The sequence below is a fragment of the Gorilla gorilla genome, chromosome 4 (genome assembly GCF_029281585.2).
Source record: "Gorilla gorilla gorilla isolate KB3781 chromosome 4, NHGRI_mGorGor1-v2.1_pri, whole genome shotgun sequence".
In the NCBI taxonomy this organism is placed as follows: Eukaryota; Metazoa; Chordata; class Mammalia; order Primates; family Hominidae; genus Gorilla; species Gorilla gorilla.
Genome location: NC_073228.2, coordinates 81,117,212 through 81,398,916, shown reverse-complemented (window position 1 = coordinate 81,398,916; position 281,705 = coordinate 81,117,212). Strand labels below are relative to the sequence as shown.

General features: G+C 51.0%; 5 protein-coding genes, 1 long non-coding RNA gene, 3 other non-coding genes and 2 pseudogenes across 22 annotated transcripts; 6 read left to right on the top strand and 5 right to left on the bottom strand.

Annotated features, from left to right (window-relative positions):
• The first annotated feature begins 5,887 nt into the window (after positions 1-5,887).
• On the top strand, positions 5,888-81,995 carry PRPSAP2 (phosphoribosyl pyrophosphate synthetase associated protein 2). 9 transcript variants are annotated; one of them, XM_055385983.2, is made up of 13 exons: positions 7,724-7,894; positions 13,967-14,070; positions 16,344-16,439; positions 16,673-16,823; positions 18,147-18,199; positions 23,442-23,508; positions 28,500-28,672; positions 33,400-33,515; positions 39,616-39,671; positions 61,871-62,019; positions 74,636-74,706; positions 79,538-79,684; positions 81,267-81,995. In XM_055385983.2, exons 4-13 carry the CDS (start codon positions 16,705-16,707, stop codon positions 81,423-81,425), a joined length of 1,110 nt encoding a protein of 369 aa, XP_055241958.1. In that variant the 5' UTR covers positions 7,724-7,894; positions 13,967-14,070; positions 16,344-16,439; positions 16,673-16,704; the 3' UTR covers positions 81,426-81,995. The 9 variants fall into 9 exon arrangements, with proteins under 9 accessions (XP_030867129.1, XP_063562680.1, XP_030867128.1 ...); XM_055385978.2 differs by lacking the exon at positions 13,967-14,070 and adding an exon at positions 13,844-13,906 and having other exon boundaries at positions 7,735-7,894; XM_055385976.2 differs by having other exon boundaries at positions 7,738-7,894; positions 13,967-14,074.
• LOC129533364 (ran-specific GTPase-activating protein-like) lies at positions 56,697-59,994 on the top strand (annotated as a pseudogene).
• Positions 81,996-93,163: 11,168 nt separating the features above from the next.
• On the top strand, positions 93,164-93,238 carry LOC115934843 (small nucleolar RNA MBII-202). The gene has a single exon (XR_004070584.1). It is a non-coding gene; the product is annotated as a small nucleolar RNA MBII-202 (small nucleolar RNA).
• Positions 93,239-101,348: 8,110 nt separating this feature from the next.
• SLC5A10 (solute carrier family 5 member 10) lies at positions 101,349-171,441 on the top strand. Of its 4 annotated transcripts, none has more exons than XM_004042141.4 (15): positions 101,349-101,505; positions 107,921-107,992; positions 108,374-108,478; positions 108,844-108,903; positions 109,752-109,856; positions 118,254-118,359; positions 118,544-118,624; positions 120,210-120,415; positions 125,725-125,860; positions 162,274-162,429; positions 165,315-165,465; positions 169,689-169,857; positions 169,993-170,208; positions 170,435-170,492; positions 170,605-171,441. In XM_004042141.4, exons 1-15 carry the CDS (start codon positions 101,395-101,397, stop codon positions 170,709-170,711), a joined length of 1,839 nt encoding a protein of 612 aa, XP_004042189.3. In that variant the 5' UTR covers positions 101,349-101,394; the 3' UTR covers positions 170,712-171,441. The 4 variants fall into 4 exon arrangements, with proteins under 4 accessions (XP_004042189.3, XP_055241946.2, XP_004042188.3 ...); XM_055385971.2 differs by having other exon boundaries at positions 101,350-101,505; positions 162,322-162,429; XM_004042140.4 differs by lacking the exon at positions 162,274-162,429 and having other exon boundaries at positions 101,350-101,505.
• Positions 117,991-153,779, bottom strand: FAM83G (family with sequence similarity 83 member G). Its single transcript, XM_019028017.4, has 6 exons — positions 153,667-153,779; positions 152,478-153,127; positions 137,113-137,280; positions 128,420-128,544; positions 126,455-127,721; positions 117,991-120,945 (listed from the first exon to the last, which is right to left on the bottom strand). Exons 2-6 carry the CDS (start codon positions 152,997-152,999, stop codon positions 120,556-120,558), a joined length of 2,472 nt encoding a protein of 823 aa, XP_018883562.2. The 5' UTR covers positions 153,000-153,127; positions 153,667-153,779; the 3' UTR covers positions 117,991-120,555.
• LOC101142742 (GRB2 related adaptor protein) lies at positions 171,215-212,659 on the bottom strand. 2 transcript variants are annotated; one of them, XM_004042143.5, is made up of 7 exons: positions 212,046-212,659; positions 201,201-201,323; positions 196,793-197,002; positions 191,756-191,853; positions 185,872-185,994; positions 174,489-174,657; positions 171,215-172,424 (listed from the first exon to the last, which is right to left on the bottom strand). In XM_004042143.5, the coding sequence occupies exons 3-7, from the start codon at positions 196,868-196,870 to the stop codon at positions 172,239-172,241; spliced, it is 654 nt and encodes a 217-aa protein (XP_004042191.1). In that variant the 5' UTR covers positions 196,871-197,002; positions 201,201-201,323; positions 212,046-212,659; the 3' UTR covers positions 171,215-172,238. The 2 variants fall into 2 exon arrangements, with proteins under 2 accessions (XP_004042191.1, XP_063562678.1); XM_063706608.1 differs by lacking the exons at positions 196,793-197,002; positions 201,201-201,323; positions 212,046-212,659 and adding an exon at positions 192,273-192,714 and having other exon boundaries at positions 172,136-172,424.
• Positions 212,217-212,433, top strand: LOC129534004 (small nucleolar RNA U3). Its single transcript, XR_008680416.1, has one exon. It is a non-coding gene; the product is annotated as a small nucleolar RNA U3 (small nucleolar RNA).
• A 1,248-nt stretch (positions 212,660-213,907) lies between the features above and the next one.
• LOC129533355 (GRB2-related adapter protein-like) lies at positions 213,908-258,965 on the top strand. Its single transcript, XM_055385964.2, has 6 exons — positions 213,908-214,521; positions 225,245-225,367; positions 229,566-229,775; positions 234,715-234,812; positions 240,575-240,697; positions 258,818-258,965. Exons 3-6 carry the CDS (start codon positions 229,698-229,700, stop codon positions 258,873-258,875), a joined length of 357 nt encoding a protein of 118 aa, XP_055241939.1. The 5' UTR covers positions 213,908-214,521; positions 225,245-225,367; positions 229,566-229,697; the 3' UTR covers positions 258,876-258,965.
• On the bottom strand, positions 214,134-214,350 carry LOC129534005 (small nucleolar RNA U3). The gene has a single exon (XR_008680417.1). It is a non-coding gene; the product is annotated as a small nucleolar RNA U3 (small nucleolar RNA).
• Positions 258,966-264,620: 5,655 nt separating the features above from the next.
• On the bottom strand, positions 264,621-276,276 carry LOC129533360 (uncharacterized). 2 transcript variants are annotated; one of them, XR_008679525.1, is made up of 5 exons: positions 276,011-276,276; positions 275,348-275,476; positions 274,429-274,540; positions 272,332-272,464; positions 264,621-264,784 (listed from the first exon to the last, which is right to left on the bottom strand). It is a non-coding gene; the product is annotated as an uncharacterized lncRNA (long non-coding RNA). The 2 variants fall into 2 exon arrangements; XR_010133854.1 differs by having other exon boundaries at positions 274,429-275,476.
• On the bottom strand, positions 266,967-270,263 carry LOC129533352 (kynureninase-like; annotated as a pseudogene).
• Positions 276,277-281,705: the final 5,429 nt, after the last annotated feature.

Below are 281,705 nucleotides of genomic sequence, written 5' to 3'. Positions count from 1 at the left end.
GATGCCTGTGTGTACGTATGACATCAGAGTCCTTCACTGGACATTGCAAAGGACGCTGGTGGGGTAGGGCCTCTTTCTTACTGAGTTCACAGAATGAAGTGCCATAGGGGCCTCCAAGTGCTGGTGGCCCTGTTGGCATTACTGGGTAGAGCTTGCCTGAGAATAAAATCACCAAAGAAAGACAAAACCCTGGAGATAGTGGAGCACTGGATCTAGCCATACGAAGCTGTCCCCTGGGCTTTTTAGCTGTGGAAGTCAGCCTCACCCTTCCTCAGTTAGCCCCTTTCCCTTTACATTTAGCTGGTTCAAGCTGAGTTTTATTGCAAAAGTCCTGACTAATACAAATACTTATGATAGAATGTGAATGGGGAAAGCCTTCCATTTACTAAGATTTCAAGCAAATGCAAGATTTGAATGCTCCAGAAGGAGGTACACCAGCCTTACCCCCTGGAGGCCCCAGGAAGCAAAGCCACCAAGGCAGGCCTCAGCACCACCAGGCCCCAGTCCTTAGGCCTCCCTAGGAGGTGCTTCCAGTGAAGGGGGAAGGAAAAACTGCTTGCAGGATGGTGGCATAGGGGCTCTCCAGCTGGGGCAGGGCAGTGTAGGTAGGGGAGGAGATCAGTGGGCCCGAAGTTTGGCTTAGGGTGCTCCTCCCTCCAGCTTAAGGGAGGGATTTAGAGAGGCCGAGCCAGAGATACAAGGTTTGGAGAGTGTTTGTTATGATTCGGGCTAGAGGCCTTGGCGATGCCTGTCTTTGGCAGGGAGAGACCCCATAAAGTTGAGTTGGGGGGGTAATTTACCGGGGGATCATCAGCCCCTGATTCTGCACTTTCCAATTATGGAAATGAAAAAAAAGTCCTGGTGGGTGGGGTGCCGCTGTGAGCCAGCACAGTGTCACCAGTAGTGCCCAGGAGAAAGCTGTTGAGAGTAGGGTGTGGGCAAAGGGCTCAAAGCCCAGATCTTGGCTAGGTGCTGCCACCAGGAGGAGGAGGCTGCCATGGGGGCCTGTGTGTGGGCTGTGCCAACCTTGCTGTGGCTTTGGTTTATTGACATTACCATAAATATGTTATTCTACTCCATCCACCTCAACAGTGACATGAAGTCGGTGGCATTAGCCCATTTACAGATGAGGAAACTGACAGAGAGAAATGACTTCTAAGGTTGTACAGCTAAAATGGTAATGCTAATGCTAATATATATATATATATATTTTTAGACGGAGTCTTGCTCTGTTGCCCAGGCTAGAGTGGCAGGATCTCGGCTTAGCTCACTGCAGCCTCTACCTCCCTGGTTCCAGTGATTCTCCTGCCTCGGCCTCCTGGGTAGCTGAGATTATAGGCATGCACCACCACGCCCGCCTAATTTTTGTATTTTTAGTAGAAACAGGGTTTCACCATGTTGGCCAGGGTGGCCTTGAACTCCTGACCTCAGGTGATCTGCCTGCCTCAGCCTCCCAAAGTGCTAGGATTATAGGCGTAAGCCACTGTGCCGGGTCTACAAAACTCCTTCTGTTTTTTTTTTTTTTTCTTTTTCAGACCAAGTTTCACTCTTGTTGCCCAGGCTGGAGTGCAATGGCGTGATCTCGGCTCACCACAACCTCCGCCTCCTGGGTTCAAGCAATTCTCCTGCCTCAGCCTCCTGAGTAGCTGGGATTACAGGCATGTGCCACCACGACCGGCTAATTTTGTATTTTTAGTAGAGACGAGGTTTCTCCATGTTGGTCAGGCTGGTCTCAAACTCCTGACCTGAGGTGATCCACCCTCCTCGGCCTCCCAAACTGCTGGGATTACAGGCATGAGCCACTGTGCCCGGCCCAAAACTCCTTCTTATATATCCAGAGAGCATATATAGTATAAATATTTAACCTACCTAGTATAGCTTATTGGATACTAAAGCAGGACTTTGTTAAACTCTTAGCATGCAGTGGATCATCTACTATGGTCACTGTATGAGGTGGGTGCTTTGCCATTCCCAGCTGTAGCCCCAACCCTCAGCACTAGGCCTGGCATGAGTTAAGTACTTTATTGATATTTGTTGAGTAAATGAATGGAGGTGAAAGTCAGCTAGCAAGGCAGCCCAGGGTAGCTACAGGCAGCCTGATTTGGACAAGTAATTTTATTTTATTTTTATTTTATTTATTTATTTTGAACCTCTGAAAGAGTTTCACTTTTGTCGCCCAGGCTGGAGTGCAATGGTGTGATCTTGGCTCACTGCAACCTCTGCCTCTTGGGTTCAAACGATTCTCCTGCCTCAGCCTCCTCAGTAGCTGGGATTACAGGTGCCTGCCACCACGCCTGGCTAATTTTTTTGTATTTTTAGTAGAGATGGGGTTTCCCCATGTCAGCCAGGCTGGTCTTGAACTCCTGACCCCAGGTGATCTGCCTGCCTCGGCCTCCCAAAGTGCTGGGATTACAGGTGTGAGCCACCACACCTGGCCCGTGGACAAGTAATTTTAAAAGCCCAGAAAACATTGACTATTCACTTGGACAAGCTAAAAATAATGGATGGTGCCTGGCGTTGGTGAAGATGAAGAGACATGGATGCTCTTCCACCTTCCTGGTGAGACTGTAAATTGGTACAAAATTTCAGGGAACAAAATTTTAAAAGGGCATATCCTTTGACCAAACAAGCTTACCTCTAGAAATTTAACGTGAGGAAATACTTGGGCAAAGGTAGAAAGACAGGTTATGTATTAATAGTAAAAAGTGCCCAGAATGAGGGATTAGTTAAGAGAAAATAATGGTTCATCCATATCATAATAGCTCATAATCGCTGCGGTTAATAGAAAGTGGTAGTCAACTGTGTGCCAGATAACTCAAGTGGTCATCAAGATTCCCCTATGACATAGATGCTGTTATTATTCCTATTTTGTAGATGAGGAAACAGGTATAGAGAGGTTAAGAAACTTGTTGAGGTCACACATCTGGTGAGGAGAGAAGGAATTTGGATCTAGGCGCTGGTTCCCAAGACTACAGTCTTTCATTCACAGCTCATATCATGATGATGTCGCCCTGAATTCATCAACATGGAATCATGCCTGCAATAAATTGTTACAGGGAAAAGGCATACTGGAAAATTCCAAGAGTGGCTACCTCTCCACATGGGATAATGGCAAATATCTTTTTAATTTTTTCTTCTTTCTCATTTGAGTTTTTCTTACAATGTGTAAATATTATTATGCTTACAAAAGACAATGAAGTTCTTAGTCCCAGCTGCTGGGGACCTGAGGCAGGAGAACCGCTTGAACCCAGGAGGCAGAGGTTGCAGTGATCCAAGATCGCGCCACGGCACTCAAGCCTGGATGACAGAGTGAGACTCAGCCTCGGGAAAAAAAAAAAAAAAGACAATGAAGTTCTTTTCATTTTGGGGGAAAATAGAAAAAGGAGAAAAGAGGACGGGCACAGTGGCTCATGCCTGTATTCCCAGCACTCTGGGAGGCCGAGATGGGTGGATCACTTGAGGTCAGGAGTTCGAGACCAGCCTGGCCAAAATGGCAAAACTCCGTCTCTAGTAAAATTACAAAAATTAGCTGGGTGTGGTGGCGTGCACCTGTAGTCCCAGCTACTTGGGAGGCTGAGGCAGGAGAATAGCTTGAACCCGGGAGGTGGAGGTTGCAGTGAGTCGAGATTGTGCCACTGTACTCCAGTCTGGACAACAGAGCAAGACTCCATCTCAAAAAAAGAAAAAAGAAAAGAAAAAGGAGAAAAGCTGGAGGATGCAGGAAAGGACTCTATAGGAACTTCCAAGGCCTCCTTGGCTGGTGACCTGGCTTTGGCCTCCGCTGCCTCCTACAGCCAGGCCAGCTGCCATCCTCTTCCACTGGGGAAAAAGGGGTGCCTTGTTTTTCTTCCCTGATAGCCAGACAGGCGAGGGCAGAGAGGCAGCTGCAAAAGCTTCCTCGGTGCCTCATACTCATGGACTCCATCTAAAAGTAACTCCTCACCCCCAACCATCATATGGCTGCTAATATTAGTGCTCATTTTTCCACTGAGGAAACAGAAACTTAGAGAGGTGGATCTGTCCAAGGTCATTTCCACAATGAGGACAGGAGGCAGGAAGCAGGCTCCATCCTAGTGATGGACACCTAAGTCCCTGTTTTTTCATTTGCACAACCATTTGAAGGAGAATCCTGTGTTTTTTGTTACACCATACTGCTCAAAAATTTCTATCAAACTATAGCAAAGATTCCTTTCCTTCCTTTAAAAAATGTTGAAGGGAAATGTCTTAGACTTGAGCATCTTGATTTATAGTCGATATGCAGCAGTTTAGCCCTTGAATATGGCCAATGACGTGTTGCAGCAAGCTGAGCACTTCTATTACATGCAAAGACTCTGACTGCAAACATCCAAGTGGGCAAGGGATTATCAAGTTTAGCAATGGACTAACCAAAAACTGCATTCGTGTGGAACTGACCACAAGCTTTACATTATGCTTTTGCTCCTTTCTTGCTCATTACCCATTGTATAACAAAATATGCCCAAACTTGGGCTTTAATAAAAAATTTCTTAGCTCTCAATTTTTTGTGGTTTGATTGGTCTTAGCTAGGTGGCTCTTGCTTAGGGTCTTTCATAAAGTTGCAGTCAGGTGGTGGCTGGGGCTGCAGTCATCTGGTGGGTCATCTTCGCTGAACACCTACCGTGGCACACCCCTATGGCCTAAACCCCAAGGATAAAGAGAATGAGAGTTTTGACATCAGCCTACAAGGGATTTCAATAGTCCTTGGAGAATGGATGGCGGATGGAAGAGTGGTATTGCTATAACAGAACAAACGAAACTACAAACTAAGTGCCTGCAGTGCGGGAAACTATTGAGGAGCAAGCCACCCCACTGCAGAACCCTGGACGCGGTGATACACTGGAGCTAGCTCATTCTGGTTAATGAGAGTGGATTTTTAAAAAAATTCAAGGCCGGGTGTGGTGGCTCATGACTGTAATCCCAGCGCTTTGGAGGTCGAGGTGGGAGGATCACTTGAGCCCAGTTCGAGGTGGCAGTGAGCTATGATTGCACCACTGCACTCCAGCCTGGGCAACAGAGCAAGACTCTGTCTCTTAGAAAAGCTTTTTTTTTCCAGTAATATTATCCTTGTATGGTGCAAACACTATATAATGCTGTGCTACTGCCCATTTTCTTTCCAGCAAGGACAAGGCACTCACTTTTCCAGACATTTCTTGAGTACCATACTTGTGCCAGGCCCTGGGAAACAGTGATCAGCAGGAAGGACGAAGAGCCCACCCTCATGGGGCTTACAGTGTACAGGGGCTGAGGTGGTGATATTTGTCAAATAACCACCCAAACACTTAATTAGAAATCGTGATAAGCCCAATGAAAGAAAAGTACATGAAACAGTTTTATTTGGGAAGGAGGTGGTTTAGGGAAGACTCGAAAGTGACAATGGAGCTATCAAGTTCAAGAAGGAGTTAGTAGGGGAGGCGGCTGCAGGAAGAAGTGCACGCCTGGAGGCAGGAACAGCATGTGTCCCGGTAGTTCAAGGTGGCGGGCCCAGGCGGGTGAGAAAGGGCAATGGAGAAGGAAGCAGAGGAGACCGTGCAGACACTGCAAGTGCCAGAAACCCGATCCACACTGGCTTCAGAGGGTGGAGGGGAGGTTCTTCTTGGCTTCCATAATAGAAATGTCCAGGGACCTGCCGACTTCAGATTCAGCGCAAACTCATCTGGGCCCGGTCTGTATCCCTCCCCCTCTTTTCTCTCAGCACTTTCCTCAGGCGGTTCCCCTCCTGGCATCCCAGCGACTGCAGCATCAGCAGGAGAGAGTAAGCCTCTCCAGTCCCGGCGCAGGGATGGAGACGGTGTTTCGTGGGCTCCGATTGGCTCAGTAGCCTATCTTTGGAGCGAATCAGCGAGCGGAGAGGGATGAACTTCTCTGACTGGCCAGATCCAGTCACATGCCAACATGTGACGCGTGGAATCTACGCCAGCCACAGCAGAGGGGTGGGGGTTGTGACCGGAGTTAGATGCCAGCGCAGAAGGGACGTGAGCCCAGCCGAGGTACCGCTGAAGAGGAATCAATTTTGGTATGCAGATAATCACTGGGCTCATGGGTCTTGCTCTTTACAAAGAGGTGTGTCCCTGTAAAGTTGTCAGGCAAAGGAAATGTTTCAAACGACTCCATTTCACGAAGTCTCACCTAATTTATAATTCGTTAGTTGAGATGCTTGTATTCTTCGTTTCTAAAATAAGACGTTGAACCATAAAGACTCTAGCTAGCTCTGCAACCTCTGATGAATATTTCATGCCTCATTATTGTGAAAAATCCAAAGCAGAATTGGAGAGAAGATGTGGTATAGGGATTAGGTAAGTGAAGACCTGTGCAAAGCCTCCTGGGTCGAAATTCTGTCCACTGCTTTGTCATTGGAAAAGTTATTTAACGTCGTCGTCTCAGTTCCCACAACTATTAAAATGGAGAGGATAACAACACCTACCTTATGCTCTTGTGAGGATTAAATAAGTTACCGTTAATATATGTAAAGCACTTAAAAGAGGACCATGTGTTTGCTATTATTATGTTATCCATACAATAAAGAGTAAACATTACCTAAGTTATAAAGAACTTAGGCAATGGATACCAAAAGTACCAATTCCTTTATAATAAAAGAGAAAAAGGCGACAAGGCAAATAACGATAATAACTGATAATGGCTGGGCGCGATGGCTCACGCCTGTAACCCCAGCACTTTGGGAGGCCGAGGCGGGCGGATCACTTGAGGTCAGGAGTTTGAGAACAGCCTGGCCAACATGGTGAAACCCTGTCTCTACTAAAAATACAAAAAATTAGTCGGGCGTGGTGTCGCACACCTGTAATCCCAGCTACTCGGGAGGCTGAGACAGGAGAATCGCTTGAACCCGGGAGACGAAGCTTGCAGTGAGCTGAGATCGCGCCAGTGCACTGCACTCTAGCCTGGACAACAGAGCGAAACTCCGTCTCAAAACAAAAAACTAACAAACAAAAAACTGATCATTTATTATACACCCAGAACTGTGCTTTTAGCACAGTTTTGTTTTGTTTTGTTTTGTTTTGTTTTTGAGATGGAGTCTTGCTCTGTCACCCAGGCTGGAGAGCAGTGGCGCGATCTCGGCTCACTGCAACCTCTGCCTCCCGGGTTCAAGCGATTCTCCTGCCTCAGCCTCCTGAGTAGCTGGGATTACAGGCGCGCACCACCACGCCTGGCTAATTTTTTTTTTTTTTTTTTTTGTATTTTTAGTAGAGACGGGGGTTTCACTATGTTGGTCAGGCTGGTCTCGAACTCCTGACCTCGTGATCCTCCCGCCTCAGCCTCGCAAAGTGCTGGAATTACAGGCGTGAACCACCGCGTCTGGCCGTATTGTCTCATTTAATCCTCACAACAGTCTTATGGAATGGGTGCTGCTATCTTTGTTTTTCAGATGAGGAAACAAGCTCAGAGGGTTGAAATGACTTGTCCAAGGTTACAGGCCAGTGGAGGCTTGAACCCAGGTATTTGTAATTCCAAATGTCATACTCTGTCCACATTCATTCCTTGTAACCTGCCTGGGCTGTCACAGTTGGTGTGGGGCTAGCAGCTCTCCAGGGACCAAAACAGGCACATCCCCGCCCACCGCCCCGCCCATCGTGCCAGCCCGACTCCACCCCTGTGGCTACACCCACTGCCCCGCGCCTTCCCCACTGGTGGGCCACGCCCACAGCCCCCAGCCAGGTGCCTCCGCTGTCCGGGCTCTAGTCCCGCCCCCGCCCCGCCCCCGCCCCCGCCCCTCCCCGCCCACCGGCCTCGCAGTCACCGCGGACGCCAATCTTGTGCATGGAGTCGCCATTTTGCTCCTAGAGAGGCCGCCAGGAGACCCGGCGCTTTCTTCCTTCTGCAGCTGAGGCTGCGGCGGGGCCGGGGCTGGGGTCGGGGCCAGGTAGGCGGGCGGGAGCCAGTGGCGAGCGGCGGCGAGGGCTGGCTGGCTCCGGCATTGCGGGGCGCAGGTGCAAGGGGCGGGGAGCCCGCGGCGCCCGCAGGCGGACGGGTCGGGGTCCCTGGGTGGTGGCTGCTTGGGGGCTCACTGGGGCGACCTCGCGCCCGCGGCCCTTCCATTTTTCCCTCCCTTCTTCCTCTCCCGCCAGGGGTCGGCGGGGGCGGGGGACGGGCGTCCGGTGCCTGGGCTCTCTCCGCTCCCTGAGGCGCCGCTGGGGAGTCGAACCCTGATTATGGGACCTGTGGTGAGCAGCCCTGAAAGCAAGCCCAGACCCAGCCATTCTCCGTCCCTAAGCTGACACGGAGCCCCTGATTTTAATTTACCTGGCTTTGCTAGTTACGAATATATCTCTCACCTCCTAAAGGATGATTTTATCCAACTCAGAACTCACCCCAGCAGAGATTGAGGGGGAACCGTGATGAAATTTTTAAGTATTCTGCTTGATGATAATAATTTTTCTCTTATGTTAATGTTGGCTCCGTTTGGGTGTTTAGCTTTTGAAAGGAGTATGAAAATGCGGAATGGGGCTTTGGGGCTTGAGGAGGTGTGATCTCTAGTGTTTAAAAAATTTAATTGCACAAATAGAAATAATTCACCCACATTATTGAACCCCACTAAAGCATATCCTTTTTGTCCATATTCCTTTCCTGCTGCCCTCGTGTGTACCATTATTACTCAGTTGTGATTTGAGCTCGTTCCACTTAAAGTCATTCATAGATACTTTTGCGTCGTGTTGAATATTTATTGAATTTCTGTTCTGTGTTTTACTTAATTACTTTATTATGGAACCTTTACACAGGTCTGGTGTACTTGTTCTTTGAAAAGTCTTATGTTGACCACCATCACTGAGCATATAGCTTTTTCCTTATTTCCTTGGGATAATTACCCGAAGTGGAAATACCGAATCAAACTTCTGTTTTCTTTCTTTGGCACTATTATATAAATTGTTTTCCAAACAAGGCATGTTTACAATAGACATTTTTCAAAATCTGGGTATTTGTCCGATTTTGCTCTCTGTATGCAGAATTCAGCGGGGTGCCAAGTCGTTTTCTGTGTGGGTTAAGAGACAGGCTGTGCAGCCCACTGTTGCATAGGACTAACTACTACAAATCATGCTGAGACCGAGCTATTTTTGCTGCTTAGAGGCTTTGCAGCCTTGAGTAAGTTTCTTCATCTGGAAACCTAGCTTCCCTGTCTAAAATGGGTCTCATTCTAGTGCTTGCTTCACTGGGTTGTCATAAGCATTGTGAACACTCAGATGTTAGGCATGAGTTAACATTCTGTTGGAGAGATAAGCAGAGCCTGGGATCATAGAGAAGTGGAAGAGTAATTCGGTTTAGAATTTGCCCTTCAAATTCTCATCAATATTGATATTAAAAACAGATTTCCTTGGAGTGAGGCACATCACTAATAAACATACATAACAAGTTTTTTTATTTTTATTTTTTTTGCAGAGTCTTGCTCTGTCTCCCAGGCTGGAGTGTAGTGGCGCGATCTCAGCTCACTGCAACCTCTTGCCTCCCGGGTTCAAGCGATTCTCCTGCCTCAGCCTCCTGAGTAGCTAGGATTACAGGCATGCGCCACCACGCCCGGCTAATTTTTTGTATTTTTAGTAGAGACAGGGTGTCACCATGTTTGTCAGGTTGGTCTCAAACTCCTGACCTTGTGATCTGCCTGCCTTGGCCTCCCAAAGTGCTGGGATTACAAGCGTGAGCCACCATGCCCGGCCAATAAACATAAATTTTTATACTTTTTAATTTTTTGACACAGAGTCTTGCTCTGTTGCCCAGGCTGGAGTGCAGTGGCGCAATCTCAGCTCACTGCAACCTCTGCCTCCCAAGTTCAAGCGATTCTCCTGCCTCAGCTGCGCGAGTAGCTGGGGTTACAGGTGCATGCCACCACACCTGGCTCATTTTTGTATTTTTTTGTAGGGGTTTCGCCGTGTTGACCAGGCTGGTCTCGAGCTCCTGACCTCAGGTGATCCGTCCACCTTGGCCTCCCAAAGTGCTGGGATTACAGGCGTGAGGCACTGCGCCTGGCCGGTTTTTATACTTTATGATGCCTGTTAGTTCATCTTTCAATTTCATTTGTTAATCATTGTGACTCATTGAGGTCAGGCATTATTCAGCAATCATTTGCTTAGCCTCTACTGTGTGGCAGCTGCACAGGGTATACAGCAGAGAATATCATGGTAAAAAATAATCTCTGCTGCCTGGACCTTAAATTCTGATGGGGAAATCTTTTTACCAAGGTTATATCTCTTGTCTGGAAGGTAAAGGCTGAGGCCCAGCAAGGACAAGTGATGTCCACGTGGCCTAGTAGCTGGAAGGCAAACCCAACTCTTCACATTCCTACTTCAGCCATCTTTAAGTAGAAGGTATTTACACAGTAGATGCTTTAGAGGGAAGACAACACACTTCAATGTGAGTCTTCCCCATCTGAAATGTGGGTGAGTGGTTTTGAAATGACTGCTAGTCTGTCCAAAGGAAATGATCTCTCAGTGTGGTTTCTTCATTCATGAGACTTAACATTCTCAAATCTTATTCAAAAGAGGAGTATGATTTGCTCTTTAAAAGGTGCTAAGATTCTCTGAAAACGGTGTGTTTTCATACATGTTATAAATAATTCTCACACATTCTAGAGTAAATTTAGAATAAACATAAAGCAGTTATAGCTCATGGGGAAAATAAGGGAGTGTTCTCATTTCACACTAAAACCTTGTGCTAACAAGCCTCCTGCCAGCCCCATCTCGATGATTATTATGTTTTTGAGGATAGTCTTTATAACTCTTTTCTTGAAGCTTGGTAAAGAACACAGCCTTAATTACCAACAGAAGAAAGGAGAACTAAAACTACAAGCAGGCCTTATGGCCGGGCGCAGTGGCTCATGCCTGTAATCCCAGCACTTTAGGAGGCTGAGGCGGGTGGATTACCTGAGCTTGGGAGTTTGAGACCAGCCTGACCAACATGGAGAAACCCTGTCTCTACTAAAAATACAAAATTAGATGGGTGTGGTGGCGCATGCCTGTAATCCCAGCTACTCAGGAGGCTGAGGCAGGAGAATCGCTTGAACCGGGGAGGCGGAGGTTATAGTGAGCCGCAATCGCGCCATTGCTCTCCAGCCTGGGCAACAAGAGTGAAACTCCATCTTAAAAAAAAAAAAAAGAAAAAGAAAAGAAAAAAAAGAAAAATAAACAGCCCTTATGTTTGATTAACTTGTGAAGTGAATAGTCACAAAACATGACTATGTTGATAGTCATTTCCAAGTGGATGCTCCCCAGTCCACTCCACCATGTCATTTTGAGGGTGGTCTTAGGTTAGGATTCTATATAGAAGCCTATATCTGAAGTCTAGAACGTCAGAGACCACATGCAGGGTGTTGCAGGCCATTTTAAACCATGAGAGATAAGGAAAGACTTCAGGAAATATTCTAAAAAATATACAAAGGCAGGAGACCTATCTTGAAATAGTTTGGAGGCCGTCCTGTGGAAAAGGAATTTGATGTTTCCCATAAATCTCTAAGGAGAGGACAAGAACCAGTGGGCAGAAGCTGCAGGAAGAGGAATCTCAGCATGTTCTTTTGTTTGTTTGTTTGTTTTGAGACGGAGTCTTGCTCTGTCACCCAGGCTGGTGTGCAGTGGTGCAGTCTCTACTCACTGCAACCTCCGCCTCCCAGGTTCAAGCAATTCACCTGCCTCAGCCTCATGAGTAGCTGGGACTACAGGCGTGTGCCACCAGGCCTAGCTAATTTTTGCATTTTTAGTAGAAATGAGGTTTCACCATGTTGGCCAGACTGGTCTTGAACTTCTGACCTCAGGTAATCCGCCTGCCTCGCTCTCCCAATTTGCTGGGATTATAGGCGTGAGCCACTGCGCCTGGCCACAGCATGTTCTAAGGAAGAATTTGGAATGATGGGCCGTCAGCAGATGTGGGCATCAGACCCTGGGGCTGTTCAAGCTTCTGTTGAGTGGTTCCTTGGCAGGATTCCTACAGATGGGCTTTGAACAAAAGATTTAGGAGGGATGGGCTGAACTACCTCTAAGATCTCTTCCTACCTCTAAAATACTTTCATTCTAAGTGTTCCAACTCCTATCAGGAATCCTGCTGTACTTTAAGGAGCTTCTTATTTGAAGGTTAGGGGGTGTAAAAAAAAATGCCCCCCCACCCCCATGGCTGTTACTGTACTTGTATGGTAGATAATCAAGATGTTAGAAGTCAGTTCATAGGTAGCATGTCCGATATGCAGGGCACTGTGTTAAGTGCCTTGCAGAAATTTTACAGTCACCTGTGGGGTCAGTTTTCACAGTTGTATGGATGGCAGAACTGAGGCTAAGAGATTTTGAGTATTAGATAACTTATGCAAGTCCTCACTGTGAGTTTAGGGGAAGTATTTCAAGATGCAAACATGAGTTTGACTCCAAATCCTGTATTTACAACTACAGGAAAATTAGTTTGTTTTTATTTCTTTTCCTGGACCTGTAACACCCTTTTATTTATTTATTTATTTTTCTGAGACAGAGTCTTGCTCTGTCTGCCAGGCTGGAGTGCAGTGGCATGATCTCAGCTCACTGCCCACTTTGCCTCCCAGGTTCACGCCATTTTCCTGCCTCAGCCTCCTGAGTAGCTGGGACTGTAGGCGCCCACCACCACGCCCACCTAATTTTTTGTATTTTTAGTAGAGACGGGGCTTCACTGTGTTAGCCAGGATGGTCTCGATATCCTGACCTCGTGATCCACCTGCCTCGGCCTCCCAAAGTGCTGGGATTACAGGCATGAGCCACCGTGCCCGGCAATTATTTATTTATTTATTTATTTTTTTGTGACGAGGTCGCATTCCCATCGTCCAGGCAGGAGTGCAGTGAAGTGGTGCAATCATGGCTCATTGCAGCCCTGACCATCTGGGCTCAAGTGATCCTCCCACCTCATTTTTTGATTTTTTTGTAGAGACTAGGTCTCACTGTGTAGCCGAGGCTGGTCTCAAACTCTTGGGCTCAAGCAGTCAGCCCACCTTGGCCTCACAAGGTGCTGGGATTAGCGGTGTGAGTTGTTGTGCCTGGCCATACCTTTGGTTCTTAAACACACATGTTTATTGGTTGAGAGATGGCTTTAGAAGTACTTAAGATCCCTTCCAGAATGTTGATGATTAAACGTATTCTTTCTTTCTTTCTTCCCTTTCTTTCTTCTTCTCTTTTCTTTTCTTTATTTGAAACGGAGTCTCGCTCTGTCGCCCAGGCTGGAGTGCAGTGGCGTGATCTTGGCTCACTGCAAGCTCTGCCTCCTGGGTTCATGCCATTCTCCTGCCTCAGCCTCCCGATTAGCTGGGACTACAGGCACCCGCCACCACGCCCGGCTAATTTTTTGTATTTTTTAGTAGAGACGGGGTTTCACCGTGTTACCCACGATGGTCTCGATCTCCTGACCTCGTGATCTGCCCGCCTCAGCCTCCCAAAGTGCTGGGATTACAGGCATGAGCCACCGTGCCCAGCCAATTTCTTTCATTTATACCAGCCATTCTGCTAGTAGCCTTTGCAGATGCTACATTGTCCTGTAAAAGGCCTTAGCAAACTTTTTCTGTAAAGGACTAGATAATAAATATTTCAGGCTTTGTGGGGCATACTTGCTGCTTTTGTTGTTATCTAGAGACAATTTGTAAACAAATGAGTGTGGCTGTGCTACTGCCTGTATTACAGAAATAGGCTTTCAAGGGACCTGATTTGGCCTGTGTAGGCTGTAATTTGCTGATCTCTGCCCCAAAGCCACTTCCATGATATAGATGCCACTGTCCACCTTGGTCACTTTAGGGCTTTGGTTAGTTGTGTATACATTTCTGTTTATAAGTCATAGGCAAATTTAAGGTAAATTGCATTGTAGTCTGCCATATTTCCCATTGCAGATTCCTGGGTTGTGCCAGCTGGAATGCCTCTGCAGGAAGTGCTAGTGGGACTGTGCAAAATAGGTCTCTATTATAATATCTTCTTTTTTGTTGTTGTTGTTGTTGTTTGTTTGTTTTGGATAGTGGGTCTCAGTCTGTCCCCCAGGCTGGAGTGCAGTGGTGTGAACATAGCTGTCTGCAGCTTTGTCCTCCAGGGCTCAAGTCATACTCCCACTTCAGCCTCCCAAGTAGGTGAGATAATAGGCATGCATTACCATGCTTGGCTAATCTTAAAATTTTTTGTAGAGGTGGTAATGTCTCACCACATTACCCAGGCTGGTCGCAAACTCTTGGGCTCAAGCGATCCTCTGGCCTTGGCCTCCCAAAGTGCTGGGGATACAGGCGTGAGCCACTATGCCTGGCCAAGTCTGTATCTTCTAACCCAGATTGCCAAAATAGACTGGTTAGTGAAAAAGCAAATTATAGATACAATTGCACAATTACGTCTTTTTGTGTTTGAAACATTTTATATACACACACACACACACACACACACGTAGATATGTATTTTTTTAATTAATTAATTTTTTTTTTTTTTTTGAGACAGAGTCTCACTCTGTCACCCAGGCTGGAATGCAGTGGCATGATGTCAGCTCACTGCAATCTCTGCCTCCCAGGTTCAAGCAATTCTCCTGCTTCAGCCTCCCAAGTAGCTGGGACTATAGGCATGCACCACCACACCCGGCTAATTTTTTGTATTTTTAGTGGAGACAGCGTTTTGCCATGTTGGCCAGGCTGGTCTGGAACCCCTGACCTCAGGTAATCCACCCACCTCGGCCTCCCAAAGTGCTGGGATTACAGGCGTAAGCCACTGCGTGGCCTTTTTTTTTTTTTTTATTTAAATTTTTTAGATGGAGTTTTGCTCTCATTGCCCAGGTTGGAGTGCGGTGGATCTCAGCTCACTGCAACTTCTGCCTCCTGGGTTTAAGCGATTCTCCTGCCTCAGCCTCATGAGTAGCTGGGATTACAGGCATGTACCACCATGCCTGGCTTATTTTTATTTTTATTTTTTTGTATTTTTAGTAGAGATGGGGTTTCACCATGTTGGTCAGGCTGGTCTCGAACTCCTGGCCTCAAGTGATCTGCCCACCTCGGCCTCCCAAAGTGCTAGGATTACAGGCGTGAGCCACTGTGCCTGGCCGTATATAATTTTTATGGAGGTCACATGTATAAATGCATAGAAAAGGTCTTATGTTGTCCCTACCAAACTGATAAGAACTCTCACTTCTGGGGAGGACCTGGGATTGAGGCTGGTGACTTTATCCTTAACTATCATGTTTCAGGTTTTTTTTTTTTTTTTTTCTGAGACGGAGTCTCGCTCTGTTGCCCAGGCTGGAGTACAGTGGTGCAATCTTGGCTCACTGCAACCTCTGCCTCCTGAGTTCAAGCGATTCTCAAGCCTCAGCCTCTAGAGTAGCTGGGACTATAGGCAGCCGCTACCACGCCCAGCTCATTTTTGTATTTTTAGTAGAGACAGATTTCACCCTTTTGGCCAGGCTGGTCTTGAACTCCTGACCTTGTGATCCGCCTGACTTGGCCTCCCAAAGTGCTGGGATTACAGGTCTGAGCCACCGTGCCCAGCCATGTTTCAGATTTTTATAGGGAGGATGTGTTTGTGTTTTACTTGTATAATTAAAATTTGAGAATAATGAAAAAGATTAGCTTAGTTTCAGCTCATTGAGGATCTACACCAGCCTTCCCAGAGGTCTCAGGTGAACATACAACTGTGGAAATGCAGTGGGCTTGCTGAGAAAGGGCCCCCCTGCCCACAGCCTGCTGGATTGTTGCTGTTCCTCCCATCTAGCATCTCCATTACGTGATGAGGACACTCAGCACTGATGACGACTTTTTTTTTTTGAGATGGAGTCTTGCTGTGTCGCCAGGCTGGAAGTGCAGTGGCACGATCTCAGCTCACTGTAACCTCTGCCTCCCAGGTTCACGTCATTCTCCTACCTCAGCCTCCCGAGTAGGTGGGACTACAGGCATGCGCCACCATGCCCAGCTATTTTTTGTATTTTTAGTAGAGACAGGGTTTCACCATGTTGGCCAGGATGGTCTCGATCTCTTGATCTCGTGATCCGCCTGCCTTGGCTTCCCAAAGTGCTAGAATTACAGGCGTGAGCCACCACATCTGACCAGCACCGATGATTTATAAGCCAGGGACCTTTTTATTTTTGGCCCACTGCCAAAATTTGGGTGTGACCAAAACTGTCATTTGGGTGGTCGCTTAAGTGTCCTTCAAGGTGATTATCTAGTCAGCCCGTGTTCCACTTGAGGAAAATGAAGATGAGAGGTCAGTTTTAGACATGACACAGGGCAGCTGAAAGGCCGGGAAAGGTTTTATGGTAAACAAGGATTACAGGAAAAGCTGGGTGTAGATGGGTCATTTATTCTTTGTTTAAGGATTAATCAGTCCTTGTTCTCGCTAATGGCTCTGCCATTTTTCTGTGTGTTAATCCAGGAGGAATTTTGTTGTCAGAGAATAAAAGGAGGTTGTCCATAATTGACTTTAAGCAGCAATCAGTAAAACATTGAGCTCTTCAGCTCCGCCTTTCTTGTAAGTTTATCATTTCTTCTTAGTGGTTGTGAACATCATGTGATAATGTATTTCCATAAATTTAGGACCCTGAAATCCAAGTGAACTTTCTGTTTGTCCGTATATATCTAATATTTAAAAAATACTATTAGGATGGAAACTAATTTCCTTCAGCTGAAGTCATTTCCTTTAAAAAAAATTCAGGTATATTTCATATCATATGGCAGTTTTTAATAAGTATTATATCCTTCTAGGCTCTGAAAATTGGAAAACCAAGAAGGTTTTGATGTTTTGTGTGACGCCACCTGAATTAGAAACCAAGATGAACATAACCAAAGGTGGTCTGGTGTTGTTTTCAGCAAACTCGAATTCATCATGTATGGAGCTCTCAAAGAAAATTGCAGAGTGAGTTATAATTGCACCATTAAAATCTATATTCATTATGTGATGCTTTAAATTTGATAATCAGATTAGCAGTTATTGTTAAACTTGAAAGCAGATATTTTATAATTATAAAATAATTATATCTTTTTTTCATCATGTATCTTTTTTTTCATCATGCAAGATGTTCATGTAGTATGTTTCATCTGTATATATTAAGGGCTATTCTTTTTGTAAACTATCCCATCTCCCTACATTTCAGCAGACATTTATTGAGTGCCTTATAAGTGCCAGGGATTGTGTTAGGTGCTATGTATATATAAAATTATTTGAGTATAAAGCACACTGGGGCCGGGCGCGGTGGCTCACGCCTGTAATCCCAGCACTTTGGGAGGCCAAGGTGGGTGTATCACAAGGTCAGGAGATCGAGACCATCCTAGTTAACAAGGTGAAACCCCGCGTCTACTAAAAATACAAAAAATTAGTTGGGTGTGGTGGTGGGCGCCTGTAGTCCCAGCTACTTGGGAGGCTGAGGCAGGAGAATCGCTTGAACGCAGGAGGGTTGCATTGAGCTGAGATTGCACCACTGCACTCCAGCCTGGGCAACAGAGCGAGACTCTGTCTCAAAAAAAGAACATTAACATGTATATTATATGAAATAACTTATAGCTTATAGTTTAGTATAATTTTAGATATTTATTAAACAAATATTGTACCCCTACTACTGTGTACTAGACCTTGATCTAGATGTTGGGGATTATCAGTGAGTCAAGATCCATCCTTTTTATGAAATTTACATTTTAGTGTGGGAGCCAAACAGAAGTCAAGTCAACAAAACAAACAAGGTAATTTCAGATGATGTCAATGCTATGAAGAAAACTGTGTGAAAGTAATGATGGGGCAGGTTGTTCTGCTTTAGCATGTGTGCTGAAGTGCTTTTAAACTGAGGGTATGGCGTGTGAGTTGAGAAACCTGAATGAGCCACCAAGTGAAGGTCTGGAGGCAGAGCCCCCCAAGCAGAGGGGACAGCAGATTCCAAGCCTCTGCAGCATGCAGGAGGAGTTCTTGGTGTGTCTCAGGAACGTGGGCTGGAGTACAGAGTGTCCAAGGAAGATGGCTGGTGAGGCAGGCAGAGCGGGACTGCATAGTCCTTCCTGGGGAGACATGGGGTTGGGGTGAGGGGCTAGGTAGTGGATTGATGTAACAATTTAATGTTGACTTTAAATTTTATAAGAAGAATAACTTTATTTTATTTTACTCTTATCGATTTACGAGTCTCCTTAAATAGTAAAGATACTGGGTTTCTTCTATTACTTTTTCAGCTTTTTCCCCCTTTCTCTTCTCTAGGCGGCTAGGGGTGGAGATGGGCAAAGTGCAGGTTTACCAGGAACCTAACAGAGGTGAGCTATCTTGGGCATGTGGAACATTGAACTTTTTGTGAAATGTGGCATATTGGCTCCGTCCTTCATCCTTTACTATTGAAACGATTTGATTCAGTTGTACATTTCCATTAGCAAGAAGTCAGGCAGGCAAGGTAGAACAGAGTGGTTTTTTAGCTCTCACTAATACCAGCTAGATATGTAACCCTGGTGCAAGTCATTTCTGGGGCTTGAACTCCAGTTCTGAGACTTCATTCAGTAAAAGCTGCAGACATATTTGAACCAGCTGGTCAACTGAATGAACATGAGCTCAACTGTTGCTTAAATTTATGTCACCTTAGGCAGGATGAGTAAATCCTGTCACCTTAGACAGGATGAGTAAATCCTGTGTGACCGCCATTTTAGTTAATCTTTATTTGCACCTAAGCTGCCTTGGGTTAGACTTCATAAAATATTGTTAAGAAATACTTTTTGCTAATTGATATATGTCATTACATAATTCTCCCAAGTTGTAAAAAAAAGTGTTATTTAACCTTTGTAGGTCCAGGTGTGGTGGCTCATGCATCTAATCCCAGCACTTTGGGAGGCTGAGGCAGGCAGATTCCTTGAGCTCAGGAGTTGAGACCAGCCTGGGCAACACGGCAAAACCCTGTCTCTACTAAAAATACAAAAATTAGCCAGGAGTGGTGGTTTGCACTTGTAGTCCCAGCTACTAGGGAGGCTGAGGTGGAAGGATTGCTTGAGCCCAGGAGGTGGAGGCTGCAGTGAGGTGTGATCATACCACTGCACTCCAGCCTGGGTGACAGAGTGAGACCCTGTCTCAAAAATAAATAAATAAATAAATAAATAGAAAGTGATCTTTGTAATTTCTTTAGCAATGGTGGATATTTGAAATTATTTTAGGCCAGGCGTGGTGGCTCACGCCTGTAATCCCAGCACTTTGGGAGGCCGAGGTGGGCGGATCACCTGAGGTCAGGAGTTTGTACATCAGCCTGGCCAACATGGTGAAATCCTGTCTCTACTAAAAATACAAAAATTAGCTGGGCTTGGTGGCAGGCGCCTATAATCCCAGCTCCTGGGAAGGCTGAGGCAGGAGAATCGCTTGAACCCGGGCGGTGGAGGTTGCAGTGAGCCAAGATTGTGCCATTGCACTCCAGCCTGGGGGGAACAAGAGCGAGACTTTGTCTCAGGGGGAAAAAAAAAAAAGAAATTATTTTAGCAGAAGTGATGGACAGCTTGCATGGGCTTGAGAGTTACACACCTTATCCTTGACAAGTTATTTAACCTTTCTAAACTATAAATAAACTGTAAATTAGGGCTGTTTTGAGGATTAAGTGGGATAACTTGTGTGCCTACCAGTTTTTGGCACACAGTAGGTGCTCAATATATACTTATTCCTGTTCCTTTTCCACTAGATTTAAAAAAAAAAATTTTTTTTTTTTTTGGTAGAACGAGGGTCTCATTATGTTGCCCAGGCTTATCTCAAACTCTGGGCAAAAGCAGTTCTCCCATTTCAGCCTCCCAAAGTGCTAGGATTACAGGTGTGAGCCACCAGGCCTGGCCCCCCTACAGGATTTTATCAAATATTTACATATTATAAAGCCTACAGGAGGCTTTGATAAAAAGGCACAAGTTTTGCTGTTCCCATGTTTATCTCCGTTACTGCCTCTTTTCTGTCTCCCAGGATCCCTATGTGGCGTCAGTAGGGAAAAAGTATAATTAAACTCTGCAAGGAGAGTTTGGAGAAGATTCTTCCCCTAGAGGGGATTGAATGATGTTCTTTGTGTGGAGTCTAGGAGGGAAGGTGAAAGGGAGAAGCAGTGGCATAAGACTCCAGGAGACTGGTCCACTCTCCAGGTTTCTGAATAAAGGGAGAGAAAATACTTGGTGTTTATTGGGAAGGAAGGAAGTAATATTTGTGAATTTCTTACTGTTACCAGATACTGAAAAACTGAGTTCAGGAGTTCAGGGATTGATGTTAGGTACAAGGTCCAATTTGAATCCGGATCTCCCTGACTCTAAAGCTCATTTTCTTTTCTTTTCTTTTCTTTTTTTTTTTTTTTTGAGACAGGGTCTTTCTGTGTCACTCAGGCTGAGGTGTAGTGGCATGATCAGGGCTCACTGCAGCCTCTGCCTCCTGGGCTCATGTGCTTCTCCCACCTTAGCCTCCCCAGTAGCTGGTACTACAGGTGGGCACCATGCTGCCAGGCTATTTTTTTTTTTTTTTTAAATATGGAGTCTTGCTCTGTCACCCAGGCTGGAGTGCAGTGGGGCAATCTTGGCTCACTGCCACCTCCGCCTCCCAGGTTCGAGTGATTCTCGTGCCTCAGCCTCCCAAAGTGCTGGGATTACAGGTGTGAGCCACACACACACACCCAGCCATAATTTTTTTTTTTTTTTTGATACGGGGCTTTGCCATGTTGCTCAGGCTGGTAAAGCTCATTTTCTTAACATCATACCACATTCTTTTGTAAACTTGTATTCCGTTTTTTCCAACATTTTTTTTCTCTTATCCTCACAATCTGTTCCCATTTTGCTACTTTTTTTTTTTTTTTTTTTTTTGTGAGACAGAGTCTTGCTCCATTGCCCAGGCTGGAGTACAGTGGCGCAGTCTTGGCTCACTGCAACATCTGCCTCTCAGGTTCAAGCGATACTCCTGCCTCAGCCTCCCAAATAGGTGGGCTTACAGGTGTGTGCCAGCACGCCCGGCTAATTTTTTGTGTTGTTGGTGGAGACGGGTTTTCACCATGTTGGCCAGGTTGGTCTCGAACTTCTGACCTCAAATGATCGTCCACCTCAGCCTCCCAAACTATTTTCCTACATTTTTAATGAAAATGTTCAAACATATAAAAAAGTTGAAAGAATAGTACAGTGAACTACCGCCTAGCTTGAACAGTTAACATTTTGCCATATGAATATGTATGTGGCGAACCATTTGAAATTAAGTGCAGGCCGGGTGCGGTGGCTCACTCCTGTAATCCCAGCACGTTGGGATGCTGAGGTGGGTGGATCTCTTGAGCCCGGGAGGTCAAGACTGCAGTGAGCCATATTTGCACCACTGTACCACAGCCTAGGCAACAGGGCGAGATGTGTCCCAAAAAAAGAAAAAAAATGTAAGTTGCAGACAGTTAATCCTTGAATACTTGACCATGCATCCTCTAGGAATAATTACTTTCACCTAAATAAATATGATACCATTATCACATTTAAAGAAATTAACTACAGGCAGGGCATGGTGGCTCACACCTGTAATCCCAGCACTTTGTGGGGGTCAAGGTGGGTGGATCACTTGAGACCCTTGAAGTTCGAGACCAACCTGGGCAACATGGCAAAACCCCATCTTTACCAAAGATAAAGAAATTAGCCAGGGTTGGTGGCACACAGCTGTAATCCTAGCTACTTGGGAGGCTGAGGCAGGAAGATCACTTGAGTCCGGGAGGTGGAGGTTGCAGTGAGCTGGGATCACGCCGCTGCACTCCAGCCCGGGCAACAGAGCAAGACCTTGTCTCAAAAAAAAAAAAAAAAAGGAAAAGAAAATTAACTTAACAATTAAGGACAATTCTTTTTTTTTCTGTGGCCTCAAGTGATCTGCCCGCCTTGGCCTCCCAAAGTGCTGGGATTACAGGTGTGAGACACCGCACCCAGCCCAACAACGATTCTTTAATCATCTAATATATGGCCTATATTCACATTTCCCTAATTGTCCTAAAGGGTCTTTTATTTTTTATTTTTTTGAGATGGAATCTGGCTTTGTCACCCAGGCTGGAGTGCAGTGGTGCGATCTTGGCTTACTGCAACCTCTGCCTCCCAGGTTCAAGCAGTTCTCCTGCCTCAGCCTCCTGAGTAGCTGGGATTATAGGTGTGTGCCACCAAGCCCAGCTAATGTTTGTATTTTTAGTAGAGACGAGGTTTCACCATGTTGGCCAGGCTAGCCTTAAACACCTAACCTCAGATTATCCGCCTGCCTGGGACTCCCAAAGTGGTGGGATTACATGTGTGAGCCACCGTGCCCAGCCTAAAGGGTCTTTTATAGTTGTTTTTTCCAACACCTCCACCCCAAACCAGGATTCTTAGTTCAAGGGATTTTTTTAAAAAATATCTCTTTAGTCTCTTCTATTTTAGAGCAATCCCCTCACCTCTTCCTTTTTCTTCCTGTGACAGTGAAGAGGTTGTCTTGTAGAATGTCCCATTATGGATTTGTCTAATTGTTTCTTTATGACTGATCACACATATTTTGAGAGTAGGGATATTAGGTCTTATTTATCTTTGTTTCTCACAACATACAATGTTTTGTACCTAATACATTCTGAATTGATAATTGATGCTGATTGAATGAGTATATAATTTTCTTTTTTTTTTTTGAGACGGAGTTTCACTCTTGTTGCCCAGGCTGGAGTGCAATGGCACAGTCTCGGCTCACCGCAACCTCCGCCTCCTGGTTTCAAGCGATTCTCCTGCCTCAGCCTCCCGAGTAGCTAGGATTATAGGCATGCGCCACCACGCCTGGCTAATTTTGTATTTTTAATAGAGACGGGGTTTCTCTATGTTGGTCAGGCTGGTCTCGAACTCCTAACCTCAGGTGATTTGCCCGCCTTGGCCTCCCAAAGTGCTGGGATTACAGGCATGAGCCACTGTGCCTGGCCTATGATTGTCTATAAAGATACTGTGCTCAGGCTGGGCACGGTAGCTCACGCCTGTAATCCCAGTACTTTGGGAGGCTGAGGCAGGCAGATCGCAAGGTCAGGAGATGGAGACCATCCTGGCTAACATGGTGAAACCCCGTCTGTACTAAAAAAATACAAAACAGTTAGCTGGATGTGGTGGCGGGCGCCTATAGTTCCAGCCACTCGGGAGGCTGAGGCAGGAGAATGACGTGAACCCGGGAGGCAGAGCTTGCAGTGAGCCAAGATCGCACCACTGCATTCCAGTGTGGGCGACAGAGCAAGACTCCGTCTCAAAAAAAAAAAAAAAGTTACCATGCTCAGAGTGGTACAGCACTCAACTGTTTGTATATATAAGGGGTGAGAATTATACATTTACTTATTTCAAGTCAGAAATGTAATTCCCTCTTAAAGCTGTGTTTTAAAAAGTGATTAATGGCAGTATGTGTATTATCCCTTGTAACATCTAAAGCCTACTGAGTCTTATAACAGTTTGAGTTGCCATATTCTATTACATTAGGGAATAATACAGATTTTTTTGTGTATTTTGAAAAATTTGAACTATATGCCTTTCCTTCTCTTCTTTTTCCTTTTCCTGCCAGAAACGAGAGTACAAATTCAAGAGTCTGTGAGGGGAAAAGATGTTTTCATCATCCAAACCGTTTCGAAGTGAGTATCCAGCAGAAGTGTTGCTTTCTGGGTTTCAGTTTAGGCATGAGTGTTTAAAATAATGATAGATGGCTAGCCAGGAAGAGTTATAATAGTCTTAAAATTAGTATATCTTACCAATTTAGAATTTAGAAAACTAAGTTTTCTGACATAACTGCTGACTTTTACATGTTCTTTCAGTGTTTTTCCTTCTTTCTTTCTTTTTTTTTTTGAGACAAAGTCCCACTCCTTCACCCAGGCTGGAGTGCAGTGGTGCAATCTCAGCTCACTGTAACCACCTCCTCCCAGGTTCAAGTGATTCTCTTGCCTCAGCCTCCCGAGTAGCTGGTACTACAGTTGGCGCCACCATGCCTGGCTAATTTTTGTATTTTAGTAGAGACGGGGTTTCACCATGTTGGCCAGACTAGTCTTGAACTCCTGACCTCAGGCAATCTGCCCGCCTCGGCCTCCCAAAGTGGTGGGATTACAGGTATGAGCCACTGTGTCCAGCCACTCAGTGTTCTTAACGGGTGGAAATAACCAAGTATTGGAGTAGAGGCTCTTTTTTTTTGAGACAGAATTTCACTCTTGTTGCCCAGGCTGGAGTGCAATGACGCGATCTCGGCTTACCGCAACCTCAGCTTACCGCAACCTCTGCTTCCCAGGTTCAAGCAATTCTGCCTCAGCCTCCTGAGCAGCTGGGATCATAGGCATGTGTCACCACGCCCGGTTAATTTTGTGTTTCTAGTAGAGACGGGGTTTCTCCATGTGGTCAGGCTGGTCTCGAACTCCCGACTTCAGGTGATCCACCTGCCTCAGCCTCCCAAAGTGCTGGGATTACAGGCGTGAGCCACTGTGCCCGGCCTGGAGTAGAGGCTGTTAATGATAATAGTATACATTAAGTTTCCTAACAATTAACAGCCAGAATTTTGTAAAACTTGCAGGGAAGCATTTCTAGTTCCCTCCTCTCCCCAAAAGAAACAGAGGCTAGGGGTGGAGACATTTCTTAGTTGGGGTTCTTTAAGCTTTTATTGCATATAAAAGTGATCATTATTTACTGTTTTATTACATAAATTAAATTAGCTGAGAGGATAAAAAACTGTACTGAAGGAATGTGTATTCCTGTCTGGTGTGACCTTTGACACACCTGTGTTCTGGAAATTGTTTGGTCACATATGTTTAAGCTAGGTATAGAAGATTCAATGCAGCAAGGCTGTCTCTGGCACTCTGGAAGGGAGGGTGATCACCTGGAGCCCTACTTTTTTTTTTCTTTTTCTTTTTTTTCTAAGAGGTAGAGTCTTGCTCTGTTGTCCAGACTGGAGTGCAGTGGTGAGATCATAACTCACTACAACTTCAAACTCCTGGGCTCAAACTATCCTCCTCCCAAGTAGCTGGGACTACAGGCATGCACCAGCATGCTCACCTCATTTTTTCATTTTTTGTAGAGATGGAGGTCTCACTGTATTGCCCAGCTGGTCTCAAACTTTTGGCCTCAAGTGATCCTCCTGCCTCGACCTCCTATATTGCTGAGATTCCAGCAATATAGAAGGTGAGCCTATCACACCTGGCCTTAAAGCCCCACTTTCCATTGTGTGTTTGTCCACAAATGTCCCTAAATGCTTCTGTGTATGAAGTTCTTTGCTCAGAACAAATTTTAATGTCTAGAAATCAGTTTGTCTAGTGCATTATTTTTTAGCTTAGAGAGTCTGAAAGTTGCTGCATGCTTAATTTGTGTATATACATATATAATACCAACGAAAGGGAAGAAGAAGGCCATTTCGGGAGACTTTAGTCTTGGAACACACATTTTTTTCACCTAAATTTTGAACATTTTCTCTCCTGGTCTTTGGTTTATTGGGATGAAGTCACAAAACCCCCATCTCTCCTGGGAAGAGGAGTGGCAGGGGAGACCTGTCCTTGCATCCTATAGCCCTGGCAAACGGGTGTGCTCTGAAGGAGGAAGGGTGTGGAGGGCCTTTGCCATGGTGCCCTGGCTTCACCTTCTGCTGTGACACCCAGGATTCTCAGCAGAGCTGGAGGTGGGGGCACGGAGCGCCAACTGCCCCTGCTGCTGCTGTCCTCTTTCCCCTTTCCCAGGTCTGCCACAGAACCAGGGTGGAAGTGGAGGACTCACCTGTGCCCACATCTTAACCCTTTACCTCCAGCATCGGGGTAGGGAAGGGGCGGGCACAGAACAACTTACACGGCTTCTGGCTCCTTGGTTTCTGTGTCTGTGGTACTTTTATGTCCTTACAGACAAGTGTGATTCCATTGGATAAATGCACAGAGGTTGTGTGGATTACCCAAGGGGATGGGTAGGCATTGAGGGCACCCCTGGACTTAGAATTTAGGACTTCAGAAGGGTGACTGCTGATCCTTCTCATTTTCAAGTCCTTCTGGTTCTTTATTTTTGTACATTTCAGTACTTATCCTGTGCCCCTGTCTTTTGTCAGTTTCATATTCCTCTAATCAGAATCACTCAGCACCCCTTTCATTTTCTCTCCGTGTCTCATTTTGCATTGTTCCATACCTGATGTAAGCTTGTGTTAACTCGGGTTCTCAGTCTTGTCCATGTTGCAGAGTCTGGACGTCATGGTCTTCTTTGTGAAATACCATGAAATAACATTTAGTGTTGAGGGCCAGATGTGGTGGCTCATGCCTGTAATCCTAGCACTTTGGGAGGTCGAGGTAGGCATATCAGTTGAGGCCAGGAGTTTGAGACCAGCCAGGCCAACACGGTGAAACCCTGTCTCTACTAAAAATACAAAAAATTAGCTGGGCGTGGTCATGAGCGCCTGTAGTCCCAGCTACTCAGGTGGCTGAGGCACGAGAATTGCTTGAACGCAGGAGGCAGAGGTTGTAGTGAGCTGAGATCACGCCACTGGATTCCAGCCTGGGTAAAAAAGGCTGGGCGAAGTGGCTTACACCTATAATCCCAGAGCTTTGGGAGGCCGAGGCGGGCAGATCAGGAGTTCAAGACCAGCCTGGCCAACATGGTGAAACCCTGTCTCTACTGAAAATACAAAAATTAGCTGGGCGTGGTGATATGCGCTTCTAATTCCAGCTACTTGGGAGGCTGAGGCATGAGAATCGCTTGAACCCAGGAGACAGAGGGTGCAGTGAGCCAAGATGGTGCCACTGTACTCCAGGCTGGGTGACAGAGTGAGACTCCGTCTCAAAAAAAAAAAAAAGCCTGTAATCCCACCACTTTGGGAGGCCCCAGGCGTGCAGATCACCTGAGGTCGGGAGTTCAAGACCAGCCTGACCAACATGGAGAAACGCTCTCTCTGCTAAAAATGCAAAATTAGCCGGGCATGGTGGCGCATGCCTGTGATCCCAGCTACTCAGGAGGCTGAGACAGGAGAATTGCTTGAGCCTGGGAGGCGGAGGTTGCGGTGAGCCGAGATCATGCCATTGCACTCCAGCCTGGGCAACAAGAGCAGAACTCCGTCTCAAAAACAAACAAAAAAATGATTTAGTGTTGTCAGATACATCTTATACTTCATTTTACTACAGATTAGTGGTAGCACTAAAAATATAAGAGAAATTTAAAATTAAGAAAATTCCATCCATTAACTGAAGTTTTCCTGTATTTCAAACAAGACTGTCCTTATCTGAGTTCAGTAATGGAAAGCCTTGTTCCTCCACTCTTATCCTTCCCATAGAATACTTTTCTGAAAATCTTTTTTTTTCCTAAGTTAATTAACAGGGTGAAAGTCTCTTTTAACTCATCAGATGTCAGACTTGTTGTATAGTGACAGAGAACCTACTCACCTGAATGTTCTGTTTCCATTCACTCCTTCTTTCATTAACAAATACTTATTTTGAATGTCTACAATATGTGAATTACAGTTAGTTACACGTATGCGAGATGCCTCCATGATTAAAACAGAGAAAGTCCTTGTCCTTGTGGAGTTTATATTCCAGTGGAGGAAGACATAAAGTGAGTATAATAAAGACATAGATTATCTAGAAGGTGATGAATGGTTTGGAAAAAAATAAGACAGCATGGTGAGATGATAGTGGTGAGAGGGCAGAGAGAGGCGGACAGGGTAGGCCTCATTGTGGAGGTGATATTTGAACAGAGACTAGAGAAGGTGAAGGAGAGTCAGGTGACTAGGTGGGGAGAAAAGCATTGCAGGCAGTGGGAACGCCTAGAGCAAGCCCCTTAGCGGTGTGAGCTGCTGTGGGAGGACTGAACAGGGTCAGGTGTGGCCAGGCAGGAGGGGAGGGGCGGATCCTCAAGTTTGGACTGGAGTTGTAAATTTGAGAGTTGCCACCATCTATGAAGCTGTGAAATTAGATGAGAAGCCCAAAGGACGAGAGGGAACAGAAAGAGAGGACACATGAGCAAGTCCTGGGACGTGAGGCTGGGGAGAAGAGGAACCAGCAAAAGAAACCAAGGGTGGAAGGAGGACACCAGAGAGGGGCATTCTGGAAGCCAAGTGACCGTGGACATGGCCGCATGGAGGCCACTGATGACCTTTATGAAAACAAAGCTTCACTGGACTATTTGGGAGGGACTGAGAGTAGATAAATTGGAGATAGTGTAAGAAGTACAGCAAAGGGGAGCAGAGGGGAGAGTGGTTATGAGTCGTGTTAATGGAAGTAACAGAATGTTTGTGGCCGATGGGTTGTCAGTGGTGGAGGCAGGAGAGGAGAGAGAATTCCTTACATAGGTGTGCCATTTGGAGGGATTAATTTTAGGGCCACTGGCATGGAAATTTCCTCTGACTGATGACTGAGGGCAGGCCAACTCCTGGGGCACAGATGCACATAGTGGGAGCTTGTGGACACACTCCTCTGAGAGTACTTAAGTAGGGTGGTCAGTTGAGAGCAGATGATGGGGGATCTTATGGAGGCCTGAGAAAAGAGGAATTTATTGGTTGGTTTTTTTCTGCCTTGCACCTTAGGTTGTATAAAGGCATGAGTAACACACTGCTGACACTTTTTGGAACAGGGAATACTGTGTTGTAGATCCCTTGATGAGATTTGCTGTGTCTTTGTTACAGGGACGTGAACACTACCATCATGGAGCTCCTGATCATGGTGTATGCATGTAAGACCTCTTGTGCCAAGAGCATCATCGGCGTGATACCCTACTTTCCTTACAGCAAGCAGTGCAAGATGAGAAAAAGAGGCTCCATTGTCTCTAAATTGCTGGCTTCCATGATGTGCAAAGCTGGTAAGAATGGCAGATGTTTCACAATTAATTGGGGGCCTGGGAGTTTTATTTATTTATTCTCTCTTTTTTAAGACAGGGTCTTGCCCTGTCACCTAGGCTGGAGTGTAGTGGCGTGATCATAGCTCACTGCAACTTGAACTCCTACAGTCAAGAAGTCCACCAGAGCCTCCCAAGTAGCTAGGACTATAGGCACATACCACCCTGCCTGCTAATTTTTAAATTTTTTGTAGATACTGGGTCTTACTATGTTGTTCAGGCTGGTTTTGAACTGCTGGCCTCAAGGGATGTTTCTGCTCCGGCCTCCCAGGGTGCTGAGATTATAGTCATGAACCACCATACCCTGCTGGAGTTTTATTTTTACCTTAGAAATATCAAAGTAATGGCTGGGCACAGCGGCTCACGCCTGCAATCCCAATGCTTTGGGAAGCTATGTGGGATGATCTTTGAACTCCTGGGCTCAAGTGATCCTCCTGAGTAGTTGGAACTATGGGCATATACCACCGTGCCTGCCTAGATAGGCATATATTGGAAAAGATACATATTATTCTGTGTCAGGCATTTTCAGGTAACAACCTAAGTATTTTTCCTGTGTTTCTAAATAACTTCATAGTTGTTATTGGGTATGTGTGTCAATATATTTGTGTTTGTGTGTGTGCGCGCTTGTATAAGTGTATATGATTTTATTTATTTATTTATTTATTTTGAGATGGAGTTTCGCTCCTGTTGCCCAGGCTGGAGTGCAATGGCATGATCTTGGCTCACCGCAACCTCCACCTCCCCGGTTCAAGCGATTCTCCTTCCTCAGCCTCCCAAGTAGCTGGGATTACAGGCATGCGCCACCACGCCCGGCTAATTTTGTATTTTTAGTAGAGACAGGGTTTCTCCATGTTGGTCAGGCTGGTCTCAAACTCCCGACCTCAGAGATCTGCCCGCCTCAGATTCCCGAAGTGCTGGGATTACAGGCGTAAGCCACTGCACCCGGCCTATGATTTTTTTATTTTAATTTTTATTCTGTTGTATTTATTTTTTTTTTGAGATGGAGTCTTGCTCCGTTGCCCAGGCTGGAGTGCAGTGGTGGCACCTCGGCTCACTGCAACCACTGTCTCCTGGGTTCAAGCGATTTTTGTACCTTAGCTTCTCTAGTAGCTGGGACTACAGGTGCGTGCCACCACACTCGGCTAATTTTTGTATTTTTAGTAGAGATGGGGTTTTGCCATGTTGGCCAGGCTGGTCTCGAACTCCTGACCTCAAATGATCCACCTGCCTTGGGCTCCTAAAATTCTGGGATTACAGACACAAGCCACCATAGCCAGCCTGAATGTATATGATTTTAGAAGGTATGTATCACGGAGCATTTGCACAGAGTGAATAGAATAAAAGTCCCCATATCACTGCATTTTAAGACAGGTACTTATTGTAGAATAAACCTTCTTTTTTTTTATTTGTTTTTTGAGACGGAGTCTTGCTCTGTTGCCCAGTCTGGAGTGCAATGACATGATCTTGGCTCACTGCAACCTCCACCACCCGGGTTCAAGCAATTCTCCTGCCTCAGCCCCCAGAGTAGCTGGGATTGCAGGCACACACCAACATGCCCAACTAATTATTATTATTTTTATTTTTTATTTTTGAGTCAGTCTCACTCTGTCATCCAGGCTGGAGTGCAGTAGCGCGATCTCGGCTCACCGCAACCTCCACTTCCTGGGTTCAAGCGATTCACCTGCCTCAGCCTCCTGAGTAGCTGGGATTACTGGTGCCCACCACCACGCCTGGCTAATTTTTGTATTTTTAGTAGAGATGAGGTTTCACCATGTTGGCCATGCTTGTCTCGAACTCTTGACCTCAGGTGATCCACCTTCCTCAGCCTCCCAAAGTGTGGGATTACAGGCAGGCGTGAGCCACCACGCCCAGCCCAGAATAAACTTTCTAAGATAGTTTTTCAGTAAAGGCAAATGTAAAACAAACATTTAAAAACTAGGCAGGGTGCGGTGGCTCACGCCTGTAATCCCAGCACTTTGGGAGAACAAGGTGGGCGATAACCTGAGGTTGGGAGTTCGAGAGCAGCCTGACCAACATGGAAAAACCCCGTCTCTACTAACAATACAAGATTAGCTGGGTGTGGTGACACATGCCTATAATCCCAGCTACTCGGGAGTCTGAGGCAGGAGAATTGCTTGAACCCGGGAGGTGGAGGTTGCGGTGAACCAAGATCATGCCGTTGCACTCCAGCCTGGGCAACAAGAGCAAAACTCCGTCTCAAAAAAATAAAAATAAAATTAAAAACTCAACCCGAAGCAACCTCAGGAGCCTACCCCATTGTAAACACTATGACAGGCAGCTGGTGAGGGGAGCAGGCTTGCCTGCTGAATCTTCAGGAAAGGGCCCATCTTCTCTACCAGCCTTGCTTGATGGGCCTCCAGACTTATTTTCTTGTTCTTTTGGGCAAGTAATGCTTTAAACAATTTTTCATACTGAATTTTCCTTACACTTTTCTGGTGATCGTTACAAAGGTGGTGAAGGTTTTCTGTTTTCTCCAATTTCCAGGCTGGTGCAGTTTGTCTTGATATCTTTTTTTTTTCCCCACGGGTCTCAGTCCTCTTGCCCGGGCTGGGGTGCAGTGGTGTGATCACTGCTCACTACCAGGAGGTAGCCTTGACCTCCTGGGTTCAAGTGATCCTCCGACCTTAGCTTCCAGAGTAACTAGGGACTACAGGCATGCATCACCATACCTGACTAGTTTTTTGTATTTTTAGTAGAAATGGAGTCTCACCATGTGGCCCAGGCCATTTTCAAACACCTGGGCTCAAGTGATACTCCTGCCTCGGCCTCCCAAAGTGCTGGGTTTACAGGCATGAGCCACCACACCTGGCTGACTTGTTATCTTAAGATTGGGCTTTGCCATGCCTGTTAAACTTCAAGAAGATTTGATCTGCTCTAATATAATTTTTAAAGACTCTTCTGTATTACTATTATCTTTGCTATGTTATGACTATTTTTTATTTATTTTTTCGAGATGGAGTCTCGCTCTGTCGCCCAGGCTGGAGTGCAGTGGCATGATCTCAGCTCACTGCAACCTCCACCTCCTGGATTCAAGTGATTCTCCTGCCTCAGCCTCCGTAGAAGCTGAGATTACAGGCACATGCCACCACACTTGGCTAATTTTTGTATTTTTAGTAGAGACGGGGTTTCACCGTGTTGGCCAGGCTGGTCTTGAACTCCTGACCTCAGGTGATCCGCCTGCCTCAGCCTCCCAAAGTGCTGGGATTACAGCTGTGAGCCAATGCACCTGACCAAGACTTTAAATTGATGTGAAAATCAGGCATCTCACAGTACTAAAAAAAAAATTTTTTTTTGAAAAATACAAGTGCTGAGTTTTTTTGATGGTAGAGCAATTTTGTCTTTTTTTTTTTGAGACCAAGTCTCCCCCTTTCACCCAGGTCGGAGTGAAGTGGTGCGATCTCGGCTCACTGCAACCTCCGCCCCCCCAGGTTCAAGCGAATTCTCCTGCCTCAGCCTCCCGAGTAGCTGGGATTATGGGCACGTGCCACCATGCCTGGCTAATTTTTGTGTTTTTAGTAGAGATGAGGTTTCGCCATGTTGGCCAGGCTGGTCTCCAACTCCTGACCTCAGGTGATCCACCCGCCTCGGCCTCCCAAAGTGCTGGGATTACAGGCGTGAGCCACCGTGTCCGGCCTTATTTTTTATTTTTTTGAGGCAAGATCTCACTCTGTCACCCAGACTGGAGTGCAGTGGCTCAATCTCAGCTCACTTGCAGCCTTGACCTTCTGCACTGAAGCGATTCTCCCACCTTAGCCTCCTGAGTATCTGGGACTACAGATGTGCGCCACCATGCCTGGCTAATTTTTGTTTTGTAGAGACGGGGTTTTGCCATGTTCCCCAGGCTGATCTCAAACTCCTGAGCTCAAGCAGTTTGTCAGCCTTGGCCTTCAAGGTGCTAGGATTACAGGTGTGAGCCACTGTGCCTGGCCATGAGAGCAATTTTTTTTTTTTTTTTTTTTTTTGAGACGGAGTCTTGCTCTGTCACCCAGGCTGGAGTGCAGTGGCATGATCTTGGCTCACTGCAACCTCTGCCTCCCGGATTCAAGCGATTCTTCTGCCTCAGCCTCACAAGTAGCTGGGACTACAGGCGCACGCCACCACGCCCAGCTAATTTTTGTATTTTTAGTAAAGATGGGGTTTCATCATATTGGTCAGGCTGGCGTTGAACTCCTGACCTTGTGATCCACCCGCCTCGCCCTCCCAAAGTGCTGGAATTACAGGCGTGAGCCACAGTGCCCGGCTGGACAGCAATTTTTTAATAGTAACTTATTGTATATAGTATTTTATGTAGTACCTATTTCGTACAGTGCAACTTGTTTTTAAACTGTTTATAGGCTGGGTGCAGTGGCTCATGCCTGTATTCCCAGCACTTTGGGAGGCTGAGGCAGGAGGATTACTTGAGGTCAGGAGTTCGAGACCAACCTGGCCAATATGATGAAACCCCTTCTCTACTAAAAATACAGAATTATCTGGGCGTGGTGGCATGCACCTGTATTCCCAGCTACTTTCAAGGCTGAGGTGAGAGGATTGCTTCAGCCTAGGAGTTCAAGGCTGCAGTTAGCTATGGTCATGCCACTGCACTCCAGCCTGGGTGACAGAATGGGATCCCATCTTAAAAAAAAAAACAAAAACAAAACTATTTATTGCTTGTGTCTGCTTTATTTTCAAAGGTCTAACTCATCTTATTACTATGGATTTACACCAGAAGGAAATTCAGGGCTTCTTCAATATTCCTGTTGACAATTTAAGAGCATCTCCCTTCTTATTACAGTATATTCAAGAAGAGGTGAGCTAGCTCAAACTTTTTTATTTTAACATTCTGATTAAGGTTGAAAGATGTATTTCCATTTCCTTAGGATACCCCTAAAGGATTAAAACTTGATGTATTCTACTTAAAGTACCATTATACTTTATAGCTATAATCCAACGCATTTTAGAATTCTGAATCTGCAGTTTGTTTCTTTAGTTAAGCTCTTAAAATTGCTTTTTCTTTTGGACCTCAAGTACCTAGAATTGGACTAGATATGATTGTAATGAGTAATTTACTCTCATTGCTAGTCTATGCTTGATCCTGGTTCTGTTTTATGTATCCATCTATCCATCCTGTCTCTCTGTCCATCCAGTTATAATAGTCAGCATCCATGATCCCCCCTCCCAGCAAGAAAACTAGAGTCATCATCATAACTTAGAGCTGCTCATGGGCTCCTTCTCTGTCCTATCCCCCTGCCTCCTTCCACCCTAGGGAACCACTGTTCTGAAGTGGTGTTGAATCTGTCAGATGCTTTTTCTGTATCAGTGGAGATGATCATTTTTTTTCCTTCATTCTGTTAATGTGGTTTATTACCACCCTTGAATCCTGGGATAAATCAGATGTTTAATTTTAATATAGCTACATTTGTATTTCTTTGATATGAGTTAGCATTTTTGTGACTTACTATTTAAGAAAGCTTTTAAAATGTTAATTTATACTGTACTTAGCTATTTTGCTTTTAGCTGTTTTTCTTTCTTTCTTTTTTTTTTTTTGGGGGGGTGGGTGTGATGGAGTCACTCCCAGGCTGGAGTGTAATGGCGCAATCTCAGCCCACTGAAACCTGCACCTCCCGGGTTCAAGCAATTCTCGAGTAGCTGGGATTACAGGCATGCGCCAACACACCTGGCTAATTTTTTGTATCTTTAGTAGAGATGGGGTTTCACCATGTTGGCCAGGCTGATCTCGAACGCTGACCTCGTGATCTGCCTGCCTCAGCCTCCCAAAGTGCTGGGATTACAGGCATGAGCCACCGCACCTGGCCTTAGCTGTTTTTCTTATATAAATTATTTCTCTCTTTAATAACTTTTCTAGATAACTTCTTTTTACAGTACTGTATTTAAAAGATGGCAGTTTATAGGTTTCTGAGGAACTTCTTTCTGGTAAGAGTACAGGGTTTCCCCATTCTCCAGCAATTGTTATAAGTCCTTATAGAGAAAATGAATTTAAGTATTTTTGAAAGAGAAAAATGTAAAATATTCTGCTTTTTTTTTTCTTTAAAGTTACACACAAGAAACATAAAAACTCTACGCCAGGCGCAGCGGCTCACGCCTATAATCCCAGCACTTTGGGAGTCTGAGGCGGGTGGATCACTTGAGGTCAGGAGTTCAGACCAGCCTAGCCAACATGGTGAAACCCCATCTCTACTAAAAATACATAATTAGCTGGATGTGGTGGCGCGTGCCTGTAATCCCAGTTACTTGGGAGGCTGAGGCAGGAGAATTGCTTGAACCTGGGAGGTGGAGGTTACAGTGAGCCAGGATGGTGCCACGGCACTCCTACCTGGGTGACAAAGCGAGACTGTCTCAAAAAAACAAAAAAGAAAACAAAAATACTCTAACAAATTAAAAAAATAATAGAGACTTTAATTTTACCTGAAAAATTTTATGTTTTTTTTTGAGACAGGGTCTTTCTCTGTCACCCAGGTTGGAGTGCTGTAGTGCCATGATAGCTCACTGCAACCTTGAACTCCTGGGCTCAAGAGATTTCTCCCACCTCAGCCTTCTGAGTAGCTGAGACTAGAGGTGTGCCACCACACCTAGCTAATTTTTAAAAAATATTTCCAGAGTCAGAATCTTGCTGTGTTACCCAGGCTGGTCTCAAACTCCTGGCCTCAAGCGATCCTCCTGCCTCAGCCTCCCAAAGCAGTGTGATTACAGGTGTGAGCCACTGTGCCTGGCCTAGTTTTACCTGAATATTATTCTCAGTTGAGAGAGAAGGTGAGATAAAATTGGCAAATGTCTTGATAGGGAAGGATGAAGAGGTTTAGGCAGAGAGAGAGTGAGAGGGTGAGCATTGAACGTGGTTCAGTTAGCAACCAGCCGCATGGAGAAACCTGTCATTTTGGAAGAAATAGAGCAGTCGCTATAGACTTATGTGGGTTGCTGTTGACATCTTGTTGTTTTAGGGGATGTTTCCATTCAAGACACAGGCATGTTGTGTGCCAATGTCTCAAGGCACAAATGGCAATTGCACCTCTTAAGGGATGCCCGGTGGGTGAGCCTAAAGAACGAAGGCTGGGGCACCCTTGTGCTCGTTGCAAGGTCAGGCTGGAAGCCTAACGCTAGTCATTGCCTGTAGTGCAGGCTTCTACCTGAGGATGACACTGCCTTCTACTTGAAAAAATCCCCATTGTAGTTTCATTGTTGAGAAGAAGTCAGGGCTGAGTGTGGTGGCCCACACCTATAATCCCAGCACTTTGAGAGGCTGAGGAGGTTGGATCAGTTGAGTCCAGGAGTTTAAGACCGTCGTCGGCAATATGGCAAAACCCTGTCTCTACAAAAAATACAAAAATTAACAAGGTGTGGTGGTGCATGCCTGTGGTCCCACCTACTCAAGAGGATGAGAAGTGGGAGGATTGCTTGAGCCTGGGAGGTTGAAGTTGCCCAGGTGGTCGAGGCTACATCAAGCCGTGATCTGGGCGACAGAGTGAGATTCCATCTCACAAAAAAAAAAAAAAAAAAAAAATTTAATGTGTGGGAACTCAGTGTTAAAAAGGAATTTTTGTGTATTGCTTTTTTCTTTTTTTTGGAGACACAGTCTCTCTCTGTCGCTCAGGCTGGAGTGCGATTTTGGCTTACTGCAGCCTCCGCCTCCTGGGTTCAAGCAAGCATATCTGGCTAATTTTTGTTTTTTGTTTTTTTTTTGAGATGGAGTTTCGCTCTTGTTGCCCAGGCTGGAGTGCAATGGCATGATCTTGGCTCACAGCAACCTCCACCTCCCAGGTTCAAGTGATTGTCCTGCCTCAGCCTCCCGAGTAGCTGGGGTTACAGGCATGTGCCACCACACCCGGCTAATTTTGTACTTTTAGTAGAGACAGGGTTTCTCCTTGTTGGTCAGGCTGGTCTTGAACTCCTGACCTCAGGTGATCTGCCCACCTTGGCCTCCCAAAGTGCTGGGATTACAGGTGTGAGCCACCGCACTTGGCCTAATTTTTGTGTTTTTAGTAGAGATAGGGTTTCACCATGTTGGCCAGGCTGGTCTTGAACTTCTGAACTCCAGTGATCTGCCTGCCTCAGCTTCCCAAAGTCCTGGTATTACAGGCATGAGCTACTACACCTGGCCTGTATTGCCTTTTTATAGTATACGTATCTTGTCTCTTTTGTTTTTGTGTGTTAGAGCCTCTTAAAGCAGGGGATAGATATTCATGTTTCACTGAATCTAAGGTGCTGTCAGTCCAGGCTTACATTATTTTACATCACCAAGAAAGAAGAAAACACTGCTAATTATACTGTGGCACTGTGCCTTCTTGTCACTTAGTGATCCTATTCTTCAGGTTTTGATGCTGACCCTTTCTCCATCTCTTGTGTTTGTCACTGGAATTTAAGCACCTTCTGCCAGAGTCAGAAGGAACATTCTGGTACTAGGATGCTCGTTGCCTTGAAATTTTTGCCATCTATTCTTTTTTTTTTTTTTTTTTTTTTTTTTTTTTTTTTTTTGAGACGGAGTCTCACTCTGTCGCCCAGGCTGGAGTGCAAGTGGCGCAATCTCAGCTTACTGCAAGCTCCGCCTCCCGGGTTCACGCCATTCTCCTGGGCCTCAGCCTCCCCAGTAGCTGGGACTACAGGCACCTACCACCACGCCTGGCTAATTTTTTTGTAGTTTTAGTAGAGATGGGGTTTCACCATGTTAACCAGGATGGTCTCAATCTCCTGACCTAATGATCTGCCCGCCTCAGCCTCCCAAAGTGCTGGGATTACAGGTGTGAGCCACCGCGCCCAGCCAACTTTTGCCATCTCTTCTGAGGGCGTCTGACAGTGTCTGTTGCCTTCCGCTGCATTGCTGGGGATGTGTCAGGCAGTCCTTTTCACAGTTTGACCTACTGGTAGGGATCTTCCTTTCTTAAGTTTCATAAAGCATTTGATTGTTGCCTTGCAAGAAAATGTGGAATTGTATCATTTTTCCAGTGATGAATATTTGATTCATGAATATCAAATTATACCCTGATGGTCTCTTCCTGTGTCTTTCTGCATACATGATAATTTTTCTTTTCTTCTTTTTTTTTTTTTTTTTTTTTTTGAGACGGAGTTTTGCTCTTGTTGTCCAGGCTGGAGTGCAGTGGCACAATCTCAGCTCATCACAACCTCCGCCTCCCAGGTTCAAGCGATTCTCCTGCCTCAGCCTCCCGAGTAGCTGGGATTACAGGCATGGGCCACCATACCTGGCTAATTTTGTATTTTTAGTAGAAAGGGGGTTTTCCATGTTGGTCAGGCTGGTCTTGAACTCCCAAACTCAGATTATCCACCCGCCTCAACCTCCCAGAGTGCTGGGATTACAAGCGTGAAGCCACCGTGCCCGGCTTGATAATTTTTCATTTTAATGAAAAATTTTAATGAAAAGAATCATAGTAATTCTTTCTGGAGACATTTTAAATGGGTTCAAACAATTCTCCTGGGTTCAAACAATTCTCCGGCCTCAGACTCCTGAGTAGCTGGATTACAGGTGTGCACCACCACGCCTGGCTAATTTTTTTTTGCATTTTTAGTAGCGAGGGGGTTTCACCATGCTGGCCAGGCTGGTCTTGGCTCAGATGTTCTGCCCACCTTGGCCTCCCAAAGTGCTGGGATTATGGGCATGAGCCACCGTGCCTGGCCATCTTTGGGAATTTTTTTTTAATCTGTTAAGTATTTCATCCCTTCTATTTCTTTTATTATTTTCCTTTGGGAACTATTAGGTCCTGAAAATTTTGGATCTAGTCTCTATAACTTTTAAAAACTTATTTTACTTTTTGCATACTTATATATAGCATTCTGGGGAAATTCCTTGGCTTGATCTTCCCTGGTTTGTTCTTAAAGTTGTGTTTATTCTGCTGTTAAGCCAGCCAGCTACTGGGTTTCTTTAGACCATAATAACTTCTTCCCCCTAGTTTTATTTTTGGTTCTTTTTCATAATAACTTGTTCTTTCTTGTTGTATATAATTTCCCATTTTAACCTCCGTAGAGACAATAGACTTGTTTTTGTTAGAGTCCTTTCTTTTAGGTCCTTTAATTGTTATTAACTGTTCTCTTGGTTCTATCTTTTCTTGGCTGGGTTTGGTAATGTTTGATGATGTTTGATGAGACAAGGAAGTACATGAAAAAGTTTAGAAAGACTGTCAGCAAAAATAATGAAAGTGCCCAAATGGAAATATATTTTACTGCCTTACTTCCTGAGAGTGTTGGACAAATTAGGCTTTCCTGTAGATACAGCTGAGCCATGTGATTATGCTGGAGGCAACTGTACTAAATTATTCAATTAATCATTTTTTGTTCATTTGCTAAGTAGTTATTATTTAGTGCTTGTATGGTAGGCATTGTTTTATACATATTGCTAGGTGTTATTAACTGCTCATATTAAAATTCATTGGTGTAATTGTGAGAAAAAAGCAATGAGAATATAGTTAATATATTTTTTAAAAATAGTGCTGGGCCGATTATCCTTTAACAAATTGGTTGCTTCAACATGTTATGACTGCGATATGTTAAATAGCCATTTGTTTGGACTGCAGTAATTTGGAATTTGACAATCAGCTTGTATTCAGATTGAATTGGATATCCTTGTACTTTGAAATTACATGTAATTAGGATTCTTGTTGACGAGATATATAGAAACATCTTTACACTGCATCATTAGTATTTGCTGGCAGAGATAAGAGCTAATCACCAATTATCCCTACTTTTTTCCTAAAAGAAGTCTGTGTGGCTCACAAGTTAGTAGTATTTTTTCATAGGCAGGTTCCTTTCTTCATTTTCCAAAGGAGAATTTTACTTTGAACTTTTTCTTTTTTTGGAAAACTTTCAACTAGCCAAGCATTTTTGGGTCTGTTGGAATTTTCCTTTTTGTTGACATGCAGTAATACCTGACTTCTTGTCTGTCACAGATCCCAGATTACAGGAATGCAGTAATTGTGGCCAAGTCTCCAGCCTCGGCGAAGAGGTAGGTGGGAATCTCACAACCTCTTTCTGGATCTACTTCTAAGGATGGTATCCGTGATGAGTTCCAGGCATTCTAATTTGAACTTCAGTGGTTCCCAGCGATATCTCTTATTTTTCTTCCATGGACTGGTATTTTAAGATTGTTCTGTCAACTCCATTTATTAAGTAAACATTTTAATTTCCTCTCTTTTTTTTTCCAATCCCACTCTATGATTGCCAGACATACTTCCTTTTTTAAGTTATCTTCCACTTACACTTTCTTTTATTTTTATTATTATTATTTATTTTATTTTATTTCTTTATTTTTTGAGATGGAGTTTCGCTCTTGTTGCCCAAGCTGGAGTGCAGTGGCGCGATCTCGGCTCACCACAACCTCCACCTCCTGGGTTCAAGCGATTCTCCTGCCTCAGCCTCCCAAGTAGCTGGGATTACAGGCGTGCACCACCATGCCTGGCTAATTTTTGTATTTTTAGTAGAGATGAGGTTTCACCATGTTGGTCAGGCTGGTCTCAAACTCCTGACTTCAGGTGATCCACCTGCCTTGGCCTCCCAAGGTGCTGGGATTACAGGCGTGAGCCACCACACTGGGCCTTATTTTTATTTTTAATAGTAGAAACAGAGTTTTGCCATGTTGTCCAGGCTGGTCTTGAACTACTGAGGCTCAAACGATCCACCAACCCGCCTTACCCTCCCAAAGTGCTGGGATTACAGGCATGAGCCACTGCGCCTGACCTCAATCATATTTCTTGACCAAAGCAATCCAGTTCTGGGGAATATGATCTAGTGTTTTCCCCAGACCCAGATTAACAATCACATGTCAATCTTCGAGTCTGGCGTTTACAGTACTGGCGAATATTTACAGTACTAGCAGACAATTTCGTAGTTGTTTACTGCCCCTTATTTGAGGAACTCAGAAATTGATTAACAGAATTTTATCCAGCTGAGAGGCCAGTTATTTGTATATGTTAAAGGTGACATTTTACAAAATTGACACAACCTGAGGTGTACCAAAGGGGGAGCCTTGAGAGTCAGTAGAGTGAGTTACATGTAACCTGGAGTAACTGATGTGTCACTAGTGCATACTTAAAATTATATGTCGGTTGAGAGGATTTCTTATACCACCAGTGTTTTGTGGAGAAGCCACTCCACTGGAGAGGGAAAGAACAAAATCACTTGTAGGAATAAAGCCTTTTTCCTAAAAAAGCCCTTTTAAAGTTATTTTCCTGTTGAATACCTTTGATCACTGGATTGTTGTTGAGTCCTGTGGAATGAAAGAAAGTGTAGGGTGCCTCCACCCTGGGCTCGTGGGCTGGCAGTATTGAAGGATGGAGGAGAACTTGCACACAGTAAGCCATTGATTTCAAAAGTATTTCACATAAGTCATTGACGTTATGAATTAAGAATAGCACTTTAATATGTAGACTTAGTATATTAAATAAAATAAATTGGCATTTGAGATAAAACCATTATATGGCTGTGTTCTTGTGGCTGACTTTCCCAACCCAGCCGGGCCTGTGTTCACCCATGTGTCCTTCAAGAAGTTGTATCACCTGGTCTCCTCTTGTCCATTTGATTAAATTGTAAGAAACAGACTGAATTTTAGAATGTAAACATTTCAAATAGCTTTTCCAAACATTTCTTCAAAGGCTGAATTAATTTTACTTAACAATTTTTCTCTGATATACATGCTTTAAAAAAATTTAGGTGAAAAATCACATAATATACAATCATTTTAAAGTATAGAATTCACTGGCATTTAGTGCATTCACAATGTTGTGTAACCACCACCTGTCTCTATTTTCAGAACATTTTCGTCATCCCAGAAGAACATCTAGTACCCATTCAGCAATCATTCCTTATCCCTTCACCTTCTGTCCCTCGGCAGCCACACAGTATGTGGCCCTTTGTGTCTGGTTTCTTTCACTTAGCAGTTTTCAAGGTTCATCTATGGTGTAGCATGTAGTATCTCAGTGTTTTGTTGTCGCTGTTATTGTTCGAGACAAAATCTTACTCTGTTGCCGAGGCTGGAGTGCAGTGGCACGATCTCAGCTCACTGCAACCTCCGCCTCCTGGGTTCAAGCAATTCTCCTGCCTCAGCCTCCCAGGTAGCTGGAATTACAGGTGCGTGCCACCACACCTGGGTAATTTTTGTATTTCTGGTAGAGATGAGGTTTCACCATGTTGGTCAGGCTGGTCTTGAACTCCTGACCTTGTGATCTGCCTGCCTTGGCCTCCCAAAGTGCTGGGAGTACAGGCGTGAGCCACCGCACTTGGCCAGTACCTCAGTCCTTTTGATGGCTGAGTAATATTGCATTGTATGTGTATACTAGTTTGTTTATCCATTCATCTGTTGATGGACACTTTTTTTTTTTTTACCGTTTGGCTATTATGAATAGTACTCCTATGGTCAGTCATGGATTAGTTTTTGTGTTGGCATAAGTTTTCATTTTTCCTTTCTTGTGGATATATATTAGGATTGGAATTGTTGGGTCATATGGCAGTTTCGTTTATGTTTTGAGGAACTATCAGTCTCTTTTCCACTGCAGCTGCCCATTTTACATTCCCACCAGCAGAGTATGAGGGTTCCAACTTCTCCACATCTTCACCAACACTTAATTCTCTGAGTTTTTTCGTTATAATCATCCTAGTGGGTGTGAAATTGTACCTTATCGTGGTTTTCATTTGCATTTCCCTAATGATTGATGATGTTGAGTATCTTTTTTTTTTTTTTTTAATGAGACAGGGTCTCAGTATGTTGCTCAGGCTGGGATCAAACTCTTGGGCTCAATCAATCCTTCTGCCTCAGCCTGTTGAGTGTGTGTGTGTGTGTGTGTGTGTGTGTGTGTGTGTGTATATATATATATATATTTTTTTTTTTTTTTTTTTTGAGACAGAGTCTCGCTCTGTCACCCAGGCTGGAGTGCAGTGGCGCGATCTCGGCTCACTGCAACCTCCGCCTCCCAGGTTTAAGCGATTCTCCTGCCTCAGCCTCCTGAGTAGCTGGGATTACAGGCATGCGCCACCATGCCTAGCTGTTGAGTATATTTTTATGTGCTTTTTGGCCATTTGTATATATTTGGAGAAATGCCTGTTCACACCCTTAGCCCATTTAATAATTGGGTTGTCTTTTTGTTGAGTTGTAAGCACTCTTTATATATTCTACATACTAAACCTTGTTAGATACATGATTTGCAGATATTTTCTCTCTTTCTGCAGATTGTCTTTTCACTGTCTTGATGGTGTTCTTTCACACAAAAAGGTTTCAATGCTGGTAAAGTTCAATTTATCTTTTTTTTTTTTTTTTTGAGACGGAGTCTCAGTCTGTTGCCCAGGCTGGAGTGCAGTGTCTCAGCTCACTGCAACCTCTGCCTCCCGGGTACAAGTGAGTCTCCTGCCTCAGCCTCCTGAGTAGCTGGGATTACAGGTGCCCGCCACCACACCCGGCTAATTTTTTGTATTTTTTAGTAGAGATGGAGTTTCACCATGTTGGCCAGGCTGGTCTCGAACTCTTGACCTCGTGATCTGCCTGCCTTGGCCTCCCAAATCAATTTATCTTTTTTGTTTGTTATTGCCTCTGCTTCTGATGTCATGTCTAAGAATCCATTGGCCAGGTGCAGTGGCTCACTTCTGTATCTCAGCACTTCGGGAGGCTGAGGCAAAAGGATCACTTGAGCCCAGGAATTTGAGACCAGCCAGGGCAATATAGTGAGACCTCGTTTTTAAGAAAAAAAAAACATTAACTCGATGTGGTGGCATTTGTCTGTGGTTCTAGCTACTTGGGTGGCTGAGGTGGGAGGATTGCTTGAGCCCAAGAGGTCAAGGCTACAGTGACCTGTGATTGCACCACTGCCTTCCAGTCTGATTGACAGAGCCAGATCCTGTCTCAAAAAAAAAAAAAAAAAAAAAAACAGTCCATTGCCAAATCCGAGGTCATGAAATTTATCCCTGTATTGTCTCCTAATGGTTTTAGTTTTTGCTCTTATATTTAGGTATTTGATTTTTTTTTTTTTTTTGAGACAGAGTCTTGCTCTGTTGCCCAGGCTGGAGTACAGTGGCATGATCTTGGCCCATTGCAACCTCCACCTCCTGGGTTCAAGCGATTCTCCTGCCTCAGCCTCTTCAGTAGCTGGGATTACAGTCATGCACCACCACACCTGGCCAATTTTTGTATTTTTAGTAGAGACAGGGTTTCACCATGTTCGTCAGGCTGGTCTCGAACTCCTGACCTCAAGTGATCTGCCTGCATTGGCCTCCCAAAATGCTGAGATTACAGGCGTGAGCCACCGTGCTTGGCTGGTCTTTGATCATTTTGAGTTAATATGTGTATATGGAGTAAGATGGGCATCCAACTTCATCCTGAGCATGGGAGATGCAGTTATTCCAACACCATTTGTTGAAAGACTGACTTTTCTCCATTATATTGCCTTTGCTCTTTTATCAAAGATCAGTTGACAATATTTATGTAGGTCTATTTCTGAGCTCCCTGTTTTGTTCCATTTATATATTTGTCTGTTCTTTCACCAATCCCACAATGTCTTGATACTATAGCTTTTTTTTTTTTTTTTTTAAAGACTGAGTCTTTGTTACCTAGGCTGGAGTACAATTGCTTGTGCCTCAGCCTTCCGAGTAGCTGGGCTTACAGGTGTGCACCACTATGCCTGGCTAATTTTTGTGTTTTTAGTAGATACGGGGTTTCGCCATGTTGGCCAGACTGGTCTCCAACTCCTGACCTCAAGTGATCTTGACCTCAAATGATCATCCCAAAGTATTGGGATTACAGGCATGAGCCACCGCACCCAGCCACCATAGCTTTTTAATTTTTTTGAGATGGAGTTTCACTCTTGTTGCCCGGGCTGCACAATCTTGGCTCACTGCAACCTCTGCCTCCCAGGTTCAAGCAATTCTATTGCCTCAGCCTCCCAAGTAGCTGGGATTACAGGTGTGCACCACTTCACCTGGCTAATTAGTAGAGATGGGGTTTCACTATGTTGGTCAGGCTGGTGACCAACCTGATCTCCTGACCTCAGGTGATCCACCCACCTTGGACTCCCAAAGTGCTGGGATTACAGACGTGAGCCACCATGCTCGGCCCTCTATAGCTTTTTTTTTCTTTTGAGACGGAGTTTCGCTCTTGTTGCCCAGGCTGGGGTACAATGGCACGATCTCAGCTCACCCTGCAACCTCCACCTCTCAGTGATTCTCCTGCCTCAGCCTTCTGACTAGCTGGGATTACAGGCATGCGCCACCACGCCTATCTAATTTTGTATTTTTAGTAGAGATGGGGTTTCTCCATGTTGGTCAGGCTGGTCTCGAACTCCCGACCTCAGGTGATCTGCCTGCCTCGGCATCCCAAAGTGTTGGGATTATAGGATTATAGGCATGATCCACCGTGCCTGGCCCTCTATAGCTTTTCAATAGTTTTTTTTTTTTTTTTTTTTTTTTTTTTGAGACAGAGTCTTGCTCTGTTGCCCAGGCTGGAGTGCAGTGGTGCAATCTTGGCTCACTGCACCCTCCGCCTCCTGGGTTTAAGCAATTCTCTGCCTCACCTCCTGAGTAGCTGGGATTATAGGCACCTGCCACCATGCCCAGCTAATTTTTAATTTTTGTATTTTTAGTAGAGATGGGGTTTCATCATCTTGGCCAGGCCAGTCTTGAACTCCTGACCTCGTGATCCACCCGCCTCAGTCTCCCAAAGTGCTGGGATTACAGGCGTGAGTCACCACGCCCAGCCTTAATAGTCTTCAAGTTGGGTATTGTCACACCTCCAACTTTGTTCTTCAATATTGTGTTGGCTATTTTGGGTCTTTTGCCTCTCCATATAAACTTCAGAATCAGTTTTTTGAAATACACAAAATAACTTGTTGGGATTTAGATTGGGATTTGCATTAAATCTGTAGATCAAATTGGGGAGAACTGGCATCTTGACAATATTGAGTCTTCCTATCCACGAACATGGGATATCATTTTTTAAAAATTCATCTTTGATTTCTGTCATCAGAGTTTTGTAGTTTTCCCCATATAGATGTGTACTTTTTTTTTTTTTTTTAAAGAGAGAAAGTCTTGCTCTGTTTACCCAGACTGGAGTGCACTGGTGCCATCACAGCTCACTACAGCCTTGAATTTTTGGGCTCATGGCAATCCTTTCATTTCAGCCTCCTAAGTAGCTAGGACTATAGGTGTGCACCACCATGCCTGGCTAATTAAAAAAAAAAATATATATATATTTTTTGTTAGAGACAGGGGTCTGACTGTGTTGCCTAGGCTGGTCTCTAACTCCTAGGCTCAGCCTCCCAGTGTTGGGATTGCAGGCATGAGCCATCACTTCCAGCCCATATTTTGTTATATTTATGCCTAAATAAATATTTCATTTCTTTGGGTATCCCTTAATTTTTTAGACATTGTTTTCTTTAGTTCTGTGAACATATTTATGATAGCTAATTTATTGTCTCTAGTTATTCTGACATTGGGCTTTTTCAGAGATCGTTTCTGTTGACTGCTTTTTTACTGTGTATGGGCCATGTTTTTCTTTTTTTAATGTTTAAAAAAACTTATTACTTTATTATTTTAATTTAATTTAATTTTTATTTTTATTTTATGACAGAGTCTTGCTCTGTTGCCCAGGCTGGAGTGCAGTGGCATGATCTCAGCTGACTGTGACCTCTGCCTCCCGGGTTCCAGCGATTCTCCTGCCTTAGCCTCCTGAGTAGCTGGGATTACAGGTGTGTGCCACCAAGCCCAGCTAATTTTTGTATTTTTAGTAGAGACGGAGTTTCACCATGTTGGCTGGGCTGGTCTCAAAACTCCTGACCTCAGGTGATCTACCCATCTTGGCCTCCCAAAATGCTGGGATTACAGGTGTGAGCCACCGTGCCTGGCCAAAACTTCTTACTTTAAAAAAGAATACAGAAACAAGATCTTGCTGTGTTTCTGGGCCGGTCTCAAACTCCTGGCCTCAAGCAATCTTCCTGCCTTGGGCCTCCTGAAGTTCTAGAATTAAAAGTGTGAGCCACCATGCCCGGCCCATATTTTCCTTTTTGTTTGCATACCTTGTACATTTTAGTTAAAAACAACATTTTAAATTATGTAATGTGAAAAATTTGAGCATCAGATTCTACCTCCACCAATTCCCAGTGTTTGTTGTTGCTGTTGTTTCTGTGATATGTTTGTTTAGTGGCCACCCTGTGCCAATTCTGTAAAGTCTGTATTCTTTGTAGCATTCAGCCACTGAAGTCTCTGGTTGGTTAGCTTACTGGCCAGCTAATGATTGGACAGAGATTTCCTGAAATGCCTTGAAGCAATAAATCTCCCACTCTCTTCAAGGTCTGTGTGTGTGTGTTTGTGCATGTCTTCAATTCTCCCAGCAGCTTACAACTCTGCCTTAGCCTTTACTTCTTGGTTGCACAGAGCCTTAAGGTCAGCCAAGGTTCAAGGTTAGGGGCTTTTCAGGTCCTTCCTGGGTAAGCGCATGTTCTTTACATGCAGGAATAAGCTTTTCAAGGCCCATGTGGCCATCTCATTCCCCAGATTTTCCTTTTTTTTTTTTTTTTGTCTAGCCCCTTGTTTTACTCAACTGGTATTGTCACTTCAGGCAGCTGCAGTGTTAAACAGTTGCTGTTGATTGCTCATCTACTCTGGGGATGGGACTATTCACACAGAGTGACTCTAAGTTTGATCATATTCTCCAGCCCTGAGTCTCAGCAAGCTGCCAGATAGGCATAATAGTGACGGTTACCTGAGAATGGGCTTCTTGAGAAGCTCCAAACCTGTTCTTTTCCCACCAGTGGTTGCTAGTCTTCTGTTTCTCATGGCCACCATGATTATGAGGTTTCCAATTTTTGTCTTTTGCAGAACTGGAGAGAGAGGCATGGGAATAATGGAATAATGGGAATGGGGCAAGTTAAAACACACAAAGTTTCTTTTTTTTTTGAGACAGGGTCTCACTCTGATGCCCAGGCTGGAGTGCAGTGGCATGATTATGGTTTACTGCAGCCTGGACTTCCTGGGCTCAGGTGATCCACCTCAGCCTCCCAAGTAGCTGAGACCACAGGCATGCAGCACCATGCCTGGCTAATTCTCATGTTTTTTTTGTAGAGATGGGGTCTCACTATATTGCCCAGGCTGGTCTCCAATTCGTGGCCTCAAGTGATCTGCCCATCTCAGCCTCCCAAAGTGTTGGGATAATAGTTGTGAACCAGCATGCCCAGCCCAAAGTTTGCTCTTTAACAAGATTCAGCTGTTTTTCTTAAACACTCCTCAGATTGTTGCAAGCTGTTGGTTAACTTCCACAGTTATGTAAAAGTTAATTTTTGCAAAATTTTTTAGAGTTTTTCTTTCTTTCATGGAGGAGCAGATTTTTTAGGGTCTTTATTCTGCCATTCTAGAGTGGTGCTTCTCTATAGTGTTGTTGTTGTTGTTGTTGTTGTTGTTGTTGTTTAGACGGATTTTTATACTTGTCACTTAGGCTGGAGTGCAATGGTGCCATCTTGGCTCACTGCAGCCTCCACCTCCCGGGTTCAAGCGATTCTCCTGTCTCAGCCTCCTGAGTAGCTGGGATTACAGGCTCCTGTCATCACACCCAGCTAATTTTTGTATTCTTAGTAGAGATGGAGTTTTCACTATGTTGGCCAGGCTGGTCTGGAACTCCTGACCTCAGGTAATCTGCCTGACTTGGCCTCCCAAAATGCTGGGATTACAGGCGTGAGCCACCACGCCCGGCCCTCTATAGTGTTTTGAACATCACCTTATATAGCTGTTTTAATAGTTGTTCTAAGTATTTTATGACATATACAAAACATATTACAATATACTGATGTCATTTTATCAGCTTGAGTGAAATATAGAAGCCATACCTCTCTCTCTATGTCTCTTTACTCCCCCTGTTTTTAATATATTTGTCTTAAATATTTCCTATACATACGTTTATAGCAGTATCAGGCTGTTAGAATTTTTGCTTTTTTTTTTTTTGAGGCAGTGTCTCGCTCTGTCACCAGGTTGGAGTGCAGTGGTGCAATCTCAGCTCATGGTAACCTCCACCTCCCGGGTTCAAGTGATTCTCCTGTCTCAGCCTTCCAAGTAGCTGGGACTACAGGCGAGTGCCACCACGCCCAGCTAATTTTTGTATTTTTAGTAGAGGTGGGGTTTCACTGTGTTGGCCAGGGTGGTCTCCATCTCTTGACCTCGCAATCTGCCCACCGCGGCCTCCCAAAGTGCTGGGATTACAGGCGTGAGCCACCACACCCAGCCAGAATTTTTGCTTTTAAACATCAAACATAATTTAGAAAAGTCAAGAAATGAAGAAAAGCTTATTATATTTACAGGTATTTTTGTTTCCTTCTTCCTTGCTGATATTCCAAAGTTTAGTTTATTGTTTCCTTTCTGTTTAGAGTACCTCCTTTTGCCCCTTTTAAATAATAGTTCTGTTAGTAACACATGTTGCTGGTTTTCCTTCATTTGAGAATGTCTAGAGTTCCTTTTCGTTCTTGAAGGACATTGTTGCTGGGTATAGGATTCTGGAGTAACGGTTCTTTTCTCTCAGCACCTGAAAAGTTTTTGTGTCACTTTCTTTTGGTCACTGTGGTTTCTGATGAGAAGCTGGTTGTCATGAATTATTTTTCAAGATTATTTCTTTGTCTTTAGTTTTCAAAAGTTTAATTATGATATATCTTGAGATTGCTTTGGGTTTATCCTGTTTGGTGTTTGCTGGACTTCTTGAAGCTGTGGGTTTATGTCTCTGACCAATTTGGGAAGTTTTCAGCCATTGTCTTTTTGAGTACTTTTTTAGTCCTACCGTCTTTCTCCTCTTTTTCTGGGACTCTTATGACATCAATGTCAGGTTTTTGTTTGTTTGTTTGTTTGTTTGAGATGGAGTTTCATTCTTGTTGCCCGGGCTGGAGTGCAATGGCGTGATCTTGGCTCACCGCAACCTCTGCCTCTTGGGTTCAAGCGATTCTCCTGCCTCAGCCTCCCAAGTAGCTGGGATTACAGGCATGCACCACCACGCCCAGCTACTTTTGTATATTTAGTAGAGATGGGGTTTCTCCATGTTGGTCAGGCTGGTCTCAAACTTCCGACCTCAGGTGATCCACCCACCTTGGCCTCCCAAAGTGCTGGGATTACAGGTGTGAGCCACCGTGCCCAGCTGATCTTTTGTTACAGGTCCATGGGATTCTGTTTATTTTTATTTTCTAGTCTTTTATATTTTTATTTTTTAGTGGGTCTCACTATGTTACTCAGGCTGGTCTTGAACCCCTGGGCTCAAGTGATTCTCCCATCTTAGCCTCCAGAGTAGCTGAGACTACAGGCACATGCCACCATGCCCTGCCACAGTCATTTTTCTCTCTGTTGTCCAAATTGGCTAATTTCTGTTGTCTGTCTTCCAGTTCACTGATTCTTTCCTTGACCTCCATTATTATTTTCACTGTAACTTCCATTCTGCTGTTGAGTATATCCAACTGAGTTTTTTTTTTTTTTTTTTTTTTTTTTTGAGACAGGGTCTCACCTCTGTTGCCCAGGCTGGAGTGTAGTGGTATGATCACAGCTCACTGCAACCTCTGCCTCCCAGGCTCAAGCAATCCTCCCACATCCGCCTCCCAAGAAGCTGGGACTACAGGTGCATGCCACCATGTCTTGCGAATTTATTTTTGGTATTTTTGGTAGAGACGGGGGTTTTACCATGTTGCCCAGGCTGGTCTTGAACTCCTGAGCTCAAGTGATCTGCCCACCTCAGCTTCTCTAAAGTGCTGGGATTACAGGTGTGAGCCACCACCCCCAGCCCAACTGAGCTTTTTAATTTGGTTATTGTATTTTTTAAGTTCTAAAATAAGTTTTCGGTTCTCTTTTTTTGAGACTGAGTCTCGCTCTGTTGCCCAGGCTGGAGTACAATGGTGTTATCACAGCTCACTGCAACCTCCGCTCCCTGGGTTCAAGTGATCCTTATGCCTCAGCCTCCTGAGGAGCTGGGATTACAGGCATCTGCCACCATGCCAGGCTAATTTTTTTTTTTTTTTTTTTTTTTTGAGATAGAGTCTTGCTCTGTCACCCAGGCTGGAGTGCAGTGGCGTAATCTCGACTCACTGTAACCTCTGCCTCCCAGGTTCAAGCAATTCTCCTGCCTCAGCCTCCTCAGTAGCTGGGATTACAGGCCTGTGCCAACAAGCCCAGCTAATTTTTGTATTTTTAGTAGAGACGGGGTTTCACCATGTTGGTCAGGCTGGTCTTGAACTTCTGACCTCGTGATCTTCCCGCCTCAGCCTCCCAAAATGCTGGGATTACAGGTGTGAGTCACCGCGCCTGGCTGCTGATTTTGTATTTTTAGTAGAGACGGGGTTTTGCCATGTTGGCCAGGCTGGTTTCAAACTCCTGGCCTCAAGTGATCTGCCTGCCTCGGCCTCCCAAAGTACTGGAATTACAGTCATGAGACACTACGCCTGGCCTTGGGTCTTTTTTTATACCTTCTATTTTTTTGTCAATACTTTCTTTGTTTAGACTTCTTGTTTTTTATTTCACACATGCTCATAATTGCTGCTTGTAGCACTTTTCTGATGGCTGCTCTAAAATCTTTGTTATACAGTTTCAGCATGTCTGTCATCTTGGTGTTGGCATCTGTTAATTGTCTTTTTTCATTCATATTGAGATTTCACTGGCCTTTAGTGTGGCGAGTGGCTTCTGATTGGAATCTGGACTTTTGGATATTGTGTGTGAGACTCTGGGTCTCATTTAGGCCTTCTGATTTTGCTGGCTTCTCAGGACTCTGGCAGGGAAAGTGGTGGTGTTGGGGCTCGTTTCTGCTAGGTAAGGGTAGAAGTCGAGATTCACCACCAGGCCTGTGTGGACCACCTAAGGTGGTCCTTGTTACTCATGGGTGGAAATGCTCCCTCCATGTCCTCCACTGACGCCAAGGAAAAGTAGCATCATTCTTATTGGGTGGTGGTGAAATTCCTGACTCCACCAGGCTGCCTCTGATACCACTGCAGTGGAGAGGGGAGGGGCACCTCTTTACTGCTGAGTTGGGGGTAGAAGTCCAGATTTCACTCTCCACTGACTCTGGCAGTTGCTCCTTACTGCTGAGTGAGGGTGAAAGTCCCAGCTCCCTGTTTGGCCTTCTGTGAAACCACCCCATTGGGTTTGGGGTGCCTCATTATAGCCTGACAAGCCAGGAAGTACAGGCTCACCCCTCAACCTTTACTCATGCGGCGGAAATGTGGCGGAAACGTGGGCTGTGGCTTTACTGCCTGTGTGGCTAGAGTAAGGCAGTTATTGTCTAAATATTTTCTCACTCACTAGGTTGCCCTTTTCTTAGTCCTTTGACTAGGGAGAGCCGACCTTTGTTGGAGCTTTTCTTGTCTTTGCCCACTGGCATTTTTGGGTCGCTTCTTCTCCAGCTACAAATCTGGGATAATAAGGCAAAAGGAATGCCCAAGGAAGCCACCACCGTGACGTTGCTCAGGTCCTGAGGTCCCTTGCTAGTCTGCCTTCTCTCTACCTTTCAGTGTCTTCTCATTTTTTTTTGAGACGGAATCTCGCTCTGTCACCCAGGCTGGAGTGCAGTGGCACGATCTTGGCTCACTGCAAACTCTGCCTCCCGGGTTCATGCCATTCTCCTGCCTCAGCCTCCCGAGTAGCTGGGACTACAGGCGTCTGCCAGCATGCCTGGCTAATTTTTTGTATTTTTAGTAGAGACAGTTTCACCGTGTTAGCCGGGATGGTCTCTATCTCCTGACCTCGTGATCCGCCCGCCTCAGCCTCCCAGAGTGCTAGGATTACAGGCGTGAGCCACTGCGCCTGGCCAGAGTCTTCTCATTTTTGTTTGTATGTAACATCCAGGGGTTTTAGTTGTGGGTGGCAGAAGGAGTATTAATAATCCTTCCTAGTGGAAGCAGAAGTGACAATATGTTTTGATACTTTTTTTTCCTTGAGGCAGGTTCTTGCTCTGTCATCCAGGCTGGAGTGCAGTGGTACAACCGCGGCTCACTGTAGCCTCCATCTCCTGGGCTCAAGAGATCCTCCTGCCTTAGCCTCCTGAGTGGCTGGGACTGCAGGCATGTGCCACCATGCCCAGCTGGATTTTTCCTTATTTTTGTAGCAACGGGATCTCCCTATGTTGCCAGGTCTGGTCTCTAACTCTAGGGTACAAGTAATCCTCCTGCCTTGGCCTCCTAAAGTTCTGGGATTACAGGCATGAGCCACTGCATCTGGCCTTGATACATTTTTTTTTCTTTCCCACTAAATACCAGAAGAACATGATGAATTTTCTGTTGACTTTCCCATCTGGGTGGACTTTTAATAACCTCTAGAGTCCTCAGTTTACTTCTGTCACCCACGTGTTCACAGAGGGATGGATGTGGTAGCCTTTTGCTCAGTTTCTTTGGCTTTTGTCAGTGATGTTTGTCATTCATCTGTTCAAATGTTTATTGAGAACCTATTGTGCTGGGGCTGATGAGGCCTAGGAAGATGCTCTGTAGGAATGCATGTGTAGCGTCAGATGTTTTTTTATCTATGTTATGTTATTTGATCTTTGCAACTTTGGAAGTCAGCAGTTATAATCTCTCATAGATGAGGAAACAGACCCACAGAGATGAAGGAACCAAGGTAGTTCCACCAAATGTTGTTTCCTTGAAGGTAGTGGTGCAACTATTTACTTCCAAGAATGTTTTCTATACCAGTGATTAGGGGACTTGAGTGTTGGCCAAATATGATTGAAATTGGGCCAGGTGCAGTGTTACACCTGTAATCCCAGCACTTTGGGAGGCCGAGGGGGGTGGATCACTTGAGGTCAGGAGTTTGAGACCAGCCTGACCAACTTAGTGAAGCCCTGTCTCTACTAAAAATACAAAATTAGCGGGGCATGGTGGTGCACGCCTGTAATCCCAGCTACTTGGGAGGCTGAGGCAGGAGAATTGCTTGAACCTGGGAGGCAGAGGTTGCAGTTAGTCAGGATGGCGCCATTGTACTCCAGCCTGGGCGACAAGAGCAAAACTCCATCTCAAAAAAAAAAAAAAAAAAAGAAATTGACTTGCCCCCCTCCACTCAGTCTTTACCGAGTACATATTTGAGTGCTGCTGTGCCAGCCATCGTGGATGTGGTGGTGACCAGTGCAGGCAGGGCTGTGTTCTTGTGGCACTTGCAGACTGCCCTCATGTGTTCTTTGACTGGTAGGTCAGTTGGGTAGATTGGAACGAAAGACCCAGTCTCTTTTTCTCCCAGTTTCAGTAATTGAATCCACATAGATCATACTACATTAAATGAATGTTTTAGAGGCTGGGCGCATTGGCTCACGCCTGTAATCCCAGCACTTTGGGAGGCCGAGATGGGTGGATCTCCTGAGGTCAGGAGAATTGCTTGAACCCGGGAGGCAGAGGTTGCGGTGAGCCCAGATCGTGCCATTGCACTCCAGCCTAGGCAACAAGAGCAAAACTCCATCAAATCAATAAATGAATGAATGAACGTGTGTTTTAGTATGGAGATGAGTGCTACAAAAGGTTCAGTTTTATATGGAACAGGTAGTAAAATAACACAGTCAAGGCTTAGGAGTTTGGTCTGTGAGTTTAAGGTATTGTGAGTGGGCCAGGCTCGATGGCTCACGCCTGTAATCCCAGCACTTTGGGAGGCTGAGGCTGGAAGATCATTTGAGTCCAGGAGTTCGAGAACAGCCTGGGCAACATGTTGAAACCCCATCTCTACCAAAAATACAAAAATTAGCCGGGTGTGTGGCGTGTACCTCTAGTCCCAGCTACTCAGGAGGCTGAGGTGGGAGGATCACTTCAGCCCAGTAGGTGGAGGTTGCAGTGAGGTGAGATCACACCACTGCACTCCAGCCTGGGTGACAGCCAGACCCTGTCTCAAAAAAACAAAATAAAATAAAAAGGTATTGTGAGCAAGAGCTCTGTCGACATGGCATCAACACAATAAAGTCAGTTCTGGTTGTCTCATATCCCGTAGCTATATGGTGGTGATTTTCTTGTGTTCTAATGTCCTGATAAACACATTCACCCAGACTTCGAGCAGGAGATGGCACTTTCTGGCTCAGCCACATGCAAATTCTGATCCTATTATTTCTAGTTCCCTCCTCCAAGTTTTTCATTTGGCAGCCAACCTTAGAAAATAGCTGTAATCAATGTAGAAGTCAGACTGGGGCTGACTTTTATCAGTCAGGAAGGTATTAAATTAGCAGTCCAAGACTTGGGCTTCCACTTGTGCCTTAGCCAGTCTTTGTGAGAACCTTAGTCAAGGCTGTCTCTCCAAGCCTCAGTTTCCTGGGGATAACACCTGCTTGGCTTATCTTACAGAGTTAATAAGCATCAAAGAACTTACTGAAGGACTTTATAAATTAAATACCATTATGTAGAATGGTGGTGGTTAGTGCCTTTATTTTTTGAGACAGGGTCTCCCTCTGTCACCCAGTCTGGAGTGCAGTGGTGTGATCTCGGCTCACTACAACCTCCACCTCCTGGATTCAAGCGATTCTCTTGCCTTAGCCTCCTAAGTAGCTGGGATTACAGACGTGTGCCACCATGCCCAGCTAATTTTTGTATTTTTGGTAGACATGGGGTTTCACCATGCTGGTAAGGCTCTTCTCGAACTCCTGACCTCAAGTGATCTGCCTGCCTCGGCCTCCCAAACAAAGTGTTGGGATAACAGGCGTGAGCCACTGTTGGGATAACAGGCGTGAGCCACTGCGTTTAGTGGTTAGTGCCTTTAGAATCCTGAAGTTATTGATGAATAGGTCGAAGTGCAGAGCTATTGTTTTGGAGTTGTTTGACAATGAGCAGTTGTTTTGACTAAAAGGGATCATCAGAGAAAGTGTTGCTTTTGTAAGGAACAGAACTTGCTTGAATGAGTTGTTTGAAATTGTTTTCTCTGAATAACTGAGTGAATAGGAAACAAAAGGATAGCTGAGGCCCTGTGTCTTGTTCTTTCTCACCCATGATGTAAATTAACTCTCATTATCGTACAATCAGGATCAAGTTGCTTTAGAATTCCTCTCTGTCAGTGCATGAAACAAAATGACACAGAGAAACCATCCTGATTGATTTTGGAATTAGATGGGAATGCAAAGTATCTGATTAAGTTATATGGAGTATCCAGAAACTCCCATTGCTGTGCAGGTAATAATTTTATTTATTTATTATTTTACTTATTTTTTTTTTGAGACAGAGTCTTGCTGTTGTCGCCTGGGCTGGCATGCAGTGGCACAATCTCGGCTCACTGCAACCTTCGCCTCCCGGATTTTAGCAATTCTCCTGCCTTAGCCTCCCGATTAGCTGAGATTACAGGTGCCTGCCACCATGCCTGGGTAATTTTTTTGTATTTTTAGTAGAGACGGGGTTTCACCACGTTGGCCAGGCTGGTCTCGAACTCCTGACCTCAGGTGATCCACCTGCCTTGGCCTCCCAAAGTGCTGGAATTACAAGTGTGAGCCACCGCACCCGGCCATGATTTTATTTATCTTAAGAGCATTGTGTTTTGTAGAGGTTGGTATAATTGAAATATTATTCTAGGAATTGGCAAACCTCCACAGATCCCAGATGGAAAAGACTTCCTTAGAGGATAACTAACAGGTCAGTCATTTGGCACCAATTTTGTTTGCAAAGCCAATCTTGAATTTCAAGGAGGAACTATAATCTATGTGATGCCAACTCTTTTGAAGACTCTGCCCCATTGTTCTGTCTGAAATTTTTTTCTCTTGAGAATTTTTTTTTTTGAGATGGAGTTTCGCTCTTGTTGCCCAGGCTAGAGTGCAATGGCGCGATCTCGGCTCACCACAATCTCCGCCTCCCGGGTTCAAGTGATTCTCCCACCTCAGCCTCCCAAGTAGCTGGGGATTACAGGCATGTGCCACCACACCCGGCTAATTTGTTTGTGTTTTTAGTAAAGACAGGGTTTCTCCATGTTGGTCAGGCTGGCCCCAAACTCCCAGCCTCAGGTGATCTGCCCGCCTCGGCCTCCCAAAGTGCTGGGATTACAGGCGTGAGCCACTGCTCCTGGCCACTCTCTTGATAATTTTTTAAAAACTATTTTGATTTTTTTTGTAAGGATGAATTCAAAGTTATATGAATACTAAATCTTACATCTTGGGATATTTATCAAATGTTATTAAAATATTCCGTGTTTATGATGCTCCCTCTTTTACCTTAGGACAAATATTCTGTCTTACACACACATAGATAAATATATTTTACTGACTTCACTGTTTTTGACCTGAACAGTCTTGCTCCTGTGAAGGTTTATCATCTTTTCCTTGGAAATATAAATTACATTCCTCATAGATAGGACCAGACCAATAAATGTTTACTTACGTGTGTCTGAGATTGTTTGTTTGTTTGTTTGAGACAGGGTCTTTCTCTGTTGCCCAGGCAGGAGTGCAGTGGTGCAATTATAGCTCAGTGCAGCCTTGACCTTCTGGGCTCAAGTGATTCTCCCACCTCAGCCTCCCAAGTAGCTGGGACTACAGGCGCGTGCTACCACGCCCGGCTAATTTTTGTATTTTTAGTAGAGACAGGGTTTCACCATGTTGGCCAGGATAGTCTCGATCTCTTGACCTTGCGATCCACCCGCCTCAGCCTCCCAAAGTGCTGGGATTACAGGCGTGAGTCACTGTGCCTGGGCAAGCTAATTTTTTTTTATTTTTGTAGAGACGAGGTCTCCCTATGTTGCCCAGGCTGGTCTCAAACCCCTGGGCTCAAGCCATTCTCCTGCCTTCGTCTCAAAGTGCTGGGATTACAGGTGTGAGCCATCACCCAGCTTTAAAAAGTATATTGAAAATAGGATGATTTAAGCATGAATTTTTTGTGTGTTTGTTTGTTTGTTTGTTCGTTTTTCAGTAGAGATGGAGTTTCACCATGTTGGCCAGGCTGGTCTTGAACTCCTTGTCCCAAGTGATCTGCCCGCCTCAGCCTCCCAAAGTGCTGGGATTACAGGCGTGAGCTGCCGTGCCCAGCCAAATTTAAATTTCTTGAAATAATTGCTAACACTGTAGCAAAGCTTTCCTTCGTTGTGTAGTGCATATAGGAAACCAGGTTGATGTGAAATTTCTAACAGCTCATAAGAGTCTACATACTAATAGTATTTAGTACTTTCTAGTGCCCTGCTCTTCATATGTCATGTAAATGCCTTGGCTGTATCTAGTATAGATAGTACTAGTGGGATTCAGTATAATCCTTAATTTTTTGTTTGTTTTTAGTAATTCTTGTGAGCAGTTAGTTAAGAACTTGTTTTGAATTTTTGGTGCTGGTAAGCCAAGACTACGAGAACTTGTTGGACTCTTAAACACTTGAACATTTACCATGCATTAGGTGCTGAGGATGGAAAAAAGAGTAAGACTCAGCATGGCCCCCAGGAATCAGGAGTGGCTGTATTAATATCAGACAAATCAAGGCAAATAATTTTGCCATGGTTGAAGAAGGTCTTTTCCTAATGATAAAGGGGTCAGTTCTTCAAGAGGACAAAACAGTTCTAAACATTTATAAACTAAATGACAGTGTTTCAAAGTATATGAAGCAAACACTGATAACTGCAAGGAGAAATAGATATATCCATAATGATAGTGATTCCATTATTCTTCTCTTAGTAATTGATAGAATAAGGAGACTGAAAATCATTAAGGATGCGGGAGACTTGAACAACCCCTTCAGCCTGCTGGATCTGACTGACAGTCATAGCACACCATCCAGAGAGAGCAGAATGTAGTTCTTTTTTAGTATAAACACAAAGATAGATCATATTCTTGTGAGCCATAAAATAAGCCCCAAATTGATAATTATGCAAGCCATACAAAATATATTCTCTGACCACACTGGAATTAAGAATAATTCTAATAACAGAAGTATCTTTGGAAATGTCCTGAATATTTAGTAACTAAATAACATACTTTTAGATAACCCATAGGTCAAAGAAGAAGTCAAAAGTGAAATTAAAAAGTGTTTAGAAGCAAAAGAAAATGAAGACACAGGCCAGGCGCGGTGGCTCATGCCTGTATTCCCAACGCTTTGGGAGGCCAAGGCTGGCAGATTACCTAAGGTCAGGAGTTCAAGACCAGCCTGGCCAACATGATGATGAAACCCCATCTCTACAAAAAATACAAAATTAGCCAAGCGTGGTGGCACACCCTGTAATCCCAGCTACTCGGGAGGCTGAGACAGGAGAATCACTTGATCCAGAGGTGGAGGCTGCAGTGAGCCGAGATCATGTGACCGCACTAGCCAAGATCACGCCACTGCACTCCAGCCTGGGCGACAGAGCAAGACTCCATCTCAACAAAAAAAAAAAGCCAGATGCGGCGGGAAGAAGCTCCTGCAAGAGGCCACGGAGCCAGCGACAGGAGGCCTTGAAGCCAGTGATGACCCACTCAGCCGAGCTGCCGCTTTCACAGCACGCCAAGGACACTCATGAGGACCATGATACTTCCACTGAGAATGCAGATGAGTCCAACCATGACCCTCAGTTTGAGCCAATAGTTTCTCTTCCTGAGCAAGAAATTAAAACGCTGGAGGAAGATGAAGAACTTTTAAAAATGCAGACGAAACTGTTCTGATTTGCCTCAGAGAAGGATCTCCCAGAATGGAAGGAGTGAGGCACCGGCAACGTCAAGCTCCTGAAACACAAGGAGAAAGGGACCATCTGCCTCCTCATGCGGAGGGACAAGACCCTGAAGATCTGTGCTAACCACTACTTCACGCTGATAATGGAGCTGAAGCCCAACATGGGTAGTGACCATGCCTGGGTCTGGAACACCCACGCCGACTTCGCCAACGAGTGCCCCAAGCCAGAGCTGCTGGCCATCCACTTCCTGAATGTTGAGAATGCACAGAAATTCAAAACAAAGTTTGAAGAATGCAAGAAAGAGATCAGAGAGAAAAGAAAGGATCGGGCAAAAACGATCATGCCAAAAAAGTGGCGGAAAAGCTAGAAGCTCTTTTGGTGGAGGAGGAGACCAAGGAGGATGCTGAGGAGAAGCAATAAATCATCTTATTTTATTTCCTTTTCCTCCCTTTCCTTTCCTTTTCAAATTTTACCCTGCCCCTCCTTTTCGGTTTGTTTTTATTCTGTTTTGTTTTTACAAGGGATGTTATATAAAGAACTGAATTCAACATTCAAAAAAAAAGATTAAAGCATAAATCAATGAAATAGAAAACAAAAACCAGAAAAAAGCTAAAAAGCTGATTCTTTGAGAAAATCAGTGCAATTGATAAACCTTTATCCAGACTGGTTAGGAGAAAACAAGACACAAATTACCTACCATACCAAGTGTTGGTGAAGATGTGGAGGAACTGGATCTCTCGTGTTCTGCTCATGGGACTGTAATATGGTATAACCACTTTAGAAAACAGTGTGGCCTTTTTTTTTTTTTTTTTTTTTTTTTTGAGATGGAGTCTCGCTCTGTCGCCCAGGCTGGAGTGCATTGGCACTATCTCCACTCACTGCGAGCTCCGCCTTCCAGGTTCACGCCATTCTCCTGCCTCAACCTCCTGAGTAGCTGGGATTACTGGTGCCTGCCACCCAGCCTGGCTAATTTTTTTGTATTTTTTTAGTAGAGACGGGGTTTCACCGTGTTAGCCAGGATGGTCTTGATCTCCTGACCTCATGATCCGCCCACCTTGGCCTCCCAAAGTGCTGGGATTACAGGCGTGAGCCACTGCGCCCGGCCTATGAGGCCTTTTTATGAAGAGTTAAACATACACCTACTATATGATCCAGCCATTCCACTCTTAGGAATTTATCAAGAGATAAGAAAGCATGTGGCTGGGCGCGTAATTCCAGCACTTTGGGGGGCCGCGGTGGGCAGATCATCTGAGGTCAGGAGTTGAAGACCAGCCTGGCCAACATGACAAAACCCCGTCTCTACAAAAAATACAAAAATTAGCCAGGTGTGGTGGCACATGCCTATAATCCCAGCTACTTGGGAGGTTGAGGCAGGAGAATAGCTTGAATCTGGGAGGTGGAGGTTCACGCCACTGCACTCCAGCCTGGGCAACAGAGTGAGACTCTGTCTCAAAAGAAAAAGAAAGAAAGAAGGAAAGAAAGCATGTGCCCATACAGAGATCTGTGTATGAATGTTCACAGCAGCTTTGTGACAGCCAAAAACTAGAAAAAACCAGAAAGCTCAGCAATACATAAATGGATACACTGTGATATATTCACCCAGCAGAATATTACTCAGCAATGAAAGGGAATGAACTATTGATATGTTATTCCATGGATGAATCTCCAAAACATGTGCTGCGTAAAATAAGACAAAATGGCCAGGCGCAAGTGGCTCACACCTGTAATCCCAGCACTTTGGGAGGTCGAGGTGGGTGGATCATTTCAGGTCAGGAGTTCAAGACCAGTCTGGCCAACATGGTAAAACCCCATCTGTACTAAAAATGCAAAAAAGTTAGCCAGATGTGGTGGTGCATGACTGTAGTTCCAGCTATTTGAGAGGCTGAGGCAGGAGAATCGCTTGAACCCAGGAGGCAGAGATTGCAGTGAACTGAGAAATCCCGCCACCACACTTCAGTCTGGGCGACAGAGCAAGACTCCATCTCAAAAAAAAGATCAGACAAAAAAAGGCAACTTTATGATTTCACTTACGTGAAATTCTAGATAGGTGAAACTATAGTGACAGAAAGCAGATCAGCTGTTGCCTGGGGCGAGAAGGAAAAATCACTAAGGGGCATAAGGAGATGCTTGTGGTGATGACGTTCCTTGTCTTGATTGTGCTAATGCTTATATGGGCACATACAGCCTTCAGAGCTCATGAAATTATATACTTTAGATATGCACAGTTTCTTGTATCTCAGTTTTACCTCCCTAAAACTATTAAGAAATTTGTGCTTAATACTTTGGTGAGCATTTTATGCCCTTTGCCCCATGTAGTTGGTTCTCACTAGTAGGTAGGTAGGCAGGCAGGTAGAATTAGCAGCTTTAGGTGAGACAGAGCTGAGCGGAGGTTCCTTCACTCAGTCAGGCTCTCCCGGCCAGTGGCTTGCAGACCAGGCCAGGCTGCTGCCCTTCTTTGGTGCTGCTGCAGAGGGAAGTGTTTGGCATGGGGGGTCTCTACAGTTAGTCCTGGTTTCTAAGAGTCTAAGGCTGTTTTATTCTCTCTTTTCTTTAGTCCTTTGGGAGACAACATTCTACTTATGTTCTCTTAATGTTTTGTCCCCTAGGCATTAGCAGAACCAAGGGCTGCATGAGTTTGAGCTTGTGTCTGGTGTTTTCCCTCAGGGCACAGTCTTTTGCTGAGCGCTTGCGCCTGGGAATTGCAGTGATTCATGGAGAGGCGCAGGATGCCGAGTCGGACTTGGTGGATGGACGGCATTCCCCACCCATGGTCAGAAGTGTGGCTGCCATCCACCCCAGCCTGGAGATCCCCAGTAAGTGTGCTGCTGCCTCTTTCCCACTTTCCTCTGATTTTAAGGCTGACTACACTGTTGTCTGTGTGGTTTTTTTCCTCATTCTTCGTTTTTTTTTAAGTTGGCAAAAACTCATTAACACCTTTCTTGGCCAGATAGTAGCAAATGCATTTCTGATTACCTTGTAAATTGTAAGGCCGTTTAGAAGCAGTCTGTCCTTCTTCGCAAGACCTGTGAAAATGTTTGGACTATTGAGACAGTTGCGATGCTTCAGGGAAGTCCATTCATTCATTCAGCAATATATACTAGAGTGTAGTTTAACATAAGCAAAAAGCTTTTTATATACAAAGTTATTGACTGTGATGTTGTTTTTTATGCAAAATATGAGAAAGGTTTAAATGGTTTACCAGAGGGTAGGGCTTGGTAAATTATATTGTGTCAGTACAGCTAATTATGCAGCCCTTTGAAATAATCAAGACTATCTGGAAACGAGAAAAATCTATGGAATATATATGAACAAGGCAGAATATAAGATTGTATACCTATTTGTCTTAGTTCGGGCTGCTATGATGAAATACCTTAGACTGGGTAATATAAACAACAAATTTATTGCTCACAGTTCTAGAGGCTGTGAAGGTCAAGATAAAGGCGCCAGCACTGACCCCGTGATGGGCCGGGCACGGTGGCTCACGCCTGTAATCCCAGCACTTTGGGAGGCCAAGGCGGGTGGATCACCTGAGGTCAGGAGTTCGAGACCAGCCTGATCCACATGGAGAAACCCCCTCTCTACTAAAAATACAAAATTAGCCAAGCGTGGTGGCGCATGCCTGTAATCCCAGCTCCTTGGGAGGCTGAGTCAGGAGAATCGCTTGAACCTGGGAGACAGAGGTTGTGGTGAGCCGAGATCGCGCCATTGCACTCCAGCCTGGGCAACAAGAGTGAAACTCCTTCTCAGAAAAAAAAAAGATAAAGGCGCCAGCAGATTTGGTGTCTGTTGAGGGCCTGTTCCTCGTAGATAGTACCTTCTTGCTGCATCCTCATATGGTGGAGAAAGGTGGAAGACTCCCTCAAGCCTCTCTGACAAGGGCACTGACCCCCTTCGTAGAGCAGAGTCCTAACAAACTAGTTACCTAAAAGCCCTACCTCTTAATACCACCACAGTGGGTTCCAGCATGAATTTGGAAGGACACAAAAATTCAGACCATAGCATTTTGCCCCGGCCTCTCGAAATTCATGTTCATCTTACGTGCAAAATACATTCATTCTATACTAATAGCCCCCAAAATGTTAACTCCAGGTAAGTGTTAACTTAATTTCAGCATCACCTCAAAAGTCTGAAGTCCAAAGTCCCATCTAAATATCATCTAAATCAAATATGGGTAAGACTCCAGCTCTGGGATTCACTCTGACGCATGTTTCTCTCCGGCTGTGAGCCTGTGAAATCAAACAGGTTGTATGCTTCCAAAATGCAATGGTGGGACAGACATTGGATAGACATTCCCATTCCAAAAAGGAGAAGTGAGGCCCAGTGTGGTGGTTCATGCTTGTAGTCCCAGCGTTTTGGGTAGCCAAGGTGGGAGGGTTGCTTGAGGCCAGGAGTTCGAGACCAAAAGGGAGAAGTAGGAAGAAAGAAAGGAGTGACAGGTCCTGACCAAGTCTAAAACCCAACCAGACAAACAACATTAAATCTTAAGGCTTAAGTTGACTCAAAGCCCCGCCTTCCACAAAAACTGGGGCAGGGGTTGGTCTTGCAAAGCTCTGGATGGCCCCACTCCCACAGCTTTGCTGGGAGCAGCCCATGCAGCAGCTCTCAGTCACTGGATTCTCATGCCTGCATCTCTCGGGCTGGAGTTGCACTCTAGTGGTTCTACCAGTCTTAGGTCTTGGGGTGGTCTTGCCCCACAACTCCACTGGGCATTGCCCTAGTGGGGTCTCTCTGGTGGCCCTGCCCCTGTGACAGTTCTCTGCTTGGGCCCTGGCACTGTTTGGGGCATCCTTTGAAGTCTGGGTAGAGGTAGGTGTGCCCCCACAGCTCATTCACTCTGTGCACTGTGGAAATGGCCCTGCACGGACACCACTATGGTTTGTTGCCTCTGCCTTCCAGAGGGGTGGCCCGAGCTATAGTTGGACCTGCTTGAGCTATAGCTGGAGTGGGTAAGGAGTATTCTGGAATGTGGGAAGTGGAGCCTTGAAATCGTTCTGCCCCCAAGACCCTGGCATTCTAGGCTTATGATGAGATGGGCAGTCACAAAGATCTCAGAAATGCCTTTGGGGTCATTGAGTCACTGTCTTGATGAATAGCGTCTGGTTCTTTTTTTTTTTTTTTTTTTTTTTTTTTTTGAGACAAGGTCTCACTGTGTCACCCAGGCTGGAGTGCAGTTGTGCGATCATGGCTCATTGAAGTCTCACCTCCTGGGCCCAAGCAGTCCTCCCACTTCAGCCTCATGAGTAGATGGAACTACAGGCACTTGCCACCGCACCTGGCTAATTTTTGTATTTTTTGTAGAGACTAAGTTTTACCATGTTGCCCAGGCTGGTCTTGAACTCCTGAGCTCAAGTGATCCACCCGCCTTAACCTCCCAAAGTGCTTACAGGTGTGAGCCACCACTCCTGGCCGTCTGGCTTCTTTCTATCCATACTAATCTCCTTATCAAATGTTTGCTTGGTGGCTGGGCGCGGTGGCTCACACCTATAATCCCAGCACTTTGGGAGGCCGAGGCAGGTGGATCACGAGGTCAGGAGATCAAGACCAGCCTGGCCAACATGATGAAACCCCGTCTCTACAAAAAATACAAAAATTAGCTGGGCATGGTGGTGCGTGCGTTAAATCCCAACTACTCGGGAGGCTAAGGCAGGAGAATCACTTGAACCAGGGAGTTGGAGGTTGCAGTGAGCCGAGATCCAAGACTGTGCCACCGTACTCCAGCATGGCAACAGAGTGAGACACCATCTCAAAAAAAAAAAAGAAAAAAGAAAAGTTTGCTTGGCTACACCCTTGGAGTTCTGTCCTGAACATGTTTTTGCTTTTTTTTTTTGAGACAGAGTCTTGATCTGTCTTCCGGGCTGGAGTACAGTGGTGCGATCAGATCTCACTGCAGCCTCCACCTCCCGGGCCCAAGCCATTCTCCTACCTCAGCCTCCCAAGTAGCTGGGACTATAGATGTGTGCACCAGGCCTGGCTAATTTTTTTTTTTTTTTTTTTGGTAGAGACGGGGTCTTGCTTTGTTGCCTAGGCTGGTCACAAACTCTTGGGCTCAAGCAATCCTCCCTCCTTGGCCTCCCAAACTCGGGCTTATAGGCCTGAGCCATTGCATCCAGCCTTGCTTTTACATTCTTTACAAGATGGCCAGGCTGATAATTTTCCAAATATTTAAGTTCTACCTCCCCTTTGATGATAAATCTCATCTTTAGTTCATCTTCTTGGATTTTAGTATAAGCAGTCAAGAGCAGCCATGCACCCTCTTTTGTCAAAGATTCTATTTCACTGCCCTTTTTTTTTTTTTTTTTGAGATGGAGTCTCACTCTGTCACTCAGGCTGGAATGCAGTGGTGCAATCTCGGCTCACTGCAACCTCCGGCTCCCGGGTTCAAGCAATTCTCGTGCCTCGGCCTCCTGAGTAGCTAGCACTACAGGTGCACACCACCACACCTGGCTCATTTTTGTATTTTTAATAGAGATGGCATTCCACCATGTTGGCCAGGTTGGTCTCAAAACTCCTGAACTCAAGTGGTCCGCCTGCCTCAGCCTCCCAAAGTGCTGGGGTTACAGACATGAACCACTGCACCCGACCATTTTTTTTTTTTTTTTGAGACAGTGTTTTACTCTCTTGCTCAGGCTGGAGTGCAGTGGTGTGATCACAGCTCACAGCAGCCTTGACCTCCTGGGCTCAGTCGATCCTCCCACCTCAGCCTCCCAAGTAGCTGGGACTGCAGGCATGTGCCACCATGTCTGGCTAATTTTTGTATTTTATGTAGAGATGGAGTTTTGCCATGTTGCCCAGGTTGGTTTTGAACTCTTGGGCTCAAAGCGATCCTTCCACCTCAGCCTCCCAAAGTGCTGAAATTACAGGTGTGAGCCACCATGACCAGCCACTGTCTGTTTTTCTACTAGCATTGTGATCATGACCACTTAGATCATTTCTAAGAAGATTGAGGCTTTCTTTACAGCTGTTTTCTTCTGAGCCTGTCTTAGTCTGTTTTGTGTTGCTATAACAGACTATATAAGACTGGGTATTCTATAAAGAAGACACATTTATTTAGCTCACAGTTCTTTGGGCTGGTAAGTTAAAGAGCATAGCATCACATCTGGCAGTTTCTGGTGAGGGCCACACACTAGGTTGAAACATGGTGGAGAAGAAAAGTGAGCAGGCGGGTGCAGAGAGATCACATGGCAAGAGAGGAAACGAGAGAGTCTGGGAAGCCAAACTCATTTTTATAACAACCTGTTCTCATGGGAACTAAGTGCCCTGAGAGCAAGAACTCACTCACCCCCATAGGAAGGCATTAATCCATTCATGAAGGATCTGCCTCTGTGACCCAAACATCTCCCACTAGGCCCCACCTCTCAATAGCGCACACTGGGGATCAATTTTTTTTTTTTTTTTTTTGAGACGGAGTCTTGCTCTGTCGCCCAGGCTGGAGTGCAGTGGTGCGATTTTGGCTCACTGCAACCTCCACCTCCCGGGTTCAAGCAGTTCTCCTGCCTCAGCCTCCCGAGTAGCTGGGACTACAGGTGCATGCCACCACACCCGGCTAATTTTTTGTATTTTAGTAGAGATGGGGTTTCACCTTGTTGCCCAGGCTGGTTGAACTCCTGAGCTCAGGCAATCTGCCTACCTCGGCCTCCCAAAGTGCTGGGATTACAGGCGTGAGCCACTGCGCCTGGCCCAGATTTTTAACATAAGTTTTAGTGGAGACAAACTACCTCCAAACCAAAGCAGAACTCTCACCAGAGCTCCCCTTTATGGTCTGTACATAGCAATACAGTCTTTTTCTAGCCTTTTCCTCTTCCAGCCTCTGCCCATTACCCAGTTCCAAAGCCACTCCTGCATTGGTGGGTATTTAATACAGCAGCAACTCACTTCTCAGTACCAATTTCTGTCTTAGTTTGTTAAGGCTACTATAACAAAATACCTTAGACTTGGTAATTTTTTTTTTTTTTTGAGACGGAATTTCACTCTTGTTGCCCAGGCTGGAGTGCAATGACACGATCTTGGCTCACCGCAACTTCCACCTCCACCTCCCGGGTTCAAGAGATTCTCCTGCCTCAGCCTCCTGAGTAGCTGGGATTACAGGCGCGCACCACCACGACTGGCTAATTTTTGTATTTTTAGTAGAGACAGAGTTTCTCCATGATGGTCAGGCTGGTCGCGAACCCCCGACTTCAGGTGATCTGTCCACCTCAGCCTCCCAAAGTACTGGAATTAGAGGCATGAACCACTGCACCCGGCCAGACTGGGTAATTTATAAACAACAGAAATTCATTGCTCACAGTTCTGGAGACTGGGAAGTCCTGGATCAAGGCACCAGCAGATTGGTGTCTGGTGAGGGCTCACTCTGCTCCTGAGGTGGCACCTTGTTACTGTGTCCTCAGATGGTGGAAGGAGCAAGGCAGCTCTCTGTAAGGGCACTAATCCTGTTCATGAAGGCAGAGGCCTTGAGACTTAATCATTTCCCAAAGGCCCCACTGTTAATACTATCACATTGGGTATTAAGTTCCAACATAGCATTTTGAGAGGACACCATCTTCAGACCACAGCACTCTCTTTGTCTATGCAAAGACCAGGAGGAATAGGAAGAATGAATGTAGTTGGGTTGGGGTGGTAGAGTTATGCATGAATTTGTTTTTGTGTTTAAGAAACTTCCCCATGCCTTAATAACATCTTAATTAAAAAAAAAAAATGCCACCTTCGAGTTGCTGGGGAAGAACCCTAACCCCCTGCCCTCATGATTCAGTGTTTGGTGGCATATGTACTAAACTGGCAAAAGACAGATGAGGAAGAGGAAAGACAGTTTAATCACATACATACAGATGTGTGTGATTAAACTCTTTTGTGAGTCACAAAAATGTGACTCGAAGTGGTTAGAATTTGGGGCTTATATAGCATCTTAATAGGGGAACAGGAGGGGCAGAAAAGGCCCCTGTGGGAAAACAGATGACTTCTTTTTTTTTTTTTTTTGAAACGCTCTTTTGCCCAGCCTGGAGTGCAGTGGTGCAATCATGGCACACTGCAACCTCGGCCTCCCAGGTTCAGGCGATTCTCCTGGGTAGCTGGGACTACTGGTACATGCCACCATGCCCAGGTAATTTTTGTATTATTATTATTATTATTATTATATATATATATTTTTTTAGTAGAGACAGGGTTTCGCCCTGTTGGCCAGGCTGGTCTCGAACTGACTGCCAGTGATTCGCCCGCCTCGGCCTCCCAATGTGCTGGGATTACAGGCGCCCGGCCAAGATGACTCCTTAATAGGGGAAGAGGAGGAGGGAGGGGACTGATGGGAAGTGGGCGCTGAGGAGAAAAGATGGGAGAGAGGCTAGTTTTTGACAGCGTCTGTTTAGGTGTGGTCTGGACTTCTTCTGGTCTTAAGCGATAAGAGTCAGTCTTCCCTGGTGTTCCCAGGGAGGAGATTTATCACAGTTGAGTTCTTTGGAGTTATTTTGCGAGGCTCTGCTTTTCAGCATATAAGGGACTTCAGGAACTCAAATGCTTTCAGCTCAAAATAATTTTTAGGTCACAGACGTATATTCTGGACTGTTAGGTTTTTGCCTTGCCCAGGAGTTTGCTCATTTATAAATAGAGGGGGAAAAAAAAAACAGAGAAGGAACTAGTGTGGTTGGGATAGCCATGCACACAGCTGGGATTCCAGCTATACTTTGTAGATCCCAGCTGAGGTGGAAAGGGAAGGCCATCTGGGCAGGGGTTAAATCTCCTAAGGGGTGGGGGACTGAGCTTGACTTTGCATCTGGCTCCATCACTTATCAGCTGTGTGTTCTTGGGCCTGTTGTTTTTCTGAAAAAGAGCGACAGCAAGAGGCCATCCTCAGAGTGGACCCATGATAGGCCAAGATGGTGGAAAGCCCAGGACGAGCCCTCAGGACCCAGCGCTGCCTGCCTTATGTGAGTGAGATAGGACTGCAGTGATGAGACGTTCAGTGGTGGGCCATGGTGTGGCCAGGAAGACACTAGCCTGACTACCAGGAGGCCCCTGGAGGGAAGAGATGGACTAAGATAGCAGTATCTGTGGGGAGCCAACGAAGGAGGACTTTGAATACCAGTAAATACACTCACGTCCTAGAAGGTGGCCCACAAAGGCTCTCGATCCGGGCCATTTAGTGTTCAGCAGGCCAGGCCTGCATCTGTGTTTGGGATAGGGCTGCAAGTGCAGAGGCCAGATCCGGGAGGCTGATGAAGTTGAGCAGGCACATGGGAGGAGAGCTTGATCTCTTGGGCTGTGCTGTCCAGTCAGGTGGCCACCGGCTACATGTGGCTCCTGCGCATTGGGAATGGGGTGGGAGCAGTGGGAGTGTGAAGGACATACACCCCTAATCTGAAAACTTTAATGTAAGTATCTCATTAGTGAAGTTTTATTGACTCTGTGTTAAAATGGTAATATTTTGATATGTAGAATCAAATCAAACATGTTATTAAAATTAATTTTACTTTTTTGTGCTTTTGTAATGTGGCTACTAGAAAATCTGAAATTGCATATGTGGCTTTCATTTCTGTTGTGCGTTATTGCTCTAGGGGTTGGTAACAATGGGAATGAAAGTGACAGAGCACATTGAGAAAAGTTAAAAAGACAATGGGAGGGAGGCCAGGTACTTTGGCGCACTCCTTTAATCCCAGCACTGTGGAAGGCTAAAGTGGAAGGTTTGCTTGAGCCCAGGAGTTTGAGACCAGCCTGGGCAACATAGCACAACCCTGTTTCTACAAAAAGTTTAAAAATTAGCCAGGCGGCTGGGCGCAGTGGCTCACACCTGTAATCCCAGCACTTTGGGAGGCCGAGGTGGGTGGATCATGAGGTCAGGAGTTCAAGATCAACCTGACCAACATGGCGAAACCCTGTCTCTACTAAAAATATAAAAATTAGCCAGGTGTGGTGGTTCGTGCCTGTAATCGCAGCTACTCAGGAGGCTGAGGCAGGAGAATCACTCGAACCCAGGAGGCAGAGGTTGCAGTGAGCTGAGATTGTGCCACTGCACTCCAGCCTGGGCAACACAGTGAGACTACCTCTCAAAAAAAAAAAAAAAAAAATTAGCCAGGCATGGTGGTGTGCCTGTAATCCCAGCTACTTGAGAGTCTGAGGTGAAAGGATCACTTGAACCCAGGAAGTCGAGGCTGCAGTGAGCCATGATGGTGCCACTGCACTCCAGCCTGTGTGACAGAGTCAGACCCTGTCTCTAAAAAAGATAGCAGGAGGGAATGAACATTTTTAGTGTATTAGTCTCCAGTACAGCCCTTTTAATTGAGTGATGATTTTCCACTTTATAGATAAACAGGATCAGAAAGAGAAAGCGACTTCCCTGCAGTCACATAGTGACAAGCTGGACATGTCTGACTAAAACCTGTGCTTTTTCCACTGTGCTCTTGGGTCTCTTGGACTTAGTAATGGGGATTTAAGGAGGAGGAAGGCAGGAGATAGAGCCAGGTTTCAGGATTTGGGGCTGGGAGGGTGTTAATAAAGCGTTTGGCTCAGGACCTCAAAGCCTTTTGCTTGTGTGTGCATTTCTCACAGCCTCACGTGCCCAGGCTGTTGGTGCTGGGGGGTAGGCCTGGGGCTGCCGCTCCCTTTCAGGATCCTTGCCTGGCCTCAGAGGGGCTTGTGTCTAGGAACCTCAGCAGAACCCTGCAAGGGCTGGCTGGGACCATTGGTGAGATGAGCCATGCCCGGGAGCATGGAAGAATATATGTTCCTCTTCAGTCCTGTAAGCGCATGGGCTGTGATGAGGAACGCGTTGGCAGTCTTTAGATGAATGCTGCTTCTTTGGAACTTGCTGGGCGTTAGCTTTTGGTGTGGCCTTTGGGAGTGGACTCTGGACTGCAGACACTGAACTACAGGTTTCCCATCTGGAAATGAGTTCATAGAACTCGGTGATCTCTATGTTCTTTCTAATATTTCTTTACTCATGGGATCTTTATGTTTCATTCATAATTTTAATTATAATGTTTCTATGTTTATGTTTTGACTCAAGTAGTGATCACTACAGGCCGTCTTTGGGAATGCAGCAGAATTTTAGTTTCACAGATCCTAAATATTCGATTGTTTTTACACATTTGATGATTGGACACCCTGCATAGAATACTTTTTTAAGGTACTAGCAAATAATATATGAAGGGAAAAGAAAGCATTCTTAGCATCTCGAATATAAAGATTTTGTTATTTAGTATTAGATTTTAAAAATTATTTTGTATCCTCTGATTTCTTATAGATGAAAATATGCCTACTAAAAAACAATGAAAATACTTTTTCAGAATATAAGCACTATATATAATATTTGAAAATATTATCCATAAAAGTTAGAAGAAAATAATAATTAGTGCTTGATGCCACTATTCAAAGACACACCACTTTAATTTGGTGAGCCTCTTTTTAGTTTTTCACCCTTATTTTCATAGAGCTGCGATGCATGTTTCATACATAATTGTGCATGTTGCTGCCTCCTCCTCCCAGCTGCCCGACGTGTCATCTCAGGTCACCAGAAACTTTCACAGGAAACAGCAATTTCTTTTTTTTTTCTTTGAGACTGGGTCTCACTTTGTCACCCAGGCTGGAGTGCAGTGACAATCACGGCTCACTGCAACCTTGACCTCCCAGGCTCAAGCGATTTGTCCACCTCAGCCTCTTGTAAACAGCATTTTTATGGCTAATAACCCATCGTATGAATGCGGCTTAGACTGCCCAACCACAGTCTAATTTGGGGTTTTTATGTTTTCTTCTGTTCTTTGCCCTTATAATGTGGCAGGAAATATATGTGGATAAAACACTTTTCCCATACTTTGGCTTATTTCATTTCAAGCTTCTAAAAGTGAGATTAATGAGTCAGAAGGTATGAATATAAGGCTTTTTGTCAAATTGATTTCCTAGTGGGTGATTCATTATACTTTTTCACCAGCATTGAGGTCAAGTGTCCTGGTAGTAGGACTGTTGAAAATGTAAAAAGTCACTTCAGTTCTGTAATTTATCTTGCTTTGCTTTGTTTTGTTACACTTTTTTGTCCTCTCCTGATGCTCACCTGGGGTCACACATTGCCTCTGGTTGTCATATGTCTTTCATCTCTTTCAATCTAGAGCAGTGGTTCTCAATTAGGGAGTGGATATTGTCTCCTGGAGGTCATTTGGAAATGTCTGGAGATAGTTTTGATTGTCACAATCAAGGGGGTGGCTACTGGCATCTAGTGAGTAGAGGCCAAACATGCTGCTAAACTTCTCATAGTACATAGGGTGGTCCCTTGCAGCATAAACGTGTCTGGCCCAAGATCTCAGCAGTTGAAAAGTCCCAATCTAGAACAGTACTTTCACTTTTTCTTTTGTGACATTGCCTTAAAAGAAAATTGAAGTCAAAGTCACATAACATAGAATTAACCATTTTAAAGTATAAAATTTACTGGCTTTCAGTATATTCACAGTTTTGTGCAGTTACCATTTCTTTCTAGTTTCAAAACTTCTCATTACCCCAGAAGAACACCCTGCACCCATTAAGTAGTTTCACCATGCCCCCGTCCCCCAGCCCCTGGCAACCACTTACCTCCTTTCTGTTTCTGTGGATGTTTGCCTAATCTGGACACTTCATATAAACGGAATCATATAATATGTGGGCTTTTGTATCTGGCTTCTTTCTTTGAGCCTGTTTTTGAGGTTCATCCGTGTGATAGCACTTGTCAGTACTTCATTGCTTTTGGTGGCTGGATAATATTTCATTGTCAGCATTTGAAAGGAATTTGGGTTGTTTCCACTTTTGGCTATGCTGCTCTGTATATTCATGTATGAGTTTTCTGTGTGGATAGATGATTCATTTCTCATGGTCTATACCTGGTATCGGAATTGCTGCGTCACTTGGTGTATGTTTAACTTTTCGAGGAACTGCCAGACTCTTTTTTCACAGCAGCTGCACCATTTTATATTCCTACCAGTAATGTACAAAGATTCCAGTTTCTCCACATCCTCATCAACACTTATTTTCTACTTTTTATTGTAGCCAGCCCAGTGGGCATAAAGTGGCATCTCATTGTGATTTTGATAAACATTTCCCTAATGGCTAATGACTTCATTTGTATATCTTCTTTGGAGAAATATCTGTTGAAATCCTTTGCCCATTTTTGAACTAGGTTTGTCTTTTTTTGTTGAATTATAAAAGTTCTTTATATATTTTGGCATATGGCGCATATATATATATATAATTTTTTTTTTTTTTTTTGCGACAGGGCCTCACTCTCTCACCCAGGTTGGAGTGCAGTGGTGCAGTCGTGGCTCACTGGAGCCTTGACCTCCCGGGCCCAAGTGATCCTCTCACCTCAGCCCCCTAAGTAGCTGTGACTACTGTCATGCACCACCACGCCCTGCTAATTTTTGTATTTTTTTATAGAGACAGGGTTTCGCCATGTTGCTCAGGCTGGTCTCAAACTCCTGAACTCAGGCAGGCAATCTGTCCACCTCAGCCTCCCAAAGTACTGGGATTACACGCATGAGCCACCATGCCCAGCCTACTTTATATATTTTGGATACTAGACTCTTACCAGATACATGATATGCAAATATTTTCTGCCATTCTGTAGGGGTTTTTTTTACTTTTTTATTTTTATCTATTTATTTATTTTTATTTATTTATTTTTTGAGACAGAGTCTTGCTCTGTCACCCAGGCTAGAGTGCAGTGGCATGATCTTGGTCACTGCAAGCTCCACCTCTCAGGTTCACGCCATTCTCCTGCCTCAGCCTCCCAAGTAGCTGGGACTACAGGCGCCCACCAGCACACTTGGCTAATTTTTTTTTTTTTTTTTTTTTTTGTATTTTTAGTAGAGACAGGGTTTCGCCATGTTAGCCAGGAAGGTCTCGATCTCCTGGCCTCGTGATCCGCCCGCCTCAGCCTCCCAAAGGGCTGGGATTACAGGCGTGAGCCACCACGCCTGGCGTGGAATTGCTTTCTCAATTCCCTCTTTTGATTGTTCAGTGCTGCTATGTAGCAGCTGATTTTGTGTGTTGATTTTGTACTTGGCAACTTGGCTGAATTCGTATATTAGCTTTGGTAGGTGGATTTGTGGATTCTTGGGTATTTTCAATATGTAGGAACATGTCATCTGCTAATAGAGATAGTTTTACTTTTCCTTTCTGATCTGGATGCCTTTCATTTCGTTTTCTTGTCTAATTACCATTGGTAGAGTATCCAGTATGATGGTGAATGGCAGTGGTGCAGTGGGCATTCTTGTCTTGTTGCTGATCTTAGGGGAAAGCTTTTGGCCTTCGGCCATAAAGTATCAAGTTAGCTGTGGGTTTTTGTAGTTGCCCTTAATCAGATTGAGGAAATTCCCTTGTATTCCTAGTTGGTTGAATGTTTTTATCTTGAGATATTAACTTCTTTAAAGTTTTGTTTTACTTTTTAATATAAAAATTTTGGTGTGTGTGTTTTATTCCAACCAGTGCTGATTCCTAAAGAAAAGCCCCCAATCACGGTTGTGGGTGATGTTGGAGGAAGAATTGCCATCATCGTGGTATGTAGACCTCTTTTATTATTAATTCTAGTATTTGCCATTGTTATTCTGTTGATTGATTGATTTTATGACAGAGACTCACTGTCGCCCAGGCTGGAGTGCAGTGGCACAATCTCGGCTCACTGCAACTTCTGCCTCCCAGGTTCAAACGATTCTCCTGCCTCAGCCTCCCAAGTAGCTGGAATTACAGGTGCCTGCTACCACACCTGGCTAATTTTTGTATTTTTAGTAGAGATGGGGTTTCACCATGTTGGCCAGGCTGGTCTCAAGCTCCTGAACTTAAGTGATCCACCTGCCTCGGCCTCCCAAAGTGTTGGGATTACAGGCGTGAGCCACTGCACCTGGCCAATTTATTTGTTAATTCTGGGCATATAAAGGCCTAAGGATAGTAGTATGGCCAGATAATTCTTATTAAATTGGTGCCTTGTGCTAAATGTTTGCTTTGGCCCAGAAATTGGAAAATGCTATTGTTTATTTTAAAATTGCTAACTACTGGCTGGGCGCGTTGGCTCATGCCTGTAATCCCAGCACTTTGGGACGCCAAGGCAGGCCAATTGCTTGGGCTCAGGAGTTCAAGACCAGCCTGGGCAACATGGTGAAACCCCGTCTCTACAAAAAATACAAAAATTAGCTGAACTTGGTGGCACATACCTGCAGTCCCAGCTACTTGAGAGGCTGAGGCGGGAGGATCACTTGAGCCTGGGGCTCAGAGGTTGCAGTGAGCCGAGATCATGCCACTGCACTCCAGCCTGGGTGACAGGGTGAGGCTGTGTCTCAAAAAAAAAAAAAAAAAAAAAGTCATCCTGTCATAACATGAGATATTGTTCTGTGATCAAAGTAAAGTACAAGCCGGGCACAGTGGCTCATGCCTATAATCCCAGCACTTTGGGAGGCCAAGGCAGGCAGATCACCTGAGGTCAGGAGTTCAAGACCAGCCTGGCCAACATGGTAAAACCGCATCTCTACTGAAAATACAAAAATTAGCTGGACATGTTGGCGCACACCTGTAATCCCAGCTACTTGGGAGGCTGATCTTGGAGAATCGCTTGAATCTGGGAGGCGGAGGTTGCAGTGAGCCAAGATTGTGCCACTGCACTCTAGCCTGGGCGAAAGAGTGAGATTCCATCTCAAAAAAAAAAAAAAGTAAACTACAAAGTTGATTATAACTGTTTGAAACATGCATCCTTTCACACATCATAAGACCAGTGCACAAAAAGAGTGCACTTCATGCCTGTATATTTTAAAGAATAGAATGAACACTGGGTACCCGCTAGCTCACTTGAGGCATAGATCATCACCAGGTACCTAGAGGCCTCCTCTGGGCTTACCCTGGTCTCTTTGCCTCAGAGGTTGTCACTGATGTGAAAGCTGCCCATCTTGATCCTGTAGTCAGCCATGAGGGCTTGTGGCCTTAAATGCTGCCTTTTTTTCTTGTCTTTGATGTTTATGTAAATGATGTCTTTGTGTACTTTGGGACTTTCTTGCTCAACACTGTTATTGAAATTTACCTGTGTAGTGGCAGGAAGTTGTACTTTATTCTTTTTCACTGCTACGTGTTGTGTCTTTGGTATAACTGCTACACAACTGATTGAGGCAATGGTACTGCTTTGAACATCCTTGTGCCTATTTTCTGGTGCAAAAGTGTGAGAGTTTCAAGGTGCCTGGGAGTGGGGTTGTTGGGTCTGAAGGTATGCACATTTTTAACTTTACAAGGTGCTGCCAAATTGTTTCCAAACTGGTCACACCCATTTCCCAAGTTCCATAGTGGGTGCCCCACATTATCCCCAGTGCTTGATAATTTTGTACGCACCCTTTTCAGGTTAGAAAATCTCTCTGGGGCCGGGCACGGTGGCTCACTTCTGTAATCCCAGCACTTTGGGAGGCTGAGACAGGTGTAGGTCAGGAGATCGAGACCATCCTAGCTAACACGGTGAAACCTCGTCTCTACTAAAAATACAAAAAATTAGCCGGGCGTAGTGGTGGGCTCCTGTAGTCCCAGCTACTCGGGAGGCTGAGGAAGGAGATGGCATGAACCTGGGAGGCGGAGCTTGTAGTGAGCCGAGATTGTGCCACTGCACTCCAGCCTGGGCGACTGAGCAAGACTCTGTCTCAAAAAAAAAATAAGAAAATCTCTCACGTCACCCTCCAGGGTAATAGCTGTCCATTACTTATTCCTTAGTTGGCAAAGTCTATAGTAACAAGGTGCTGTGGATTCAGTAGCACCTTTCCCCCCGTTCTAGTGCCACTGCATTTTTTATTAATTAATTTATTTATTTCTATTTTTTTTTTTTTTGAGACAAAGTCTCGCTCTGTCACCCAGGCTGGAGTGCAGTGGCGTGATCTCAGCTCACTGCAACCTCCACCTCCTGGGTTCCAGCAATTCTCCTGCCTCAGCCTCTCATGTAGCTGGCACTACAGGTGCACGCCACCACGTCCGGCTAATTTTTGTACTTTTTTTTGTAGAGACGGGGTTTCACCATATTCACCAGGCTGGTTTCGAACTCCTGACCTCGTGATCTGCCCGCCTTGGCCTCCCAAAGTGCTGGGATTACAGGCGCAAGCCACTGCACCCGGCCGCCAGTGCATTTTTTAAAAACACGTTTTTATTTTGAAGTAATTATAGATCCACAGGAAGTAGGGGGAAATACACAGGGACATCCTGTATATTCATTACCCAGCATCCTCCATCTTAACTATAGTACAATAACACAGCCTGAAAATTCTCAGTGCCGCAGCCACATAGGTCCTTCAGACAGCACCAGTTGTGCATGTAGTGAGTGAGTGAGTGTGTGTGTGTGTGTGTGTGTGTGTGTGTGTGTGTGTGTGTGTGAGAGAGAATGCAGTCTTACCATGGGTAGCTTTGTGGAACCACCACCACAGTCAGGACACAGAATTGCTCCTTCACTGCAAGGCACCCTCATGCTTCCTTTCATAGCTACACTGACATGCTTCCCACCCAATCTGCAACCCCTTGTGTCTTTGTCCACTTTGTGCTGCTGTAACACCTGAGACTAGGTTGTTTATAAAGAATAGAAGAAATTTATTCTCTAACAGCTCTAGAGGCTGTAAGTCCAAATCATGGCACCAGCATTTGGTCTGGTGAGGGCCTTCTTGCTGTGTCCTCACATGGCATAAGGCAGAAGGACAAAAAGGAATGAACTTTCGTTCAGAAGGCCAGGAAAGAGGTGAACCCACTCCCACAAGCCTTTTTATAGCAACATGAATTCATTCCTGATGGTGGATCCCTCACAACCTAAACACTTTCCCAAAGACCCCACCACCCAACACTGTTGCACTGGGGAATAAGTTTCCAACACATGAATTTTGGAGGGACAAAAACATTCAAGCCACGGCACTGGCAACCACTGATCTGTCCTCTGTCTTTCTAATTATTATTTCAAGAATGTCATATAAATGGAATCTATGGTATATAACCTTTTGAGTTTTGTTTAACCTACCATGATTCCCCTGAGATCCATCCAGGTTGTTTTGTATATTAATATGTTATTCCTTTTTATTGCTGGGCAGTATCCCATGGTATAGAGGTACCAGAGTTTATTTGTTGAAGGACATTTGGATGATTTCCAGGTTGGGGCTATTATACATAAAACTCGCTATGTACATTCATGTATAGGTTTTTGTGTGAACAGAGTTTTAATTTCTCTGGGATAATTGCACTTACAAATGCAGTTGTTGGTTTGCATGGTAGTTGCAAATATACTCTTATAAGAGACTGTCAAACTGTTTTCCAAAATGGCTGTACCATTTTACTAGTAGGACTTTTAAAGTAGCGTGTGTGTGTGTATGTATTTTTTTTTGAGGTATGGTCTGGGTCTGCTGCCCAGGTTGGAGTGCAGTGGCTTGATCACAGATCACTGCAACTTCTACCTCCTGGCTAAAGCAATCCTCCTGCCTCAGCCTCCCAAGTAGCTAGGACTACAGGTGCGTACCTCCATGCATGGCTAATTTTTGCTTTTCTGTTTTTGTAGAGACTGGGTTTCGTCATGTTGCTCAGGCTGGTCTTGAACCCCTGAGCTCAAGCAATCCTCCCACCTCAGCCTCCCAAAGTGCTGGGACTACAGGCATGAGCCACCACGCCTGGCCTTTATATGTAAATTTTTGATCATAGTAACATCAGTATGCAATTAAAGAGTAATAATATGTATGTAAAATAAATACACGAATATTTATTCAACTCTAGACAACGTTTGATGCCATAATGGGTTTAAAATAACTCTGGGAGCCTGGGAATCTAGTCTCTAGATTGGAAACCACTGAACTGGGTATTTTATTATGAAAAACAATAATCATTATTATTTTTTCCATTGTAATAACATGTAAAAAAACATATTTCCCATATGCTCAGTGGAGAAAATTTGGAAATAAGGAAAGTAGCAAGAAGAAGTGGGGGGAAAGAGGCACCCATAATTCTATTACCCAGAGTCAAAAACATCTTTTAACACTTTTTCTGTGCATTAAAAACAAAAAAAGAAAATTATACCTCCATCATTTCTGGTGTGACCTGCATTGTGACAGCACAATGTTGGCCAGTTATGGTGCAGAAAACACTGCTACCCCTGGGAGCCTGGAGTGTGGTGGGAGATAGCTCCGATAGTGGCAGGTGCTGTGCAGGAAGAGGCTCGTGTGAAAGTACTGGAGGGCTGCCATGGGGCACGGTGATGGGGACATGGGGCCATGCCGTCTGCACAAGGCCAAGTGGAAGAGCAGATTTTTCACAGTAAATGTAGGCAGACCCTTTTTTTTTCCTGGTTGTCTAACCTGTTATTGTAGAAGTGCTCATATACATTCTTTTCCATCTGTGCTTTGGCAGGATGACATCATTGATGATGTTGACAGCTTTCTTGCTGCAGCAGAGACCCTGAAGGAAAGAGGTGCATATAAGATCTTTGTGATGGCAACTCATGGCTTGTTGTCTTCTGACGCCCCCCGGCTGATTGAAGAGTCTGCCATTGATGAGGTAACAGGGTCTGGGTGTGTGTGGGTACAGCTGCCTGGGCTTTTGGCACATCTTGATCTTTAGTTACAGAGAATCAGGACAAGACTGAGATCTTTTGTGGCTGAGAAACGATTCAAGGGCTGGGTGCAGTGGTTCACGCCTGTAATCCCAGCACTTTGGGAGGCCGAGGCAGGTGGATTACCTGAGGTCAGGAGTTGGAGACCAGCCTGGCCAACAGGGTGAAACCCCGTCTCTACTAAAAATACAAAAATTAGCCGGGCGTGGTGGCACACGCCTGTAATCTCAGCTACTTGGGAGGCTGAGGCAAGAGAATCACTGGAACCCAGGGGGCAGTGGCTGCAGTGAGCCGAGACTGTGCCACTGCATTCCAGCCTGGGTGACAGAATGAGACTCTTGTCTCAAATAATAATAATAATAATAATAATAATAATAATAATGTGTACAACTCGTTGGTTTTTAGAATGTTCAGAGTTGTGCAGTCATTACCATAGTTGGTTTTAGAACATTTTCTTCTCCCTAGAAAGGAACCCCATACCCATTAGCTGTCACTTCACATTTTCTCTCACTGCCATTAGTCCCTGGGAACCACTAATCTGCTTTCTGTCTCTCTAGATTTGCCTGTTCTGGACATTTCATATAAATGAGATTATACAATGTGTGGTCTTTTGTGTCTGGCTGTCTTCACTCAACATAATATTTTCAAGGTTCATCCATGTTGGAGCATGAATCAATACTTCACTCCATTTTATGATCAAATAATGCTCTGTTACATGGATAGTCCACATTTTGTCTCTCTCTTCGTATTTCATGTTGATAGAAAAAATTTTTTTTCTACTTTTTAACTTATGAATGGTGCTGCAGTAAACATTTGTGTACAAGTTTTTGTGTGGACATGTGTTTTCTCTTCTCTTGGATATGTACCTAGGTTTAGAACTGCCAGGTCATACAGTAACTTCATGTTTAAACTTTCAAGGAGCTGCCAGACTGTTTTTCAAAGCAGCTGCGCCATTTTACATTCCCACAGCCGTGAGTGGGGGGCTCCAGTTTCTCTGCATCCCTCCAGTACTTGTTATTATCTTTTTTTGCCGTACCTGTCCTAGTGGGTGTGAGGTTATCAAATCTTAACCTAAGAAACACAGGCCGGGCGCGGTGGCTCACGCCTGTAATCCCAGCACTTTGGGAGGCCGAGGCCGGCGGATCATGAGGTCAGGAGGTCGAGACCATCCTGGCTAACGCGGTGAAACCCTGTCTCTACTGAAAATACAAAAAAATTACTTGAGCGTGGTGGCGGGCGCCTGTCGTCCCAGCTACTTGGGAGGCTGAAGCAGGAGAATGGCGTGAACCCGGGAGGCAGAGCTTGCAGTGAGCTGAGATGGCATCACTGCACTCCAGGCTGAGCGACAGAGCAAGACTCCGTCTAAAAATAAATAAATAAATAATTGAAACATTGACTTGAGACATAGATCCACTGTGTTTTCCTGTCGTGGCAAGCCTCAGATTTGAGAAGCTATCACATTTCCAGATCAAACCATGAAGCTACTTGGCTTTCTGATGCTCTGGGTTTTTTTCTCTTGCTTCACAGGTGGTGGTCACCAATACAATTCCACATGAAGTCCAGAAGCTCCAGTGCCCCAAGATTAAAACTGTGGATATCAGCATGATCCTTTCAGAGGCGATCCGTCGGATCCACAATGGGGAGTCCATGTCCTACCTTTTCAGAAACATAGGCTTAGATGACTGAGTTTTCCTTTAGGAAAACTCCCGAGGGCCAAACTGGAAACATAAGAGTGACTGCTCGGTGGGATAGATTTCACAGGAACTGTCATGCTTGTTCCTCCCTCTCCCCTGTAACCTCACTTCTTATTGATTCCTAAGAAGATAGACCAACTTTTTATGTCGGTTTGGGTGTTTGTGAGTTTGGGGAGCAATTTTTATAAAAGAAAAACTTTATTCTCCTCTTTTGAAAAGGTAAGACCTTGTTTTAGTTTTAACTGTTTAAAAAATAACACTTGGAATAAGATTTGTAAGCTCACAAAGCCTTTTTCCAAAGTTGCTTGAGCCAAGTGCTTAAAAAGTTAATAAAATAAAATGATCTGTATGATACCTGCAATTGAAAAGCCGAAAAGATTATACTGTCAAGTCCAGTAAATGACATTTTTAGAGATGCTTTTGTAGGCAAGCATATGGAATATGTGATTGTATTTATTTTCTGCAGCTAAAAAAGGAATAAAAACTCGTGTTTGTGTGTTTTTCTAAAACTTTGTGTTCTGGCAATCGTTTTATAACTGAAATAAAATGAAAGCTAAATCTACACACTGTGAATGTTGAAATGTTCATCAGCTTGTTTTCTCTTCTGCAGCTTTGTGGGGGATGCAGTAGCCTCTCAGAGATGTGATATCCTCTGTTCTGACAATTTGTCCAAGGCCCTGAAAGTTCCCGATGTGTAGTCATTTGATTGAGGAGGGGGAAGAGCTGGAATCTCAGCATGCAAGGCCACAGGCAGCAGAGAAGCCAGTGGTCACCATGTGCCATTGGTCTTGGTGTGGCTTTGCCTCTCTTCCATGGCTGGCTGTTCTCCATCATGCTCTAGGGAGATGAGATGCTGGGGGATGCATCCCAAAGGGCAAGTGACATGACCCTTGTTGCTGTCAAGGGTCTAATATCATCTGTCTTCAGAGTTTAGGACCCTGAGCTTCCCCACAGAGTCCTTTGGAGTGGCCTCCCCTGGAGCACTGGCACTGGGGTTTACACACCCCTGTCCTCCCACTCAGCCTGACTTATGGAGGAATATGTAGACTTGCTCATAAAAACTAATTTTTCTTCCTCCCCAAACACCTTAAACCTTTGCTTTCTGCTTGTCTGTGTTAGAATCTGGAATAAAATAGTAGTTTATTTAGCACAAAATTAGAATCAGTCACCAGCCACGCTGGCCTTCCCTGTGCTCCACAGAGAGCAGAGTGGCCCGAGGGCTTGCCCCAGTAGGCCAGGGCCTTGTTTGTGCAGAAGCACCGAGGGCTCTGCTTCTGGAAGCTGCCCAAGTGTTCCGTGGGCTCTTGCACACTCAGCAGTGCCACCCCTCACACCTAGTTTACTTGAGGAAACAGCTTTGAGGGAAAGGTGTTCATTCTCTCCCCAAGTTTTCAAATCCAGTTAATGATAGAGCTATTTACTTTGAAAAAGTGTCCTTGCTTTCTGTGAACCTGTCCCTAGAAATGGGGCCTCTCAATCTTCGGAATGAATTGGCTTAGGGCATGGGATGGTAGCTGGCGGCTTCTTTGCCGTGCAGCTCTGTCAGTTGCAGGCTGGAGACCTCCACCCAGTTTCCACATTTGGAAGAAGAGCTTTGGGAGCAAGGTGTCACCACCCACGAGAGTGGAGCCTGCCTGTGGTGCCAGGACCTCCCACTGTTGCTGTGAAATGAGCTGAAGAGGCTTCAGTAAATCTCACAGCTCCGGCCTCTGCTGGGTTTGGGTTTTTTCCTATCTTCTGCCCTTTGGATGCTGCCTAACCATTTGCTACTATAGATGATGGTTGAAGTTGCCATGTGGTTTGGCTTTATAACAAGTGACAGGCACTTCCTGAACAGCCATGGGGCATCCCCTGGGGTGGCTGTGCTGGCACAGTGGCCCTCCCATGGTTTGGGAATGGTGGTGCTGCACTAGCACGGAGGACAGGTTCTGCTCTGGGTTCCTTGGAGGTGCAGTGGGCTCTCAAGCTCCTTCAGTGGGAGGTTTCCTCCTGCCACTGTGTCCAGTGAGCTTTGACCTCTGTGGTTTTTCTTGGCATGTCATCCTTCATGAAGAAAAGTCATATTTACAGAAGTGAATGGAAACAGATGTTTTATGGGAGTGTTTTCCTCTGGGTAATGAACTTGGCTAAAGCTAGGATCCTTCACACCCACAGAGACTCGAAGGTCTGCCCTGAGTTGGATCTGGAAGAACATGAAGATGAGTGCTGGGAGGAGCCACGGGCGGGGCATGTGTCAGGGGATGGCTGACAGGGCTGAGGCCCAGGAAAGACAATTGGCAGATGATGGTGGAGGAGAGTGGAGTGCCATGTCCTGGCCCGCCGGGCTGGGGCAGGAGGATGGAAGCCTTCAAGGGGCAAGTCAGGTTCTGTGGTGTGGTGGGGAGTGCTGGGGGACTCTCAGGGCTTCAGGAGTGCCCAGTAAGGACACCCAAACCCCTCAGCCATCCTCTTCCCTGTCTAGAGGAGGCCCCAGATACAGTTTCTCCGTGTGTTGTAGGCTTTGCTTTGGCCAGAGAAGCCATTTACCCTCTAGACTACTGTCTTTGCTAGAGACAGAGACAGTCTCTGTGGCCAGAGATAATGGGGAAGTGAACCCAGAAATTCTATGACAGAAAACAGGCTGATCGTTTCCAGTTCTGACTGTGACGTCATCACTTGACAGACTCGTGGTTAAAGCAATGCTCTCGAGGCATCAAGAACACAGGATGCCACTAAAGGGCATGAGTGGATGGACACATACCAGTTCCACCACACTGTGTGCCAGGGACATTAATCTTTTGGCTCTCACTGTTTATTACCTCTAAGGCTGAGGAGGGAGGATTGCTTGAACCTGGGAGATGGAGGTTGCAGTGAGCCGAGATCGTGCCACTGCACTCCAACCTGGGCAACAGAGCAAGACCCCATCTCAAAAAAAGTTGTAGAATTCAACACCTACTTTTAACAGATCAACCAGACAAAAGATCAATAAGGAAAGAGATCACACCACTGTACTCCATGCTGGTGACAGAGTGAGACTCTGCCTCAAGAAAAAAAAGTCTGAAGCGCTAAATGTTATGTTGTATATATTGTGTACATTATAAAACCTTGTTGGAAGAAATTAAAGAAGACCTAAATAGGAAGACCTCCCACAATCACAGGTTGGAAGTCTTAATATCGTTAAGATGCAATAATCCAAAGCAATCTACAGATTCAGTGTGAATATCTATCAAAATCCCAATGGCATTTTTTAGCAGCTATAGAAAAGCCCATCCTAAAATTCATATGCAATCACCGAGGACCTCAAATAGCCAAATCAGTCTTGAAAAAGAACAAAGTTTGAGGACTTGCACTTCTTGATTTCAGAACTTAACTACAAAGCTATACCAATCAAAAACAGTGTAGTTCTGGCATAAGGAGAGGCATATAAGCCAAAGAAGGAGAATCAAGAGTTCAGAAATAAATACTATAGTCAATTGATTTTCAACAAAGGTGCCAAGATCTCAGCAGGAAAAAGAATGGTGATTTTGGGGGGTTCTTTTTCATTTTTTGTTTTGTTTTGAGACAGAGTCTCACTCTGTTGCCCAGGCTGGAGGGCAGTGGCGCGATCTTGACTCACTGGCACTATCTCGGCTCACTGCAACCTCTGCCTCCTGGGTTCAAGCAATTCTTGTACCTCAGCCTTCCAAGTAGCTGGGACTACAGGCATGCACCACCACGCCTGGCTAATTTTTGTATTTTTAGTAAAGACGGGGTTTTGCCATGTTGGCCAGGCTGGTCTCGAAATCCTGACCTCAAGTGATCCACCCTGCTCAGCCTCCCAAAGTGCTGGAATTACAGGTGTGAGCCACTGCATCCAGCCAAGAATGGTGTTTTTAACAAATGGTACTAGGACAACTAAAAATCCATACACAAAGAATGAAGGGCTAAAACTATAAAACTTTTAGAATAAAACACAGAGATAAATCTTCATGACCTTCGGGTTGGCAAAGGATTCTTAGATATGACACCAAAAGCACAAGCAACAAAATAAATAATAGATAACTGGATTTCATCAAATTAAAACTTTTGGGCATCAAAGGACACTATCAAGATAGTGTAAAGACAATCTAAAAGTAGAAGAAAATATTTTCAAATTATATATCTGATAAAGGTCTTATTCAGGATATATAAATGTACAATTCTACAACAAACAGATAAAAAACCAATTTATTTTTTGAGACAAGTTTTGGCTCTGTCACCCAGGCTGGAGTGCAGTGGCATGATCTAAGTTCACTGCAGTCTCGACCTCCTGGGTTCAAGCAATCCTCTCACCTCAGCATCCTGAGGAGCTGGGACTACAGGCATGTGCCACCATGCCCAGCTAATTTTTTGTATTTTTTGTAGTAATGGGGTTTCACCATGTTGCCCAGGCTGGTCTTGAACTCATGAGCTCAAGCAATCTGCCCACTTCAGCTTCCCAAAGTGCTGGGATTACAGGTGTAAGCTACTGCACCTGGCCAAAAAAAAAATACATATATATATATATATATATATGTATTTTTTTTTTTCTGAGACATTGTCTCGCTCTGTTGCCCAGGCTGGAGTGCATTGGCGTGATCTTGGCTCACTGCAACCTCTGCCTCCTGGGTTCAAGCAATTCTCCTGCCTCAGCCCCCTGAGTAGCTAGGATTACAGGCATGCACTACCACGCCCAGCCAATTTTTGTATTTTTAGTAGAGACGGGGTTTCACCATATTGGTCAGGCCGGTCTCGAACTCCTGACCTTGTGATCTGCCTGCCTCGGCCTCCCAAAGTGCTGGGATTACAGGAGTGAGCCACCGCGCCTGGCCCAAAAACATGTTTTAAATGGGATTTGAATACGCATTCCCACAAAGAAAGATATACAAAAAGATATACAGGCTGGGCATGGTGGCTCATGCCTGTAATCCCAGCATTTTGAGAGGCTATGGGTGAATCACTTGATGCCCAGAATTCGAGACCAGCCTGGCCAACGTGGAAAAGCCCGGTCTCTACTAAAAATACAAAAATTAGCCAAGCATGGTGGTGCACGCCTGTAATTCAAGCTACTCAATGGCTGAGACACAAGAATCACTTGAACCCAGGAGGCAGAGGTTGTAGTGAGCCGAGATTATGCCAAGACACGACAACAGAGTGAGACTCAGTCTCAAAAAAAAAAAAAAAAAAAAAGAACAAAAAGATATACAGGCATTCATACAAAAAATATATCTAAATGGAAAGATGCTCAACATCATTAGTCATTATAGATAGTACAAACAAAAACCACAATGAGTTACAACTTCATACCCATTTGAATGGTTATGCTACAAAACAAACAAAACCAGAAATAACAAGTGTTGGCACCACTTGCAGTGTTGCACACCTGTAGTCCCAACTACTCAGGAGGCTGAGGTGGGAGGATTACTTGAGCCCAGGAGTCTGAGACCAGCCTGGGCAACATAGTGAGACCCTGCCTTGTAAAACAAACAAACAAACAAAAACAAGTATTGGCAAGAATATGGAAAAATTGGAGCCCTCGTACATACACTGCTGGTGGAAAGGTAAAATGATGCAGCTGCTGTGGAAAACAGTCTGGCGGTTCCTCAAAAAGTTAAACATAAAATTACCAGATGACCCAGCAATTCTGCTCCTGGGTATATTCCAAAAAAAATTACAAACAGATACCCAAATAAGTACATGGACATACATGTTCAGATGCACTATTCACAATCACCAAATTGTGGAATCTCAAATGTCCATCAATGGATGAATAAACAAATCTTAGTATTTAATGCCTGTAATCCTAGTACTTTGAGAGGCCAATGCGGGCAGATCACTTGAGGTCAGGAGTTTGAAACCAGCCTAGACAACATGGTTGAAACCTCATCTCTACCAAAAAAAAAAAAAAATTAGCCAGGTGTGGTGGCACCAACCTGTAGTTCCAGCTACTTGGGAGGCTGAAATGGGAGAATCACTTGAACCTGGGAGGCGGAGGTTGCAGTGAGCCAAGATAGCACCACTGCACTCCAGCCTGAGCAACAGAGTGAGACCCTGTCTCAAAAAAACAAAACAAAACAAAACAAAACAGTATTTACATAGAATAAAAAGGAATAGATTACTGTATGAGTTACAACGTGCACAAGCTTCTAAAACATTATGCTAAGTGAAATTAACCTGACACAGAAGGTCACATATTGTGTGATTCCATTTATATAAAATATCCAGAATAGCCAAATGCATAAAAACAGAAAGCATATATGTAGTTATCAGGGGATGAGTAGATAGATATGTAGCTGATGTGTAGTTATCCAGGGCAGTGGTCCCCAATCTTTTTGGCACCAGAGGCTGGTTTTATGGAAGACGACTTTTCCACAGATTGGGGCAAGGGGTTGGGGATGGTTTGGGGATGAAACTGCTCCACCTCAGGTATCAGGCATTAGATTCTCATAAGGAGTGCGCAACCTGGATCCCTCGCATGCACAGTTCACAATAGGGTTCTTGCTCCTATGAGAATCTAATGCTGCCACTGATCTGACAGGAGGTGGAGCTCAGGCAGTAAAGATGGCTTGCCTGCCGCTCACCTCCTGCTGTGCGGCCCGTGGTCCTGGGGGTCGGGGACCCCTGATCCAGGGGATAGAGTGGGTTATAGGGAGAAACTTCTTTTCTTTTTTTTTTTTTTTGAGATAGAGTTTTGCTCTGTCGCCCAGGCTGGAGTGCAGTGGTACAGTCTAGGCTCACTGCAACCTCTGCCTCCTGGGTTCAAGCAATTCTCCTGCCTCAGCCTCCCAAGTAACTGGGATGACAGGAGCATGCTACCACAACTGGCTAATTTTTTATATTTTTAGTAGAGACAGGGTTTCACCATAGTGGCCAGGCTGGTCTCAAACTCCTGACCTCATGATCCGCCCACCTCAGCCTCCCAAAGTGCTGGGATTACAGGTGTGAGCCACCGCACCTGGCCAGGGAGAAACTTCTTAATAGGCACAGGATTTTCTCTTGGAGTGACAGAAGTGTTTTGGAACTAGATATAAGTGGTGAGTGCACAACATTGTGAATGCACTAAATGCCACTAAATTATTCACTTTTTATTTTATTATTTATTTTTTGAGACAGGGTCTCACTGTCACCCAGGTTGGAGTGCAGTGATACAATCACAGCTCACTGCAGCCTCCACCTCCCAGGCCCAAGCAATCCTCCCTCCTCAGCCTCCCGAGTAGCTGGGACCACAGGCATGTGCCACCACGCCCAGCTAAGTTTTGTATTTTTAGTAGAGACAGGGTTTTGTCATATTGTCCGGCCTGGTCTCGAATTCCTGGGCTGAAGTGATCCTCCTGCCTCAGCTTCCCAAAGTGCTGGGATTACAGGTGTGAGTCACTGTGTCTGGCCAGACATGGAATTTTTTTTTTTTTTTAGACGGGGTCTTGCTCTGTCACCCAGGCTGAAGTGCAGTGGCATGATCTCGGCTCACCGCAGCATCCGCCTCCCAGGTTCAAGTGATTCTCCTGCCTTAGCTTCCTGAGTAGCTGGGATTATAAGCGTGCGACACCATGCCGGGCTAATTTTTGTATTTTTAGTAGAGACAGGTTTCACCATGTTGGCCAAGCTGGTCTCGAATGCCTGACCCCAGGTGATCTTCTGCCTGACTCAGCAACCCAAAGTGTTGGGATTACAGGCCTGAGCCACCATGCCCGGCCAAGGAATTTAAAACAACTATGATTAAAATGCCAAGGGTTCTCATTAAGCAGACAGCATGCAAGAACAGACGGGCAATGAAAGCAGAAAGGTGGAAATCTTAAAAATAATAAAAAAAAATGCTACAGATAAAAACACTGTAACAGAAGTGAAGAATGCCTTTGATAGACCTATTAGTAGTCTGAACATGACTAAGCAGAGAATCTCTGAGCTTTAGAATATCTTCTTTTTTTCTTTTGAGATGGAGTCTCACTCTGTCACCCAGGCTGGAGTGCAGTGGCGCGATCTCGGCTCACTGCAATCTCCGCCTCCCAGGCTCAAGCAATTCTCGCACCTCAGCTTCCCAAGTAGCTGGGATTACAGATGCGTGCTATCACGCCCAGCTGATTTTTGTATTTTTAGTAGAGACAGGGTTTCTCCATGTTGGTCAGGCTGGTCTCGAACTCCCAACCTCAGGTGATCCTCCCGCCTCAGCCTCCCGAAGTGCTGGGATTACAGGTGTGAGCCACAGCGCCTGGCCTTGCGTTAGGATATCTTAATAGAAACCTCGAAAACTGAGAAGAAAAAGAACAAAGACAAAAAAAAAACAAAAAAAAACAAAAACACCAGAATATGTGGAGCAATTACAAAAGGTGTAACATACATGTAAATGGGAATAGCAGAAGGAAAAGAGAGACAGGAAGAGAAGAAATATTGGACTGCAAGTTTCCTCAAATCAGTGTCAGACTCCAAACCACAGATCCAAGAAGGTCAAAGAACACTGAGCAGGATAAATGACAAATGAAATGAAACAAAAACTCTGCACATAAGTGTGACATTTTCAAACTACAGGAAATCAAAGATAAAGGAAAAATCCTGAAAGAAGTCAGAGGAAAAGAAAGAAATCTGAAAGAAGTCAGAGGAAAAAATCATGTTACCTATAGAGAAGCAAAGATAAAAATTACATGTGTCTCCTCAGAAATCATGCAAGAAGGAAAAGAGTGGAGTGAAATATTTGAGTGTTGAGAGAAAAACACTACCAACCTAGAATTCTGTACTCTGTGAAAATATCCTTCAAATTTGAAGGAGAAATACTTTCTCAGACAAACAAAAATTGAGAGAATTTATTGCCAGTAGATCTGTCTTGTAATAAATAAATTCTTTTTTTTCTTTTTTTTTTCTCTTTTTTGAGGCAGGGTCACACTACTCTGTTGCCCAGGCTAGAGTGCAGTGGCGCGATCTTGGCTCACTGCAGCTTCCATCTCCTGGGCTCAAGGATCCTTCCACCTCAGCCTCCGGAATAGCTGAGACTACAGGCACTTACCACGACGCCTGGCTAATTTTTTTGTATTTTTTGTGGAGACAGGGTTTCTCCGTGTTGCCCAGGTTGGTCTCAAACTCCTGTGCTCAAGCAATCCACCCGTCTTGGCCTCCCAAAGTGCTGGGATTATAGGTGTAAACCACTGTTCCTGGCCATCAATTCTTTTAAGGAAAGAAGGAAAATAATATAGATCAGAAATTTGGATCTACATAAAGAAAGAAAGAACATGAAAGAAGGAATAAGTTCACATGACTTGAGCTTGTAGCTATGTCTTCTGCACAGATTGGGTAATGGAACACTAAATTTTTTTTTTGAGGGGGGGATGGAGTCTGGCTCTGTCCTCCAGGCTGGAGTGCAGTGGCGCAATCTCGGCTGACTGCAAGCTCCGTTTCCCGGGTTCACGCCATTCTCCTGCCTCAGCCTCCCGAGTAGCTGGGACAACAGGCACCTGCCACCACGCCCAGCTAATTTTTTTGTATTTTTAGTAGAGACAGGGTTTCACTGTGTTAGCCAGGATGGTCTCGATCTCCTGACCTTGTGATCCGCCCACCTTGGCCTATGGAACACGAAATTTTTATACTTCAAAATGACAGCCTAGGAGAATCGCGTGAACCTGGGAAGCAGAGGTTGCAGTGAGCTGAGACTGCACCATTGCACTCTAGCCTGGGGAACAAGAACGAAACTTCGTCCCCCCCAAAAAAATCAAAATCAAAAACAAAACAAAACAACAACAAAATAAAACACAATAGAGAGCCTAGAAATAGACCCACATAAATATAGTCAATTGATCTTGTACAAAAGAGAAAAGGTAGTACAATGGAGAAAAGTGTTTCTAACAAATGGTGCTGGAACAACTGGACATCCACATACAAAAAAAAAAGATGAACCATAGACCTTACACTTTTCACAAAAGTTAACTCAAAATGGACCTAAATGTAAAACACAAATTGTAAAACTTTTGGAAGACAACATAGGAGAAAATCTAGATGAATTTGGATTTGGTGATGCTTTTCAGATACAACATCAAAGCCACAACTGATAAAGGAAATAATTGATAAGCTGGACCTCATAAATTTAAACATTTCCGATCCGCAGCCGGGCACGGTGGCTGATGCCTGTAATCCCAGCACTTTGGGAGGCTGAGGTGGGTGGATCACCTGAGCTCAGGAGTTTGAGATCAGCCTGGGCAACAAGGAAAAACCCCGTCTCTATCAAAGACACGAAAAAAAAAATTAGCTGGGCATGGTGGTGCATGCCTGTGGTCCCAGCTACCTAGGGATGCTGATGTGGGAGGATGGCTTCAGCTAGGGAGGCAGATGTTACAGTGAGCCGAGATTGAGCCACTGCACTTCAACCCTGGTGACAGAGTGAGACCCCACCTCAAAAAAAAAAAAAAAAAAAAAATTCTGCTCTGCAAAAGACAGTGTCAAGAGAATGAAAAGACAAGACACAGACTGGGAGAAAATAGTTCCCAAAGACATATCTGATAAAGAAGTGTTGTTCAAAATATAGAAAGAACTGTCCACGTGCCGTGGCTCATGCCTGTAATCCCAGCACTTTGGGAGGCCGAGGCAGGCAGATCACGAGGTCAGGAGATCGAGACCATCCTGGCTAACACGGTGAAACCCCATCTCTACTGAAAATATAAAAAATTAGCTGGGCGTGGTGGCAGGCGCCTGTAGTCCCAGCTATTCGGGATGCTGAGGTAGAAGGATTGCTTGAGCCCAGGAGGTGCAGTTTGCAGTGAGCTGAGATCACATCACTGCACTCCAGCCTGGGCAACAGAGCAGGACCCTGTCAAAAAACCAAAACAACAATAATAACAAAGCAAAAGAAAAAAAATTAAATAAGAAAACAATTTTAAAATGTGTGAAAGATCTGATCAGACATATCATTGAATAAAATATAAAGATGGCAGATAAGCATGTGAGATGCTCAACATTATATGTCATCATGGAATTGCAAATTCAAACAACAGTGAGACACCACCGCAAGCCCATTAGAGTGGCCAAAATCCAGAACACTGACAACGCCAAATGCTGGGGAGGATGTGGAGCAACAGGAACTCTCATTCATTGCTGGTGGGAATGCAAAATGGTATAGCTACTTTGTTGTTGTTGTTGTTGTTGTTGTTTTGAGACAGAGTCGCCCTCTGTAGCCCAGGCTGGAGTGCAGTGGCACGATCTTGCTCGTTGCTACCTCTGCCTCCCAGGTCCTGGTTCAAGCAATTCTGCCTCAGCGTCCTGAGTAGCCGGGATTACAGGCATGCGCCACCATGCCCAGCTAATTTTTGTATTTTTAGTAGAGAAGAGGTTTCACCATCTTGGCCAGGCTGGTCTCCAACTCCCGACCTCAGGTGATCCACCTGCCTTGGCCTCCCAAAGTGCTGGGATTACAGGAGTGAGCCACCACACCGGCTTGTTGTTTTTTGTTTGTTTGTTTGTTTTTTGAGACGGAGTCTCGCTCTGTCGCCCAGGCTGGAATGCAGTGGCGCAATCTCAGCTCACTGCAACCTCCACCTTCCGGATTCAAATGATTCTTGTGCCTCAGTCTCCTGAGTAACTACGACTACAGGCTCGTGCCCCAGGCCCAGCTAATTTTTGTATTTTTAGTAGAGACAGGGTTTCTCCATGTTGATCAGGCTGGTCTTAAACTCCTGACCTCAGGTGATCCTCCCACTTCGGCCTCCCAAAGTGCTGGGATTACAGGCGTGAGCCACCGCGCCTGGCCGGTATAGCTACTTTGGAAGACAGTTTGGAAGTTTCTTACAAATCTAAGTGTGCTTTGATGCAAGTATATTTGAACCCCTTTCCATCTGATAACTGAGCAAAATAATAATTTTTTAAAAAGCATAAAAACTAAGCCTACAGTTACCATATGATTCAGCAGTTACTCTTGAGTATTTATTCAAAGGAGTTGAAAACTTACGTCCACACAAAAACCTGTGCATGGATGTTTACTCATTATGAATTCAGCTTTATTCATAATTACCAAAACTTTGGTAGATGTCCTTAAGTAGGTGAATGAATAAATAAATCATAGTATCTAGATAATGGAATATTATTCAGTGCTAAAAAGAAGTGAGCTACCAAGCCATGAACACATGGAGGAAACAGAAATACAGATGACTAAGTCAAAGAAGCCTTTTGAAAAGGCTACAAAGTGTTTGATTACAGCTATATGACATTTTGGAAAAGGCAAAACTGTGGGAACAAAATGATCAGTGGTTGCCAAGGGTTAGGGAGGAGAGAGGGAAGGATAGGGAGAATGCAGGCGACTTTTAGGGCAGTGAAACTACTCTGTATGACATTATAGTGGTGGATGCATGTCAGTATATGTTTATCCAAACACATAGAATACAACACCAAGTGTGAACCCTAATGTAATGTATGTGCTTTGGGAGATGTATCAATGCAGGCTCATCAGTTGTAACAAGCAGAACAACTTTTGGTTGGGGATTTTGATAATGGCGGTGGCTATGCATGTGTGGGTCAGGATATTTCTCTACCAAGGAAGGTAGACATACAGCCAACAATTACATGAAAAGATGTTCAACATTACTAGTCCTTAGGGAAATGCAAATCAAAACCACAATGAAATGCTACTTCACGCCTACTAGGACGGCTATCATAATAATGTCAAAATGCAGCCTGGGCGACACAGTGAAACTCCATCTCTACCAGAAATACAAAAATTAGCTGCGTGTGTGACATGCACGTGTGGTCCCAGCTACTTGGTGGGCTGAGGCAAGAGGATCCCTTGAGCCCAGGAGGCAGAAGTTGCAGTGAGTCCAGACCGTGCCACTGCACTCCAGCCTGGGCTGTAAAGTAAAACTCTGCCTGAAAAAAAAAATGTAAAAATGGACAATAACAAGTGTTCATGAGAATGTGGAGAAACTGGGGGTCTAGTGCGTTGCTGGTGGGAATGTAAAATGGTGCAGCTCTTCCGGAAGACAGTTTGGCCAATCCTCAAAGTTTAACATAGAATACCACCCAGTAATTCCACTCATAAATATATGCCCAAAGGAATTGAAAGTAGGGCTTCTTTCAAAGTACTATTAGAAGTAAAAAAAAAAAAATTGGCTGGGTGAGGTGGCTCACATCCGTAATTCCAGCACTGTGGGAGGCTGGGGTGGCGGAGCACTTGGGGCTAGGAGTTTGAGACCAGCCTGGCCAACCTGGCGAAACCCTGTCTCTACTCAAAATACAGAATTTAGCCTGTAATCCCAGCCACTTGGGAGTCTGAGGCATGAGAATCACCTGAGCCCGGGAGGTGGAGGTTGGTTGCTGTGAGCCTAGACTGCGCTCCTGCACTCCAGCCTAGGTGACAGAGTGAGATTCTGTCTCAAAAACAAAACAAAACAAAAACAAAAACAAATGTTTTTAATTTTAAAAAATTTAAAAAAGGAAGCAGGGTCTCAAAGAGATACTTTCACCTCAATGTTCTTAGCAACTTTATTCACGATAGACAAAAGGTAGAAAAAACTCAGATGTCCATCCAACCAATGAATGGATAAACGAACTATGGCATACACATACAGTTGACAATTATTCAGTGAGAAGACAGAGCGAAGCGCCGACATGCACTACAACATGGATGAACTGTGAAAACATCCTCAGCGAAAGCACTCAGACACAAAAGACCATGTATCGTGTGATGCCACTTATAAATACACCTGTTTTGGAAAAATTTCCCAACCGGGTTTTACCTTTGCTCTCACACTGCAACAAAAGCAGAAGACTTCTGTGACCAAATGTGGGGACATCTCCCCATCAATAGACAAGCAATCAATTCTGCAGTAGACACCAGCAAGGTGCCCTCCAATTCAATTCCAACACTATCTACCCAGGGTGAGGGCTCAGTTCCCAAGGCTGACTCTTCCTTTCCCACCAGTCCAGACCTCTGGAACTTCTGACCCACAAGCTTCAAGTTGGGTTCCCACGATCGACCCCCTCTTTGGATTCAATTAATTTCCTAGAGCGGCTCACAGAACTCAGGGAAACACTTACTTAGGAGGCTTACTGGTTTATTGTGAAGGGCATTTTAAAGGATACAAAGAAACAGCCAGATGAAGAGAGACACAGGGTGACATCTGGAAGGGTCCTGAGCACAGGAGCTTCTGTTCCTGCAGTTGGGGAGTGCCACCCTCCCAGGACAGGGATGAGTTCTTTTTCACCTTCCTGCCACCCTCCCAGGACAGGAATGAGTTCTTTTTCACCTTCCTGCCACCCTCCCAGGACAGAGATGAGTTCTTTTTCACCTTCCTGCCACCCTCCCAGGACAGGGATGAGTTCTTTTTCACCTTCCTGCCACCCTCCCAGGACAGGGATGAGTTCTTTTTCACCTTCCTGCCGGCCTCCACGTGTTCAGCCATCTGGCAGCTCCCTGGACCTAGTCCTCCTGGGTTTTATGAAAGCTTCTTGAGATCAGCATTCCTTCCCCCAGGGTGTGGGGCAGGACCCTCTCTGGAATGAGGATGATGTGACCCACAATTAGAAAGACAGGAGAAGATTAGAGGCCGCCTTGGGGCAGGTGAGAGGAGGCAGGAGAAGGTCAGAGAGATTCTGTTTCCTGAGGCCTGACATGCCAGATGTGATAACAACAGAATGCAGCAAGGGCTGTGGAGTTGAGTCAGAAACTCAGGGTGGAAACCTGTGTGTATACATAACACCACGACACCAGAGAAGGCAACTCCTACATACCTATGATGCCACAACACCAGAGAAGGCAAATCCACAAAGAGGGAAAGTAGATTGGTGGCTGCCAGAGGCTTGGGGAGGGGGAATGAAGATGATGCTTAATTTGTACAAGGTTTCATTGGAGAAGATGAAAAATGCTGGAATAGGCTGGGCGCAGTGGCTCATGCCTGTAATCCCAGCACTTTGGGAGGCTGAGGTTGGTGGATCACCTGAGGTCAGGAGTTCAAGACCAGCCTGACCAACACGGTGAAACCCCGTCTCTATTAAAAATACAAAAATTAGCCAGGCGTGGTGGTGCGCGCCTGTTATTCCAGCTACTCGGGAGGCTGAGGCAGGAGAATTGCTTGAACCCAGGAGGCAAATGTTGCAGTGAGTCGAGATTGCGCCACTGCACTCCAGTCTGGGTGACAAAGCAAAACTCTGTCTCAGAAAAAAAAAAAGAAAAGAAAAATGTTGGAATAGGTAATGGCGATGGGTGCATAGTGTTGTGAAGGTGCTGGAAGCCACAGGCTTGTGTACTTTAAGGGGTTAAAATGATGGATTTTATGTTAAATGCATTCTCCCTCAATAATAAAAAAGAATAGGTTTCTGGGATTGAAGGGCCTCAGGGGCCTCAGCATCTGAAGATTCCTCAGTTGCCTGGGCTCCTTGGACCGCTTGCAGCGATGTGGCAAGGGTAGACCCTGTGCCGGTCACCGGAGGAGCGGGCAGATACTACTGTGTCGTGTGGCAGCACAGCCACTAGCCCAGGAGGGCCAGGGATGCACAGAAGAAGGAGGAGCCAAGGAAGGCTTCAGAGAGGCAGTGATGTCTCAGTACCGTCTTGAAGGATGAGTAGCAGTTCACCAAGCAGACTGAGAGGTAGGGGGACTTGAGGACACCCAGGGAGGAACTGAGGGCAGCAGAAGATGGAGCTGGGTCGGGGGAGGGCCAGGTTCCAGGGCCCCTGGTGCCGAGCCCAAGGCCTTGCACTTGATCTCTGGAGCAGTAAAGGCTGTTGAAGGTAAGTTTGAAACAGGAGTGTCGTGTCCAGCGTTAGGCTTTTAGGGTGTTCTGACATACTGTGCGTGGTGAGTAGATTCAAAAGGATAAGACTGGAGGCCAGGGATCAGTCCCTCCCCACCTGTGCTGGACGCCTGGTCTGCATCGGTTCCATTACCTCCCAGCAGCCCTTCCCGGCTGCCTTCACTTCCCTTCCACTCTGCTGCTCTGCCGGCTGAGCTCAGGGTCCTCCCATCCAGGTGCCCACTCAACCACTCCCTTCGAGGGCCTGAGGCTTAACAGTCCAACCTCCATCACTCCCTGCACAAACCCAACCTCACCCAAAGCTCAGTGGGCTTGGCTGGGACCCCAGGGGAGGAGGGGGTCATTCCTTCCCACTGAATACCTGTCATGAGCCATGCTGGGTGGCGGAGTTTAATGTTAAAAGGGCAGATTCGAGAGCTGGACAATTTGGGTTCAAAGTCCTCCTCTGTCTCTTAGTTGCTGTGTGACTTTGAGCAAGTTCCTCTGTTTCTCTGTGCCTCGGATTTTCCATCCCTCAAGGAGTTGGGAGAGTTGAGGGTGGAAGATGCGTGGGCACATGGTGACTGCTCGGTAGGCGTCTGTAACCATGGTGAAGATGAAGCTGTGGGCTGGCCCCTGGGGTCCCAGCCGAGCCCACTGAGCTTTGGGGAGGGTGGGTTTGGGTGGGGAGTGATGGAGGGTGGACTCTCAAACCTGAAGCCCTCAAGGGGAGTGGTCAAGAGGGTACCTGGATGAGAGAACGCAGCGCTCGGCCAGCAGAGCAGCGGAGTGGAGGGAAGTGAAGGCCGCCTGGAAGGGCTGCTGGGAGGTGACCAACCAGTGCAGATGCAGGTACCCAGCACAGGTGGGCAGGTGAGCATTCAGGAAATGGTTGTCCAGGACCCACCACCCTTCACAAAGCACCTGGCAACACTCTCCTTGAGCCTCTGTATCAGTGGAAGGAAACTGCTTGACCTGGCTGGTGAGGGGAGCCCAGGCAGGGTCGGGGGCACCCCTAGGGGCCAGCTTGCTGGTCTAAACCAAGGCCAAGGCCGGAGGTCTTACAAAAAAGCCCAGCCCACACCAAAGCATAAAAAGTGATAACTTGGGCCGGACACAGTGGCTCACGCCTGTAATCCCAGCACTTTGGAAGGCTGCTTGAGCCCAGGAGTTTGACAACAGCCTGGGCAACATGGTGAGACCCCGTCGCTATAAAAAAAAAAAAACCACAAAACTTTGCTGGCTATGGTGGTGCATGCCTGTAGTCCCAGCTACTCAGGAGGCTGAGGTAGGAGGATCCCTTGAGCCCAGGAGGCTGAGACTGCAGTGAGCTGTGATTGATTGTACCACTGCACTCCAGCCTGGGCAATAGAGCCAGACATTGTCTCAAAAAAATAAAATAAAATAAAGTGATAATTCTCCTTTCTCCTCTCCTTAGCAGTTTGGTGCGTGTCCTTCAAAACACTGTGGCTGTTCAGCCCCTTACATTATACATAATGAGAGGATAAACATGGATATAGGTCTATATTCTCTAGCTTGCTTTTTTCACTTACAAGTGTATCATCCTTCCATGCCATTATATAAAGCCACCTCATCTTTTTAATGGTCATGGTGTTCCATGGTTTGGAGGTCTCATAATTCACTCACCACCTTCTCTGGGTGGTTATGTAGGAAATTTCTAAACTTTTTGGCTGCCCTGAGCACCCTTGCCCTTGTAGCTTAGGACTCTTGGGGAGTTTCTCCATCAGGACAGACAAGCAGACAATACTTAGCAGGAATAAATGATCAGTCTTGTGCTTATTGCAAAAGCAGGAGCAACAGATAAGCTGGAACTAGACTTGGCAGGCAGGCAGAGAGAGGCCCTGGAGGGATTCGCCGCAAGCTGCTGCAGATGACCGCGGGCTCCCTTCATGGGCTCCCTTCACTCATGTGCGGTCCGTTCCAGTGCTGCCCAGCTCATCACATGGTTGGTCATGCCTTGGTCACAATTCTGAAGCACTTAAGAAAGAAACTCATAAGCTCATAGATGCCCCACGCACAAGATACAAATGGCTCCAGTCATCCTGCTTAGGCTCTGCTGACCCCTCCACATCCCGTTCCTGGTTCTCATGAGTCTGAGGGACTTCTTCTGGGGATGGAAGAGGCTTCTAGGGGTGTGGTACGGATGACTTCTCAGCTAGGACGGTCTTCATGTTTCTTGGGGTGAGTGAATAGGTGATCCCGTTGGGTCAGGTGGGGTGGGAATGTGGGTGTGACTGGGCTCCGGGTGGCGTTTCTTCTCCCGCAGACATGGCTGGGCTTGTATGGTACTTCTCCCTCCATGTCCTCCGCTGCCACCCTCCTCCTGTCCCCGTCCTTCAGGGCAGAACCAGCAAATCAGTCTCAGCCCCTTAAGAGCACCTTTACTGGTGCTTTCTTTCCCTAGGATTTTTTTTCTCTTTTTTCATTTTTTTCCATTTAAACTCAGTGGCAAAAATCCCAAGGACTTTTGATCCAAAGGCGGCAGTTATCACTAAGTGGTTTATTTCCTTCTAAGACCTAGCCAATGGTCTCAGAGCCAATGCTGCTGGTACAACTACTCTATTAATGAGATAGGTTTGGTAAGTCTGGATCCTCCCAGCTGGGTCCTTCTGATCAGTGCAAAGCAGCCTTTTGTTTTATAACACATTGCAAGCAATGGCTTGGGAAGTAAACACCATCTGAGGCTGGCTGGCCAGAGGCAAGGGGAGATGGCAGGCAGTTGAGCCTGCCTGAGGGTTCTCTCAGCAGTGACTTCCTTTTTCCCTTCCTTCTTCTGCCTAGTCCTGTATGTGAGGACTATTAATTGTTTTTTGTTGTTGTTGTTTTTTGTTTTGTGAGATGGAGTCTCCCTCTGTTGCCCAGGCTGGACTGCAATGGCGCAATCTTGGCTCACTGCAATCTCTACCTCCTGAGTTCAAGCAATTCTCCTGCCTCAGCCTCCCAAGTAGCTGGGATTACAGGTGCATACCACCATGTCTGGCTAATTTTTGTATTTTTAGTAGAGACGGGGTTTTGCCATGTTGGCCAGGCTGGTCTCAAACTCCTGATCTCAGGTGATCCACCCGCCTTGGCCTCCCAAAGGCATGAGCCTCCCAAGGGCATGAGCCACTGCTCCTGGCTGAGGGGATTAATTTTTACCCGCACCTCAGGGTTATTGAGTAACAGGCTGGCTGGGTTTGCAGGCCAGCGTGTTCCTGGTGGCAGCCGCTCACTCATTAACACTTCTGGAAGTGCTGCATGTCTGGTTAAACTGCAAATGCTTTGCAAAGTCACGAGTCATGTCACTGAGCAGAGGCGTGAGACTGCCGGCCAGCCCTGCTGTGTACACTGATAGAATTAGTGAGCGAGCATCCCACTCTGATGGAATCCAGATGGAACTCATCACTGTCACTGCGGTGGAGACGGTGGGGCCACATCTGCACTGAATCCTACTCTGAGCCTTCAATGGCTGTGTAATGGCGGATGGCCATTTCCTTGACTAGGATGAGACATTGCCTACTCGGCGTGGCTGCTGTGAGCGTGAAATGGGATCATGTGCAGAACAGCCACGCATGGTCCTTGGTGTGTGACAGATATTGGGTCCCTCTGTGGTCCCAGGCAGACATTGCCCGGCGTGGGGGCCGAATGCATGGTCAAGTTGAGGGGCTTGGGACTGTTTCACGGGTCTAGAAAAAGAAAGCAGAAATGCTGGAAGCAGGACTTTATTGTCCGACATGGGGCTGCCTCTGAGCCTGGGCTGTGTTGGCTGGACGTGAGCCATAATGCAGGTGTCACCCTCCCAAGCCCTGCTCAGTCCACTCACAGCCCGATGGCCAAGGGAGGACATGGCTGCCCGCCACGGCAGTGTCTTCAGAGGTGAGGCGGTTGTCCCTATGCTCTATGCTTCTTATACAAATTAGATATAGGTGAAGCCACCCATTAAGCAACCCAGCCTTTCTGGGACTATTTGGGCTGCCTCCGGGTCCACTAAATGCGGTTAATTTTCCCCAAGCCCCCTCCGAGTTCAAGGAGGCTCCTTCCTCTCCTCCTCCCACTTGCTTCTCCCAGGCTCCCTGACTCCTGCGCTCTGGGATCTGCACCCCACCATGGGGTGAGGAAGCTGAACTGCATGGTGAGGCAGCTGCCCTGCATGCAGCCACATCATGGGCTGGAGATGCCACTGTCCGCTTGGTTTAATGATCAATGAGCTCCCTGCCAGGAAACCCTTTCTGACCTGGTTTGCCCCTCAGTCCCTCGGGCTCATACCTAGTGCCTGCGGCAGGACAGCCATGGCCTCCAACTCCACCAGCGACCTCCACACTCCCGGGACGCAGCTGAGCGTGGCTGACATCATCGTCATCACTGTGTATTTTGCTCTGAATGTGGCCGTGGGCATATGGGTAAGGGGACCTGTGGTGGTGTCGGCCAAGTGGGCTCTCAGGGTTGGTGCTTGGGGTGGGAATCGGGGTCCAGCATGTCCCTGTGGTGTGAGCATTGGTCCCAGCTGGTGGCCTAGTGATCCTTGTGGTCCTCGTCCCAGCCTGGGGTAGACTTGCTTGGAGACCTTGACCAAGCCCCTTTCTCTCTTTGGGTAATGGCGTCTCCATCTGCAAAGTGAGGAGGAGGAAATTCTCTCTAACAGGTAACTGGGCTTTTGTGCTGCTGCCCAGCTGGAGTCCTTGGGTGTGGCCCATCAGCCTCCTGGTCCCAGTCTCCATGGTGTCAGTGACTCCTGTCTGCTTGAACAACAGGCTCCCAGGGATTCCCTGGCTGCACCCCAGAGCTGCTGGATCAGAATCCGGAGGCAGGGAGGGCCCTGGGAACTGAGGGTCTTTATTTCGAACAAGCTCCCTGGGGATTCATGTCCTGTGGCCTAGCCCTAGATCATAAGCCGGTTCTTTCTCCCTTCATAACAGTGAGAAATGAGCAGAGATCTGACCCCACACACAGATTCCAGGGGCAGCGGGGTCCCTGGGGACAGGCTGTTTCATGTGCAGATGGAGAAACCGTGGCTCTGGCCCTGCAGCAAGGGAAGGGCTCCTCTGGTCTATCGTGGAGGCCTTCCTGAGGGAAGGTGGACACAGCCTGGTCCAGGTCACCTGCTCCATGCTTAGCACCTGGGGATGTTGGGCTCCACTTCTTAAGCCCCAGAGGTCCCCAGCCTGGCATCCCTGAGCCCTGACAGTCTCCTGGGGAGAATGAGTACCCCTTCTTCTTTTTTTTTTTTTAACTGAGACGGAGTCTAGCACTGTCACCTGGGCTGGAGTGCAGTGGCACTATCTCGGCTCACTGCAACCTCCACCTCCTGGGTTCAAACAATTCTCCTGCCTCAGCCTCCTGAGTAGCTGGGATTACAGGCGTCCACTACCACACCCAGGTAATTTTTTGTATTTTTAGTAGAGACAGAGTTTTACCATGTTGGCCAGGCTAGTCTCAAACTCCTGACCTCATGATTTGCCCGCCTTGGCCTCCCAAAGTGCTGGAATTACAGGCGTGAGCCACCGCGCCCGGCCGAGTACCCGTTCTTATCTTCCATAACCCCTGGCCTAAGCATGAAGGCCTGGCAAACAGGAGACTGGTCACGTCCCCTCAGCTTTCTGGGCCTCAGTGTTCTGATCTGTTACATGGAGACACCACCTACCTGGGGTGAGGTCTGCTATCAAGAGGCCCACACAGGACCAGACCTTGCTGCTGCCATTGGTTCTACAGTGGTAGCAGTGGTGGTGGTGGTGGTGGTTGTAGCAGTGGTGATTATAAGAGTAGCAGCCGCAGTCATTAAAATTAATTATCACAGGTTGGATTTCAAAAATCTGAAACCCAAAATCTGAAACATTTTCAACACCAACATGATGCTGAAAGCAAATGCTCATTGGAGCATCTCAGATGTTAGATTTTTGGATTGGGGATGTTCAACTGGCAGGTATTCTGTAAATATCTCCAAATCTGAAAGAGTCCGAAATCCAAAACTTTTCTGGTTTCAAATATTTCGGATAACGGCTCCTCAACCAGTATGTGATTAAATATTAACTCACAAGTAGCCCAGTGCTGGCCATCAGCAAAGCCGAGTTCAAGTCTTGGCTCTGCTCTGTGTACTTAAGTCACTTAATCTCTGTGGGCTTCAGTTTCCTCAAACACGCAATGCGGATTTCTGTGCAGCCCACATCTCAGGGCTGTTCCAAGGAGCAAGGGTCCAATGGAAGTGAAAATCTGTTGCAAACTGTAACGTGCTATATTCCTGTGACAGTTGGTGGCTAGAATTCAGAGGAGGAGGTGCCCACATGGGGCAGAACAGACAGTGGAGGGTTTCTGGATGAGGGGAGGTAAGGGCCAGGCAAGATCTGAAGAGGGAAAGAGGAGGGGAGACAAGGCTGTCCTGGCTAGCACAGGTGGGGTATTTAGTCGGAAGTGCACGTCTAAGAAAGATGTTCTGGGCACCTGAGGCCAGACCCTTTGTAGCCCAGTGACTTGGGCCACCAGCCCTTGTTGCCCATGACCCACCTCTCCTAGTGAGTCAGCTTGCTGTTTGCAGGCTGGTGCCCCTGGAAGTAGGGCTGTAAGAGTTCTGCCCTGTCCCTCCTAGCAGGCTAGGCTAGCCCAGCTGGGAGCGGCTGGCAAGAGAGCAGTGAGCACATCCAGAAAAGATCAGAACCAGACAGGGAGGATGCTGGAGATGCATCCCACAGGGAGAAGCAGACAGAGCAAGCCAGGCAGGTGCAGCCCTGCAAAGATGTTTAGATGGTGGGCCTGGGAGAGTCTGGCGGGGGCCAGGCGGGGGCCAGGCGGGGCCTTTAAGGAAGAGATGTTCCTGGAAGAGGGGACTTTGAGCTGAGCCTTTGCATTCATTAAAGTATCTGTTAACAAGTGACAGAAAACTGCTTTCAAATGAGCTCTAAGAATATAGGAAATGTAGGCCGTGCGCAGTGGCTCATGCCTGTAATCCCAGCACTTTGGGAGGCCTAGGCGGGTGGATCATGAGTTCAGGAGTTTGAGACCAGCCTGGCCAGCACGGTGAAACCCCGTCTCTACTTTTGTATTATTTTGTAATAATACAAAAATTAGCCAGGCGTGGTGCCAGGCACCTGTAATCCCAGCTACTCAGGAGGCTGAGGCAGGAGAATTGCTTGAAACCGGAAGGCGGAGGTTGCAATGAGCTGAGATCACGCCACTGCACTCCAGCATGGGCAAAAGACTGAAACACTGTATCAAAAAAAAAAAAAAAAAAAGAATTCAGGAAATGTAATTGTGTCCAGCAATAGAAAGGGCTTCAGGTGCAGTATGATCCAGGGATTCACAGCATTATTAAGGATACAGCTACACCTCACTTTGGTTCTCTCAGCCTCCATCCATGTGTAGCTCTGTCCTAAGCCCAGCTCCCCTCGTGTCCTGATGTGAAATGACCAGCCCTGCGATTGAGCCTGAGTTGAAATCCAGGCTGCACCACTTGCTAGATGGGTGTGTTTTCATCTCTGAGACCATCAGTTTCCTCATTGGTAACATGGCACCTACTTCATAGAGCTGTTGCAAGGACTAAGAACTCCACACAGATCAAGCAGTTGAAGCCAACTCTGGCATGGGGGCCTTCGGGGAACCTTAAATGGGTACATGTGGCCCCCAGCAACTGCCAGCAGCCCCCAGAGCCCCAGATATAAGAAGGCAACTGGCAATGCCCACTGTAGGCTTCAAAGATGAGAAGGGTTAGGAAAAAGCACGGGCTGTAAACATAGATGCTTTGGAGTTGTGCAGTGCACAGCGTACACATCTGGATATGGCCATCCTGGCCAAGACTGTGAGCCTTCAGACTATGCTGCATTTAGTACGGCAAGATCACGGCACACAAAGAGAAAGTGGTGGGAGTTGGAGCTGGAGAGAGGCAGGAGCCACATCAAAAGTTCTGCACTGGGTGTGGTGGTGTCCACGTGGTTCCTGCTACTCAGGAAGCTGAGAGGGGAGATCACATGAGCCCAGGAGTTCAAGACCCGCCTGGGCAACATAATGAGACCCTGTCTTAAAAATAAAAATAAATAGGCCGGGCGCGGTGGCTCATGCCTGTAATCCCAGCACTTTGGGAGGCCGAGGTGGGCAGATCACCTGAGGTCGGGAGTCCGAGACCAGCCTGACCAACATGGAGGAACCCCATCTCTACTAAAAATACAAAATTAGCCGGGCATGGTGGCGCATGCCTGCAATCCCAGCTACTAGGGAGGCTGAGGCAGGAGAATCGCTTGAACCCGGGAGGCGGAGGTTGCGGTGAGCCAAGATCGCGCCATTGCACTCCATCCTGGGCAACAAGAGCGAAACTCTGTCTCAAAAATAAATAAATAAATAAATAACAAATAGATAAATAAAGCTTTGAATGGTGAGTACATACAATGAAGCCTAATCATCCTGAGTATAGGGCAGGGCAATGAAAGTCAGGAAGAAAGAGACCTGAATATTGATGGGTATATTTTGTGATCCAGCCTTATGTATGTTCTGAAAAGAAATACAAAATCTGTATCTAAATACCTGTCCTGTGTCCCTCTTTTCAAATTCTTCTGTTTTTTCTTTTTTCTTTCTTTTTTTTTTTTTTTTTTCTTTTTTGAGACAGAGTCTTGCTCTACAGCCCAGGCTGGAGGGCAGTGGCGCCATCTTGGCTCACTGCAGCCTTCACTTCCTGGGCTCAAGTGATCCTCCCACCTCAGACTCTAGAGTAGCTGGGATTACAAGCATGCACCACCACGCCCAGCTAATTTTAAAACTTTTTATAGAGACAGAGTTCCACTATGTTGCCCAGGCTGGTCTTGAATCCCTGGCTTGAGTAACCCTCCTTCCTTGGCCTCCCAAAGTGTTGGGATTACAGGCATGAGCCACCACGCCTGGATGATTTAACTTAAATTTCTCCCATCCAAATAGCACTAAAGACAGGCTTGAAAAATCCATGTACTCACTGACCCTTATCTCAGCATGCTACGTGTACTAACCCACTAAAGCTCATAAAAACCCTGTGAGGGTAGGAAGCCAAGGCAGGCGGATCACATGAGGTCAGGAATTTGAGGCCAGCCTGGCCAACATAGTGAAACCCCCTCCTACTAAAAACACAAAAAATTAGCCAGGTGTGGTGGTGTGCACCTGTAATCCCAGCTACTCGGGAGGCTGAGGCAGGAGAACTGCTAGAACCTGGGAGGTGAAGGTTGCCGTGAGCTGAGATCTGTCACTGCATTCCAGCCAGGGTGACGGAGTGAGATTCTGTCTCAAAAAACAAAATAAAACAAAACAAAATTCATGAAGGAAGAACTTCTTAGGACCACATTACAGAGGAAGAAACCAAGGCACACGCGTTCAGTAACTTGCCCCAGGTAACACGGCCAGGAAGCAGGGAAGACAGGATTTTACTCTCAGACGTTCTGACTGCAGAATTTTTATTCCACCTACATGGAGGACAAAATTCTATACTCCCCCTAAACCAAAGGCATGTGGGAATACGTGGGTAAGGAGCTGACTGCTTCTGTTCTTTTTATAAAAGTTGAGATAAAATTTACATAATATACAATTCATCATTTTAACCATTTTATTTTATTTTATTTATTTATTTATTTATTTATTTATTTATTTATTTATTTATTTTGAGACGGAGTCTTGCTCTGTCACCAGGCTGGAGTGCAGTGGCACGATGTCGGCTCACTGCAACCTCCGCCTCCCGGGTTCAAGCCATTCTCCTGCCTCAGCCTCCCGAATAGCTGGGACTACAGGCGCCTGCCACCACGCCCAGCTAATTTTTGTATTTTTAGTAGAGACAGGGTTTCACCATGTTGGCCAGGATGGTTTCCATCTCTTGACCTCGTGATCCACCCACCTCGGCCTCCCAAAGTGCTGGGATTACAGGCGTGAGCCACCGCGCCAGCCCATTTTAACCATTTTAAAGTGTGCAATTCATGGCATTTAGTACATTTGCAATGTTGTGCAACCATTACCTGTAGCTAGCTCCAAAACATTTTCATCCTGTCCCCATCAAAGTCAAGCACCGTTCTTCCTGCCGCCCAGCCCCTGGCAACAACTCATCTGCTTTCTATCTCTATAAATTTGCCTGTTCTGGACTTTTCATATAAATGGAATCATACAATTCGTGGCCTTTTGTGTCTGTCTGTGTTCATGAAGCATCATGTTGTCAAGGTCCATCCAAGTTGGGCATGCATCAGAGCTTCATTCCCAAGATATTTGTTGTTTTTTTCCAGACAGGTTTCACTCTGTTGCCCAGGCTGCAGTGCGGTGGCACAATCACCGCTCACTGCAGCATCCACCTCCTGGGCTCAAGAGATTCTCCCAGCTCAGCGTCCTAAGTAGCGGGGGCCACAGGCATGTGCCACCAAACCCTGCATTTTTTGTAGACCTGGGGTCTCACTATGTTGCCAGTCTGGTCTCAAACTGCTAGGCTCAAGTGATCCGCTTACCTCCGCCTCCCAATGTGCTGGGATTACAGGCATGAGCTACTGCACCCAATAGAACTTCATTCCTTTTGAAGACTGAATAATATTCCTTTATATAGGATATACCACATTTTGTTTATTTACTCATCAGTCGACAGAAATGTGGGTTGTTTTCACTTTTGGCTATTATGAATAATGCTGCTATGAACATTCGTGTACGAGTTTCTGAGTGGATGTGTGTTTTCAATTCTTTTGGACATATACCGAGGAGTGGAACTTCTGGGTCATATGGTGATTCTATGCGTAACCTTTTGAGGAGCTGCCAAGCCGTTTCCGCAGCAGCAGCCCCATTCTACTTCCCACCAGCAGTGCGCGGGCTTCCAACTCCTGTCTCTTTTTTCTCTTCTTGCAGTCCTCTTGTCGGGCCAGCAGGAACACGGTGAATGGCTACTTCCTGGCAGGCCGGGACATGACGTGGTGGCCGGTGAGTGCACCCTGACTTCTCACACACCCCCACTTTGTCCGTGGGGCTGTGTCTGATCTCTAGGTCACCTGGCATCTGTATCTTTGAGCCAGTCCAATTCAGTGGAGCAGGCCGGAGGCTGGCAGGAGGTCCCCAAGTGAGGGGCATAGGGCTGAGCTGCTAGAAATTGTGTAAGGGGCAGGGGCTGTGGAGTCTGAAACTTACATCCGCTCCTTAGCTGTGCAGCTAGTCATGGGTAGAACACACACCCTGGGCTCCTCATCCGTGAGGTGGGGCTAGGACCCCGCTTAGGTTTGTGAGGATGAAGGAGAAGCTATTAAGCCCAGGATGGGGCCGGCGCAGGGAGCCTGCTGCTGATGCATTTCCCTTTCTCTCCTCCAGATTGGAGCCTCCCTCTTCGCCAGCAGTGAGGGCTCTGGCCTCTTCATTGGACTGGCGGGCTCAGGCGCGGCAGGTGGTCTGGCTGTGGCAGGCTTCGAGTGGAATGTGAGTCCTGGAGGACTGGCGGCCTGTGGGAGGGCCAGGGCACAGGGTGTGGTCACAGCACTGGAGGGGGACAGCTCCCAGTGGCTGGTGTCAGCCGATGTCCAGATGGGCTCTGTGCAGTGCTGTTCCTGGGCCAAATAGTGTCTTCAGAATACCAAGGTGCTGGATGGCATGACTGGCAGGGAGCTGTGGGCCTTGCACCAGACCTAGAGAGGGGAAGGAGCCACCCAGGATCTCATGGCAAGTCAGGAGGGGCTGGGGGAAGCCAGGCCTCCGGATGGTTCATCCCAGCCATGTCTGCTTTGTCTCTGGAGCAGAGCTGTGGGAGCTGCACCTGCAGTCCTCACCTGTCTCTGTCCCCATAGGCCACGTACGTGCTGCTGGCACTGGCGTGGGTGTTCGTGCCCATCTACATCTCCTCAGAGGTGAGTCTACTCATGGGGCCTCCAGCCGGGGGGCTGGGCCTTGGTCCAAGTTGGTGGTAGTAATGGGCAGGACCACCGTGGCCTCACATCAGGAGTTGGTAAACTCTTAGGGCTGGGTTTGCTATTAGCCCGACTAATATTTCTATCAACCTGCTAAGGTGGATCCCCTCAGACCTCAGCCTGGGCGCCGTGTTGGCTGGTTTCCACTGCCCTGAGTGCTGCATCTCCGGAATAATGTCCCATCCAGCTGGGCACATAGGCTGCACAACTGGGCCATGCACCTGGTTTGCACACCTGGCCCACACACCTGGGTAGCATACCTGGGCTGTACCCCTGGGCTGCGTACCTGAATGGCACACCTGGGCCACACAATTGGCTGCACCATCCTCGACTCTGCCCACTCCTTCAGCCCCGGCCATGCAGCCACTAAGTCCAGTCAACTCCACTTCCTGGATGTCTCTCAGCCTGTCCCCAGCTCTGCCCCTTACAGCCACCTCCCTCATCCAGCCTCATCATAGTGCACCTGGATTTGTCATAACAGCCTCTAAACTTGTCCCTCTGTCCCAGCCACGGCCCCTCCAATCCATTCCTCATCTCAGCCCTAAAGAGCCATTCTAGGGATCTCAGCCTGCCACTCCCCTGCCTGACACCCTCGGGGCACAGCCGGAGCAGCCCGGGATTCCAGGCCGGGTGCTGGGGCTGTAAGGGGTCAGTGCCTGGGCCTTGCAGTTGAGAGGCTCGCAGCTGCTTTGCGGCGGGGGGAGAGGCAGAGTGATTGAGACAGGCCCTGCCTGGAGCCCTGGGCATCATCTGGAGGATGCTTAGCCCCTACCCATGTGCCTTCCCAGATCGTCACCTTACCTGAGTACATTCAGAAGCGCTACGGGGGCCAGCGGATCCGCATGTACCTGTCTGTCCTGTCCCTGCTACTGTCTGTCTTCACCAAGATATCGGTGAGCTGCCTGCCCCCCGCTCCTTGCTGGCATAGCCTGGAAACATCCCCAATCTGTGGGCCCCTCAAGTGGACCTGACATCTTCTCATTCATCTCTGCCTTGTTTAACAGCTGGGCAAATTGAGGCCCAGAGAGGGGCAATGACTTGCCCAGGGTCAAGCAGCGAGTCTGGACAGGTAGTCCAGGGCCCCCGGGGTGTAGGCTCAGCAGCCAGCCCTAGTCAGGGACAGAACACAACCTGGTGACCTCTGCTTTGCCTCAGGTTCTAGACGCAGGGAGTTAGGACGGTTCTCGGTCTGAGGTCAGTTCTGGGGCCGGCACCGGGGTGAGCCACGACCTCCCACTAGGGGGCGCCAAAAGCCCACGTGGTCTTAGCCACATCTGGTCTGCACTGAGCTGACCTGCCTCTCACCCCAAGGCTGGTGGGCTCCATCACTGACACCTATCCTTGGGGGCCTGGCCCTGCCCCACTGGCATATTAAGAGCAGGAGCACACCTCGAATGTCAGGGTCAGGAGAAGCATAGAGCTCATCTTGTCCAAGCCCCTGACTTTACAGAGAGGGAAACTAAGGCCCAGAGAAGGGAAGGAGCTTGTCCTAACCCTCCCGGTGACCTCATGGCAACACTAGGCCTTCTGCTCTCACTCCAAGTCCCTGGGGGCAGCTAGCTTCATCCAGCCCCAGGCTTCTGAAGGGGCTTGAGTCCTGGGGCTGCCTGATTCTGGCTGAGAGAGCTGACACTAGCCCCTGAGACCTCCGAGCCTCCCTGTGCCTGGGGCTCCTCCCTTGTAAGGAGGGGCGGCAGACCTTGTCTCCTAGGGCTCCCGTGAGTTGGTGGTAGTAATGGGCAGGACCACCGTGTGAGGGCTGCTGTGTCTGCGGGAAGTGCTCTGTGAGGCCCAGCTTTCCCTCAGAGGCAAATGGCCTCCTGGGCCCTCTTCATTCAGTCCTGGGACTAGGAAAGCCCAGAAGAGGCGTCGATTTAGTGGAGGGAATGGAGGTTCAGAGGCCGGAGAGGTAGAGGCCTCGCTGGTCAGCCAGGAGCTGTGGGCAGGGCTACCTGGGAAGAGGGCCCTAAAGGGTCCATCCAGAGCCCCCACTGGGCCCCGGTGGGGGTCTCATGCAGCATCTGACCCGCTCTCTCCTCTCCTGGGGCATCCCCTCGGCAGCCTCAGCCTGGCCTGTATCTGCACTGGCGTTGCTAGGTGACTCTGAGGGGGTTCCCTGAGTGTCTCATCCTTCGTGTGGGCAGGTCTCAGGAGTGGCCAGCAGCAAACCCTGTACCGCAGTCTTCACCAGATGCCCTTGGCGTACTGTAGGAGGTTTGCTTTCTCTGGGAGCCCTTTAGAGTCCGGAGGGACTTGGCCTTGGCCTGCCCTTAAGGCTGAGTTTAGAGTTTTCCACTCATACTCTTCCTTCCTCTCCCACATTTCTTGATCTCCACCCCACCCCCATGCCAGCCACCCCCATGCCAGCCACCTCCCTGGAAACCAGGGATACAGAAATAAACAAGACCTGGCCCTGGTCTGCCAGGGGCTCACACTGTGGTGAGAAATAGATGGATGCATGGGACAGGCATGAAACTCAGAAGAGGACACAGCGGGGCTTGCTGGGGGTGGCATTTGAGTTGGGCTCTGATGGAGACAGGGATACTGAGGGGGATGGGAGCAAATGACAAAGAGAGAGGTGGGAAGAGGCAGGATGTGTCTGGGGGGTGGTCGGGGCTGGAGGCTTAGACTCTAGGAGTCACTAAGTCAGACACTTCTGGGGCCAGATAAAGAACAGCGTGGAGAGAAGCTGGGAGTGAGTAATAGGCAGTGGTGGGGACAAAGGCAAACCAGAGAACGTGCCCCAGGATTGACACACAACAGGCCCGTGTGCCACATTTGCCTCTCGGCTGCCAGTTTTCAGGGTCTGGCCTGCAGTGAGAGATGAGGCAAGGGAGGTCTGATTGTAAGAGGTTGAAGTGCCCAAGGTGCCCAGGTGGAGCCGGGGTGGTGTTTAGGAGCGGGGGGTGGTGTTTAGGAGCCGGGGTGGTGTTTAAGTGGGAGAGTGACATGGTCGTGTTTGTACTTTGTGCTCTCTGCAATCTTCCAGAGGGTGGACTGGAGGTGAGAGAGACAAGAGGAGGCCAGGCTTGTGAGGAGGCCCCAGGTAGGTCTGGTGAGGGAGGGAGACTGAGCCATGGGCACAGGGTTCTCCGCCCCCTGTTTCACCCTGCTGGCTTCTCTGCAGTAGAGCTTATACCTCACACTCGGAGAGTCCTGAAAGTGGATGGCTTGGGCAGAACTTCTAGAAAGGCAGAGGGGGCCGGCATGGTGGCTCACGCCTATAATCCTAGCACTTTGGGAGGCTGAGGCAGGCGGATTGCCTGAGCTCAGGAGTTCAAAACCAGCCTAGGCAACACAGTGAAACTCCATCTCTACTAAAATACAAAAAAATTAGCCAAATGTGGTGGCATGCGCCTGTAGCTACTCAGGAGGCTGAGGCAGGAGAATTACTTGAACTGGGGAGATGGAGGTTACAGTGAGCTGACTCTCCAAAAATAAAAAGAACAAAAGGCAGAGGGAAGAGTTCAGTGAAGTGGGAGGACCTTAGAAACAATCTTGTCCAGCTCTCCGAGTTTACAGATGACACACTGAGGTCCAGGTCACAGCGAGTCAGGCAGGGACTACTGTTAGAACCCAGGCCTGTGCCTCCCACCACAAGAGGCCCAACCTCGGCCCTGCTGCCCTGAAGCAGCCAGGACGTGGCCCTTGAAACTCCACTTTGTGATGGGGGTGATTCAGTTTACCCAACTATAAAACAGGGAGCACCCACTCACATCAAGGCTGGGCTTCAGAACCAACGCTGGGGCTGCCTGGATGAAGCAGAGGGCGAAGTTTGAGGAATGCTAATTGCTGGGCTTGGCTGCGAGAGGACTGGGGCTACCCTGGCTGTTTGAAGTGCACGCGCCCAGGCGGTCCCCAGAGGCCCTGACCTCACTGGGCTGTGCCCCAGGAATGCCTCACATGTCTCCACATCCAGCACCCGTCCTAGCCACTGCCCGTATGGACAGAGATCTCAGGGTGCCTGCTGCCATCCCTCAGGCAGGGGCACTGGCCCACAGGAGGGCCCGCGATGGCAGGGCATGGAGAATCACCACCCTGACCCTCAGACAAATGGACCCAAGCCCAGCTCCATCATTGTGGGGCTCTAGCCAGTCATTTAACCTCCGGAACTGGGCACGATGCCCCATGCCACTTGCAGTAAAGGTCCTCCACGGGGGTTGCTTTGCGCCCTCACTGACCTCACCCCTCCCTCACCCTGTTGCCCCCACCCACTCCAGCCACACTGGCCTCTGCACTTCCATGAACACACCAGGCATGGTCCTGCCTCAGGGCCTTTGCATTTGCTGTGGCCACTGCCTGGAACCTTCTGCCTGGATATCCACGTGGCTCCCTCATGTCCCTCAAGCCTTTCCATTCTCTCCATCTTCACCCCCATCCCCGCAGGCCAGCCCCCTTCCTCTCTCTACCCCCATGGACTCGGAACGCCTGCTGGCTGTGTGCTCCGTTGGTTCCCTTGCTCACTGGCGCATCCCCAGGGCTGCCCGCATGCCTCATGGGTCTAGGTGAGAGAATCTATGCCAGGGGTCAGCTCGTTTTTTCTGCGAAAGGCCTGAGAGTAAATATTTTCAGCTTCACAGGCCACCCAGTCTCTGTCCTCACTCCTCAACTCTGCCCCTGGGGCCCGAAAGTGCCTGCAGACAATACCATAAGGCATGACTGGGCCTGGCCTGCAGGTTCTGGGCTGCCACTCCCTGCCCTATGGAAATCACCTACTTACTGTGCACCTACTGTGTGCCAGGCCCTGAGTGAGCCCCCCACACCCATAGATGCTTTCTAGACAGCGGGGGTAAGGAAACAGACCAAGGAAATCATAAGAAATGGTAAAAGTGTGATAAAAGAAGCAAACACGGTGAAGGGGGGACAGAAATGGGGAGACAGGAGCAGGGAGTGGGCTCACTGGAGACAGGGCAGTCTGGGGTGGAAATGCCAGCCTTGCAGCCACAGGGCAAGAGCTTGGCAAGTCCAGGAGTGGGAAGCTCATGGGGCTGGGGGTGCCTAGGGATATGGAGGGGCAGCAATGACCAAGAGCGGAGAGGCAGTGGGGACCACGCAGAGCCTCTGGGCAGGGCCTCTGCCGGGTGGGGGTGCACCTTATTCCTGGAATGGTAGAAATGCAGAACCTGACCGGGTGCAGTGGCTCACACCTGTAATCCCAGCAATTTGGGAGGCCGAGGCAGGTGGATCACCTGAGGTCAGGAGTTCGAGACCAGCCTGGCCAACATGGTTAAACCCTGTTTCTACTAAAAATACAAAAAATTAGCCAGGCGTGGTGACACACACCTGTAATCCCAGCTACTCGGAAGGCTGAGGCAGGAAAATCGCTTGAACCCAGGAGGCAGAGGTTTTTTTAAAAAAAAAAAAAAAAAAAGAGGAAATGCAGAGCCCCAGATCTTCCTTGCACAAGCCAAATGCAGGAGGGACCGGTGAGGGGCTTGTAAGGGGATCGGGCCCAGGGTGGGGGCAGCAGAGGTTTTGGGGAGTGGGTGTGTGTTTTGGAGAGGGAATCCATAGCAGCGGCCAGTGGGTCAGAGGCGGGGAGTGTGGCAAAGGGGAGCCCCGGAGGACGGTGATGGCCTCCATGGAAATGGGCAAGGCTCAGGGGCAGAGGACACCAAAAAGATTTGGGAGAAATCACAGTCAACTCCTAGTGTCAGTGCAGAGCCCACCAAGCTTCTCTACTGTCCCACGAAGGATGGGAGATATAAGTTCCATGTGGGAAGGTGGCCGAGAGTGGGCAGGGCAAGGGCCCAGGCCGGGCAGCCAGAGTACCAGGGCCGGTTCCCAGCCTCCTTCAGCTTCAGACACGCCCTGGAGTGAATGGTTTCCATCGGCTGGGAGATGGAGTGAGGCTCCTTCATATACGTGGGGAGCTTGGGGGTCTAAGCTGTGCAGAGCCCACCAGATCAGTCCCATCCTGCACCACATGGCCCACGTGTCCTCTCTCAGCCTTGCTCCCTCCCTGTGTACTGGGCTCCCGCCCTTGCAAGCCCCCAGTGGTGGCTACATGGTGCCAGGAGAGGAGTGGCTTGCTGCCAACAGTGTGTGCTCTCTGGGAGGTCCCCTGCCATGACGTTCCTCCCCAGGACCTCACAGGCCCCAGGGTCAGCCAGCAGGAAGGGCACATCCTTGGGGCCCACCTCTTAGGACGGTGGGACTTTGACAAAGTCATTTCACTTCTCCATGCCCAGGTGCCCCCCACTGTGGAGTGGAGTGGATTACCACACCCACCTGGTAGGATGCTATGAGTAGCACTGGGGGATACCTGAAAGACGTCAGGGCGCCGTGTGGCACACACGCACATTTGTCACCTGTCAAAAGTGTCAAGTCAGCAGGGCGTCCTGGAGGACAACCAGGGCCATGAAGGACTGGCAGGGTTTCTGGGTACAAGATGAAGGGAGGAATCGTGGGGGTCCTGCATGGGGAGGAAGGAGCAGGGAAGTGGAAAGGACAGTTTGTGCAGGGTGAATGTGGGGTCACATCACAGGAGCAGGTGGGCACCTCTGGACAGCAGCCTGGATCAGGCTGCTGAGCTGGGGGTGGACCAGTTGCTCCGGCCCCATGGGTGGCAGCCTGGAGTGAGGTCCTGGTTCAGCCTGTGCCCTGGGAGTGGCCCTTCCTCGGGGATGCTGTTCCCTGGTGCAGTCTTGTTGATTTTGTTCCCAGAGTTTTGCCTCCATGGGCAAGTTCCTCTGCAATTTGGGCCTTGACCTCCCCATCTGTGCCTTCTAGGAGTTGGAATAGACTCTGGGCCGGGTGCGGTGGCTCACGCCTGTAATTCCAACACTTTGGGAGGCCGAGGTGGGTAGATCACCTGAGGTCAGGAGTTTGAGACCAGCCTGGCCAACATGGTGAAACCATGTACAAAATTAGCCGGGCATGATGGCACACACCTGTAATCCCAGCTACTCAGGAGGCTGAGGCAGGAGAATCACTTGAACCTGGGAGGTGGAAGTTGCAGTGAGCCGAGATCGCGCCACTGCACTCCAGCCTGGGTGACAGAGCAAGACTCCGTCTCAAAAAAAAAAAAAAAAACAACACTCTGCGGTTGCTCCTGGGTCACTGGGGAGGGAGGCACAGAGGAGGAGAGCTGGCTATCTCAGACAGTCCCAGGGAGCATCCCGTGCCAGGGTGAGGGGGTGGAAGGGCTGCAGGGTGCCGGCAGGGTGGAGGAGCTCGGTGGCTGGCTCTGTGTGCTCCACACCCACTTCCCCATGGCACAGATCAGGGGCACTGAGGTTCAGGGGATGAAGTGGCCTGATCAAAGCCATGTGGCTGGGACATGGCAGACCAGGGGCACAGAGCCAGGGCTGTGTGGCTCTTGGCATCTGTCAGGCTGACACTTGCCCCGGCCCACAGAGAAGAGTGCTCGGGCTGCAGGAGGGGTTGGATAGGGCTAAGTGATGTCTGAATTCCTCACCCGGGGGCTGCTCGGGAGTTGCAGGCAACCGCACACCTACTGGGCCTCTAGCAACAGCAGCAAACCTTCACTGGATGCCACATAGTGTCCAGTCTATAGGGGAGACAGCAGTGAAAGGCCCACCCCACACCCTTGCTCCTGCCATTCCTGCACCTGCGGGACTTCTCTTCAGTCTTTGGGGCCTGCCACCGTGGAAGGAAGGGCAGGAAGGAGGGAGGCAGGAGGGAGGGCGAATGAACAATGTACTCGAGGAGCAGAGGGGCTGGCAGGGCTGTGTTTTGAAAGATGAGAAGCAGAGGCTGGGATGTTCCAGGGCAGAGGGAATCTGGTGAGCCGGTGAGCAAAGACTCAGAGGCAGCTAAGTGCTGGGCATGGGATGAAGGGCCATGTGTCTGGCGTGACCAGAGCCAAAGACCGGGCACACATACCCAGGTCCTGTCCAGAGACAGCCGGGGTCCAGCAGGAGTCTGGAGCAGTGACTGTAGGACAGAAGCTTGCAGGCTGCTGTGGTGGGCCTCCTAGAAGCCTCCTGCTCCCTCTCGGCCTTCCCTCTCCTGGTAACTCCAATCTCTGATACCTACCAGGGGCTGACTTTGGGGAAGTCCTTTCCCTTCCTGGGGCCTCAGTTTATCCTCTAGTCTGATGGGGCAGGACTTGAAGAGTCCATCCTGCTCTGATATTCAGCACCTCTGCGCTTCTCTACTTCGGCTGGAGGCAGATCCCGCCCCCACCCCCCACCACACCTTCCCCTGAACTACCTGCCCTTCCTATACACACACACACACAGCCAAAGATAAGGACCAGAGCCGGGGTTCTCCTGAAAGCCCCTGGCTAGTTTCCAAACTGGCTGGTCTCTCTAAGACAGGTTGAGAGAGGCGCCTGGAGGGAGAGGTACAGGAAGCACAGGCTTTGGAGCCAGATCCCATCCTGCCTGGGCCCTGTGTCAGACCCCAGGAGGCAGGGATCCCTGCCTGGGGGAGCTCAAAGGGGCCTGGGGCCTGCACTTCCTGGGCCTCGTGCAGATGTGTCCCCACAGGAGGAAGCACGGGGCCCCAGCCTTCTCAGGAAGCTCCTGGCCCCTGAGGCTGTGTGTTGGGTCATCTCGCATCTCCTGAGTCAAAGCAGAATGGTAGGTTTAGGAACTCAGGGGTGGGGCAAGGTGAAGCCTGTTACTAGCCCATGTCCCAGAGAACAGGGTCCTGCCCTCCCTCTCACTGGGCCCCCACTGCCAGGTGGAGGGTGGGATTCTGGTCTATGAGGCCCATGCCAGGCAGAGGTTGGCCTCCAGGCTAGCGCTCCTGCCTTTAGGAGGAGCAGCCACAGGTTCTGGGAGGGCAGGAGCTGTGTCCAGTCAGTGTGGAGACCAGCTTCAGCCTGAGACCCAGCCTCTGAGCCACTCTTGGCTTCAGTTCCAAACCCACTGGGGGGTGGGGGCAGGAAGCAAGGCTGCCCCTCTGTTTCCTGGTCCGCCCAGCACACTCTTTTCCTGAGGCCTACTGGTCTTCACAGACTCCTCACAAACTCATCAAGGTGCCCCTGGGAACTGAGAGGACAGGGCTCTGCCTTTTATCCCCTTGGGAAGGGGCCAGATTCAATAACAACACTGCTTTCGGGAAAGGCATTGGCCACTTTGGACTTTATTAGCAACAGTAATGTCCCCTGACATCTGCACAAGCTTGTAGCTCCACGGCCAGGTCTTCCCCCAACCTCACAATGGCCCCGTGATGCAGGCAGGCAGGCGAGTGGGGGTCTCTCCTCCTTATCCACAGGCCACCGAGGCCCAGAGAGGGCCTTGCCCGAGGTCACCCAGGGAGTGGCTTGCTGGAGCCCTGGGAATAACAGCCCCACACAAGGCTCTCTCCCTCCACAGCTGGACCTGTACGCGGGGGCTCTGTTTGTGCACATCTGCCTGGGCTGGAACTTCTACCTCTCCACCATCCTCACGCTCGGCATCACAGCCCTGTACACCATCGCAGGTATGGTGCCTGCAGCAGGGAGGTCCACCCAGGGGACGTGTAAAGGGGTCAGAAGGCCACCTCCCCCTACAGGCCCGAGGGAGCAGCCCAGGAAGTGGCCCCAGCAGGAGCCCCAGAAGTTCCTCCCCATGTCCCTCCTCCCTGGGGCCAGGGCCCCCTCCATCAACCTTGCTTCCACTGGCAGGGGGCCTGGCTGCTGTAATCTACACGGACGCCCTGCAGACGCTCATCATGGTGGTGGGGGCTGTCATCCTGACAATCAAAGGTGAGGACAGAGTCTGTGGCCATGGCGGGGCTGTCCCCACAGCGAGCCCTTTGGAGTCTGGCACTGCCCGGCACTGTGCAGGATTCATGCTGTTGGGGTTCTGGGTAGCATCGCTGGGGGTGGGTGGGTTCAGGAGGTTGAGCCACTAGGCAGTCAGCCCCCCTGCTGGCCCCTCAGGGACTGCCCTGGCTGGTAGAGGCTGCCCACCCTGCTGCCCCGCTGTTACCAGCTCTGGCCCTGGCAAGGAGCTGACTCAGGAACTCAGGGCCAGCCACACCCGCATTGGCTCAGCGCTTGATGGTGAGGTGGGGCTGTAGGTGGGTGTGAAGGCACACAACCAGGAGGCCATAAAACTGCCTGGGCAGCTCCTCCAATTGTTTAAAAGCATGTACAAAATGCCAAGAGGTGATGCTACCTCCTGCAGGACAAAGGCCAGGGAGGAAAGAAGAGAGCTGGGAGAGATTGGCGATACTAGTCTGGAACAGATAGGAAACTCACAGGGCTGCCCGGAGACAGTGTGAGCTCACCGTCCCTGGAAGTATGTAAGCAGAGCCAGGAGGATCTCTCAGAGAGTGAACAAATCTCTAAAGACTCTTCCAGACTCAGACACTGGGACCCTGTGGCTGAGCAGTTTCTAACCCTTGAATGGCACTTGTTCATTTGCTCTGAGGCTCGCACAAACCCTCGGTCTGAATACAGAGCCTGACCTGAGCTCCATGGGAACAGTGATGCTGGGGAGACCAGCATCCAGGCAGCAGGCTGCCTCTTCCATGTCCCACTTGGAAAAGGCTAGGGAGTAGGGCCTGGGGTGGAAACGGGTTTTCCTACATCCAGGCTTCTCCTTCTCAGACCAGGGGCTCTAGTGTCCCTGGGACCCACCGCATGAGAGGGATCCCAGCAGCCAGGCCCAGTCTGGAAGGGAGGGGAGTGACACAGACACAGATGGGCCAGGGCTTGGCCATGCCGGGCCCTGACCCCGAGGTAGACAGGAACAGTGAGGTGTTTTGGACTGGAGAGGAAAAAACCCCGGCTTGAGCCCGCCAGATGGTCTATATGGTCTTGGTGGAGGCCCCATCCCTCTCTGGACCTGTCTCCCTCTTCTCTGTGCCTCAGGGGGTGGGGCCACGTCACCACCAGCCACTCTCAGCTCTGCTAAAATCACACCCTTCAGGTGATCAGGATGAACACTTTAGAAGCCTCAGGAAGGTCCTCAAATGTCAAGAAAAATTACTTTTGCTTCCTTGAATCGACAATCGGAAACCTGGCTGAGAACCACTTGCCCAAGGCCGATGAGTGTCCAGAGGCCAACAGTGACTCCTGCTGGGCCAGCGGGACACTGGGGTGCCCTTGTGCAAAATGCTTACTTAATAGTATTATTTTAAATACAAATAAAATAGTCATTCAAATACACCTTAAAAAAAAAACCCTCTACCCTCACACCTTTCCAAACACTGGGAAAGATGAGGTGGAAAAAACTCAAGTTTGATGCATCAGGAAGTTTCTTGTGAGATGAAGGCAGGGGGAGCCCAGGGAGTCAGGGCCCCGCAACCACCAAACTGTCCCTGTTCCACCCTGACCCCTCCAGCTTTTGACCAGATCGGTGGTTACGGGCAGCTGGAGGCAGCCTACGCCCAGGCCATTCCCTCCAGGACCATTGCCAACACCACCTGCCACCTGCCACGTACAGACGCCATGCACATGTTTCGAGACCCCCACACAGGGGACCTGCCGTGGACCGGGATGACCTTTGGCCTGACCATCATGGCCACCTGGTACTGGTGCACCGACCAGGTGAGTGCCAACGTCTCCCGCCCATCCCACCTTCCTGCCGTCCCAGTGGGCTCTGGTAGGCCCAGGCGGCCTGTCTGCCCTCCGCATCATGAGTCTGGGCTGGGGCCTCAGAAGGTGTGGCTCCAGGCTGGGACATGCTGCTAGGGGTCTTTGCGGTTCCGGGGGGCTTGAGCCCTCCGTTTAGAATCGGATGAGGCCCACTGGCTACCGCCCGTCCTGGCCTTTAGGTGCTTCGACTGAGACAGTTTGGAGTATGGGATTCCGAAGGGACTCGGATGCTCCTCGGTGGCCCTGCCATCGGTCAGGGGGCGGGCATTTTGGGCCAGTCTTGGGCTGCCGGGATCCGGAAGCAGGCGGGGTACCTGGCCTCCCTTGGCCTGCCAGTGGTGGGGGCCAGCCATGGCTGGGCCAGCGTTTCTGGTAGAGTTCTGGACGCCGTCAGCAGCAGAGCAGTACCTAGGGGGTCCTGGGAAGCCGTCTTTATCCCTAGTCCCTGAGGCAGGGACCCTGTGATGATGAAACTGCTGGCCCTGGGAGAGAGAGAGCAGAGAGTGAGGCTGAGCAAGAAGGGCCAACCCCGCCCCAGCACAGGACCCTGCTCAGGCACACAGGAGCCGGCAGGCCCGGGTTCGCCTCCTGGCTCTGCCATTCACCAGGGAGTGGGCCTAGACCAGTTGGTTTAGTCACTCGATGCCTCAGTTCCCCTATCTGTAATATGGGAATAATCCTGCCCTTTGTGGGTATAGCAAGGCAGCTTCCTCCCAGCTCACCCCCACTAGCCTCCTCTATTCCGACACAGGCCTGGGACGTGGTTGGAAATGGGCTGAATGGGGTTGTTGAAGGCAATGCAGGAGTTTCTGTTGAGTGCAGGGGGTGACTCTGGCCCTGCCCTCAAGACCCTGTCACCAGCCCTCCAGGTGACCTCAGATGAGCTGCTTCCTGTCTCTGGGCAGAAGCAGATGGTGCCCTTGCTTTGCTTGTCCCAAAGGCCGTGGGCAGCTCCAGGGAGCATGTGGGTGGGAAAAGGCCTGTGAAGCAGTGGGCACAGGCCCCACAATCGTCCATGCCTCTGGACCCAGCCCCAGGGGTCCACCATAGGACAAGGCAGCCACAGCCAGCCTCTGTGGAATGAACGATCACAGCGCTCACACAAGCCTTTCCCACATGGCCTACCCTGGGAGTAGGCCTGACCAGCTCCATTCATAGGCCAGAGCACTGAGGCCAGAGACAGAGCTGGATCTGAACCCAGAGTGGAGTGACTTTTCCGTGGTTCCCGACTCTGCTCTTCCTCTCCCAAGCAGCACGGGCTCCATCAGTATCTGCCCAGAGACCCTCCCTGGGTTCCAACAGTAAGAACGGACCTGGCCGGGGGCGGTGGCTCAAGCCTGTAATCCCAGCACTTTGGGAGGCTGAGATGGGCGGATCACGAGGTCAGGAGATCGAGACCATCCTGGCTAACACAGTGAAACCCCGCCTCTACTAAAAATACAAAAAAATAGCTGGGCACGGTGGCAGGCGCCTGTAGTCCCAGCTACTCGGGAGGCTGAGGCAGGAGAATGGCATGAGCCCAGGAGGTGGAGTTGACAGTGAGCAGTGAGCCGAGATTGTGCCACTGCACTCCAGCCTGGGGGACAGAGCGAGACTCCGCCTAAAAAAAAAAAAAAAAAAAAGAACAGACCCCAACTGGGAGCTATCAGAAGCTCTGGAAGGCTGGGCCTCAGTTTCCCCATCTGTAACACGTGGTCCTCAAGCAGGGCCCCTCATACTCCGGCATGCTGTGCTCACAAGCTGCCCACATCCGCCAGGCCTCATGGGAGGGCTTTCCAGGGAACACGTGGGCTCACAGCAGGCGTCTGCCCAGTTCTCCTGGGAGGGCTGAGGGCCAGCCCCAGTGGGCAAGGAGCTGGTGAAAGGTTGGCCGTGGAGGGCACAGTAGGCAAGTGGTACCCTGCCAGGCTGAGCCCCTTTACACCCGCCACCTCCCACCTCCTCCCAATGCAGCATGGGCTTGGCATGGCACGGTCTTCTCTGGGTGGAACATCAGTCAGGAGATTTTCCCATCAAGGCCAAACGAATCTGCACATGTCCTGGCCTTGGGGTCAGGGTTGGGCAGGCCCCACTGCACAGATAAGGAGCCCGAGGCCCAGAGAGGATCACACAGGGAGGTGGAGGAGGAATACTGCTGACCCCAGGTGGTTCAGGACACCAACCAGCATTGGAGCTGTAGCCTGGCCTCTGCCCTACCTCCCCATCCTCTTCCCCTCGGGCTGGGTCTGCCTGGTGGATGCGGGGCCTCGGTCCAGAAACCCAGGCACTAGTCCTACCTGAGGTTCCTGGTCTCTGTGTGGCTCTCACTGACACTGGGGACTTTTAGGGGCACCTAGAGGTCTGACTCCACTTTGCTCTGTGGCCAGGGTAGCCCTCAAAGATAGCCACAGTCTAGTCAGAAGGGAGGTAGCAGTTCTGTGTGCTGAGACCATAGGGGTGTTTTGCTTTTTTTTAAGATGGAGTCTTGCTCTGTTGCTCAGGCTGGAGTGCAGTGGCACCATCTCGGCTCACTGCAACCTCCGCCTCCCGGGTTCAAGTGATTCTCCTGTCTCAGCCACCCAGGTAGCTGGGACTACAGGCATGTGCCACCACACTCGGCTAAGTTTTGTATTTTTTTTTTTTTTTCCCAGAGACATAGTCTTGTTCTGTCACCCAGGCTGGAGTGCAGTGGTGTGATCTCAGCTCACTGCAACCTCGGCCTCCTGGGTTCGAGCAATTCTCCTGCCTCAGCCTCCTAAGTAGCTGGGATTACAAGCGTGTACCATCATGCCTGGCTAATTTTTGTATGGGGTTTCACCATGTTGGCAAGGCTGGTCTCGAACTCCTGACCTCGTGATCCGCCCACCTAGGCCTCCCAAAGTGCTGGGATTACAGGCATGAGCCACCATGCCCAGCCAATTTTTGTATTTTTAGTAGAAACGGGGTTTCACCATGTTGGCCAGGCTGGTCTTGAACTCCTGACCTCAAGTAATCCACCCATCTTGGCCTCCCAAAGTGCTGGGATACAGGCATGGACCGTTCACTATCTTCTGGCTCATCCATGACAAGTAGGTGGCATTTTTCTAACCAGAAACAAAACCAGTAACAAAGAGGCAAAGGGTCCAGTGGACAGAGCCCTGGTCTGGGCTCCCGTCTGGGCTATGCCCCTGCCCCTCCCTGGGCCTTGGTGTCCCTGTCTGTGAAACAGGGCAGTGCACAGACCAGAAGGCCTCCCAGGGTCCTGCCAGCTCTGTCACCTGCTGATGCTGCAGCTCCAGGCCGGGTGCCCTCCCTTAGTCAGTAGCAGCCACCTCAGTCATAACAGCAACCACAGCTTTCGTGGGCAGCGTGCTGACTCCAATGGCCACACCCCAAAACTCACTCATCATCTTCCCTGAGAAAGAGAACTCACATTCACCGGAGGCCCTTGAGGAGCCAGGGACAGGCTTGGCCGGCTACACTAGCAGCCTCACTTAAGTCGCTGCAACAACTCTCCTCATTTTGCAGATGAGGAGCCCAAGGTGAAATGGCCACTCAGGGAGTGAGTGCCGGCTTCCTCAGGGAAGAGGGCCTGGCTGGGACTAGACACCGGTGCTGGGAGGTGGGGGTGAGCACTGGCCTGCTGACATCTGAGTTGGGGGCCAAGCCTTGCTATCTGACAGTCAGGGGTGGGGAAAGCCCCTGCCCTATTCAGGGGGACTGGCAGGCCTCACAGCTCATGGAAACTCTGAGCCTCAGCTTCTCCACCTGGGGTGACAGCACCTGTCCCAGGGCCAGCTGCCATGAGCACAGATTGAAATATAGAGGCAAATATCCCACCAATGGCAAAAAGGCATTCAGGGTCTTAGGGAAATGCTTCTCTCCCAAGCACCTAGACAGAACCACCGTCTAACTCTCTCATTGTCCAGATGGGACAACTGAGGCCCAAACTGAGGCAAGGGCTTCTCCCAAGTCCTCTGTCAGCAAGCTGGCAGAGAAGCAGGAAGGACAGCAGCTTGCCCTGCGTTTGGAGGCTGCAGCCCGCAGGCACTCCTAGCCTCTGTAATTAATGTTTCCGTGACATCCACAGCTTAGGGGTAAATGCTGGGAGCTGTCCGTTAAACTAGCAAGCTTGGAAAGTAAGTTAAAATCACGGAGGCAGCCGGACGCGGTGGCTCACACCTGTAATCCCAGCACTTTGGGAGGCCAAGGCGGGCAGATCACCTGATGTCGGGAGTTCGAGACCAGCCTGACCAACATGGTAAAACCCCATCTCTACTAAAAATACAAAAAAAAATTAGCCGGGCGTGGTGGCTCATGCCTGTAATCCCAGCTACTTGGGAGGCTGAGGCAGGAGAATCCCTTGAACCCTGGGAGGCAGAGGTTGCGGTGAGCCGAGATTGCGCCATTGCACTCCAGCCTGGGCAACAAGAGTGAAACTCTGTCTCAAAGAAAAAAAAAATCACAGAGGCTTCCTGCTCCTGAGTTGCAGCTGGTGACTTAAACTGTGGAACCGCAAAGGAAAACTAGTTACGTTTCAGAGTCATAGGTCTTACAACTTCGTGAACGTACTAAAAACCATGGGAACAGTGTACACTTTGGGTGAATTATATGGTCTGTGAATATCTCAATAAAGCTGTTTAAAAAGTAACTCTTTTGAAGTAGAATCGTAATATCAGTGCTGGGAGGGATCTCAGACATTATGGGTCCAAATTACCGCTCCCTCCTCCCATTCTGCAAATCTGGAAAGGCCTGGTTAGGATTTGCTGAAGGCTCCCAGAAGGGCCAGTGTCCTCAGATAGCTTCTAGCCTCCCTCTGCTACTGAACTGCAAGCTTTCAAAACCCCAGGTCTAAAGCACCTGAACTCTGCCAGCCATGCAAACACAGTTGGCGCCAATGTCTGCTCCTGGCACTATAAATGTGCCAGCTGCTGTCATGAGGGTCCAGGAGATGAGGGTAGGGGTGTATGTCCCCATACCACCCCACCCAGGGTCTCCTCCAGCCCTGACAATTGCCAGGGGTGGTGGGCTGGGCAGGATCCACACCTCCCCTATTGACAGGTCAGGGGACTGAGTCCCTGGGAATGAGTGTACCTCAGCTCTCGCTGCTTGGCCTGCTGAAGTGAGCTCTCCTGGTGGGACCCTGACAGTATTGGGGCTTTGAGTGTGGCTGTTTTGGGCAGGTCAGAGGCTAATGGGACATCATCGTGCCTCATGCCCATTCCCTGAGGCCTACCAAGGACCAATCCTGACACAAGCGTCCCTCAGGCTTGGACTCACCCCGTCTCGCACTCCACCCCCAGGTCATCGTGCAGCGATCACTGTCAGCCCGGGACCTGAACCATGCCAAGGCGGGCTCCATCCTGGCCAGCTACCTCAAGATGCTCCCCATGGGCCTGATCATCATGCCGGGCATGATCAGCCGCGCATTGTTCCCAGGTAGGATGGGCTCCGGGCACTGAACCCAGGCTGCAGGGCACCCAGGGTTCTGGGACCTTGTCCTGCAAACGTCACCAGAAGAAGAGGCAAAGGATAGATGTGAACTGTTCCCCAACCTGGGGAGTGGGGAGAGTGGTCCTCAGGGCCACCATCAAAGGGATTAACATGGATGTGGCTTGGCACAAGGTCTGGACAGGTATCACTTACTGCTGTGTGACCTCAAGGCTGTAAATGAACATCCCTGTGCCCCGCCGTTTCCTCATCTGCAAACTAGGGACTGTGCCACCCATCCGGCAGGTGCCATCAAGATCCTCTAACCACAGGCTTTGGAGACCTCTAGGTGGGGAAACGTGCATTTCCTTAGGTTGCCTTTTCAGGATGCTGGGACCAAGAGTCCCCAGCATTAATGATGGCCTTCCATATGGTCCTGGCCGGTTCCCACCCCTGCCTGTTCATCAAGTTTCCCCATCTGTAACAAGGGAATTGAAGTCATCAGAGTCAGGGACACGGTAGCCCAGAAGACAGCAGCTCGAGCTCTTGGGTGGCTGGCAGGGAGGGACTCGTGACCCCTGGTGTGCAGGGACCCTGACCCACCTGTGCCTCCTTGTCTGTGGAGCGCTGGGCCTGCATCCTCTTCAACGCATCTGCTTCTTCTCTTCCCTGACTCTGGGCCCATGGGGAGCCACCCTGGGGCCCAACAAAGGTCCCTCGGGTTATATGGGGGGCACTCAGCTGCCGGCGCGGTGGTGGGGTTGGCCCGTTGGCCACTTGCTCTGAGTGGCGCCTCCGGAGAGGGACTGAGTGCTCTCTCACCTCGAAGTACTCCTCTGACACAGAGGAAGCCACTGAGGGCCGTCGGGGGCCAGGGCCACGGCCGGAGCTGCCTGAGTGGCTGTCCTGGTCACTGAGGGTTACGTAGTCGTCATCATCTTCTTCTTCCACCCCATCCAGCCCATTGGGGAGCCCCACCCCGAGGCTCTCGGGGTCATCCTGGGTCACAGATAGCTGCCGCTGGAGTGGGGCGTGGCCTGGGCCTGCCATCCTGGGTAGCCTATGGTCTGTCCCATTCTGGGGAGCCTCCTCTTTGGGGAGCTCCAGGACCCAGCCAATATCACTATTGTCCCGGGCTAGCACATCTGCCACAGGGACTGTCCGGGGCTTGGGCACGGGGGGCAATGGCTCAGGGTCCCCCTGGGGGAGGCCGTTCTCAGCTGGGACACCGTCCTGGGGGGCACTGGGCTCTGGGGGAGGGCAAGGCTCTGGACGGGGCCTGCTGTCCTGGCTCTGCTTCCACAGCTGGTGCTGGGCGCTGGCCTGGGAGGTGTCACGGATCTTGATGCGGTTCATCTGGCTGGGCTGGGGGTTCCAGATGTTGGGGTCGATGATATTGATGTAGCCCAGGATGTCGCTGCCAGGCTCCGGGTCTGGCTCCACCCACGTGGGCAGGTACTCAAACATGTTGGCCCTCTCCAGGTGAAGCAGTCCTGGGTGGATGGGTGGCAGCAGCTCGGGGAGTTCCCCTGGATGCTCGGCCAGCGCTGGGCCTTTCAGCCCCAGGGGCTTCTTGGCCTCCTTCTTCTCAGAGGAGATCTTGGCAATCTCGTCGACGCTCTTGGCCTTGACAAGTGCGTACTTGGGGTTGACGAGCTTCTTGGCCACAGTGCCCGCGGGCACCAGGGGGACCACAGAGGGCAGCACAATAGGCTCCGGCTCCGGTTCCTTCTCCATAGGGATGCCCTTGAGGCTCACACTGTGTGACATGAGGTACAGCTCCTGGAACTGCCGGTCGAACATCTCCACCACCTGGCCAGACAGCACAGAGATCACATTCCGGTCCGTCCGCGCGGCTGACCACGTGAAGCTGCAACAGAGGGAGGGGGCGCTGGTCAGGCACATGACCCTGCTTCCTCCGCCCAGCCCCCATGCACCCATAGCCGCTGAGCCTCAGACTGTGGCCACAGGGCCCTGGGATCAAGAAGTGAATGGGGGCAGAGAGCAGGTGCATACTGTGGGGTCAGACTGAGTCGGATGTCAAGCAAGTTGGCTGCACCAAGCCCGTTCCCACCTCTGCAAATGACAGGGCACTGTGCTCCTCTCAGGCTGGTACAGGATTCACTAAGCAGCTCAGGAAGGCCCTGGACACTGTGGGGGGTTCTGCATGTGGTGGCCGCTGCTGCCATGCGTCTATGCTGCCACCAACCCCCATGTAACCATGGGCAGCGCCCACCCCATGCCCCATGTGGTGGTGCCCACAGAGCTGGCCCCATCCCTAAGGACGGCTCTCAGAGTGACCCCCATAGGCTTGCGAAGGCACGGCCTGGCCACACCCCACCTCCAGGCCGGTGACATCTCCAAGCTGGAACAACAGCGTCCTCAGACAAAGCCCTTCTCTGCCTGCCTCCAGAGACAGACAGGCGGGCAGATGTGCTCCAGCCCTGCGCACACCTCAGCAGCCTTGGGACCAATGAACCGGAATAACCAGGGTTAGGATTAAGGGCAGAAGCCAGTTGGGAGCCAGAGGTACCTCTCGCACAACTTCCCTGAAAGCTGGAGAGTCACCTGTAGGAGCCGCACACAGCCCGGTCTCCATCCACAAACATGAACTTCTGGGCCAGGGCACCCTTGAACTTGGTTGCCGACCGCGTGAAGAACTCAGTTCCCCCGCTGCTCCGCACTCTGAGATTCTGTATTGGGAACCAAGAGACAGAATTACACGACTGCAACCCTGACTACACAGGGCGAGGGGAGGACGGCAGCTGCCCAGGGCTCAGAGGGGACTCTGGAGTAGTCAGGAGGGGAAGAAAGAGGCTGTAAGGCCTGGAGAAAGGGGCTGGTGTGTCTGGGACTGCAGGGCTCAGGGTAAGGAGGGAGCTGCTGAGCCGTGAAGCTACAGAGCAGGCAAGCACTGGTACAAAGGGGTTGGGATAAGATGGTCTGGGCTTTGGCCCTAAAGGTGTCTGAAGAGCAGCATCAGGCAGGAAAAGGCTTACACAGCCAGCCAGCTTGGGAAATGCTGCCATGGGTGGTGGATGCTATGGTGGGGTCCTGAGCGGGAGGGTGATGTGCACACGTTTTAGAAGTGTCTCGTGTATGGCTAGGGGGTGATGCAGCCAGAGGAGGGCAGGAAGGGGGCCTGCCCTGCGGAATCTGTGCCTTATACTCCGATAAGTCTGTGGCCCTCCAGGGTGCGTGGCCCTACCCGGCCTCTCCCCTGTGCTTCTCAACACCCCTGTCTCTGCTGGGCTCTGCTCTGAGGACAGGACTCACAGCAAACCTTTCTCCTTCCCCATGGCCAGGACACCACCCAGCACCCAGGCCAGGTCCTGTAAATGGTCAGAGATTCAATTCTGTGCCGGCTTACACTGTTTGGCCCAGGAGCAGTCCAGGAAGGCCCTCAGCGACTGTGGCCAAGGGAGCTGAGACCCAAGGAGAAGAGGGCTCCTTGGGCATGAGGAGCACAGCGGGCCCCTCAACTGCCTCAGCTCCAAGGCCAGGTCGTCACTGGCCTTTTCCTGGACCCTGGACACATAAGGGCCCTCTGTCCCAGTGTGGAGTCTCTGGAGCTGCCAAGGGCCTGTGTGTTATGAGCTCCAGGTGCTGACTTCCCTCCCCCAGGGAGCAGGACCTGCTATGAGGGAGGAGCAGATGGTAAAGGCTGGTGCTGGGCACGGCAGACCCCAGGACGGGCAGGGCGAGCCTGGCTGGAACCTAAGTGTCGAGGATGGCCAAGGGCATCCCGAAGTAGAATCACAGGTGTAAAGGGGACCTGGGGCTCATCTGGCCCCTGTCTAGGGCAGTGTGTAAGAAATGCTCCTGGGTGCCCTGAGGGTCTGACTCAGGAGGCCTGCGGTCAGGCAGGGAATCTCAGTTTTAACACCAACTCCAGGGATTCCTGACTGGTCTGCCTGCATGCCTCCTGTGATGGGAGTCTCACTCCCTCCCGAGGGGCTCTGTGCCGGCTTCTGGCTCTCGGCTATGACGTGTTCTTAGTCAGGCTGAGCTGTGACGTACTGGTCTGTCCCCTCACCCACTCACTGGCCCCAGCTTATTCACCCCACTCATTCACATAGTCATCAACCCCTGCCAAGGCCTCCAGCTGCAGAGATGCCTGTGATGAGGATCCCACCTGGGAGGTGAAGGGGAGGCTAGGGGGTAAACGAAAACAAGCTGAAAGCCCAGGATCGCAGAGGAGTAGCCTGAAGTGTGAAGGGCTGGCCAGGAGGCTCCCGGGAGAGGATGACATAGGTCACAGGGGGAGGTGGGGAAGCATTCCAGGGAAGGGACTCAAAGACCAGATATGAGAGGCCTTTGTACAAGAGCACCTCAGGGTAGGAGGCGTGGGTGATGGAGCCTGCAGAGCAAGCAGGGGCGGGCTCCTGGTAAAAGACCCTGCACCGGCTTAAGAGCCTGAGCTTGGCCCTGGGGCCAGTAGGGAGCCATGGGAGGATTTACAGCAAAAGCGATGGGGTTGGGTGTGCATCTCAGGAGCAGTTCTGGCATCAGGCAGTGGGTGTGTGAGGTGAATGCTATGGGAGAGGAGGGGAGCCTGAGAGAGCAGAGCTGCCCGCCATGCCATCCAGCCTCCTGCCCTGCCAGTCCTTTCCGTGTCCCAGACCCCTGTGGCTGGGGTGGCCCCAGGCAAGCAACCACAGAGGCAGGCAGGTGTGGGCCGTGGGTGAGTCCCTGTCTGATGCCCACCTGTGGGATAAACAATAGCCTTTTCATAGGGCCCAGTGCAGAAGGCAGATAAGCCTCTGCTCCCAGGGCCGCCCTCGCCGGCCCCCCACCCCGCAGGCTGCAGGTTTGCACACAGCCAGCTCAGCAGGAAGCTGGCCATGGCCCAGGACAATTAGCGCTCGTGACTTTGTACCCAACATGGAGCACGCTCGGGGTTGAGAAGTCGGACAAAGATCCTGGAGGTGGTACGAGGCCTTCCCTGTCACTGAGCCCAACCGAGCCCAGCTCCACCGCCTCCTGCAGGCTCCTGGCCCGGCCACAGACCCCTCCTTAGCCTGGAAAATCGGCCGCCAGCATCAGGACCCTTCTGGACAGTGTCTGTCCCCACCCATCCCAAACCTTGTCCTGATGAGGGCTCGGGAAGTCACCACTTCCATCTCAGAGTGACTCAGCCTCCGTGTGAGCTGCAGGCCTCGGCTGGGCCGCTGACTCGCTGTGTGACTCAAAGCAAGTCCCGGGCCCTTGCTGGGCCTTAGTCTCCCTTAGCACACAGCAGGGCGGGCCTCCAACTCTTAGGCCCGTTCTACCTGGGGCTCAGCAGCAGGTGGGGGCCTGCAGCAGGGCCCCCCACCTCTTGCCTCATGGCCTGCTCCCCAGCTTGTGCCTGGATGGGCCCCACCCCACGGGGCCTGGCCTGGATGAGGTAACGTCTCAAGACTCTGGGCTCGTTTGCGCAGAGGTGGAGGATCCCACAAAGCTGCATTGTCTCTGAGCTCCTGGGACACCCCCGGCACAGAACAGCAGATGGGTGGAGAGACGCCGGGGCTGGCCCAAGAGCGGTGCCCTGGGCAAGTCTTTGGACCCTCTGGGACCTCAGTTTCCTCATAAGTAAGAGAGGACGTCAAGGGCGAGTCAGGGCAGGGGAGGATGGCCAGGCGGTGCTTCATCTGCTCTCAGCGGGTGGCAAGGTGGGGGCTCCAGGGCTGGGGCAAACTACAGCACCCTGCCCCCAATGCCCCCAGGCCTCCAGGCCACATGTGCTTAAAGGACATGTGATCCAACTGTGCCAAGCCCGCTGGTGCGAGGCAGAGGGGGCTGAGCCCGGAGCCCCTGGAGCAGAGTGGGTCTAGGGTCTAGGCATTCCTGAGCTCCAGTCAAACAGGCTCCAATCCTAGCACCAAATGGACGCCAACCAAGGCCTTTCTTTCCACGCCTCAGTTTTCTCATCTATGAAAGGGTCTACTCATCCTTGTGCTGCAAGGCTGCTGTGAGGACTGAATAGAGCCACAGTACAGGTGGGGCCCACCCAGGGAAGGTGTCCAGCTCCCAGTGGGTGCCCCATGAACTGGAAGTGGTACAGTGGGCTGTAGGGGACCAACACAGAGGACGACAAAACATCCAGGAGGGATGGACTGCCCAGGGAGGCCAGGACTGTCAGCCGTACTGGGTGGGTGGTTGGTGGGCTCAGGTAGGGGAAGTGACCTGCCCACTGTCTCCCAGTAGCCCTGGGCTGGGCCGGGACTGAGGACAGGGCTCTTTCATCACCCACCTCCTCAGGGCCCTGCTGGCCAAACACCGTCTCCTTTAATTTCACCCTCACACAACCCCGTGAGGCATCACTATGGCCATGGGGCACTCGAGGCCCAGAGAGGTGGAACCACACGCCCAGGTCCCACAGCAGGTCAACAGCCAGTGAGCCATGTAGGCAGCACCAGGACAGCCTGTGCTGGCAGGTTAGCTTTGGTTTTGGTTTTATAATGGAAGCCAGTGATTACTTCCCCTGCCCATAGTGGGATGGCCATTCCTAGGTTTATTGATAGTTGAGTAGTTAGTGTGAATGAGTAGAGGCCCAGTAGAGCAGTGGGGAGGCCCAGAGATGCATCCTTGACCAGGTCTGAGCTGGGAACAGTGAGGCCAGGCCTAGTGTGAGGAATGCAAGGAACAGAGCCCAACATAGCAGCAGGAGCCTGGCTGCCTGAGGTGCAGGCCCCCAGCAGCCTCTACTCTCCTCTACAGGGCCTGTCTCGCTCTCTGTGGAGGGTGGAGAGGGGTGGTCAACACTCACCCTGGACTTCTCCAGGCTGTTGTGAAGTTGGGGTGGTGGGCCCTTTGTGAACCACATTTGGCCCAAAGTATGTGACGGCATGTAGGGGCAGGGCCAGCCTAGCTCTAAGGCCCTGGTCTGAGGGGCTCCTCTCTCCCCTAGGCCAGGGCTGCGCAGCCTCTGCACAACTGATACATGTCCCCTTTTGTGTGGGACCTGTCCCCGGCAGTGTAGGATGTTTAACAATATCCTTGGCCACTCAATGCTGGTAGTACCCCCAAGGTGGACAGTTAACAATGCCAAATGTCCCTCAGCAGAGTGAATCCCCTGTTTGAGAACCCCTGCCTTGGCCGGGCGCGGTGCCTCACGCCTGTAATCCCAGCACTTTGGGAGGCCGAGGTGGGCGGATCACGAGGTCAGCAGATCGAGACCATCCTGGCTAACACGGTGAAACCCCATCTCCACTAAAAATACAAAAAATTAGCCGGGCGTGGTGGCGGGCACCTGTAGTCCCAGCTACTGGGGAGGCTGAAGCAGGATAATGGCATGAACCCCAGAGGCAGAGCTTGCAGTTCACGCCACTGCACTCCAGCCTGGGCGACAGAGCAAGACTCCCTCTCAAAAAAAAAAAAAAAAAAAAAGAGAACCCTGCCTTATACCCTGAATCCATCACAGACCCAGGCCCAGGTAGAGACAGCAAGCAACACCCAGGCATCCCCGGGGAACGGGGGAACCTGGGCAGCGGAAGGGCTGGGTCGTGCCTGTCCAGCGTGAGGCCTGAGCGGCAGCGATCCTCACTTCCTCACCGCGTGCCTTCCCATGGCCATCCCAGCTGATGCTTCTTTGTTCATCAGAAACGGGAAACGGGTCTGGCCTTTGCCCAGGGGCTGCTGGTTTTTCCAGTTTGGCTGCACGAAGTCAACTAGCTTTTCAGATGGCCCAGGCATCTCATGGCTCTTGTCTGTCCTAAGCTGGAAGCCTCAGGCCCAGCCTGTCTCTGGTTGGCCCGGGAGCATCCCTCCACACCCAGTATCACCCCCAAAAGCAGCCAAGTCATGCGGCCTGGCCCTGTGACCCTAGAGGGTGTCAGTGAAAAGTTCTGGCCCTCTTCCCAAGGCCTGCTCCCTATTTGTCATTTGGGGTGGTCATTCCCATACTCCCACGTGGAGGGCCACTGGGGCCAGCCAGGGCGACCGGCTGAGGTGCTTAGGAATGGCTGGGAGCCCCACATTTGGGGAGACACTGGTGCACGCTGCTCCCACCTCACCTGGGGACCAGGAGTGGGCTTGGCCCAAGCAACAGGGCAGCGTTTCGAGAGTATGTTGGTGTGGGCTCCAAGCTCAGGAGGAAGGAGCCGAGTGAGGGTGAACCACGGCCAGACCCTGGCGCAGAGGGAAAGAAAGCCGCTCAGCACTCAGACCAGAGCTGCGTCTCATGGCGGGGCTGTGCCTGTCCCCAGCCAAAGCCAGGATGGGAAGGGAGCTCGTGACCGAAGGCCCACCGCACAAACGGCCTCCTTCACTCTTCACAGCACCCCTGACAGATAAATGACCATGTCCCCATTTTGTAGACAAGACAATGGAGGCCTAGAAAGATTCAGTGACTCTGCCCAATGTTACCAGGCAGGTGGCACAGCTGGGGCTCAGGACTGGCTCCTGGTATCACCCCCAAACTGGCACCTGACACCCCAAGGTCAAAAGGATGACCCTACCAGAAAACCTGTACTCTGGGCCCAAAGGAGCTGGGGCAGGTTGGTGCAGAGCTGGGCAGGGGTGGCGGTGGCTGAGAGCAGGCCCAGGGATTATCGGCAAAGGAAGTGCTCCCGGGACAGGTCTGGGCCCAGCTAGCTCAAGGTGACGGAGGTAGGCAGGGAAGGCAGGCCCTCGACAGGGGGTGACACTTGGCTGGGGCTGGGCTCTCAGGGCCTCTGGCCACCTGCCCAGGGCTGTGGAAGGGCAAGCTCAGAGGCGAGAATGAGGAAGCCAGGTCACACTTTCCCATGGAGGCGTCTAGCTCCTGGATATGTCACCCTACAGACTCTGCCACCTTCCCTGGGGAAGCGAGGCGGCTGAGCAGGGCAGGCGGGGCCAGGGACCTGCAGTGCCAGCTGCCTTCCAGCTGGTCACAGCCAGTGGAAGGGCTGGGGGTGGAACAGGGCAGGCCTCATACCCAAGCCCCTGCCCCAGCCCAGGCCCTGGGATTTAGAATGTGTGGTTCTTGCCAGTAGCTGTATAACTTTCCTCAGCACACACAGCACTTTACAACCACCGTCTGCTTTAATTTCACCTTCACACAACCCCGTGAGGCATCACTATGGCCATGGGGCACTCAAGGCCCAGAGAGGTGGAACCATACACCCAGGACCCACAGCAGGTCAGCGGCCAGTGAGCCGTGTGGGCAGCACCAGGGCAGCCTGTGCTGGCAGGTTGGCTTTGGTTTTGGTTTTATAATGGAAGCCAGTGACTACTTCCCCTGCCCATAGTGGGATGGCCATTCCTAGGTTTATTGATAGTTGAGTAGTTGGTGTGAATGAGTAGGGTGGGAGTGCTAGATGATTGGCTGAGCCAATAAAAAGGATAAGAGAAATTAATATAAGGGATCAAGTTCATCCTTTGATGTTCTGTGTTATTATTTGTAGTTGTTTATTATTTGCTGCTTGAGTACCAGGGATCTGCAGCCTCCTTGTCAGAGCTGATTTGTCACTATTGGCTTTTAGGCACCACCCCTAAATTGGTCGGAATTGCTTTGGGCAAGGCATGGCCTCCCTCGGACCTCAGTTTCTCCATCTGTCTTGTGGGAGCCTCATCTGAATGACCTCAAGGCCCCTTCAGGCCCAGGCACTCCAGGCCCCCCACCTGCCCCATTGCCTCCGGCTTCCTGGAAACTCAGAACTCTGCAAGCAGCGGAGCAGCCAGGGCTTCTCTGCTGAGAAGGGGCCTGGGTGGAAGGCGAGGCCTCTGGAGTGGCTGGCCCCAGGTTAGGGTCCCTGCTCCAAACCAACAGGCTTGCTCCCTGCTTGCGTCTGCACGCTGGGGGAAGTGCAAAGCGCTCGCTGGGCCTGGGGCAGGGGCACGGTGCTGGTGGGGCCCCACTGGGGTCTCTTCCTGGGCATCGGGCAGGGCCAGGCCTTCTGCAGTCAGGATTCCAAAGTGGCCTTTCCACACTGGCTCTCTCAGGCATGAGCTATCTGCCACTGGAATCGATTCCCAGCACTAATTACGTGGTGGGGAGTGAGGTGGGCGTGGGGCTTGGGGCCAACCCACCAGGGAGACATTAAAAATGTCCCAAGAGCTAGAGACTCACCACGGAGTGCTCAACCACTTGAAAGGACTCAACCGGAGGCGCTGGGGTTGGAGGGGGTGGGCGCGCTTGACAAATGCTGACAAATTACAGGCGTGGAGCCCGGCCCCTTGTTAACCAGACTGGCGGTGCCCCTTCTCCTAGGACCACAAGCCTGAAACCTGCAGAATTTTGACCTGTCAGACACTGGTGCTGAGCCCAAGGGTCTGGAGCAGGCCTCTACCCCACTATCTTTAACTTGCTAGCAGTGACATGGGGTATGTGGCTCCATTCCCTCATCTGCAAAATGGGAACAACTCCCTATCCCACTAGGCTGTTGTGAGGATTAAATTAACCAATGCAAAGTGCCTGTGACAGGGCCTGGCGCACGGCCAATGCAAGAGAAGTATTCGCCATCATCACGCACGCTCATCTGCTCTCAGGGAAGTGCTCTGCACATAGCAGGTGCCAAGCGATGGCTGGCAGAAGGAGGGCTCCAGACACCAAATGCCACGGTGTCTGGGCAGAAGAGCATTGGACCAATGAGATCCTGTAGCCCAGAGAAGGGAGGTGACATGCCCAAGGACACACAACAAAACAGTGGTGAGAACCACAGCCCACCCTGACCCCATCGGCAGCCTTCTCTGATCCACTTCTGTTCCATGGTTTCCCCCATCCCAAAGGTTCTTTCTCCTCTGCTCTTGTGCCTCAAATTCACTTCAACTGTGCAGCCATCGCAGAAGCCTTCCCTGGCCCCAGCCTGAGGGAGCTTCCTCTGTCTGAGCCAGAATCTAAAACCAGTAAATGGACATTCTAAGGAGACAGATTTGGGCTTAACCGAAGAAAGGACTTCCTGGGAGTTGAAGCTCTCCAGAAAGGCCACGAGCTACCTGAGGAGGCAGTGAGCACACTATCACCAGAGGTATGCAAGCAAACAGATAACCGATGTGGCATGGGCTGCTCTGAAATAACATGACGCAGCACTTGGCATGAGCTCCAGCACCTGGTCAGCAAGCACCTAATCAGTGTTTATTTTATCTCTGCCACGTTGGAGGTAGTGAGTATCCTGTCCCTCAGGGAATTCAAGCAGTGGCTATGTGACTGCTTGGCAGGAGGCTCTAGGATTACTGGACTCTGAGTGCCTGGCACAGGACTCCGTCCAGAGCAGGCAGGTACTCGAAGTGTTTGTTGACAGACTGAATGACCCGACCCCTACACTCCAGCCACCCAGGCAAGTGAGGAGCCTGCTCACCTTGAGGTGCCCCAGGTGCATGCGGGCCCGCTCACACATGTGCAGGAAGTACTTGACGTTACTCTCATCCACGATGATGTACACAGCCACTTTCCTCTTGAAGCCGGCGTCCAGCAGGTCCTTGAAGATGTCCACGTCGGTGAACATGTCCATGACCACAGCTATCACCTGGGAGCAAGAAGAGAGACTAGGGCCTGTCGGACAGCGCAGCAGTGGGGACAGGGTGCCCTGGCAGAACGCACAGCCCTCCCATACCACCAGCCTCTCACAGGTGCCCACTCTGGCCCTACTCCTGGAGCCTCAGGCCTGGGACCAGGAAGTGAGGGGCCAGGGGCCTCTCTTGCCCTGAAGTTCTAGTTGCAGTCCCAGCTCTGGGCTCAGCCCAGGGGCCCTGTGTTGGTGCATTCCCAGGCCAGGGCCGGCTACGCTCTGTCCTCCTTGTAACACCTGGGAATGCTGAGATGAACCTGATGTGTCAATGGCCAGAAGGGCAGCAGCTGGCGTGGCGGCTCGCTGGGGCATCCCCTACATTCCTGGGCTGGTGTGGACTTTGGCCAGTGTCTAAACCCAGATCTCTTCCTGTCAGCTGACAACATCTGTCCCCATAGCAGGTGACCTCCTGCTAGACCTGGCTCAGGGTGGGGCCCCAGTTGTCAGGGTATACCTACCTTCCCCCAGCCCAGCCAAGCACCACCAACAGGGCAGGGGGCCTGGGTGAGTGAAGGTGCAAGGTGGAACATGCAGAAGGACAGGATGAGGTGGTATGGGCCCGGCCCCAGTGGGGCTCAGTGACTGTCAGGCTTCTCTCACACCTAGTCCCCTCCCTGTCCCTTGGCAGCAAGGGGAGGGAGTCAGGACAGGGCCTGTGCCTGGGCACAGCTGCCTACACTGCTGATGCAGACACATGTCCCACTTTCGGGCAGCCCCACCCCTCCCACCCTCCGAGCCTGGCACCACCATCCCTGTCCCAGGTCTGAGGACCACCTGGAGAAGAGGCCAGGGACCTGCCCTAGGCCACACAGCAAGCTGGGGACAGAGTCAGGCTACAGACTACCCTGACTTGCCAGAGAGCACCCCAGCCTTGCTGGGATGCGGAGATTCAGGGTGATGGAGGCGGCCTGGAGCCTGCTGGGGATGTGTCTGCACGCCCCAAAGTGAGCTCACCAGGCTGGCCCCTGCAGGCCCATCTGGGCTCCTCCTGGGCCTCAGGCCCCTGCTGACACTCATCGTTCACCTGGCACCAAAGCCCAAACTCCAGCAGAGGGGAGGGCTCCATACCTGCCCTGCCTCAAACTCACTGTGTGACCCTGAGCAAAACACCTGGCTTCTCTGGACCCAGTTTTCTCATCAGTATAGCATGCTCCATATCTCAGGAGAATGGAGCACACCTGAATACCGCAGCACCTGCAAAGAGCCCGACCGGGGGCTGGGGCGGGGGCTTGGTGATGCCCGTTTGCTGCCTTTCTCCCACAGTCACCCCGCACGTTCCCATTTACAGGGGGTCTTGTCAGCCTGACTCCTGCAGCCTCTCACAGGCACCATGGTAGTGACAGCCCAGCATGCAGCCAGGTAAACTGAGGCTCAATGAGGTTGTAAGGCTTGTTGGATGTCGCAAAGCAAGTTGGTCCAGGGCCTGGACCTACCTCCGAGTCAGGTCAGGGTTGGTCTCCAGTCCCTTCTCTTGGACGTTTAGTCTCGGAGAGCCTGGGAGACAGTGGTCCCCCCAGAGCAGAGAGCGGAGGTGTGGGACCAGCTGGGACTCCCAGAACTCCAAGGCCTAGGGTTCTCTCTGTTTTCTGGGGAGATGACTGCTCCCTATCTCTCTGTTTCTGAAGGGCTGTTTTGGGGCAGAGGGAGTAGCTGGTTGATGCAGGGTCTACGACTCGCAGGGGAGGCAGATGTTGGCACCAGATGGGGAAGCACTTGCTGCCCCCAGGGCTGCCCAAGGTTAAACAGGGATCTTAAGAGGGAGCTCACTCCCTGACCTAGGAGATGTTCAAGGAAGGCCAGAGACTGCTTGGAGCGGGGGTAGATGATAGGGCAGAGAAGACATAATGCAGGCAGGTCACCATGACCCTGGATGCAGTGGTGATGAGACACTGGGCAGGGGTGTGTGGTGGTAGCAGGGTCCTCCCTGCCTGGGATCTCCCAGACTCAAAGCCTCTCCAGCCCCGGAATCTCCTTAGTTAAGCCACTTCTGAGCAGGCAAACAGCCTCACGTGCCACCCTGGAAAGGAGCCTAATGAGGGCGCAGTAGGCATGCTTCTCCCTGGAGGGCACCAGGCCCTGCCTACCGTGGCAGATGGGGACTTGCCCTGGGCTTGGGCTGGGGGACGTGCCCCAGCAGGACCCGCACCATGTGTGCCACTCCCCACATTGCCCTCAGCCAGGCAGGGTGCCTGATCCAGGGACCATCTGCTGTCAGGTTGGATATGTTGGAGCCTGCACTCCAAAATGGATCCCCCCACAGTCCTGGCTCTTCCCAGGCATTGGGTTCAGTGCCTAGGGTGGTCAGAGATGGGTTTGTAACAGGCACGAGCTTATGCTGGGGATGGGGAGGGGGAGCCTGGTGCTCCCCAGGCAACCCCCAACAGCCTGGCCTGTCCATGGAGCCACAAAGGTTTCTTGGCGGCCCTTGAGTCCTGTCATGGGCCCTTTCCCATTTTATAGACAGGAAAGCTGGGATCACAGTCCATGACTGAGGCTAGAACCCAGGGCCCTGTCCCACCCAGAGCACCTTCTGCACAAGAGACTGGGCATCAGTCCTGGGCCCTTGAGCTGCTTGATGGTTTATAAGGAGCCTTTACAGCTGTTACCTTGTTCAGGCCTCACAAGCACACCGGGAGGCAGTGGTTCTTTTTCCCATTTTGCAGATAAAGAAACTGAAGCACAGAGGCATTCGCTACCTTGCCTAATTCTGTTGGGAGGCCCAGCTCACTCGTGACACCGTGAGCTCAGCAAAAGCAGAGCCCTTGTCTGAGCCCAGGACGGGGCCTGGTTTAAGGAAGGTCCTGGGGAGCTTTTATCAACTGAGAACAAGACCAACTGGCTTGGTCTGGGAATGACTGCAGGAATCAGGGCAACTGGGACCACAGCCCCTCCTGGGCCCTTGGTTTCCCCATCTGTCAAATGGGGGTGTGGGCCTGGCTTGCCCCTGTGGTTCTATCCAGTTCACACATTGGCAGAGCTGGCCCAAGTCAAGAAAAGTACCAGATGCTTCGCGCAGCCCCAAGCCCGCACGTCCTCTCAGAGGTCCTGGGCAGGGCAAGGGCTGTGGAAATGAGAGGGGAGGCTGACTCCAAAGACCAGCTCTACCTGCTGTTATGTCAGGGGCCATACTGGGCAGGAGGCGGGTGGCCTGGGTCCCATCACTGAGCTTGTTCCACTCCTGAGGCAGGAACCAGCCATGTCCATGTGAGCAGCTGGCACAGGGGCAGGCATGGCAGGCGGGCACGTGTGTGTCCTGCACCCCAGGTACCGTTGTCAAAGCCGACGGGCAGCTCCCAGCCCAGCAGCCTGGAATCTGCGCAGGCCACACAGCCCAGCTCCCAAGTGAAGGAGGGAGCCCAGTGGTCCCTGTGCATCTTACTGATGGACAGGCCTCTGCTGGGCAGCCTTGAGGCCTCGAAGATGCAGCTGCAGAACCCAGGAGGCCCAATGCCCAAGACAACCATCTGACTCCTGCCAGGGTGTGGGAGGATGGCCCAAGATGGCAGGGTGTGGGAGGATGGCCATGCCTGGGGGGCAGAGGCAGGCAGACTGCACTGGAGGGGAACACCAGCAGGGATGTGGGCACTGCACTCCAGTGAGCCAACAGCGAGCCTGCGCCTGCCCCAGCCCAGGCCTCTCCCTGGGGGCTCCTGGTGCCCAAACACCTCCTGCATGTCTGTCCAGGGGTGTCCATATGCACGAGCCCTCCAGCGCCCCACCCGATGAGCACCTCCTCCCATGCTGTACCCTCCCTGCCCAGTGGATCCGCCGGCCTTCTCCACCCTGCCTTCTGCCTGTGTCTCGAATCCCCCACCTCCCTCTGTGTCCTTGGGACAGGGGGACATCCGCCTCCATGTGAGAGATGCAGAAACTGCAGCTGGGAGAGGGGAGGGCACTGGTCCAAGGTGGTGCTGCATGGGGATCCCCAGTGCCCTGCCAGGAGCACCTCCATCACCTGGGCAGTGACCGGAGCAGCTTGAGCTGGGATGCAGGGGTGACAGCATCTCACACAAAGGAGAACCCCACCTGTGGCCACTGCCCCCCAGCAGACACGGCCTGAAGCCACATAACACTGGCTGCTGGCGTTGGGGGTGGGACAGGGCTTTAGGTCACAGAGGCAGGGAGCACAGGCGTGGGCCTCCTCAATCTCCCTCAGCCCCAGCCAGAGCCCCCTGAGCAAGGGTGGAGCGGGCGGAGTCGGTCCAGCACCGGTGCCCGAGCTCTAGGCTGGGCTTTGGGTGAGCCACACCTGCGTTCCAGGTCTCGGTTTCTTCACCTGTCAAAGGAGAAGATGGACAACATGTCCAAGGCCCTTCGTCTCTGATGTCCCTGTCGAGGGACCCCAACTCCTGTTCCCTGCCTGGTGCCCGGCAGGGCCTGTCTGCACGGCTAACACATCTCATTGCGCCCACAGGTCTGGGAGAGGAAGTGCTGGTGGCCGCCCTCTCCCTGCCTCCCCACAGGGCTCCTGCCTCACAGGTGCCAACAACAGCCTGTGGCTCCTGACACCCACAACAGCTGTTTCCTAGCCTTCCTGTGACCACAGAACCACTCTTGAAGCAGAAGTGCCCTCGCAGGGCGAGTAGGTAGAACAGGTCTCCACAGAGGTGCCTGGGGAGGAGGGGTGGGGCAAGATGGGCTGGCCTGGTTCCGAGCATGGTGGGAAACCACGGGTGCACAGGCCCAGCCTCTGCAGCAGCACCTCTTCGGGGGGCCCTGACCAACGCATCCTGACCCCTCTCCCCGACGCGTCCTGATCCCTCTCCCCGACGCATCCTGCCTCAAGCCACTGTGTCTCCTACATGTTGTTCTCCTTGCCACCTGCCCATTTTGCATCTGCTCGGACAACTACCGTTTTTCAAATCCCAACTCCAGTGCAGCCCCAGCCTCCCCTGTCGTCACTCTGGCCTGTCTGGGTTGAGCGTGTATCACTTGCGTATTTCTTCTCAGGCACAGCAATGGAGTCTCCCAAGGACTGAGTCGCAAGACTCGGGTAAGAGGGGACAGTTTCCAACCTGCACGTGACAAGCCTTACACTCACCTCACCCTCCTAGGCCTCAGAGATCCCTAGAGGCGGCTCAGAGAGAGGAGAGAGGCGGCCATATTCTCTCTCCTCACTATGCTCCAGGCAGGTGGAGTACAGATACCCTCAAGCCTGCCCCAGAACCTGGAGCCCTGAAGCAGCCACAGACACTGCACACACTGCAGACAAGTCCCTAGGCCTCTCTGGGCCTCACTTTCCCACCTGAGAAGTGCAGGGGGTGGAGAGAGTCTCTCATCTTGGGGTTTGTTATTCTCCAGGTCTGATGGCAGATGCCCAGACAGTGGCAGTGTGGGCTCTGCACCCGCTGGCTCCGATCTCAGCTCCTCCTGGGAAGCTGCATGACCTTGGGCAAGTACCTTCATTTCTTCATGGGGATAATAACAATCCCCACCCACAAGGTTGTTGGAAATTAAAATGAATTCATGCAGGTGAAGCCCTAGCAGGGGATCCACCAACGGCAGCTGCACGGACCCTCCTCGTCCTCCCACCAACCCAAGTCCCATCCCACCAGACCCACAGCTCCCTCTGGGGTGAACAGGCCAGGAGCGTCTCACTACCCTCCGGGCCAGCTGGAAGGCTGTAAGTGACGCATCAGGGCTGCTCACAGGAATGCTGCAGACTGTCTTAAAGGTTGAGGCAGTGGCCATCATGACCTTGGATTCAACTTCCACTTACAGCCATGATGGAATAACAGAGACGGAATTCACCCTCCTGCCTTAGCAATAAAAAACCCGGATAAAATCTATGAAGCCATGGACAACAGGCTTCAATCAGCACAGCGATTCCTGAGAGAAGAGGAACAAACCAGCTGAGCCCTAGGATCACCCCACTACTTCCAGGCTGCAGCACAGGGAGGGGCGCCCCCGTGGAGTCTTGTGGTCTCCCTGAGTTGAGGAGACAGGGTTCACTCTGAGTGTAGCAGCTAGGATTTGCAGGACGGAGTGCCGCAGGGGAGAGAGCTGCACAGAGTGAACTCCAGAGACCTGCAGAGGGTCCCCTGGAGTCTTCAGCTGATAGCCGAGCAGCACACGAACGTGAGGAAACTACTGAGGCTGAGCAGGGAACCACTGGAAAGGGGAGGCTGAGCAGAGAACCACCGGAAAGGGGTGGCTGGAACAATTGCTGGTGCTCACGCAGGACCGGGAATAGTGTATGTGCCCCCAGCCAGAACAGAAACCCCTCCTAACACACAGGTCCTGCAGGGGGGGTCCTCAGAAGGATACTGCCTCAGCAGTTGACAAATAAGTCCTAGACCAGGCATAAGCAAACTTCCTGAAGAACCAGAGTGTAGACATGTGAGGCTTTAAGGGCCATATGTTCTCTGTCACAACTACTCAAATCTGCTGGTTTAACACAAAAGCAGCAAACAAAGTATGTAAATAAATGTCTATGTTCTATTGTTTATAAAAGCTGGCAACAGGCTTCCTTTGGCCTGGGGTCCATAATTTGCAACTCCTACCCTGGAGTGAAGTCTGCTCTGGTCCTGTCTAATAAAGCTTGACAGGAAGCCACAAAAGCATTAAATCGTTTCCAAGTAACGGATCAGAACAAGGCTCCAAAATATTTAAAGGAGAAAACAAAACAAACAAAAACTACAAACTAAAATCCAACATGCCTGGTATCCAATTAAAAATTACCAGACACACAAAGAAACAAGAAAACATGATGCACATGAGAAAAAAAATCCATCAAAATCAACCAAAACCCGACACAGATGTTAGAACTGGCAGATAAAGACATAAAAACAGTTATAACTGTGTTCCATGTGTTCAAAAAGTTAGGTAGAGATGTGGAAGTTTTTTTTTAGCCAACAAATCGAAATTCAAGAGGTGAAAATGCAACATTTAAGACGAAAAATATACTAGGTGGAATTAACAGATTAAACACTATAGAAGAGAAAATTAGTGAACTTGAAGACATATAAGTAGAAACTGTCCAAAATGACACACAGAAAGACTGAAAGAACATGATCACAGCATCAGCAAACTGTGGGTCAACTTCAAGCCATCCAATATATGTGTAATTGCAGTCTCAGAAGGTGGAAGGGTTGGGAGTGAGCGAGAGACCAAAAAAATAAATAAATAAGAAAAAAATGGCCAAAACACTTCTACCATTTGATTAAAGACTAAATCCAAGGCAAGGTGCAGTGGCTCATGCCTATAATCCCAGCACTTTGGGAGGCAGAGGCGGGTGGATCACTTGAGGTCAGAATTTCGAGACCAGCCTGGCCAACATGGCAAAACCCTGTCTCTACTAAAAATACAAAAATTAGCAGGGCATAGTGGCATGTGCCTATAATCCCAGCTACTTGGGAGGCTGAGGCAGGAGAACTGCTTGAACCCAGGAGGTGGAGTTTGCAGTGAGCCAAGATTGCGCCACTGCACTCCAGCCTGGGCAACAGAGTAAGACTCTGTCTCAATTAAAAAAAAAAAAAAAAAAAAGACTAAATCCACAGGTCTCAGAAGAGACATGAAAAAACTATACCAACGCACATCATAAACAAATCACTTAAAGTCAGTAACAAAGAGAGCCTTAAAAACAACCAGAAGAGAAAAGACAACTGCATGTCAAGGAACAAAGTAAGTGGACTTCTCATCAGAATCACTGCAAGCCACAAGACAACAGGCAATATCTTTAAAGTACTAAATGAAAAAAAAAAAAATCAACTTAGAATTTTATACCCAGCAAAAATACATTTCAAAACAAAAGGCAAACTAAAGACTTTTTCAAATATAAAAAATCTGAGAGAATTCATTACCAGCAGACCCGCACTCCCTCCTCCAGCTGCAACCCCCTCCTCCAGCAGCACGGTTGGGACAGACGTGGCTGCAGCACCTCAGTTTTTCTATCATGACATGGTCCCACTCCCCCTCCCCTCCTCCTCCCCTCCAGGGGGCTGGCAGAATTAGTGACATGCCATCTGAAGAGGCCCAAGAAGGTTCTCTGGGTTAGGAAGTTCTCCTAGGATCCCTGGGTGGTGCTCCCTGCCACCTCCTGGCAATCTCCAAACCAGTTTGCCCATATAATGTCTCTGAAAGTCTGTCACCGAGAGGACTAGTTTAGCTAACAGTCTCATCTTGCCTCCCAGGGTAAAGGGAGTCTGTGTACTTGGTAACAAATGCTGACCCCAGCCAGAGCAAGGATAATTAGGCCAACCAGCTGGCACGCATACAGGTGTCCCTTTTCTGGAGACAGGGAAGGGTGGTGATGGCCACTCCCATTTTTTTCCAGAGGGGGTGTCACTGTCCCAGGGCCACCCTGTCAACTAGTGGCAGAGGTCTCCTGTTCCTAGGCTTTTCTCCTAATGGGGGACCCTGTGTCCATTCCAACCTCTGAACCCACCCACAGCCTCCCAGAGGCCACCTCAGCTCTTGAAAGAAATACCTGACCATCAGCACTGTCTGGAAGGTTAATGCCTGGGCCTCCCTGGCTCTGCCATGCCTTCCCTGGGTGGCCCATGGCGGGTCACTTCCCACTCTAAGCCTCAGTTTCTCTTCTTGGTAACATGGGGAGTGAAACTGGATGAACTCTGAGGTCCCGTTCCCCTTGACATTCATCAGCTCTGTGAACACCTTCCCCACCCTCTGACTATTAAGACTGAAGCCTCATTAAGGCCAATTAAAGGAAGATCAGGCCTTCTGAGCACCAAATGGCTGCAGTGGGTTGGGGTCAAGAAGCCCAGGCTAATCATGCCCAGAGCGCTCTGACCAGGAGGCTCAGCCTAGCCCAGTGGCATGAAGGCACTACCCTGAGTCTCCTACCTCCCCCAGACGGACATCAGCTTCCTGGTCATGGCTCAGGAATACTGCAGAGACAAGGGGCTGGCAGAGCTTGGGGAAAGGCCATGAGGTGACCAAGGCTGTTCCCTGTGGATGAGGCAAGAGGGCAAGATCCTTTCCCACTGGCCACAAGGAGCTTCAGAATCCTCAGAGCTTCCAGGCTTGCAGGCGCAGGATCCAGCCAACCAGACCATCCCATGTGGGCAGCAAATGGCACCAGCTGAGAATTTTCAAACAGGAAAATCTCAAAACTATAGATTCAAAAGCCTTTAAAACCTCAGCTTCTCCAGGGTCCAAGAGCGACAGACATTGGGGCCATCAAGCATCCTAATGCCCCAGAAAGCCTGGCTTGGAAAGGACTTGCCCAAGGTCACAAAGCACACCAGGGCAGGGCTGAGGCTTCTAGGCCACCTGGTGCCCACATGCTCTCTGCTGCGTTCCAGTGAGCCCCTGCTTGAACTTCTCCCAGGACAGGGAGCTCACCACTTCCACCCCAGACTACTCACAGAGAGAAGCTCTCAGGACAGGAGTGAGGAGTGAAGGTGGAGGAGGCGAGGGGAGAGATCTGGCATCTACCGATGCCAGCTCCATGTCAGACACAGAGTGTTTTACACACCACACTTTTTCACATTTAAATCTCACTATGACTTTATGAGGCAGGTGTTAGCTGTTAGCACTACCATGACACTGAGGAGGAAGGAACAGAAGGTCAGAGAGGCCAAGCAACTATCTCCAAGCAGCCACTAAAGATAACACCAGAGCTGGGGCTCATGCCTGGGTCCCAGTGATACGGAAGCCTGTCTTCCCACCACCCCACATGGCATTTAACCTGGCAAGGTACTCGAGCCCAGGGGTCATTCAGACCCTTAAAGGGGACTAGGACAGCCCAACCAGGCCAGGGCCTGCCAGGCTGAGGCCAACGTGGGCCAGGGCACAGGGCGGGACCCCATCTTCCTCCCCAGCTGCTCTCAAGGCAGAGGGTAGCTCAGTGCTTTTGGATGCTCCTGTCTATCACTGCGTCAAGACAAGGCCTTGATCCCCATTTTACAAGTGAAGAAACTGAGGCCGAGGGTCCTGCAGCATGCAAGTGGCTAAGTGGGACCAGCACTCTCTGCTGGCCCAGGGGCCAGGACCCTCAGCTGCAGGGAGACCCTCTCCAGCCAGGGAGACCCAATCCAGGTCCAGCCACACCTAAGACCCTTGGTGTAACCTTATGAAGGCCCCAGCCGACTCTGAGCCTCAGTTTCCCCAGCTGTGATATGAACATGACGGCAGGCCCTGGCTCTTGGGGTTGTGGGAAGGAGGCCAGCCCAGTGGCTGAGCAGCTGCCTGTCTCACTGGAGTGCCCAGACGGGCAGGCACTCTCTCCTTAGAGCTCCTTCCTCGAAGGGCTGCTCCCGGCTCTCCTCGAAACTCTTAATTAAGGGAAGGGAGCCTTTGGAGCGCACAGGAGTTAACACCTGGGATTACTTTATCAGATGGTTCCCCACCCACTCTCTGACCTGTGGTGGGAGCCTGGGCCAGCTGTGCCCCCCACAAGGTGTCAACTGGGCCACCTGTGGCCTCTGGCAGTGTGGGGAGCTGTCCTGGCACTGCCCAGCTAAAGGATGCAATGAGTGACCCTCCTCCTGGTCCCCAGGCCACAGAGCTCACCCTGTTCTTGTGAGCCCCCGTCCCAGCCCTCCTCCAGAGAGCCCAGTATTTAGCTGCCAAGGAGCCTCATGAAAACGCTTTTACTGCCAGGCATGGTGGCTCATGCCTGTAATCCCAGCACTTTGGGAGGCAGAGGCGGGTGGATCACAAGGTCAGGAGTTCGAGACCCACCTGACCAATACGGTGAAACCCCGTTTCTATTAAAAATACAAAAATTAGCTGGGCGTGGTGGTGCACGCCTGTAATTCCAGCTACTCAGGAGGCTGAGGCAGGAGAATCGCTTGAACCCTGGAGGTGGAGGTTGCAGTGAGCAGAGATCGTGCCACTGCACTCCAGCCTGGGAGACAGAGCAAGAGTTTGTCTCGAGAAGAAAAAAAAAAAAGAAAATGCTTTTACTGTCCTGAGTCAACAGGATCCAGCAGTGAGGCTCCGGTGCTCCCATGCAGGGGTAGGGCTCGGAAGGAACAGTGCCACTGCTTCTCCAGGGAATTGGGGGGGTGCTCAGGGCCTGCAGACTGGGGGTCTCGGCCCAGTCCCTCCAGATATCAGTTCTGTGACCTCAGGCAAGTTATTTGCCATCTCCGAGCCCCATCAAGCCTCAGTTTCCTCATCTGCACAATGGAGACAACACCTACTTTCCAGAGTTGTGGGGAGGATTACACAGCATGGTAAAGTGCCCTCTCAGCACCTGGCGCGGGGCTGGCATTTAGTAAGCACCTCATTAAGCTGCTTCTATTCTCCCAGAGCCAAGCTGTGGGCCAGGACTTCAGCGTGTGAAGGCGGGGGCCTGACAGAAAAAATGTGGGGTGAATCAGGCTTCGTGAAACCTGGGTTCGACTTTATTTCTCTGGGTCTGTTCCCAAGCCCTGGCCTGGCATGCAGAGATCAGTGTTCTGGCCCTGGCCACCGGCACCTCACCCGCCCTCAGTTTCCTCAACTGTGAAATAGGGAAGGTGTGATCTGTCCCTGCCCCTGGGGCCTCACCCTGGGGCTGGTGAGGGATCCTGCTAAGGCCCCCATGCTGTGTCATGTTGAGGGGGGCTCAGCATCTGCTGGAGGAGCAACCAGCTAGAACATCTACATCCAGCTCTGGCTGAGGGAGCCCCAACCCAGCCCAGCCTCACGCCTTCTCAGGCTGCAGCCAAGTGAGGCCGGGGCTCGCCCCTCCCAGGCGTGATCTTACAGGCCCGTCCTCTGGTATGTAGTTGGAACCCCACAGCAGGTTTTTCCCCAGATAAATCATGGCTCCTGGGGCTGGGGGAGGGGCAGGCAGTTGACCTTCCATCTTGGAGTAGGAGCCCACTAGGGCTGGAGGGAGGCTGGAGGGCACAAGCTGCTGAGAGTGAGACCCGGGACCCACCCGCCTCTTGTCCCAGGGGAGTCTAGGATCACAGGGCAGCAAGGTGTCAGGGCTGAAGGGGCCCCTAACAGTCTTCAATACCTGTTCCCATTTTACAGATGGGATGACCGGGGCTTGGAGAGGAGCTGGGGCTTGTTCCAGGTCCCACAGTCAGGCAGAGGCAGAGCACGGACTCTTGGCTCCTGGTCCTGCTGTCCACTAGTTCCATTCTAGTCATTTGGGAACAGGGGGGTGGGAAGCGGGGACTGACAGCAGTCCTGACAGGAACACAGCCGCTCCCCTAAGTGCTGCGTCACTTCCCTGCCCCAGGGTCTGCCTGTTGTGCTGACGACAGGTAAGGTGAGTGAGGAGGCGGAAGGCTGGGCTGTCCTGACTCAGCCCCAGCAGCCCCAGCCTGAAGCCCCTGGTGGGAAGGGGCCAGTGTGCGGCAAGGCGGCCCAGGCAGAGGGATCCCCATCCCAGGCAGGGGGCAGGCAGAGTTCTCCCTACACAATACCAGAGTGAGAAGGGGAGGTGGAAGCATGGGCACGAGAGGTGATTCATGGGGAGAGATAAGGCAGGGAGTGCTCCCGGCAAGCAGGCAGACAAAGCGCCCCGTCAGCATCCATCAGTGTCCGGGCCCTGCCCCCGTGAGCCTGGGAAGCAGCTGGGGCAGGACAGGTGGAGGACTGCAGTGGCCCGGATGAGCTGCCCCTCCCAGCCCCTGCCTGTCACTCTGTCCTGCCAGGGCCAGGGCACAAGGGATAGCCTAGAGTTTGAGGGAAACACAGGCCTGGTCCCCACCCCTCTACCCGAGAACTAGCTAGGTGACCTTGGGCAGGGACTAACCAGTTTCTACATCTGAAAAATGAGACAGATAACACTAGCTGAGATTATAAACCGCCTTGCACTCAGTCAACACTTGCTATTGTTATTATCCCTGCCCACACATGCCACACAGGCCTGGGCCATGGGTCCCAGGACAGATGTGGCAGGGAAGGAAGTGCCCAGGGCAGAAAGCAGGGGCTTGGCTCACTACAATGCTGTGGAGTCATGAACAAATCCCTGTCCTTCTCTGTGCCTCAGTATCCTTGTCTGTCAGATGAGGGGCTTAGTCTCTACTGCCTCTGAGGCCCCCACTGTGGGACCCTTGAGGACTCCCTGAGGTCTGAGAGTAGGGAGCAGTTTCAGCAGTGAGTGCCCCATCCTGAGGGCTGGAAAAGCAGAAAGCAGGGCCCACCTGTCCGAGGCAAGCAGAAAGCAGGGCCCACCTGTCCGAGGCAAGCAGAAAGCAGGGCCCACCTGTCCGAGGCTGGAGAACATCACTCACTATGGGGCCATGTAGACAGACTGGCACCCAAACTGGAGACCAGCTTCTTCCTGGCTATGTCACCTTAGACAGGTGACAGCAATCACCTTGTGGGAAGCAAAGGAAGGCAATGTCACCTTAGGTGACACTAATAACCTTGTGGGACTTTTGTGGGAAGCAAAGGAAGCTCCAGGTGGCTCATGGGACTGTACGGAGTGGCTGGGTCACAGCTGTAGCCAGAGACTCAGGGAGGAACCTGGGGTCAGCAGGTGAAGTCCTGGCCCTGGGAGCCCCTATCTGGCCCATCACTGGGCAGGGGATCTGTCTGTCTGCAGACCCTCTGGCTGTTCCCATCTGCCTCCTTCCTGTCGCTGACGAGGAGGGGAAGCACAGAGGAGTGGGAACCTTGGCACAGCACGTCCCCCTACCCATGGCCTCAGTTTCCCTATTTTCAAGATGGAAGTGGAGGCTGGGTAATGGGATCCCAGCAGGCTCTCTGTGGGGACTGGGTTCTCTAGCCTCCAACCAGTCATCCCCATCAGGCACAGACGTCAGCAGCACTTCCTCCACACCATGGCAGGTGTGGGGCGGGTCTCTCAGTCTGCAAACTATGAAGGTCCCTTCCTCCTCCCCCTCCTCCTCCTCTTCCTCTAACTCCTTCCTTACTTTTGTCACCCGATATTCCATCTTCACAATAGCCAAAGATGCAGCTTTTATCCACACCACCTCCATCTTATAGATCAGAAACCCGAAGCCTCAAAGCTGCCCAGGGTCAGTCAGTGAATTGAGAGCAGCCAGACCAGGGGCCAGGCGCCCCCACCCAGCTAGCTGACCCAACTGGTCCCCTTGTTGGGCAGGGACTCCACCTTCCTGGAAACTGGGGCCAGGGCCAGGGGCCACCTCATCAGTTCTTGACCCACATCTGGTTTCTCTGCCCACGAACTTCCCCAAGGCCCTGTCAGTTAGCCAGGATGGTCCCTGAAGCCAGCATTCTGGTCTTCTGCAATTGGCTGCCCTGCTCTGGGACTGGAAGTATAAAGGGATTAGACCCAGCTAGGAACACCTCATCCCACAACCTGAGGCCCAGACCTGGCTTCAGAATCCTTCTCAACACAGCTCACTAGGTAAGCTTTATCTATCAAATTAAGATGTGCTTGGAAACGATGAGAAGGTACTTACGTGCAGCAGGCATTAGCACCTGCTCATGGTCACAACTGTCCAGCAGTGGCCTAGCTGTCTCTGCAAATGGCAAGCACCCCTTCTCAGAATGTGTGACGGTGTGTCAGCCAAGAATGGCCCCCCACAGCTAGGGCACTGCATAGCCCAACAGGGGTGGAGAAGGGGAGGGCCAGAGAAGGCTTGAGGTCCCTTCCGGTGGCAAAATTCAGGTGGACAATGCTCAGGTGGACTCACTCCACTTCCACAGATGAGGACCACACCTCCCTCACCCAAGCATCCTGGCCTGGAAAGTTTCCAGCATTGCAAAGCTCACAAAGAGGCTCAGAGAGGGTGTGCAATCTGCTCCCAGTTGCTCAGCACAGCTAGGAAACAGGCAGTGTTGAACAAGGACCTCCAGGCCAGTCTCAGATGGACTTGGACCATGCCTATTCCCTCACCCCACAACAAAAGCTCTCCCCACCAGAGAACTCACGGTGTGTGCGCGCCTTTACAGTGAATCAGAGCCACTCTAAGGAGAGTGAGAGGAAGCCCTGGGGTTCCTCCCCTCCGCACTCCACCCTATCTCGGTGCCTTCTTCTGGGGAACCAGAAACACCCTCCAACAATAAAGAGGCCCTTTGAGACGGGGCAGCCCACTGTCACCTGCTAGGACCTGGGAACCCTACCCTGCAAAGAAACTGCGGATCCCCACGAAGGTAGGGAGGAAACCTCCACCCAGGAGGCAGCCAGGGAAACAGCAGAGATCCCTAGAAGCCCATGTTGGGCTCCCGTTTTGGGCTCTGAGTGAGCCTGTATTGAGAGGGGTCCGGTGGCTGGTTGGGCCATGGCTCCAGGAGTCCCCGCGCTGCCTCACCTTCTGTGCCTGGCTGATCATCTTCCGCACCACCTCTTTGATGTGGGCCTGCCCGTCTATGGGGGGCTGCATGTAGACGCTGGCCCGGGTCACGCCGCGGTAGGCGATGGTGTCGGGCCAGCCCAGGTCCAGCTGCGGGATGGAGCGGTCCGACTTCTGGGGCCAGTACTCCAGGGAGGGCAGCGGCTCGGCCTCGGTGGGGACCCCATCCGCCCCGCTGGCTTCCTCGCCGTCGCCGACCCCATTGTCCTCGGGCCCCTGAGAGGGGCCCGTGCCCCGAGGGTCCTCAGAGCCCGGGTCGTACACCTCGATGGTCTCCAGGATGCGCTTGAGCTCCAGCTCCGAGAGGAAGTCTCGGATGTTCTCCCGCTTGAGCACCTCGTAGAAGGCGTCCCGGCCGCGGGCCACCAGGGCCTCCAGCGCCAGCCGCTGCTCCTCGCTGTAGAAGAACTCGGGCTTGGACTCGCTGGAGCGCCAGTTCACATGGTTGTCGTCCAGACACTGCACCTGGGAGAAGGCCATGGCGCCGCCTGCCCGGGCACTGCTGCCGGGGGTGGGAGGGCAAGGTCCAGCTCCTAGCTCCGGCCCGGCTGGGGCACCGCGCGCTCGGGGGCCTCTCCGCGGCCTCTGCTCCTCTGCCCATGAGCAACCTGCGGGAAAGACCTGATGAGCCCGGCTCGGCGGGGAGGGCGGGCCGCGCGGGGAGGGGCGGCGGGGGCGGGGCCGGGAACTCAGGTGGGCGTGGGAAGGACGGGGCTGGGGCTGGAGCTGGGAAGATGAGGTGGGGGCACTGGACTGGGATGGGAAGAAAGTAAAGGATTGGAACAGCGGTGAGGGAGCCGTGGGCCACGTCCCAGGGCTCAGCGTGCCTCTATGTGCAGGGAACCCACATCCCAGATTTCCGGAGCTGCCTGAAGTCCTAGCAACTTCTGAGGGAAACTAGGGCAGCCGGGGAACTTCCCAGTAGCTTCTTAGAGTGGGAGGCGGCCCCGGCACAGAGGCGCCCCGCAAACCGAGGGCTTCCGGGTAAGGGAGGGGTCTTAAAATTTCCGGGTGACGGCAACCCAGGAGGCCTGCCTGGAGGAGGCTGGGGCTCTGGGAGGGGTCCAGGAGACTCAGAAGCGCGGTTGCGGGGCGGCGGCGCCCCGCGAGACCCGGGATCTGGGGGGCACGGCCGGGACTTGCTTACCGAGCGGGCGCTGGCGGAGCGGGGCGCACACGCGGCGGCTACGGCGGCGGCGCGAGGCTGGGCGGGGGCGCGCCGGTGACTCAGGGCCGCCCCGCTCACCCCGCCGCCGCCACCTGCGGTCACGTGCCGCCCGGGGCGGGGCCGGAAGCTGATTCACCCCTCGACAGGCAGACAGACCTGGGGCGGACGCACTGCCCACGGTCCCCTGGTGCCCGAATTCCGAAAATATCAGAGGCCTAAGCCCAAGAGCTCCTGGAACACCCAGCCCAGAGAGGGACAGTGTTCTCCCTGAGGTCACACAGCGGGTCAACAGCCTTGGCACCCCCCTGTGCCCCCAGGGTCTGTTGGTGATCCTGGATCAACCCTGGCTGTGCCCAGTTTCGCCGGTGTGGCGGGAAGTCCGTGCGGCTGTATAGATACCCAGCTGTCCAGTTGTGGAAACAGGTCTAGGGTACTGGGCTGGGAGCCCCCAGGCAGGGATAGGGCACTGACTGACCCAAACTCAGGGCTTTCCTGGGCAGATACCCAGTTCTCAGTCCTAAGCCCTGATCCCCTCTGGGAGGGGTCCCCGGACTGCTTCTGCGTGGCGGGCAGCACCCGACCTGAACCCTAGGGCAGGGAGGGGCCAAGAGGGCCGCTGTGGGCTGGGGTCAGGCCCAGCTCTCTGCTGAGCGTCCCCTGGGGTTGGGACCCTGGTTATGGGGAGCGTGGAGACCACATCTGAAGGCAGGCTTTGAGGGTGGGACAGCAAAGCCCATTAAATCTGGCCCAACAAACAGCCCCCACCCCATCGCGTGCCGCAGCCAGTCTGCCCGGCACCAGGCCCAGCCCTTCCTCCCATCCCCCATACTTGCTCTGGATCTGGATGGGGCTGGTTTGGGTCCCTTAAGGATGCTGCTTCCGTAGGCTGGTGACATCTCTAGGCCTTGTGCCCTCAAACCCCCCTCCTCCAAGGCCTTCTCCACCATTCATGGCCCATCAGGACTCCTTGCCTGTGAGTCCACTGCCCTGGGCAATGACTGGCCTCCTAGGCCCAGCATCCTTGTGGTCCCCATCACTGACCCCTCAAGCATGAAGTCCTACACTCTGCCATATAGCCCCCCAAGGGCTTTATGCTACTGAACATAGTGGCCCCTGGGGAACAGGCACACATATTTGCATCCTCCCCCTGCCCCAGGGCCAGAGAGGGGAGGTGGTCCCAGCGGGGGAGCCCTGCCTTGAGGGTCCTGAAGACCCATTTATAGCCCCTCTGCTACTGTGGATCCCCTGTAAGACCTTCTCTGAGCCGCCTCAGCTTCTCCCTGTGTTCTTACCAATGCACAGAGGCTGGAGAGTTCAGGAAGGGAGTCCAAGGCCTCACTCCCACCTCCACCACCCCAACACTTCTGCAGTTGATGAGCAGGAAGGTTGTATGCACCCAGTTTTCCCCAGTAGCGACGTTTTGCATAACTATAATACAATAATATCACAGCCAGAAAATTGACACTGGTGCAATCCACAAAGCTTATTTAGATTTCACCAGTTTTTTGTTTGTTTTGGGACAGGGTCTTGCTCTGTCACCTAGGCTGGAGTGCAGTGGTATGTACAATCATTGCTCAATGCAGCCTTGAACTCCTGGGCTCTAGCAATACTCCTGCCTCAGCCTCCTGAGTAGCTGGGACCAGAGACACCATGCCCAGCTAATTTTTTTTCTTTTTTTTTTTTTTTTTTGTAGAGACAAGGCCTCACTATGTTGCTCAGACTGGTCTCAAACTCCTGGCCTCAAGTGATTCTCCCACCTTGGCCTCCCAAAGTTCTGGGATTATAGGCGTGAGCCACTGCACTGGCCAGATTTCACCAGTTTTACATGCACTCATTTATGTGTGTTATACAACCTTATTATGTGTATAGATTTGTGTAACCACCATTACAGTCAAGATACAGAACTGTTCTGTCACTACAAAGATCTCCTTCTCTGTAGCCATCCCCACACCTCCCCCGACCACCATTCCTAACTTCTGGCAACCACTAATCTATTCTACAATTCAACAATTTTGCTATTTCAAGAATGCTATATAAATGGAAGATATAGTATATAAACTTTTGGGATTGGCCTTTTTTCCCACTTAGCATAATTCTCCAGCAAGTCATCCAGGTTGTTTCATGGATCAATGGTTTTTGCTTTTTATTGCTGACTAGTATTCCATGGTATGGATATACCACAGTTTGCTTAACCATTTCAGTGATTGAAGGATATGTGGGGTTTCCAGCTTTTGATTATTACAAATAACCTTGTTATGAGCATTCATACACATATGTATATAAACATCAGGTTTCATTTCTCTGGCATAAGTGCCCAAGAGTGTTATTCCTGGGTCCTGGTAGTTGCATGTTCAAACACTGCCAAACTTTTTCCAGAGTGGCTGCACCATTTCACATTCTCACCAACAATGTATGAGTGATCCAGTTTCTCCACATCCTTGCCAACATGTGGTGTTACTGCTTTTTTTTTTTTTTTTTGGCCATTCTGATAGGTAGATCATATCTTATTGTGGCTTAAATTTGTGCTTTCCTGATGGCTAATGTCATTGAATCTCTTTTCATGGGCTTATATGCCATCCGTTTGTCTTTTCCTTTGAAACATTTGTTCATGTCTTTTGCCCATTTTCTAATTGGATTGTCTATTTTTTAACTCTTGAGTTTTAACTTTTTTACTTTTTTGTTTTATTAGAGATAGGCTCTTGCTCTGTTATCCAGGCTGAAGTGCAGTGGCTTAATGATAGCTTACCGCAACCTCAAATTCCTGGGCTCAAGCCGTCCTCCCACTTCAGCCTCCTGAGTAGCTGGGACTACAGGTGTGCACCACCATGCCTGGCTAATTGTTTTTTATTTTTAGTAGAATCATGGTCTTGCTATGTTGCCCAGGCTTATACTGTTGAATTTCAAAAGTTCTTTATATATTCTAGATACAGGACCTTTGTTGGGTGTGTGCTCTGCAAATATTTTCTCCCAGTCAGTAGCTTGCTTTTTCATCCTCTTCGAGGTGTCTTACACAGAGCTAAAGTTTTAAATGTTGATGAGGTCCAGTTTATCAATTTTTCCTTTTATGCATCATGCTTTTGGCATCAAGTCTAAGAACTATTCACTTTGTTGAAGTCAAAATGAAAATGTAGAGACGAATCTCTATATTTAACGTTTTATTTGGGAAGAAAAATTGCAATTCAGGGCATGCACAAAGACTGGGTGGTCTTTGATGTGTCTGGAGAACACAAAGAAGGTTAGAGGTTTTCTTGAAAGCAGAAATGTTCCTTAGTGCTCTTTGAGAAAGTTCCTTGGCACTGGTAAGGGTTTGGGGAGCTGAAGAGTTCTGACTGGTAAGTGACAGTGGTAAGCAAAATTAGTCCTAGATCTGTAGCAAGTTATCTCAGCAGCTATAGATAAAACTGGTTGCAGGTTGTAAAAGGGAGTTTCTTTCACCAGCCAGGCTCATAGGGAATTGCATTTTTGGAATAATGTTATGTACCCTGGGTGCTTTCCCCCACTGTCCTCTTAACTCTATTTTAGTTTTGTAGACAAGAATGATCCAATGTGTATGATCAACTTTTACAGCCTAGCCTTAGGTCCTAAAGATTTTCTCCTATTATTTTCCCCAAAAGTTTGATAGTTTTTTTTAACATTTTATATTTAAATCTGTGATCTATTTTGAATTAATTTTTGTATAAGATGTGAAGTTTAGATTGAGGGTAGGTTTTTGGCCTATAGATGTTCTCAGAATTCTGAGTTTTTACAGAGGAGGAGACAGCGTCACAGATTTTTTTCTTTTTTTGATACGGGTTCTTGCACTGTTGCCCAGGCTGGCGTGCAGTGTCACGATCTCAGCTCACTGCAAGCTCCGCCTCCTGGGTTCACACCATTCTCCTGCCTCAGCCTCCGGAGTAGCTGGGACTACAGGCGCCTGCCACCACGCCCTGCTAATTTTTTGTACTTTTAGTAGAGACGGGGTTTCACCGTGTTAGCCAGGATGGTATCGATCTCCTGACCTTGTGATCTGCCTGCCTCAGCCTCCCAAAGTGCTGGGATTACAGGCGTGAGCCACCGTGCCTGGCATTATTATTATTATTTTTTTTTTTTTTTGAGATAGCGTCTTGCTGTGTCTCCCAGGCTGGAGTGCAATGGCCTGATCTCAGCTCACTGCAACCTCCATCTCCCAGGTTCAGCGATTCTCGTGCCGTAGCCTCCCAAGTAGCTGGGACTACAGGTGCGTGCCACTGCACCTTGCTAATATTTGTATTTTTTGGTAGAGACGGGGTTTCACCATCTTGCCCAGGCTGGTCTCAAACTCCTGGCCTCAAGTGATTCATCCACCTCAGCCTCCCAAAGTGCTAGGATTACAGGCATGAGCCACCGTTCCTGGCCAGTCTCAGAGATCTTAATAATCACTCAAGATCTTACAGCAAGGGATTGGGAGAGCTGAGTTTGTTTTGTTGTTGTTGTTGTTTGTTTGTTTGTTTGAGACAGGGTCTTGCTCTGTCACCTCAAGGCTGGAGTGCAGCGGTGCAATCACGGTTCACTGCAGCCTGGACCTCCCATACTCAAGCAATCCTCCCACCTCAGCCTCCTGAGTAGCTGAGACTACAGGCACGAACCACCACGCTAATTTTAATGTTTTTGGTAGAGACATGCTTTCGCCAGGCTTTGTTGTTTAATTGAGATGGGGTCTCCCTATATTGGTCAGGTTGGTCTTGAACTCCTGGCCTCAAACAATCCTCCTGCCTCGGCCTCCCAAAGTGTTGGGATTACAGATGTAAGCCACTCTGCCTGACTGAGAACTGGATTTGAACTCAGGTCTGGGAGCCTTTCTCCTGCTCCCTCCTGCAATGGCAGTGTCTGGACTGGCTCCCGAGAATGTGCCGGGCCTGGTTAGGGAGTAGAGAGCACCTTGATTACTCAAGGGACTGTGTCCAGTGACCTCCTTGGGAGGGAATCATTCACTCAGTCAACAGACACTGGCAGAGGCTACCATATGGTTGCTTGTGCTAAGCACTGTTGAGACCCAGACTTTTCCCTGAGGCCCCATAGTCATAGTCTGGGTGGGAGACAGGACAGTCACAGGTCACAGAGTTATTGGTGCCGTGGAGGATATAGCCCCAAAGCCTGAAGGGCTCAGATGTCCATAATGAATTGAGAGGAATGAGTATAAGTTCCCTGGGATAAATCCAGGGAAGGGCAGAAGGTGGGAAGGGTGTTCCAGGGAGAAGGAACAGCAAACACAGAGACCCAGAGGTGTCCAGGAGAGCCTGGGGTGCCAGAAGTGTGGGTGAAATTAGTCAAGGAGAGGGTGGCCGAGCGAGGTGGCCATAGCAAGGGGTGTGGGAGGGCCTTAATTGGAGCCTGTGATACCCCTGCAGCGGCTGGAGAGGCACGGAGCGGGTTTGAGCAGGGAAGAGCGTGGGCGGATTGGTGGGTTTCGAAGTTCCCTTTGCTTGCTTGCAGGGGGAGCGGATTAGGAGGCACAGCAAGGAGGTAGTGCAGGTCGCCTACTAATCAAACAGGACTGGGCATTGGCCATGGGGAGGGAAGACAAGGGGACGAGGAGGGGCAACCCCTGGCTTCTGGTGTGGGCCTTGGCTGGACGGGGGGCTGATGCAAAAGTGGGGCCCAGTGGGGAGCTCCTAGGCCTGCAGAAGCCAGTACCCTGGCAAACCCATAGACCCCTGCCAGCTCCCCAGCTGTCACTGCCCCCCGCTCTGCCTCCCCGGGGCTGCTTACTCTGGAGTCCTGGGGGACTGTGTTTCAATGGTGACACCACTGCCACTGTTCTCATAAATAAGTTCTTTCTTGCTGCTCAGCACAAACACTTGGTCAAACCAGTGGGACTCGGGGCGGTTTCCCATGCCGAGAGCCTGGAATGGGCTGAAGAAACTCACAAAGAATCTCCTGACTCGGGCTTTCTGAAACATCATATGGCTGCAACGCCTCACCTGTCCCTCCCAGGAGGGCTGGGTCCTCCGAGTGCCAGTCAGCCTGCCTAGGTTTAGAGCCCATCAGCAGTGGCCCATCACCTGTCCTCTGAATCCTGGACCCCAGTGTCCTCAGAGTTCTGCCATGGGGCCCCCGGCTCTGTCTTGGATCTGACTGTGTCCCCCAGGCAAGTTATGTCCTTTCTGGTCCTGAAAAACTAATGGGGGTAGAGGTGGTAGGGTAGGGCAGCTGGATCAAACAGTGCCTGAACTCCTCATGGCTCTTTCTGGGATCCCTTCTCCCACCCCTCCTCTCCTCCTGTGCCTTTCCTCCCTCCTCCCCACCATGTAGTCACTTATTCATTCATTCAATCAGTGTTCCCAGAAAGTCTCTTCTGGGCCCGGCCCTGGACCAGGCGATACCTGGGACTTGGAGATGATTCAAACCCAGTGTCTGCCCTTGGGGAGCCTCCGTCCTGGTGGGGAAGGTAGACTATGTAAACAAACAACTGTGATTCAATCTTTGGCCTTAGGAGCCCTTGGGAGGAAGCTGCTACTGCCTTGGGGGTTGGGAGAGTCAGGGAAGGCCTCAGAGGATAAGCCCTTTGCAATGGGCCTTGAAGCAGGAGGTAAACAAGGGTGTGGGTGGGTGTTAGACGGACAGTGGTGCCCTGGGAGGAGGGACTACGTCTGCAAAGGCATGGAGGCGTCCAAGTGCTGGGTGTGTGTGAGAAAATACAAGCAGGTCAGGGTGGCTCGTGCACGGTGCTGGGATGGGAGGTTCTGGGACCAACTGTCAAGGGCCTCGAATGCCATAGAAAGGATATTTTTTTCCCCCAGGATGCCATGGGCTGAGAGGTGGGGGTAGGGAGGAGGGTCCTGAGAAATAAGTAATATGCTGAGAGCTGTGACTCCAAAGTGTGGAGAGGATGGACAGGAGGCTGGGGAGGAGCATGGGATTGGGCAGGGTGGGCCCCAGACGGGAGGGGGAAGAAGCTATGAGCCTGGGGGGCTGATGGGAGGAGCCAGGGAGGTGCCTGGGGGATGACAGGAACCTGGCGTCCGGGAAGCCTGGAGCTCAAACAGGCTGGGCTGGAGACTGGGACATGTTCAAGGGTGCCAGGGTAGGGGACACTGCCCCAGGCCAGCTGGCCTGGGGGAAGGGGTCTGAGACCCGCCCTTCCCCATGGACTGGGCATCTAAGAAGGGACATATCAGAAAGGGGCTTTGGAGGGGGCAGTCTACAGAGGGAGCACCAAGTCACAGAAGTGTCAATGCCAGCCGCCCCTGCTGCTGCTGTGTTGCAACTCTGCCTGCCCCTAACAGGCCACCGCAGTGCTGTCAGTCAGCTTGTTTCTGAACTCCCCCGTAATCATCATCTTCTGGTTAGCTCTGCACTCTGGGCCCTCCTGAAAACCCCCAGAAGCAGGGGCCAAAGGTTTCTAGAAAGTCTTTTATGGGAGGAAAAAGTGAATGTGGGTCAACTCTCTTCATCCCTACGTATCACTAGGCCAAAGTCAGCCCCACGACTGCTAACACCAGCAAATCTCACTGAGCAGAGCAGTGAGGAGAGCCCCACACCTCAGGGCTATGGATGTAGGCCGGGGTTCTGCCCCCACACAGGGCAGGAGGCCGAGGGATGCCTGGATTTAGGGTTCAGTCGGGATCTGGCCTGAGCCTGGGAAATTCGTGAGTCCTTTCATTCAACAGATGAGCCGTGTGTACCACCCCAGCCATGGGGGAGATAGCACGAGGCAAACCCCGTCCTCTCAGGACTCACCTGCCACAGGGAAGTGGCAAGAACCGAACAAACATGTCCAAATCCTCCCAGGGATGACAAGGGATGAGGGAAAGCGATATGGGGCAAGGGGACAGATGGAGAATGGGGTGGGAAGGACAGACCGGAATTCGGGAAGGAGGCAGTCCTCAGGCGAGGCCTGGGGCAGGCCTCAGGTGGGAGCGAGGAGGGACTTGTGGGGAGGGGCCAAGGGTCTGGATCACCCAGGGTCTTGTAGACTGTTGAGAGGCTGAGTGGCTGGAGAGTCCTGGGCATCAGCTCAGCTCTCTGCAGCAGGAAATAGCCTGGCGTAAAGCTTGGACCCCAGGGTTGGAGACAGGGGTGTGGATGGGCTCTGACCCCACATCCTAAGCCAGGAAGTTGGAGCAGGCAGGCCTCGCCAGCCCCTGAGCTTTCACCACAGCCCTGCTGCATGAGCTGCAGCTGTGTGACAGCACACTCAAGCCGGCTGCCCATGGACAGACGCGACTTGTTGACTTGTCGCTGAGTGAACACAAAGCCCAGGGGACAGGTTGAGGGCCTGGGGCAGGGCCCATCCTGCAGGCCTCTCTCTTCTCTAGCCTCCATTTCCCCCTTTGGGGAGAATGGCTGGGGATGAGGGGGGCAAGGGAGGCTCAGGCCCCAGGTAGACTCTAATGGCGGACCTCACACAGCAGAGCCAATGGCAGGTGAGCCCCCTGGCCAAGAAGTGGGATCAGGAAGAAGAGTTATGATGGAGAACAGCAGGGAAAAGGATTTTCAGAGGCCATGCCCTCCCTGTGGCTCAGATTGTGAAACTGAGGCCCAAGGCCAAATGGTAACAGGTCAGAGGCATTGATGGAGCAGGTCTGGGCCAGTCTCCTGCCCCCAGCCCTATCTTGCCCACCCCAGGTGCTCATGTCTATGGGGAGAGACACCAAGTGTCCGTCTCTCGAACAGATGATGTGGGCTGCGTGGTGCCGTCCGAGTGCCTGCGGGCCTGCGGGGCCGAGGTCGGCTGCTCCAACATCGCCTACCCCAAGCTGGTCATGGAACTGATGCCCATCGGTGAGGCTGTGTGGGTGGGGGTCTGGGTGGAGGGCGTGGGGTTGGACTTGGGGCCCAATGAGTATGGGGACTGTGGAGGCTACTGTGGATCTAGTGTGATGCTGGGTGACATCCAGGTGGGCTGTTCTGCTCCTAGGAGAGGAGAGCAGAAGCACTCACGATAGAAAACACTCGAACACCCACTGCGTGCCACCACCATCCCCAGGGCTTCCCAGGTGATGCACTGGCCTCCTCTTCTCAGGAACCCCTAGCGCTGTTAGTATCATCCCCATTTTTTTTTTTTTTTTTGAGATGGAGTTTTGCTCTTATTGCCCAGGCTGGAGTGCAATGGTGTGATCTCAGCTCATTGCAACCTCCACCTCCTGGGTTTAAGCTATTCTCCTGCCTCAGCCTCCCAAATAGCTGGAATTAAAAGCGTGTGCCACCACACCTGGCTAATTTTTGTGTTTTTAGTAGAGACGGGGTTTCACTATGTTGACCAGGTTGGTCTTGAACTCCTGACCTCAGGTGATCCACACGCCTCGGCCTCCCAAAGTGCTGGGATTACAGGCATGAGCCACTGCACCTGGCCTATATCATCCCCATTTTAAAGACAGGGAAACTGAGACCAAGAGAGGTTAAGTGACCTGGCCCAGGTTACATGGCAAGTAAGCTGCAAAGCTGGGCTTCTGACCGGATGCATCTGCCTGCACACCCTGATCTCCTATCTCATGCTGTACCATCTCTTGAGAAAGGCCACCCACTCTCTCCTCTTGCATGCCTACTAGGTGCCAGGCCCTTTACTAAGAGTTTCTCATTAAATGCTATGAGATAGGGTTATTGGCTCCATTTTACAGATGGGGAAACTGAGGCACAGAGAGGGGAAAGTGACTTGTCTGAAGTTGTATAGTGACTGAGACACAAACCCAAGACACAAACTGCTTACTCTGCTGGGATCAGGAGCTCAGGACCCCCCATTACATCTGCAGGCATGAGTGCCTATCCTCTGCAAGCCCCCCGCCCACCGCCCTGAGACACTGCAAGCCAATGGGTAGAACTAGTGGGCAGGTTTTGGCTTTTTCCATGTTTCTCATGGTAGCAGCATCCCTGCCATTTTAATGTGGGGTGATGAGTTCCCCGTCACAGGAGGTATGCAAGTTCTCCATCACAGGAGGTATGCAAGGAGGAGGAAGCAACATAGCAAGGGATTTGGGAGGTTCAACCCTAAGCAAAAAGCAGAAACAGTTTCCTGAGCCCTTTGCAGCCCGAGCTTTTCCTCTACAGATTCTCAGGTGCTGGAGATTTCCCTGGTCCCCCTCTTTCTAATCCCCTCTTCCTGGAAGCTTTCCATCCCTCAGGTGAGCCCCACCCTGCTCTCTCCTCCTCTCCTTCCCTCCCTCCCTCCCTCCTGCAGAGCTTAGGCCTAAGGGAACTGAGTACACAGACCTAGGATCAGATCTTGGCTGTGCCACTCACTGGCCAAGAAATTTGGGGCATGTCGCTTCCTTGCTTGGAGCCTGGGTGTCCTCATTTGTAAATTGGAGATAATGGCATCTACCCACCCCTCAGCGTTGTTGCTGGGATTAAACATAATGACACAGGGAAAATGCTGGGTGCAGGCTTGGCCACGCTGTAGTTCCCACCTTGGGCCTTCGCTTTTCTCTTCTGTTCTGGGCAAGGGGACTCGCTAAGCGACACCGAGCCATTGTTGGGCCACAATCCCTCTCTAGGTCTTGAGTTCCCTCTCTAAGAAATGGATGGAATAAGCTCCAAGTTCATCCATCTCCATGAGCAAGACAAGGGAGTGGGTGGAGAAATGTTTTGGGGAAAACTGTGATTTGACTCACTTTCCTTTGGGCTCCATCCCAGCCAGCTTCTGACAAGTGAACAGAGAGCCCAGAGACACCTGGAAGTCACACAGCCAATCAGACACAGAACCGAGGCCAGACAACCCAGCCAGGCAATAAATGGCTGTGCCTTCGGGGCAGGGGGGCCTATGTCAGGCTTATCCTAGGACAGACGGGCAAGAGTTTGTAGAGGTAAAGGAGGTGCTTAAAATTGCAGGAGTTCTTGTAGACAGACTTGAACTCATCCCCAGAGAGGGGAGGCGACCAGCCTGAAGCCACACAGCACGGAGTGGGCAGTTGAGCATCCTTCCACCTTCTTTAGGGCTCCTCACCCTCAGGCCCTCTTGAGCCCACAACTCCCAGAAGGCCTTTCACAGCAATGCTACCCACACCTCCTAGGGGAGCCCTCACTCCCACTCTGGAAAACCACAGAGCCAAGGAGAGAGGGGATCCACTATGCCTGCTGGGTCCTGCCATGCACAGGAAGTGGCGGAAAATTCCAGAGACTGGGGCACTGCATGCTGGGGTGAGGTGTGCATCTTGCCCAGGGTGTGACCTTCAAGCAGAGGCCCCGCCCAAGCCTTCCTCACCAACCCCACCGCACCCCAAAGTTCTGCCGCTGGCCTGCTGTGAATCCCTGGGCAATCTCTTCACTTCTCTGAGCTTCCATTTCCTCATCTGTCAAGCGCGTTAATCATGCTTTCCTCGGACGAAGGCATGGGTGTGAAAGTGCTTTGTCAATGCCAGGCTCTGCAGAAAGGACAGGCCTGATCGCAGCCTCAGCATTATGAGTAATTATGGTTGGGCCTAGGGTTGCCAGCAAGCCTAGGGCTCAAGCAGCCAGCTCCGAAGTCCCCACGGTTTGTCCTTGGCCTCCCCAGTCTCCTCATTTTGGGTCTTGCTCACCTCAAACCTCCTCAGCTTCTCTCCCTCCCGGCCCTCTGCCTTGGAGGAGCATGCAAATGGCGGGCGGGCCTCAGGCATTAGAGCCCAGGCGGGAGGGGTTCCCGGGGCTGTCTCAAGGCCGGACAGGGTCACACATCCCCTGTCCCACCCCAGGTCTGCGGGGGCTGATGATCGCAGTGATGCTGGCCGCACTCATGTCGTCGCTGACCTCCATCTTCAACAGCAGCAGCACCCTCTTCACTATGGACATCTGGAGGCGGCTGCGTCCCCGCTCCGGCGAGCGGGAGCTCCTGCTGGTGGGACGGTACGGGGGTGGGGGCCAGTACGGGGGTGGGGGAACACTACAAGGGTGGGCGCCCGCACTGACTTTGAGAGATGAGCTGGAGTTTGCCACTTAGAGAAAGGTGGATGCCAGGAAGGAGGGAAGAGAAGGGCCAGTGTACCCCATCCATACCACCTCTCACATTGCTCTCCTGTCCACCTCTGTGTGATCACAGCCCTCATCTGGGATGCATCTCCACCCTCGAGCTGGATTCCTTCTGCAGGGGCCAGCCCTCCCTCCCCAACCATGCCACAGATCTCTCTATCTCCCCGAAAACCTGGGCCCCCATTCCTCCTGATGGTTCCCAGCTGCGCCACAGAAGGCCCCCGGGCCAGCACTCAGGACTGGCCACACTTGGGCTGCCACGTCCCTCAGCCTCCATGGCCCTGGCCCCACTGAGCTCCAGCTTGTTTCCTCCCAGCCCAGCTTGTCCCCTCCTTTTTCACCTCGATGACTCATGCTGATCTTTCTGGACTCTGCCTGTGTCCCCTCCTCTGTGCAGCCTCCCTGAGACCCTCAACCAAGGAATGAGCCTCTCTCCCCTTCATACCCCAGGGACTCTTGCCAGATTCTTCCCACAGCACATGTGGCCATTACAGGCCAAGAGACCTCCCCGACACCCTTCTCCAAATATCTGGGCGCTTCATGAGGACCGGGGCTGTGTCTGGAGAACAGGTGGTGTTTGGTTACACGAATAAGTTCTTTAGTGGCGATTTCTGAGATTTTGGTGTACCCATCACCCGAGTGGTGTACACTCTACCCAATGTGTAGTCTTTTATCCCTCACACCCTCCCAGCGTTTCCCCTGAGTCCTCAAAGTCCATTGAATCATTCTTTTTTTTTTTTTTTTTTTGAGACACAGTCTCGTTTTGTCACCCAGGCTGGAGTGCAGTGGTACGATCTTGGCTCCCTGCGACCTCCACCTCCCGGGTTCAAGAGATTCTCGTGTCTCAGCCTCTTGAGTAGCTGGGATTGGAGGAGCGCACCACCACGCCCGGCTACTTTTTGTATTTTTAGTAGAGACAGGGTTTCACCATGTTGGCCAGGCTGGTCTCGAACTCCTGACCTCAGGTTATTCATCCACCTCAGCGGGCTGGGATTACAGGTATGAGCCAGTGTGCCCAGCCCATTCTATCACTCTTATGCCTTTACATCCTCAGAGGTTAGCTCCCATGTGCACGTGTCTATTTGCGCCCTCCCTGGCCCTCCAGTCCCACCCTCTTGTTGTCCTCTGAGCAGTGTGGCTCACACTCTGCTGCTTGGGGGTCCAGCCTTCTGGCACAACAGAGCACCCCCTGGCCAGGAGCCCAGGGCACCCATCCTGGGGGTGGGGTCTCCTCCAGAGCTCCAGGCAGCTGTCCCGGGGATGCAAAACAGTCAGGCTTCTGTTGGAAGGGCCCTGTTGGGACATGCCAGAGGCGGGTGCGAGTGAGCTCATCCACGGGCTCACAGGATTCTCCAAAACAAGGAGCCTCCCACCTCTCACTGGGCAGGACATTTCCATGTCCCTGTGTCCTGGGCACTTGGCCCCTTGACCACTTCTCCCCCTCTGGCTCCCCTGCCTCTCCTCAGAAGCTGTGTGGCCTGGGGAAGACCCTGCCCCTCTCTGACCATGTGTCTCCTCTGCGGCCAGACCTTGCTCTAAGCCCCTCCATGCTCCAGCATCCTGGGCCCTGGGACCTGGATGCCCTCCTGCCACCCAGTGTGTGACACTGGTAGCCCCTGTACCTGCCCAGTGGCCCTCATGTCCCCTGCCCACTACTTCCTGGCCTCCTCACCCAGACTCCCACCTGCAACCGAAGTCTTGACCTGGCCTCCTGCTGCGCCAGCTCACCCAGCTGCCCTCCTTCCCACCTCTTCTGCCAAGTCAACCCCCCGCCCCTAGCCCTGCAAGCCTGGCAGTCGGCCTCCCTGAGGAGCAAGGCACAAGGCTGCGTGGTGCAGGGCAGGTTGCTCACCCTCTCTGGGCCCCAGTTCTCTCAGCTGCCAGCTGGATAGAGCAGAAAGGGCCCCGTGCCAGGTGTCAGGCTGGCCAGCTCAACTTCCCGTCCCTCTTACAGCACTGGGATACCCTCAACACCCCCAGCCCCTCAAAGCCGTCTCAGCTTCCTCCTGCCCTAAACACCACCATTGGAGCGGTATCTCCTAGGCCTCGTGGTCATGGATCTCTGGTAGGGTGAATGGCCTGACAACAGTCTCTGTCAGGGAGAGGCGAGGCTTACAGAGAGAAGACCAACAGCCCAGAGGCCTGGAGAGGAGGCCATCGCAGGGCCGGGTGCAGTACCATGCCGGTGACCCTGATGGCTCTGTCCAGCTGAGCGGAGGCTGGAGGAGCCGTCACAGGCTGGGGGACAGCGATGACCTGCCCCCCCTCCTGTATGCCTGCCCCAAGCCCCCACACCTCAGTCCACTGTTCCGCCACTGCCCCCCCCCCGCCCCACTCTCCCCTGTCTGTGTTCCCGGCTGTTCAGTCCATAAATGGGGCCCACAGCCTCCCGGAAACCCTGTGCAGGTCTCGGAGAGATCTCAGACACCCCTCCTTGAGATGTTCCACAGTAACTGTGGCTGCAGCCCAGGGAGATGCTGGAGGGCACTGTCCACCCTGACGGTGGCATGAGAGGGAGTGGCATTCCAGGCAGAAGGAGCAGCCTCTGGGTTTGGGGGTCCTCTGGCAGCCAGGTAAGAAGGCTGGGTAAGAAAGCGAGGGCCTGGCTGGAGTGGCCCCAGCCCTGGCACAGAGATGCAGAGTCTGGTGTTGGGCGAGAGAGCTGTGTGCAGAGGGCGGGGTGGACAGGCGTTAATGGAGGCCCGCCTGGGCCTTTGATGAGGGCAGCGCCCGCCTGCCTGCCTGGCTAGGGGTTAATTAGCCTTAATCAAGGTGGCACCTCCTTCCTCCACCCTCTCCCTCAGGCCTAGAAGGGAAGAAAGGGAGGGAGGAAGGCGGACAGGCGCTGAGAGGACCCACCCTAGCTGAACACATAGCCTCTGTCACCCCTGCCACCACAGCCAGGGTTCCAGCGGGTCACCCACCACCCACCTTGGGGGTGAGGAATGCCAACTGACCCAGGACACAGGGGTGAGGTGCTCAGCCAGGGAGGAGCAGATGGATGCCTTGCCCCAGCTTCATCCCCTTAGCTAGGTCCCATGCCCCTCAAGGCTCAGGGAGGGGGTGCCTCCTCCTGAAAGCCCTCCTAGATTGATGTTTCCTCTGAGCTGCTCCAGCCCAGCCCGAGTGTAGGTAAGAGGCTCATCTGTTTTCTTTGCTGGACTCTGAGTGCTGGGCAGGCACCAGGTCCCACTCATCGCCCAGTTGGGGATCCTAGGGTAGTGTCCTACGCAGGTGAGCACCTCACCAGTGGTTTGTTGGATGAACAAGTGTAGCATGTGCCTGTTGTAGAGGGGCTCTTGGCCTAAGGGAGAGGTAGGCAGGAGCTGACACGCAGGGGACAGGAGGGGACGGGCTCATACTGGCCCAGCAGGGCTCCGGCTTCACAGCTGGGGAGTATGGGCTCTAACCCCAACCCACACCTCTGGCTCCAAACTTTGCATCCTTAGTAAGCAGGTTGCCCTGTGAAGGATGTGCAGCACAGGGCTGTCGGGGTGGGGATGTGCCAGCCAGAGGTCCCAGCTCCCACAAATGCCGGCCAGTGTGAAAAATCCTAGTGTCTTCAAAGAACCACCAGGAAGTCAGTCTGGCCCAGATCGGGGGGCAGTGGTCATTCATGCACTCACCAAATGCTTAGTAAGCACCTACTATATGCTGGGAGACACAGCAATGAACTAAAGAGATGAGGCTCCTGCTCTCCTGGTGCTTCCATCGGGAGGGGAAGACAGGCAGTAAACAAGTAGACACCCAGGTAAATGTGCATGTAGGTGACTGGGACAGGTGCTTTGAAGGAGAGACAAGAGGGAGCTTCATGGCGGAGCTCCAAGGGCTGGCTCCGCAGAGACCCCAGGGCAGGGAAGGAGCAGACAGCACTTAGAGTCAGGAGCTGCACCTGCAGGATCCAGGGAGCCACCAAAGGGTTTGGAGCAGGGCAGAACTGGCCAGGTCACTGGTGGTGTGGACCAGAGGCCAGGGAGGAGGCTGGAGCTGGGGTAGCAGGGGAAAGATTAGAGAGCAAGTCTTAGTGACCAGGGGAGGTGGGAGAGAGCTGAAGAAGAGCCTCCCAGGACGACCGCTGCCTGCCTTCCACTCGCCTGCAGGCTGGTCATAGTGGCACTCATCGGCGTGAGTGTGGCCTGGATCCCCGTCCTGCAGGACTCCAACAGCGGGCAACTCTTCATCTACATGCAGTCAGTGACCAGCTCCCTGGCCCCACCAGTGACTGCAGTCTTTGTCCTGGGCGTCTTCTGGCAACGTGCCAACGAGCAGGTGGGTGTCAGGGGACAGGACTCGGCGGTCTGCTCTCCCTGGGGACATGCCACAATTTGCTCTTCCCTGCTGCCTGTGGGGGGAGCCTTGGTCCTCCTCCCGTAGCCCCACATGCCCTGCCTCCCTCCTCCCCAGGGGGCCTTCTGGGGCCTGATAGCAGGGCTGGTGGTGGGGGCCACGAGGCTGGTCCTGGAATTCCTGAACCCAGCCCCACCCTGCGGAGAGCCAGACACGCGGCCAGCCGTCCTGGGGAGCATCCACTACCTGCACTTCGCTGTCGCCCTCTTTGCACTCAGTGGTGCTGTTGTGGTGGCTGGAAGCCTGCTGACCCCACCCCCACAGAGTGTCCAGGTGAGCCAGCCCTGACCCCTGACCCTGACCCCTAACAATTTCTTACTCTGGTCCCATTCTCATCCCCGACCCACTCTGACTCAGAATTTTCTAGCCCTGGACTACCTAGCCCCGTCCCTTTTTGAACTCAGCTGCCATCTTGCCATCCCCAACCTTTGATCCTGTCTGGGTCACCCCCACCCTGCCATCCCCCACCCCCAACCCTATCCTCACTCATTTCTTACAGATTGAGAACCTTACCTGGTGGACCCTGGCTCAGGATCTGCCCTTGGGAACTAAAGCAGGTAAGTGGATGACCCTAGGCACTCCTCCACCTTGACCCTGGCCTGGAGGCAAGGGCACCAGGTGTAACCTTGTGTCCTTCATCTGTCCCTCTCCTTCTGCAACCCCCTCCAGGTGATGGCCAAACACCCCAGAAACACGCCTTCTGGGCCCGTGTCTGTGGCTTCAATGCCATCCTCCTCATGTGTGTCAACATATTCTTTTATGCCTACTTCGCCTGACACTGCCATCCTGGACAGAAAGGCAGGAGCTCTGAGTCCTCAGGTCCACCCATTTCCCTCATGGGGATCCCGAGGCCCCAAGAGGGGCAGATTCCCCTCACAGCTGCACAGCAGCTCGGTGCCCAAGAACTGGCCAAGCCAGCAAAGCAGGAGCCCTGAAAAATTAGGGGGGAAATGGGAGAAAAGAATGTGACATTTCAAAAACAGCACCAAAGCAGTCAGCATTGGAAGGAAAATTAGATTTCTGATGGACATCCTGATGTTGGTTTTACTGCTTTCATTTTGAATACACAGGCTGGGTCAGGAGCAGTGAGATTTGCCAGCACTCAGGGTTCTAAGGGTCTTGGGCCAGCTCTGGATGGAGGGAGAGCCCCACATGCCCAGAGCAAGGCCCCCCATTAAGGGACTGCAGCCACCTCCAAGGGCTCCTCCCTCCACCCACCAGCTCCCAAATGCCAGAGGGAGCCTCTTCACCCTCCCTCCCTGCCCACCATCCCTCAACCATCAGCCTGGCGTTCAAAGCCTTTCCAAGTCCCACCTCACTTTTCCCTCTCCCAAAGGTGCCCAGGCTCTGGGCAGGCCCTGCTCATATCCCTGATGGTGGCACATTCTCTGGAGGACCCTCCTGTTCTTGGGTAGGGGCCGTGCCCCACCTAGGTAGCCGTCCCATGTGGGATCCTGTAGGATCTCTAAAACCTAGCTCTGGCCCCAACTTTCTGTCTGCCGTGGAGGTTTCTCAGCCTCCTGAGAGCTCTGCTGGGCCCCGGTGTGGGCAGAACCTGGGCCTAAACAAACAAGAGCCAGGGCAGCCAGGGTCTCTGCGTGGCTGGGCCCAGGGCTTGCCCTCAGAGCTCACCTGTCCAACAGAAGAGGAGTGTGCCTCCACCTTCCCTACTGCCCGCCCCTTTTTCAGGGTCTCAGGGCCTCTAGCCCTGTGGTGGGGTGCTGGGTGCCCCAGGTGGAGCTGAAGTCATGGGGCTGTTGAGGAGTTGGTGTCCACCTGGAGTCTGTCCAGTGAGTTTAGGTCAACAGGTGTGCAGTCTGTCCTTCGAGGCTGAGCCACCTCCCAACAGCCTGAACAACTCCAGGGGCCTTTTGAGGGAGGGGCAGGCAGGCCCAGTGGGTGGTCAGCCCAAGGTGAACCCACCCACCATGGCCAGGGTTCCTTAGGTTGAGCCTCCAGTGGGTGAAACCTGGGAGTCCTCAACCTTCCTGGCAGATGGGGCCATTGACAAGAGGAGGTGGGCGGGGCCTGCACAGACTCCGCCCTGTGGTGTCACACAGCTGGCAGCCAATGGAAAGCAACCAGCCAGGAAGCCCCGGAGCTACCCTTGCTGGGTACCCTTGCTGGGGGACCTGGGCCATCCCAGTTTGTGCAGAGCGGCCGGAGGCAGTTAGGAGCCCACGTTCAGTCCAAGGCCGTCCACTGAGCCCCGTGTGACTCTGACCGAGCTGGGGGTGTCCATGTCCTCTCTGGACCTCAGTTCCTGTAAAAAGGCCCGTTGGCCAGATCGGCCGCCGGGCTGCTCACAGGTGCACGGGCTGCACGTAACTCCGTGGGAAGAAGCCAACGCGCCCGCAGGACCGGCCCCGCCACCAGTGGGGGTCTGGGCGCTCCAGGACCTCAATGATGTCGCCACGGCGGAAGCTGAGCTGCGAGGGGTCCTGGGCTGAGAAGTCAAACTGGGCCTGGGCAAAGCAGGCCCCAGGTGACTGCAAGAAGAGGAGGTGGTTAGTAGGGTGCCTTCAGAAGCCCTGCAACCCACCCTCCCTCAGAGGCACCCAAGAGAAGTGATTTGCCACAGGTGAGGAGGGGTCTTGGGCAGCACCGGAGTTGAACTTTTAAGTCCAGATCAATGGTAGTGCCACCACTGGGCCTCCTGCTGCCCACACCCCTGCCTGTCTGCTGTGCAGATGCTGCATCTACATAGAACACGGCTTTCCCAGCCGCCCAGCTGGGACAATAGGGCTGGTGGGTCAGGGGACCTGAGTCCTGGTCCTTAGGGTGGGATTTTGGTTAGGTCCCTGCTTCTCTTGGGATCTTATTTACCCGACTCTGCAGCAGCCATGGTAGCTTTTGACTCCAGGCCACAAAGCCATGAGAATGGGCCATGTAAACTGTAAAGTGACGTGCAGCTAAGAGTCGTGTTTATTGCTCTTGCCCTTGGTCAGCCGTTGAGGGAGAGAATTGTCACTTTGAGCTCTCAGGCCTGGGCTCCACTCCTATCTATGCCCCATGTGTGATGTTGGGTAGGTCCCTGCCCTTTGTGGAACTCAGTTTCCCCACCTGTGAATGGCAGCTGGATAGGAGCTCTCTGCAGCACATCTGCCTGGCACCATGACTATTGCACCCAGCACCCTGGCCCTGCCTGCCCACCAAGATCTCAGCTCTGAACCTGCAGAATCTCATCCAGGATGGGTGATAGGATCAGCAGAGAAGCTGTAATTAGCAGCTCTCTGCCCAGGAAGGAGGAGGCGTCATAGGTCCCAGGGGACTGAGGCAGCTCTGGACTCGAGCCACAGGGTGGGTGACCCCACGGCCCCGGCCAGAGCGAGGTGTTGGGTGTAGGGGAGCTCTCAGTTGCCCCTGCCCTAGCTCCATCCTGGCTTCCTCACACTCTTCCAAGGCAGAGCTGGCCCAGGTGGTGAACAGGGAGGAGGATGGAGATCTGGCAGACAGGGGCCCAGCTGGAGAGAAAAGTGCCCTGAGCCTGGGAGCTCACAGTGACCTGGGCACTCAGGGTCAGGCAGGGAAGGCCAACAGAGGAGAAACTAGTGGGGGTCTCTCAAGGCACTGTTTGACTCCCCTGGCATATCAGACCCCAGGGCTCATCCTACTGAACAGAGGGAACACTGAGGGGATGAACTGGCCTCTGATCACATGGAAAGGTGGTGGGGAGGTGCTAGGAACAAGACATGGCTGGAGCTTCTCTGCAGCGGTTATCAGCCTCTCCCCAGGCCTTGGCCGCACTCCCCATCTCCTCTGCAGAGCCCAAGCTCAAGTGTCCCAGGGTCTTGACCTCCAGCCCCAGGCCTTGCCAGCATCCCCGCTCCTGAAGAAAACAGCCTGTTGGGGCTAATAACCCCAGTGGCTATTGTCGGCATCCCAATCAGCTTCAGAGCTGGCCCTTGGGGCTCCTTGATGAAAGGGCTGGCTGGCAAATTGCTGTTATTGCAAGGTCAAGGGGTGGATGACCCCGACCCCCCACCGCCCACCCCGCGGCTTGCCAGGATCTCGCCCACGAGCACTCATGCTGCCCCACACCCAAGGTCAACTCTTCCGCGAGCAGAAACCAGGACTGAGCCTACCAGGTAAGTGTCCTTGGATGAGTCACTGCACTCTCTGAGCCTCGGTTTCCTCATCTGTATAATGGGCATGATGAGGCTCCCAGAGTACAGAGACCAGTTCAGTGCATGGTACCCAGTATGCTCAGTGGGGGTCTGTACCTTCCTTCACTCAATGAACATTTATTGAGCACCTATTGTGTGCCACATGCTATTCTAGGAGCTGAGAACAAGCTAGACAGTTTGTCCCCATGGGATTTTCCTTCTGTCCTTTGCTTTTCTTTCCCTCTTCTCCTTTCCCACCCTTGCAAGTCTCACCATAGCCGCCACCAGGATATAACTTCGAAGCCTGGGCTGGACGCCTCTTGCAATACCAAGCTGCTGGGGAAGGGAGACCAGGCCTGTGCTTGGCCTCAGTGTCAGCATCTCCCCTGCTGCAGATGGCAGGAGAGGTAGAGAGGCTCCCACAGGCCAGCCCCCACCCGCCCCTACCTTGAGCAAGGGCTCCTCGTCGCGCAGGAAGATCTGCCGCTTCTTGGCGATGGTGGTGGTGCGGTAGAAGTCGACCAGCTCGTTGAGGGAGTTGAACTTCTCCTCCCACAGGAAGTACTTCCCCGAGGCCTCACGCAGCACCTTGAAGTGCTGCACCTGGTCTCCATAGCTAGGGGAAAGCACCCGGGGCCACCTCAGATGGTGGCCGTCCCAGCCTGGCATGGTCCCAGGGGCTCCCATCTCACTACCACCTGGAACCAGCCTGTCTCAGGGTGGGACCTGGAGTCAGATAAGGTGCAAGTGGGAGAGGCCCCACTGACCCAGCTCCACATGGGGTCTGGGGAGTCCCATCTGGCAGTGGAATATGGGGTTAAGGGTGTGGGCTCTGAACCAGGCCACTTTCTCACTGTGTGACCTCATGCAAGTCTCTCAACTTCTCTGAACCTCAGTTTCCTCATAATGATAACATCTCCGTTATGGATAAGTGCACAGTGACTGGCATATTGGCAACGTGAAATGGGTACCTCTGAGTGTGTCGTGATCAGAGAGCGTCTCCTTCACATCTCTTTGTTGTTCCCCTCAGCTTGGACCTACTCCCTGCTCCCCTGCTCCTCCCAGTCCCCACAGTCCCTTGGGGAGCAAGTCCTAGACTCATCCTGACTCAGACCAAAGCCTACTGCTATGAGAGGAGCTCAGACCTGTTGAATGTCTCACGTCCTCCCCCTCCCATGAACCTTCCGTGGCTTCTCCCTTGGCCTCAGGGTAAACTCTTAACACCTCAGACTCAAGATCTGGCTCTCCACTTACATGTCCAGCTTCATTTACTTTATATCCTCTCCCATGAAGCAAACAGGCCCCTTTCTCTCTCATTTCCCGTCTGTGCCCAGCCTTCCAGCCAGCCCACTACCGCCAAATCGCCCCAAGTACCTTCTAGCCCAGCGGAGGAGAGAGCCTGCTCTTTCTTTTTTCTTTTCTTTTCTTTTTTTTTTTTTTTTTGAGGCAGAGTCTCGCTCTGTCACCCAGGCTAGAGTGCAATGGCGCTATCTCGGCTCACTGCAAGCTCCGCCTCCCAGGTTCACACCATTCTCCTGCCTCAGCCTCCCGAGTAGCTGGGACTACAGGCGCCCACCACCGTGCCCGGCTAATTTTTTTTGTATTTTTAGTAGAGACGGGGTTTCACCGTGTTAGTCAGGATGGTCTCGATCTCCTGACCTCGTGATCCACCCGCCTCAGCCTCCCAAAGTGCTGGGATTACAGGCTTGAGCCACCGCGCCCGGCTGAGTCTGCTCTTTCAAACTGGCCAGAGGCAGAGCCTGTCCTGGCTGGGACTGGGCAGAGGAACTAACTGGAACCTCTCACACTCGGCGTGTCCACCCAGGACAGGCCTTGTGGGGCTGGGACTGGAGGCGGTGCAGCTGTGGGTCAAGATCATGGCAGACATGACTGCAGCGCTGCCCCGCTGTGCTTCGGGGGTGGCTGGCCTGCCTCACGGCCCAGGAGGAGCAAATTGGGCCCTATGTTTCAGGTTCTCCACCAGTCATCCCTGGGGCAGCTTGCTGCTTTATTGATGTTTTAAGATGAAAGATTTCAGATAAAGATGTTTTCAAGGCCGGGCGCGGTGGCTCACGCCTGTAATTCCAGCACTTTGGGAGGCCGAGGCGGGCGGATCAAGAGGTCAGGAGATCGAGACCATCCTGGCTAAACCCCATCTCTACTAAAAAACAAAAAAATATTAGCCAGACGTGGTGGCGGGCGCCTGTAGTCCCAGCTACTCCAGAGGCTGAGGCGGGAGAATGGCATGAACCCAGGAGGTGGAGGTTGCAGTGAGCCAAAATCGCGCCACTGCACTCCAGCCTGGGCGACAGAGCAAGACTCTGTCTCTAAAAAAAAAAAAAAAGATGTGTTCAAGGTTCCCACCCTCTGGTCTGTATGAGGCATAGGGCAAAACAGGATTCCCCCTACTCCATTCCAGTCAAGGGGTCCAAACCACTTCTAAACACACCTCCAGGCATTTGCACACAGAGTGTCCTCCAGCTAGAGGGAATTTTTCTTGAAATCCTCATGCCCCAGTGGGGAAACTGAAGCCCCGAGTGCAGCCGCGACCTGCCCAGAGCCACAACAGCAAGAAAGGTCAGAGCTGGGGCCACATTTGAGCTCATACATGTAAAACGTTGCCTAATGTCCTCCTGATTGGTTATTATCACATAACAATAGCAATAATAATTATTCCAATTATGATATTACTATTGTTCCAGAGCTCATCATTCCAAGTCCATTTCTACTTTGCCATGTTGCTACCTGGGCTGTGCCCCCCAGGAGGCCCTCCCTCCCTGCCTCATCCTCTCTGCCTGGCCAAACCTTAGCTACCCTTCCCAGCTCCATAGCCAGCCTGCCTGGACTTACACCCCAGCCCACCTCTCTGGGCCTCTGCGTCCTGGCCTGCCAAATGTGGGCGATAGTGCACTCCTTGCAAGGGAGCTGAGAGGCCTGGGACCCTGGGGGCTGTGTGGGTGCTGCCAACAGAGCCACCCTAGGCCCACCTGGCTGGGCTAGGGGCTGTGGGGAGAACACAGAACAGTCCCAGCTCCCAACCAGAAAGAAGACAGTTTAGGACCCCGAGGGAGGGCACCTGTTCAGGTGGCTGGCGGAGCTAATAGCTGGGAAAGCCTGGGGCCCTGTGAGCCCGGTGAGGCAGGGTAGGGGCACAGGATGGCCACTGGGAGGTAGATAGCCCCTCAGCCTCCTGAGCCACAGGCTAGGGATCTTTTTGTTCACATTTGGGCTAAATGAGATCCAACCACCAGTCCAAAGCACTTGATGCCTTGATGGGACACATGCACGCACACGCACACACACACACACACACACACACACACACACACCTCTCCTGGGTTGTAAATTGAAATCTGGTTAAACAATTTGGTTGCAATACATTTGCAAGCTTGGGTTCACCCACAGCCTGAGTTCCTTCAGGTCTATGGTTCTCCTGAACAAGAGGGTGGTGTCTGTCACCCCAGCTGCCCAGATCTGCTGCGCCATCTGTCCTATCCCTGCCTGTGGTTGAGTTTCTCCACCAGTCATCCCTGGGGCGGCTTCCTTCCTTATTGATGTTTTAAGATGAAAGATTTAAGATAAAGATGTGTTCAAGTTTCCCACCCTCTGGTCTGTATGAGGCATAGGGCAAAATGGGATTCCCCCTACTCCATTACAGTCAAGGGGTCCAAACCACTTCTCCCTTTTTTTTTTTTTTTTTGAGACGGAGTCTCGCTCTGTCACCCAGGCTGGAGTGCAATGGCGCGATCTCGGTTCACTGCAGCCTCCGCCTCCTGGGTTCAAGCGATTATCTCATCTAAGCCTTCCGAGTAGCTGGGATTACAGGCACCTGCCACAACGCCTAGCTAATTTTTGTATTTTTAGTAGAGACAGGGTTTCACCATGTTGGCCTGGCTGGTCTCAAACTCCTGACCTTGGGGGATCTGCCCACCTCGGCCTCCCAAAGTGCTAGGATTACAGGTGTGAGCAACCGCGCCCAGCCCCAAACCACTTCTAAATACACCTCCAGGCATTTGCACACAGTATTTCCTCCAACTGGAAGGAATTTTTCTTGAACTCCTACTCATGCCTCAAGGCCCAGGTAAAATGGCGCATCCTGTGAGAGCTGCATCAGACCCCATCACGCAGTCAGGGCCTTCTTGGATCCCTCATCCCCTCTCATAGCCTTCTTGTAACTTGCTACTCAAAATGACTTGCATATGAGACACTAAAAAGGCAGGGAGGCAGGAGTGGGCCCTGAAGGTCCAGTCTAGCTGGGACTCAGCAAACAGAGCATCACTTTCCAGGTCTTAGGTCCTCATTGCGATGCTTTGTTCTTGAAACCCACTTCTGTTGGTTCTGAACTGGGATTGCAGCCCACCAGGTGTTCTGACCCCGAACCCAGGCTCCGGTGGCCAACCCATTGCTCTAAGATGCATCCAGCCCTCAGGGTCACACAGCCAGAAAGAGAGCTAGTTCTCCCCATGAGAACAGAGGCTCTCGACAGGTGGAGCAATGGTCCCCAAATCTGAGACAAAGCTGCTCACGTGCCGTCAGAGGACCTTGTTCCCAGTGACTCAGCCACTTGTGTTGCCAGCTGTGGGACATGTGTGTCCATGTGCTCATGACGCGGAGGTGGGTGTGCAGGCAGATGTGTGTCTCCTGCCCTGTCTGGCCTTCCGAAGCCTCCCAGAGGCTTCCAAGAGGCAGCCTCTGAGCCCCATGACTCCCTAGTGCCACGTGCTAACCAGCCCAGGGTTTACTGAACTTTGGCCGTGGTGCCTGGGGGGGAGCACTGCTTCAAGCAGTGGAGTGACGGTGACCCACAGCTGGGCAGGCGAGAAGCCTGGAGACAGGGATCCCAGTGACTCCACCTCTGGGGCACCGGGTACCCAGGCAGAAGGCCCTGACTCCCTGTTGGCCCCGAGGAGGGGCCTGCGTACAGGTGGCCCCACTCCTCTGGGTGAGGGGACAGAAAGGGTGTGGTGGGTTTGAAAATGATTTCAAACCCAAACGACCACAACTTTGAATTTTATGGTATTTGAAGTTCATCTTTAGATACTTGGAAAGTTTATCTAGAGCAGATAGAACGTTATCTGGAGCAGTTCTTTGATCATATAGTAGAGTCAGGGAGTGGAGAACAGGAGATAAGGGAAAGGGAGCCAGGGACCCAGGGATTCTAGGGCTTTCCAACCTGGGAACTGGAGAATTCTCAAATCTGGGAAACGTGCATGTGCCAGCCCCTACCTAGTCTGTGTGTGGCACATACTAGGTGCTCAGTAAATGGCAAATCTTGTCCCTTCTCCCACCTGGTCCAAATGTCCTGCTTTACAGCAGAGGACAGTGAGGCTTGGGTGCAGCCCCTCCTGCTGAGCCAGCCCCTGCCTGAGGCCAAGCGGTGCTGTCTCTGTCGTCTCACAGCCCAGCATCCCAGCTGTCACTCCCTCTCCCAGCCTGGCCCTTTTCCCTAGCCTGGCTGGGCTCTTGCTCACGGCCCTCACCAGAAATAATGCCTTTTCCCTTTTCTCTGTCTAGTCTTGACCTTAGCCATCCTTCAAGGCCCAGGTGGAGCCTCAAAGCATTTGAGAATCCCCCAGACTGGGGCTACCCTCTGGGGCCTCTCCAGACCTCCTCTCCACTCCCCTTCCCAAGGCCTGTGGGAACTTCAGAGCTTGCAGGAGGAACTGAATCTGAGTCCAGATGGCGCCGGAACCGGGAGGGCTGGATCCAGTGCAGCCAGCTCTGCTGCATGAGCCTCCCAGAGCCAGAGGAGGGAGGGGGCACTGGGATTGTGGGCCTGAGTTGGTGAGAGGAGAGGCTGCTGGAGCTGTTCACTTCAGTGGGCAGTGCCGGGGGTGTGAGAGCGTCTCCATTGTGTCTGAGTGTGCATTCCTGGGATGCTTGTGTGTGTGTGTCTGTGTGTGTCTCCCACTGTGTGGAGTGACTGTTATGTGTGAGTCTCTCACTGAGCAATCATGAGTATCTTTGTCTCTTTGTGTGACCCCTACATCCACCTACCCAGGGGAACAAGGGGCTAGGCTGACCCCTGGGCTGTCAGAAAAGCCCCAAGGACCAAGTCAGGCCTAATGCTGGCAGCAGCCAGTCCTGCCCAGCGAGTTTTTCTGGCCTGGTGGCAGCAGCAGCAGCAGCAGCAGCAAAGGTAACAGTGTCAGCCGAGAGAGGAAAAACAAGGCTGGGGTGGGGGCAGGAGCCCTAGGACACCCCCTCCACCACCCCAACCAGGGCTTGTGGACGTGTGGACCCACCTGGGTGCTAACTGCCTGCTGGGCGATCTCCATCAGGCATGGCCCCTCTCTGGCCTCAGTTTGCCCATCTGTGAAAAGGAGGGGTGGAACAACCTGTTCTGCAGCAGACAGGAACCAGAGTCAAGCTGAGCTTGGGAGGGGCAGGACACTGGTGCAGACAGACTCCTGCTGGGTCTCTGGAGCTCAGGGAGGGTGGGTGGAGGACAGACCAGGTCTGTCAGGGCACAGAGGTAGGTGGGCACCAGCTCTAAGTTCCTCGCTGTGTGACCTTGGGGAAGTTGCTGCATCTCTCCAGGCTTCAGTTTCCTTACCTGCAAGCTGGGCTTCTGGGGATCAGGCAGGTCTCCTCACTTCCTCCCCGTCCTTGCCTGCAGCCAGTCCCCTCCTCCTAAAATTGCACCCCCCCCTCCACCACTTCCCTGCTTCATTTTCTCCAAAGCCTTGGTCATTGTGTAAGATTTTATACAATTTCCTAATCACTTATTGTCTGTCACCCAGTAGCACATGGGCACTTGAGGGACAGAGAGCTTTGCCCTATTTTGTTGCTGGCTGAATCCCCAGGCCCTGGGACAGGGCCGGCACACAGCAGGGATTCAGTGACCAGATGGGCAGGGCAAACACATGTGCATTGACTCCAGGGTACCTCTGGCTAGAAAGGAGGCAAATATGTCACTTGGAGACAAACTGTCATTTATGGCAGAAGAGTCCACAGTAGCTTGGATAGGAGTGTGGGGCAAAAGTTAGGCAGCCCAGACATTGCACGCCAGCCTTGGCCCCTGGCCCGCTGCCCGCCAGCTCAGACATGCTCCCTGGAGGAGGAGGGGGACAGCCCTTTGTAAACTCATAAAGGGCAGCTAGCTATGGCCACAGTTGCTCTAGGAGGCAGCATGAGGCCCATAAACCCTACCTCTGACAGCTTTACAGGGCTTGGTGTGAGTATGCCAGAGATGCCATGCATAGTGCCATCAGAGTTCCCAAGTACCAACCAGCAAGGGTGGAAGAGCTCTTACACACAAATCTGCCAGGCTGTCATTTTCCGAGGTGGCCATCAGGTCACCCGGCTTCCCAGCATCTGGGTTCCCTGACTCGCTGTGCTGCTGCCTCTTCTCTAAGAGTGTTGGATTCATGGGCAGGGGGTGGGGGGCAGCATTCCAGGCCAGGAGGGGCTCCCTAATTCCTCCCCAGCTTGGTGTGCGGTCCTTGGGGCCTTAATATAATTATGATAACTGGCACTTATCATGTGCCAGTCATCATGAAAAACATGTTACATAGCTGTCCATTTTATAAATGAGGAAACTGAGGCTCAGAGGGGTAACTTGCCCAGGATTATACAGCGAGCAGCTAGCAGGTGTCAGAGCTGACTGTTGCTCAAAATACCATGCTCTTAGCCACATGCCCCATTTGAGTCTCAGCTTCCAACTCTGACCCCTGCTTGGTGGTTGTCCAAGGACCACTGAGAGGCCCCATGACAGATGATGGACAGAATGGGAGCAGGACCCAGGAGCCTGGGCCCAGGCAGGAAGAAGCCAAGGGTCAAGGGCTCCACCTGCTGGTGCTGTGTACAACCCACAGCCAGCCAAGCCCAGGAAGCTCCTGACAGTTTTGACCTGGGCACACTTGGCCAGTATGCCTTGGACAAAGGGTTGGGGGGCACAGGCCAGGATTTCTCTGAGGGTCGCTTCCAGATCCCTTCCCAGGAAACACCGGTGCTGGCTCGCCTGCTCAAGAACTGCTCCCTAAGACTGTCCATCTTCCCTCCTGGTCAGAAAACACGTTGTTATCCAAACACAGCCCTCGCTTCCCCACCTCTAGATCTCTACTCACGCTGTTTCCTGTGCCTGGCATATCATCTACTCTCCTTGTGCACCAAACTCCTACTCATGCTTTAGAGCCCAACTCAGATGTCACTTCCTCCCTGGTGCCTTCACTATGTGGAATGTATCCACTGTCATTGAATTTCATGTATTCATTTGCTCATCATAGAGACCCCTGGGCCAGGCTGTGACCATTTCCCCTTCACATGCCTCTGGTTTGTCTCCTGTTTCAGTCCTGCCTTGTGGTTTTCACACAGCTGATGCTCAATAAATGCGTGCCGAGCAAACTCACAAGGCTGGGGTGTTCAGGTCTGATCATGTGCGTGTGCGCAGGTGGCTGCACTTACAGAGAGACGCGTGAAGGGGGCAGCACACTGGGGCGCTAACTTGGAGAGTGAGGCCGCGTGATTTGTTAGAGGAGGAAGCCGGAGGGCGGAGGGAGGGCCAGCCCCTCCCCCTCAACTCGGGCTCCAGAAGTAGTTTGAGTCCCCTGTGCCCCCACTTTGCTGGGTGACCTTGGGCTTTGGGGTTGGTTCCAGGAGCCACTCAGCCAGGCCAGCCCGCCTGGCGGACGCCATTCCCAGGAGATGACCAGGCCCTGGACAGCCGACACTTGGAAGACTGCCACGTCCTGCCTCCGCAGGAGCCGCAGCTCCCCGGGGCTGCAGGGAAGTGGGGGCTGGGCTGGGGGGTGGGGGGGTGAGCCCGCGGGGACTCCAGGCTCCAGGTGCCCACACCATCCCGGGGGTGGGCAGTCAGGGCCAAGAACGCACAGTAACCCCCCAGCACACACAAGCGCACACACGCACATGCTGACAGCACTCGCATTTTTAAGATGGAGAAATAGAGGCTCAGAGGGGGCATGCGCGTTGCTGCCCCTCAGGATCACCAGCCTGCCCCCAGGAGAAAAGGGAAGGGAACAAGGCTGATGGCTGGTTCCACCAACTGGGGGCCCGGGCTCAGGGTGAATGCGGGGGGCTGTGACCCCTGAGACGCTGGATCTGCCTCCCTGATATGGTTTGGATGTTTGTCCTCTCCAAATCTCACATTGAAACGTGACTCCCAGTGTTAGAAGTGGGGCCTGGTGGGGGGTGTTTGGGTCATGGGACAGACCCTCATCAGTGGTTCTTTGCAGTAATGAATGAGGTCTGGTTGTTGAAAAGAGCCTGGCACCTCCCTCCCCGACTTGCCCCCGTCTCGCCATGTGATGCGCCGGATCCCCTTCCCCGTTTACCATGCGTAAAAGGTTCCTGAGGCCTCACCAGAGGCACATGCCGGTGCCATGCTTCCTACACAGCCTGTAGAACACCAAGTCAAATAAACGCCTTTTCTTTATAAATTACCCAGCCTCATGTGTTCCTTTATCACAACACTAAATGGACGAACACACCCCTAGAGCCGCCTTCCTGACCATAGGCTCCTATGCCTTGCGGGTGCCTCCAGGCTCAGGGGAGCTCGCCACCCTGCAGGGCTAGCAGCAGACGTGCTGATCCCACACAGTGAACAGCTTGAGCTTGTTTCAAAACAGGCCGGCTGAACACATGGGAGTCACAGGGACCCGGCAGAGCCTGGAAGGCATCAGGTGGGTGGGAATGCTTTTCCCCCAGCAGGAGCCCTCATGGGCTCCTGGCCCAGCCTGTCTGAGTCTGCCTTTGTCTGCTTCTTTGGGATCCCCTGACTCCAAGCCCCATCAAGCTTGCATCTCCACACCCAGCCCCAGTGTTAGCTATCGACCCAGGCCTGTATTTCTTTGTCCTTTATTTTTATTTTTATTTTTTGAGACAGAGTCTTACTCCATCACCCAGGCTGGAGTGCGGTGGCACAATCTCGGCTCACTGCAGCCTCTGCCTCCCGGGTTCAAATGATTCTCATGTCTCAACCTCCCGAGTAGCTGAGATTACAGGCATGCGCCACCGTGCCTGGCTGATTTTTGTATTTTTAGTAGAGACAGGGTTTCAGCATGTTGGCCAGGCTGGTCTCAAACTCCCGACCTCAAGTGATCCACCCGCCTTGGCCTCCCGAACTGCTGGGATTACAGGCGTGAGCCACCACACCTGGCCTTCATCCTTTAGGAGATCATGAGAGGCCACTCTGCCCTCCTCTGGGGCCACCCCTTCCTTCATCCCTTCCTCCCGGCTGGCCTCTTTACCACCCCAGTGCTAGCTCCACTGGTGGCAGTAAGAGCTGGCATGGTAAGCGCCTCCTCCGTTCCGGGCTCTGTGCCCACAGCAGCCCTGAGAGCTGGTACTGCTGGTGGTCCCCCCGCACACCTCCATGCCTGGGCCCAACCATTTCTCTGTGTCCCCTCATCAGCCCCTACTCGTACAGTCCCAGAGGCCATCATCTCCCTCCTGACTCCCCACGGGCCTCCCTGCCACCACGCTCTCCCCCAACAGTTCTTTCTCCTCACAGCACTCACAGTCATCTGCTAAAAATGGAGTCCAATTACATCTCTCCCCTGCTCAAGACCCTCCATGGCTCCCTATTGCTCTGAGAGAAAACCCGACCTCCTTTCAGGCCCTCTGTGATCACTGGATGTGGGTGGAACTCCAGCCCCTGCCCTTCGCTCACTCTGCTCCAGCCACGTCACCTCCTCTGGGCTCCTACATGCCCCAATCACATTCCCACCTCAGGGTCTTTGCAAATGCTATTCCCTCTTCCTAGAAGCCTCTCCTCCCAGGTCCTCTCATTCCTGGGCACCTGGGAAGCCTCCACCTCCTAGTTCAGATCTTTGCTGCAATGCCACCTCCTCAGAGAGCCCTTTCCTGACCACCTTGGTTCATTCTGTATTAACATGTTTTCTTGTTCACTCACAAAGACTGAAACCCACGACAGCAGCAACTTTGTTTTTTTTCCCATTTGGTTTCCCCAGCCCCTAAAGCATCCTGGCACATGGCACATAATTAATAAATATTCCTTGAATTAATGCATCTAGATTCTACCAAGGCCTAAGAGTAGGAAGGACAGAGACTAACTAGGAGCCTGACCCTGTCTACCCCCACCCCCATTCCTGCTGCTATTTTCCAGCCTGGATTCCTCAGTCACTCCAGGGTGGCCCTTTAGGATTGGATTCTGTGCTGCCCAGAGGCTGCCACACCACAGCTGAGGGCCACCCTAATACAATGCCAGATGTTCCCCAGCACGGCCACCCTGCCTCCATGCCAGGGACTATTCTAATTGCTTTAAATATACCAACTTGTTTCTTCCATGCAATAGCCTATTTTACATGTGAAGAAACAGGCACAGAGAAGGTAAGTGACTTGCCCAAGCTCACACAGCCAGGAAGTGGCAGAACTAGCATTTGAGCCCAGGCAGCCTGGCCTCAGGGTGCACCTTCCCAACTATATCACATAGAGTGGGACCCTGTGCGGAGCACATCCTGGACACCTGCCCTGGGCGTTTCAGCACTCTCCTGCCCTCAGTCTCTTGCCACATCACCACCCTGGACATCGCCCTCTCCTGATGAAGAACCTATGATGGCTCCTATACTCCTATACTCGTAGAAGCCTGGACCTTCAGCCTGGCATTGAGGCCTTGCACAGCTGGCCTGACCCTGCTTTCCCAACACACCCCACTGCTCTGGGCTGCACCCTGGGGTGCCCAGACCACCGCCTGTGTCCGGAAGGCCTCTGCCCGGACTGCTCCCTCTGCAGGGATGCCATTCCTCCACCCTCACTCCGTGAGCCCGTCCCGGGCCCCAAGGCTCAGCTCAAATGCTGCCCACCCCCCGCCCACCCTCCTCTGCACACACCCCCAAGGGCCAGAGCTCACTTCACAGACACAGAGAACTCCCCTGGGGAGCTCTCGCTCTCCCGGATCAGGAAGGCTCCCAGATGGTTCCGCTTCATCAGAATCTCTTCGGCCAGCTGCCGGGAAATCCTGCCCGAGTACCACCTGTGGAGAGAGGGAGCCGGTGAAGGCAGTGTGAGACCAGGCTCTCAGCCAGCCTCCCACCCCGTGCCAGGTGTTCAAGGTCTGAGACGAGGGAGATGTGATTGCACCCATTTTACAGATGGGAAAACTGAGGCACAGAGAGGTGAAGCAATACACCCACAGTCACACAGCAGAGGCAGGCAGGAGCTGGAACACAATCCCAGCATTTTAGCTCCTGAGGCCAGCCTCTCCTACCGTGCCAGCAAACACACACCCTTATGGAAACAGAAAAGTCACACTCCAGTGAGCCACACCCCAGCCAACCTCAGTCTAACTTTCCCTTTGAGATGGTAGATTCTTTAAAGTCAAAAAATAAATCAGGCTCGGTGGTGCATGACCGTAGTTCAGCTACTCGGGAGGCTGAGATGGGAGGATCACTTGAGGCCAAGACTTTGAGACCAGCCTGGGGAATAGAGAACCTCCCACCCCCATTCCTTAAAAAAATACTTTTGGCCGGGCGCGGTGGCTCCCGCCTGTAATCCCAGCACTTTGGGAGGCCGAGGCAGGAGGATCACGAGGTCAGGAGATCAAGACCATCCTGGCTAACACGGTGAAACCCCGTCTCTACTAAAAATACAAAAAAATTAGCCGAGCGTGGCGGCACGCACCTGTAGTCCCAGCTGCTGGGGAGGCTGAGGCAGGAGAATGGCATGAACCCAGGAGGCGGTGCTTGCAGTGAGCCGAGATCGCACCACTGTCCTCCAGCCTGGGTGACAGAGCAAGACTCCGTCTCAAAAACAAACAAACAAACAAACAAACACTTTTTTTTTTTAAATAGAGTCTTGTTCTGCCGTCCAGGTTGGAGTGCGGTGGCATGATCTCAGCTCACTGCAACCTCCGCCTCCTGGGTTCAAGTGATTCTCCTGTCTCAGCCTCCCGAGTAGCTGGGACTACAGGTGTGTGCCACCGCCCCGGCTAATATATATATATAAATATAAATATATATATATTCGTATTTTTAGTAGAGACAGGGTTTCACCATGTTAGCCAGGATGGTTTTGATCTCCTGACCTCGTGATCCGCCCACCGCAGCCTCCCAAAGTACTGGGATTACAGGCGTGAGCCACCGCACCCGGCAAAAAAAAAAAAAAACTTCTTAAGTCAAAAATATAAAAACATGACAAAAATAATAGTAGCTTTGATATGGTGAGGAAATATCCATTCCACAGTCTCAGGCCACCTGAATTTTTTTCACAGGCACAAGTTCCTTTTGCTGCTGACCAAACAGAACTGGGTATGCAGAAGTTGCCTGGTAAATGCTTAGACTCTTGCAAGATCCCCAGGGTCTGGGAGTGAAACTCCTTTTCCAGTCCTGCTTATCTTGCTGTGTGGCTCCTGGTAGCTCCTGGTAGCCCCTGGCCTCTTCAGGAATTTGCCACTGCTATAGGCTGACTTTGTGTCCCCCAAAATTCAGATATTGAAACCTAATCCCCCATGTGACAGCAGTAAAAGGTGGGGTCATTGGGAGGTGATTAGCAGTCCCCATGAATGGGATTGGTGCCCTTATGAAAGAGACCCCAGAGAGCTCACTTGTCTCTCTGCCATGTGAGGACACAGCTAAAAGACACAGCCGTCTGTGAACCAGGAAGTAGCCTCATCAGACGTGAATTTGCCGGCACCTTGATCTTGAACTTCAGACTCCAGAACAGTGAGCAACAAATGTCTGTTGTTCATAAGCTACCCAGTGGATGGCATTCCGTGACAGCAGCCTGCAGGACTAGAACACCCACCATCGGAGGGGCTGCGTGGTCTCTGACTGGCTTTCCTAACTCCAGTGTTTTAGCCCAGCTTTGGCTCTGACCCCTTTATTGTTCGGATGGGGAAACTGAGGCCCAGAGCAGCCACAGGTCTCATGGTGGGACCATGACAGAATGTTCCCCTTCACTCCTTCCATAAATGCTCCTCTCCCTGAGTCAGACTGAGCTTGGCACAGGTGGTGGAAGCCAGGCGGGGCTTTTCCTGTTGTTTCGGATGTTGATGAGCCCTCGGGGCTGAGTGCAGAAGGCGTGCGGTGCTGCACATGCCGCTAGTGTCCTGGCCATGTCCCGGCGCCGGCCTTGGCAGGATGAAGGCTGCTCAGTACAGACCTCGGGGCTTTTTTTCTGGTGATTGACATATTTGGCCTGGGTTCAGGGCAGGCTGAGGCTCCCAGGAACAGTCTGACTCCCAGTGGTGACTGATGGAGCAGAGGGGTAGACGCCCCAGCGCCTGGCCTTCCGGAGGGATGACTCCTAGGTGCGCATTCTGTACTGTCTCCAGCTGGCCCTGGCCCCCAGCCAGATGGAGCTCCGGTTACCCCCAGCAGCGATGACGCCAACAGTTTGCCCCACTGGCTCCCCCACTTCCCTGTCCTCTTCTCCACTGTTATATAAATTCCTTGTTATCAGGCTCGTGTCTCAGGGACGGCTTCCGGAGAAACCCGAACTCCTAGACATGAGATTCTAGACCACTGCTGCCCCCAAACGAATGGGGGCCCCTCGGCCCCTGTCCCAGCGAGTTTCCTTCTGGGAGGGGACGTGGGGAAGGTAGCCGCTGGGTATAGGGCTCAGGGCAACCATCCGGAGAGCTCAGCCTGGGTCTTCTGGGGTTTGGAGACCTGAAGGCAGGTGCCCAGCCAGCCTGGGTGTCTCAAGGCCAGAGGTGAATGCCACAGGCTGCAGCAGGAGGGGAGCGTAGGGGGCCCAGGGTTGGGGTTACCAGGGAGGGGAGCTGCAGAGAGCTTCTCCACCAGGAAGCCCCCAGCTCCGTCCTGGAACAGTGCCCAGCGTGGCCCAGGGCGGGAGTTTCCTGAGGGGGCAGGTTTCTTCGAAGAACCCACAAAACTCCTCAGGCGGCATCAGTGTGTGGGTGGCTGTTGCCCTCAGAGAGCATCGCAATCACACCCTCCCAGGAGTTCCCACGTCCCCTGCCAGCCCTGCCCCCACCATGGCTTGACAGATGGAGGCAAGAAGAAAGCACTTCCTGAAACTCCAGGGCCCGGCTCCTTCCCCCACACCAGTGTCACTCCATTTGTGGCCATCTCGCATCATTCCTGTTTTACTGATGTGGAAACCGAGGCCCAGATGGGGCAGAGACGCCCCCACACCCCACTAGATTGCATAGCAAGTGCATGGCCTGGGACTCTCCCAGTCCCACAGCTGTTCTTATGAGCTTCCCCGCTGTCCTCCAGGGTGTCCCAGCCCAGGGCCATGCCACACGGCTGCAGTCCCGCTCCACCTCGTGCCAGCTGTGAGATCCTGGGGGGGCACTCAACCTCTCCGTGCCTCTGTCTGCTTATCTCAAAGATGGCGATGGTGGTGCTCAGCTCCTAGGGCCTTGGGAGGATGCATGAGCTGCTCGTACGCGGGTGTTTGCTGCTCCCCCCACACATCCCCCTGCCAGGCTTGTCTCTGCCTTCCCTGGCAGACATCCACTTGAACTTCCAGGCCCAGCGGGCCACACCCTTCCTCTAGGAAGCCATCCCTGACTCCCACGGGCTGTGAGGCTGGGTCACTTGCCGCTGTGGCCCCTGCTGATGGGGCTGGCTCTGGAGCACTTGGCGTACGTACATTGTGCCTCCCCCAGGGGCTCCTGGGGTTGGCAGGGGTGAGAGGGGGTGCCCAGGGAAGGAGTGGGCCTGGCATAGGCACGAGGCCTACCTCTGAATTTCTGAGGCCCCAGCCCTCCCTCTGCCCCCACACCTGAGGCCTTTATGGGCTAAGTCAGGTATGGAGCTGGAGTTTCCCTGCAGTTATTTTGGGGAGCAAAGCAGGTGCTGAGGTTAGTCGAGGACACACCTGGGCATCACTTCAGGCAGGTTACTCAGGGGCTTGACCCCATCCCTGCTGTGTCCCAGACACAAATGGCCAGAGATGACCCCAGAGGCATGGGAGGCTGAAACCCTCCATGGCTCCCAACTGCCCTGCTAGAGTCTTGCCTCGACCACTGGCATCCCCTCGACAGGCCTGGCCCGGCACTGCGATCTTTTGTCATCTTTTCTCCCCTGCCTGAGCAAATGCGACCCTCTCAGCAGCTGTAGGCCAGCCAGCCTTCCAGCCATTGCCAGGCCATTTCCTCCACCTGAAGGCCCCTCCCTGACAGCTTGGCCCAGGGGGATTGCTCCCGTTCATGCCCTCTGGCATGTCTGGATGGTCCCATTGGCTTACAGGGGCCTGGGGCACTGGCTCCAGCTTGTGGCCCTGGGTCGGATTCTCTCGTCTCTCTCCCTCTTCACACACCCCCCCTCCCTCTCCCCCTTAATTGACAGAAAGATCACAGAAACCTGCCCAATGTCACACAACCACGCGGGACATAGTGGGGCCTGGAACCCAGGCTGCAGCCCCAGATGCCGACTGGAAGCTGCAGCCTCTGTGGGGGAGGCTGGGAGTGCCTGGAGCCCGGGCAGGTGGCTAAGGACCTGGGTCGGAGGGGGCCTCGCCCAGCACAGGAAGCTGGAGGTGGTGGCAGCTTTGGAACTAACTTAAAGAGAGATAAAGAGGAAATACCTCTCATGCCCCACCCTGGCCCTGCACCTCCTTCCCTTCCCACCGCACAGCCACACACACATCTCAGCTCCCAAACTGTCCCTCCAGCCTGCTTGGCCCTGTCACCTGTCTCCATATCTGACTGAGTCCTACCATAACACCTCCATGGCTCCCCACATGGCTTGGCATTTGGGGGCCTCCTGCCAGTCCCACATGCCACAAGTTCTCGCTCATTGCTCTCCCTTTGCTCATCCTGACCCTCTCCCAGGGATGCCTTTCTCTTTTTCTACTTAACCAACTCCTACACATCCTTCAAAACCTCACTCATTGCCACCTCTTCTGAGAAGCCTTCCCTGAGAAATCACCTTAATGCTCACTGTCTTCCCATGTAGTATGTCCTTCATGTCCTCTTTCTCCCCCAGAACACAGCTGCTCTGACCCCTTGTGTTTCCAGCGTCACCCGGGCTGGGCTCCCTGGAATTGTGGCCAGTGTTTAGTGAATGACTTAAGTGGCTGTGTCTTGGGGCTGCCTCAGCTGCCATTTAAAGCATATCCAGTTGGTTTGCATAGATTTCTTGGGCCCCATGCCTGTTCTGAGGCTGGGCCCTGCCCCAGTCATTCTCAGGGCAGCAGTGTTGGCTGCCACCTGCCCAGAGCCCAACCTGGGACATCCCTAGGCTGGTAGGTCCCAGGCCCCAGGATAGCTGGGCCCCAGGCCCAGTTCTTGCTCCACCCTGGTACCAGACTCTGCTCTGCCAATGTCCAATTCCCCGCCCCCCCCCCCAGACCCCAAAGGCAGGGCCTACAGGGTCTGCTTCCTGCCCAGTCCTCTCCCAGCCACCACCCAGGGCCGGGCCAGCTCTCAGCAAGAGCTCTAGAACCCTCCACCCTGAACAGATTGGAGCATCTGCCCTCCTTGAGTTATAGATAGGAAAACTGAGGAACAGACGGCAGGGACCTGCCTGAGGCCACACAGCAGCCAGTGGTGCAGCCAGCTGAAAGCCCAGGGCCTTGTCCTCTCTCGGGGACCTCCTGGACATTCTCCAGTGGCTCACGTCCTCAGTGTGGAAGCCTGGGCTTGCCCTGACTCTGTCCCCACTCTGGGGTAGTCCTCAGAACTCAGTCTCCTATGCCTGCCCAGGCTGGTGGCCTCTGTGGAGCCTGGGGGCCCCAGAGAGATGGACAGAGGCCCAGGAGTGAGGGGGTCCCATGGCCAGGAGAGATAGAGCCACGGGGATGGGATGGGGCTGTCCACTCACGGATGGGGCTTGACGCGGATGTAGTTCTTGGGAATAAATCCCTCGACACCCCGGAGCTCGGCCTTGTACCAGTTCTGGTCATCCTCCATGTTCAGGATCTGTGGGCAGGAGACACAAAGCCACTCAGTCACCGAGAAGGAACAACTGTCACCCCCGGAGGCCCCACTGCACGCCAGGCCCCAGGTGGGCCTCGCCTGCACCAGCTTCTGTGCCTACTCACAGAGAAGGGCTGGGGGCCTGGGACAGGACTTGCCCACGGTCACAAGGGCTGAATTAGAACCCCTCGTTCCTCAGTGCTGCCCATCCCCTGGCCCCAGGACAGCCCATCCTCAGGTGATTCACAGACTCCAAGGGAGGCACAGTCGGGGACCCGTAGGAGGCTTGGGGTGGCTGGAGCTGGATTCTCAGGCTCCGACACCAGGAGCCCTGCGGACCATGGGGTTTGCAGGAGCAGAACTGGGGACCTGAGTTCCTTCCTGGGTTGTGCCCCCGAGTTTGGGGGGCCCACAGCACTTACATGCCACGCACTGAGCCTTGGGGTGAAGGTCGGGGGACCCGGCCTGAGCACAGCCACCAGTGGTCACCTAGGGTCCCTCGCATTTAGACAGCTCAGGGGTGACAATTCAGTGGGGGGACGTCAGGCTCTGGGGAGCAGATAAGGGGGCCTTTGGTCTGAGACAGACTGGTTCTCAGCCCTGGCATGGCCTGCTGGGTCACACGGGCTCCTCTTCCGAGCCGCCTGTGAGGCCCCCATCACACCACAGGTGGGCCCGGAGGAACTGAAATAGCCAGAGCGGGGGTGGGAGTCCCTGAGGGGGAGCAACCAAGCGACCAAGGCGGGGCGGGGCCGGGCCTGGGAGGGGCACAGCATGAGGCCGGGGGTCCTGCCTCCATTCCCTGGGCACGCCTTCCGTGTGTCCCCCTGATTCTCATATAGCCCCCAAGGTCAACATCACCAAATGCTATTTTACAAATAACAAAACTGAGGCCCACAGGGGAAGTGACTTGGCCAAGGCCACGCAGCAGGGGAGAGGCAGAGCCTGTTTGGTCAGTCAGGACTCTGAGGCCTGGGGTTTTTGGCTCACTGGTCAAGGGGGTCCTGGCCCACCAATTTTTGCCTCCAGTCCTCTTTGTCACTGGACTCCAGCTTGAGGGGACATCTCTCCTGTGAGGGGACACCTCTCCTGTCAGTCCTGGAGCAGGTTCCAATGTCAGCTCAATCCTTCAGGGGTACTTTAGAGAAAAAATTGGGCACGGGGTACCAAAGGCCCAGGGCAGGCCAATACAGGGGCATCAACTCCAGCAGTGATATTTTGCCAAGAGTAGCTGGGATTGGCCTCCTAGGGCCCAGGCCTGAGGCCCCACCCTCACAGGTGGCCTCTGCACCCCCATCTCCACCCCCGCTTTGTCCACCAGGCCAGGCTGGCTGAGCCCCTTCCTTCCTGCCCCTGCAGCCTGGGCCAGGTCAGCAGACCCAGGGGTGAACGGAAGCAGGTGGCTGACTCAGGAAAACTTTCGCTCAACACAAAACAAAACAGGCCGGGCGCAGTGGTTCACGCCTGTAATCCCAGCACTTTGGGAGGCTGAAGAGGGTGGACCACCTGAGGTCAGGAGTTCAAGACTAGCCTGGCCAACATGGTGAAACCCCGTCTCTACTAAAAATACAAAAAAATTAGCCAAGTATGGTGGCACACCCTTATAATCCCCAACTTTCTCAGGAGGCTGAGGCAGGCGAATCACTTGAACCCGGGAGCTGGAGGCTGCAGTGAGCCAAGATCGCGCCATTGCACTCCAGCCTGGGCAACAGAGTGAGACTCCGTCTCAAAAAAACAAAACAACTCCCCCAACCTAAGGAGAAAATGAGGGCCTGTAGGCCACATACCACAGCCATGGATTCCAGGAGGATGCCCTGAAGCCTGGGGCTCCAGAACATTCTGTCTGCTTCTGACTCTCTCTGTGGCCTTGGCCTCAGTGTCCTCCCTCGTCTGTCCAATGGGTGCATTTATGGCCTGCCCTGCATGCAGCAGTGCGGACATTGGGTGGAATACATCTCATGCAGTCCCTGCTTCGTTTTGTCTCCTTGTCATCTGCACTCAGAGGACTCGGGAATGTCCCATTGGTTACATTAGCTAATTTCTTTTTCTTTTTTCTTTTTTTTTTCTTTTTGAGATGGAGTCTCACTCTGTCACCAGGCTGGAGTGCAGTGGCGCAATCTCAGCTCACTGCAACCTCTGCCTCCTGGGTTCAAGCGATTCTCCTGCCTCAGCCTCCCGAGTAGCTGGGACTACAGGTGTGTGCCACCACGCCCAGCTAAATTTTTGTATTTTTAGTAGAGATGGGGGTTTCACCATGTTGGCCAGGCTGGTCTCGATCTCTTGACCTCACGTTAACTGATTTCTTACTGCGAACATTGTTTGAAAGCCCCAGACCCTCTGAGACCGGGGAATTCTCACAAGGGAGAGAGGCCAACTCCTCCCTGGAGGAGTATCACTGCTCAAGGTGAGAGGCAGAACTTGGCCTGCCCCTGAGCCTTTGCCCACATGGTGCCCTCCACCCAGGCTGCCGCCCCACTTTACCATCCCAGCCCGATGCAGTTGCTGCTTGATAGTTGTTTACTGAGCACCTACTGTGTGCCAGGCACCCCACGACAGAGCAGGGAACAAGAAGCTCACATTCTAGTAGGCAGAGACAGACCATAAACAAGGGAAGAAACAAATAAGCAAGGTAGTTTAATGGAGCAGTAAGCGCTGTGAAAAATGGACATCAGGTGACAGATGGAGAATGTCTGGTTGGGTGGGAGCAGGGAGATTGTCAACACGGGACAGGTGGGGTGGTCCAGAAAGGCCTCTCTGAAGAAGTGACATGGAAGCTGAAGCCCGAATTACAAGAAGGAACCAGCGGTAAGAAAATGTGGGGAACAGGGTCCAAGACGGACGGAACAGCCAGTGCCAAGGCTCTGAGGTGGGGCCAAGCTCTGTCCCTGAAACAGAAAGGAGGCCAGGGTGTCTGGAGCTGAGGGAGGGAGGAGCAGATGTCATAAGACGTACGGGGGAGGACCAGGCTCTGAGTCATGGCCACTGCGTGGAGACTGGGCTGGGGAGCAGGGATTGTTGCGGGGAGGCCTTGGGAGCCACCACGCAAGCCCAGGTAAGTGACAATGGAGGCCTGGGCTGGAGGAGGGGCTTCAGGTAGGTTTTGCCAGAGTTGCCGACAAGACAATGACAGGCAGCAGAAAGTAGGTTCAGGGAGCCCAGGGCTGGCTGTGTTGGGCCTGGACCGTCGCCCTTTCCCATGGAGATGTCAAGGTGACATGGGCTTCCTGAGTCTGGGTCTCATCATCCAGGCTGCTCGTGCAGAGATGGGAGTGAAGCCACTAACCACATGCCCCTCCAGCTGGCAACAGCAGGGGGGTGCGTGCACCCAGAAACGCCTGGCCTATCAGGGAGGGAGGCTTTGTCCCAGGGAGGTGACGTTTGGGGCCATTTGTCCAGAGTGAGTCCACGAGCCAGAGTTTTCATCCAAGACCAAAGTTCAGATTTGAAGAACGGGCTTCGTCGCCCACTCTCCCAGGCTGGACTCAATCTGTAGGCAGGCAGTGCCATGGCAGGGGCTGGCCCACAGGGAGCACTGGAAAATACTTGCTGGACGAGAGGACAGGATGGTCGCGGAGCTCAGCTTCCACCCCAGCCACTTGATCCCTCCAAGCCTGGCTCAACGCCTCCCGCGCACCCCATTCCTATTCCATCACTGCCCCACTCCCTCCCAACACCTCACTTGGGTCTAGAGACCTCGAAGTGCTCTCAGATGAGAAACCAAGACTTGGATCCCCGCAGAGGGTCATGCCTTGGGCTCAGAGCCCCAGTGCTCAGCCTGGCCCTGTCCCCATCTGGCCACATGTCCACGAGGCCGACAGCCAGCACTGCAGTGACCCCAGGTGCCAGCACCCCAGCATAGAGAAGGAGGAATTGCTCCTCCTCCTCTGGACCCCAACCCCCAGCCCAGCCTGTTCAGACCAAGCGCAGGTTCCACAGCCAAAGGGACACAGGTTCAAAACTGACTCCATACCGAGCAGGTCATGTTGCCTCCCTGTGCCTCAGTTTAGTCACCTGTGAAATGGGGGTGCCAGTCCCCATTGCTTAAATGGTACATGAGGTGTGCTGCTGAGTTCGGGGCCTGGCTATAGCAGGGTGATGGCACAGGGAGCTCTCCCATCTTGTGCTTGAAGCTTGTGGCCAAGAGCAGCGCCCAGGGCTCAGTGCAGAGGAGCATCCAGTCTAACACCCATTGCTCCAGTGGGGAAACTGAGGCCCAGGGAAGGGCAGTCACTTCCCTAGTGTGGTTTACTGGCAGTTCCAGTGCACACGTCTTGGCATGGCCACTCCCAGAATCCTGGGCATGGCTTTCATATGCAAACTTTTAAGCAAGGACATTTCCAGAGACACATTCCACAGGCCCATGTGTCTAGACCGTCTTGGAAGGCTGCAACATCTGTCAAAAGCGGCCCAGACAAGGAGAAATGAACTGTGGTATGACTCTATTTTCCCTTTTCTCCACACTACTGGGAAGCTCATCCTTGACACTTTCATCTTAGCTATTTTAGCCCTACTAGGTTAGCATGTGTACTTATTTCTTTCCTAAGACCTTCTCTCTCTCCCTCTTTCTCGCTCTGTTCTCCATTCCCATACTCTGTCTCTCTCTCTAGCTCTCATTCTCTCCCTCTCTCAACAATTTTCTTTTCAAACTTTTTCCTGGAAAACTGGGGGTTGAACTAACTCCTGCCAGACACTGTGGTAATATCTCATCGAATCCTCACAACAGCCCCAAAGGAGGGTCATTAGTTATCTCCCCATTTCCTAGATGGAGAATCTGAGGCTCCGAGGGAAAAGGTGGCTTGTCCAGAGTCACACAGCCAATAACTGGAGAGGCTGGGCCTGTCTTCCAGGGGCCACAGTCTGCTTGGGACAGTCCCAGGCCCCCGGTTCCTAAATCCACCCCCACCCCGTGTGGGGCCAACTCAGCAGGCTCCAGCCCCCCTACCTTGAGTGTGTCTCCCTTGTTGAAGGCCAGCTCGTCGCTCTCTGTAGCCTGAAAGCTGTACAGGGCCACGGACTCCATGCCGCTGCTCGGGGCTCCAGCAGCTGGGCTCAGAGCTGGGCCGACAGCTTCCTGCTTCCTCTGCAGTCGAGGACCGTCTTCCTTTGTTTTGAGTGCGCGTTTGTTCTTTTGAAGTTGAGACTGAAACTGCTCCTGATGGGGGAGAAACAGGAAACAGACATGTCACAGAGCAGGGAGGGCTTGTGAGCCAGCTCCGTCCCTACCTCAGACCCCAGGTGCCAGGAATGGCCCTTGGGGAGTCTCCCTGAAGCTCTGGGAGTGGGGCCCCCTCGTGCCCATGTTTTATCATCCGTAAAAGTGAGGTGCCTGGAGGAGAAGTGCCAAAGCTGTCCTGCTGGCTCAGGCACTGAGTCTCATGGCACCAGATGCTGGCCCCCCTTCACCAATTTGCCAATGACTCTCCATCTTTTCCTAAACCCTGATGCCTCTTGTGATGCCCTGCCTCCTGCTCCTTCAATCCCAAGCTCCTCACCTGGCATTCAAGGCCCTTGCAATCCACCACCTCCACCTGCCCCTACAAACAGCCCCCATTCTCATCCTTTGTCATCCCCTTCACTCTAAACAAACCTAGGGCTTCAGCCACAGCAAGGGGCCACACCAAACTCTCATTTCAACCCCAGACTTTTGCACATGTGGTTCCTCTGCCTGGTGTTCTCCTCTTTCTGCTCCCAGGAGACTCCTATTCATCCATCAAAGACCAGCTCAGAAGGTACCTCTTCTGGTTTAGACACTGGGCACCTTAGGTGGGACTTAAATCCTAAGGTCAACAAGACTTGTAGGTCGGGCGCGATGGCTCATGCCTATAATCCCAGCACTTTGAGAGGCCAAGATGGGCGGATCACTGGAGGTCGGGAGTTCGAGATCAGCCTGGCCAACATGGTGAAGCCTCATCTCTACTAAAAATACAAAAAATTAGCCTGGCATGGTGGCATGTGCCTGTAATCCCAGCTACTGGGAAGGCCGAGGCACAAGAATCGCTTGAACCCGGGAGGCAGAGGTTGCAGTGAGCCGAGGATCCATCCAGGCTCAAAGCAATCCTCCCACCTCAGCCTCCAGAGTAGCTCGGACTACAGGTGCCCACCACCATGTCTGGCTAATTATTTGTATTTTTAGTAGAGATGAGTTTTCACCATGTTACCAAGGCTGGTCTTGAATTCCTGGACTCAAGCGATCCTCCTGCCTGAGATTGCGCCATTGCACTCCAGCCTGGGTGACAGAGCGAGTCTCCTTCTCAAAAAAAAGAAAAAAAAAAGAGAGAACTGTAAATAAATCTCTACCTTTCCTTAGTGGGTTTGTTACGAGCAGTGTTATCGGTGTAGCAATTCTGAAACTGTTTTGCAAGTGTTGCAGGATAGCGCACAAATGGACAAGCACAGCTATACTGTTTGGAACCAGGGTTCTCCCTGGGAAAGAAGGGAGACACAGACGTGGAAGGAAAACCAGGCAGAGCCCTGTGGTGTTGCATGGACACTGGATAAATCAGTGTGAAGTCACATTGTCTTTTTTCTGTAAAGAAGTTTTTCTTCCTTCATTTATATTAATATGGACTCATGGTTTCATATTTTAGCCAGTGGATTATAATCCATTACTATTACATTTATTTTGATGCTTAAAATGCCCCTGATTAGGCCAGTGGGGTCTCCTTCAAGCTGTCTCCTTATCCTTTTGACATGGACCCGTCATTCTATGAACACACCCTGACCTTCTGGCCAATAATAGAAGAATCGCTTGAACCTGGGAGATGGAAGTTGCAGTGAGCTGAGATCGCACCATTGCACTCTAGCCTGGGTGACACATCAAGACTCCATCTCAAAAAAAAAAAAAAAAAAAAAAAAAAAAATAGTTGAGAGGAAAGAAGAGAAGATGACAGCTGCCTGCCGCCCACTCTGGAGTCCCTGAGCTGACCAGGCAGGATGGAGCTGGCCCTGGCCTCACCCAGCTCCATTCCAGGGCTTCTCCACGCTGCCCTCTACTCAAAGACCCCTGCCTTCTGGCTGCCCCCGACCCCAAGGGTGACAGGATGTTATAAGGCCCCTCTTTCCGGCTCTGTTGCAGCTGAGGTTTCAAAGCCTCAGAATGATGCAATGGAGGGGTTGGGATCCGCCCCCGCCTCAGTTTTGAGGTGCTTCTAGCCATATGAGGGGAGGAAGACTTCCCCTTATGAAGCTGAATGTGTGTCCCCTGGGGCGGTGGGACAGATGCCGGGTTTATTTTTATGTGTTTTAGAAGTATGTATTCTCTGCCAAGTCCTTTACAAAGAGGTAAGTGACCAATAGTTGGTAGGTGGCAGGGCTGGGGTTCAAACCCAGGCAGGCCTGAGGGCCAAACCATGCCTACAACTCCTTCGCCGCATGGCCTCAACCCGAAGGATTCCTGCCCAAGGTGGCTCAGGCCAGAGCTGGGAGCCTGGGCTGCCTACTGTACAGTGAGCTCAAGGAGTGCAGTGAGGTAAGCAGCAAAGCTTTGTTGGAGGGTAAATCTGCCCTGATTCCGGGAGACCGGAGAGGACCCCACAAATGGGACCTGACTGAGAGGACCCTTGAAGAATGCAGCACCCCAAATGAGGCAGACGCTGGGGCCTGGAACGAGGGGCCATCGGAAACTGGAGGCTTGGGCCAGGCGCGGTGGCTCATGCCTGTAATCCCAGCACTTTGGGAGGTCAAGGCAGGCAGATCACTTGAGGCCAGGAGTTCGAGACCAGCCTGACCAACATGGTGAAACCCTGTCTCTACCAAAAATACAAAATTAGGCTGGGCACGGTGGCTCACACCTGCAATCCCAGCACTTTGGGAGGCCGAGGCAGGTGGATCACCTGAGGTTAGGAGTTTGAGACCAGCCTGGCCAACATAGTGAAACCCTGTCTCTACTGAAAATAAAAAATTAGCTAGGCGTGGTGGCGAGTGCCTATAATCCCAGCTACCTGGGAGGCTGAGGCAGGAGAATCACTTGAACCCAGGAGACGGAAGTTGCAGTGAGCCAAGATCATGCCACTGCACTCCAGCCTGGGCGACAAGAGTGAAACTCCATCTCAAAAAATGTATATACAAAATTAGCCGGGAGTGATGGCGCACGCCTGTAATCCCAGCTACTTGGGAAGCTGAGGCAGGAGAATTGCTTGAACCCAGGAGGCGGAGGTTGCAGTGAGCCGAGATCACCCCATTATACTCCAGCCTGGGCAACAAAAGAGAAACCCTATCTCAAAAAAAAAAAAACAAAACAAAACAAAATAAGGAGTTTTGGAAACCAAGGTTTTATTATGCAGATGAAGCCTCCAGGTAGCTGGCTTCAGAGAGAATATAGTGTAAATGTTTCTTATCAGACTGAAAGAGTCCGTTCTATCAGTAATCCCAAAAGTGAGGAGGTTATAACAAGGCATGTCCAGCTCCCCCTTCCCATCATATCCTGAACTCATTTTCAGGTTAACTTTGGAATGCCCTTGCCGAGAGAAGGAGTCCATTCGGATGGTTAAGGGGCTTAGGATTTTGGTTTTGGTTTATGGAGGTCCCTCAAAAGCTGCTCACAGGAGGAAAACTCATCACTGGCCACAGGCCACACCAGGCCAGGGCAGACCCAGCCACTGTCTCAGTGCTGAAACCCTAACCCCCTGTGATCAGCTGAGTAACAGCCCCGAAGACACCCAGGTCCTGATCTCAAGAACTTGGAATGTTCCCTTATATGACAAGAGGGACTTTGCCGGTGTGATTATGTTAAGGATCGTGAGATTGGATGGAAACTGCAATTACAATGCAGTTTGAGTTCTGTAATTAGTAGACTGGACTAGACTACTAGACCCTGGAACACTCCAAACAGGCTGACTGGGGAACTTTTTATCATCAGAGATTGGCTGAAACACCTGAGAGAACTCCCCGAAAAAAAATTTTTTTGAGACAGAGTTTTGCTTTTGTTGCCTGCACTAGAGTGCAGTGGCATGATCTCAGCTCACTGCAACCTCCGCCTCCCTGTGTCTACTTAAAATACAAAAATTGGCCAGGCATGGTGGCGCACGCCTGTAGTCCCAGCTACTTGGAAATAGAATCACTTGAACCTGGGAGGTGGAGATTGCAGTGAGCAGAGATCGTGCCACTGCACTCCAGCCTGGGTGACAGAGGGAGACTCTGTCTCAGAAAAAAAAAAAAAAAAAGAAAGAAAGAAAAGAAAATGAAGAAACAGGCCAGGCATGGTGGCTCACACCTGTAATCCCAGCACTTTGGGAAGCCAGAGCAGGAGGAATGCTTGAACCCAGTTCAAGACCAGCCTGGACAACATAGTGAGACCCCATCTCTACAAAAATAAACAACAACAAAAATAGGCCAGGCATGGTGGCTCTCACCTGTAATCCCAGCTACTCAGGAGGCTGAGGTGGGAGGATCGTTTCAGTCCTGGATTTCAAGGTGATCGTGAGCTATGATCACACCATTGTACTCCTGCCTCTGAGGACAGAGCGAGACTTTGTCTGGAAAAAAAAAAAAGAAAATGGAAATGAAGAAACATGGATTCATGAACATCTATGAATATTTGGTTTAAAAAGGTGAGGCCATGGTGTTTGCACTGAGATCATGGCCCCTCTTGCCCTTCCTCTCAGCTCAGTGAGGCTGAGACTCCACTCTGGACAGCTGCAGCCAAGAACATGGGGTCCCCTGCTGCCTCCAGACCAGGGAAACAGGGCTCCCTCTGCCCCCAGCTCCCAGTAGGAGGGCTTTCCTCCCAGGAAGAACAGGACATCAATTTCCTATTCTACCCCCAGCCACCTGTTGCTGAGACTAAGTCCAGGATGAGTGTAGCCAAGAGTTGGGGGCCCCCTTCTTGCACCCAGCCCCACTCAAGGAACAGAGGCTCTGCCTTGGGTGCAGTGTGCTGCGAGTGCTGGGGTCCTGATCACTCCGGCCCTGGCTCATGTGGAAGTAGCTCGACAACAGGAGAGGCAAACTTTGAGGACCTCGGCCATTGTCCCCACTCCCACCAAGTCCTCAGCCCCTAGCGCAGGGTGTCACTCAGAGAGAAGCTTTCCAAAGTCTCCACCCCCAGCTCCAGGGCCCTGGCTCAGAGAGATTTTTGTCTAATGAAGAAACAGGCCATAAAAAAGAGACTTCCTAATCTCTTCCCAAAGCAACTGACCTCATTTGCTGCAGAGAACGAAGAAATTCAAGGCAAAAGTTGCTTTTGTTTTGATTTTGGTTAGGTTTGTTTAAGAGTGCAGTGATGCGATCTCCGCTCACTGCAACCTCCGCCTCCTGGGTTCAAGCGATTCTCCTGCCTCGCCCTCCCGAGTAGCTGGGATTACAGGTGCCTACCACCACACCCAGCTAATTTTTTTTTTTTTTTTTAGTAGAGACGGGGTTTGCACCATGTTGACCAGGCTGGTCTCGAACTCCCGACCTCAGGTGATCCGCCCACCTCAGCCTCCCAAAGTGCTGGGATTACAGGTGTGAGCCACCGCACCCGGCCCAAAAGGTGCTTTTGAGAATAGTAGAGATTATGGTGAGAGATAATTAGGAGAAGATTCAAGACACAAGCTGAACTCTAGGCTGCTCGTTTACAGGAGAGAACAGGGAATAGCACCAGTAGAGGGAGCCCTCCTGAGGTCAGAACAAATAGCAGACATTGACCTCACACACTATTTCTTCCAAGGAGCCAAACTTGATAGGATCAGTGTGTAGAGCAGGGCATTATAGGAAATTATAAAGCAATCCATTGGCAACTTGCGGAGCTTATTTCAACCAAGCAAGGATTAAAAAAAGAAGGGGTGGGTGCAGTGGCTCATGCCTAAAATCCCAACACTTTGGGAGGCTGAGGTGGGTGGATCACTAGGTCAGGAGTTCAAGACCAGTCTGGCCAAGACGGTCAAACCCCGTCTCTACTAAAAAACAAAAAATACAATAATTAGCCGGGCGTGGTGGCAGGTGCCTGTAATCCCAACTACTTGGGAGGCTGAGTCAGAGGATTGCTTGAACCCGGGAGGCGGAGGTTGCAGTGAGCCGAGATTGTGCCACTGCACTGCAGCGTGGGCGACAGAGCGAGACTCCATCTCAAAAAAAAAAAAAAAAAGAAGAAAGAAAGAAAAAAGAAAAGAAAATTTGCATAGCTTAACAGCTGGATATGGTCAGGGAAAGAGGAAGAGAGCCTTCCAAAACCACTGTCATCCCAGAGTAACTGCAGGCATACTCAAAGCTGGGCCCCCTGAGAACGACCTTAGAAGCTGAACATCGTAGGGAAGAAATAGACTTCACTAAAACAATCCAGCCAGTCACTAAACAAATGAACAAGAAAATAATAACAAGCCCAGGGCAGGGGAGACTCATACCCAGAATTGCTACAATGTATTATTTAAATGTCCTGTTTCCAAAAAAAAAAAAAAAAAAAAAAAATGAAGCCTGCAAAAAATTTAAAAAACAGGAAAGCATGACCCATAGATAGGGGGAAATGCAGGCAAAGGAAACTGCCTGTGAGAGGGCACATGTTGATTTATCAGAAAAAGACTTTAAAGTAGCCATTATACACACGTTCATAAAACCAAAGGAAACTGTGACTAAATAAATAAAGGAATGTATGATGATGGTGTTTCATCAAATAGAGAATACCGATAAAAAGATAGAAATTGCCAGGCACGGTGGCTCACGCCTGTAATCCCAGCACTTTGGGAGGCCGAGGCGGGTGGATCACGAGGTCAGGAGTTTGAGACCAGCCTGGCCAACATGGTGAAACCCTGTCTCTACTAAAGATTAAAAAAAAAAAAATTAACTGGGTATGGTGGTGCATACCTATAATCCCAGCTACTCGGGAGGCTGAGACAGGAGAATCCCTTGAACCTGGGAGGTAGAGGTTGCGGTGAGCTGAGATTGCACCATTGCACTCCAACCTGGGTGACAGGGCAAGACTCCGAATAAAAAAAAAAAAAAAATCGAAATTATAAAAAAAACACCAAATGGAAATTATGAAGTTGAAAAGTATAGTAACTAAAATAGCCGGGTGCAGTGGCTCACCCCTGTAATCCCAGTACTTTCGGAGGCCAGAGATGGTGAAACCCCATCTCTACTAAAAATACAAAATTAGCCAGGCATGGTGGCGGGCACCTGTAATCCCAGCTACTCGGGAGGCTGAGGCAGGAGAATCGCTTGAACCCGGGAGGCAGAGGTTACAGTGAGCCAAGATCACGTCACTGCACTCCAGCCTGGGCGACAAGAGTGAAACTCTGTCTCAAAAAAATAAAAGAAAAGAAAGAAAAGAAAAGTATAGTAACTGAAGTAAAACATTCATTAAAGGGATTCACCAGCTGATTTTGAAATTCATATGGAATTGCAAATGATCTACAATGGCCAAAAAAATCTTGATAAAGAAAAAAAAAAATGGCTGAGTGTGGCGGCTCGCGCCTGTAATCCCAGCACTTTGGAAAGCCCAGGCGGGAGAATCACTTGAGCCCAAGAAGTCAAGTCTGCAGTGAGCAGAGATCGCATCACTACACTCCAGGCTGGGCCACAGAGCAAGACCTTGTCTCAAAGAATAAAAACCAGAAACAACCAACAAACAAATAACAATAATTAAATAAAAATAAAAAACGTAGGGGTACGTTTTCACGCCTTGTATTTGGCAATGGAACCTTTGATATGATACTCAAAATACAAGCAATGAAATGATAAATTGTATTTTATCAAAATTAAAACTTTTGCTCATCAAAGGACACTTTCAAGAAAGTGAAAAGACAACCTACAGAATGGAAGAAAATATTTGTAAATAATAAATCTGGTGAAAGTTTCATATCCAGAATACACAAGAACTCATAGAATTCAATACTAGAACACAAACAACAATTTAAAACACAATTTAAAAATGGGCAAAGGATCCTGAAAGACTTTTCCCCAAATAAGGTATACAAATGGCTCACAGCTCCTGAACAGATGCTCAACCTCATTTGTCATTAGGGAAATGCAAGTCGAACCCACAATGACACACCCTTCACATCCCTAGGATGGCTATTAAGCCATGCCTGCTGTCTTGATGACCCCTGCCCCTGTCTGCCCCCCTGTCCTTGCTGGTGCCTGAGCTCCATTGAGTGGACTCATTGCTGGCTCCTGGCACTACCAAGCTGGAACCTGGAATATCTTGGTGTCGCTAGAGTGAAAAGACTCATTAATCATGGTCAGTCAGATCCTTCCAGGGCTAAGAGACCAGCCAGGGTGGCCTCAGCTTCTTCTCCCTAACTCTGGATCCTAAAAAGGAAGCCCTGGCTGGGCGTGGTGGCTCACGCCTGTAATCCCAGCACTTTGGGAGGCCGAGGCAGGAGGATCACCTGAGGTCAGGAGTTTGAGACCAGCCTGGCTAACATGATGAAACCACATTTCTACTAAAAAAAAATACAAAAAATTAGCCAGGCATGGTGGCATGAACCTGTAATCTCAGCTACTTGGGAGGCTGAGGCGGGAGACTCACTTGAACCCGGGAGGCAGAGGTTACGGTGAGCCAAGATTGTGCCACTGCACTCCAGCCTGGGCGACAGAGCAAGACTCCATCTCAAAAAAAAAAAAAAAGGAAGCCCTGAGTTCTACCCAGTTTGGCCCTTTGAGGGTGAGAGATCCCACTATTACCCAAGCCTGGCTGTTCTGGGTATGTAAGTTGGGGGACAGTGGGGATCACAGTTCAGGAACCACTCCCACAGCCCCAAGAGCCTCCCTAACCCCACCAAGTCCACCTTTGACCTGTTCTCTGAGCTCCAAATGCCTCTTGGGCGCCATCCCCTGGACGTTTCTCAGATGTGTAACAGCCCAGATAAAACTCATCATTGCTGGGCGTGGTCGCTCACCCGGCACCCGTGACAAATAAAATGTTTTTTTAAAGTATCTATAGGCTGGGCATGGTGGCTCACGCCTGTAATCCCAGCACTTTGGGAGGCCAAGGTGGGCAGATCACGAGGTCAGGAGATCGAGACTATCCTGGCTAACATGGTAAAACCTCGTCTCTACTAAAAATACAAAAAGTTAGCCCGGCGTGTTGGCACGCACCTGTGGTCCCAGCTACTTGGGAGGCTGAGGCAGGAGAATCGCTTGAACCCAGGAGGCGGAGGTTGCAGTGAACCGAGATCGTGCCACTGCACTCCCGCCTGGGCTACATAGCAAGACTCCATCTAAACAAACAAACAAACAAACAAACAGACAAACAAAAACACCACATTTTATTTGGGCCAGGCTTGGTGGCTCACGCCTGTAATCCCAGCACTTTGGGAGGCCAAGGCGGGCGGATCACCTGAGGTCGGGAGTTGGAGACCAGCCTCACCAACATGGAGAAACCCCATCTCTACTAAAAATACAAAATTAGCCAGGCATGGTGGCACATGCCTGTAATCCCAGCTACTCGGGAGGCTGAGGCAGGAGAATTGCTTGAACCCGGGAGGTGGAGGTTGCGGTGAGCTGAGATCATGCCATTACACTCCAGCCTGAGCAAGAAGAGTGAAACTCCGTCTCAAAAAATAAAAATATATATTTGTGGTTAGGCATGGTGACTCAGGCTTACACCTGTAATCCTAGAACTTTGGGAGGCTGAGGTAGGAGGATTGCTTGAGGCCAGGAGTTCAAGACTAGCCTGGGCAACATAGCAAGATCCCATCTCTACAGAAAAGTAAATTTTTAAAAATTACGACATTTTGAGCTGCATGATGAAAAAAATTTAAAAAGAAAGAAAGAAGGGCCGGGCGCGGTGGCTCACGCCTGTAATCCCAGCACTTTGGGAGGCCGAGGTGGGCAGATCAGGAGGTCAGGAGATCAAGACCATCCTGGCTAACACGGTGAAACCCCATCTCTACTAAAAATACAAAAAATTAGCTGGGCATGGTGGTGGGTGCCTGCAGTCCCAGCTACTCAGGAGGCTGAGGCAGGAGAATGGCGTGAACCATTCTCCATTCTCGGAGCTTGCAGTGAGCCGAGATTGTGCCACTGTACTCCAGCCTGGGCGACAGAGCAAGACTTCGTCACAAAAAAAAAAAGAAAGAAAATTGGCCAGGTGTGTTAGTGCACACCTGTAGTCCCAACTAGACAGCGTGCTGAGGCGGGAGGATCTCCTGAGCCCAGGAGTTCAAGGCTGCAGTGAGCTGTGATCGTGCCACTGCTCTCCAGCCTAAGATATGGGAAAAACCAAAGCGTTTTTCTTTTTTGTTTTTTCTGCTGTCATTGTATGAAATAGTCCATAGGTTTCCATTATATCCAGTTATAGAGGGTGTTACTGAGTTATGGATTTTCTGCCTGCTGGATCTGTCCGTTTCTGATAGAGGGACATTGAAGTCGCCAACTATAATAGTTTCTCCTTGCAGTGCTGTCGCTTTTTCCCTCACATATTTTGATGTTCTCTTGTTAGGATCATACATGTTAAGGACTGTTATGTCTTCTTTGAGCATTGACTCCTTAATCATTATGTAATGCCCTGTCCTTATCCCGGATGACTTTTCTTTCTCTTTTCTTTTCTTTTTTCTTTTCTTTTTGAGACAGGGTCTCTGTCAACCGGGCTGGAGTGCAGGGATCTCGGCTCAATGCAACCTCTGCCTCCCACGCTCAAGCGATTCCCGTGCCTCAGCCTGCAGAGTAGCTGGGATTACAGGCTGGGATTACAGGCTGGGATTGCCACCACGCCCTGCTAATTTCTGTAGTTTTAGTAAAGACAGGGTTTCATCGTGTTGGCCAGGCTGGTCTCGAACTCCTGGCCTCAGGCGATCTGCCCGCCTTGGCCTCCCAAAGTGCTGGGATTACAGGTGTGAGCCACTGTGCCTGGCCTATTCCTGATGACTTTCCTTGCTCTGAAGTCTGCAGTGTCTGAAATTAATATAGAGACTCCTGCTTTCTTTTCATCAGTGTTGGCATAGATCTTTCTTTATCCATTCGCTTTTAATACATATGTCTTTAAAGTGTCGTTCTTGTAAGCAACATATAGTTACGTCTTGTTTTTTGCTCACTCTGACAATCTCTTTTATTTTTTTTTATTTATTTTTTAAATTTAATTTAATTTTTTTTTTTTATTGATCATTCTTGGGTGTTTCTCGCAGAGGGGGATTTGGCAGGGTCATAGGACAATAGTGGAGGGAAGGTCAGCAGATAAACAAGTGAACAAAGGTCTCTGGTTTTCCTAGGCAGAGGACCCTGCGGCCTTCCGCAGTGTTTGTGTCCCTGGGTACTTGAGATTAGGGAGTGGTGATGATTCTTAACGAGCATGCTGCCTTCAAGCATCTGTTTAACAAAGCACATCTTGCACCGCCCTTAATCCATTTAACCCTGAGTGGACACAGCACGTGTTTCAGAGAGCACAGGGTTGGGGGTAAGGTCACCGATCAACAGGATCCCAAGGCAGAAGAATTTTTCTTAGTACAGAACAAAATGAAAAGTCTCCCATGTCTACTTCTTTCTACACAGACACGGCAACCATCCGATTTCTCAATCTTTTCCCCACCTTTCCCCCCTTTCTATTCCACAAAACCGCCATTGTCATCCCGGCCGGTTCTCAATGAGCTGTTGGGTACACCTCCCAGACGGGGTGGTGGCCGGGCAGAGGGGCTCCTCACATCCCAGTAGGGGCGGCCGGGCAGAGGCGCCCCTCACCTCCCGGACGGGGCGGCTGGCCGGGCGGGGGGCTGACCCCCCCCACCTCCCTCCCGGACGGGGCGGCTGGCCGGGCAGAGGGGCCCCTCACTTCCCAGTAGGGGCGGCCGGGCAGAGGCGCCTCTCACCTCGCGGACGGGGCGGCTGGCCGGGCGGGGGGCTGACCCCCCCACCTCCCTCCCGGACGGTCTCTGTCTTTTAATTGGTTCATCTGGACCACTGATATGCAAAGGGATGTTGATATAATTGGATTAATAGCTGCCTTTTTTTGTTTTTACTGTTTTCTATTTGTTGCCTTTGTTTCTATTTTTGTCTTCCACTCTTTTTCTGCCTCTTGTAGTGTTTTGCCTTTGGGGTTTTTCTTTTTTTATTTTCTTTTACTTTCTTTCTTTTTTTTTTTTTTTTTGAGACAGAGTCTCCCAGGCTGGAGTGCAGTGACGCGATCTCACCTCACTGTACTCTCTGCCTCCCCGGTTCAAGCAATTCTCCTGTTTTAGCCTCCCAAGTAGCTGGGACTACAGACACGCACTGCCACGCCCGGCTAATTTTTGTATTTTTATTAGAAATGGGGTTTCACCCTGTTGGCCAGGATGGTCTTGATCTTCTGACCTCGTGATCCACCTGTCTCAGCCTCCCAAAGTGCTGGGATTACAGGCATGAGTCACCACACCCAGTCTATTTTTTTTTTAAGTTTTTTGTTTTTTGTGTTTTTTTTTGAGATGGCATCTCGCTCTTGTTGCCCAGGCTGGAGTGCAATGGCAAGATCTCTGCTCACTGCAACCTCCGCTTCCTGGGTTCAAGTGATTCTCCTGCCTCAGCCTTCCGAATCGCTGGAATTACGGGAGCCCGACACCACGCCCAGATAATTTTTTGTATTTTTAGTAGAGATGGGGTTTCACCATGTTGGCCAGGCTGGTGACGAACTCCTGACCTCAGGTGATCCACCCGCCTCAGCCTTCCAAAGAGGTTAGATTACACGCATGAGCCACCACGCCCGACCCTAAAAGTATTTTTTTTATAGAGATGGGGTCTCCCTCTGTTGCCCAAACTGGTCTCAAACCCCTGATCTCAAGTTACTGCCTGCCTCAGCTGCCCAAGTAGCAGGGATTACAGACACAAGCCACCGCCCCCGGCTCTATTTAGGAACATCTTAGTTCCAAGTTTTGGCAATTATGGATAAAGCCGCTATAAACATATGTTTGCAGGCTTGTGTGGACATACATTTTCAACTCATTTGGGTAGACACCAAGAGCTGCATTCCAGCTTGGGCAACAAGAGCGAAATTCTGTCTCAAAAAAAAAAAAAAAAAAAAAAAAAAAACAGAAATGTAGGCCGGGCATGGTGGCTTGCACCTATAATCCCAGAACTTTGGGAGGCCAAGGCAGGCAGATCACTTGAGGTCAGGAGTTCAAGACCAGTCTGGTCAACATGGTGAAACCCTGTCTCTACTAAAAATACAAAAATTAGCCAGGCGTGGTGGCGCATGCCTGTAATCCCAGCTACTCAGGAGGCTGAAGCATGAGAATGACTTGAACCCAGGAGGCAGAGGTTGCAGTGAGGCAAGATCGTGCCACTGTGCTCCAGCCTGGGTGATGAAGTGAAACTCTGTCAAAACAGAAATTATTCTCTCGCAGTTCTGGAGGCTCAAAGTCAGGAATCAAACTGTTGAAGCCTCGAAGGGGGATCCTTCCTTGAGTCCTCCAGCGTCTGGAGGCTACTGGCCATCCTGGTGTTACTCAAACACCAGGGGTTCCATCTAGGGCCTGCTGCTCACCTCACAGAAAGCCAATCACTGAGACAACGATTATTGCCAAGGAAGAAGGCTTTAATCAGGTGCTGCAGCTGAGGGGATGGGAGGGATTCATCCCAGGAATGCAGGGGGTGGTTCAACATAAGAAAATCCGTTAACGTAATGTACCGCATTAGTAGAACAAAGGGAAAAAAACAGTCATTCCAGCTGACACAGAAAAAGCATCTAAGAAATTCTAACATTTCATCATTAAAACATAGGGAAAACTATGAAACGAGGGGATTTGCCTCAACATTATAAGAGGTATTTGTGAAAAACCCACAGTTACCATCATACTTAAGGGCGAAAGACTAAAAGCTTTCCCCCTAAGTTCAGGACCAAGACACAGAGGTTCACTTTTACCACTGCTAGTCTGCTAGTCAGTGTGGTTTTTTTTTGTCTTGAGACGGAGTCTTGCTCTGTCGCCCAGGCTGGAGTGCAGTGGCGCGATCTTGGCTCACTGCAGCCTCTGCCTCCCGGGTTCAAGCAATTCTCCTGCCTCAGCCTCCCCAGTAGCTGGGATTACAGGCGCGCGTGCCACCACGCCCGGCCAATCTTTGTATTTTTAGCAGAGACGAGGTTTCACCATGTTGACCAGGATGGTCTTGATCTCCTGACCTGGTGATCCACCCGCCTCGGCCTCCCAAAGTGCTAGGATGACAGGCGTGAGCCACCGTGCCCGGTCCAGTTGTGTTTTTACGCACTAGCAAGGAACAATTCAAAAATGTAATTAAGAAAACCGCTGGGCGTGGTGGCTCACGCCTGTAGTCCCACCACTTTGAGAGGCCGAGGCGGGTGGATCCCTTGAGCCCAGGAGTTCAAGACCACCCTGGGCAATGTGGTGAAACCCCCTCCCTACAAAAAAATACAAAAAATTAGCGGAGCGTGATGGCATGTGCCTATAATCCCAGCTACTCAGGAGGCTGACGGGGGAGGATCACCTGAGCCCTGGGGGTCAAGGCTGCAGTGAGCTGTCACATCATGCATCATTGCACTCCAGCCTGAAAAAGGAGTGAAATTCTGCAACATGTCACAACATGAACGAACCTTGAAAACGTCATTCTAAGTGAAATAAGCCAGATACAAAAGGACAATATTGCATGTTTCCACTTACAGAGATACCTACAAGAATCAAATTCATAGAGACGGAAAGTAGAATAGTGGTTAAAAGGGTCTGGGCAGAGGGAGGAAAGGGAAGTTTGTTTTATGGGTAGGGTTTCAGTTTGGGATGTCGAAAAAGTTCTGGAGATAAATAATGGTGATGGTTACATGCCAATGGCTACGCGAATGTACTTAATGCCACCGAATTGTATATGTGAAAAATGGTTAAAATGGTAAATTTTGTATCTATTTTATACCATCCCCCCTAAAAAAAAAATTGTTTTTAAGAGTCAAGATCTCACTCTGTCTCCCAGGCTGGGGTGCAGTGGGGTAATTGATCAAAGCTCACTGCAGCTTTGAACTCAGCCAGCTTCCCTGACTCAAACGATCATCCCGCTTCAGCCTCCCGAGTAGCTGGGACTACAGACGGTGCCATCACGCCCAGCTCATTGTTGATTCCCCCCCTCCCTTGGTAGAGACGGGATTCCGCTATATTGCCTGGGCTGGTGTCGAACTCATAGAACAAAGGATCCTCCCTCCTGGGCCTGGGCGTGGGCTCGCAAAACGCTGGGATTCCCGGATTACAGGCGGGCGCACCACACCAGGAGCAAACACTTCCGGTTTTAAAAATTCAGTTTGTGATTGGCTGTCATTCAGCATTATGCTAATTAAGCATGCCTGCTTTTAAACGTCTTAAAACAATTTTTAAACTTACCTTTCCACCTAAAACGTTAAAATTTGTCAGGTGATAATATTCGAAAAGCTGTTATTGCCAAACTATTTTCCTATTTGTTTCCTAATGGCATCGGAACTAGCGAAAGTATCTCGCCATCAGTGAAAAGTTTGCGGCAGATGTAGAGCTAGCAGAGGCTGCGAGGAGGTTGCTAAGACTATACTTTCAGGGATCATTTCTATAGTTTGTGACTAGAGAAGTTTCTCTGAACGTGTAGAGCACCGAAAACCACGAGGAAGAGACGTAGCGTTTTCTCCTGAGCGTGAAGCCGGCTTCATGGTGTTGCTTCGCGGCAACTGCCGTCAGCCATTGATGATCGTTCTTTCCCCCGCATGCGGGAGTAAGAGGGAGAAAACGCGGTCTGAGTGGTTTTTCTTTTTCGATGGTTCAATGATAGAGAACAACTTCTAAGCTCTCGGGTGTCAGCGGGCTGGTCTTCGCTCGTGGTGGGCATGTCGCGAGAGAAGGTTTTTTCCGCTTTGTATTTCACCGGTGATGGCTCTTGTGTTTCGCGGGGGTGGTTTGTTCATTTTAGTTTCGGCGTAGGGGGGATGCTGTGTGGCACCTCCTGCTGTCTCTTTTTGCATTTTCTCCCATTCTCGCTACCTCTCTTGTCGCCGTTTCGCGCCCGCCACTCCCGCCCTCAGACGGGGTCTCCGGGTCTCTTGTTCTGTCTGGCGCCCAGGCTGGAGTGCAGTGGCGCGATCTCAGCTCCTAATAACATCTGCCTCCCGGGCTCAAGCGAATCTGCTTAAGCCCTCCCGAGTAGCCGGGGGTTAAAAGGCGCACACGCCACTCCAGGCTGTTTTTTTTTTTTTTTTTTTGCAGAAACGGGGTGTCACCATGTTTATATAAAGCCAGGCTGGTCTCGAACTCCTGATTCTCAGGTGATCCGCCCGCCTCGGCCTCCCGAAGTTCTGGGATTACAGGCGTGAGCCACTGCACCCGGCCCTTCTATTTTTTTAAGTAGAGACGGGGTTTCACCATGTTGGCCAGGCTGGTCACCTGAACTCAGGTGATCTGTCCACCTTGGCCTCCCAAAGTGCTGGGATTACAGGAGTGAGCCACCGCGCTCGACTGAGAACTGTAAAAAATAAATCTGTGTTATTTAAGCCACAAAGAAGTCTGTGTATTTTGTTATGGAGCCCAAGAAAAGACAAGCAGCTTCTTCTGAAACGAAAACACTCTTTCGGTATGATCAGAACTCGTGCCTCTTGGTGTCTACCCAAATGAGTTGAAAATGTCCACAAAAGAACATGCACACCTGTTTATAGCAGCTTTATCCATAATTGCCAAAACTTGGAACTAAGATGTTCCTAAATAGAGCCGGCGGCTGTGGCTTGTCTGTAATCCCTGCTACTTGGGCAGCTGAGGCAGTCATTTGAGATACTTGGGCAGCTGAGCCAGACAGTCAGTCACTTGAGATCAGCAGTTTGAGACCCGTCTGGGCAACAGAGTGAGACCCCGTCTCTACTTAAAAAAATAGAAGGGCCGGGTGCAGTGGCTCACGCCTGTAATCCCAGAACTTCGGGAGGCCGAGGCGGGCGGATCACCTGAGAATCAGGAGTTCGAGACCAGCCTGGCTTTATATAAACATGGTGACACCCCGTTTCTGCAAAAAAAAAAAAAAAAAAACAGCCTGGAGTGGCGTGTGCGCCTTTTAACCCCCGGCTACTCGGGAGGGCTTAAGCAGATTCGCTTGAGCCCGGGAGGCAGATGTTATTAGGAGCTGAGATCGCGCCACTGCACTCCAGCCTGGGCGCCAGACAGAACAAGAGACCCGGAGACCCCGTCTGAGGGCGGGAGTGGCGGGCGCGAAACGGCGACAAGAGAGGTAGCGAGAATGGGAGAAAATGCAAAAAGAGACAGCAGGAGGTGCCACACAGCATCCCCCCTACGCCGAAACTAAAATGAACAAACCACCCCCGCGAAACACAAGAGCCATCACCGGTGAAATACAAAGCGGAAAAAACCTTCTCTCGCGACATGCCCACCACGAGCGAAGACCAGCCCGCTGACACCCGAGAGCTTAGAAGTTGTTCTCTATCATTGAACCATCGAAAAAGAAAAACCACTCAGACCGCGTTTTCTCCCTCTTACTCCCGCATGCGGGGGAAAGAACGATCATCAATGGCTGACGGCAGTTGCCGCGAAGCAACACCATGAAGCCGGCTTCACGCTCAGGAGAAAACGCTACGTCTCTTCCTCGTGGTTTTCGGTGCTCTACACGTTCAGAGAAACTTCTCTAGTCACAAACTATAGAAATGATCCCTGAAAGTATAGTCTTAGCAACCTCCTCGCAGCCTCTGCTAGCTCTACATCTGCCGCAAACTTTTCACTGATGGCGAGATACTTTCGCTAGTTCCGATGCCATTAGGAAACAAATAGGAAAATAGTTTGGCAATAACAGCTTTTCGAATATTATCACCTGACAAATTTTAACGTTTTAGGTGGAAAGGTAAGTTTAAAAATTGTTTTAAGACGTTTAAAAGCAGGCATGCTTAATTAGCATAATGCTGAATGACAGCCAATCACAAACTGAATTTTTAAAACCGGAAGTGTTTGCTCCTGGTGTGGTGCGCCCGCCTGTAATCCGGGAATCCCAGCGTTTTGCGAGCCCACGCCCAGGCCCAGGAGGGAGGATCCTTTGTTCTATGAGTTCGACACCAGCCCAGGCAATATAGCGGAATCCCGTCTCTACCAAGGGAGGGGGGGAATCAACAATGAGCTGGGCGTGATGGCACCGTCTGTAGTCCCAGCTACTCGGGAGGCTGAAGCGGGATGATCGTTTGAGTCAGGGAAGCTGGCTGAGTTCAAAGCTGCAGTGAGCTTTGATCAATTACCCCACTGCACCCCAGCCTGGGAGACAGAGTGAGATCTTGACTCTTAAAAACAATTTTTTTTTTAGGGGGGATGGTATAAAATAGATACAAAATTTACCATTTTAACCATTTTTCACATATACAATTCGGTGGCATTAAGTACATTCGCGTAGCCATTGGCATGTAACCATCACCATTATTTATCTCCAGAACTTTTTCGACATCCCAAACTGAAACCCTACCCATAAAACAAACTTCCCTTTCCTCCCTCTGCCCAGACCCTTTTAACCACTATTCTACTTTCCGTCTCTATGAATTTGATTCTTGTAGGTATCTCTGTAAGTGGAAACATGCAATATTGTCCTTTTGTATCTGGCTTATTTCACTTAGAATGACGTTTTCAAGGTTCGTTCATGTTGTGACATGTTGCAGAATTTCACTCCTTTTTCAGGCTGGAGTGCAATGATGCATGATGTGACAGCTCACTGCAGCCTTGACCCCCAGGGCTCAGGTGATCCTCCCCCGTCAGCCTCCTGAGTAGCTGGGATTATAGGCACATGCCATCACGCTCCGCTAATTTTTTGTATTTTTTTGTAGGGAGGGGGTTTCACCACATTGCCCAGGGTGGTCTTGAACTCCTGGGCTCAAGGGATCCACCCGCCTCGGCCTCTCAAAGTGGTGGGACTACAGGCGTGAGCCACCACGCCCAGCGGTTTTCTTAATTACATTTTTGAATTGTTCCTTGCTAGTGCGTAAAAACACAACTGGACCGGGCACGGTGGCTCACGCCTGTCATCCTAGCACTTTGGGAGGCCGAGGCGGGTGGATCACCAGGTCAGGAGATCAAGACCATCCTGGTCAACATGGTGAAACCTCGTCTCTGCTAAAAATACAAAGATTGGCCGGGCGTGGTGGCACGCGCGCCTGTAATCCCAGCTACTGGGGAGGCTGAGGCAGGAGAATTGCTTGAACCCGGGAGGCAGAGGCTGCAGTGAGCCAAGATCGCGCCACTGCACTCCAGCCTGGGCGACAGAGCAAGACTCCGTCTCAAGACAAAAAAAAACCACACTGACTAGCAGACTAGCAGTGGTAAAAGTGAACCTCTGTGTCTTGGTCCTGAACTTAGGGGGAAAGCTTTTAGTCTTTCGCCCTTAAGTATGATGGTAACTGTGGGTTTTTCACAAATACCTCTTATAATGTTGAGGCAAATCCCCTCGTTTCATAGTTTTCCCTATGTTTTAATGATGAAATGTTAGAATTTCTTAGATGCTTTTTCTGTGTCAGCTGGAATGACTGTTTTTTTCCCTTTGTTCTACTAATGCGGTACATTACGTTAACGGATTTTCTTATGTTGAACCACCCCCTGCATTCCTGGGATGAATCCCTCCCATCCCCTCAGCTGCAGCACCTGATTAAAGCCTTCTTCCTTGGCAATAATCGTTGTCTCAGTGATTGGCTTTCTGTGAGGTGAGCAGCAGGCCCTAGATGGAACCCCTGGTGTTTGAGTAACACCAGGATGGCCAGTAGCCTCCAGACGCTGGAGGACTCAAGGAAGGATCCCCCTTCGAGGCTTCAACAGTTTGATTCCTGACTTTGAGCCTCCAGAACTGCGAGAGAATAATTTCTGTTTTGACAGAGTTTCACTTCATCACCCAGGCTGGAGCACAGTGGCACGATCTTGCCTCACTGCAACCTCTGCCTCCTGGGTTCAAGTCATTCTCATGCTTCAGCCTCCTGAGTAGCTGGGATTACAGGCATGCGCCACCACGCCTGGCTAATTTTTGTATTTTTAGTAGAGACAGGGTTTCACCATGTTGACCAGACTGGTCTTGAACTCCTGACCTCAAGTGATCTGCCTGCCTTGGCCTCCCAAAGTTCTGGGATTATAGGTGCAAGCCACCATGCCCGGCCTACATTTCTGTTTTTTTTTTTTTTTTTTTTTTTTTTTTGAGACAGAATTTCGCTCTTGTTGCCCAAGCTGGAATGCAGCTCTTGGTGTCTACCCAAATGAGTTGAAAATGTATGTCCACACAAGCCTGCAAACATATGTTTATAGCGGCTTTATCCATAATTGCCAAAACTTGGAACTAAGATGTTCCTAAATAGAGCCGGGGGCGGTGGCTTGTGTCTGTAATCCCTGCTACTTGGGCAGCTGAGGCAGGCAGTAACTTGAGATCAGGGGTTTGAGACCAGTTTGGGCAACAGAGGGAGACCCCATCTCTATAAAAAAAATACTTTTAGGGTCGGGCGTGGTGGCTCATGCGTGTAATCTAACCTCTTTGGAAGGCTGAGGCGGGTGGATCACCTGAGGTCAGGAGTTCGTCACCAGCCTGGCCAACATGGTGAAACCCCATCTCTACTAAAAATACAAAAAATTATCTGGGCGTGGTGTCGGGCTCCCGTAATTCCAGCGATTCGGAAGGCTGAGGCAGGAGAATCACTTGAACCCAGGAAGCGGAGGTTGCAGTGAGCAGAGATCTTGCCATTGCACTCCAGCCTGGGCAACAAGAGCGAGATGCCATCTCAAAAAAAAACACAAAAAACAAAAAACTTAAAAAAAAAATAGACTGGGTGTGGTGACTCATGCCTGTAATCCCAGCACTTTGGGAGGCTGAGACAGGTGGATCACGAGGTCAGAAGATCAAGACCATCCTGGCCAACAGGGTGAAACCCCATTTCTAATAAAAATACAAAAATTAGCCGGGCGTGGCAGTGCGTGTCTGTAGTCCCAGCTACTTGGGAGGCTAAAACAGGAGAATTGCTTGAACCGGGGAGGCAGAGAGTACAGTGAGGTGAGATCGCGTCACTGCACTCCAGCCTGGGAGACTCTGTCTCAAAAAAAAAAAAAAAAAGAAAGAAAGTAAAAGAAAATAAAAAAAGAAAAACCCCAAAGGCAAAACACTACAAGAGGCAGAAAAAGAGTGGAAGACAAAAATAGAAACAAAGGCAACAAATAGAAAACAGTAAAAACAAAAAAAGGCAGCTATTAATCCAATTATATCAACATCCCTTTGCATATCAGTGGTCCAGATGAACCAATTAAAAGACAGAGACCGTCCGGGAGGGAGGTGGGGGGGTCAGCCCCCCGCCCGGCCAGCCGCCCCGTCCGCGAGGTGAGAGGCGCCTCTGCCCGGCCGCCCCTACTGGGAAGTGAGGGGCCCCTCTGCCCGGCCAGCCGCCCCGTCCGGGAGGGAGGTGGGGGGGGTCAGCCCCCCGCCCGGCCAGCCGCCCCGTCCGGGAGGTGAGGGGCGCCTCTGCCCGGCCGCCCCTACTGGGATGTGAGGAGCCCCTCTGCCCGGCCACCACCCCGTCTGGGAGGTGTACCCAACAGCTCATTGAGAACCGGCCGGGATGACAATGGCGGTTTTGTGGAATAGAAAGGGGGGAAAGGTGGGGAAAAGATTGAGAAATCGGATGGTTGCCGTGTCTGTGTAGAAAGAAGTAGACATGGGAGACTTTTCATTTTGTTCTGTACTAAGAAAAATTCTTCTGCCTTGGGATCCTGTTGATCGGTGACCTTACCCCCAACCCTGTGCTCTCTGAAACACGTGCTGTGTCCACTCAGGGTTAAATGGATTAAGGGCGGTGCAAGATGTGCTTTGTTAAACAGATGCTTGAAGGCAGCATGCTCGTTAAGAATCATCACCACTCCCTAATCTCAAGTACCCAGGGACACAAACACTGCGGAAGGCCGCAGGGTCCTCTGCCTAGGAAAACCAGAGACCTTTGTTCACTTGTTTATCTGCTGACCTTCCCTCCACTATTGTCCTATGACCCTGCCAAATCCCCCTCTGCGAGAAACACCCAAGAATGATCAATAAAAAAAAAAAATTAAATTAAATTTAAAAAATAAATAAAAAAAAATAAAAGAGATTGTCAGAGTGAGCAAAAAACAAGACGTAACTATATGTTGCTTACAAGAACGACACTTTAAAGACATATGTATTAAAAGCGAATGGATAAAGAAAGATCTATGCCAACACTGATGAAAAGAAAGCAGGAGTCTCTATATTAATTTCAGACACTGCAGACTTCAGAGCAAGGAAAGTCATCAGGAATAGGCCAGGCACAGTGGCTCACACCTGTAATCCCAGCACTTTGGGAGGCCAAGGCGGGCAGATCGCCTGAGGCCAGGAGTTCGAGACCAGCCTGGCCAACACGATGAAACCCTGTCTTTACTAAAACTACAGAAATTAGCAGGGCGTGGTGGCAATCCCAGCCTGTAATCCCAGCCTGTAATCCCAGCTACTCTGCAGGCTGAGGCACGGGAATCGCTTGAGCGTGGGAGGCAGAGGTTGCATTGAGCCGAGATCCCTGCACTCCAGCCCGGTTGACAGAGACCCTGTCTCAAAAAGAAAAGAAAAAAGAAAAGAAAAGAGAAAGAAAAGTCATCCGGGATAAGGACAGGGCATTACATAATGATTAAGGAGTCAATGCTCAAAGAAGACATAACAGTCCTTAACATGTATGATCCTAACAAGAGAACATCAAAATATGTGAGGGAAAAAGCGACAGCACTGCAAGGAGAAACTATTATAGTTGGCGACTTCAATGTCCCTCTATCAGAAACGGACAGATCCAGCAGGCAGAAAATCCATAACTCAGTAACACCCTCTATAACTGGATATAATGGAAACCTATGGACTATTTCATACAATGACAGCAGAAAAAACAAAAAAGAAAAACGCTTTGGTTTTTCCCATATCTTAGGCTGGAGAGCAGTGGCACGATCACAGCTCACTGCAGCCTTGAACTCCTGGGCTCAGGAGATCCTCCCGCCTCAGCACGCTGTCTAGTTGGGACTACAGGTGTGCACTAACACACCTGGCCAATTTTCTTTCTTTTTTTTTTTGTGACGAAGTCTTGCTCTGTCGCCCAGGCTGGAGTACAGTGGCACAATCTCGGCTCACTGCAAGCTCCGAGAATGGAGAATGGTTCACGCCATTCTCCTGCCTCAGCCTCCTGAGTAGCTGGGACTGCAGGCACCCACCACCATGCCCAGCTAATTTTTTGTATTTTTAGTAGAGATGGGGTTTCACCGTGTTAGCCAGGATGGTCTTGATCTCCTGACCTCCTGATCTGCCCACCTCGGCCTCCCAAAGTGCTGGGATTACAGGCGTGAGCCACCGCGCCCGGCCCTTCTTTCTTTCTTTTTAAATTTTTTTCATCATGCAGCTCAAAATGTCGTAATTTTTAAAAATTTACTTTTCTGTAGAGATGGGATCTTGCTATGTTGCCCAGGCTAGTCTTGAACTCCTGGCCTCAAGCAATCCTCCTACCTCAGCCTCCCAAAGTTCTAGGATTACAGGTGTAAGCCTGAGTCACCATGCCTAACCACAAATATATATTTTTATTTTTTGAGACGGAGTTTCACTCTTCTTGCTCAGGCTGGAGTGTAATGGCATGATCTCAGCTCACCGCAACCTCCACCTCCCGGGTTCAAGCAATTCTCCTGCCTCAGCCTCCCGAGTAGCTGGGATTACAGGCATGTGCCACCATGCCTGGCTAATTTTGTATTTTTAGTAGAGATGGGGTTTCTCCATGTTGGTGAGGCTGGTCTCCAACTCCCGACCTCAGGTGATCCGCCCGCCTTGGCCTCCCAAAGTGCTGGGATTACAGGCGTGAGCCACCAAGCCTGGCCCAAATAAAATGTGGTGTTTTTGTTTGTCTGTTTGTTTGTTTGTTTGTTTGTTTAGATGGAGTCTTGCTATGTAGCCCAGGCGGGAGTGCAGTGGCACGATCTCGGTTCACTGCAACCTCCGCCTCCTGGGTTCAAGCGATTCTCCTGCCTCAGCCTCCCAAGTAGCTGGGACCACAGGTGCGTGCCAACACGCCGGGCTAACTTTTTGTATTTTTAGTAGAGACGAGGTTTTACCATGTTAGCCAGGATAGTCTCGATCTCCTGACCTCGTGATCTGCCCACCTTGGCCTCCCAAAGTGCTGGGATTACAGGCGTGAGCCACCATGCCCAGCCTATAGATACTTTAAAAAAACATTTTATTTGTCACGGGTGCCGGGTGAGCGACCACGCCCAGCAATGATGAGTTTTATCTGGGCTGTTACACATCTGAGAAACGTCCAGGGGATGGCGCCCAAGAGGCATTTGGAGCTCAGAGAACAGGTCAAAGGTGGACTTGGTGGGGTTAGGGAGGCTCTTGGGGCTGTGGGAGTGGTTCCTGAACTGTGATCCCCACTGTCCCCCAACTTACATACCCAGAACAGCCAGGCTTGGGTAATAGTGGGATCTCTCACCCTCAAAGGGCCAAACTGGGTAGAACTCAGGGCTTCCTTTTTTTTTTTTTTTGAGATGGAGTCTTGCTCTGTCGCCCAGGCTGGAGTGCAGTGGCACAATCTTGGCTCACCGTAACCTCTGCCTCCCGGGTTCAAGTGAGTCTCCCGCCTCAGCCTCCCAAGTAGCTGAGATTACAGGTTCATGCCACCATGCCTGGCTAATTTTTTGTATTTTTTTTTAGTAGAAATGTGGTTTCATCATGTTAGCCAGGCTGGTCTCAAACTCCTGACCTCAGGTGATCCTCCTGCCTCGGCCTCCCAAAGTGCTGGGATTACAGGCGTGAGCCACCACGCCCAGCCAGGGCTTCCTTTTTAGGATCCAGAGTTAGGGAGAAGAAGCTGAGGCCACCCTGGCTGGTCTCTTAGCCCTGGAAGGATCTGACTGACCATGATTAATGAGTCTTTTCACTCTAGCGACACCAAGATATTCCAGGTTCCAGCTTGGTAGTGCCAGGAGCCAGCAATGAGTCCACTCAATGGAGCTCAGGCACCAGCAAGGACAGGGGGGCAGACAGGGGCAGGGGTCATCAAGACAGCAGGCATGGCTTAATAGCCATCCTAGGGATGTGAAGGGTGTGTCATTGTGGGTTCGACTTGCATTTCCCTAATGACAAATGAGGTTGAGCATCTGTTCAGGAGCTGTGAGCCATTTGTATACCTTATTTGGGGAAAAGTCTTTCAGGATCCTTTGCCCATTTTTAAATTGTGTTTTAAATTGTTGTTTGTGTTCTAGTATTGAATTCTATGAGTTCTTGTGTATTCTGGATATGAAACTTTCACCAGATTTATTATTTACAAATATTTTCTTCCATTCTGTAGGTTGTCTTTTCACTTTCTTGAAAGTGTCCTTTGATGAGCAAAAGTTTTAATTTTGATAAAATACAATTTATCATTTCATTGCTTGTATTTTGAGTATCATATCAAAGGTTCCATTGCCAAATACAAGGCGTGAAAACGTACCCCTACGTTTTTTATTTTTATTTAATTATTGTTATTTGTTTGTTGGTTGTTTCTGGTTTTTATTCTTTGAGACAAGGTCTTGCTCTGTGGCCCAGCCTGGAGTGTAGTGATGCGATCTCTGCTCACTGCAGACTTGACTTCTTGGGCTCAAGTGATTCTCCCGCCTGGGCTTTCCAAAGTGCTGGGATTACAGGCGCGAGCCGCCACACTCAGCCATTTTTTTTTTTCTTTATCAAGATTTTTTTGGCCATTGTAGATCATTTGCAATTCCATATGAATTTCAAAATCAGCTGGTGAATCCCTTTAATGAATGTTTTACTTCAGTTACTATACTTTTCTTTTCTTTCTTTTCTTTTATTTTTTTGAGACAGAGTTTCACTCTTGTCGCCCAGGCTGGAGTGCAGTGACGTGATCTTGGCTCACTGTAACCTCTGCCTCCCGGGTTCAAGCGATTCTCCTGCCTCAGCCTCCCGAGTAGCTGGGATTACAGGTGCCCGCCACCATGCCTGGCTAATTTTGTATTTTTAGTAGAGATGGGGTTTCACCATCTCTGGCCTCCGAAAGTACTGGGATTACAGGGGTGAGCCACTGCACCCGGCTATTTTAGTTACTATACTTTTCAACTTCATAATTTCCATTTGGTGTTTTTTTTATAATTTCGATTTTTTTTTTTTTTTTATTCGGAGTCTTGCCCTGTCACCCAGGTTGGAGTGCAATGGTGCAATCTCAGCTCACCGCAACCTCTACCTCCCAGGTTCAAGGGATTCTCCTGTCTCAGCCTCCCGAGTAGCTGGGATTATAGGTATGCACCACCATACCCAGTTAATTTTTTTTTTTTTAATCTTTAGTAGAGACAGGGTTTCACCATGTTGGCCAGGCTGGTCTCAAACTCCTGACCTCGTGATCCACCCGCCTCGGCCTCCCAAAGTGCTGGGATTACAGGCGTGAGCCACCGTGCCTGGCAATTTCTATCTTTTTATCGGTATTCTCTATTTGATGAAACACCATCATCATACATTCCTTTATTTATTTAGTCACAGTTTCCTTTGGTTTTATGAACGTGTGTATAATGGCTACTTTAAAGTCTTTTTCTGATAAATCAACATGTGCCCTCTCACAGGCAGTTTCCTTTGCCTGCATTTCCCCCTATCTATGGGTCATGCTTTCCTGTTTTTTAAATTTTTTGCAGGCTTCATTTTTTTTTTTTTTTTTTTTTTTTGGAAACAGGACATTTAAATAATACATTGTAGCAATTCTGGGTATGAGTCTCCCCTGCCCTGGGCTTGTTATTATTTTCTTGTTCATTTGTTTAGTGACTGGCTGGATTGTTTTAGTGAAGTCTATTTCTTCCCTACGATGTTCAGCTTCTAAGGTCGTTCTCAGGGGGCCCAGCTTTGAGTATGCCTGCAGTTACTCTGGGATGACAGTGGTTTTGGAAGGCTCTCTTCCTCTTTCCCTGACCATATCCAGCTGTTAAGCTATGCAAATTTTCTTTTCTTTTTTCTTTCTTTCTTCTTTTTTTTTTTTTTTTTGAGATGGAGTCTCGCTCTGTCGCCCACGCTGCAGTGCAGTGGCACAATCTCGGCTCACTGCAACCTCCGCCTCCCGGGTTCAAGCAATCCTCTGACTCAGCCTCCCAAGTAGTTGGGATTACAGGCACCTGCCACCACGCCCGGCTAATTATTGTATTTTTTGTTTTTTAGTAGAGACGGGGTTTGACCGTCTTGGCCAGACTGGTCTTGAACTCCTGACCTAGTGATCCACCCACCTCAGCCTCCCAAAGTGTTGGGATTTTAGGCATGAGCCACTGCACCCACCCCTTCTTTTTTTAATCCTTGCTTGGTTGAAATAAGCTCCGCAAGTTGCCAATGGATTGCTTTATAATTTCCTATAATGCCCTGCTCTACACACTGATCCTATCAAGTTTGGCTCCTTGGAAGAAATAGTGTGTGAGGTCAATGTCTGCTATTTGTTCTGACCTCAGGAGGGCTCCCTCTACTGGTGCTATTCCCTGTTCTCTCCTGTAAACGAGCAGCCTAGAGTTCAGCTTGTGTCTTGAATCTTCTCCTAATTATCTCTCACCATAATCTCTACTATTCTCAAAAGCACCTTTTGGGCCGGGTGCGGTGGCTCACACCTGTAATCCCAGCACTTTGGGAGGCTGAGGTGGGCGGATCACCTGAGGTCGGGAGTTCGAGACCAGCCTGGTCAACATGGTGCAAACCCCGTCTCTACTAAAAAAAAAAAAAAAAAATTAGCTGGGTGTGGTGGTAGGCACCTGTAATCCCAGCTACTCGGGAGGGCGAGGCAGGAGAATCGCTTGAACCCAGGAGGCGGAGGTTGCAGTGAGCGGAGATCGCATCACTGCACTCTTAAACAAACCTAACCAAAATCAAAACAAAAGCAACTTTTGCCTTGAATTTCTTCGTTCTCTGCAGCAAATGAGGTCAGTTGCTTTGGGAAGAGATTAGGAAGTCTCTTTTTTATGGCCTGTTTCTTCATTAGACAAAAATCTCTCTGAGCCAGGGCCCTGGAGCTGGGGGTGGAGACTTTGGAAAGCTTCTCTCTGAGTGACACCCTGCGCTAGGGGCTGAGGACTTGGTGGGAGTGGGGACAATGGCCGAGGTCCTCAAAGTTTGCCTCTCCTGTTGTCGAGCTACTTCCACATGAGCCAGGGCCGGAGTGATCAGGACCCCAGCACTCGCAGCACACTGCACCCAAGGCAGAGCCTCTGTTCCTTGAGTGGGGCTGGGTGCAAGAAGGGGGCCCCCAACTCTTGGCTACACTCATCCTGGACTTAGTCTCAGCAACAGGTGGCTGGGGGTAGAATAGGAAATTGATGTCCTGTTCTTCCTGGGAGGAAAGCCCTCCTACTGGGAGCTGGGGGCAGAGGGAGCCCTGTTTCCCTGGTCTGGAGGCAGCAGGGGACCCCATGTTCTTGGCTGCAGCTGTCCAGAGTGGAGTCTCAGCCTCACTGAGCTGAGAGGAAGGGCAAGAGGGGCCATGATCTCAGTGCAAACACCATGGCCTCACCTTTTTAAACCAAATATTCATAGATGTTCATGAATCCATGTTTCTTCATTTCCATTTTCTTTTTTTTTTTTCCAGACAAAGTCTCGCTCTGTCCTCAGAGGCAGGAGTACAATGGTGTGATCATAGCTCACGATCACCTTGAAATCCAGGACTGAAACGATCCTCCCACCTCAGCCTCCTGAGTAGCTGGGATTACAGGTGAGAGCCACCATGCCTGGCCTATTTTTGTTGTTGTTTATTTTTGTAGAGATGGGGTCTCACTATGTTGTCCAGGCTGGTCTTGAACTGGGTTCAAGCATTCCTCCTGCTCTGGCTTCCCAAAGTGCTGGGATTACAGGTGTGAGCCACCATGCCTGGCCTGTTTCTTCATTTTCTTTTCTTTCTTTCTTTTTTTTTTTTTTTTTCTGAGACAGAGTCTCCCTCTGTCACCCAGGCTGGAGTGCAGTGGCACGATCTCTGCTCACTGCAATCTCCACCTCCCAGGTTCAAGTGATTCTATTTCCAAGTAGCTGGGACTACAGGCGTGCGCCACCATGCCTGGCCAATTTTTGTATTTTAAGTAGACACAGGGAGGCGGAGGTTGCAGTGAGCTGAGATCATGCCACTGCACTCTAGTGCAGGCAACAAAAGCAAAACTCTGTCTCAAAAAAATTTTTTTTCGGGGAGTTCTCTCAGGTGTTTCAGCCAATCTCTGATGATAAAAAGTTCCCCAGTCAGCCTGTTTGGAGTGTTCCAGGGTCTAGTAGTCTAGTCCAGTCTACTAATTACAGAACTCAAACTGCATTGTAATTGCAGTTTCCATCCAATCTCACGATCCTTAACATAATCACACCGGCAAAGTCCCTCTTGTCATATAAGGGAACATTCCAAGTTCTTGAGATCAGGACCTGGGTGTCTTCGGGGCTGTTACTCAGCTGATCACAGGGGGTTAGGGTTTCAGCACTGAGACAGTGGCTGGGTCTGCCCTGGCCTGGTGTGGCCTGTGGCCAGTGATGAGTTTTCCTCCTGTGAGCAGCTTTTGAGGGACCTCCATAAACCAAAACCAAAATCCTAAGCCCCTTAACCATCCGAATGGACTCCTTCTCTCGGCAAGGGCATTCCAAAGTTAACCTGAAAATGAGTTCAGGATATGATGGGAAGGGGGAGCTGGACATGCCTTGTTATAACCTCCTCACTTTTGGGATTACTGATAGAACGGACTCTTTCAGTCTGATAAGAAACATTTACACTATATTCTCTCTGAAGCCAGCTACCTGGAGGCTTCATCTGCATAATAAAACCTTGGTTTCCAAAACTCCTTATTTTGTTTTGTTTTGTTTTTTTTTTTTTGAGATAGGGTTTCTCTTTTGTTGCCCAGGCTGGAGTATAATGGGGTGATCTCGGCTCACTGCAACCTCCGCCTCCTGGGTTCAAGCAATTCTCCTGCCTCAGCTTCCCAAGTAGCTGGGATTACAGGCGTGCGCCATCACTCCCGGCTAATTTTGTATATACATTTTTTGAGATGGAGTTTCACTCTTGTCGCCCAGGCTGGAGTGCAGTGGCATGATCTTGGCTCACTGCAACTTCCGTCTCCTGGGTTCAAGTGATTCTCCTGCCTCAGCCTCCCAGGTAGCTGGGATTATAGGCACTCGCCACCACGCCTAGCTAATTTTTTATTTTCAGTAGAGACAGGGTTTCACTATGTTGGCCAGGCTGGTCTCAAACTCCTAACCTCAGGTGATCCACCTGCCTCGGCCTCCCAAAGTGCTGGGATTGCAGGTGTGAGCCACCGTGCCCAGCCTAATTTTGTATTTTTGGTAGAGACAGGGTTTCACCATGTTGGTCAGGCTGGTCTCGAACTCCTGGCCTCAAGTGATCTGCCTGCCTTGACCTCCCAAAGTGCTGGGATTACAGGCATGAGCCACCGCGCCTGGCCCAAGCCTCCAGTTTCCGATGGCCCCTCGTTCCAGGCCCCAGCGTCTGCCTCATTTGGGGTGCTGCATTCTTCAAGGGTCCTCTCAGTCAGGTCCCATTTGTGGGGTCCTCTCCGGTCTCCCGGAATCAGGGCAGATTTACCCTCCAACAAAGCTTTGCTGCTTACCTCACTGCACTCCTTGAGCTCACTGTACAGTAGGCAGCCCAGGCTCCCAGCTCTGGCCTGAGCCACCTTGGGCAGGAATCCTTCGGGTTGAGGCCATGCGGCGAAGGAGTTGTAGGCATGGTTTGGCCCTCAGGCCTGCCTGGGTTTGAACCCCAGCCCTGCCACCTACCAACTATTGGTCACTTACCTCTTTGTAAAGGACTTGGCAGAGAATACATACTTCTAAAACACATAAAAATAAACCCGGCATCTGTCCCACCGCCCCAGGGGACACACATTCAGCTTCATAAGGGGAAGTCTTCCTCCCCTCATATGGCTAGAAGCACCTCAAAACTGAGGCGGGGGCGGATCCCAACCCCTCCATTGCATCATTCTGAGGCTTTGAAACCTCAGCTGCAACAGAGCCGGAAAGAGGGGCCTTATAACATCCTGTCACCCTTGGGGTCGGGGGCAGCCAGAAGGCAGGGGTCTTTGAGTAGAGGGCAGCGTGGAGAAGCCCTGGAATGGAGCTGGGTGAGGCCAGGGCCAGCTCCATCCTGCCTGGTCAGCTCAGGGACTCCAGAGTGGGCGGCAGGCAGCTGTCATCTTCTCTTCTTTCCTCTCAACTATTTTTTTTTTTTTTTTTTTTTTTTTTTTTGAGATGGAGTCTTGATGTGTCACCCAGGCTAGAGTGCAATGGTGCGATCTCAGCTCACTGCAACTTCCATCTCCCAGGTTCAAGCGATTCTTCTATTATTGGCCAGAAGGTCAGGGTGTGTTCATAGAATGACGGGTCCATGTCAAAAGGATAAGGAGACAGCTTGAAGGAGACCCCACTGGCCTAATCAGGGGCATTTTAAGCATCAAAATAAATGTAATAGTAATGGATTATAATCCACTGGCTAAAATATGAAACCATGAGTCCATATTAATATAAATGAAGGAAGAAAAACTTCTTTACAGAAAAAAGACAATGTGACTTCACACTGATTTATCCAGTGTCCATGCAACACCACAGGGCTCTGCCTGGTTTTCCTTCCACGTCTGTGTCTCCCTTCTTTCCCAGGGAGAACCCTGGTTCCAAACAGTATAGCTGTGCTTGTCCATTTGTGCGCTATCCTGCAACACTTGCAAAACAGTTTCAGAATTGCTACACCGATAACACTGCTCGTAACAAACCCACTAAGGAAAGGTAGAGATTTATTTACAGTTCTCTCTTTTTTTTTTCTTTTTTTTGAGAAGGAGACTCGCTCTGTCACCCAGGCTGGAGTGCAATGGCGCAATCTCAGGCAGGAGGATCGCTTGAGTCCAGGAATTCAAGACCAGCCTTGGTAACATGGTGAAAACTCATCTCTACTAAAAATACAAATAATTAGCCAGACATGGTGGTGGGCACCTGTAGTCCGAGCTACTCTGGAGGCTGAGGTGGGAGGATTGCTTTGAGCCTGGATGGATCCTCGGCTCACTGCAACCTCTGCCTCCCGGGTTCAAGCGATTCTTGTGCCTCGGCCTTCCCAGTAGCTGGGATTACAGGCACATGCCACCATGCCAGGCTAATTTTTTGTATTTTTAGTAGAGATGAGGCTTCACCATGTTGGCCAGGCTGATCTCGAACTCCCGACCTCCAGTGATCCGCCCATCTTGGCCTCTCAAAGTGCTGGGATTATAGGCATGAGCCATCGCGCCCGACCTACAAGTCTTGTTGACCTTAGGATTTAAGTCCCACCTAAGGTGCCCAGTGTCTAAACCAGAAGAGGTACCTTCTGAGCTGGTCTTTGATGGATGAATAGGAGTCTCCTGGGAGCAGAAAGAGGAGAACACCAGGCAGAGGAACCACATGTGCAAAAGTCTGGGGTTGAAATGAGAGTTTGGTGTGGCCCCTTGCTGTGGCTGAAGCCCTAGGTTTGTTTAGAGTGAAGGGGATGACAAAGGATGAGAATGGGGGCTGTTTGTAGGGGCAGGTGGAGGTGGTGGATTGCAAGGGCCTTGAATGCCAGGTGAGGAGCTTGGGATTGAAGGAGCAGGAGGCAGGGCATCACAAGAGGCATCAGGGTTTAGGAAAAGATGGAGAGTCATTGGCAAATTGGTGAAGGGGGGCCAGCATCTGGTGCCATGAGACTCAGTGCCTGAGCCAGCAGGACAGCTTTGGCACTTCTCCTCCAGGCACCTCACTTTTACGGATGATAAAACATGGGCACGAGGGGGCCCCACTCCCAGAGCTTCAGGGAGACTCCCCAAGGGCCATTCCTGGCACCTGGGGTCTGAGGTAGGGACGGAGCTGGCTCACAAGCCCTCCCTGCTCTGTGACATGTCTGTTTCCTGTTTCTCCCCCATCAGGAGCAGTTTCAGTCTCAACTTCAAAAGAACAAACGCGCACTCAAAACAAAGGAAGACGGTCCTCGACTGCAGAGGAAGCAGGAAGCTGTCGGCCCAGCTCTGAGCCCAGCTGCTGGAGCCCCGAGCAGCGGCATGGAGTCCGTGGCCCTGTACAGCTTTCAGGCTACAGAGAGCGACGAGCTGGCCTTCAACAAGGGAGACACACTCAAGGTAGGGGGGCTGGAGCCTGCTGAGTTGGCCCCACACGGGGTGGGGGTGGATTTAGGAACCGGGGGCCTGGGACTGTCCCAAGCAGACTGTGGCCCCTGGAAGACAGGCCCAGCCTCTCCAGTTATTGGCTGTGTGACTCTGGACAAGCCACCTTTTCCCTCGGAGCCTCAGATTCTCCATCTAGGAAATGGGGAGATAACTAATGACCCTCCTTTGGGGCTGTTGTGAGGATTCGATGAGATATTACCACAGTGTCTGGCAGGAGTTAGTTCAACCCCCAGTTTTCCAGGAAAAAGTTTGAAAAGAAAATTGTTGAGAGAGGGAGAGAATGAGAGCTAGAGAGAGAGACAGAGTATGGGAATGGAGAACAGAGCGAGAAAGAGGGAGAGAGAGAAGGTCTTAGGAAAGAAATAAGTACACATGCTAACCTAGTAGGGCTAAAATAGCTAAGATGAAAGTGTCAAGGATGAGCTTCCCAGTAGTGTGGAGAAAAGGGAAAATAGAGTCATACCACAGTTCATTTCTCCTTGTCTGGGCCGCTTTTGACAGATGTTGCAGCCTTCCAAGACGGTCTAGACACATGGGCCTGTGGAATGTGTCTCTGGAAATGTCCTTGCTTAAAAGTTTGCATATGAAAGCCATGCCCAGGATTCTGGGAGTGGCCATGCCAAGACGTGTGCACTGGAACTGCCAGTAAACCACACTAGGGAAGTGACTGCCCTTCCCTGGGCCTCAGTTTCCCCACTGGAGCAATGGGTGTTAGACTGGATGCTCCTCTGCACTGAGCCCTGGGCGCTGCTCTTGGCCACAAGCTTCAAGCACAAGATGGGAGAGCTCCCTGTGCCATCACCCTGCTATAGCCAGGCCCCGAACTCAGCAGCACACCTCATGTACCATTTAAGCAATGGGGACTGGCACCCCCATTTCACAGGTGACTAAACTGAGGCACAGGGAGGCAACATGACCTGCTCGGTATGGAGTCAGTTTTGAACCTGTGTCCCTTTGGCTGTGGAACCTGCGCTTGGTCTGAACAGGCTGGGCTGGGGGTTGGGGTCCAGAGGAGGAGGAGCAATTCCTCCTTCTCTATGCTGGGGTGCTGGCACCTGGGGTCACTGCAGTGCTGGCTGTCGGCCTCGTGGACATGTGGCCAGATGGGGACAGGGCCAGGCTGAGCACTGGGGCTCTGAGCCCAAGGCATGACCCTCTGCGGGGATCCAAGTCTTGGTTTCTCATCTGAGAGCACTTCGAGGTCTCTAGACCCAAGTGAGGTGTTGGGAGGGAGTGGGGCAGTGATGGAATAGGAATGGGGTGCGCGGGAGGCGTTGAGCCAGGCTTGGAGGGATCAAGTGGCTGGGGTGGAAGCTGAGCTCCGCGACCATCCTGTCCTCTCGTCCAGCAAGTATTTTCCAGTGCTCCCTGTGGGCCAGCCCCTGCCATGGCACTGCCTGCCTACAGATTGAGTCCAGCCTGGGAGAGTGGGCGACGAAGCCCGTTCTTCAAATCTGAACTTTGGTCTTGGATGAAAACTCTGGCTCGTGGACTCACTCTGGACAAATGGCCCCAAACGTCACCTCCCTGGGACAAAGCCTCCCTCCCTGATAGGCCAGGCGTTTCTGGGTGCACGCACCCCCCTGCTGTTGCCAGCTGGAGGGGCATGTGGTTAGTGGCTTCACTCCCATCTCTGCACGAGCAGCCTGGATGATGAGACCCAGACTCAGGAAGCCCATGTCACCTTGACATCTCCATGGGAAAGGGCGACGGTCCAGGCCCAACACAGCCAGCCCTGGGCTCCCTGAACCTACTTTCTGCTGCCTGTCATTGTCTTGTCGGCAACTCTGGCAAAACCTACCTGAAGCCCCTCCTCCAGCCCAGGCCTCCATTGTCACTTACCTGGGCTTGCGTGGTGGCTCCCAAGGCCTCCCCGCAACAATCCCTGCTCCCCAGCCCAGTCTCCACGCAGTGGCCATGACTCAGAGCCTGGTCCTCCCCCGTACGTCTTATGACATCTGCTCCTCCCTCCCTCAGCTCCAGACACCCTGGCCTCCTTTCTGTTTCAGGGACAGAGCTTGGCCCCACCTCAGAGCCTTGGCACTGGCTGTTCCGTCCGTCTTGGACCCTGTTCCCCACATTTTCTTACCGCTGGTTCCTTCTTGTAATTCGGGCTTCAGCTTCCATGTCACTTCTTCAGAGAGGCCTTTCTGGACCACCCCACCTGTCCCGTGTTGACAATCTCCCTGCTCCCACCCAACCAGACATTCTCCATCTGTCACCTGATGTCCATTTTTCACAGCGCTTACTGCTCCATTAAACTACCTTGCTTATTTGTTTCTTCCCTTGTTTATGGTCTGTCTCTGCCTACTAGAATGTGAGCTTCTTGTTCCCTGCTCTGTCGTGGGGTGCCTGGCACACAGTAGGTGCTCAGTAAACAACTATCAAGCAGCAACTGCATCGGGCTGGGATGGTAAAGTGGGGCGGCAGCCTGGGTGGAGGGCACCATGTGGGCAAAGGCTCAGGGGCAGGCCAAGTTCTGCCTCTCACCTTGAGCAGTGATACTCCTCCAGGGAGGAGTTGGCCTCTCTCCCTTGTGAGAATTCCCCGGTCTCAGAGGGTCTGGGGCTTTCAAACAATGTTCGCAGTAAGAAATCAGTTAACGTGAGGTCAAGAGATCGAGACCAGCCTGGCCAACATGGTGAAACCCCCATCTCTACTAAAAATACAAAAATTTAGCTGGGCGTGGTGGCACACACCTGTAGTCCCAGCTACTCGGGAGGCTGAGGCAGGAGAATCGCTTGAACCCAGGAGGCAGAGGTTGCAGTGAGCTGAGATTGCGCCACTGCACTCCAGCCTGGTGACAGAGTGAGACTCCATCTCAAAAAGAAAAAAAAAAGAAAAAAGAAAAAGAAATTAGCTAATGTAACCAATGGGACATTCCCGAGTCCTCTGAGTGCAGATGACAAGGAGACAAAACGAAGCAGGGACTGCATGAGATGTATTCCACCCAATGTCCGCACTGCTGCATGCAGGGCAGGCCATAAATGCACCCATTGGACAGACGAGGGAGGACACTGAGGCCAAGGCCACAGAGAGAGTCAGAAGCAGACAGAATGTTCTGGAGCCCCAGGCTTCAGGGCATCCTCCTGGAATCCATGGCTGTGGTATGTGGCCTACAGGCCCTCATTTTCTCCTTAGGTTGGGGGAGTTGTTTTGTTTTTTTGAGACGGAGTCTCACTCTGTTGCCCAGGCTGGAGTGCAATGGCGCGATCTTGGCTCACTGCAGCCTCCAGCTCCCGGGTTCAAGTGATTCGCCTGCCTCAGCCTCCTGAGAAAGTTGGGGATTATAAGGGTGTGCCACCATACTTGGCTAATTTTTTTGTATTTTTAGTAGAGACGGGGTTTCACCATGTTGGCCAGGCTAGTCTTGAACTCCTGACCTCAGGTGGTCCACCCTCTTCAGCCTCCCAAAGTGCTGGGATTACAGGCGTGAACCACTGCGCCCGGCCTGTTTTGTTTTGTGTTGAGCGAAAGTTTTCCTGAGTCAGCCACCTGCTTCCGTTCACCCCTGGGTCTGCTGACCTGGCCCAGGCTGCAGGGGCAGGAAGGAAGGGGCTCAGCCAGCCTGGCCTGGTGGACAAAGCGGGGGTGGAGATGGGGGTGCAGAGGCCACCTGTGAGGGTGGGGCCTCAGGCCTGGGCCCTAGGAGGCCAATCCCAGCTACTCTTGGCAAAATATCACTGCTGGAGTTGATGCCCCTGTATTGGCCTGCCCTGGGCCTTTGGTACCCCGTGCCCAATTTTTTCTCTAAAGTACCCCTGAAGGATTGAGCTGACATTGGAACCTGCTCCAGGACTGACAGGAGAGGTGTCCCCTCACAGGAGAGATGTCCCCTCAAGCTGGAGTCCAGTGACAAAGAGGACTGGAGGCAAAAATTGGTGGGCCAGGACCCCCTTGACCAGTGAGCCAAAAACCCCAGGCCTCAGAGTCCTGACTGACCAAACAGGCTCTGCCTCTCCCCTGCTGCGTGGCCTTGGCCAAGTCACTTCCCCTGTGGGCCTCAGTTTTGTTATTTGTAAAATAGCATTTGGTGATGTTGACCTTGGGGGCTATATGAGAATCAGGGGGACACACGGAAGGCGTGCCCAGGGAATGGAGGCAGGACCCCCGGCCTCATGCTGTGCCCCTCCCAGGCCCGGCCCCGCCCCGCCTTGGTCGCTTGGTTGCTCCCCCTCAGGGACTCCCACCCCCGCTCTGGCTATTTCAGTTCCTCCGGGCCCACCTGTGGTGTGATGGGGGCCTCACAGGCGGCTCGGAAGAGGAGCCCGTGTGACCCAGCAGGCCATGCCAGGGCTGAGAACCAGTCTGTCTCAGACCAAAGGCCCCCTTATCTGCTCCCCAGAGCCTGACGTCCCCCCACTGAATTGTCACCCCTGAGCTGTCTAAATGCGAGGGACCCTAGGTGACCACTGGTGGCTGTGCTCAGGCCGGGTCCCCCGACCTTCACCCCAAGGCTCAGTGCGTGGCATGTAAGTGCTGTGGGCCCCCCAAACTCGGGGGCACAACCCAGGAAGGAACTCAGGTCCCCAGTTCTGCTCCTGCAAACCCCATGGTCCGCAGGGCTCCTGGTGTCGGAGCCTGAGAATCCAGCTCCAGCCACCCCAAGCCTCCTACGGGTCCCCGACTGTGCCTCCCTTGGAGTCTGTGAATCACCTGAGGATGGGCTGTCCTGGGGCCAGGGGATGGGCAGCACTGAGGAACGAGGGGTTCTAATTCAGCCCTTGTGACCGTGGGCAAGTCCTGTCCCAGGCCCCCAGCCCTTCTCTGTGAGTAGGCACAGAAGCTGGTGCAGGCGAGGCCCACCTGGGGCCTGGCGTGCAGTGGGGCCTCCGGGGGTGACAGTTGTTCCTTCTCGGTGACTGAGTGGCTTTGTGTCTCCTGCCCACAGATCCTGAACATGGAGGATGACCAGAACTGGTACAAGGCCGAGCTCCGGGGTGTCGAGGGATTTATTCCCAAGAACTACATCCGCGTCAAGCCCCATCCGTGAGTGGACAGCCCCATCCCATCCCCGTGGCTCTATCTCTCCTGGCCATGGGACCCCCTCACTCCTGGGCCTCTGTCCATCTCTCTGGGGCCCCCAGGCTCCACAGAGGCCACCAGCCTGGGCAGGCATAGGAGACTGAGTTCTGAGGACTACCCCAGAGTGGGGACAGAGTCAGGGCAAGCCCAGGCTTCCACACTGAGGACGTGAGCCACTGGAGAATGTCCAGGAGGTCCCCGAGAGAGGACAAGGCCCTGGGCTTTCAGCTGGCTGCACCACTGGCTGCTGTGTGGCCTCAGGCAGGTCCCTGCCGTCTGTTCCTCAGTTTTCCTATCTATAACTCAAGGAGGGCAGATGCTCCAATCTGTTCAGGGTGGAGGGTTCTAGAGCTCTTGCTGAGAGCTGGCCCGGCCCTGGGTGGTGGCTGGGAGAGGACTGGGCAGGAAGCAGACCCTGTAGGCCCTGCCTTTGGGGTCTGGGGGGGGGGGGCGGGGAATTGGACATTGGCAGAGCAGAGTCTGGTACCAGGGTGGAGCAAGAACTGGGCCTGGGGCCCAGCTATCCTGGGGCCTGGGACCTACCAGCCTAGGGATGTCCCAGGTTGGGCTCTGGGCAGGTGGCAGCCAACACTGCTGCCCTGAGAATGACTGGGGCAGGGCCCAGCCTCAGAACAGGCATGGGGCCCAAGAAATCTATGCAAACCAACTGGATATGCTTTAAATGGCAGCTGAGGCAGCCCCAAGACACAGCCACTTAAGTCATTCACTAAACACTGGCCACAATTCCAGGGAGCCCAGCCCGGGTGACGCTGGAAACACAAGGGGTCAGAGCAGCTGTGTTCTGGGGGAGAAAGAGGACATGAAGGACATACTACATGGGAAGACAGTGAGCATTAAGGTGATTTCTCAGGGAAGGCTTCTCAGAAGAGGTGGCAATGAGTGAGGTTTTGAAGGATGTGTAGGAGTTGGTTAAGTAGAAAAAGAGAAAGGCATCCCTGGGAGAGGGTCAGGATGAGCAAAGGGAGAGCAATGAGCGAGAACTTGTGGCATGTGGGACTGGCAGGAGGCCCCCAAATGCCAAGCCATGTGGGGAGCCATGGAGGTGTTATGGTAGGACTCAGTCAGATATGGAGACAGGTGACAGGGCCAAGCAGGCTGGAGGGACAGTTTGGGAGCTGAGATGTGTGTGTGGCTGTGCGGTGGGAAGGGAAGGAGGTGCAGGGCCAGGGTGGGGCATGAGAGGTATTTCCTCTTTATCTCTCTTTAAGTTAGTTCCAAAGCTGCCACCACCTCCAGCTTCCTGTGCTGGGCGAGGCCCCCTCCGACCCAGGTCCTTAGCCACCTGCCCGGGCTCCAGGCACTCCCAGCCTCCCCCACAGAGGCTGCAGCTTCCAGTCGGCATCTGGGGCTGCAGCCTGGGTTCCAGGCCCCACTATGTCCCGCGTGGTTGTGTGACATTGGGCAGGTTTCTGTGATCTTTCTGTCAATTAAGGGGGAGAGGGAGGGGGGGTGTGTGAAGAGGGAGAGAGACGAGAGAATCCGACCCAGGGCCACAAGCTGGAGCCAGTGCCCCAGGCCCCTGTAAGCCAATGGGACCATCCAGACATGCCAGAGGGCATGAACGGGAGCAATCCCCCTGGGCCAAGCTGTCAGGGAGGGGCCTTCAGGTGGAGGAAATGGCCTGGCAATGGCTGGAAGGCTGGCTGGCCTACAGCTGCTGAGAGGGTCGCATTTGCTCAGGCAGGGGAGAAAAGATGACAAAAGATCGCAGTGCCGGGCCAGGCCTGTCGAGGGGATGCCAGTGGTCGAGGCAAGACTCTAGCAGGGCAGTTGGGAGCCATGGAGGGTTTCAGCCTCCCATGCCTCTGGGGTCATCTCTGGCCATTTGTGTCTGGGACACAGCAGGGATGGGGTCAAGCCCCTGAGTAACCTGCCTGAAGTGATGCCCAGGTGTGTCCTCGACTAACCTCAGCACCTGCTTTGCTCCCCAAAATAACTGCAGGGAAACTCCAGCTCCATACCTGACTTAGCCCATAAAGGCCTCAGGTGTGGGGGCAGAGGGAGGGCTGGGGCCTCAGAAATTCAGAGGTAGGCCTCGTGCCTATGCCAGGCCCACTCCTTCCCTGGGCACCCCCTCTCACCCCTGCCAACCCCAGGAGCCCCTGGGGGAGGCACAATGTACGTACGCCAAGTGCTCCAGAGCCAGCCCCATCAGCAGGGGCCACAGCGGCAAGTGACCCAGCCTCACAGCCCGTGGGAGTCAGGGATGGCTTCCTAGAGGAAGGGTGTGGCCCGCTGGGCCTGGAAGTTCAAGTGGATGTCTGCCAGGGAAGGCAGAGACAAGCCTGGCAGGGGGATGTGTGGGGGGAGCAGCAAACACCCGCGTACGAGCAGCTCATGCATCCTCCCAAGGCCCTAGGAGCTGAGCACCACCATCGCCATCTTTGAGATAAGCAGACAGAGGCACGGAGAGGTTGAGTGCCCCCCCAGGATCTCACAGCTGGCACGAGGTGGAGCGGGACTGCAGCCGTGTGGCATGGCCCTGGGCTGGGACACCCTGGAGGACAGCGGGGAAGCTCATAAGAACAGCTGTGGGACTGGGAGAGTCCCAGGCCATGCACTTGCTATGCAATCTAGTGGGGTGTGGGGGCGTCTCTGCCCCATCTGGGCCTCGGTTTCCACATCAGTAAAACAGGAATGATGCGAGATGGCCACAAATGGAGTGACACTGGTGTGGGGGAAGGAGCCGGGCCCTGGAGTTTCAGGAAGTGCTTTCTTCTTGCCTCCATCTGTCAAGCCATGGTGGGGGCAGGGCTGGCAGGGGACGTGGGAACTCCTGGGAGGGTGTGATTGCGATGCTCTCTGAGGGCAACAGCCACCCACACACTGATGCCGCCTGAGGAGTTTTGTGGGTTCTTCGAAGAAACCTGCCCCCTCAGGAAACTCCCGCCCTGGGCCACGCTGGGCACTGTTCCAGGACGGAGCTGGGGGCTTCCTGGTGGAGAAGCTCTCTGCAGCTCCCCTCCCTGGTAACCCCAACCCTGGGCCCCCTACGCTCCCCTCCTGCTGCAGCCTGTGGCATTCACCTCTGGCCTTGAGACACCCAGGCTGGCTGGGCACCTGCCTTCAGGTCTCCAAACCCCAGAAGACCCAGGCTGAGCTCTCCGGATGGTTGCCCTGAGCCCTATACCCAGCGGCTACCTTCCCCACGTCCCCTCCCAGAAGGAAACTCGCTGGGACAGGGGCCGAGGGGCCCCCATTCGTTTGGGGGCAGCAGTGGTCTAGAATCTCATGTCTAGGAGTTCGGGTTTCTCCGGAAGCCGTCCCTGAGACACGAGCCTGATAACAAGGAATTTATATAACAGTGGAGAAGAGGACAGGGAAGTGGGGGAGCCAGTGGGGCAAACTGTTGGCGTCATCGCTGCTGGGGGTAACCGGAGCTCCATCTGGCTGGGGGCCAGGGCCAGCTGGAGACAGTACAGAATGCGCACCTAGGAGTCATCCCTCCGGAAGGCCAGGCGCTGGGGCGTCTACCCCTCTGCTCCATCAGTCACCACTGGGAGTCAGACTGTTCCTGGGAGCCTCAGCCTGCCCTGAACCCAGGCCAAATATGTCAATCACCAGAAAAAAAGCCCCGAGGTCTGTACTGAGCAGCCTTCATCCTGCCAAGGCCGGCGCCGGGACATGGCCAGGACACTAGCGGCATGTGCAGCACCGCACGCCTTCTGCACTCAGCCCCGAGGGCTCATCAACATCTGAAACAACAGGAAAAGCCCCGCCTGGCTTCCACCACCTGTGCCAAGCTCAGTCTGACTCAGGGAGAGGAGCATTTATGGAAGGAGTGAAGGGGAACATTCTGTCATGGTCCCACCATGAGACCTGTGGCTGCTCTGGGCCTCAGTTTCCCCATCCGAACAATAAAGGGGTCAGAGCCAAAGCTGGGCTAAAACACTGGAGTTAGGAAAGCCAGTCAGAGACCACGCAGCCCCTCCGATGGTGGGTGTTCTAGTCCTGCAGGCTGCTGTCACGGAATGCCATCCACTGGGTAGCTTATGAACAACAGACATTTGTTGCTCACTGTTCTGGAGTCTGAAGTTCAAGATCAAGGTGCCGGCAAATTCACGTCTGATGAGGCTACTTCCTGGTTCACAGACGGCTGTGTCTTTTAGCTGTGTCCTCACATGGCAGAGAGACAAGTGAGCTCTCTGGGGTCTCTTTCATAAGGGCACCAATCCCATTCATGGGGACTGCTAATCACCTCCCAATGACCCCACCTTTTACTGCTGTCACATGGGGGATTAGGTTTCAATATCTGAATTTTGGGGGACACAAAGTCAGCCTATAGCAGTGGCAAATTCCTGAAGAGGCCAGGGGCTACCAGGAGCTACCAGGAGCCACACAGCAAGATAAGCAGGACTGGAAAAGGAGTTTCACTCCCAGACCCTGGGGATCTTGCAAGAGTCTAAGCATTTACCAGGCAACTTCTGCATACCCAGTTCTGTTTGGTCAGCAGCAAAAGGAACTTGTGCCTGTGAAAAAAATTCAGGTGGCCTGAGACTGTGGAATGGATATTTCCTCACCATATCAAAGCTACTATTATTTTTGTCATGTTTTTATATTTTTGACTTAAGAAGTTTTTTTTTTTTTTTGCCGGGTGCGGTGGCTCACGCCTGTAATCCCAGTACTTTGGGAGGCTGCGGTGGGCGGATCACGAGGTCAGGAGATCAAAACCATCCTGGCTAACATGGTGAAACCCTGTCTCTACTAAAAATACGAATATATATATATTTATATTTATATATATATATTAGCCGGGGCGGTGGCACACACCTGTAGTCCCAGCTACTCGGGAGGCTGAGACAGGAGAATCACTTGAACCCAGGAGGCGGAGGTTGCAGTGAGCTGAGATCATGCCACCGCACTCCAACCTGGACGGCAGAACAAGACTCTATTTAAAAAAAAAAAGTGTTTGTTTGTTTGTTTGTTTGTTTTTGAGACGGAGTCTTGCTCTGTCACCCAGGCTGGAGGACAGTGGTGCGATCTCGGCTCACTGCAAGCACCGCCTCCTGGGTTCATGCCATTCTCCTGCCTCAGCCTCCCCAGCAGCTGGGACTACAGGTGCGTGCCGCCACGCTCGGCTAATTTTTTTGTATTTTTAGTAGAGACGGGGTTTCACCGTGTTAGCCAGGATGGTCTTGATCTCCTGACCTCGTGATCCTCCTGCCTCGGCCTCCCAAAGTGCTGGGATTACAGGCGGGAGCCACCGCGCCCGGCCAAAAGTATTTTTTTAAGGAATGGGGGTGGGAGGTTCTCTATTCCCCAGGCTGGTCTCAAAGTCTTGGCCTCAAGTGATCCTCCCATCTCAGCCTCCCGAGTAGCTGAACTACGGTCATGCACCACCGAGCCTGATTTATTTTTTGACTTTAAAGAATCTACCATCTCAAAGGGAAAGTTAGACTGAGGTTGGCTGGGGTGTGGCTCACTGGAGTGTGACTTTTCTGTTTCCATAAGGGTGTGTGTTTGCTGGCACGGTAGGAGAGGCTGGCCTCAGGAGCTAAAATGCTGGGATTGTGTTCCAGCTCCTGCCTGCCTCTGCTGTGTGACTGTGGGTGTATTGCTTCACCTCTCTGTGCCTCAGTTTTCCCATCTGTAAAATGGGTGCAATCACATCTCCCTCGTCTCAGACCTTGAACACCTGGCACGGGGTGGGAGGCTGGCTGAGAGCCTGGTCTCACACTGCCTTCACCGGCTCCCTCTCTCCACAGGTGGTACTCGGGCAGGATTTCCCGGCAGCTGGCCGAAGAGATTCTGATGAAGCGGAACCATCTGGGAGCCTTCCTGATCCGGGAGAGCGAGAGCTCCCCAGGGGAGTTCTCTGTGTCTGTGAAGTGAGCTCTGGCCCTTGGGGGTGTGTGCAGAGGAGGGTGGGCGGGGGGTGGGCAGCATTTGAGCTGAGCCTTGGGGCCCGGGACGGGCTCACGGAGTGAGGGTGGAGGAATGGCATCCCTGCAGAGGGAGCAGTCCGGGCAGAGGCCTTCCGGACACAGGCGGTGGTCTGGGCACCCCAGGGTGCAGCCCAGAGCAGTGGGGTGTGTTGGGAAAGCAGGGTCAGGCCAGCTGTGCAAGGCCTCAATGCCAGGCTGAAGGTCCAGGCTTCTACGAGTATAGGAGTATAGGAGCCATCATAGGTTCTTCATCAGGAGAGGGCGATGTCCAGGGTGGTGATGTGGCAAGAGACTGAGGGCAGGAGAGTGCTGAAACGCCCAGGGCAGGTGTCCAGGATGTGCTCCGCACAGGGTCCCACTCTATGTGATATAGTTGGGAAGGTGCACCCTGAGGCCAGGCTGCCTGGGCTCAAATGCTAGTTCTGCCACTTCCTGGCTGTGTGAGCTTGGGCAAGTCACTTACCTTCTCTGTGCCTGTTTCTTCACATGTAAAATAGGCTATTGCATGGAAGAAACAAGTTGGTATATTTAAAGCAATTAGAATAGTCCCTGGCATGGAGGCAGGGTGGCCGTGCTGGGGAACATCTGGCATTGTATTAGGGTGGCCCTCAGCTGTGGTGTGGCAGCCTCTGGGCAGCACAGAATCCAATCCTAAAGGGCCACCCTGGAGTGACTGAGGAATCCAGGCTGGAAAATAGCAGCAGGAATGGGGGTGGGGGTAGACAGGGTCAGGCTCCTAGTTAGTCTCTGTCCTTCCTACTCTTAGGCCTTGGTAGAATCTAGATGCATTAATTCAAGGAATATTTATTAATTATGTGCCATGTGCCAGGATGCTTTAGGGGCTGGGGAAACCAAATGGGAAAAAAAACAAAGTTGCTGCTGTCGTGGGTTTCAGTCTTTGTGAGTGAACAAGAAAACATGTTAATACAGAATGAACCAAGGTGGTCAGGAAAGGGCTCTCTGAGGAGGTGGCATTGCAGCAAAGATCTGAACTAGGAGGTGGAGGCTTCCCAGGTGCCCAGGAATGAGAGGACCTGGGAGGAGAGGCTTCTAGGAAGAGGGAATAGCATTTGCAAAGACCCTGAGGTGGGAATGTGATTGGGGCATGTAGGAGCCCAGAGGAGGTGACGTGGCTGGAGCAGAGTGAGCGAAGGGCAGGGGCTGGAGTTCCACCCACATCCAGTGATCACAGAGGGCCTGAAAGGAGGTCGGGTTTTCTCTCAGAGCAATAGGGAGCCATGGAGGGTCTTGAGCAGGGGAGAGATGTAATTGGACTCCATTTTTAGCAGATGACTGTGAGTGCTGTGAGGAGAAAGAACTGTTGGGGGAGAGCGTGGTGGCAGGGAGGCCCGTGGGGAGTCAGGAGGGAGATGATGGCCTCTGGGACTGTACGAGTAGGGGCTGATGAGGGGACACAGAGAAATGGTTGGGCCCAGGCATGGAGGTGTGCGGGGGGACCACCAGCAGTACCAGCTCTCAGGGCTGCTGTGGGCACAGAGCCCGGAACGGAGGAGGCGCTTACCATGCCAGCTCTTACTGCCACCAGTGGAGCTAGCACTGGGGTGGTAAAGAGGCCAGCCGGGAGGAAGGGATGAAGGAAGGGGTGGCCCCAGAGGAGGGCAGAGTGGCCTCTCATGATCTCCTAAAGGATGAAGGCCAGGTGTGGTGGCTCACGCCTGTAATCCCAGCAGTTCGGGAGGCCAAGGCGGGTGGATCACTTGAGGTCGGGAGTTTGAGACCAGCCTGGCCAACATGCTGAAACCCTGTCTCTACTAAAAATACAAAAATCAGCCAGGCACGGTGGCGCATGCCTGTAATCTCAGCTACTCGGGAGGTTGAGACATGAGAATCATTTGAACCCGGGAGGCAGAGGCTGCAGTGAGCCGAGATTGTGCCACCGCACTCCAGCCTGGGTGATGGAGTAAGACTCTGTCTCAAAAAATAAAAATAAAAATAAAGGACAAAGAAATACAGGCCTGGGTCGATAGCTAACACTGGGGCTGGGTGTGGAGATGCAAGCTTGATGGGGCTTGGAGTCAGGGGATCCCAAAGAAGCAGACAAAGGCAGACTCAGACAGGCTGGGCCAGGAGCCCATGAGGGCTCCTGCTGGGGGAAAAGCATTCCCACCCACCTGATGCCTTCCAGGCTCTGCCGGGTCCCTGTGACTCCCATGTGTTCAGCCGGCCTGTTTTGAAACAAGCTCAAGCTGTTCACTGTGTGGGATCAGCACGTCTGCTGCTAGCCCTGCAGGGTGGCGAGCTCCCCTGAGCCTGGAGGCACCCGCAAGGCATAGGAGCCTATGGTCAGGAAGGCGGCTCTAGGGGTGTGTTCGTCCATTTAGTGTTGTGATAAAGGAACACATGAGGCTGGGTAATTTATAAAGAAAAGGCGTTTATTTGACTTGGTGTTCTACAGGCTGTGTAGGAAGCATGGCACCGGCATGTGCCTCTGGTGAGGCCTCAGGAACCTTTTACGCGTGGTAAACGGGGAAGGGGATCCGGCGCATCACATGGCGAGACGGGGGCAAGTCGGGGAGGGAGGTGCCAGGCTCTTTTCAACAACCAGACCTCATTCATTACTGCAAAGAACCACTGATGAGGGTCTGTCCCATGACCCAAACACCCCCCACCAGGCCCCACTTCTAACACTGGGAGTCACGTTTCAATGTGAGATTTGGAGAGGACAAACATCCAAACCATATCAGGGAGGCAGATCCAGCGTCTCAGGGGTCACAGCCCCCCGCATTCACCCTGAGCCCGGGCCCCCAGTTGGTGGAACCAGCCATCAGCCTTGTTCCCTTCCCTTTTCTCCTGGGGGCAGGCTGGTGATCCTGAGGGGCAGCAACGCGCATGCCCCCTCTGAGCCTCTATTTCTCCATCTTAAAAATGCGAGTGCTGTCAGCATGTGCGTGTGTGCGCTTGTGTGTGCTGGGGGGTTACTGTGCGTTCTTGGCCCTGACTGCCCACCCCCGGGATGGTGTGGGCACCTGGAGCCTGGAGTCCCCGCGGGCTCACCCCCCCACCCCCCAGCCCAGCCCCCACTTCCCTGCAGCCCCGGGGAGCTGCGGCTCCTGCGGAGGCAGGACGTGGCAGTCTTCCAAGTGTCGGCTGTCCAGGGCCTGGTCATCTCCTGGGAATGGCGTCCGCCAGGCGGGCTGGCCTGGCTGAGTGGCTCCTGGAACCAACCCCAAAGCCCAAGGTCACCCAGCAAAGTGGGGGCACAGGGGACTCAAACTACTTCTGGAGCCCGAGTTGAGGGGGAGGGGCTGGCCCTCCCTCCGCCCTCCGGCTTCCTCCTCTAACAAATCACGCGGCCTCACTCTCCAAGTTAGCGCCCCAGTGTGCTGCCCCCTTCACGCGTCTCTCTGTAAGTGCAGCCACCTGCGCACACGCACATGATCAGACCTGAACACCCCAGCCTTGTGAGTTTGCTCGGCACGCATTTATTGAGCATCAGCTGTGTGAAAACCACAAGGCAGGACTGAAACAGGAGACAAACCAGAGGCATGTGAAGGGGAAATGGTCACAGCCTGGCCCAGGGGTCTCTATGATGAGCAAATGAATACATGAAATTCAATGACAGTGGATACATTCCACATAGTGAAGGCACCAGGGAGGAAGTGACATCTGAGTTGGGCTCTAAAGCATGAGTAGGAGTTTGGTGCACAAGGAGAGTAGATGATATGCCAGGCACAGGAAACAGCGTGAGTAGAGATCTAGAGGTGGGGAAGCGAGGGCTGTGTTTGGATAACAACGTGTTTTCTGACCAGGAGGGAAGATGGACAGTCTTAGGGAGCAGTTCTTGAGCAGGCGAGCCAGCACCGGTGTTTCCTGGGAAGGGATCTGGAAGCGACCCTCAGAGAAATCCTGGCCTGTGCCCCCCAACCCTTTGTCCAAGGCATACTGGCCAAGTGTGCCCAGGTCAAAACTGTCAGGAGCTTCCTGGGCTTGGCTGGCTGTGGGTTGTACACAGCACCAGCAGGTGGAGCCCTTGACCCTTGGCTTCTTCCTGCCTGGGCCCAGGCTCCTGGGTCCTGCTCCCATTCTGTCCATCATCTGTCATGGGGCCTCTCAGTGGTCCTTGGACAACCACCAAGCAGGGGTCAGAGTTGGAAGCTGAGACTCAAATGGGGCATGTGGCTAAGAGCATGGTATTTTGAGCAACAGTCAGCTCTGACACCTGCTAGCTGCTCGCTGTATAATCCTGGGCAAGTTACCCCTCTGAGCCTCAGTTTCCTCATTTATAAAATGGACAGCTATGTAACATGTTTTTCATGATGACTGGCACATGATAAGTGCCAGTTATCATAATTATATTAAGGCCCCAAGGACCGCACACCAAGCTGGGGAGGAATTAGGGAGCCCCTCCTGGCCTGGAATGCTGCCCCCCACCCCCTGCCCATGAATCCAACACTCTTAGAGAAGAGGCAGCAGCACAGCGAGTCAGGGAACCCAGATGCTGGGAAGCCGGGTGACCTGATGGCCACCTCGGAAAATGACAGCCTGGCAGATTTGTGTGTAAGAGCTCTTCCACCCTTGCTGGTTGGTACTTGGGAACTCTGATGGCACTATGCATGGCATCTCTGGCATACTCACACCAAGCCCTGTAAAGCTGTCAGAGGTAGGGTTTATGGGCCTCATGCTGCCTCCTAGAGCAACTGTGGCCATAGCTAGCTGCCCTTTATGAGTTTACAAAGGGCTGTCCCCCTCCTCCTCCAGGGAGCATGTCTGAGCTGGCGGGCAGCGGGCCAGGGGCCAAGGCTGGCGTGCAATGTCTGGGCTGCCTAACTTTTGCCCCACACTCCTATCCAAGCTACTGTGGACTCTTCTGCCATAAATGACAGTTTGTCTCCAAGTGACATATTTGCCTCCTTTCTAGCCAGAGGTACCCTGGAGTCAATGCACATGTGTTTGCCCTGCCCATCTGGTCACTGAATCCCTGCTGTGTGCCGGCCCTGTCCCAGGGCCTGGGGATTCAGCCAGCAACAAAATAGGGCAAAGCTCTCTGTCCCTCAAGTGCCCATGTGCTACTGGGTGACAGACAATAAGTGATTAGGAAATTGTATAAAATCTTACACAATGACCAAGGCTTTGGAGAAAATGAAGCAGGGAAGTGGTGGAGGGGGGGGTGCAATTTTAGGAGGAGGGGACTGGCTGCAGGCAAGGACGGGGAGGAAGTGAGGAGACCTGCCTGATCCCCAGAAGCCCAGCTTGCAGGTAAGGAAACTGAAGCCTGGAGAGATGCAGCAACTTCCCCAAGGTCACACAGCGAGGAACTTAGAGCTGGTGCCCACCTACCTCTGTGCCCTGACAGACCTGGTCTGTCCTCCACCCACCCTCCCTGAGCTCCAGAGACCCAGCAGGAGTCTGTCTGCACCAGTGTCCTGCCCCTCCCAAGCTCAGCTTGACTCTGGTTCCTGTCTGCTGCAGAACAGGTTGTTCCACCCCTCCTTTTCACAGATGGGCAAACTGAGGCCAGAGAGGGGCCATGCCTGATGGAGATCGCCCAGCAGGCAGTTAGCACCCAGGTGGGTCCACACGTCCACAAGCCCTGGTTGGGGTGGTGGAGGGGGTGTCCTAGGGCTCCTGCCCCCACCCCAGCCTTGTTTTTCCTCTCTCGGCTGACACTGTTACCTTTGCTGCTGCTGCTGCTGCTGCTGCCACCAGGCCAGAAAAACTCGCTGGGCAGGACTGGCTGCTGCCAGCATTAGGCCTGACTTGGTCCTTGGGGCTTTTCTGACAGCCCAGGGGTCAGCCTAGCCCCTTGTTCCCCTGGGTAGGTGGATGTAGGGGTCACACAAAGAGACAAAGATACTCATGATTGCTCAGTGAGAGACTCACACATAACAGTCACTCCACACAGTGGGAGACACACACAGACACACACACACAAGCATCCCAGGAATGCACACTCAGACACAATGGAGACGCTCTCACACCCCCGGCACTGCCCACTGAAGTGAACAGCTCCAGCAGCCTCTCCTCTCACCAACTCAGGCCCACAATCCCAGTGCCCCCTCCCTCCTCTGGCTCTGGGAGGCTCATGCAGCAGAGCTGGCTGCACTGGATCCAGCCCTCCCGGTTCCGGCGCCATCTGGACTCAGATTCAGTTCCTCCTGCAAGCTCTGAAGTTCCCACAGGCCTTGGGAAGGGGAGTGGAGAGGAGGTCTGGAGAGGCCCCAGAGGGTAGCCCCAGTCTGGGGGATTCTCAAATGCTTTGAGGCTCCACCTGGGCCTTGAAGGATGGCTAAGGTCAAGACTAGACAGAGAAAAGGGAAAAGGCATTATTTCTGGTGAGGGCCGTGAGCAAGAGCCCAGCCAGGCTAGGGAAAAGGGCCAGGCTGGGAGAGGGAGTGACAGCTGGGATGCTGGGCTGTGAGACGACAGAGACAGCACCGCTTGGCCTCAGGCAGGGGCTGGCTCAGCAGGAGGGGCTGCACCCAAGCCTCACTGTCCTCTGCTGTAAAGCAGGACATTTGGACCAGGTGGGAGAAGGGACAAGATTTGCCATTTACTGAGCACCTAGTATGTGCCACACACAGACTAGGTAGGGGCTGGCACATGCACGTTTCCCAGATTTGAGAATTCTCCAGTTCCCAGGTTGGAAAGCCCTAGAATCCCTGGGTCCCTGGCTCCCTTTCCCTTATCTCCTGTTCTCCACTCCCTGACTCTACTATATGATCAAAGAACTGCTCCAGATAACGTTCTATCTGCTCTAGATAAACTTTCCAAGTATCTAAAGATGAACTTCAAATACCATAAAATTCAAAGTTGTGGTCGTTTGGGTTTGAAATCATTTTCAAACCCACCACACCCTTTCTGTCCCCTCACCCAGAGGAGTGGGGCCACCTGTACGCAGGCCCCTCCTCGGGGCCAACAGGGAGTCAGGGCCTTCTGCCTGGGTACCCGGTGCCCCAGAGGTGGAGTCACTGGGATCCCTGTCTCCAGGCTTCTCGCCTGCCCAGCTGTGGGTCACCGTCACTCCACTGCTTGAAGCAGTGCTCCCCCCCAGGCACCACGGCCAAAGTTCAGTAAACCCTGGGCTGGTTAGCACGTGGCACTAGGGAGTCATGGGGCTCAGAGGCTGCCTCTTGGAAGCCTCTGGGAGGCTTCGGAAGGCCAGACAGGGCAGGAGACACACATCTGCCTGCACACCCACCTCCGCGTCATGAGCACATGGACACACATGTCCCACAGCTGGCAACACAAGTGGCTGAGTCACTGGGAACAAGGTCCTCTGACGGCACGTGAGCAGCTTTGTCTCAGATTTGGGGACCATTGCTCCACCTGTCGAGAGCCTCTGTTCTCATGGGGAGAACTAGCTCTCTTTCTGGCTGTGTGACCCTGAGGGCTGGATGCATCTTAGAGCAATGGGTTGGCCACCGGAGCCTGGGTTCGGGGTCAGAACACCTGGTGGGCTGCAATCCCAGTTCAGAACCAACAGAAGTGGGTTTCAAGAACAAAGCATCGCAATGAGGACCTAAGACCTGGAAAGTGATGCTCTGTTTGCTGAGTCCCAGCTAGACTGGACCTTCAGGGCCCACTCCTGCCTCCCTGCCTTTTTAGTGTCTCATATGCAAGTCATTTTGAGTAGCAAGTTACAAGAAGGCTATGAGAGGGGATGAGGGATCCAAGAAGGCCCTGACTGCGTGATGGGGTCTGATGCAGCTCTCACAGGATGCGCCATTTTACCTGGGCCTTGAGGCATGAGTAGGAGTTCAAGAAAAATTCCTTCCAGTTGGAGGAAATACTGTGTGCAAATGCCTGGAGGTGTATTTAGAAGTGGTTTGGGGCTGGGCGCGGTTGCTCACACCTGTAATCCTAGCACTTTGGGAGGCCGAGGTGGGCAGATCCCCCAAGGTCAGGAGTTTGAGACCAGCCAGGCCAACATGGTGAAACCCTGTCTCTACTAAAAATACAAAAATTAGCTAGGCGTTGTGGCAGGTGCCTGTAATCCCAGCTACTCGGAAGGCTTAGATGAGATAATCGCTTGAACCCAGGAGGCGGAGGCTGCAGTGAACCGAGATCGCGCCATTGCACTCCAGCCTGGGTGACAGAGCGAGACTCCGTCTCAAAAAAAAAAAAAAAAAGGGAGAAGTGGTTTGGACCCCTTGACTGTAATGGAGTAGGGGGAATCCCATTTTGCCCTATGCCTCATACAGACCAGAGGGTGGGAAACTTGAACACATCTTTATCTTAAATCTTTCATCTTAAAACATCAATAAGGAAGGAAGCCGCCCCAGGGATGACTGGTGGAGAAACTCAACCACAGGCAGGGATAGGACAGATGGCGCAGCAGATCTGGGCAGCTGGGGTGACAGACACCACCCTCTTGTTCAGGAGAACCATAGACCTGAAGGAACTCAGGCTGTGGGTGAACCCAAGCTTGCAAATGTATTGCAACCAAATTGTTTAACCAGATTTCAATTTACAACCCAGGAGAGGTGTGTGTGTGTGTGTGTGTGTGTGTGTGTGTGTGCGTGTGCGTGCATGTGTCCCATCAAGGCATCAAGTGCTTTGGACTGGTGGTTGGATCTCATTTAGCCCAAATGTGAACAAAAAGATCCCTAGCCTGTGGCTCAGGAGGCTGAGGGGCTATCTACCTCCCAGTGGCCATCCTGTGCCCCTACCCTGCCTCACCGGGCTCACAGGGCCCCAGGCTTTCCCAGCTATTAGCTCCGCCAGCCACCTGAACAGGTGCCCTCCCTCGGGGTCCTAAACTGTCTTCTTTCTGGTTGGGAGCTGGGACTGTTCTGTGTTCTCCCCACAGCCCCTAGCCCAGCCAGGTGGGCCTAGGGTGGCTCTGTTGGCAGCACCCACACAGCCCCCAGGGTCCCAGGCCTCTCAGCTCCCTTGCAAGGAGTGCACTATCGCCCACATTTGGCAGGCCAGGACGCAGAGGCCCAGAGAGGTGGGCTGGGGTGTAAGTCCAGGCAGGCTGGCTATGGAGCTGGGAAGGGTAGCTAAGGTTTGGCCAGGCAGAGAGGATGAGGCAGGGAGGGAGGGCCTCCTGGGGGGCACAGCCCAGGTAGCAACATGGCAAAGTAGAAATGGACTTGGAATGATGAGCTCTGGAACAATAGTAATATCATAATTGGAATAATTATTATTGCTATTGTTATGTGATAATAACCAATCAGGAGGACATTAGGCAACGTTTTACATGTATGAGCTCAAATGTGGCCCCAGCTCTGACCTTTCTTGCTGTTGTGGCTCTGGGCAGGTCGCGGCTGCACTCGGGGCTTCAGTTTCCCCACTGGGGCATGAGGATTTCAAGAAAAATTCCCTCTAGCTGGAGGACACTCTGTGTGCAAATGCCTGGAGGTGTGTTTAGAAATGGTTTGGACCCCTTGACTGGAATGGAGTAGGGGGAATCCTGTTTTGCCCTATGCCTCATACAGACCAGAGGGTGGGAACCTTGAACACATCTTTTTTTTTTTTTTTAGAGACAGAGTCTTGCTCTGTCGCCCAGGCTGGAGTGCAGTGGCGCGATTTTGGCTCACTGCAACCTCCACCTCCTGGGTTCATGCCATTCTCCCGCCTCAGCCTCTGGAGTAGCTGGGACTACAGGCGCCCGCCACCACGTCTGGCTAATATTTTTTTGTTTTTTAGTAGAGATGGGGTTTAGCCAGGATGGTCTCGATCTCCTGACCTCTTGATCCGCCCGCCTCGGCCTCCCAAAGTGCTGGAATTACAGGCGTGAGCCACCGCGCCCGGCCTTGAAAACATCTTTATCTGAAATCTTTCATCTTAAAACATCAATAAAGCAGCAAGCTGCCCCAGGGATGACTGGTGGAGAACCTGAAACATAGGGCCCAATTTGCTCCTCCTGGGCCGTGAGGCAGGCCAGCCACCCCCGAAGCACAGCGGGGCAGCGCTGCAGTCATGTCTGCCATGATCTTGACCCACAGCTGCACCGCCTCCAGTCCCAGCCCCACAAGGCCTGTCCTGGGTGGACACGCCGAGTGTGAGAGGTTCCAGTTAGTTCCTCTGCCCAGTCCCAGCCAGGACAGGCTCTGCCTCTGGCCAGTTTGAAACAGCAGGCTCGGCCGGGCGCGGTGGCTCACACCTGTAATCCCAGCACTTTGGGAGGCTGAGGCGGGTGGATCACGAGGTCAGGAGATCGAGACCATCCTGGCTAACACGGTGAAACCCCGTCTCTACTAAAAATACAAAAAAAATTAGCCGGGCGCGGTGGTGGGCGCCTGTAGTCCCAGCTACTCGGGAGGCTGAGGCAGGAGAATGGCGTGAAAATGGGAGGCGGAGCTTGCAGTGAGCCGAGATAGCGCCATTGCACTCTAGCCTGGGTGACAGAGCGAGACTCTGCCTCAAAAAAAAAAAAAAAAAAAAAGAAAAGAAAAAAGAGCAGGCTCTCTCCTCTGCTGGGCTAGAAGTTACTTGGGGCAATTTGGCGGTAGTGGGCTGGCTGGAAGGCTGGGCACAGATGGGAAATGAGAGAGAAAAATCCGTGGCTGGGCGCGGTAGCTCACGCCTATAATCCCAGCACTTTGGGAGGCCGAGGAGGGTGGATCACAAGGTCAGGAATTTGAGACCATCCTGGCCAAGATGGTGAAACCCCGTCTCTACTAAAAATACCAAAAAGTTAGCCGGGCGTGGTGGCGGGCACCTGTAATCCCAGCTACTCAGGAGGCTGAGGCAGAGAATTGCTTGAATCTGGGAGGCAGAGGTTGCAGTGAGCTGAGATCGTGCCACTGCACTCCAGCCTGGGCAACAGAGCAAGACTCCGTCTCAAAAAAAAAAAAAAAAAAGATACCATCCACTCAATATCTAGTCTCTGATCTTATGGCACATTTCTGTTCCATTAATCTTTAGGTTTTTTCCCAAAGTGGTGAAGATTCCAAACAAAAATGGGCCATTTAGAAAACGTTTTCAGGCTGGTCGCCGTGGCTTATGCCTATAATCCCAGCACTTTGGGAGGCCGAGGTGGCTGGATCACAAGGTCAGGAGTTCGAGACCAGCCTGGCCAACATTATGAAAACCTGTCTCTACTAAAGACACAAAAAACTACTGGGTGTGGTGGTGCACGCCTGTAATCCCAGCTACTCGGGAGGCTGAAGCAGGAGAATCACTTGAACCTGGGAGGCAGAAGTTGCAGTGAGCTGAGATCACACCATTGCACTCTAGCCTGGGTGACAGGGTGAGACTCTGTCTCAAAAGAAAAAAAAAAAATGTTTTTGGCTGGGCACAGTGGCTCATGCCTGTAATCCCAATCCCAGCACTTTGGGAGGCCGACCGAGGTGGGTGGATCACTTGAGGTCAGGAGTTTGAGACCAGCCTGGCCAACATGGCGAAACCCCGTCTCTACTAAAAATACAAAAATTAGCCAGGCGTGGTGGTGCACACCTGTAGTCCCAGCTACTCGGGAGGCTGAGGCAGGAGAATCCCATGAACCCGGGAGGCAGAGGTTGCAGTAAGCCAAGATCACGCCACTGCACTCCAGCCTGGACAACAGAGCAAGACTCCGTCTCAAAAAAAAAAAAAAGTTTTCTTCAAATTGTCAAATTCTGACTTGAAATAGTTATCATAAGCTGAGCCTGGTGGTTCACACCTGTAATCCCAGCACTTTGGGAGACTGAGGTGGGAGAATCGCTTGGGTCCAGTAGCGAGACCTTGTCTCAAAAACAAATCAAACAAACAAAACACAAAAACACAACAACAAAAAGCAAACAACACCCCCCCCCCCCCACCCAAAGAAAAAGAAATGGTAACTACATGGACTAAACATTTCACATGCATTGTTTTAGTAAACAGACACAACCTTGGCTTCAGGTCTTTTTTGTTTTCTGTCACCCAGGCTGGAGTGCAGTGGTGTGATCTTGGCTCACTGCAACCTCTGCCTCCCAGGTTCAGTGATTCTCCTGCCTCAGCCTCCCGAGTAGCTGGGATTACAGGCATGTGCCGCCATGCCCAGCTACTTTTTTGTATTTTTAGTGGAGATGGGGTTTCACCATGTTGGCCAGGCTGGTCTCAAACTCCTGACCTCAAGTGATCCACCCACCTTGGCCTCCCAAAGTGCTGGGATTACAGGCGTGAGCCACCACTCCCGGCCCCTAATTTTTGTATTTTTAGTAGAGATGGGGTTTCACCATGTTGGCCAGGCTGGTCTCAAACTCCTGACCTCAAGTGATCCACCCACCTTGGCCTCCCAAAGTGCTGGGATTACAGGTGTGAGCCACCACTCCCGTCCCCTGATTTTTGTATTTTTAGTAGAGATGGGGTTTCGCCACATTGGCCAGGCTGGTCTCGAACTTCTGACCTCAGGTGATCCACCCACCTCGGTCTCCCAAAGTGCTGGGATTACAGGCGTGAGCCCCTGTACCCAACCTCATTCTTAAAGCCTTCCTATATTTAACCAGTCCCCAGCAGATGACGTACATTATACCCTGCATTCTGTTTCTCATATATGTTCTTGCGCAAATTTAACTGCAGGGTAAGTTTCTAGAAGGGAAATTCCATAGTCTAGACTAAAGGTTACTGGTAGGCCAGGTATCTCAACCTATATTTGGTTCTCAGATCCAAAGGTAGGATTTAAAGAACAAAACTGCTTCATGTTCAGTGGGGTTTCACATGCCAGCTGCAGGTGAGAGCTCTGGGGATTTGCATGCTGTCAGCCAACACCCTAGCCACCTGGAGAGGTCCTCTGTTGAATTAACCGCCCAGCATCTGTCCACCCTGTGGACCACCCACAGCAGTGTTGCCTTCAAAAACTTGCCTGCTGGTCGGGCACAGTAGCTCATGCCTGTAATCCCAGCACTTTGGGAGGCCGAGGCAGGCGGATCACATGAGATCAGGAGTTCAAGACTAGCCTGGCCAACATGGTGAAACCCTGTCTCTACTAAAAATACAAAAATTAGCAGGGCATGGTGGTACACGCCTGTAGTCCCAGCTACTTGGGAGGCTGAGGCAGGAGAATCCCTTGAACGTGGGAGGCAGAGGTTGCAGTGCACCGAGATGACGCCACTGTACTCCAGCCTGGGTGACAGAGCGAGAATCCACCTCAAAAAACAAACAGGCCGGGCGCGGTGGCTCACGCCTGTAATCCCAGAACTTTGGGAGGCCAAGGCAGGTGGAGTACGAGGTCAGATCGAGCCCATCCTGGCTAAGACAGTGAAACCCTGTCTCTATACAAATACAAAAAATTAGCCGGGTGTGGTGGCGGGCGCCTGTAGTCCCAGCTACTCGGGAGGCTAAGGCAGGAGAATGGCATGAACCCGGGAGGCGGAGTTTGCAGTGAGCCAAGATCGCGCCACTGCACTCCAGCCTGGGTGATAGAGCGAGACTCTGTCTCAAAAACAAACAAACAAACAAACAAAAAACTTGCCTGTTAATTCTCATTTCTGAGATCCTGGAGCTACCTTGGGTGGTGGCCTGTCCAAGCCTGGCCTTTGTTTTGTTTTGTTTATTTGTTTTGAGACAGTCTTGTTCTGTTACCCAGGCTGGAGTGCAGCGGCATGATCATGGCTCACTGCAGCCTCAAACTCCTGGGCTCAAGCGATCCTCCCACCTCAGCCTCCCAAGTCTTTGGGATTATAGGCGTGAGCCACCGTGCTGGCTTGCCTTTGGTTCTCTGAACTACTCCACTTCTTTCCACTAAATCTACCCCCCTCTATTTTCCCCTTTGGTTAATCAGAATCCATATCTTTTGCTCCAGATCAAAGAACCCTACCCGATGATCCCTTCTCCATTCACAAAATCAATAACATACTCAAAATCAATAAACAGCTGACCGAGCACAGTGGCTCACGCCTGTAATCCCAGCACTTTCGGAGGCAGAGGTGGGCGGATCACAAGGTCAGGAGCTCGAGTCCAGACTGACCAACATGGTGAAACCCCGTCTCTACTTAAAAAATACAAAAATTAGCTGGGCGTGGTGGTGTGCACCTGTAATCCCAGCTACTTGGGAGGCTGAGGCAGAAGAATTGCTTGAACCCGGGAGCCCGAGATTGCAGTGAGCTGATATCATGCCACTGCACTCCAGCCTGGGTGACAGAACGAGACTCCGTCTCAAAAAAAAAAAAAAAAAAAGAATGTGGCCGGGTGCGGTGGCTCACGCCTGTAATCCCAGCACTTTGGGAGGCCGAGGCAGGTGGATCACCAGGTCAGGAGTTCGAGACCAGCCTGGCCAATTTGGTGAAACCCCATCTCTACTAAAAAATACAAAAATTAGCCAGGCATGGTGATGGGCGCCTGTCCCAGGCTGTTTTTATGTTATGTGGGGATGAGGCACTGACCCTGTGGGCCGGGATCTCTCTGGGGACGCTTCCCTTGCTTTGTGTCTACACTCCTTAAGGCAAGCTACTTGGGAGGCTGAGGCAGGAGAATCACTTAAACCCGGGAGGCGGAGGTTGCAGTGAGCTGAGATCGCGCCACTGCACTGCAGCCTGGGCGACACAGCAAGAATCCATCTCAAAAAAAAAAAAAAAAAAGTAACAAGACTCTTAACAGCTGTGGAGATCTGTGCCTATTCTGAGTGCTTCTCCACTACTTCCTGATACTGATTTAGCTCTGTGTATATATTTGTTGAAGTAACGCTTAGATCTTAGTTGTATTCATCCAGTGCCCTCCCAGTCATGTTTTGTGTGGAATAGCAAATCACTTTCTGCTTGTATTCCAAAAATGTTGCAGAAAGACTTGCCACCCTGCTGGGGACTGTCCCTGCCCCCTGACCACTTCTGGCCTGCCTTACACTCGATTATTTTGGGCAAAAAGTGCAAATCAAGACTGAGATGTCAGGCCAGGTGCAGTGGCTCATGCCTGTAATCCCAACACTTTGGGAGCCGATGGATCACTCAAGCCCAGGAGTTCAAGACCAGTCTGAGTAACATGGCGAAAAAAACCTGTCTTTACAAAAAGTACAATAATTAGTGAGGCGTGATGGCATGCGCACACCTGCAGTCTCAGCTTCTCGGGATAGTCACAGCTACTTGGGAGGCTGAGGTGGGAGGATCACCTGAGGCCAGGGACACAGGTACATCAAGGCTGCAGTGGGCTGTGATCACACCACTGCACTCCAGCCTGAGTAACAGAGTAATACCCTGTTTCAAAAAAAAAAAAAAGAAAGAAAGAAAAAAACAAAGAAAAAAAACAAAAAGGAAAAGGAAAAAGAAAGAGAGAGAGAGAGAGATAATCCAGGACTCTTTTTTGAAGGGAGAGGGAAACAGGACTGTCTGACACGCGGGAAAATTGCTTGAATTCTCCAGCTTTCCCATTTGGATGCTTTTCTCTTTGCGTGAACATAGCCATAAGCTGGCTCGTTATAGAGGCATAGGCAGTGGTTGAAAATACAGGTCCTAGCAACAAGGAAGTCTGGGTTTGAATCCAGACTCAGCCACTTTCCAGCTGTGTGACCTGGGAGAAGTCACTGTTCCTCTCTGAGCCTGGAGCTACCTGCATCACTACCCTGAACTGATGAATGGAAAGCACTTGGTACAAAATCCAGCACATACTTGGCACACATAACTCACAGCTCAGTGTAATTAGAAGAATGCCAGGAGGAGTGGCCTGCACGCTGGAAGGGGCTCTAGACAAGGCTGACCATCAGGATCCACTGGTTGGTCCAGAGATCTCGGAACAGACTGGTTCTCCCCGCCGCTTCTGCCTCCCACTCACCTCCACTCGTTCATGCAACTGTAGTTTTCTTAGCCCCTGAAACTGGGTTGGGGCTGCCGCAGGGGCCATCAGGCTGTGAGGGAGGCTGACGCAGACACAGTAGGTAAGAGGCCAAGATGTACAGTCCTGAAAGAGGGCAGGAGGCTGGTGACTCAGTGGGTGAGAAAATGCAAAGGCTGGGGCTATCTTAGCCCAGAAAAGGACAAATTTTTTTTCCCCAAATTATTTTCCTTCTTTTGTCTCTTTCTCCCCTCCCTCTCTCGCTCCTTCCTGCTTTTCTTCCTTTCCCTCCATTACTTTCTTTAATCCAAAGGAAATTTAAGTGGAGGACATAAAAGCATATGCTGTTATTAATTTTTGCAAATGTCCTTAACTGAGAGGCACTGAGCAGAAAGAAGGACACAATTGCATCTCCATTATCTTCATCTGGGCCACCAGATACCAGCCACCCACTCTCTCAGACAATGGCAGAAAGGACAAGCCAGCCCCCAGGGACCCGGCCCTGCCAGCTTACCTGTTGGCACACCTCCCCTGAGCACTGCAGCCTCACCAACTGTCTGGGGTCCCTGAGACTGCCTGCTCACACTCACCTCTGAGCCTTCCTGTCTGCTGTTCCCTCTGCCTGGAACATCCTCTCCACTCCCCCTTAGACCCCCTCTAGCAGCTGTCCTGGCTGACTGCTAATTGGCTTTAGGATTCACGGAGGCATCCTGCCTTGGGTGCCTTCTTTGATGGCCACAGATCAAGTCAGGGGTCTTCTCTGGCTGCTTATCTTCATAGCACCTGCTCCCGGATGTGACAGACAGCTTCAGTTTCGTCACCCTGTGGTCCAGCAGCTTTCTGAGGGAGGGCTGGGACCAGCTCTCATTTACCTGTGTCTCTCACCCCTGCAGGGTTCTGGCCACAGCAAGCAATGCCTAAGCACATATTTGTGGAGTAAAGGTATAAAAGACAAGGCATCCCAGATGGGCGTGGTGGCTCAATCCTAGCACTTGGAGAGTCTGAGATGGGAGGATCACTTGAGGGCAAGAGTTTCAGACCAGCCTGGGCAACCCAATGAGACCCCACCTCTACAAAAAAAACATATTTTTGTTGGTTTGTTTGTTGTTTTTTAATTAGCCAGGCGTACTGGTGTGCACCTGTAATCTCAGCTACTTGAGAGGCTGAGGTGGGAGGATCAGTTAAGCCCAGGAGGTTGAGGCTGCAGTGAGTTATCATCCCACCACTGCACTTCAGCCTGGGCAATGGGGCAACACCCTGTCTCAAAAAGAAAAAAAAAAAAAAAAAAAAAAAAGGCAAGACATCCCTGGAGGAAGCCACTCTGTAGACCACAGGCTAACAGAGCATGGTTGAGCAGGGAGGAGTTGGGAGCTGCACCCAGCACCTCACACAATGTTATCATGGAGCTGAGGACAGAGCAGGTTCCAGAGCTGGGTTTGAGTCCCAGCTCCTCCGATGATGATATGACACCCCAGACATGTGCAGGGATGTCCTCTAAGCCTCAGCTTCCTCACTGCAATTTGGGGCTCTGTCTCTTTCTGGCAGGGAGTTATTGGGAAGACCAAATGAGATCATGTCCCCCTCCCAAGCCCTGCAAGGCCTTTGCGTCACAGTTAGAATGAAGCCTATATATAGCCCTGTCCACTCGCAGCCTGCCTCCCTTCCCCATTCGCACCCTTACACACGGAGCCCCCTCCAACCTCCCCCCGACACATACTGAGCCCTGTGCTCTTCCCTCTGCCCAAATGGCCCTTCCCTCAGACATCTAGATGTCCATCCTCCTTCCCTCAGTCTGCCTCTCGGAGCAGTCTTCCTGACCACTACAACGATGCCTCCCCAACCCCGGCCTGCGTCACTCCCCACGCCCACCCTGCTTTGCAGCATCGCTCCCTGGCTGACATTACATCATGCATTTATTTCTTTGCTTATTGTCTCCCTCCCCTCCATGAGGGCAGGAACCTTCATCTGTCTTGTTGACAGCAGCATCCCTAGAACCTAGCTCAGGCCTGACTCACAGTGTGTGCTCAGTCCACATTTGGGAAACCAATGGAGAGATGAATGGCACAGAGATGCGCTCAGGAACCCAGTTCCCTGACCTCCCATCCAGGCTGCACCCCTCAGGAGTCTAGGTTCCTGCTGATTGGTAGAGTTCAGGACCCAGGGCTGGAAAGTGTCCACCCACAGGGCAGATGGGCCAAGGCCATGTGCTCAAGGTGTGCAGGGCTAGGAGAGGGGGTCAGCCCCAGCTCCCATGTGAGGGGCATGTGCCTTGCCTTGCCCCTGCTTTGGCTAGAGGGTACCCTGTTCACCAGAGATGAGCCTAGGCTCTCCCCGGGCCTGGCTCTGGCTTTACCCCAGAGCCCTCCAACTCGCAGACCTCCAGGCAAGGAGGGCTGGGGACCCACCTGTCCCAGCCATTTGCCTTTTCTCCAGTAACAGAGCCCAGAGGGGTCCCTGCCTGGGCCCAAAATCACACAGCAGATTGGGGTAGAGCCGGAGAGGACCCGAGACTCCTGTGCCAGCCTGGGCATCCCCTCCACTGCCAGGGAAGGACTGCATCCAAGTCGCATCCGTACCCAGGCCGAGGTGTCCGAGGCCCACGCTGAAATCCGGTTGCTGCTGCAGAGACCAAGTTTCCAAGGCCTCGTCAAGTGGGCTGTGCCAGATGATCCCCAGGTCTGTCATTGGCTGCTCTTCGGCTCGGACACACCAAACCTCACCAAGCACTTCCATTTCTGAGGGAATAGAGGTTGTGGCTTCCGTCAAGCACCCATTTACCCCACCCTCCTCCTCCTCTTCCTGCAAACTTGAGTCACAGCTGCCCTGCTGGGCTCAGGCCCCAGGGATGTCTGAGTCAGCCTGGCTGGGGTTCCAGTCCTGACACCGCCCTTACCAGCTGGGAGACTCCGGGAACCTCCAACCCTGCTGAGCCTCCACTTCGACATCCGTGAAACAGCCATGAATAAGCAGGTCTCAAAGGTCGACTCCTGTATGAGGGACACAGCATGCAGTAGGTGCCCAATAATAACAGCAGCACCCACCTGGAGCCCCTTATAGCAGCCCTTCTCCTCTGCACTTCCACATGGCATCTCATTTAACCTTCACCACAACCCAACTAGGAAGGCACCATCATTATCCCATTTTACTGATGAAGAAACTGAGGCCCAGGAAGGTGAATTTACCAGCCAGCTCACAAATGGACTAGTAGATGGTAGTTTGTGGATTGGAGCCCAGAGGCTGTGCTCCTGCCCACACCCTCTCAAATGAGGGCTATAAAATAACACTCTAAGAGCTCTTCCTACGTGCCTGGCAGTGTACTAAGAATTTGAGTCTTCAGTACGTTCAATCTTCACAACAGCCCTATCAGGTGGGGGTTATGAGGAGCCACCATTTTACAGATGGGTAAGTCAAGACACAGAGAGAGGATGTGGCTTGCCACAGACCACATGGCTGGTGAGCATAGGAGCCAAGATTCCAACCCGTTTCCCATGCTGGCCAAGAGTAACACTCCTGCTTCTTCATTTCTCCGAAAGAAGCCATGCTGTCTCCATCCCTGGCTGTGACTTGGGCTGCTTGTCCCTTCTCTGCCCACCCCCCCACCCCCAGGGCTGTGCTGGGGAGAGAAGGTGGTTCCTGGAGCCCTCTAGCCTCTGAAAAGCATGGCAGTGGCGCAATGTAGAGGATGGGCTTAAAGCCAAAGAAACACAGCTTCTTTTGTTGTTGTTGTTGTTTGGGTTTTTGTTTTTGTTTTGTTTTGAGACAGAGTCTCACTCTGTCCCGAGAGTGCAGTGGTGTGATCCTGGCTCTCTGCAAGCTCTGCCTCCTGGGTTCACGCCATTCTCCTGCCTCAGCCTCCCGAGTAGCTGAGACTACAGGCACCTGCCACCAAGCTCAGCTAATTTTTTGTATTTTTAGTAGAGACAGGGTTTCACCATGTTAGCCAGGATGGTCTCGATCTCCTGACCTCATGATCCACCCACCTCGGCCTCCCAAAGTGCTGGGATTACAGGCATGAGCCACTGTGCCCAGTCTTTTTTTTTTTTTTTTTTTTTTAAGACGGAGTCTTGCTCCGTTGCCCAGGCTGGATGCAGTGGCACGATCTCGGCTCACTGCAACCTCCACCTCCTGGGTTCAAGCAGTTCTCCTGCCTCAGCCTCCCGAGTAGCTTGGATTACAGGCGTGTGCCACCACGCCTGGCTAATTTTTGTATGTTTAGGGTTTTGCCATCTTGGCCAGGCCAGTCTCGAACTCCTGACTTCAGGTGATCTGCTCACCTCGGCCTCCCAAAGTGCTGAGATTACAGGCGTGAGCCACCACGCCTGGCCAAGAAACATGGGTTCTAATCCCAATGCCCCCGCTTCCTAGCTATGGGACCTTGATTTGAGTCCTGTACCATGCCTCAGTTTCCCCACTTATAAAAAGAGGTTACTAAAAAGGATGCTTCACTCAAGGGTGTGAAGACCCAGTGAATGAAGTGTTAATAAGAGCTCCACGTATAGCGATGCTGCTGTTCAGCTGCACCAGGGTGGACTCCCTTGACTTGCTGGGAGTTACAGTGAGGAAGGAACGACCATTAAACCTGCAGGTCTTTCCAGAGAAAGTGCGTTTCCTAAAACCAAATCCTGCCCTTGCTCCAAAACTGTCAGTGGTGGTTTCCCATGACCACGCCACAGTCCCAGGGTCTCCCCTGGCCTTCAAGGCTGGCATAGTCTGACCCTGCCAACGTCCCTAGTGCCACCATCTGTCAGCCCCTCCTTGCTCCTGCTCCTGGTCTGCACATGCTGTTCTCTTTGCCAAGAATGCCATTTCCCCAGCCCCCTGGTCCCGATGGGGAACACCTCCTCATCCTTCAAAGCCAAGCTGGAAGGGAACATCTTTGGAGATGCCGCTTGACCTCCCAGGCAGAAGGGGTCATTCTCCCTGGAGATGTGGTCACGTCATTAACCACACTGGGTTAGAATCATCAGAAGCTGTTCCTGCCTCTTCCATCAAGCAAGGGGCTCTGGAGGCCAGAAAATGCCTATGAATCATGCCCACATCCCCAGAGCCCAGCATGGGGCAGGCTCAGGTTAGGTCAATCGTGTTTGAAGACTGAATAAATGAATGTCTTCATTTGCTACCCTCAGAAGCCCAGTCTGGAAAAAAATTCCAGTGCAAGGTTTTTGGCTTGAATGAGATCCCAAGAATCACCTTTAGGTTGTCAGGAAAACGATACAGGGAAGGGAAGGAGCCAACAAAGGGTATGGGAATGAGCACATAACGCTATGGACAGTTGGGGAACCTTGGGCGATAGCACTTTACAGCCTACTCTAGCACTACGGTGGCCTTCTGGGGCAGGGGCCAGCAGGCTGCAGCTGCTGGATGAAGCCCCCAGGCAGAGTCGCTGGTCCTCAGGTGCTCAAGCTTAGCTGGAAGCCTTCAGGTTGCTGTGCAATGGAATAGTGAGTACCCAGAGGATGTGTGCATGTGTTACAGTGAGTGAGTGAATGAACGAATGAATGGAGAATCAAGAAAAGAGCCGCGTATCTTCAGTCATTGAGCAGACACAGGCCTTCTGCTGTGTGGCCCTGGACGAGCCATCATGCCTCTCTGACCCTGGTTTCCTCTTCTATAAAGCAGGAATGCTAGCCCAGCCTCCCAGGAGATAAAGGGTGGGAGGTCCCCAGAGAGTGAGAAGGGTTCCACCTGGGCTCCCAGACTCAATCTCAGCTCCAGGAAGCAGGACATGGCCCCAATGAGGGCTCTCTGTGGGTGAAGAAGCCACAGAAGGCAGGCACAGTGCCCCGGTTGGAACCACAGGGGCCCCGAAGCAACCACATCATGGCCACCACAGCCTCCACCATCCCACAGCAATTTCCGCTGCTGCCTCTCCCAGGGCAAGATCTCCCACCAGTGGCTGGCTGTCCCCTCTGCCAGCACCTGCCCCGGGTGGGCCCTGCAGCATGGCCATGGCTGCTGCAAGGCAGGCTGGCAGCTGCTCCTGTGTGCAGCAGCGTGTCTGCTTTGAAAAGCCACAGAGACTCCTGTGGTTAGGGGCTCATGTTACAGTAGCACACGTTCGAATCCCAGTTCTACTACTTGTGACTGTGGGAAAGTAATTTCACCCCAGTCCTCTCTGGTCTCACTGATCAAATGGAACTAACATTCTATTGTCCCCTCTGGTGGTCTCAACTCCAGCAGTTTGTGAGATGGTTGCCTTCACTGTTTTCCCTACTGCAAAACCCATAAGGACACAGTTATCTTGCCTCCTGCCCCAACCCCAGGGTCTTGAACACAGTAAGTGCTCGATAAATGCTTGGTAAATACATGAATTATTGTCTGACCCGCCTTGCTCTTCCAGTCCAAACTTAAATGTCGCCTCCTCCAGGCAGCTTTCCCTGATTCCTTTCCTGAGTTCCCAGAATCTCTTCCAACTCCTTTAACCTCTTTCCTGCAGCTGCCTGGCCTACTGGGTGTGGCTGCCAGTTATCGGACCCCGCACCCTCCACCTACCTTTCCCCAGGTTTGCGCGGGGCCTGCCGGCCTGCCCGCCCCGAGGGAATGAAGGGCTGGAAGGAAGGGGAGGGAGAAAGGAGGCGGCGCAGATACATCCAGAAGGGGAGGCGGCGGGGGATTCTCGAAGGCCCGGCCAAGACCCGCAGCCTCAGCAAGCCAAGATGCGAGCAGGGGCCCGGCCGGAAGGAGGCGGGGGAGGGGCGGCCAGGGAGCTGGACGCTAGCGGGCGGACGGGCGGGGGCGGCGGGGGTGGCGGGAGGGTTGGGGGCGGGGGCCTGGTATTTCCTGAGGCCCTTCAGGAAATGCTCTGGGCCGCCCCTGGGCGGGATCGGCGGTGGGATGGGCCTGGGAGGGATCCACAGGCTCCTTCCCTGCGCTGCCCTAGACTCTCTGGCGCGCTGTCTCTGCGGGCCCTCTTCCCCGTCGAGGAGGCGCTGCTCAAGCCCCATTTCACGGAGGAAGAAACCAAGACTCAGAGAGGGCCCCCGGGGTCACAGTCTCTCTCTCCTGCACAGTTCTGCGGCTGCGCCAGCGCCGGCCCGCTCCCTCCACGTCCCCGGCCCCTGTCAGGGCTGCGGCAGCCGCAGAACCCCCGGGCCGGGCTCCCTATGGCAGGGCCAGGGCGGAGGACTGGGAGACGGGGCGGGAAGGCGAGGCGGGGCCCGGCGTATCCCACGCACAGACCGCGCAGCGCGCGCAGCCCTGGCCCTCAGGGAGAGCAGTGCTGGCTGCCCTGCCGCGGACCGTCCTCCCCTGCCTCGGCCCGGACACGGCCAGGCAGGACCCCGCGACACGTCAGACGCCCCACCTCACACTCGGGACCCTGAGACACTCATTGTTCACCAAACGACTCGCCCCCTCCTCCGCTGACGGAGTCAGTCCATCGGGACTGGATGGGCTCCGTGTGCTCGAGTTCAAATCCTGCCTCACCACCTGCTGGCTGGCGCTTTTCTTGTCTAAGAAGAGCACCGCAGTTCCCTCTGTGTGGTGGGGATAACAGCACAGCCTGCCTCAGAAAGTTGCAGTGAGAACTAAATGCGTTCTGCTGGGCGCGGTGGCTCAGGCCTTAATCCTAGCACTTTGGGAGGCCGGGCCTGAGGACGGCTTGAGGTCAGGAGTTCGAGACTAGCCTGGTCAACATTGTGAGACCCCCGTCTCTACAAATTTGTTTTTTTGTTTTTTTTTGTTTTTTTTAGCCGGAGTCTCGCTCTGTCGCCCAGGCTGGAGTGCAGTGGCGCGATCTCAAGTGAGCGATCTCAGCTCACTGCAACCTCCGTCTCCCGAGTTCAAGCGATTCTCCTGCCTCATCCTCTCGAGTAGCTGGGACTACAGGCGCGTGCCACCACGCCTGGCTAATTTTTTGTATTTTTGCTAGAGACGGGGTTTCGCCGTGTTAGCCAGGATGGTCACAATTTCCTGACCTCGTGATCCGCCCGCCTGAGCCTCCCAAAGTGCTGGGATTACAGGCGTGAACCACCGCGCCCGGCCTACAAAATATTTTTAAAACGCGTCGATCAGTATAAAGCGCTGTGCCTGGCACATCCTGTGCTCAATCTGCTATTGTGACAAAATCGTGCTCAGGCCCCTGCCACCTGCAAACAAAGTCTCTCTCTCTTTGACATTTACCCACCACCGTCTCAACCTGCGCAGTCTCTCCTTTTCTCTCCCCTTCTGAATTTTAACAAATATCCCTTTTTCTGTAAAGTGGCTGAAAAAAAAAAGGAAAACAGATCACAATGGCTTAGACAAATAAGGGTTTATTTCCCCTATCACTGTGAACCTGGAGACCAGCCATGGCTGGCATTGTTTCCCCAGCCCAGTGATGGCAGGGCTGACCTCCTCTGTAATGCGCTTGGCGTTTCCCCGTTGTTTACAGCGTGGCTGATGCTGCTCCTGGCGTTGCATCTGCCTCCGCATTTAAGACAGAAAGGAAAAGGAATGGTTACTTTCAGGGTTAATTGAAAGCATTTGTCACTTTTGTCAATAATTTCCCAGGCACCCCGCCCCCTCACCCCCCACCCCCACCCCTGCCACACACACATAATGAGATCTAATGAGACTCCTTAGATGTCATTGGCCAAAACTGTGTCACATGGTCACTCCCAGCTGCAACAAAGGCTGAGAAGGTAAGTAGTTTCTCTTTTCCAGCCTCCACAGTGGAAAGCAGCAGGGAAGAGGGGAATTGGGAATGGTACACAAGGGTCAGTCAGCTATTATAATAGTGTCTACCACACCTTCCCCCTCCGTCTTCTTCCAGCCCCTCCACTCCCCAGGACCTGCCTTCCAGCCACCCCTGACCTCCTCCTTCATCCAGGGGCCACCTGTTTCCATTTCTTTTGGGATATCAGAAGCTCAGAACTCTGGGGCTGCACTTCTACAGGGTAGCAATCAGATGATGCTGAGTAGAACTGCATCTTTCTTTTCTTTTCTTTTTTTTTTTTTTTGAGACAGAGTCTCACTCCATCACTCCAGTCTGCACACTAGGCTACAGTAGCCTCGACCCCCCGGGCCCAAGTGATCCTCCTACGTCAGCCTCTCAAATGGCTGGGACTATAGGTACATGGCACCATGCTCAGCTAATTTTTTTTGTTTATTTTTTCGTAGAAACAGCGTCTCTTGCCAGGCACGGTGGCTCAGACCTGTAATTCCAGCACTTTGGGAGGCCAAGGCAGGTGGATCACAAGGTCAGGAGTTTGAGACCAGCCTGGCCAATATGAAACCCTGTCTCTACTAAAAATACAAAAATTAGCCAGGTCTGGTTGTGGGCACCTGTAGTCCCAGCTACTTGGGAGACTGAGACAGGAGAATCGTTTGAACCCGGGAGGTGGAGGTTGCAGCGAGCCGAGATCATGCCACTGCACTCCAGCCTGGGTGACAGAGTGAAACTCTGTCTCAAAAAAAAAAAAAGAAAAAAGAAAAGAAAAAGAAACAGCGTCTCTTACTCTGTTGCCCAGGCTGGTCTCAAACTCCTGGTCTCAAGCGATCCACACACCTTGGCCCCCCAAAGTGCTGAGATTACAGGTTTGAGCAGCGCACTTGGCTTTCCATGCTCAGATTCTGAAACACAGATCTCATCGTATCACTCCTCTGGCTCAAAATCACCCTTAATAATTGGCTCTACTAGAGCCCCATTTCCCTATACTCCCTGCCTTTGAATATCTCACTGTTGCAACACTGAAACACTTAAAGAATCTCCTCTGCTTTCTCTCTGGTTGCTTCTAGGATCTCCTCTTTGACTTTGGTGTTCTATATTTTCACTACAATATGTCCAGACATGAATTTCTTCCTACCTATCTTGCTTGGGATTCATTGGATCTCTAGAATCTATGCATTTGGTGGTGCTTATTAGATATGGGAAAAAATGTGAGACTTTATGTTTTCAAATATTGCATTTGTCTCGTTTTCCCTTCTCTGTCTGGAACTGCTACCTATGTTAGATCTTCCTGTTGTATTCTCCCTGGCTCCTAACCACTTTTTTTCTTTGTTTTCTCCTCCTCCTCTTCCTCCTCCTCTTCTTCTTTGTCTTCTTCTTCTTCTCCTCTCCCTCCTCCTCATCCTTCTCCTTCTCCTCCTCCTTCTTCTTCTCCTTCTCCTTGCTACTGCTGCCACCTCCTCCTCCTCCTCCTCCTCCTCCTCCTCCTCCTCCTCCTCCTTCTCCTCCTCCTCCTCCTCCTCCTTCAGCTTTCTCAGGTTGAATTCTTCTTTCCCCCCCCCGCCCCCATTTTCCATTTATTTTTCTTTCTGGGTTGAATTCTGGATAATTTCTTCAAATCCATCTTCCAGATCATGAATTCTCTATTCAGCTTTGTCTAAACTGTCGTTTAAACTCTCCATTGAGTTTTTAATATGTTACTAGATGTTAAATTTCTAGAAGCTCCATTTATTTCTCCTGCACATTTGCTTAGTTCTTCTCATTCCTCACCCTTTGCTCATGTTGCTCCATCTTCTCCCGCCTCTTCTCCTGGCAAATTCCTATACAACCCATTTCTTTCCATCCCCAGGGAGCTTTCCCTGACCTCCAGGATGGACTGGGGCTTTCTTGGGCCCTTCAGTCCCTGGGACTCCTTTGTCACAGCACTGATCACCTTCAGCCATGATTGGCTGGGTCTGGATCTGCCTCCCCCCATCAGACCTGTGCTTCTAATAAGCAGGGGCCTTATCTGCATCCTCTCTCAGGGATAAGTACAGGTGGTTTTCAATAAACCTGTATAAAATAAAAGCAATTTCCTTAGCCCCCCCATCACTCCTTAGTCTTACTTGTTGTTTCATTTACTTATTTTTCTTTTCTGTAAAGTATATTACTTACTGCCAGCTACATGCAATCAATTGTAAAATACTTTCAATAACTAAAAATTGAATAATGGTAAAAAAAAAAACACATCAGCTTTCAGTATAATTTGCTTAAATTGTTCTAGAAAACACTGCTAATTTTTGTTTCTGCAGAGTAAAGTACAGATTGATAATTTTTTTTTTTTTTTTTTTTTTTTTGGAGACAGGGTCTCACTCTTGCCCAGGCTGGAGTGCAGTGGTGCCATCACAGCTCACTGCAGCCTTGATCTCCTGGGATCAAGTGATCCTCCTGCCTCAGCCTTCTGGGTAGCAGGGACTATAGGTGTGTGCCACCATGCCTGGCTAATTAAAAATACTTTTTTTTGTTTGTTTTTTTGTAGAAACAGGGTCTCACTGTGTTGTCCATGCTGTTCTCAAACTCCTAGGCCCAAGTGATCCTCTGGCTTCGGCCTCCCAAAATGGTGAGATTACAGGTGTGAGCCACCGCACCCAGCCCAGATTGATAAATTTATAAACATCGTGGAAAGAATGATAGAAAGGAACTGGAGCCACTTGAATGACATTTGGATTCCACTTGTCATAAACCACTCCTCTTTTTTCTACCTCTTGGAAAACATCTTTCTTTGGAACAGAAAAATGTTAGTGTCAGCTGGCAGCCCTGATCCTCCATATGGGATGGAGTAATGGTCACCTCCAGGTCACCATTGGCTTCTTAGATTCTGCTTTATTTTTGCCATAGCAGTGCTAGATCAGGTATTCCAGATAACCAGTCAGCAAAATAGATTTTCTCCACAATGCTTTAATCGCTGCCTGCCTAAAGATCTCTAAACTGTAAGAAACAGACCAACAAAATGGGAGGATTTGAAATTTGGAATCCACTAACCCCAGGGATTAACTGCAGTTGGTTATCCATCTCAAATCTGGTGCTGAGTTCACAGCCAAACCACCCCACCAGCACAGCTTTAATCATACGGGCATGCTTTTCATGGAAAAAGTACCTGCCAGACCTCCTGCTCCTGCGTTCAAATTATTGTGGGAACACCAGTGGGCAAAGTCAACTCTCTGTCATGTAAGTGAGTTCAGCATTTCCAACTGTACATGCTAGATCAAGCCAGCAAAACATCTCTTCACTTGTCCAGCTTTCGTGGTAGCAGGTATATTAAAGAGCTGCCCAGTATAAAAATGCAGCCCACTGAACAGGATTGCTGTAATTGAGCCTCCTCCCTTCTCAATTGCTTCAGGGATATCCTTTATTTTATTTTATTTATTTATTTTTTTTTCTCAGATGGAGTCCTGCTGTGTCACCCAGGCTGGAGTGCAGTGACGCTATCTTGACTCACTGCAACCTCCACCTCCTGGGTTCAAGTGATTCTCCTGTCTCAGCCTCCTGGGTAGCTGGGATTACAGGCATGCATCACCACACCCAGCTAATTTTTTTTTTTTTTTTTTTTTGAGACGAAGTCTCTCTCTTGTCCCCCAGGCTGGAGTGCAATGGCGTGATCTCAGCTCACTGCAACCTCCACCTCCCAGGTTCAAGCGATTCTCTTGCCTCAGCCTCCAGGGTAGCTGGGATTACAGGCGCCTGCCACCACGCCCAGCTAATTTTTGTACTTTTAGTAGAGACGGGGTTTCACCACGTTGGCCAGGCTGGTCTCAAACTCCTGACCTCTGGTGATCCACCGGCCTCGGCCTCTCAAAGTGCTGGGATTACAGGCATGAGCCACTGCGCCCGGCCAATATCCTTTATTCTTAAGGTTTCTTCCCCCGTCTTGGCTTTATAATCCCCTTTCCTCAATGTTAACTCCATGGAGTCGTAGCTGTGACTCAATAGTATAATGATTAAAAGAGAAAGCTTTGGCTTCTATAAGAATTTTATACCATTTGGTATAGGCTTAAACAATAACTGGACTAAGGCTGGGCGCGGTGGCTCACACCTGTAATCCAAGGAGTTCGAGACCAGCCTGTGCAACATGGCAAGACCCCATCTCTACAAAAAAATACAAAAGTTAGTCTGGCGTGGTGGTGTGTGCCTGTAGTCCCAGCTACCTGGGAGGTTAAGATGGGAGGATCACCTGAGCCTGGGAAGTTGAGGCTGCAGTGAGCTGTGATTGTGCCACTGCACTCCAGCCTGGACAACAGAGTGAGACCCTGGGTAACAGTAGAAGATGTAGATTAACGGTCAGCGCATTCACTAGGGCTATTTCTTTCTCGTAGGCTCCTATAGTCCTTCTGTAGGCCTACAATACTCTCATCTCTGTATCCCAAGGATGCTGCCTTCTTCGTGACCATAGGCTCCCATTTTGCCCCACTCAACTAGCTCTTCTTCAAGATCTGTTTTAACCATTTTTGGTTGAAGGCCAAGAGAATTTTCCAGGAAATAGATAGCATTTTCATCCTTATTCACTAAAGATAAATCAACTGGAGGCAGATCCTGCATTTTGGGGACATAAAAATACTCCCCAGCTGGGCACGGTGGCTCACGCCTGTAATCTGAGCACTTTAGGAGGCCGAGGTGGAAGGACCACTTGAGGCCAGGAGTTTGAGAGCAGCCTGGGCAACAAAGCAAGACCCCCTCTCTGGAAAAAAATTAAAAAAATTAGCCGGCATAGTGGTGCAAGCCTGTGATCCCAGCTACTGAGGAGGCTGAGGTGGGAGAATCCCTTGAGCCCAAGAGTTCCAGGCTGCAGTGAATCAAGACCGCACAACTGCAGTCAGCCTGGGTGACGGAGTGAGGCCCTGTCTCAAAAAAATTAAAAACAAACAAACAAAAAAACCTCCCTGAAGTGCCTTAGCTTATGTTCCTGAACTAGGTGGAAAGTGTCCCTGTCATCTGCTTGGCGGCATTTGAGTCCAACCATCATGCTCTGCACTGTGACAGCTGACAAATTGTTCTCAGCTAGAATTCTTATGTGATCCTCAGCTCCCAGAACCCCTCAAGAAACTTCTCAAGCATTCTTTACAAATGTATAGGCAAGACCACCTCAAACGACAGTGCCTCCACTCAGGGCTCCTTCCCCTAATCAGACTCAGGTAAACAAACACTTTCTTGCATGTACTTGCTTTTAACTTCATTAATTCACTTCCCCATCTGTAAATTCATTTCCTCATTCATTCACTTATTCATTATTCACTTTTCTTTTTTTTTTTTTTTTTTGAGACAGAGTCTCGCCCTGTCGCCCAGGCTGGAGTGCAGTGGTGCAATCTCGGCTCACTGCAAGCTCCACCTCCTGGGTTCACGCCATTCTCCTGCCTCAGCCTCCCGAGCAGCTGGGACTACAGACACCCGTCACCACACCTGGCTAATTTTTTTGTATTTTTAATAGAGACGGGGTTTCACTGTGTTAGCCAGGATGGTCTCGATCTCCTGACCTCATGATCCGCCCACCTTGGCTTCCCGACGTGCTGGGATTACAGGCGTGAGCCACCGTGCCCAGCCAAGTCCTTTCTTTTCTTTTCTTTTCTTTTCTTTTAGAGATGGAGTCATGCTCTGTCGCCCAGGCTGGAATGCAGTGGCGCAATCTCGGCTCATTGCAACCTCCACCTCCTGGGTTCGAGCCATTCTCCTGCCTCAGCCTCCCGAGTAGCTGGGACTGCAGGCGGATGCCACCATGCCTGGCTAATTTCTTTTGTATTTTAGTAGAGACGGGAGTTTCACCATGTTGCCCAAACTGGTCTCAAACTCCTCAGCTCAGGCAATCCGCCCGCCTTGGTGGATTACAGGCTTCAGCCACCGCGCCCAGCCTCAATACATCTTTTCTTTTCTTTCTTTCTTTTTTTTCTGAGACAGAGTCTCGCTCTGTCGCCAGGCTGGAGTGCAGTGGCACAATCTCAGCTCACTGCAAGCTCCGCCTCCCGGGTTCAAGTGATTCTCCTGCCTCAGCCTCCCAAGTAGCTGGGACTACAGGCGCCCGCCACCACGCCCAGCTAATTTTTTTGCATTTTTTTAGTAGAGACAGGGTTTCACCATGTTGGCCAGGATGGTCTCAATCTCTTGACTTCATGATCCACCCACCTCGGCCTCCCAAAGTGCTGGGATTACAGGCGTGAGCCACCACGCCCGGCCTCTATAAGTCTTTTCTAAGCACAACAGAGGTTGATGCCAGCAGATACGGGGTGAACTAATGAGTGACAGAGGCAATCTGCTGTAAGAAATTCTAACAGCCAGGAAGGCTTCAAGTTGGGGTGATACTGGAGCAGGGTCTGGAAGGAGGAAAGTTGGGGAAAATGCTGGGATCCCACAGCAATGTGAAGAGGGCCCCAGTGGGAGGTCGCCAGCCCATGGGACGCAGCCCGTAGGACCTTAATGCTCCCCAGCATATGAGTAGTGCATGTTCTTCCTCTCTTTGCCATGCCTGTCAGGAAGCTCAGAGCTCGGCTTGGTGCAAAGGTAGCAACTGTTGTTTGCCAGAGGTTTTGTAGTTATCTCTGTTTTGTCGCCCAAAATCTTTGACCTTTACATTGTCTATGTCTCTTATGGAAAACTTGAAATTGATGGAGTAAAATTAATAATAATAATAAAGACCTGATTCTCAGTAAGTGATGGATTCAGGACATAAATGCAGCTCAGAGTCCAAGAGTTGTAGAGTGATACCAGGCTTGTATTAGCTATCACTGCAATAATGCCACATAACAAACCACCCCAAAACTCAGTGGTTTAGAACAATCATTTAATTCCCCCTGATGCATCTGCAGGTTAGCTGAAGGTCAGTTGGTCTTGGCTGGGTGGCTCTGCCTCAGGCTAGGCTGGGATACAGGCTCTAGGCTGGGCCCTGGCTGTTCCATGTGTCTCTTGGCGGGGCGAGGCTGAAGGGCCGGCAGCCATTCAGGGCGACAGTCTTCTCACAGCAGAAGCCAAGAAGACAGCTCCACTGTGGAAGTGCACCTCAAGCCTTTGGTCTTGTTATAGCCACTGCTATCCCATTGACCAAAGCAAGTTACATGGCTGAGCCCAGAGTCAAGAGACAGGGAGTGCACTCTGCCCACCTAGAGGCCGTGGCCAGGGTGAGGGGCCAATGATCAATGCCACATGCCATTTGCATCATCCAGTCTGGTCTCCACCCCTATGTCTCAGATGGGTACCCCAGGTGGATCAGTGTGGGACCAGGCAGGGTGCCCTGACTTCCCATTCCCTTTTCACAGCCCCGAGCAGGATCTCATATCACCTGGCTGATCCTCCTGGGGTGGGACCAATTCTGGAAACTGCAGTTGCAGGTGGAAGAACCTGGACTTCGGAATCACAAAGACCTGAGTTCTCTGCTCCCCAAGGCCAGCAGTGAGTCCTTGAGCAAGTCCCACCTACAAAGGAGGAAACTGAGGCTCAGAGGGGTTTAGCGACACATAGTAAGTGCTCCATCAAAAGTGGCCATTCAGGCTGGGCATGGCGGGTCATGCCTATAATTCCGGCACTTTGGGAGGCCGAGGTGGGTGGATCACTTGAGCTTAGGAGTTCAAGACCATGGTAACATGGTGAAATCCCCCCTCTACAAAATAAAAAACTAGGCAGCCATGGTAGTGTGGACGTGTAGTCCCAGCTACTCAGGAGGCTGAAGTGGGAGGATCACTTGAGCCCAGGAGATCAAGGCTGCAATGAGCTATGATAGCACCACTGCCCCCAAGCCTGGGCGACAGAGTGAGACCCTGTCTCAAAAAACAAACAGCCAGGAGCCGTGGCTCAGGCCTGTAATCCTAGCACTTTGGAAGGCTGAAGTGGGTGGATCACTCAAGGTCAGGAGTTTGAAACCAGCCTGGCCAACATGGTGAAACCCTGTCTCTACTAAAAAAAATACAAAAAAATTAGCTGGGCGTGGCTTCCATGGGTTCCCTATCCCATGGAGAACCCACGGGACCAAGCAGGCAAGTGCTTTCGTGTATTGCTTCACTGAATCCTCACAACCACCTTGCCTTATAAAAGAGGTGTTGCTATTATCCCCGTTCCACAGAAGGGGAAACTGAGGCACAAAGCAGAAAGGTCACGTGCCTGGAATCACACACCAGAAAGTGGCACAGCTGGGATTTTAACCCATGCCTGCCATGCTAGGACCAGCATCCTAGCAGCCAGGCACCATCCCCCAGCCCAGGCTGACTGCCCGTGCCCAGCTGGACTCCAGGGCTTGGCAGTCCCCAGGATGAAAAGAGGCCCCTCCCTGGGCCCTTCAAGTCACTCTGCCTGGGGGTGACACATGCAGCCACATAGGTCTCCATGAGTTGCGGTAAGGTCTTGGGTCTCTTTATCCCTGGCATGCGGCGGGGGCACTAAAGTGACCTCAGGGATGTGGAAGTACAGGAGCCAGATTGCCAGCTGTGTGGCTCTGGCAAGTCACCTCCCCTCCCTGAGTCTGTTTCCTCAACTATAAAAAGGGATCAGTAAATGTCTCTTACTCATGGGATTGTGGGGGATTAAATTATTTGATAAATAAATGAATCATTTAGGAAAGTTCCTGGAATATAGAAACACAAGAAGAGGCAGAGGAGGAGGGGGGGACAATATTACTATTGATAATATTATCCTGGGAAGCTTTTGCTGCCAGAAGCAGGAGGGACAATTTGCTGGGAAGGAAGACCCTAGGAACCAGTCCTTCCTGTGGACCTGGGACCCAGCACATTGCAGGTAGTTGGAAGGGACCTCAGACCATCTCTGGAAACTCCATTCTATAGACGATGAGACTGAGGCCTGGGAGAGGCAGCCCCTGGGTCCAGGCTGCTCAGCAGAGCAGGCAGGCTGCCTGGCCCCACCTGGCCCCCTGCCCTCCTTCCATCCAGTCAGTCCCCATCCACCAGTCCCAATCCACCCAGTATCCATCTACCCAGTTCCCATCCACCCAGTCCCCATCCACCCATCCCCATCCACCCAGTCCCCATCCACAAATCCCCATCCACCCAGTCCCCATCTACCAATCCCCATCCACCCAGTCCCCACCCACCCAGTCCCCATCTACCCAGTCCCCATCCACCCAGTCCCCATCCACCAATCCCCATCCACCCAGTCCCCATCCACCCAGTCCCCATCCACCAATCCCCACCCACCAATCCCCACCCACCCAGTCCCCATCCACCCAGTACCCATCCACTCAGTCCCCATCCACCCAGTATCCAGCTACCTAGTCCCCATCCACCCAGTCCCCATCCACCCATTTCCCATGCACCCTCACCCAACCCTGGTCTCCAGTCTCTCAGATTGAGGTCACCTCAGCTTCTCTGCACTGCAGTGGCCAGTGCAGGCAGTCCCCCCAGCCCCCCAGCCCCCCAGCTTCACCTCTGACCTTCCAGGACTCCAAGGTTCCAACTCCAGCAGGTTAACAGTGCCAGTAATTCTGCTATCATTGCGCCTCCATGGGGTGCGGGGAGCAGGCTGTGTGGGCCCTTGGAAGCTCCCTAGGAAAGGATGAACCCCACAGTCCAGGGTCCTCTGCACAACGCTCAGAGCAGGATGGAGGAACATTGGGGGAAGAAGGTGGGCAGGCCCCAGTGTAGGAGACACCAACATCCCCCACCCATATCCTGTTCTGAGGCCAGGAAGAGGCCTGACCTACCCCTCCTCCTCCAGTGAGACTTTCCTGGCTGACCAGGAGGCAGCTCTGTACAAGGGCTCCAGCCCAGGGCTGTGAGCAAGGGAGACCATGGGCCAGCCCCACCCCTTCTGGGTCTCTTGTTCCCTTCATAACTGGAGGACAGATGGCAGCAGCACTCAGGAAAGGCTCAATGCTGATGCACCCGGGAAGTGCTGTGCTGCACGGGCCCAGTGGCTGGACAGGACTGTGGGAGCCCACCCAGCCCCTTCCTCCGTGTCTTAGTGTGTTTGGTGTTGCTCTAACAGAATACCTGAGACTAGGGCATTTACTTCTTTGTTTGTTTTTTAGACAGGGTCTTGTTCTGTCACCCAGGCTGGAGTGCAGTGGCCCCTTCAGTTCACTGCAGCCTCCACTTCTTGTGCTCAAGTGATCCTCCCACCTTAGCCTCCAGAGTAGCTGGGACTACAAGTGTATGCCACCACACCTGGGTAATTTTTAAAATTTTTGTAGAGATCGCATCTCACTATGTTGCCCAGGCTGGTCTCGAACTCCTGGCCTCAAGCAATCCTCTCACCTTGGCCTCCCAAAATGCTGGGGTACCATGCCTGGGCATAATTAAATTTCGGCAGGAGCACCTCCTTTACGCCTCAATCTGTGCCTGAAGACTCACCAAGGCCAGCGCTGCACGACTCCAGGGGGCCATGCATGTGTCCTGGCCGACCATCCTCCCCTGACCAAGATACATTCTGAAAAGATCCGGGGGCCGGCTCTGGGCCTTCACACATGCTGTTCTCTCCACCTGGAACACACTTCGCTTTCTCAAACGCCACCTCCCATTTATTTTTCAGCATACAGTTAAAAAATAAACTCCTGGGAAACCTGCCTTTATCCAGCTGGTAAAGTTCTCCCGTAGGTTCCCACAGCACCCCCTGCCTCAGTCTCCTCCCCATCCTGTCGCCCCACTGCCCCACCACCCCACAACCCGCCGCTCTCTCTTTCTCCCCAGGCTCAGCCCTACTGGTGCCTCCTTGCGCCCGGACACGTGTAGACAGCGCCCTCTGCTGGCGACTCTCAGCTAGCCGCTCAGCCTCGCCCGCCTGGGTCGCAGCTCTGCCCCAGGCTCAGGTCGGGGGCCCTGGAGGTCCAAATGAGGCCAGAATCCCGGGAAGAGTCACCCGGAGAGGAGCCTCGGTCTCGGAGCCACAGACCCTGCTCAAATCCCTCTCCTGCCTTCTAATTTTCATGTGGCCTCGAGCAAATCATCTTCCTTCCTTGAGATTCAGTTTCCCCTTCCGCAAAATGTATCCTCCACAACTCTTCCCTGAGTACTTACCGTGTGCTAGATACTGAGTTGGGCACCGGCGATACCGCAGGGACAACGATGAGCAAAGTCACTGCCTCAGGAAGCTGACATAGAGGGGACAGGCAATAAACAATAAACACAACGCGGAATGTCAGTTGTCTAGCACAGGGTGAGTGCTTAAAGAAGTGAAGCCGGACCGGGCGCGGTGGCTCACGCCTGTAATCCCAGCACTTTGGGAGGTCGAGGCGGGCGGATCACCTGAGGTCAGGAGTTTGAGACCAGCCTGACCAACACTGAGAAACCCCGTCTCTACCAAAAATAAAAAATGAGTCAGGTATGGTGGGGCATGTCTGCAATCCCAGCTACTCGGGAGGCTGAGGCAGGAGAATCACTTGCACCTGGGAGGCAGAGGTTGCAGTGAGCTGAGATCATGCCATTGCACTCCAGCCTGGGCAACAAGAGCAAAACTCAGTCTAAAAAAAAAAAAAAAAAAAAAAAGCCGGGCGTGGTGGCTCACGTCTGTCATCCCAGCACTTTGGGAGGCTGAGGCGGGCGGATCACCTGAGGTCAGGAGTTGGAGACCAGCCAGGCCAACACGGTGAAACCCTGTCTCTACTAAAAATACAGAAATTAGCCGGGCATGGTGGTGGGCGCCTGTAGTCCCAGCTACTTGGAAGGCTGAGGCAGGAGAATCGCTTGAACCTGAGAGGCAGAGGTTGCAGGGAGTCGAGATCGGGCCACTGCACTCCAGCCTGGGCGACAGAGCAAGACTTCATCTCAAAAAAAAAAAAAAAAGAAAAAAAAAGAAAGGGAAGTGGAGCTGGAGGGGCCAGTGTGTATCGGAGGATGCGAGGGGAGGCCTCATGGGGAGGTGGGAACATCGATGCCCCCGCAGCACCCTGTCATAGCCATGCAAATGACACGAACGCCCAGCATCCTCCCTCATGTGCTCTCCTTGGGCCACCTCCCAGCTCTCCATCCTACTTACTGTGTTTATCGTCTGCCTGCCCAGGAGAAAGTCGGCCTGTTAGTGCGGGGATTTTTGTCTGTCTACTTCCATGGGTAGCCCCAGCACTGAGAACAGTGCCTTGCACACAGTAGGTGCCCATTGGGTGCTGGTTTATCGATTTTTGTGCTAACCACGGGGCTGGACGGTGCCTCTCACTCAGCCGCCCACTCCTCATGGTGCCTCTCACTCAGCCGTCTGCTCCTCTATCAACTCTTCCAGAGCCAGCACTTGTGATCAAATAGGGGACAGCTGGGAGGCCATAGGAACCTAGAGGAGCCTGACGGACTCTGGGGTGAGTGCTGAGAGGCTTCCTGGAGGAGGCAGTGCATGCTGATGTGAGACTTGAAAAGTGGGAATGACAAGGAGGAAGGGTGTTCAAGGCAGAAGTAACAGCAATGAAAGCTGTGAGGCATGGAGATTCTTCAAGTGATTCAAGGTAGCTGGAGAAGAGAGGGCAGGTGGCAGGGATGACCAGGTCAGAGAAAGACTTGAGGACCAGGCCAAGGGGTTTGGATTTCATTCTGGGGGTTGGAGAGGCACTGTGGCCTAATATGTGAACACATGGGCCCTGAGTGGTGCCCACCTGCTACTCAGGAGGCTGAGGTGAGAGGATCACTTGGGCCCAGGAGTTCGAGGTTGAAGTGAGCCATGATTGTACCACTGCACTCCAGCCTGGGTAACAGAGTGACACCCTGTCTTAAAAATAAAATGAATAGGCCAGGTGCGGTGGCTCACGCCTATAATCCCAGCACTTTGGGAGGCCAAGGCGGGCGGATCACAAGGTCAGGAGATCGAGACCATCCTGGCTAACACAGTGAAATCCCATCTCTACTAAAAATACAAAAAAATTAGCTGGGCATGGTGGCGGGCGCCTGTAGTCCCAGCTACTCGGGAGGCTGAGGCAGGAGAATGGCGTGAACCTGGGAGGCGGAGCTTGCGGTGAGCCGAGATTGTGCCACTGCACTCCAGCCTGGGCGACTAAGCAAGACTCCATCTCTAATAAATAAATAAATAAGTACATCAATTGACGTTTCAAAATTCATTCTATTTTTCTTTTTAATAACACTTTATCTATTTATAGAACAATTTTACATTTTATTAAGCCCCACTTTCTAGGTGTGAATTCTGCTGCTGTTGCTTGCTGGCAATGAGATGTTAAGTTGCTTAGGCTCTCTATGCCTTGGTTTCCCTGTGTGGAAAATGGACTTAAAGATATTTCAGACGGTTGTTGGTAAGAAGTGAGTTAGTACATCTGGAACATGTATCATATCCAGTAGGGGCTTAATTAATGTTAGCTGTGATTATTACATTCCTGTTTATTTTCCTCTACAGTAAGAGGAAATGCGAGTGAATAATTGGAATAACGGCCATCATTAAACTTAGCGTTTACCCAGCTCTTCCTGTCTTGGTTTGAGTTCTAAAATAGGCCGGGCGCGGTGGCTCACGCCTGTAATCCCAGTACTTTGGGAGGCCGAAGCGGATGGATCATGAGGTCAGGAGATCCACACCGTCCTGGCCAACATAGTGAAACCCTATTTCTACTAAAAAATACAAAAAATTAGCCAGGCGTGGTGGCACCCGCCTGTAGTCCCAACTACTCGGGAGGCTGAGGCAGGAGAATTGCTTGAACCCAGGAGGTGGAGGTTGCAGCGAGTCAAGATTGCACCACTACACTCCAGCCTGGGCGACAGGACGAGACTCCGTCTCAAAAAAAAGACCCTGAGACAAGAATTTCGGTACTGGGAGTTTCTTTGGGAGGTAACCCTAGGAGGCACCAGCAGGCATGCGGAGAAGTGAGATCAAGGGGTGAAAGCCAAGAAGGAGCAGCAGGTCACTGCTGCAGGCAGCAGAGGCTCAGTGCTCTTGGGCGAGCACAGCTCGGAAGTGTCCCAACAAGGGCTGGAGAGGGTGGCACTTGTCCTCATTGTTCTTTTGCCCTTCGCCCGGGCTGAGCATTCTCTTGAAGCCAGAGAAAGTCCGCAGGGTTGTTGAATATATCAAATAAAAATACAGGACTCCCAGTTAAATTAGAAAACAATGAATGATTTTTTGTTTGTTTGTTTGGTATGAGAATGTCCCATGTTATTTGGGGCATACTTATACTAAATAATTTTTCAGGCCAGGCACAGTGGCTCACACCTGTAATCCTAGCACTTTGGGAGGCTGAGATGGGCAGATCACAAGGTCAGGGGTTTGAGACCAGCCTGGCCAATATGGTGAAACCCCGTCTCTACTAAAAATATAAAAATTAGCCAGGAGTGGTGGCGCTTGCCTGTAGTCCCAGCTACTTGGGAGGCTCAGGCAGGAGACTTGCTTGAACCCGGGAGGCGGAGGTAGCAGTGAGCCAAGATCGTGCCACTGCACTCCAGCCAGGGTGACAGAGCCAGACTCCGTCTCAAAAAAATAAAAATAAAAATAATAGTGATAATAATTTTTCACTATTTTTTCAAAAATCAATTTTAACGGGGAATCCCGTTTTTGTTTCTTTGTTTGTTTTGAGACAGAGTCTCGCTGTGTTGCCCAGGCTGGAGTGCAGTGGCGCGATCTCAGTTCACTGAAAGCTCTACCTCCCGGGTTCACACCATTTTTCTGCTTCAGCCTCCCGAGTAGCTGGGACTACCGGCGCCCGCCACCTCGCCCGGCTAATTTTTTGTATTTTTAGTAGAGATGGGGTTTCACCGTGTTAGCCAGGATAGTCTCGATCTCCTGACCTCGTGATCCGCCCACCTCGGCCTCCCAAAGTGCTGGGATTACAGGCGTGAGCCACTGCGCCCGGTCATCCTGTGTTTTCGTGGTGTGATGCCATAGGCATGGATAGGAAGTACGTGGCTGGCAGTTGCTGCTGGCTGCCAGCTAGAAGCTTAGCTGGAGCTGTTAGCCCAGGGCCTCAGTTCTCCGCATGGGTCCTTCTGTGTTGCTTCTTGGGCTTCCTCACAACGTGGTGGCTCATTTCCAGAAGGAGCATCCCAAATGATAACAATCAGAAGCTGCTAGTCCTCTTGAGGTCTTAACTTGGAAGTCCCAGAACATCGCTTCTGGTGCATTCTAGTGGGGGTGCATTCTAGGGGTGAAAACAGCCACAAGGCCAGGCCAGATGCAAGGGGAGGGGAAATAGGCTTCACCTTTGGATGTGGGGGTGGCGGAGTGCACAGGGCAGGGAGAAGTTCTTGGTGGCCGCCTCAGTAGATAATCAACTACAGTGGGAAGGCAATTTCCTTCTTCATTCACTTTCAATCTGCTGATTATGCCCAGGTAAAATCTCTGCACAGTGTTAGGGCTTTACGTATTTTGCACACAGTTTTTCCAATTATGGGGTGTGACTGCTTAGTGAGCTATAAAGTTAGTATACTGAATCCAAATTAGTTTTTTTAAAACTTCTTTTTAAGGCCGGGTGCGGTGGCTCACGCCTGTAATCCCAGCACTTTGGGAGGCCGAGGCGGGCGGATCACGAGGTCAGGAGATCAAGACCATCCTGGCTAACACGGTGAAACCCCGTCGCTACTAAAAACACAAAAAATTAGTGGGGCGTGGTCGTGGGCGCCTGTAGTCCCAGCTATTCGGGAGGCTGAGGCAGGAGAATGGCGTGAACCCGGGAGGCGGAGCTTGCAGTGACCCAAGATCGCGCCACTGCACTCCAGCCTGAGCGACAGAGCGAAACTCCGTCTCAAAAAAAAAAAAAAAGAACAAAAAACACAACTTCTTTTTAATTTGCAAATTAAATCTGAACATGCACAAAAGTGGAAGGTATGAGCCCTCACTACCGCCACTCAGCCTCGACCCCCACCTGTTTTTATACTTCTTGCCTCTACCCACCTTTGAGTGCTTTAAAAAATAAAATGAAATAGATGGAATAACATACAATAGAAAATATCAGAAAAGGAAGAATGTTACTTTGTGAAAAATTGTGTCTACTGAGTTGGAATATGAAACATGTTTGCAAAACTGTCCTCACACTTTGCTAAAACTCGTTTTTGAACAGAGCACTCATCCTACACAGCCTCTGTGGGGAAGCATCCAACACCATTTAATAACATTGTTTTGTTTTTATCCTATTCACTTTCATTGTTATTGCCTATGAAAGTGACACAAATTTTCCATTTAAGAGTAGCAATAGATAAAGTCCCCCTTTGAGTACATGTATTGACCAGGTGTGGTGGCTCATGCCTGTAATCCCAGGAATTTTGGGAGGCTGAGGCAGGAGGATGGCTTGAGCCCAAAAGTTTAAGACCAGCCTCCGCAACACAGCAAGACCTCGTCTCTGCAAAAAATACATCAATTAGCTGGGAGTGGTGGCACAAGCCTGTAGTCCCAGCTACTTGGGAGGCTGAGGTGGGAGGATTGCTTGAGCCCAGGAGGGGGAGGTTGCAATGAGCCGAGATTGCGGCACTGCACTCCAGCCTGGGGACAGAGCAAGCCCCTATCTCAACAAACAAACAAACAAACAAACAAACGCGCCCCCCCCCATCTATTTATAGAACAATTTTAAGTTTTATTAGGTAGTTATAGTTGAGAGAGGGTGTGGTGAAAACACGAGAGTGGCCTCAGCCCAGTCCCACCAGAGTCTGCGGAGCGGCTGTCTGTCCCTGCTCCTGGCCGGTCTGCGGCAATCCCGTCATTTCTGCCTCGGTCTCTGCGTCTATGAGTACCGGTGCGTGAGTGGGTCAGTCTCTCTCCTGCGTTCTGTGTCTGTGTGGCCCGGACGCTGAGGGGTGTGGA

Bases quoted from the DNA above. Each gene is read 5' to 3' on its own strand.
- SLC5A10 (XM_004042141.4), top strand. From the start codon at position 101,395: ATGGCCTCCAACTCCACCAGCGACCTCCACACTCCCGGGACGCAGCTG. The intron at 162,430-165,314 runs GTGAGGCTGTGT...GTCCCACCCCAG, and splicing joins CATGGAACTGATGCCCATCG to GTCTGCGGGGGCTGATGATC. The intron at 165,466-169,688 runs GTACGGGGGTGG...ACTCGCCTGCAG, and splicing joins GAGCTCCTGCTGGTGGGACG to GCTGGTCATAGTGGCACTCA.
- PRPSAP2 (XM_063706610.1), top strand. From the start codon at position 5,972: ATGCCAGCGCAGAAGGGACGTGAGCCCAGCCGAGGTACCGCTGAAGAG. The intron at 6,032-7,399 runs GTATGCAGATAA...TTTGTTTTTCAG, and splicing joins CTGAAGAGGAATCAATTTTG to ATGAGGAAACAAGCTCAGAG. The intron at 74,707-79,537 runs GTATGTAGACCT...GTGCTTTGGCAG, and splicing joins GAAGAATTGCCATCATCGTG to GATGACATCATTGATGATGT.
- LOC129533355 (XM_055385964.2), top strand. From the start codon at position 229,698: ATGGAGTCCGTGGCCCTGTACAGCTTTCAGGCTACAGAGAGCGACGAG. The intron at 229,776-234,714 runs GTAGGGGGGCTG...TCCTGCCCACAG, and splicing joins ACAAGGGAGACACACTCAAG to ATCCTGAACATGGAGGATGA. The intron at 234,813-240,574 runs GTGAGTGGACAG...CTCTCTCCACAG, and splicing joins ATCCGCGTCAAGCCCCATCC to GTGGTACTCGGGCAGGATTT.
- FAM83G (XM_019028017.4), bottom strand. From the start codon at position 152,999: ATGGCCTTCTCCCAGGTGCAGTGTCTGGACGACAACCATGTGAACTGG. The intron at 137,281-152,477 runs GTGAGGCAGCGC...TCTTGCTCCCAG, and splicing joins TGATCAGCCAGGCACAGAAG to GTGATAGCTGTGGTCATGGA. The intron at 120,946-126,454 runs GTGGGTCAGGGT...TCTCTCTCCCAG, and splicing joins CCACAGACAAGGAGGCACAG to GGCCAGCAGTTTCATCATCA.
- LOC101142742 (XM_004042143.5), bottom strand. From the start codon at position 196,870: ATGGAGTCCGTGGCCCTGTACAGCTTTCAGGCTACAGAGAGCGACGAG. The intron at 174,658-185,871 runs GTGAGCTCTGGC...GCTTTCCCCTAG, and splicing joins GAGTTCTCTGTGTCTGTGAA to CTATGGAGACCAGGTGCAGC. The intron at 172,425-174,488 runs GTAGGGGCGGGT...CTCTTCTTGCAG, and splicing joins ACGAGGAGCCCTTGCTCAAG to TCACCTGGGGCCTGCTTTGC.